Raw genomic sequence first — 288,358 nt, 5'->3', positions numbered from 1 at the left:
AACTTACATTGACAAAAGGTCATGAAACTAATATAACTCCCTATTACCATTTTAGACAATGTTTTATAAGAATGGACTAATAAGAAAAAATTTATAGACCTTACCAAATCCACAATTCTTGAAGAAGAGAATATAAACGACCAATACAAATCATAAAACTATATGGTGGTTAGAGCTTCCTCTTAGATGACATGATGGAAGCTAGATAAGTAATCGAGAAAATTATTGTATGATATTAAATTTCTAAAAGATTATCTTCCATTTTCAATGTTATATAAACGACTACACAGTTGACCTATTGCTTATCTAAGATAAGATGCTGGTTAATTTCCAGTCCTATCCATGACACTCACGATGGTAACCCATCACAATTGATTCTGTTAGATAAATTGATAAAACAAAAACATTAAAACCTTTAGAAGAAATTATGCAAATGCCTTGTGTTATTTACACGGCAAGGATGCCATATTAGAAATGAAACATTTTGTAACTACAAAATAAGAACCAGAGTGATATCATGAAAGCAATTAAGATTTTATATGTTATTGTCGCACCATCTCTAGTTGGTATATTATATCTTAAAATAATAGTAGTTTGTAATAATATCAAAAATATATTTGTATTAAAGATTTAACTCAAATCTATTTTAGAAGAAGAAAATGATAAATTCAATTATTAATTTTTTTTGGTCATAGCTTTCCTAAAAACACGTAAAAAAGAGAAGAAAAGATATCTAATTTATTACATCAATTGTGGGTTGAATAATAATACGTTTAACTTTAATTATAATTTAAATAAATAGATGGCGTTAAATATTTGTAAGCAAATTGTTACTTATATTTATTATCAAAAGCATTTATTAGTAAAATTTTAAATGTAATATATTATATAAATGTCAGATACGTCTGTAAAAGTGGCATTTTACCTAAAATTTTATAAAAAATTATATATAATAGAGGATTATAAACAATGTCTACTTACTTTTTATAAATAAATCTCTAATACTTATTTGGATTTGGACCTTGAAAATAATTTTAGGAAGAGACATGATAATTAAATTAAAAAATCAATAATGTAGTTGATTAGTGATTTTGAACTCGGCTAAAATATTAAATTATTAATTTTCAATTACTAAATGTATATTTATTAGGGTTATATAATAATTTAAATAATAAAAGTCAATTAAGCATCAACTGTTAAAGCTAAATTAATATTTAGTGAGTGATATTGTTATATTTTTAAGACAGAATTTGATTGCAAGCTGACATTGTATAATTTATATGTAATAATATGATCTAATAATTAAAATAGTATTCATTTAATAAAAATTAAGATAGTCTTATTAATTTTTTAATAAAATTAAATCTATATATTACTCAATAAAATTATAAAAGAAATTATTCAGAGGGCAATTAAAAAAATTTATTTTTAGCTCAAGGAGATATTAAGGAGCCATTAAAAAAAAAATTTGCTTCAGCGGGCTATTCAAATTTTTCAGGGGGCTCGAGCCCCTGCCCGCTTTCCCCCCCCTAGCGATGTCACTGACTTTGTGATATAGGATTTTGGTATAAAATGATTGACAGGGAGTATTCTTTGAGATCAAAAAATGATCTTCAGGTCTGTGTAATGGCACTAAAACATTATTAATTTAGCTACTTTACCAATTTGTACCTGCGATAATGAAAGGTCTTTTTTCAACTTTAAAAAGGTTAAACCTATTTTAGAAATACTACCGTTGAAAAACGTTTAAGTGGATTAGCCCTATTAAATATTTATAAAGATTATTCTAGATAATCATTTGATTTGAATTAGCAAAATTATAAAGAAAAGTAGACCTCACTTTATAAATTCAAATCAAAAAATTGCCATATGATTACAGTTTTAATATATAATATTTATAATCAAATTATTTCGTAAAATGAATTCTTAGTTATAACATTTATATAATTTTTGTATCAACTCTTAAAATTTATGCAATTAATACTATTTTTATTCAAAGTACTTTGTATTATTTATATTTTGATAATATCGTCATATTTTTTTAAATACCATCATTTGCATAAGAATTACTTATATTTTATGTAATTGTTAAATTACATTTTTAAAAAAAATAGAGTATACAATAAAATTTTTAATATTATAATCTGTAAAAAATATCTACATTTTGAAATTTTTTTAAATAATAAAAATAAATACACGATTAAATAAAGGAATGTTATTTATGCTAAAGTATTTTTATATAATAAATAAAATCTACAATGAAATACTCTCTAAAATTTTGTTATATGCAAATATTTAAAATAATTTTAACATAACCTATAAGATATAAGCAATTGAGTGTTCATAAAAAATGGAAGGTTTGGGGACGAAGGCCCCCTTCCCCCAAAAAATTTTAAATCTCCCCCCCCCCCAACCCCATGAAAAATTCCTGGCTACACCACTGTATAAAAGCTATATTAGAATAAAATAAAAACCTTCTAGTCTATTTAATTTTAAAATGAGAAACCCATAGTATTTACCTAACCCTACCTACTTGTTTTCAAATGATAATGTATTTTTTTAAGTTATAAGAATTAAAATGTGCAGTCCGACTTCCATAAGGTTTATATATTAAGTCTCATTCAATAAAAAGGCATGAATCTTCAGAAATGCAGTTAACCAGGCAGTTTATTTGTATTAATAATTAAAATTCTCAATGGCTTTGCTGTATCCCAATATCCCACTCAAGGATTGTCAATTACATATTTATTCTATTACAATTAATATCGGGACTGAATCAACCAAGGATCCGGAATATTTCGGGACCACAAAGTGAAATATTTTGGAAAAAACACAAATGAACCGGTTCTTCTTAAGAAGCAAAGAAAAATACCAATCTCAAAAAGAACTGGAACAGAACATGATATATTATTTATGATCCAGTGATACATTTGACATGTGCCCAAAACAATAATAGGGTATGTTAATTAGATTTATTTTCGATAAACTAGTTAAACCATTCGTGATCCTAGACAACCTCGTGCTTCTAGTGTTTTCATAAATATAATTAAATATTTTTAATTAAAAATAAATTCGCCAAAAACCTAACCCAGGTTTTGACAAAATGCTAAAATTGAAATTACTTTATAGCTTGGAATTGGAATTGATATTTACTCTGAATAAATTTTACTTTCATAAAAAATTTATTATTTTATTTAAAATTAATGAGCATATATTTCTGCAAAACATTTTTAGAACCATAATTGAAGCAACTTATTAAAACACATTTATGGCTTAATTTCAAAATTAAGGTATATTAGTTTTAAAATAATTTGATCAGTAAATATCTGCTCCGGGATAACAATATCACCGGTCTTCCTTATTCCTTTTAAAAGACATAAGATATATGGATCGATTCTTCAGCCAGAATTCTATGACTAATCTTTGAATTATTAAAATTCAAATAAATGAAGTTTATTATTGTCTTTCATAAATAATATTTTAGTATAATATTTCCAATTATGAAACAGCTCCTGCTCCTGTTTTTCATTTCGCCTACCTCAGACAGGTTTTGGTGGGGCGCGTTTTAGCATAACCCTTAATTTTTATTAAAAGAAATTCAACTATATCTCTAAAAACATAGGAAACCACGAGTTTAACCATGGCTAATAATTACACTATAAAAATGAATAACGTTGACTTGTTTTTTATAAGTTATAAGCCATTTAGGTGAACATCGAGGTACAGCCTGACATGTGATATACAAAATATGTATGTAACTGGTAGTGTTGTTAAACGGCTCGTTTTGAGCCGATTTTTAAAAATGGCTAACTCAATATTTCATCCAGAATAATATTACGAAAGCCTGAAGATTTTGTCAGTAGAAGGAACAAAGGTTTGGACATCTATTAGCGAGATCTCGATGGTTAGGCAATATTTTTCTGGCTATAATATTGAGTTAGCCGTTTAACAACACTAGTAACTGGTATAAACATAATATATTTGAATACTTTAATTTATTTTCATAGAATTCACATTTTTATGTTTAAAAAAAAACACGCACCACGAAAGACTAAAACGTCCCCAAGGGTGTTTTAATAGGGGAGACTGGGATTGGGTAAACCCTGGAGCTTGGCAAACCACTTAATCTCATTTTAAAATTAAATATACCAGAAGGTTAAAATTTTATCATAATATAGTTTTTTTTAGTTTACATCTATAGACAAAAAATCTGTTGAAATAATTCATTATTAAAAATTTTATTTAAGAAATAAAATTATGGTGAAATTTTCAAAAGATTTTTACATGACAGAATATTTATATGTAAATTAAATTTTATAGCAAAGTTTAAACACTCTTCTATAATTTTGGAAAGTTTTATGAGTATTTATTGTATCTAGATATTATTTCAATCATGATTTGTCAAATTAAAGCTAGCGGGGCTTGCTAAACCATACATGTCAATGATGGCAATTGATAATGAAAAAAAATTCAAAATCTTGAAAGGAAATTTCATGTGTTTATGATTGGTATTTAGGATTTATGCTAAGAAATCATAATCTCTCCTTAAAATTCTTATTTTTTTTATGTCCAAAATGTTTATTAAATTAACCAAAATTAAGTTTCAATTTTTATATATAATAAACTTCAATTTATAAGTATTATGATATTTTGAACAATAAAATTCTATACGTATCATTATTAATAAATAAAAATGCATTTTAATTTATTATGGCCTAAAAAATCAATGGTTTAGGAAATCCCTAAAATGGTTCGCCTTACCCCGCTATTGGGGTATTTTGAACAAAATTTCCACTTTTACAAAAAATAAAATTTAAAAAAAATGATTTTATTCTTAAAATTTTTTATAAAGCACCTTTATAGAGTATAGTTTTAGGTATCTAATCATATATTATTTTTTATATTATCTAAAAAAACAGGAGCTATAGCCAATTTTGTAAAAATCGGTTCGACTAACCCCAGTCTCCCCTAATTCTTATTTTCATTTTTTTTAAAATATCTTAATTATTTGAATAATGTGCTTTGGCTATTTATTTCATAGTTTTCTGACTAATTAACCATATTCTTCTTGCCATAAATTTAGACTTACTCAAAATGAGATTATTGCTATAGTATACCTTAAACAACATATTCATAATAAATTAGATAAGCGATTTACAATTAGATCTTCAGATATTTTTAAATTTATAAATATGCCATTATAAATATGCCAACTTGGAATTGATGCCATCTTACCGACGCCTATTTTCTATTATGGAATAAAATCTGTCAGATTATGTAAACCATAATTCTTTTAAAAGACTCCATCGCCTGTTAAGATTATCGGCCCACAGGTCTTGTTTATAGCCGAAGTTTATAATAATTTTTTAAATATTAAATATTTTATTTTTAAAATGATTCATCATAGATAGAATTTTCATTCAGTTATTCCATCGTTGGGCAAAATTCTAAATACGATAAAATCTGCCATCAAAATCCATCCAGAAACAAAGTATCTGATTTTTTAATAAGCCAAAAATTATCCAAAAAAATAAATACTGAATATAATATTTATTTTTATAATAAAAAAAAGGAAGGAATATGGTTAGAATGCTTAAAAGGTTGTACTGGAATCATAGGGAACTTGATGGAAGACAGTTGCCCCGTTACTAATGGAACTTTTGTGAGCAAGTGGAAAGTTAAATCAATAACTTATCAGTTTAAAAACGATACTGATCGATTTGATTTAAAGTATAAAATATATATTTTTGACAATGTATTTTCATATATTTACATAGTATTTATTAACTATAATAATATCTATAAAAATGTTTTTAAAAGTAATTATATAAACTTTCAAAAAAATTAATTTTAAGAAAAACATAATTGAGTTCCAAAAAAAGAACAATAGTTTGAATGTTTTGCTTAAGGAATAGGAATATCTAGGTTTAAATGTTTACAATTATTTTTGTGAACTTAATTTTTTTTTAAACTAAAAGTTATTAGAGCGAACTGTCCATTGGTAAACGTTGCTAATGGTGACCATATTTAATTACTGAGGCTTGTATTTATGATCACCTCACTTTTTTTTCAATTTTGAAATTGAAATAACTCCAGTGGTCGATCTTGAGATTAAATTTTAAAAAAATATAAGGTGTTTTTCCTGTAAAGTTTGACTTTTATGATTTAAACTTACTGACCCCTCTATTTCTGTTATAATAAATAAGATGCATGGGAAAGATATTTTTAGCAGATAAATTTATTTTTGCATGTTTCAATAAAATGGATCACATTCATCGAAATTTAGAATTTTCTTGAAATAGCCTGATGAATGTTTATGAAAATGATTTTAGAAGGGTGCACATAGGCTTGTGCTTCCTGAAAAATTTGAAAAGCCCCTGAAAATTTTGAATTTTTTTTAAAAATACTTTAAAAGAAGGTCTTTTTAAAGATAAAAGTAGCTCAACTCTTAATCTTTAAAATGAAATTTGAATTTAAACTTTATCTATAATTTTTGAATTAGATGAATTTATTTGAAAGTTTATTATAAGGGTAATCAATACATGGCATGTTATGACTGGCCATATAACCTGTGTTACTTACCACCCCATTTTATCTTATTTCAATTTTCTATTATAACATAGAATATTACAATATAGAATATGTGTATAAGGACCTAAAGTTAATATTTCTTGTGTTTATTTAATAAAAATAATTATCCAGACTTTCTATTTAATGATATAATATTTTATCTTGATAATTATCTTAAACTGATGATCAATCTGTTACAATAACCATATTTTATTTTATGTAATATAAAATAAATATAAACCTCTCAGTTAATATAAAAACACATTAACATATTTAAGGTTTTTTGCTCAAAAGAATATCAACATATTTATATTTCGGCTTTTTAATTAAATTATTCTTCCAAAATTAGTCATTTACTAAAAATCTAAAATATTTTATTACAAGTTCTGACCATAAATGATATTTAAAATTAATATTGAAGTTAGGGATTACTATTTTAAGGGCGGGAGAGAGGGGGGGGGGGTGTGTTATGACTCGATATTATCACTTAAATTGACTAGGGTAGAGTTATGAAAACTTTATTGTTATTTGAAATAAAATTGGAAGGGGAGGGGGGAGCGTTAATTTAGTTGCTAATTTTGAGTTGGTAGGGGGTATGAAGAGGTAAGGAAGATATTTCTTTATTAATTTGGGGGAAGGGGTGGTTAAATCCCTGATATGAGTGATATGATGATGTTAATGGAATTTCGTAATAATAAAAATCGACTTCTTTAAATTATCTCATTTTAATTTACATAGTAAAAATTGGAATTGAATTAGTTCCATATTACCTAACTCTTAGCATAGCCGAAACGTTTTCAAATTCAGTAACTTTAAATAAAAATATGATAAAAAATATTTTAAACTTTTATTAGAAAGAACTCCGACCCCCCCCCCCCCTCCCTCCTCTTTTAAAAAAATGATTTTTTTAAAATATCGATAAGTAACAAATAATTTTCAATCACCTAAATCTAGCATGGGTGATTGCCTACCTCCTCCATTATGACTAAAACTGGTTCATGTTGATATCCTGTTCCCTATTTTTCTTAAATTAAAAAGTAAATTCGACTCAGAATGTCATCCGGCCTGGTGAGCGTAATTTAAGGTATTCGAGAACCAAAAGATTTTAAAATTCTGACCACTAGTGTTGTTAATATGCCAGGTCGCAAACATCCCAATTTATTTAGAGAATTTAATCGCAAAAATCTATCTCGATTTACTCGAATAATTAAAATATTTGTTTGAATTTCATTTTTAAGTTAAAAGATTTTTGGCTCGACCCACTACATTGAATGCTCTTTCCCAATTATATTCATGAATATGATGGTCTACTTAATTCTAAATATCTTTTAACCCCCAAAACTGGTTTGCAAATCAGTAAAGATTTTTTTAGTTAGATACTAAAATCTAAAGGGCATTAATTGATTTAGCATATTAATAAATAATAGAAATTTTTATAATTTCCAAAAAATTTGGTTTAGTCATTTTAGAACTACTTATAATTATACTAGAAATATAAGTTTGTAGAGCCAATTATATTATATCAGATAAAATAATGCAAAAAGGTAAAATAAATCTATTTTTAAGGTCCGAAAGTTACCATAAGACTTGGTTTCATTTAAATATAGGTTTAAAAATATATTTAGGAAAACGAGCCTTGCTTGAATATGATATAATTTTAAAGGTGGCAATGTAATAATATTTAAGTATGGGATTATTAGGACCGATTCACAATTATAAAACAAATTAAATACATAAAGAATAAAAGGCTGCTGCTGGCGTATTTTGGCTAATCATAAAACGAATCTACCAATAAATTTTAAAATATCAGGATCCTTCGACGAATTAAAAGATTTAAATAACATAAAACCAATGATTTCCACTCCATTGATCGATATTTCACCATTGATATTATTTGCTATAGAATGCTCTCAGTCTTATATAATACCAGGTTTTTAATCTCTTAATCTCATTCATTAAACTTTTATAAAATAGTTATTGATTTTGGCAATAATTTAGTAGCCTGCTCTATTGCATCAAATCCTCTAAATCTACAAGGAATATCAATAATTAAGGTTTTAAAAATATATGATATACAATTATAATAGATTATTTTTATTAGTCTGATACCAAGGTTAAAACTTTTAGTATTCTCAATCATAACTATAACATGATAATTTGCCTTTAACAACTTTATTAAAAATATAGTCGTTATAAACAAAATATTCAATTTTATATTTTATTTATATTAATTCTTAAAATTTTACTAGGAAGATTGCCTATTGTTTTATGCAACATCTGATAATAAAGAAGGATATTACCCTATTATAATTGAAGTTAATAACTTTCATTCTAACATTGACAGCGAGGATCTTATCACATCCACTGAAATTCAGGTCCTTGTAAAAATGTATTCTATAAGAACATTAACCAAAGGCCTATCAGCCTACGTTGATGCTATCCCAGAAAATAGTTTATGTTTTTCTTATAAACCTCAAATAATAAGCCCAAACAATCATACTTGTATCTCAATAATTCCAGGTCAATCAACTAAATTTAACGTTTCGATTCTGATGAAAAATAGCACATTTTATAAAAGGTTTAATATTTTATTGATTATTAACTAACCATTTTGTAAAATATAATTTGCATGACCATAATTTTATTATTATCATATGAATATACTATGCACAAGTTTAAATAATGATTTTTTACATCTCCTAAAGTGCCGATCATGCTAACTTTTTTTTTGATAAAACGAATTTGATATTAGACTAGACATCCATAAATCAAACTGACAATTGAAATATATATATTGGGTGAGAGGTAGGAATGATTAATATAAAATATAAATTAATAATCATAGAACAGTTACAGGAGTATCGAATTAAATATAATAAATCTTATGAAAGCTAAATCCTTTCATGATTGTAAATAATATAATAAAATCGTTATGAGTTAGCGATAAATTGAAAATCAAGAAAAGGGGAAAATAACATCGTAAATCACGAAAATTGTGAATACCACAAAATTGTGAAAAACAAAAAGTTGATTTCATTATTCAACAACGTTTATTCTCTGAGTTTATTATAGAGAGATGAGAAAGCTTATAGCAACCTCGTAATGGTATTTTTTGTAAATCTCTAAAGATCATGCCCAATTTTGGGAATAAATAAATGTAAGAATTTTATATCTAAATATTTTGTTTATAGATATCTTACTTTCAAAATTTCGACATTTCAATTCGAGATTTTTCCTTTTAATTCCTTCTGCATAAAAAGTAACTATATAGTATATGGAAGTCGCGTAGTATAATACAATAGGGCTCGGACCTAATAAAAAAATTTCACACATGAAGCAATAATACACCTTTTGAATTTATAAATAATTTTATTTTTCGTTTATATTAGAAATAATATATTATAAATTTAAAAATTAATGTCTTATTAAAAATACATTTCGTTTTTAGTTTATGGGTTGTTTTCAGAGTTGTTAAAAGATACTTTTTAAATGGATCTAGATACAGATACATAGTCTCAAAAGTTATCTAGATACAGATACAGCGTCTAAAAAGTTATCAAAATACAGATACAATTTGTAAATGTATCTGTATACAGATACATTTTTTATTATGCTCTTATAGGTTTGCATAAACCAAAATTAATATTATATTGTGAAAAGGTCATGGTAAAGCAATAGAACTTGTTGTTGCTTCCTCTTTTTCATCGATATAGATCTAAATAAATATATAAACTTAAAAATTTAGTTATAAAATAAAATTTACCATTTCCATATTGTAATATTAAAATTTGTATGGTTTATTGATAAACTCGGGACATAATATTTAAATTAATGAATATTTATATATATTTTTTATATATAAGTTTTAATATTTTATATATATAAAATTCTTTATTATAGTATTAATAAATATTAATATATAATATATATATATTTATTTATTTCATAAGCTCATATGAAATAAAATAAATTTTACAGTCAAATATTTTTATTTATAATAAAAAAAGGGGTATATAACATGTATCTTAAAAAGTATCTAAAAACAGATACAGATACCTCTAAAAAAATATCTAGATACAGATACCTTTCTAAAAAATCTATCTAGATACTTGTATCTAGATACTTTAACAACTCTGGTTGTTTTAGTTCTTTTGCTTGCTACTGAACCTTAAATAATATTATTTTAGTCCGAAACCTAATTTACATTAAATTTACTTAATAAATTTAGACTTCAAACACTCACAAACGTGTCCTTCATAGAAATAATGATCGTGAGTTAATTAGAAAATGATACACTGAGCCTATGCAAAATATTTATGCATTTATTTTAATGCTTATAATTTTATCATAATATAACGAATAAAAGCAAAAGGAAAGAATTCTTACTGCAAAAGGCATACCCATAAAGAGTAAAGTTAGGAGTCAGTGATGATATAAATTCAATTAATGGTTATATGACAGTTTTGCTTTCTTGATATTAAATTTTATTTTATAAAATTAAAGACTATTTGTGTATTGGCTAACCTGGTTATTAAACTATAAAAAAACCGAGGTATTATTCCTTTAGGGTATTTATCACTTAGTAAAGGTAGTGCTTTTTATTATTTAATAACCCTGGATAAGATGGAAAGTAACACATTTAACCCACAAAACAAAAAATTATTATAGATATAAATAATTGTGTTTAAAGGAATATTTTAAAAATATTCGTGATTACACATAAAATAGATAATTCCTGGCACAAATAGTATATGTTCATATCGTTGCCCTAGAAAATTCTTGCTTCATAAATTTAACATTTTACCTATGGCCCTATAGCGACCGTGGTGATTTAGTTTAAATGGCTCTAACAACTTTTTTAACCTAAAAACTTCGGACTAGGTTTCGGTAGCTTAGACATTGAGGAATATATCTTTTAAATTTAATAAAATTCAAAAGAGTAATTTTATCTAAAGAATAAATATACCAAATAAAAAAAGTTGGTGGAAATGAACTAAAAAATCGTTTTTGATCAATATCTTTTAGATGAGGAGTTCCCGCTACTAAATGAACATATGGATAGAGTGTATCTCTTGACCAAATTTAAAACAATTAGCTTTAAAGATGAAAAGGTTTAGACGCTTGCCTCTTACCAGCCATATTTAAGGCTAGCTGACAAATAAATGCTGACATGCTATCTCGATTACCTATTAAAAGGAATAACTCTAGCAAATAAAGGTGGGGGAACCAACGCCTTTGAATGAAAGAAAAATTATGTTAGATGATATACTCTCTATAATAATACAGGTTTACAATTGAGAATGATCAATAAACTATGCTACATCACCCTAAAGGTGTATAGCTTAAAGAGAAAATATCAAAATAGAGAGGTTGTTTATTGTGGAGAATAAAAATAATACCACAACAATACCGAAACAACGTGTTTGACATGATGCCTCAAGGACATATTGAAATGGTAAAAATGAAGATAAGAGAAGTTAATAAACCAAGGTATAGAGTCATGGGTAGAAAAATAGCAAAAGATATCAATTCTAAATTAGCCAAACCACCGAAAGCATGCTAACGAGTTAATATTTATTATGCGGAACCATTTCAAAATCATTATTGGTTAGTAGTGCTAGATTCTAGCAGTAGCCCATGACTAATACAACCACCCGAAAGCACGATAAAATTATTAAATAATTTCTTAGCCAGATTCGGATTTCCCAAGATAATAGTTTCTGATAACACAATTCATTAATAAAAAATTCAATAATTTTTATGAAAAAACGAAATATATTTAGTGCATGGAAGTCCATATCATCCACAGACTAACGGTATAGCAGAACATTTAGCTAGAACTTTTAAACATAGCATGATTAAAAGAGGAATAAAACCAGTTTAGATACCTTTCTGTACATTACCGGAATACAAGTGGATTACGAACGATGTCGCAGAAACTATTAAAAACCTAGAGGATTGTTAGAACAAATATTCGAACGGGGGAAAAAGGAAAAGTTAGAATATTATACTCAGAAATGGTCACGCATATACAATAAAGAATAAAATTGGGAAAAGGTATTTATTAAAAGTATACTAGTATCACTAAGATATGAAGTAAGTATAGAATGTAAAACGGCAATAAGTCATGTTGGTCAATTATTAAAATGAACCGAAGATTTATTAAATTAAGAGTACTTATTAGAAAAGATAACTGAAGGCATAAAGAGGACGGATTAAACAATAAAAAAGAAACGAGTCCAAAGGAGTGAGGAAAAGGATACCAGTCAAGAACTTGAAGTAATACTGCAGCGGAGTCAGGAACTACAATAGAGTAGAGTCAAGGTTGTTATCATACAAGAGTAAAGACCAAACCGGTAAGGTTATGGATAGATTTTATGTATTAAAATAACATATTTTTAGAGTTTATTAAACTAATTTTATTATATTTTTGCTATTTGTATATATACAGTAAATATATATAGTTGAGTTAAAATGAATAAAAGAGTTTGAGTTGACATTTACTTTGAGCATATTTTTGATATTACTACAAACTACTATATTTCAAACAATAAACATACTACTATTATTTCAGTCTACTAATACTACATGTTTCTCCCGAGGCATTTTAACTCAAAATAGGGTATTCCTTGCGACCATCTCTCACCTCTTTCAGGTGATCATTTTCAGATTCCCGTGACCATCTTCCCTCTTAATTTCCGCCCTATTATCTCCACTTATTTCCATGCTAACCCCACTCGCTTTTTAGCAAAATATTTTTTGGCCAGATCCAAGCAATGATAAAAATTCTTCAATAACTATTTATGCATTATTTATGATTCACTACTTGATTTCAGAGATGCACCGATATAGTTTTTTCGCTCAAAAAGAATGCCCCAATACTAATATGGTATTGGTAAATGCCACCGCGATCTAAGTCCGATAACAAAAAATTATAATGTAGTATATTTAATGAAAAAAGGAAAATATATAATTCATCAATATTATTTAATTTATCATTTGTAACTAATTTATCAAATTTATATACGTAAATAAGAAGTTTAAAAAAAATAGGGAAACAACACCCTTCTTTCTTATCAATTTAAAAAATTTGCATATGAACCTTTTTTATAAATTCAGCGCTATGGCAATAAGTAAGGTGGCTAAAAAAATGCTTTAATTTAAATTATTTATTGGATATCGGCTAAAATTATTATTATCGGCCAATACTGTGAGTATCGGCTCGATCGGTACATATCTGTTCGATTTATTACTTTAATAAATTTATAAAATTTTCATGCAGCGGTCCCGTCCGTCCTTGAAAATTAGTTTAAAAAATTGTTCTTCATAATGTGTCCAAAAGACGCACCGTCATAAGACCCCTTTTTTAGTTATTTATACTTTTGTGCGTATAATTTGTTATACATTAATTTATTACTTGAATATTAAGAAACAAAATGTTTTTGTATGCGTCCGATCCTCCCGGTAGGACGCGTTCGGTAATTTTTAATTATTACAAGGTGAGTTAAACTAACGATATAATAGATTGGACAGGACAAGTTTCTACTGTGACTGGATCACATATAGCTCTGATTTAAATTAATATAAATAATGATAATAAGATTTTAACATTATTAGTCCAGAAGTAACTATAGATATTTTCATTTTAAAAAATTTTGCTTAGAATTATATTATTTTGAAAATCATTTCTATTTACATACATTTATAAACGCTCTATCTAGCAAGGTTGAAAAATTAGATATAAATTGGATGCCAACGGATTTAATAGAATTTAGCAGTCTAAAACATTACAAAGATGATATATGGACTCAAAACTTTTTTTGGAAACCAAGGAAAAAATTAAAGGAGCATATAACTATAACTATCGTAGCCATTAGTACAACGGGGTTAGTATTTTTATAATAAAAAAGATTTATGTAAATTAGTGCTACCTAATAAATAATAATGTTTTTTTCAGGGGTCTGGAACAAACTGCGTTAATCTAACTTCAATCCGGAAGATTCCTAAAAAATTATCAATAAGTGATGCAAATTATATTCACATTTTATTTGTATTTTATATTAAATTATTAGAACCAACAGGGGAGTGGCAAGGTTATCCTTGGGGAGGGGAGTTTAAAAAAAATTTGCGCCGATTTGTGCAGTCTCTGGCCAGATCCCTCCTATGAAAAATTATATCTTATTGACTTGTGGTTATTTTCCGTTATGTGGCTGAACAAATAATCCTAAATATGCGAATGTTTTGTTTAGTGTCTGGCTTTAACAAGTATTGTAAACAAGTATAAATGAAAAAATTATTAGTAGTAAAAATATGATCAACCTTACGATTAACAAGAGACTGAAAGCATTATTCTGAAAATTTTATCAATGTTTATTGCATAATTGTAAATTTATTAATGCGTTTGGTAGAGAGTAGAAAGAAAGAAAAATTGATATTATGCTAGAATGGAATATAAAAAAAAACTATGCCTGGGGTAGTGGTCTGCATCGGGCCTAGTTTTTCAAGCCCGGCCCGACCCGAAATTTTTTTAAAAATGTTTTGCCGGCCCGGCCCGAATTTATTTAAATAGAGAAATTAATTTTTATAATTACTCAAAATAAAAGACATATGTTATATGTTGTTTAGTTTCAATAAATAAAATAAAATATTTTTATTTTACATAAAAAATTCAATATAAAATTGATAAATTTAAATATATTTTAAAAAAATTTCCGATTTTTATAAAAATATTAGGCTCGGCCCGAATTTTTATAAAAAATATTAGGCCCGGCCCGAACCCGATTATTTTAAATAAAATTAGGCCCGAGCCCGGCCGGGGTACGTGCCGGGCCTAATTTTGCTGATCTCTAGCCTGGGGTGCTTTTAGTGTCTGACATGTACTTTTAATTCTTTAATTAAATATGAGCTACAAAAAGAAACCGTAAAAAATTGAAAACTATGACGTCACACTTTAAGCGTAAAGTTAGCAAAGATTTTAGAAAAATTTGAAACTTATATCAAACCATTAAGTAGTGCTTTATTAGAACATTTTATTGTTTTATTCTGTTGGTGGATTGAAAGGAGAAAAGAATTATTAGTAAAAAATAAAATGTCAAAATTAGCATCATGCCAGAACGGATAGAAGTAATAACTATATGGTTTACGCTAATGTTTAAAGCCTTACTTATTAATCGTTTAATCAATTTCGGCAGTCACAAAAAAAGTAAGAAGCATATACAAACTATACGTAAAGTCATCCAAAGATATGGAGGCATTATCTCTAAATTTATATCAATAATTAACGCGTCTTACTTTTTAGTGCTTCAACCCTTTTGGTAAATTGCATAAAGAAAAACATTGACAAATAAATTGCCAAGATTGACGTCTTGTTAGAAGGAAAATTATAGAAGCAATGAACAATATATATATAGGGCATGATTAATACCTAATTCATCAATCAAATTTTCTAATCAATAAATAAAACCCAGCTATAAGTTATATAAAAACTACACCAAGCATCGGCTGGGTTTTAAATAACAAATTTTAAAATACAATTACGTCACATTAAAGTTTCTCCGCGATTCATAATATATTTGAATCTTATGATATTATCTTTATAAGATGTTGTTTGTTCTTTTCAGTTTATTTAATAGATACCAATATATATATTTAATTTATAAAAAAAAAAGTGAGTGGGAGGTCGCCCCCCCCTCCCTTTTTCTAAGCCATTGAGAACAGAGCATTAATATATTCAAAAGAATATATATTTTTCATTAAAGTGTAGTAAGTAAAATTGAGTGTGTCATAAGTGTTCGTCGAAAAAATGAAAATATAACTTAACGCTTAATATGTGTTTTTCTAAGCGCTTCGGAACAAGTTAAGAATATACCATTCCACCAATTATTTAGTCTCGTTCCGGATCCCTGGTATTTTTAATATATATCTTTTTAAAAACATAAAAATTGGTAATTTTATGATTTTTATATTTTTAAAAAAGATTAAGAAGTGATCCAATATTCGTAACATTAGCGACTGAAGGTAATCATTTTGAAGATTAAAAAATTATTTTTTATAATGTATATAATTAGTTAGCATAGATGATTGTTATATTGAAGAAAGACAAGAATTTATAAAATGGAAGGTGGGATGAAACTGATTAAATTATATTTTATTAATTACTATATTAGAGAGAATTAATCTGAATATTCATTGTAAAATCATGGTAGCTTTAAAAAATATATCAAATATAAATATATCAAAGAGAAATGTAATAAAACGTATTCAAAAATAGATACAAAGGAATGCATTACCTCAAGACTTGGGTTTCTTAGATGGATAAATGGGAAATAACTATTTCAAAAAGATTTAGATCATCAATTATTTATATATTGTAGTTGCATAATAATGATTAAAATGTTATAAGTTATCATACAATTAAACTTATGGATTTTATTAATATATAAGAAAAAGCTTGAGGAAAAAAATGATGATCAAGCTAAACATTTTTCAATTAACTAATCCTATAGTATAGAATAAAAAATATAAATTTTAAAAAATTATAGGTTTTTGTAAAAATCGTGAGAATCCAAAATTGCCATTATTATTTTTAAAAATATATTATTAGTAGTATAGTTATATTTTTTGGAATGTAGCGACAAATGCAACTATATAACTAGAAGTTACTTTTAAAATGTGCTAAATAATATATATCATTTATTATCTTTGTATGATGATTTCCCTAATTCTAAATTAGTTCTTATTAAATATAACGTCTCACTTAAATAAAGCGTTCTTGCAGATAGTTGGTTTGTTTAGTAAGTATATTTTGAGAAAAACTGAGACACTTTTAAAATAGTTTATTTAATTTCCTTTGATCAAAATGTAAAAATTTTATCAAAAATGATGGGTTATATAAATTATATATAAAAAAGTTAATGTGGCTAGCTACTTTTAAAATAATGAACGAGTTACCTTTTTAAGGATGTAACTATTAGTAATTAATTACTTTCCAATTGTGTAGAATCTGATTCAGGTATGTCCCAACTTTTAAAAAAATGTTTTAAATTATTTAGTAAAAAATTTTAAATTTTCTAGAAATAGTTTACATAAAATAGCACGTTTGAAAAATCTCGGCCAAAATATCTAAATATTTTATTTTCCTAAATGAGTTCACAATTTTATTCGTTTATTAACAAATAACACATCAAAAAAATGAGCGAATCATAATTTTGAACTTTAATTTTTCGGATTCACCCGATCAGTCAAAAAAGTATTTAATTTTTTTTCGGATTGGACCGGAAAAATAAGCCAAATGCAGAGCTCTAATATATATTAAATTACCTAACCCCCAATATAATTTATTTTATTGTGATTTAAAAATCAACTTTATTTGATACAAACTAAAGGATTCAGTTCAGATTTCAGACTTTATTATATAAAATTAAATATCTTATGAATAATTTTATATTATATATCATTAAAAATATTAGATTCAAAGCATGTTTAGTTTAGCTTGTACATTAACTTGACATTGCAGTAATTTCAAGACGTATAATATCATCATCATATCCTATTATATATTTGAATAAAAGTTTAATTACACAACAAAATTAATAAATTAGTGTTGTTAAATAGTCGAGTTTTTCGATTCTAAACTCGAGCCGAAGTCATAAAAAACGGCTGACTCGAGCGGCTCAATGAGCTGACTCCTGAGCGAAATATTAATCTTATGTTTTTGTGATCTATATTTTCTTAAAATGTAGAAATTATTTTTAAAAGTAAAATATTCTTAAATAATCCAAACAAAGTATTAGACTAGAGTGGTAGAATTTTAAATATATTTATACTTGTAGTTAAAAATAAGGAGGTTAGCTACCTAAGAGTTCTGGAGCTCACTCATGTGGTTCAAGCGAAAGGATTCTGCAACAGGAGACAATATGGATGTCAAATAATTTAACTTTGTTGATATTCAAGATATAAATGTCAATATGTGAATTTGTTTTTAATATGGCCTAATGTAATTTTTTTTATTATTATTTTATATTAAATATCTATATGCATACCATGTTATATGGAAAAAAACAGAAATAAAAAAGAAAGTTAATATTAAAAACATAAAAATAATGAAAGCGAGGAAAAAATTTAATTTTAATATTATAAATAAAAAATTTCAAACACATTTTATGAAGAATAGTAAAAAAATATATTAAAATATTTTAGATATTAACCCTGCACTACTAACACTACACATTCGTAAAAATTACGAAGATATTTGGCAAATATCCAAATTTATATATTTTGCAAATAATAATTTTTTTTCATATTATTTCTAAAATATTAAAAAGCTATTTTCCCATAAAATATCATCCTTTTCTGTATTAGATTAGAACACTTCCCTCGTAAAGAATACGAATGATAAGTAAAAACCGAAGTATTTTTCATCACTTTAAGACCCTCTATACGGTCATATCGGAGATATTCTAGAGAAAAACTCATCGAAAGAAAGAGAAAATCTTTATCAATCTATTCGTAATATATGCAAGTTTTGCCCATCAAAATTGAGGCGTATGACAACAATCTGCGGACACTACAAAAAAGGCATGTATCGGGCACTTAACATCATGCTGTCTGCGATTTTTATAATAAAATTTTATTTTATAAGAACATATTTTTATTCAATGATGTTTTATAAAATTTTTTACAATAAAAATTTTGTCTATTGGTCCTAAAATTATTTAAAATTTTATATCACCGTAATTTTTACTATGATTAGTATTAAAGTAACTTGTTCATAAGATTAATAGTGCAGGGTTAATCGATTTTTCTCTCAATTTGCTGAGTGAATTATAAGTAATAGAGTTTCATAAAATTAAAAGTATTTAATTAAATTTTTCCCCAATCTCCTCTATTTTGGCAGGGGTGGCTTTAAATCTAATTTTGTTTTATTTGGTAATCGTAAAGGATAAAATTAATTTTTCATATCAAACATGTCAGCTTCTATTTTTTTTTATCTTGAGAGACAAACTAATTATGAAAGGGTTGTCAGGTTATAAATGCAATGCTTTCTTTACCTAATTTAATTATATATAAAAAATTTAAGTAAAATAGATGACGCGCACTAAAAGAAAAATTAAATTTATATGTTTTTGTATTTTTAATTTAAAATGTACTTTATTCTTAAAAGTAAAATATTCATAAAATTATCCAAAACAAAGTATTAGACTAGAGTGGTAGTTTTTAAATATATTTATACCTGTAGTTAAAAAATATTAATACAACCACTTTTAAAATGATTTATATAACATTCATATAAAAAATATTTAATTTTTACATCATATTTTATCAAAAAATAAAGAAATAAAATGCATAAAAAAATATTAAATCTAAAATAAAAAATCTTTGAACTATCTTCCCAAAATTATCGAAAATTCGAAAGAGATTATTTACAAAAAAAATCCAAAAAAATTTCAAACAATTGAAATATATTTTATTTTAATTTTTATATCTAAAAGATAAATTATTATTATGTATAAAAAATTTAAAAATAAAAAAAATATACATGAGGTAATTTAACATGGTACACTAATTCTAGATCATTCATTATATTCTTTATAAATATTTAAACAACAAATGAATGTTGGCTCGAATCAAGAGTCGGCTGAAAAGACTCATTGAGCTACTCTAGTCTGAGCCGTTTTTACGACTAAAAACTCGACTCGAATTTAAAATGAAAAATTAATAGAAATGAAGTATTAAATAAAATTCACACATTAAAATCTATTCTTAAAAAAATTACTTTCATGTTTCCTTTAAACAGTTCTTCAAATTGGCCCTTTTCCATGATGGGTACACATCCAATCAACTCTTTAAGAGTTCGTCCTAAGTCAACCAAATCCACCGAACCCCCAAAAGATGATGTATCCACTTTACCATTGTAATTAATGTTTAAATTATTACTGGCATTGTTATTATGACTTTCTGTGTATTTCTTAAGAAGCTTTAATTTTTCGATCATTTCTTCCAGGGCCATACTTAACTTGGACAGGTCTGAAGGATTTACGGGAAACACCGTTTTTGTTGGGAGACGAGTGGGGTTATTAAAATTAACGGCATTATAGTTTGATAAGGATGGAGAATCAGAGTTTGATAGACCTAAATTGACAGCAGGACTAACTTGGTTAGTTATCAGTGTATTAAGTAAACGTTTTTCATCTTTCACCAAAGTATCAACTGATAAGATAAAAAAATTTTTGTTTAGAAATGTAATTTAGGATATATGGCAGAGGCCTGCAGGGCCTAAAAATTTTTTTAAACATCTGCTGGGCCCCAATTTTTTTTAAAAAAAATACCTGGGCCAGGCCTTATATTCTAAATCGCTATTATTAGCTATAAATATTAAAAATAAATATAATATATATTCACCAGGCCAGGGTAAAAAATTCTTTAAAGAAATTTTATTTAATTAAATTAAGTTTTCACAAAATGAGATATAAAATTAAAATGGGGTAGTCTCAGTTCATGCCAGCTGCCAGTTTAACTTAGTAATTGTGATTTAAAACTTAAAAAATGCATTAAGACATATAAAAGACCTGGTCTAGAGTGGGCAGCTAAATTGTTTACATTTAAAACGGGTCTGGCAGGGCATGGGGAAAAATAAATAACCAAGCTATGCCTGAAAATACTTTCTTTACAAAACCCAGATCAAGACTATTTTTAATCAGTTTTATTTAAATTCATCGAATAATCAAATGCACAGCTTTAAACTAATTAGTTATAGTTTTAAAATTGAACTGCAATTAATTTAATCAAAATGCACAGTATTTTTTTCAATAGAAACTATCACATATCTGTTCCATGTTTTCCCTAAAATATTACATAAAATGCAGCATATATAATAATCCTAACCAATATCTCTCTAATCTTTAAACCTATTCAGTACCACCTTCAATGGGGTTATTTTCTAAGAAAAACTGTACCAATTCGACTCAACTTACTAATCTTTTATAATAACTGTTGATTTTTTATCTAATTTTTCAAATATCAACTATATAAAATATAAATTATATTATAAAAAAGAGGGAAAACATATTCAGTCTCTAAAAAGAGAAGTAATTATAATTAAAAATCTCTATTAGCATTTTTTGTCTAAAAATTTTTTTTACCTCCAATGTTTGAATTCAGTTATGATTCAAAGTTTATAAAAAAAAATGTAAGTGTTCAGTGCATATTTATCTCTTGTTTCTGCTATACAAGTGTCTTATTATTAACATTTGTGGGGAATGGTAATGCAAGTATAATCCAAGGTGAGAGATCTATCCATCGCCTATAAGATAGTTGTGAGGCTATCAGGCCAAAGTCTGATGAAAGGTTACAAGGTAAAATATTGGGGATTAAACCATTTTTTAGGTATAGGCTGAGAATTTTATTTATTGATGAATGGTGCTGTTGAAGGCTCTGACTTTTAATACAATGTAACCCAAATTTACCCTTAGCACTGATGGAAAGTTGCAATCCAGACAAATATGAGGTTGGACTATGCAGTAGGCAAGTCTACAACCAAGGGTAAACTTAGTTGTTCATTAGTTAAGAGGTTCCTGTGAATTTTAATAAGTAATGATTTCACATGTCCAATTACTTTATCATAATTTTAAAAGAGTTTGATGCCTTCAAGAGGAGAAGATAAAAATAAAATGGAATAGGATTTTAAAATTAAGGGCTAAAAAATTGTTTTTGAGAGTTATATAATAACAGGAAAAATTGCATCTATCATAAATATTGTTCTACCAAATATCTAGAGCCTGATCCAGCAGATTATCATTAGAAAAGATTAAGTTGGATTAGCAAATTGTTTAATAGATGGGAAGAGAGGGGCAATTTTTATTGATATTTTGCTGAAAAGACATATTTCTAATATATATTTTAGGGTTGGGGCTCAGGTCAGACTACCTCTTACAGCTGAAGAAAAAAGTCTTCAATGTCCAAGCCAAACCCAACCCTAGCGGGCTTAGGGCAGTCCATAGAGGCCTCTAAATATAAATAGCCATATAACTCATATTAAAATTTTTGAAAGAGGAGGTATAAAACTATTTAAAATCAATTCATGGTATTTTAAACGATTTATACAAAATCATCGATGAGGATTCAGAATATTTCAAAGTTAAATCATCTACGAGGGCAATTTTTAATTTTATAAAATCTTATTTCACTGGAAACAAATTTTATAAAATCTTATTGGAAATAAATTTTAGCATGCGTAAAGTACCTATCTTTATATGTATCTCCATATATTTTTTTTAATTTATGTAAAAAATCAAATAAGATCAAAAATTCATGACAAAATTGTCTGATCTTTATAGGGCAAGTTCTAAACATATCATAATACAATTTGAATCAATTAAATTTAACAGTTCCACTCGTAAATTATTTAAAACTGAGATACCAGATCCTCAGGTAAGAATTCCACATAATGACATCAATAAATGGTTAAAAGAAGCCTATTTTTGTACCTTTAATACCTATTTTCTCAGATAATTGCTAATAAGCTAAAATTAAGTTTTAGTCATAAATATAGGACATATAAATCTGCCTACAATTTTTTGTTAAAATTAAGAGAAGGTTGGCTGAAAGGTGCTTGATTTGACATGGTATAACCCATACCTCAACAAATAAAATTTTACCCAAATTTCAAGTAGTAAAATAGTGACTAATTTGAAATGGAATGGACCCATTATGGGAAAATGATTGAAATTAATCTCAGTAGTGAAAATTCACTATCAAAGTTTATACAAGGTTTTAGAGTATTATTTATATCCAAATCTACTACAAAAATCCATTAAAAAAGTTGTATTATACTATAATAATGTAATAAAATTTCAAACTTGCTATTTTTTCACAAGGATAATTGACAATAGTTATATCAATAGGCATGAACATCGAACCAAACAATTTTTCTGGTACTCCCATGTTTTGACTAATTATATAAGAAAAAATAATTTTAAAATATGATTTCTTTGTATTTTAAGTAATGGGTTAAACTTACTAAAAAAAATATTTATAAAATCTTTTCAATCATGGATCTAATTATTAACAAAAATTAAAAACTATACCCAGAGTTGGGTAGTACCATGAATACTTGTACTCAGTATCTTTTTGACATTTTTAATAAGATACTAGTATCTATCTAAGATCATTTATTCTGAAGAGAATCTTGTATCTTTTTTATGTTCCTTTCCTTGACAAAAGATACAGATTCTTTTTAATATTCATGTTTAAAATTTTACATATCACAATATATATCTTATTTTCTTCGAGATTCTTAGATTCATTTCCTTATTTTTCTCCACCATATTTTAAATATAATGACAATCAAAATTAGCTGGAAAATTTACAACTCATATTAAGGTAGACAATATATAAAACGAATTATTTGTTATTCGATACTCGATTCGTATTTTACGAATACGAATAACACAATTATTCGATTCGAAAATACGAATCGAATAAGGAAAATATATTATTCGTCGAATAATTTTTTTCTATTATTCGATCGAATTATTCGAGATTATTCAACTAAAATAATTTATAGTATTATATTAATAAATGTTGAAAAATAATTATATATATTAGATAATTAGGAATTACTTGAAATTATTCTTATTTAATAAAATTTCCTAGTGGAATATGAAGCATTTTATATTTTAAAAATTTAAAAAACTTCATAATCCAAAACAACTTCAGAAAATTCTTTTATGGACGAAGGTATTTATTTTACGGAATTAATAACACATACATAATTATAATAAACTAGTAGCTATCCCGTCAAGAATGACGGACGATGCAGATATTTCTCCTTTGTTTGATGATGGAGAAATCATAAATTTTACTTTTTGCCTAAATTTTTATATTTGTAAAATATTGCTAGATGTGAGTTTTGTATTTTTAGATTGCATAGCTTTTTGACGAAATTATTCCCTACAATTATTTGTTCTCATATACAAGATACTAATAATCTAATAAGTTTTTTAAAATAATGTTGTAAGTAATTTATAAATTTTATGAACAGTGTTTTGAATTAAAATCTATAAATCCAAATCATTTTTGTAAAAAATATTTTATAAATAAATCTGTATAAAATTTAATATAAGTACATGTATTAGTATTTTTTAAACTTATATCAAAATTCATTAAAATATGTATTATCATTTTGTGATAAATTTTTTAAAAGCTATCATCTCATCTACATTTGGTGATAGTATAAACTCTGAAGTATAGTTAATTAATATTTTATAATATTATTTTAATTTATATACAACAAAACAATCAAGCTTAAATTTATTTTATTATACATAAAATTCTGATATTATAATTATAGGATCTGATGATTTTAACATATATTTTATTGATTAACCTATTGCCCATTTGGCCATGTATAAATTTTATAATAATATTTAATTTATTAAATAGATATTCATCCCATTGGTATAATGGATATTTCTGAATCAGAAAGCAGTGGAGAACAAAGACAATATTCATCCACATCAAATTCTATACAGTCGGGAGGACGGAAAAATGCAGATATATGGAAACATTATATTTACCAAGCATCAACAGAAACTGCTAGATGTAAGATATATCTGCTATATTAGATCCCAGACTTAAATTGGAATTTTTTGAGTGCCTACCTCCGTCTTATAATATCTACATTACAACTATATTAAACAATTTTAAGAAAATGTTCGACGATTATAAAATAAAATATGATGTATCAATATGTCAACCATATATACAATCAAATATGGACGTGATTTATAAACAGAATATAATGCCAATTTCTGAAATTAAAACATATTTAAAAGAAGCGAGAATCACCTCGAATAAAAATCCACTAGAATGGTGGAAATTACACGGAGATCGTTTTCCCGTTTTATCAAAAATGGCGAGACATATTGTTACAAGGATCTTCAACGCCATGTGAGTGACTCTTTTCTGTTGGAGCTCATATGGTAACCAAATATAGAATGTAGCTACAAGAGGATACAATTCGAAAAAAGTGTTTGATGAATTGGTTGTTGTCAGATATGTCCTATACATGATATAAATATTATATTTATTTTTCTACATTATATATAAATATACTAAATATGTATGCTTCTATTTTCTTACTAATAAAATTTGTTTGTCTTTTATCCATAGTTAAATTTTACAAAATAAATTTAATATTCTATCTTTTTAATTTATGGTTAAATAAAATTTTCGAATTGAATCGAATAATCATTTTATTATTCATACGAATTATGAATTATTCGATTTAAACGAATACGAATAATTCCATTATTCGATTCGATTCGTATTTTTGTAGGTATAAATATAATCTCTACTTATTTCATTTTGGTGTTATTTTTTTATATATTTGTCACATGTAATAGCTGTTGACCTTATATCTATGTTATAATTATTATTCTATAAAATGTTTTATATATGTTTTCTCCTGAATGGGAATTTGTAAATGGAATAATGTCGAATAATACAGATTTTAGTACCCATTCATCATCAATATAATGGCAGGTTAAACCTAAGAATGAGACATTTGTTGGACTTGACCAAATATCTATTGTAAAATTTTTTTGTGATATTGTATTTTTTATTTAATTTTTTTTTCATCACCAAAAGATTCATTTATATATTGTTTTAAGTAGGAATTGAACATATTTTAATGTTAGGGTTTAATACTTTAATAAAATATTTAAATTCATTTGTTGCAAGGATTTTAAATGGAATATAAGATTTGATCAATTTTAATAAATAATGTTTGATATCATTATTGTTGTGCATATGATTATTATTTAAATCATTATTAATATGATTCAATAAATTTATTATTATAGGTTTTTTGGTGGAATCGTTTGTTATGATAAATTAAAGCTGAAGTAGTTTTTTTTTACACTTTATTTCAACCAGACGATTCTTACATCTAACAGTTTCTGTTGATGCTTTGTAAATATAATGTTTCCATATATCTGCATTTTTCCGTCCTCCTGACTGTATAGAATTTGATGTGGATGAATATTGGCTTTGTTCTCCATTTCTTTCTGATTCAGAAATATCCATTATACCAATGGGATGAATATCTATTTAATAAATTAAATATTATTATAAAATTTATACATGGTCAAATAGACAATAGGTTAGACAGTAAAATATATGTCAATATCATCAGATCCAATAATTATAATATCTAGTTTGAAGCGTTCGTGAACGAAGTTCGTTTTTTTGAAAAAAATGATGAACGGCGTTCTTTTTATTTTTGACGAAATTTGAACGTGAACGCGTTCCTTTTTTATGACGAACGCGTTCGAATTTAACGTTAGTTCAATTTTAAAAATATTTTTATTTTTTTAAAAAATATATTTCCGATTTTTTTTAAAAAATGCATTATTTATATTTTTTAATCGGCTGTGTATTTACTTTTCACATTTCAATTTTTTTAACACATAGTTTATTCATTTGAATATTATTGTTTATATTTTAATTTAATAGATTAGCATAAGCATGGGTATTATTATTTAATCCTCATCATCTGATTCTGAAAATCCAAAATCAGATGAATTATCATTACTATGGCCAAATATGATAAATGTTTTACATTAACAACCTATATTGAAGGAACTAATCCAATGCTTACCAAGTGTAAAATGTGGCCAAAAAGTTTTATATTGTCAAAATCTTCAGGTTCCAATTTAAAACGACATTTGATTTTAATATTAATTATTTGATTTTATATGATATAACTAAGTTAAATCATTAAATTTGAAGAAATAATGCATTTGGGATATTTTACCCCAACAATAGCGATAGTTATTTTAAAATTAAAAAAATTAGTGGCCTCAAATATGAAAACCATTGATAGACGCCGTATTAAATGGGATTAATAAAAGGTATTAAACCTATCATTCTCAATTATTACATATATTTTATTTTTTTAAAGATTTGAACATATATATAAGGATCAATATGTTCTTTCTGCAATTATATATCCAGCATTCAAACTTCAATGGCCATGAATAAAACTTCCACAGAACGAACCTATTAAAAATAAACTTATAGCGTTATTGAAAAAAATAGTTTGAAACCCCTAGAGAACTGTTAATTTCGAGATTACCTTTTTTTTGTCGAGAGTAGAGAATGGATTGGAGGAGGATAAAGTATCTCAATTTTTTGCAAATAACAAAACAATGTTTTTAATTAATTCTCCACGTTAAAAGAGCTGTTTATTAAGTATCATACCGCAATCCCCTCATCTGCTCCTGTATGGCGTGTTTTTAGGCGTATGCTGTATTAACTGCCAAGTGTTCCTGTCTATCAGATAAATATTTTGAAAACAATTGTTATTAAAATTTAATAAGAAAAAATTTTTATAAATAAAAATATCTTTTTATTCGCTATATTATATTATATTTTATTTATAATTATATTATAAAACTATATTATTTTTTAACATGGCTATTGTATTAAAAATGATAAGTTTATTTATATTAAATTAAATTTTAAAAAAATTTATCATAAAATTTTGAACGGGGTAATTCCATGACAAATCGACCAGTGATTCGGCCGACCATCTCAAAAATGAATGAAACTTGGCATAGTTATTTATGTTGTAAATGATAATAAAATCCAAATTTTAGAGCCCCAGCTCAACCAGATCCAAAGATATACGCCTTCAAAGTAGAGAATCGCGTAATGCGTGATTTCTTATATCTTGTTTTTCTTAAAAAATACTTAAGATAGAATTACAAATAATATATCACTTTATAGCCCTTAAAATTTTACATTGGAAAATATTGAAAAAAAGTTTAAAAATTATAAGCGTTTTTGTATTTCCAGTAAAAATAAAAAATTAACATTCCTGGGAAGGGATTTTTTTTTGGTGTTGATACTCTCTAAAAATATTTATTACCTTTATATTAAACTATTTAATGAAAAATCTCGATAGCCATTTTTGTTTTTTTAATTTTATTAAAATATTTATTATTTTTGTAAATAAAAAAGGATAATATAGATGGCGTTATACTAAATTTATTAATAATATATTATATTTAATAATAATATATTTTATATCGGTATTAAAATCAAAAGAAATCGATTAAGTATAACCAGTATGATGTCCTGGGCCAATAAATGAGGAAGCGGCCCATATAAAGATACTTTTAAATTATATTCAAGCTATTATAAAAATATATCTATTTATCGCAATCCATTTTGCGCTTAAATAGAAATTCTTGAGGCCGTAATTTGTATATATTTCACACTTATGGATCTATCGTTATTATTTGAAATTAAAGATTTTATCATCTTATTTTATTTTTCATTCCTTTCTTTCTATTAAATCTTTATATCGATAAATAGGAAATTTAATTATCAATCATGATTGAAAAGAACATAAGGATTATCTTTTTTTACTTAAAATTTTTTTTTTAATTTAAAAAATTGTAATAATATGAAATCACTGTGTAGTAATCCATTCATTAGAGAAGGCCATAAGTCTATTTCAAAAAATCTACAAAAGGTAAGTTTATTTATATTATGGATTAAAACCTTTTTAATTTTAGATTCTGGATTGATATCGTGATTATTTTTATTAAATATAAAATTAGGTTACACCAAAGATGATTAAAAAATCCAAAGGTTTATTAACAATATGCCAATCATTATGTCACTCATGTCGCTTATATTTGATAAATATGGAATCCATTGAGGATATATCTGAAAATGAAGAGCCCGAACTAGCCACATCCAGTTCAACTTTGTATATAATAAATGTATCGCTAGAAGAAATAGGCCAATCCCCAATAAAAAAAGAAAAGAATAGGAGAAAAGAAATATCCGCAAGAAAAACTTAAAAAAATAACAAAAGCATTAAGTCAAAACATATTAAGAAGCAGCCTTCCTGAGTTTGATATACAAAATAATAAAAATGACGAACTTCTTCAAAATTTAAAACATCATTATCCAATTATTTCTAAGGAAAAAAAATATCAACTTCTTACTATATTGCCCCCTTCTTGGACCTTTAAAAAAATTGAGATGGAGTTCAAAGCCACGAATTACTTGGTAAGAAAATCAAAAAAACTAATAGAATTAAAAGGATTTATGTCATCTCCCAATATAAAACCTGGGCGAACAATTGATCAGGAAACCATGAATATTATAGAAAAATTTTACTCTTCTGATGAAGTCAGTCACGTGATGCCCTGGAAAAAAGACTATAAATCCATAATAATCAAGGGGAAAAGAGAGCAGTCTCAAAAAAGATTAATTTTAAACAATTTAAAAGAATTATATGAACGATTTAAAGAGAGGTACCCGATAATTAAAGTTGGATTTTCTAAATTTGCAGATTTACGGCCAAAAAATCGTATTCTGGCTGGAGCCAGCGGAACACACAGTGTGTGTGTTTGTGTAATTAATCAAAATTTTAAGCTTATGTTTGTAGATGCTAATTTGGCAAAACTATTAGCTATGCCATAATATCCATTACATAACTATAAAAATATTTTAGCTCAAACAATATGCAATCGCACTCCCTATTTGTTATTTAGGAGATTGTAACTATTGTCCAGGCACATTCTCAATTAAAAAACAATTAGATGTTGTATTTGCCCAAAATGACATAGATCATATATCCTTTAAACAGTGGGTGTCTGTTGATAGAAGTAATCTGGAAACAATAACAAAATCTTCTCAAGAATTTTTAATTTTATTTTAGAAAAAAATCCACCTATGTTACGTCATTCCTTATATTATTATTAAAATTAATATAACGCCATCTATATTATCCTTTTTTATTTATAAAAATAATAAAAATTTTAATAAATTTAAAAAAACAAAAATGGCTATCGAGATTTTTCATTAAATAGTTTAATATAAAGGTAATAAACATTTTTAGAGAGTATCAACACCAAAAAAATATCCCTTCCCAGGAATGTTTAATTTTTATTTTTACCGGAAATACAAAAACACTTAAAATTTTTTAATTTTTTTTTAATATTTTCCAATGTAAAATTTTAAGGGCTATAAAATGATATATTATTTGTAATTTTATCTTAACTATTTTTTAAGAAAAACAAGATTTAAGAAATCACGCATTATGCGATTCTCTACTTTGAAGGCGTATATCTTTGGATTTGGTTGAGCTAGCACTCTAAAATTTAGAATTTACAAAAATATACAAAATAAATAACTATCATGCCAAGTTTCGTTTATTTTAAAGATGGTCGTCCGAAAATCGCGTTTTTTTGGTCGATTTGACGTGGAATGACCCAGAATGAACGTGAACGCATTCCTTTATTTTGAAAATGAACTTGAACGTGAACGCGTTCGATTTTTGTCAATGAACGTTGAACGCGTTCAATTTTTTTATGTTTACTGCACTAATAATATCAGAATTTTATGTATAATAAAATAAATTTAAGCTTGATTGTTTTGTTGTATATAAATAAAAATAATATTATAAAATATTATTTAACTATACTTCAGAGTTTATACTATCACCAAATGTAAATGAGATGATAGCTTTTAAAAAATTTATCACAAAATGATAATACATATTTTAATGAATTTTGATATAAGTTTAAAAAATACTATTACATGTACTTATATTAAATTTTATAGAGATTTATTTATAAAATATTTTTTACAAAAATGATTTGGATTTATAGGTTTTAATCCAAAACACTGTTCATAAAATGTATAAACAACATTATTTTAAAAAGGTTAATAGATTATTAGTATCTTGTATATGAGAATAATATCAGAATGTTATGTATAATAAAATAAATTTAAGCTTGATTGTTTTGTTGTATATAAATAAAAATAATATTATAAAATATTATTTAACTATACTTCAGAGTTTATACTATCACCAAATGTAGATGAGATGATAGCTTTTAAAAAATTTATCACAAAATGATAATACATAATTTAGTGAATTTTGATATAAGTTTAAAAAATACTATTACATGTACTTATATTAAATTTTATACAGATTTACTTATAAATAATTTTTTACAAAAATGATATGGATTTATAGGTTTTAATCCAAAACACTATTCATAAAATTTATAAATTACCTCCAACATTATTTTAAAAAGGTTAATAGATTATTAGTATCTTGTATATGAAAACAAATAATTGTAGGGAATAATATTGTCAAAAAGTTATGCAATCTAAAAATACAAAACTCATATCTAGCAATATTTTACAAATAAAGTGGTAAAAATTTAGGCAAAAATAAAATTTATGATTTCTCCATCATCAAACAAAGGAGAAATATCTGCAACGTCCATCATTCTTGATGGGATAGCTACTAGTTTATTACAATTGTGTATGTGTTATAAATTCCATAAAATAAATATCTTCGTCCAAAAAAAAAATATTCTGAAGTTGTTTTGGATTATGAAGTTATTTAAAATTTTTAAAATATAAAATGCTTCTTCAATATTCCACTAGGAAATTTTATTAAATAAGAATAATTTCAATTAATTTCTAATTATCTAATATATATATATAATAATTATTTTTCAACATTTATTAATATAATACTATAAATTATTTTAGTCAAATAATCTCGAAACGTAGAAAAAAAATTATTCGACGAATAATATATTTTCCTTATTCTAATTCTATTCGTATTATTGAATAGAATTATTCTGTTATTCGTATTTTCAAATAAAATAATTGTTATTCATATTCGTAAAATACAAATTGAATCGAATATCGAATACAAATAATTTGTTTTAGGTATAATTATATTTTATATATAAATGTAACTCGATAGAATATCATTACCAATTTTATGTAATATTTTTTTAATCTGTAGGATGATTAACACTCATATGGTAGTGAAATTTAAATTATTGAAATAAGTTCCTGTGAATCAAATCCAAATCTTAATATTTTATATGGAAATTTTTTAAAATAAAAGTTAAAAAATATAATGTACATGCTAGATGTAAAAAACCTGTATAAACAAAAAAATTATAAATGGTTAAACAATTTTGTTAACAAGTTTACAATATTGCTACCTTTATTAAAAGCTGCCTAAGGTGGCATGGGCAATAGATTTTAAGAAAATATTTTCCTATGATTTGAATATAATAAGGCTTTTTTGACATCAATATAACATCCATATTTTAATGGATTGAGTCAGATGATAAAAGCAAATACTTTCAAAATATATTAATAAAAGAAGCCCTAAATGTAGAACCAGAGTATATACAAGTTCAAACTAAAACACAGATAGATTTTATCTAATAAAGAAAATGATGATTATTTTACTCTTAGTGAAACAAATTTTTCTGAATTCAATAATACAAATAACATTGAACTGGAGGTTTTAACTTATATTAAAGAAAGTCGAAATACATTATAAATGCTTAAATTATCCTTTCATTAAGGAAATTTATAATTCAGCTCCAGTTGAAAGATAATTTAGTTTTGGCAGAATGTTAAGTAGGCCAAAAAGGCAATGTAATGATAAATTATTTGAAAAATTTGATTATCTTATAAAATAATGAACTATTTTAAATACACTTTTGCACATTAATATATTAACTACCATTAAAAATACTAGTATCTCTTCCATATCTATGCTAAGAATGGGCTATTTATTACTAATATTAAAATGCCTGATTATTATAATTAACTCATCATTAAATATTTATTAATTATTGTAAATATTCATTCATATTATATGTGTATGTTATGTTCTTCACAAATAAATAAAAAACTGTAATTTATAAACTATTAATTGATAATGATAATTTAAAAATATCTTATATTTTAGATACTCTAATTAGGAAGTATGTTTTATCTTGTATCTTTTTGATATTTTGAAAAAGATACTAGTATCTATATCTAAGATTCATTTTTTTAACATTGAATCTGTATCTAGATTCTTTTTCCGGAAGATCTGCTCAACTCTGATTATACCTTGTATAGATTAATTATTTATAGATACTTTGTAAGTATATTATTAAAGTAAATTATGAGCTTTAGTGGTTAATTTAAATATAATAAATATTGTATTAATTGTATATTTTTGATATAAGGAATAAATTTTTTTCATTTTTTATAAATATATAAAAATCCATTTACTTGATGTAGGCTTTACAATCCATTCTATTATTTTTTAATGAGGTGTCTAAGGTTAGTAATATGGGATTATTGCTTAATTTAGAATATTGAGCATGAATTTCAAAAGTAGCACTATTTATATTGGAATCAGTAGTAAACCTTAAATTTAAAATAAATATTTATACATTAAATATTTTTATTTTTCTAAATTATAATAATAAATTATTAACTTACCATCCAACTATAATTTCATTTGCGTTTCCTTTTTTATTAATCTCATACATACTACTGGCAAGCTCAGAGTCCATAAATATCTAAATATATTAATTAGGAATTATTTACAAAATATTTATGACCTCATCCTTTTTCTTTATAAGAGTAATAGGAAAACAATTGGTAATCTCTACAACATCTTTATCTGGTGAACCTTAAAAGAGAAGTAATAAATATTAATTAATTTATATTTGCCTAATAAAATCCCTATTAAATCTTGATCTTCTTCATTTCGACGTTCATATGCATTAATTATTGAAAATAAAACTACAGAATGAACTTTACATTTTATCAATGTAGACATTATAGGATAGCTGTGAAAGCCCAGGTTAATTCAAGGAAATTATTTTAATCACATGACCTGTCAGATTTGATATTATAGACAAAAATGCCTCTTTAATATCCCTTACCCCTAATCCATATCCCACCCGATCCCATATTTTTACCTTTGATCCCACTCATTCTTCCAATTGAAAAGTTTTTCTGAGTTGAATATTCTTTGAATTGGGTTATTATCACGTAAAATTGATAATTTAAATTCCATATTTTTATGGGAAAACTTTTGTTTATTAATTAGCTTTCTAAAAAAATCTTATGTTTATATACAATATGTAGGATCTATAAGATATAATAAACATATTATTCCGTCATAAGTTTATAGTGTTATTTTAAATATTATTTTGAGTAGGACCTAAGCGTTTTTAGATATATAATTGTATTTATGTTGATTATTATATTTTTTTATTTTTCCCTAATGGCTTATTTTTCTATATTACTTTTTTGGGGTAATGACGTATAGAATTGAACGTTATTGATTTTTTAAGTGTTTATTTTAAATATTAGATAGCAATGTAATTTTATCCTTATATACAAATTGATATTTCTGAGAAGGGTCTATGAGCTAGTCGGTTCAGTGCTTGTATCACAATTCGATAGTTCAGATCCTGGAAGGGCCATGTTTTTTTCTAAAGCCAACTAGGTGATTCTGTCTTTGAGAGGACTATATATAGTAGATCGGATTTGATTTTGGGATTCTGTTAATATATATTTATAAAAATAAGTGGGTGTAATTGCATTTTAATAAAGTTTTTTGTGGTTCAGCAAATGGATATTTCCCATAATTATTTTACACAAAATTTATATTTTATTTCGTTTAAAAGAAATGGTTTTTTTTTGTTAATGTATTGGTAGTTATTTTTTTCTTATTAATTTAATAGAGTTCAATTATTTTCTAACATTAATTTAACTTAAATCGTTTTATTATGTGTGCATGAAATGACCAAATCTTTATAATTTATTATTTTAAAAGGGATGTTAATTCATTGATTTTAAAAAATGATAACTATTCGAAACAAAATGTTATTTTATTAATATATGTTTTACAATAAAAATTTAATCATTTCACTAATGTTCAAATAATTTAATACATCTTCTTAGATATATATTGATATATTTAAATTCATTTATTTGACATAAAATATATAAGAATTTTTAGTATAATTATTGATCCCGAATGTAACTTTATGAAACAATAATACAATTACAAGTGTACATATATTACAGTTTATAATAAACATTGATTGTATTAACGATAATTGGTTGATGATTTGATTAATAATAATATATTATATATTGGTCAAAAAGAGTTGAAATGAATATAGGAATATTTTTTAATATGTCAGTTTCCTTATTTAATTATTTATAAACTCAGTTACATATTTCTTAATATATAAATCCAAACATTACAGAAAATCTCTCAATTATATTGTAAAAGGTATATAATAATTATTTCTAAACATGAACACTTTCCGTAAAACATTACATCTCTAATATCTTTGAGGTAATTTCATATTTGTACTTGTCGTATTTTGAAGGTGGTCTTATATTCTTCCTCGTTATATTTTTGAAGTGGCATAATATTCTTTATTCTCGTATCTTCCAGAACCTATTGAGTCTTTAATATTAACTTTACCGATAATTGTCATTGTCAAAGTAGTACTTTATTGTTAGGAGTTCACATATTGTCATAATCAGTATTTTTAACTCTACCTAATCTTAAAGAGTAGCGTACTATAGCTATAACTACTTTCCCCAAATACTATCCTCGCTACATTAAAGCTACTTTCTCGAAAAAAATAACAACGCGCTATAGCTTCTAATTTTTAAAAGTAGTGTAGTGTCGTTATTTAAATAATTAATTTATAAATTGTATAAATTTTTTTTTCTTAATCTTATCAAAATTTGAAATATAAAAATCAACACAAAATCAAAGATTTTCATGATCAACTATTAAACATATATTATTTTAATTAAGAGAAGAAATCTCTTAAAAGTTTTCAACTAGCTAACAAATAACATATTTTTCCCCTAAAAACCTCCTTATCGGGGGGAATATATGGGATAAAAGGGGGTTTATAAGAGAAAACTCTATGTAATATTTATCTGATATTAATGAACTCAACAAATTATTATCTATAATTATATCATTATTATTACTATCTTCATCTAAAATAGCATGAACAAAAAAATTTAAATGTGAGATGTTTTCGTAGACTGAAGAAGATGAAGGACACAGCTCATAGACCAATTTACTCATTAGAGTAGCCAGGGAAGGGGAATAAGAGGAAATCCCACCTTAAAAATTTGCCTGTTCTTGTAAACATCATTTTAAACTAATAAAAATCTCCCCTCTCTTCCCGAAAATATATTATATTACATTTTAAACGATAATTTAAAAGAAAAATAAGCAAAAGTTAATAATTTTTAAAATTAAATATAGTAATTTTTAAAATTAGAATTTTTAACTATAAATATCTATATTATAATTTTCCGATGTCCTCACTACGTCATCGTGACGTCATGTCATCGCTACGTCATGTCATCGCTACGTCATGTCATCGTTACGTCATGTCATCGGTACGTATTTTTTTATTTGTTGATTTTATTTATTTATTTTATACAAACAGATGATCCTATAACTCATATTTTCTATGCAACTGTAGGAGGCCATATTAAAACCAAAAAGTAATACATTATTTACTTAATATTACAAATTATTAATATTTTATATCTCTAGGCTTGGGAAATTTTTTTCAAAATTAATGCAACTGTAGGAGGCACTATATTAGGAAGCATATAATTAGGGAAGCATATAATTATAAAAAAATTTATCAAGCCCAGCAACCCTTAATAATTTGTAAAAGATATTCCCATGTCCATTGATCAAGTCTTGAGTTTATACCAATGTTTATACATAGGAAAGTAATACATTATTTACTAAATATTACAAATTATTAAGATAACCCATCAAAAATGATGGGGAATGAGATTTTTATTCATTTTTTACGATAGTGTTAGCCAGGTCCAAGCTCACAATATTAGGAATCATATAATTATAAAAAGGTTTATCAAGCCCAGCTCAACCCTTAATAATTTGTAAAAGATATTCCCATGTCAGGTGCAAGCTATTATTAATTTTGAGATTCCAAGCCCAGTTGTATCCAATATAATTTTGAAAATTTTTTCCCACCTCGGAGATAGTTAAATTTTTAATTAATTTATCATCACATGAAGGGTAAATATCTGATTTATCAATTAGTTTAAAATGTATAAAAAAACATAAATAATATTAGGGCAGACCTTATTTTGTCATGATTCTCTTTTATACCAATGTCTATACATAGGAAAGTAATACATTATTTACTAAATATTACAAATTATTAAGAAAGCCCATCAAAAATAACGGGGAATGAGATTTTTATTCATTTTTTACGATAGTGTCATGCCAGGTCCAAGCTCACAATATTAGGAAGCATATAATTATTAAAAAGTTTATCCAGCCCTGCTCAACCCTTAATAATTTGTTAAAGATATTCCCATGTCAGGTGCAAGCTAATATAAATTTTGAGGTTTCAAGCCCAGTCGTATCCAATATAATTTTGAAATTTTTTTCCCACCTCGGTGATAGTTAAATTTTTAATTGATTTATCATCACATGAAGGGGAATTATCTGATTTACCAATTAGTTTAAGATGTAAAAAAACATGTGAATTCCGTAATAAGGGAAACTGGGAAGGCCTGGGCAAATCAGTTATTAGAGAATCATTACAAATAAAATAAAAATAACCGACTCTTATACTTTTTGGTAATATGATCAATTATAATTATATATAAAAAATAAATTTTTGTTTATTATATAGGGTTATTGTAGCTTTTCGGATAAATTTAATGTATGTCTTGCATTTCTCAAATTATTTGTCTATATTTTTGTTAAGTAAAAAAAAATGCTATCTATTTAAATAACAAAAATGCCATTAATCACTAATGAAACTTATATGCAAATTATATATATATATTTTTTATTGACATATAAATTTAAGCTAATTTTTTTAAAAAATAATGAGGAATAATTATACAAATTATTAAGAAAGCCCATCAAAAATGACGGGGATTGAGGTTTTTATTCATTTTTTACAATAGTGTCATGCCAAGTCCAAGCTCACAATATTAGGAAGCATATAATTATAAAAAAGTTTATCAAGCCCAGCTCAACCCTTAATAATTTGTAAAAGATATTCCCTTGTAAGGTGCAAGCTAATATTAATTTTGTTCCATGCCCAGTCCTATCCAATATAATTTTGAAAATTTTTGCCCACCCAGGAGATAGTTAAATTTTTAATTAATTTATCATCACATGAAGGAGCCCAGCTCAACCCTTAATAATTTGTAAAAGATATTCCCATAAAAATAATTATATATTACAATATTTATTCTTATTCAATTAAAATTATATATTTATTCTTAAGTTTCCTACCTTTTTTGACAATACTCCTTTTTATTCTTTCAATAAAAAAATACTAAACGAGGTTTTCTATTTTTATGTTTATATTTATTCCAAAAAAAAATACATATTACGGTATTTATATATTATTTAAATTATTCTATACTTATTCACAAGGATCATATTTTTTTAAAAAAATTTGCCAATTGATCTCTCCTAATGGTATTTTATTTTATTCCTACCTTATAAATTTAACTTTAGAATTATTTTATTTTTACTTTATAAAACTATCCCCATCTTATTTCCTCTTTATAATTGTTCAAATATTGATATATCAGCCATTAATAATGCACAAATGCAAAATATACCTTTAGAATATCATTTGATAAGTCCCCCCCCCCCAAAAAAAAAATTTTTTTAATGATATTCCTCCATCTACTAGATATATGCATCTAATATTGACCCATCTACTGGTTTAAAGAATTTTAATGTTCGTTTTATTTGAATAATAATGTTTATTTACATTTTTGCCTGATTTCTTTATTTGTCTAGGCTAACCCAACCTTAATTCCTCACATTGCTACAAAACATGATGAATCTATTAAAGATAATCAAAGAAAATAATGACGAATAAACAAACGCCTTGCCCGTTCTAGAATTACTGGTAGCCAAAATAATATAGAACTGCGCTTGAAATTAATTCCTCTGGAGGTTTATTTATTTTTTTTTATCTTATGTTTTATATTTATATGTTTATTTTATTTTCACCCAGTTGCCTCCAAATGATATTTCTATCACCACTACCACAATCCCTATGCTACCTCTGCCTATTTTTTAACAAATATAAGCATTCAATTCCGTACTATCAGTCACTTCACTAGGAGTTATTATAAATATTACTTTATCCGATTCTCTGAGAAACATTCATGATTATTTAGAGGAATGTTTAAACTTGAATGTGCAGTACGGCCATTTTCATCAACTTTATTAATGGAAAAATATGCAGTATTTCTGTCGTGGCCTTTATAACAATTCTTACTACCTTTTTATGGTTGAGTTAACATTGTCGTTCATGATTCTATTTTAGAGGGGGCTACCAATGCTGACATTGACAGAAATATCATTTTGCGTTCTTCTTATACCAGTATCCCAAGGCATAGGCATATGACTCATCTTTATCAGGACGTATTGTGTTTTGTACACTGCTTTGGTAATCCGTCATTACTTTTATCTACAACCCTAAATGAAATGGAATTGTACATTAATTATTTCCTTTCCGAACAACCTTCTAGATTTATTTTGTCGCTTTTTCCATCAAAAATAAAAATGTCACCAAGGATCTGCTCTTAATTTTATCAAATACACAACACAATAATTATTCCTCATTATTTTTTAAAAAAATTAGCCTAAATTTATGTCAATAAAAAATATTTTCTTAAAAAATATATATATATATATAATTTGCATATAAGTTTCATTAGTGTTTAATGGCATTTTTGTTATTAAATAGATAGCATTTTTTTACTTAACATAAAATATAGACAAATAATTTGGGAAATGCAAGACATACATTAAATTTATCCGAAAAGCTACAATAACCTTATATAATAAACAAAAATTTATTTTTTATATATAATTATAATTGATCATATTACCAAAAAGTATAAGAGTCGGTTATTTTTATTTTATTTGTCATGATTCTCTAATAAGTGGTTTGCCCAGGCCTTCCCAGTTTCCTTAATACGGAATTCACATGTTTTTTCTACATCTTAAACTAATTGGTAAATCAGATAATTCTTCATGTGATGATAAATCAATTAAAAATTTAACTATCTCCGAGGTGGGAAAAAATTTTCAAAATTATATTGAATACGACTGGGCTTGGAACTTCAAAATTTATATTAGCTTGCACCTGACATGTGAATATCTTTAACAAATTATTAAGGGTTGAGCTGGGCTGGATAAACTTTTTAATAATTATATGCTTCCTAATATTGTGAGCTTGGATCTGGCATGACATCTATCGTAAAAAAATGATAAAAATCTCAATCCCCGTCATTTTTGACGGGCTTTCTATTAGTATATATTATTTTTTATTTGGATAGGATTGTTTGAATTTTTATTTATAATATAATCTAATTGCAGAATTTTCTTAAAATTTTTTGTATTCTCATTTAGTATTTAACGTTTGCTTAAAATAAGATCCCCTATTTTTAAAAACCTTTAAGCAACGTTGAATTTACCTCACATTATGAACGATGCGATAAAAATCTTTTATGATTTAGATCTGTGGTGATCTTGTAATAAGCTAAATCCGAGATTGGTATCATACTTTTTCACCTCTTAGGCCTAAATATTATTGCCAGCTGCCCCATTCTACCATCATTTACAGTACCTTAGACGTTTTTACAATAATTTTGTCATTCATTTTGATTCTAAAAATAATTGAACTAAAATATTTCATGAAAATTTACAGTTATTTATATATCCAAATTCTCACCCGTATCTTTATAGACAGCTCAACAAAAATAGCCTCTAATCTTAAAATTAATATTATCAAATGTACATGTGCAAGATATCTTACTAAAATTATAACCAATTTTGGTCTGAATTTTGGAATCATTTGCATCTTATCTAATTAAACAGTAGGAGGATAAAATGTAGAAGGTAGAGCTACTCCCGATTATCGAGCTTTTTAATACTAGTAAGGGGGATAAAAATTGAATCTAAATTTTATTAAAAATATATATATTTTTTTTTCTTCTTGTATAAATTTTAACATTGCATTAGAAAATAAAACTATTTTATATGACGTAAAAATATCAAATTAGTTTGGCATACTTGACAAGAACTGGCGAAATAATCTGTTGAAACTTTGGCTAAACCAGAACACGAAGTATAAGCATAATAGTCTATAATTAATATTTTATATTTAAAAATAGAATATCTTGCATCTTTGAGACGTCGATTCTAGATGTATAAAAAATATTTTATAAAAATAATTCCGGATAGCATGGATCATCTCGAATCTCCAGGTTCGGATTCAAAATCCCAGAAAATTTCATTTCCAAATACAGCTTATATATCCATTTTATTATACTTCATATTATATTTTAAGTGATTTGATATTTCACGATCAAATAATAATATAAAATAAAGATAAAAAGGTTTGATAATATATTAATAAGATGATAGATTATGTTAAAAAAGTAATGGAAAGGGCAGTCAAAATGGGTTATAGTGGCGAGGGCGAACCGTATTCCCAATAACCATTAGATTCTTCTCCCTATGCACATTTTGGTATTGAATATGTAATTGCATAAAATGATAGTTAGTTTTATGGCTAATAGATGCTGTTATAAAAAATTTTAAACCATCATTTCATCATCGATTATTTATTTTCAAAACAACCTCATTTTGAAACTTAATAACAATTTTTTATAAATATAATATTATATTTAACTTATTAATGCATTTCCTATTTTTATTCGATAAAATATTAGTAATATATATTTTTTAATATTAATTACCTTTCTAGGAAGAATTATTAATATAAATGAAGAAAATTAAAGCAAAGAATATAATATAGAAGTTCTCATAATATTGATATACTATCATTATTATAATAATTATTATTTATTTTTATCTTTTAAATCGTTTATTCTATAATAATTATATTAAATACAAAAAAATTATATTGTATATTCTTAGATCAATTAGATGCAAATAAAAATGTATAAATCGGAAATTTAACATCAATTTATCATTTACCGCTGCACAAAATATATTGTGCTAAAATTTTGCCATTAACCAATTTCATATTTGTTATGAACTTAATTTTAATCGATATAAATTTAGATAATTTGATTTAAAAATAATGAATAATTAATAGTACATGTTTTTAGGTGTTTTGATAAAATGTCTTATTAATTTTAGTAGAATGAAGATATTTATAAAATTTTGCTTGTGCTGGAAAATGGTAAATTCCTATCTATGTCCGCACAGTGAATATTAATTATCATAAATTTAAAGATAGATTAATTAAAGTCCTCTACCATTTGTAAGAACAATGATTCTAATTAAATTTTATATGGAATTTAAAAGAATATAGATTATTCTATAATTTGTCATGCTTTATTAATAATTTCTTTTTAATAATACAAAACAAAAAATATACATATTTTTTATAAAAATTGAACTTTTTTGTTATCGGTGAAAACTTTCAATAACTTATTCTCGGTTTATTATTTAGGCATTCAAAAAATAATCTTTTTTATTCAATAATATTTTTAAATACCTAATTAAGAATGTTAAATCTCAATTAGGCATCATTCATAATATAATATTTTATAACCGTTATTTATTTTTGATAAATATACTATGATACTCTTCAGAACTGAGAAAATAGGCGCATTAAAATTAAAATTCTTTAACAAAAATATTACAAATTGAATAAATAAATATCGATCATCAATTTTTCATTATAAAATGGCATTTTATAGTTATAATGTGTATCATATTAAATGTAAAAGATTTACAATTTTGCTAAAGAAAACGTGACCTATAGTTTTTGTTCAATCACATATTTGGAGAGGATGAAGGTTTAATTTGACTATAAAAGACTGGAAGAATCGGAACTAATAAACGTCTTTTTTAAAATTCGTTTCCACTTCTGAGCTTGATTCTGTATAATCATGAATTTTAGACACCCCTCAGTTTTTCTTTCTTTTCTATATTCGATCCAGGAATTTTCCATGGATTCTTGGATTAATTTATTTTTTTATTCATTAATATTTAGTATTATTTTATATTTTAGCATATCAACTTTTCTGTTATACCAAAATTAGATAATTCAATTTTATCATTTCTTGTCCATATTTATATTAATTATTGTATCAAATTATCATCATCTTATTTTATAAGGTGGAATAAAATATTTTTTTTATATTTAAAAGTTCAACATTTTGGATATACAAAGTATTAAAATAATTATGTTTGAATTGAATAAATTCAATTTGTTGATTGTAATTGCTTAAATATTTTTTTCATAAGGATGTACCTTTTGGTTTTTGCTTCTAGTTATATAAATGATATCGTAAGAAAATTTTGTTATAGTAGTAGTCGAAAAATTATAGTTTGCTAGTGTTTTAGAAAAATTTTAAATAATTTTAAAAATTTTGGGGAAGTTCCTCTTGAGGAATGAACCATAGAATATGCTGTAATTTATTTGAATTTATCTTCCAGTTTTGAAACAATTAACATTATATATGGTATTATTCTACGTATTTTTGGAAGTTAGCTCATACATTACACTATAATTTAGTGGTTTGCAAAAATCAATATCATCGCTTTCCCACCCAGTTATAAAGAATTGTGTGTGACTTAACAGACCTCCTTAGTCCTTATCGACTTTATGGCTTATCATGCAGAAGAAATAGATAAATTTTTCGTGTTTATCTACTCTTATTATTGTATATGTATCTAAGACCCACATTTCTTTTTAAAAAGAATCAATATTTCTATCTACATTCTTTTATAAAGGACCTGCCCAACTCGGCCCAAACATTTTGATAATAAAAATTCTAACCATTTTGATTAATTTACTGCTCAAAATTATAAATACTGCCAAAAACATTAATTTTTTTGATAATAAAAAAACTGCCTATTTTGATTGAATTACTCAAAAAAAATTACAGTGTTTTTAATTTAACTTAGAGCTTTTTATAACCCTTACAAGTTCTAAATAACGATATGATACGATAACCCTTATTTTTGAGATAATGGTATTAACTTAGCCTTATATTTTTTCTTTGAATAATCGTAATAGTAGCCGTTAAATTTTTAAGCAATATTCCCAGCCCTGGATTATGGATTCTTTCAAAATTTGACAATCCATTCAGATCATCAATATCTTCATTATTTTTAATTACCGCATTTCATTTTTTTATTTTTGTATATCTTTAGTTAAAATTTCTATTTTTTATAAATCTTTTAGGGCATCGAACCGCTAACTGTTACAAATTTCCAAACCGCGATCAAACCGTTATAAAAAATATAAAAGAAGAGAGTGTGAGCGTTATAAATTTTTCCGATTAGGTTTAAATCAATTCATAAGGATTTCTAAAATATTATTTATTCATATTTAATTAACTTAATTTATTTGATTTTTATTTTTTTTATTAGCATCTTTTTTCCATTAATTAATTATAAAGTTAATTTTTTGATTAGATTTTGCCCATTGTTAAAATAAATAATTAATGAACTTATAATTAAGTAATTAAGCTGTGTCCTGATTAGGCCTATCTTTGTTACCTTCGGCTAAACTAAGCATTTTGAACTAGGACCGTATTTTGGAGTCAGGTGAAACCGGCTATTTAACGTTTTAGTAATAATTAGAACCAGGACACGGCCTTAAAACTTATAGATTATTATTTTAAAAGGTAAAAATATTTTATTTAAGTATAAATAGGTTAAGAAAGCCTTTCGCCTAAACAAAAAAATATTACATCTATGTTAATAGAAAATAGGCCTGCTGAACACACTATTATTCCACAAGCTTACTATATATTTTGAGCCACAACCATTTATTAAAGCGTCAACAATTTCCGACTATAAATTAATAAATATAATATAGTTAATTATGAGGGAATAGTGCCATGCCGTACTTAAAATATTTGCTTTCCTTAGGGCAGAATAATAGTTCAGAGGGCCACCAGCCAAACGGCAATTTGACTCATTTAGAGAATTTTATCGCAAAAATCTACCTTGAACTTAATTCGAATAAGGAATATTTGAATTTCATTAATTGAATCAGGTTAGAATGGATCTTTATAACTGAGTCCTTCAGACTGGTAGACTAAACTAAGCTAATAAGTAACAGCCAAAATATTAAAATAAATTAACGTTTAATTCATTCACATTACGTGCAATTTCATACCCACCAGGAGTTGTAGCGTGCACCAAGTATACACTAGTATACAGATCCTACACATGGTGTATACCCGTTTTATTATAGTGGACGGTACCACTATGTAGTCAACTAGCATAGTAAAGAAGAGAGGAGTAAGAAAGAGGGGATCTATTAGTTCCGTTACCGGCAAGATAGTGTTAAGAAATTGTAACCAATATCAATAATAATGTACCTGACGCCTGGTTAGATTAAGAGATGGAAAAAAAGTAATTCTTATGTTAGGTAAGTATATCCTTGGAAGATAACGTTATGTCTATATAGCGAGTCCTATTCCGGAGGCATCCAACTACCCTGTAATTGTGATCACAATTCCTGAAGCCCATTATTCTAAAAAGCTTACTATCTTTGTCTGATATTTTCCTTCTTTTTACCTTCAATTATTTTTGTCATTCTAGAGTCAATAGTGTCCCCATAAATCCTTGTTTGTATTAAGCAAGCGATGCACGGGATCCTCATTATTTACCACATTATCATTATTATAAAGAACCCGGAATCGTTATCATTATTATTCACGGTCTTGAGATCATCATTGCCTTCGTCAAAATCGTTTATCTAGTAGAGAAAGGAAAAAGACAGGTAAAGGAGTTATAAAGGGGAGGGGGGGGGTTTAATAAAATACTAATTATCATCATCCTCATCCTATTTCATTCAATCCATAATTCCAATATAATCCGTGCCGATGCATAAATTGTCATTCGAGGTTGGAAATAAGACGGTGCGAGAATTAGTGATCTGCATCGGGCCTAATTTTTCAAGCCCGGCACGGCCCGAAATTTTTTTAAAACAGTTTTGCCGGCCCGGCCCGAACCCGAAATTTATTTTAAAAAAATTTACCGGCCCGGCCAGGCCCGAATTTATTTAAATATATAAATTAATTTTTATAATTACTTAAAATAAAAGACATATGTTATATAGCGTTTAGTTTCAATAAATTAAATCAAAAATTTTTATTTTACATAAAAAGTTCAAATTTTTTTTAAAATATTAGGCCCGGCCCGAACCCGATTATTTTAAATAGAATTAGGCCCGAGGGCTTTGGGCCTGGCCCTACTCGGGCTGGGTACTGGCCGGGCCTAACTTTGCAGATCTCTAGCGAGAATAGTCCAATACTTCCACGATTGCTGCTCTAGTTTAGACCATATTTAAGCATGTGTTGTAGATGTTCTTTTAAATGTTTTTTGTTTTTGCTGAGTGCCAAGAAATCTGTGAAAGAAAGATTGATCAAGTCCATGTCCTTCAGACATTTTGCCAGCCAATAGTATTTGGGAGTTCTCTGTCTCCCATAATCTGGGGTCCACTTCATGGACGAAAATATCATATTTTCTTGTGAATGTCTTAAGCAATGACCGAGAATTGCTATTAATTAAATCAATTTGTTAGTTTAGGTGATAAAAATGTTAAAATATTATACTATATATTTATTATATGTACACGAATTAATTTGTCATTTATAGATTCACATGCTAGAGTATAATGAAGTTCATACATAAATCAATTTAAAAAATATACATATAAATTAATATTTATAAGTATTAAATCGAAAGGTTTTATTAAATAAAAAGTTATCAAAATTCTGTTTTCTAAAATGATTATTTGTTTAACTTTTATTAGTTATGTAATTATATGTATGATAAGATAAACGTGTGGGGTTAATAAAGTATCAAGATAAGTGCGCAAATATTGAAATATTAATAATATAATATTAAAATTTTAAGATCATGAAATATTCATAAAATGTTTGTTTGCCAACTTTTTAATAGTAACAATTTATAGGTTGCCGCTAGTTATAATTTTAGAATTTTTACCAGGATAAAAATTATATCATTCAATGGTATCGCAAAATACATTCCAATGATAAAAGCTATCAAAACCATTGTTTTCATTATATACCATTACATCTCTACAGGAAATCTTCAATTTTAAATGAAGTTATGCAAAATAATATTTATATTATAAAAATTATTTAAAGGTTTGCAAAATCGAAAAATTGATAAACCAAGCATTTCCTATTTAAATTGGTGTGTTTTAATGGTATAGGCGAAAAAAGCAGTAAATCAATCCTTCTGAAAAATTTGCTAAAATTTAATAAAGAAATAAATCAATATTTCTACATCCCTCACCCACTTACCTCAAATAAATTTCTTATTTGCACTCCTGCCAGCAAACTTCAATGTTGATTAAACTTGCCTCAGAAATTTTACCTCACTTCCCCTCCTAACAAATCAAAATAAGCAAAAAGAAAATCAAAATCAAAATTAGCAGGATAAAATAAATCCAAATCAAATCACGGTCTCCAACAAATTACGAGAGCGTCTTAATAACCACTACCTTCTTCAATAAATGTAAGAACTTGTGTTATACCCTCTCCCCACCTTCCAAGGGATAGGTGTTCCTCACAAGCAAAGGCAGAGAATAACAGATATTGATTTTATTTGTAGAGTCCATTCATTTTTCGGTACAAAGGAATAGTATTAGGGTGTTAGAAGTAAATAAACAGGTCTAAAACTGAGGTTAGCCAATGATCTTCTTCTTCAATACCTGTAGTTATTACCTTTTAAAAAAACTAGTAATCTCTTAATAAACAACTGGGTTTATAAACTTAATCCAACGATTAATATTTTGTATAAAAATTATATAATAAATTTATCAGTATATATATGAATCAGAAACCTGTACGCCCGGCCAGGTTTAATTTTTTCAAATATACCCGGGCAGGGCCTAAAAAAAATTTTTAATTTTAAAAAAATACCCAGGCCATATTTTAAAACCTTATATTTTAAATTGTCATTATTAGCTATAATAATTTAAAAATCTAGGACGGGTCGTGCAAATATTACCTCTGCAGGTCTCTGATATGTATATCGGGATATATTTTTACAAAATATATCTTTATCGTTACATAAATGTATTTTATAACGATGTCGAATAATTGAGAAATTTTTAGCGCTGTAAAGTAACATCGATGAAATTAAGGTCCTTACTAACGGCGTTACCCTTTAAAGGAACGCCATTTTTTATACTTTTCCGATAGTAATTAATAACGAGATACGCGTTTCTTTTTTTACTTTTTTTAAAAGTAAAAAATCTATATATATATTTTTTTTAATCTTCAGGCTTTATTAAATTTTATTTTATTATAAAAATAGGAATAAGATATATAATTTTATATAAAAATAGAAACCAGCATCCTAGTAGTGTTGTTTAACGGCTTGCCTAATATTTTAGCCAAAAATATTACACAAGCCTGGAGATTTTGCTCATAGATGTAAGAAAGGTTTGGATATCCATTAACGAAATTTCGAGGCTTGCATAACATTTTTAACTAAAATATTGGGTTAGCCATTTTTTTAAACTGAGCCATTTAACAACACTGCTAGTGAGGAGTGAATACTTAAAAAATTGAACCAACAGCTGACGAAGGTAGAACCTTTATTGGAGTCACATGTAATAAGTCTCCTTAAGACTGTGGAGACCAGTATATTTTTTTAACGACTATTTCCCTTTCGATGGCAGAAGATGAGAGATGAATCTATGCTGCAAAATTGATTCAGGTTTAATCCCAGGATTGCTCAAGCGAATCATATCGCAACATATGATTTTCAAATTTCATCTTAGCCAATGTACCTTGTTTCATCGCATCGCTATGCCTATTATTTACTTGCTTTTGTAAATTATGCAGCGATAAATTAAGTGAATCGCGATTACTTTAAATAAGGCCATAATATATAATAGGTCGCAAAAAGAAGATGTATTTTAATGAATGTTCATAACGTTAAAATGGTATAATTGAACTCTACAGAATTGAATATTTTGCTATATCAGATTAAATTATGCTTTATGGAACGAATTTTTAAAACAAAGATCAGGATAAATAAAAAAGCTTCGAATAATTTTATTTTAGCATAATTAAATATTTAGCAGTATAATGACTTGTCTAGATAAATGCAGAAGATTTGTATGTTATTATTGAAAACAGATATAGTAAAACTAAGATTTACTCAGATGAGATATTAAAGAATAAACTCTAGATATTAAGGAGCCCATATTTGAATGAAGCACTCTAGTATACGAACAATGCTTAACATAATGCTTTTATGATTAGCGCTTATATCAAAGTCAAAATTAGAAACAAAAAAATAGAAGGAAAAAATGATAAATTATTGTAGATTTCATTTTTTGGCAAATAAAGATAGTTTATGTTATTAAATCTTTTACTTACCGGATACTAATTTATACACTGATTACTATTATCAAAAAAAAAATTTGCACTTGATTGAATTTTTTTTACAACACCTATAAAATTGATTTAATAATGTTATTATCCATAGTTATATAATTAAATAGTCATATTTATATCAAAATTGCAAATATCATATGCTGGTTAAGTTATATAAACTGCACTTAAAATTTATTACACTGTACTACACCTAAATATTATTATAAAATTGATTTGGTAAGTGGTATGTATAATAATATCATTTATTAAATCTTATAATTATCGATATTAATGGCTCAGATTTCATATTTTTGAAGCATCAAAAAAGATCCCTGGATCCATTTTTTTAGCTTCAATAATTTGAATATGTAGGGAGAGTACATAAGACATTTTCGATATTGTCTGTCTAGACTTAATGACAAAAAAATATGCTTTAATTTACATCTAATATTAGTATATCAAAAAAATGTTTTACATCCCATGTCAATAAGGTCCTATAAATCCATTTTTAAAGCATAGAGAATATTCTTATTTCATATTAGTATAGGTATACATTATTTAACATAATATTATCTGTAGAATAAAAATAAATAGGAACTTGTACAATTTGAAAATTTTTTAGGGGGCTCTTGGCTCAAGCCTCTGTCCTCCCTACAGTGTCATTACTGACTTCTAATATAACCATATTATTGGATAATTTTTATTTGGATTGAAATTCAATAATGTAAAAAAAATCAAATTAAAAGGCAATTTTAATTATTTTTTTCAAATAAAAATTAAGGATTCTGAACATGACTAAAATTTTTCCAGGTTCGATATGAGTCAAGATTGAGAAATTTATATAAAAATAGTGGGGTTCGGTCTCAGCGGGTCCAAACAATCCGGGTTCGTTCTCTCTTAAATAGAAATTACTAGACAATTATTCACGATCGAATATTTTTAATATTTTGAGATATATACTGACAGCTAATTCAATGTTCATTAAAATACTATTTTATTTATGCTTAATTTAGTCTCCCTTTCTCTATTAATTTATTATAAAGCTTTTCTTTTTCCCCTAATTAAGATAAGGCATCAAAATATATCTAAATTATTCAATAGTTATTATGTAGACACCGACTTCATTGTCTCGTGAACCGATACAAATATGTAAGGCACGGAAGAATTAATAAAATAATTCAAGATTCATTATTCATTATTCAAAGCCGATGTTCCTTCATATCTTCACGGGATACTTCCGTTATCAATAATTCGCGGCCTGACGAGCATACGTTAATCCCCTGTGATATAGGGGAAATTGCGACATATAGTCATTTTCTCCCCATCAAATAATAATTACGATCCATTAGGTTTAGAGGGAAAAAAGAAAATTCCAATAATATATACATCTACCCAACAAAAATATACCCATTGTGGTTTCTACAAACTGCTCAATTGGGAAAGAGGCTAAATCCCTAATCAAACTAATTAGCCATAAGAGTCATAAAACAACATCTCAAGGGCTCTTCTGAATAAACAAAAAATCAGTTTCGAAATATTACGTTATAATCTTAAAATATTTAAAGATTCATGGCCGTCTCCAGAGGAGGATAACTATTTTTAAGAAATTTTTTTTTTTAAAAAATATGTTATCATATATGCAGTATACTATTTGTCACTTTATATAATTTCGATTATTAAATTAATAAGAAGGATTAAATTTAAATATAATGCTCAAAGCTTGCGATAGTTTCTATAAAAAAAATTGATTCAGTATCGCTATTGGCTCCAGATTAGGAGAAATTTTTTGGTTATTTAAAAATAAAAGTGAGCCAATCAAAATAGTATATGAAGCAAAAAAAAATTAGATAATACCAAAAAATATGACAAGTGTTATAAATTATTACTTAGAGTTTAATATTTTTTATCAAAAATTCATAATGTTTTATCTCTTCTTTGATAATTTAACTTCATAATAAAGTTATTTCTGCGCCGATTTTTGAATAGCGAAAAAGTTGTTATTCTTCAATAAGATTATATTTTCCACAAGTAACTTCTGAATAAGTTAAGGAGAAAATATGATAAAAATATTTATTTTCTTAGAAAGAAATTGATAGTAAAATAAAAAGGCCAGCCAAAAGGTATAAAATTTTTAAGATTGGAATTATTTTTTTTATTTTTTTAAAATAATGTAAATCTTATATCAATCAAATTCCTTTTTGATAACTAAAATCAAACCAAATGAATAAATAAATCAAAAACAGAATAAAAGTCACTTTTTGAAAACCAATAAAAGTTATAAATTTTTCTATTATTGTATTACTGTTGTAAAAATTGAAATAAGGTATTTATTTTGCTTATCGTTCTTTGGAAAAATAGAATATGCTCACTGTTCGACTTCATAACAACAAAAAGAATTCATTCATTAAAATATTATTCATATAATAAAAGTAAATGCCTAATAGCCATTGGATTCTATATATCTATAGAATAATGATTATCAAAGCCTTCAACGGGGGAGGGGGGGGGTTTAACCAGAAAGCCAGCCCGCCCATTTTTTAACCCGTTTGCAAGTCCGCTCATAGTTTTTATAAAAAATTCTCCAGCCAGCCCGTTTATCTAAAAATTTTGCTTAATCCCGATCCGCTCAATTTTTTAAAATTATTTGATTGGCTGGTTTGTTATTTATTTTAATTTATTTTCACTTAAAATTTTATGCAATAATATATAAGGCAAGTATTTTTTAATAAATATAATCCCGTTCTGTTAATTTCGATAGAAAAATATTTTAAAATCACCCCTCGGTTTAATATTTAATATTTTTAACCCGCCTGTTTCAGAAATCTAGATTTAAATTTTTTGTTAATTTTCAGGTTGGGGTGCGTCTCAAAGATTCTCTACTCAGAGGCATTAGCCAAAATATTTTCAGAGTGGGACAAAAATTTGTTATTAAATAAATTTTATTCACTCGTTTAAGGGAAAGATGGAGGGTGGGCGGGGGGTGGGGGTTGCGTTTATTTATTATAAACTTTATTTTGAGGTCTCCTGTATGAAACTTGGCTGGATTACATTTTTAAAAATATCATTTTGTTTAAGGAAAAAACTTATTTTATCAATAAATATAGTCCATAATAACTTATTATATTGTTTTGGAGGTAGAGGGGGAATGTTGAAATTTATTTTTTAGTTTAAAATGATATTAGCGGAAATTGACAAATTTCTAAAAGAGGTGGGGACTTTCCGCTAACACCCAATTTACACTAATATGCCTTAAAGTATATATATTTTATTATGTTATTTAAAAATAACTTCTTCCCTTTTTAAAGTCAATTTTTTGGAAAGGAAAGGAAAGGAAAGGAAAGGAAAGGAAAGGAAAGGAAAGGAAAGGAAAGGAAAGGAAAGGAAAGGAAAGGAAAGGAAAGGAAAGGAAAGGAAAGGAAAGGAAAGGAAAGGAAAGGAAAGGAAAGGAAAGGAAAGGAAAGGAAAGGAAAGGAAAGGAAAGGAAAGGAAAGGAAAGGAAAGGAAAGGAAAGGAAAGGAAAGGAAAGGAAAGGAAAGGAAAGGAAAGGAAAGGAAAGGAAAGGAAAGGAAAGGAAAGGAAAGGAAAGTTGACATAGGAAAAATTAGCTATTAGATATAGTGTTGGTGTTATTACTATTTATTATAATTAAATTAAAGATTAATAGCAGCAACCCCATATATATATATTTTTTTAAATGGTATAATAATTTTAAATTCGATTTTTAGTGGCAAGCGGAAAAAAATGTCTGATTGCACTTGGGTCAATTTTAAAAATACTCCGATCAAGATTTTAGCCAAAATAATATTATGTAAGCCTGAAGATTTAATAGATGGCAGAAAGATTTAGACCTATATAATGTATGAGCTATTTAATTTTTAAAAAAGCTAAAAAAGATAAATTTAAAGATATAATTTAGAAAAAAATTTTAAAAAATGTAAATTAGAGATAGTGTTGTTAAATTACCTAACGTTAGTCAACTATAAAACAGCGTAGCTATGTATTTATCCAAAAATATTCTAATCAATCTTCAAGTTGAGACTCAACTTAAAGGCTTAATTTAGTTTTTTTAGGCTAAAAGCTTGACTAAACCACAATAAAGATGGTCAAAATTAGGTAATTTAACAACACTAATTAGAGATCTACAAAAATTGGCCCGAATTGTCCCTTTAATATTTTTGCACAATCCCCCCCCCCGTTCCTATACTTCCTTTTTAGTTTCTATGCCAAAGTTTTTCCCAATGTCGATTAAGGCTTTTTATATTCTTGAATGGGTATCTATTTCTACGATAAGGGTTTTGTAAATCAATTATGTTAGATATCTGTATTGTGTATTTGTAATTAAATCATATCATAAATAACTTATTTAATTTTTTTGAATTTTCAATATTATTTATAGATTTTGAGCTTTTTATAAATGAATAAATATTTTTGAAAACCTTTTTTTTCAAACTGGTATTTTAGTTAGACAGCTTCTTAAAATACAAAGAAATAAGCAGATTGTAATTTATTTTCAAATAGAAAATATTAGCTTAAAATTCAAAAATATATATATAAATTTTAATGCCCGGAGTGGTCAATTAAAATTTTGGGAAAAATTAGAGATTTGCGCGGACCTACCTGGTTTTTTATGTATAAATTGTACCGCCCAAGCCGAAATTGTATTATGTGCTAATTGGCCTGTCTGTTAAATTTTTGCCCATCCTACCCATCCACCTCCTCAGGATTTTTAAGAAACTTTAAAACTAAATCCTTTTTTAACTAATTTTAATACATTTGCAATCATTAATATATATAATATAAAAATCAATATAGCATGATCTAAATCTTCAGGAACAAAATCAAACATTAAATTCAAAATATTGCAATAAAGGGCTGACCTTCAACCATATAGTATAAAATAGCACACCATATATCGTCAAAAAAAAAACTCAGAGTTGAAAAACATTTAGATCCTTACAAGAGGCAAAAATGTGTAGTACCCAAAAGGAACATTTTATTGCCATTTTATCAAATTCTTTTAAAAATAAAGCATCTTGATATAAGATTCGCGGAACTACCCAACTCTGATTGTAAATTGTTACAAAAGTAACGTTGTTACTAGGTAGTTACTTTTCCCCAAAAGATCCGGTAACCATGTTATAATGTAAACGTAACGTATTAAAGTCATTAAAATTAAAAAAAATTATCACTCTATTTATAGAATAATCATAATATATATATAGAAATATGTCCAATTATTTATTCATTGAAATTTTTGGATTTGTATAAAAAATATATATCGATTAAGGAAATGAAACGAAAACAATTTGTTCAATCTTTTTTAAATCAACATAACGCCAGTTACTTTTTATTAAAATAACGCAAGAGTAACTCAGTTATTATTTTTTAAAGAGTAACGCAAAATGTAACTATGATCCTTTTCTGAGTAACGTGAAGAAATATATTATTATAAATAAAGAAAAATTGATAAAATTACATAGCGTTCCCTTTCAAAATGTATTCTACTAAAGTTTTTAAATATTTTGATATTAGTTTTGGTCAAGAATGGGTACAGTCTCCAAACTTAAAATGCTCCCTGTTGTTCACAGCCGATATATAATTAATAAGTTAGATAAATATTCATATTTGAATATGTGTTATTTATAAATATAAAGAGTTGCATGAATCTAAATATTGTTGTTACATACCCAGACCTCATTGTAATAAGATTGCCAGAACGGGTTTATCCAAGCTTAAATAATACATAGACCAGGTTTATGGAGAAAGTACTATATTCATTGAATACCATATTAAAAAATTTATTGTAAATAATATTATCTATATTTGTTTTTTTTAGAAAAATTTTTCGAGAAGAATCAGCTTCTGATTGGGATTGTTTTAAGAACTACATATTATAGATGACTTCTTTAAGCATTTCTTAATTTTTAAAGTGAAGGAAAATTTATTTTAGACCATTTATTATTGACTCCAATTTTAATTTTTGCGAGTCCATTATGATTGAATTACTAACCTCCAATAACATGTAATAATCCCTACAGATTCTTTAAAATTTAAAATTAGGACATTTGGGATATTTTGGTTTGTTAATTCAAAAAAATGAACAATATATTATAAAGTTTAGAACTTTAAACCAATTTTTTTATAGTTGCTGATACTTGATGAAAATTTATATCAGATAATATTAATTCTACAACCAAAATTTACTATTTTAGGAACAAAAGTCTATTGCATCAACCCCGGTATTATACCCAGGGTTGCTAGGTCAAAATTTTCAAATTGTTAGGAAATTTGAAATGCAGCAATTTTATTTTGTGGACAAAAGGCTTCTACATAGTGTTATCCCTCTGCCGATTTAGGGAATATGGCTTATTTGACTACCCCTTTTACTCTCATAATTATTACGTTATCATACTTAACAAAGTCAGTATATAATTTTATTATATTTTTCAAAATCTGTAAAATTTTTTTCTAATTTTAAATTTATACCTCTTGTAGTGGATTTGTTTTATTTATTATTTTATAATTTGATTAGCGAGATTATATCTTATAAACTAAGATTATTATTTAAAAATCTATAAAAATATATTAATTATTTACAAAAAGAAACGATCTTTATTTTCCAATATAAAAAATAGGTAATTTACATTAGAATAGTATAAATAAATAATTTTTGTTAAAAAGTTTGTATGTTGAAAAATATTTTTCCATAAGTTATACATTATAAAATCTAAATACATTTTGTCATTATGACACATTTGTCCTAGAACCATGAATATTTAGCATATAATTATCAAATCAGTATAGGTATCCCTGTGGGAAGATGGAAGTGTGTCCGCAATGACGAATTTAATTTTCTAAATAAAAGCAATAGGTTCTTTGAAACTAAAAGTAATAATCCTTTCTTTGAAATGAGGTCTATCAGTAACAGGGCCGTAGCCGGTTATCTCCAGCTGAGGGGACTGTTTACTTAGGGTGACCTATATTTTTGGAAATAAAAATAGTTAGGTACTTTATATAAAATTTTTTGCTATTTTTATTAAAAATTTGTAAAAAACTATTTTTATTTTTAAATTTTAACAAAAACTAAATTATATATTATTTTTTTCGATAAGCCATTATTACTAAATTTTGTTTACGTCTTTCATCGATTCTCGAATGCTCTATAGAATTCTCTTCAGTGTAAAGAATGAGGCCTCACAAAAAACCGTTGATACATGATGATGACTGCGAATAGCATTTATACAATTCTTTAAATGCAAGATAATATTTTTTTATACATATTATTTATGATATTTTCAAAATTGTTTCTTTAACTTTTGCAGCTAATGATCCTTTTACTATTTTCATTCCATGATACAAGGTTTCCATATATAAGTTTGATGATTCTAATGGGATCATTTTAAATCAGGGTCAAGGGGGACAATGTATTAAGATTTTAACATCTCGTGTAAATCTATGTAACTTTTCTTAATCAAATTGCAATATGGTATCGACTTAAAAAATCTTAAAGGTTTGTAGGCATTTTATACACTCTTGATAATTTTTTAGGGATGAGATAAAATTTTGATATACGTTTCTCAGCCTTAATTCTTATAAAATCAAACGAATTATCCCTTCTTTTATTTTTTAAATATTAATTGTATAATCAATACAATTTTTAGCGCCCACTATATTAATAACTACTGACTATAAATACTTATTTTGTAAAATCGAAATGACCAATATAATATTATTTTTATTAACGCATTGAAATAAAAGACCAGAAGCTTTGACTGAATCATGAATGAAAATCTGTTAAGAGTTCTATTAGAAAAGTAAAATTACTTCACCGATAGCCTCAAAATTTTTATAAATGATACGAGATGTTTCTAAATGACCAGTTCATCTCTGGTCTAAAAGTAACTTAAGAGTATGTATATTTACAGTATACGTAAAACGCCTAAAAAATTATACAATGCGTTAGATAAATTAAAAAAATAGAAAGGAAAACAATATTATTAAACCAATTTTGAACTCCAAGATGAAACTTGTGGTTGTAGTAGTATATACAAAGTTATTCGATGAAATAGTATTTAATTCATTAAATTGCTTTAAAATACAATTAGTATTGCTTAGTGACATTGTAAATTAATAATTCCTATTTCTTGGATTTCTCCACAAAAAATATAAAGAAATGATTATGTTCAGGTTTTCATAACTTGTTTATTAATTTGTATAAATTAAATAAATAATATTTTTCTAAAAATTTTGTTGTATTTTCATTTAGATTTAATCGCTAATAGTGAATTAAAATTTAATAACTAAATAATTTTTTTTAAATTTGAGGGCCAAAACTTTTTTTGAGTGGGCAGGTTAAAAATAAAATTGCATATTTTATAAACTGAGGAGGAGCCATTAAGCATATTTGATAAATCTTGGGTTATTAAAAGACAAAAATTTCAATGTAAAAAACGCCATGTGAAAGAGCTTTCTCTAATCACAAGATCAGATTTAATCGGCCAATAAGACTTGGCAAACTGAAGGTTCTTTCAAGTGATAAAAATTATAATTTATCTCTATTCTTTGAGGATTAAAAAAAACATAATTTTATCAGTGTAAGGATATCTTTTGATATTTTCAATTTATAAAATTATCATCTAATTTTGTTGGGTGTTGATAAAAAGCGCTTTGTATATTTGTTTTCTAACTTAACAATTTTATATTACAATTTATAATCAGACAAAAATTCTGGAAAGAGCGAGCGTCTGGTTGTTATCCCAACATAATCCATCAAGTTTTGGGGAAAAAAAATTAGGGACTTGGGTTATTTTTTAAACAAATTTTTGCATCTTTGATCACAATTTTGTAAAAGGCCACTAGATCAAATTAATTTATCGGTATAATAAAATATTTTTAAAAAAAACTTGATGGAAGGCTCAGACGTCATTTAATGATTAATAAAGAACAAATGATTTTTATAAACGATTAAATGAAGCTTGAATGATTTCTGACCAGTAGGTTTATTTAAAAATATTTTTATTATACAAAAATTATTCATTCGGCTAATTATTATCCTTGATTAGAAAATAAAAATAATTGTTGGAAACATGCTTCAAAACACTTTTTGAAAAAATGTTGTTTGGTAAATGTCTCATAGTACCCTCCCTACCCCTCTCTTTAGTAAATTTCTGGGTATTCTTGTGATGAGGCAATTGTCTTTTTTTTAAAGAAGTTTTATAGGGGAAACTTTTTACAATAGAAAAGACTAAACAAATCAGTAATCACGAATGATAGTTAGCAACAATCTTTAAGGATAATATAATATGAATGAAATATTTTTTATTTTAATTTGTTGATTTAGTTTAGAGAACTGTTGGGGAATTCTTTCTCTGCAAGGCAAGGAATGTTTGCTTAATTTATTTTTTATTTAGACTTTCATGTTTACACATAAATTAACACGTATTTCATTTTATCTATCTTTTTCAAATGTCTTGACAATTAAATCAAGTTTAAATATATTAAGATCTTGCTCTATTATTTCAAATAGACTAAAAAAGAATCTCCTTTAATTCTTACTCATCTAATGAATGCATGATTCCCTTTTAACTAAATTCGGAAAGATATAGCTTCACTCCCCAGATCATTGAATATCAAGACTTTCCTTCATCGTAACAAGTCTAAAGATATCATAAATACTTTTACTAATTTATGTCCCAAAAATTGGCAACCGTCGACTTTGGAAAGAAACACTTTCAAATTTTACTTATTACTTCCACACCAAGTTCATTTTTTTACTCGTGCTGTTATCAAAGATTATCCTTGTAATCCTTCCTCTCAAGAAACTAATTAACACCGTTTTATAATGTTTGGATGCCCATATACTACTCTAGTGATTTTTGATAATAAAATGTTCAGAAATCTCTGCTTGCTCTATATTAAATAACTGAAAATGGGCGCAGGCCCAAATAATTTTTAAAAATAGGTGCTGGCCTAATTTAATTTATTTATTATAATAGCGCTGAGCTACATGGTAATAAATATTCTAAAAAAATTGTTTCCCATTTTTGTTATACCTTTTCTTCTTGAATAAAATTTATGAATAAATATATATACATTTATTTTAAAAAATTAATGAGATATGCGGACTATAAAGTCCTAAACTAATACATTCACTTTCATTTTACCCTTGATATGTTAACCCCACTCTTACAGAGTCTTTGAAAAAAGTTATATCTACATACTATTGATTTATAATACTCTATTTTAAATCATTTAAATTTATACCCCTTGGATCATAAAATACTAATTGATAAATAAACCAATATTTAAATTTTAATTAACTTCATTATTCATTGAAATTACTGTTTTAAATTATTATCAATGATCAGATTCTTATTTTTAAGGATAAATTTATTAAACTCTTTAGAAGATGACAATTTACATATTTTTTTCAAAAAGGTTTCTTAGGTATGTTTTTAGCATTTTCTTATTTCTAAATAAATTAGGAAAGTAATTTGTCTAATTAATTTTTATTGCATAATAAAAAAAAATTCGCCACAGCAAGACAATCAGTCGCCAACATAAATTAGTCACCATTTAAACGTTTCTTTTTTTATTACCATTAAATGGTGGAAAATTCTATATTATGTAAAAATATTAAATTTTTCTTTGGAAATTTGAAACAAACGGAAATATGCCTGGAGAACCCTTTTGGAAATAAGAATTGTTTAGAAGTTGCCATAAACATAATTTAACAAAATGAGCAAGATGTAATGAATGTGATAATAAAAGATTTCTAATAAAATAAATTAAAAATTTGCAATAAAAAGGTAGATTATATTTTCCTTAGGTAAACGAAATTTAAGAAGGGAAAAATTTTTGAAAAAATAGGCATTTTCATTCATAGTTATATTTTAAAAACTTTACATATAATTTTCTTTGAATACATTTTGCATTGCATCTCAATAAATAAACAATTTCCAAGTCAAAATGATATATCTACTTTTTAACTCATACGCTATATCAACTGATTAATTAGTATTTGTATAATTATTAATATTAATTTTAAAATAATGTTATTTAATAGTTTTGAAAATTTTTGTTTCATTATATCATAATTGTAATCTATGGAAGTTTTTAATCTTTAAAATCGATTATCTTATTTTTTTATAATTATATTGTGATGGTTAGGATTTTTTACAAAAGAGATATAGAAAATATATTAATTTTAAATCATAAGATTCTATTTTATCAAAGCGGCAATGTAGGTAAAGCTAAATGGCTATTAGCAGAAGGTCAAAGATATATTTTCAAATCAAAAATAAAATATGACTCGTGAGCAGAATTGGAATTGGTCTAACCAGACTTAATTAAAAAAAGGGAACAATTTTTAAAAAATAGAATTTTAAAAAATAGATTTTAAAAAAAATGAAATTAACATTTAGGTAGTTAGCAGAGTTGTTAAAAGATACTTTTTAAATGGATCTAGATACAGATATACCATCTAAAAATTTATCTAGATACAGGTTCTAAAAAGTTATCTAACAGATACAATTTAAAATGTATCTAGATACAGATACAGTTTTTATTATACTCTTAGATAAGGTTTGAATAAACCTAAATTAGGATTCTAGTGTAAAAATTCATAAAATGATCTAAAAAATTTATTGACTCGATATCACATTTATCAAAATATAACTAAAATAATGATTTTTAGATATTAATATAATATATGATTAATATAAACAATTATTATATATCATTAATAAAATAATATAATATATGATTAAATGATTATAAATAATTATTAGATTTCAGTAATAAAATATTTTCAAAATTTTGGTCATTAAGACATCCTCGTTTATCTGTAAAGACATTTTTAGCTATACTAAAAAGTCTTTCAACAGGGGCGCTGGAAGGGATTGTGGTGTTATATTTAATGAATAACATTTTTATATCAGGATATTGTTTAAAAATACTAAAATCTATCTCGGCATCAGTAGCGTAGCTAGGAATTTTCCTTAGAGGGGGTCCATACATATAAAAGCCTGGGGGGCTTCGCCCCCAGACCATATCCTTCCACAAACATCAAAACCAGATATTATTGGTATTTATTTGATATAAAGTCACCACTTGTAAGTCTTTTGAACGTATAATCTGAAAATAAATTTTTGCTCTGGGAGGGGTCCAAACCCGAAAACCACTCCCATAGCTACGCCACTGCTCGGCATTCATTTTTGAAAAAACTATTTAAAATTTGTTGATTATCAGAATTTAAATCATTAACAATCATATCTCCTGCTGTGGGATACTGAAAAAAATCGGATATTAAATTATTGGTTTTTTTCACAGGTTTATGATTCTGATATTCCAAAATCCTGAGCAGTAGTATAAAGATCTGATATTGATATTGGTGCAACTGTTTCTTCATCTTTCAGATCATCTATGGATTCACTAATATTTTCAATTGGCTTGAAAACTTTATCATAAATAAGTAATATTATGTTTATATTTATAATAAAATAAACCTAAAAGACTTAATAAAGTTTCTGGCATTATTAGTAATGCGCTTTGAGATTTTATTTTGTATGCAATAGTCCTTTGCTATATCTTGTAAATTTTTTGCTATTTTATCATATGTATGACTACCAGTCATTCTTTTACAAGCCAACGCTACATTTTTTCTTTCCAAACTTGTTGGATCTATATAGTGTGCAGTGACTCCTATGTATGAACTAAAAATAACATTTCTAAAACTGCTCAAATAATTTGTTTGTAATTAAATAATTATACAAATTTAAATGTTAGCTATACCGGCGATAGGCACTCCAACAATCTGCTGTTGTACATATTAACGATGGTTCTATTAGACTTTTAATGATTTCTTTTTTTTCATTCTCCCATCTTTGGGAGATTCTAGAAACCACTGTCTGTCGGCAAATTATATTTTTTTATAGAACTAATGTTTTGATCATTTTTATAAATGAAGGATTTTCAACAATTGAAAATGGCTGAATGCTATCTATAATAAAATCAGTTATTAAATAATCTAAAGTGGTTTGGGTTAAAGTCTGAGGTCTCTTGGGAAAAAAATCAATGGACGATGAGCCTAGTCCAATATTTTCTTTAATAGGTTTTTTCTACTTCCCTTTTTATTTGGATTAAGAGTGTTTGATGTTTTCTCTTAAAATTTAAAATTGTAAACATTTATTTAGTATCTATACCCTTAAATGTTTTACAATGTTGCAAGTTGAGGTAATGCTAACTGAAATTTGCATATTTTTTGGTAGACATAGCAAACATTTTACTAACATAGATTTGTTTTCTTTATTTTGAGATATTATTTTAAAATATGGTCTATAAATTGGCCATGGAAGAATGTTGTCATTTTTGTCATCAATATTAATCTTAAAAATTAATATAATAGAATGGAATAAAATAAAATACCAATTCCATTACAATTAAAAATGGCAAATTCCTTGAGATGGATTGTAATATCAGAATTTGCTTGTTATTGATAACACGGACATAATATTTAATTAATATTTATATATTCTTTTTTATATATAAGTTTTAATATTTTACATATATATATAATTTTTTAATATATATATATTAATGTTAAGTTATATGCTCATATGAAATAAAATAAATTTTACATTCAAGTATTTTTATATATAATATAAAAAAGCGTTAAATAGAAGTATATCAAAATGTATCTTAAAAAGTATCTAAAACAGATACAGATACCTTTAAAATAATATCTAGATACGGATACTTTAATCAAAAATCTATCTTGATACAGATACCACATTTTTATATCTAGATACTTTAACAACTCTGGTATTTAGATATGAAAGTTGAGATTTAATGGTATTAGATTTAATTAGAGTTCAAGATTAAGTTAAAATTGATTTTAACAAGGAAAATATAATTTAAACATGAAGATTATACGAAAATGAAATATTATATAGAACAAAATATTTATTTTATGAATGTCAAATATAAATATTTTTGGCATTCATTGAGGTAAATTTAGACGTCTAGCACAAGCGTGTACATTTTTTACCTCCTTAACAAAGTATCTGTTGATAAAATAATATACATTATATTCTATTGATTTGATTTATTATATTTTATATACATGTACCATAAATATAAATGAAATTTCGAGAACAAAAATTATTTTTCATATAATATAAAAATCAAAAGCGACATTTTACAGAACTAATATATTATAAATAGTGAATATTTATAATAATAACTTATTAACATTGTAAATATGGATGAATTTTAAAAAATAGATATGAATCAACAGGAACTCAAATAGATTAAATAAATGGTTTTGTATTTTTATTACTTAATTAATATAACTCTAAGGCGTCGTTTTCATGTAGAATATTTGTTTCATGTTTTTTCAGGTGTCTTTCTAGATTAGTAAATTGTCCGAAAGATTTCCCGCACATGCCACATGGATAAGGTCGCTCTCTATTGTGAATATTCCTAATATGTCTTTGCAAATTGGATGATATACTAAAGGATCTCTCACAATATTGACATCTATGATATCAATTTTTATATTTTAATTATGAATTAATTTATATTTAAAATATTAAGTTTTTAACATGAGACAAATCGCCTATATAAAACGATCTGTATAAACAATAAAATTTTACTTATAAGAGTGAATGGTAAATTCATTCTCTCAATTAACTAGTGGTCAGTATAGTTGGGTAATATATAAATGTCGGCTAATTCGGCTCAATCTTCAGGCGATTGTCGGAGAAAATCAGTTAATATTAAGGAGTTTTATTTATATTAGTTTCTTTCAAATTTGTGCCTATTTTTAAGAAAAAACCCCCAGGCCAATGATAGTTATGAACTAAAAGCTTGGTATAACCGATTTTTGTAGTCGACTAAAAATTGGCGCAAAAGACTAAAAATATACCCAACTATACTAGTCACATATAAATAATCCTATATTATTTTAAAAAATCATAAAAGCTCAGTGATATAACTATAAGGGAAGTAAAATGGAATTCCCCCCCCCCTAATGCAAATAATTCGAAAATGTTTTAATACTTCTTAAAAAATTTTTATACACTATAAAGGATTTATCGTGGCAAAATATTTAGACCATATTTTTGAGGGAATTTTTCCCCTTCTTCTAAAAATTTTATTTTATATCAATTATATAAACGAAACCTTATTAAGTAAAAATTGACTCCTTTAAATTTTCATAAAATATTGAATGCATAATATCTATACTATTCGATACTGTATTATTTAAATGCTAAATGTTCATAATAAGCATTAATTAATCTTAAAATTCAGCAGCAATTATTTGAAACATAGGAACAATTATTATTTGACTTTTATTTTAAGATCTGAAATTCAAAATATTTTCTAATTTTTTTTTCTTAAGAGAAAGAATTATTAATTCTTTTGCTGAGCTTTTTAATATCGCCAATCCAATGTGCTTTTCAATGAAGTATAGACCAGGACCTGCTTGTGGTTCTATAGTAATATTAACTTTGTTACTTAAATATTTTTTAATATAAATTTTTGCGATTCTCATAATCTCAACCAAATCCATATCATTTTTTTAAAAAATATTGCATAAAGTTTCCAATCAAAAAGTCGTCTATCATATTTAATCTAATAATGCATCGGCTGAATATATGGTTTAGGTCATTCCGATGTTACTTAAAGGGCAATCAAAATAGATTCTTCTATATCCAAAGATACTGTAACGCTTGATATCCAAAGCTCCATCTTGTCTATTTTTTGCAGTTTCTTTTTTCTTGTACATGAAAAGTCTCAGAAACAATTCTATTTAGCAAATTCTGCTCTTTGAATATTGAATATTTTATAACACTCCAGAAATCTTGAAATCATAGTTATTAGTAGAGATAAATTAAATAGAATTCATTAAGATTTTTTTAAAAAAAATTTATTTTAAATTCTCGCGGGGTAAAATATTAATATGCAAGTAAGAAATATTTATATTAATTCTAACTTTTTGCTAAAATTTAAAATAGAATATCCCCCTTTTAAAATAGAATATTTCGCAATTCACAAAATTTTTCTATATTTTTTCAATAATTTTTACTGGAATCAGGGTAAAAAGCCTTTGATTGTTTTCGAATGATCGTATTTCTAACACTATCCAAATTTAACATTTGATACATCGTTAAATATGGTAATATATTACTCGTCTATACTTCAAATTCAAATTAATATGATTATTTATTTAGTTTATTCTCATCTTTTGATGTGTTGTAAAATTTGGCTTCTTCTCATAGAATAAAATGCCATTATATGAGGACAAATATATTCATGAAAACATGTGATACTATCATGGAACTCCATTCAGAATATATATATTGAATTAGAATAATGAGAATGATTTTTCTTAAGATTCGTTCTTATTTGTAGAGGTAATTTATATTGAATTTAATTAAATTTAAAAAAAACGTATTTTTAATTTGAAAGTAATAAGATATAATTTTTGAAATAAAGATGATTGAGAATCTATGGCACGAGAAGCGCAGCGATTGGAGCATGTTAGAAGCATTCTTAATATTTTAAAACAGTTCTACTAATTTCTTCATAGATGATCAAAATTTATTAATTTTTAGTTTTATATATAATTAAAATATTATTAATTTATTAGTTCAGGGCCGTAACTATGAAATGTATTTTCCAGGCCATCCACAAGAAGATTTTTGTCCATTACTCCCAAGGAGAAAAATTTACACATTTGTTTTTTGTCTTTCAGGTGAATTATTGTTTAAAAAGTATAAATTATTATATATTACCCTTATTATACCCATATTAATAAAAATTATTACCCTACCTTAAATCGTGTCAACTAAATGATGTGTGTAATGTATATAATTAATTTTTTAATTTATTTATATTTTTTAGCTAAAAAAACTTGCAAACATTGGACCAATACAATTCTTATATTGGTACAAAATGTTATATTTTATTTATAAAAATGGTCCTACGGTCGTCAGTTTGATGATATTAAAAAAGATAGAGGGTTTAGATTTCATTTTATATATTATATGTGATGCTTATACTTAGTAGTCCTAATCCGGACGAAATTAATCGAACATAAATTCTTTACAATTTCACGATAAAAACATATTTTTGAGTATAAAATATTAGTGAGTTGATATATATCAAATATATTTTGTCGAAAGGTGTATATCATAACTATCTGTTATAGAATTTGGCAACCACTAAAATTTAGAAAATTTGGTGGCTTAGGGTTGTCGCACCACCTGCCCTACGCTAATCGCTGCCTATTCCCCTAAGCAAAATTCACCTTATTAGGTTACCAAATAATTTTACGAAAAATTAGAATTGTTTTAGTTTGAAAATTAATATATAAGAAAAAAGGTTACCAAGCATTATTGTTTATTTTAAAAAAATTCTCACTGCCCTTCCCACTTGAAATAAGGCTGGGCCACTGTAATAGCTATTATGATATTATATATTAAATTCACATACTTATATGGTTGTTCTCCGGTATGAGTTCTTATATGTCTAGTTAAGTTAGCAGAACGAGGAAATATTTTTCCACAATAACAACAATTGTATTTTTCTAAACAATGGCTGGTCACTACTACATTGCTTTTAGAGCTAAGACTATGAGTGACAATTTCACTTGCGTGTAACGGAAATTTTTCCACAGATATATTATCCAACTGATGTTGAGTTTTATCGTCGGTATTGTCACGAGTGTGGGCAGAAAAAGTTATTTCATCTTTGTTAGTGGCTGTAGAATTTAGATTGGAAGAAGTAGTAAGAACTTCTATCAAGTTTTCAATCTTAAAATTATTTTTAAATCCATTCTTTGACATTAGGTTATCATTAGAAGTTAATAACGATTCGTCAAAATCGTAAGCGTTAATCGCGAGCACTTTATTGTGATCTTTTTCTTCTAAATTTTTTTTCCCCCAGCGGCATTTGTTTTTTTGATTTGAAATTAGAGAATAAGGAGTCTTGATGTCTCTGTTATTAATTAAATTTTGCATGTGATAAAAATAATAATAATCCAGCATGGAAGGTGGTTTATTATTATTATTCAAAATTGGTTTATTACGTTGTAACGGCGGAAAATTATTTTTTGGAAGGTTATTATAGTAACCTTGTGTAGGTAAAGTCGGAATAATTTTATGATTGCTCCTTCTCCATCTTTCAATGTGATTATTGTGGCAGCATATAGCATTAGTGAACTGTTGTTTATCATAGCAATTTTTGTGGCCATCAAAAGTGACCGATTTTTCATTCAAATTTAAGGGATTTAATGGTAAAGCGTTGAGATATTTTTGATGCATTTGATATTCAAACGAGTCAACATTAAGAGTCGGTGGTGGGAATATAGCATAAAGATTTTTTGATGTACTTATATATTGCTTTGTGGAAATTTGACTGGAATCAGACTTTTTTGTGGATAAGTCCAAAGGTAAATTATTGCTATCCTGAGAAATTATTCTATTTGCGACTGGATTAAGTGGGTGATTATTAGAAGACCGGGTATATTGTGAGCTACTACATCTTATTTTTTCATCTGGGGAACTTTTTGAGCTGACTTTTCTTAATTTTTTATTTTCTATTATGTTAGGATAATACGTATAATTTATTGGATACGTAGTTGAGTCATAATTATATTTGTCAAATGAACGCAAAGTATCATCCCTAAATTCGCCTCTATTATTATTTTTCAGCTTATGATTAGAAAATATCGGGAAAATTGAATTGGAATATATATTGCCATTCTCATTCGAGTTCAAAGTTGTCCCATTTATCCATTCATCGATATCGTGCCGCATATACATCTTAGAAATAGGATTTAAATTTGGTATTTTATTGACCATCAAACTTCTAAAATTATTATTGCATAAAGAAGTTTTAATATATTCATAATCATCGTATTCCTTATTAAACTTTACAATATTTTTCTCGCCCAAATTTTGTGAAGTATGCTTTATCTTATAATCTTCAACTGAGATTCGATTCGTCACATCATTTGGAATGTATTTCGAAAAAGATGGACTAAAATTTGGTAAATAATTATTATGAATATCGTTGTTAGATAAAGTTATTGTAGAGGATGAGTTAATATTTGGAATACTAATGGTGTTTATTTCCTGGTTATCCCCATTTGTAGTCATCTGTATGTTACCGATTCCACAATTAGGATTAGGCGAGTAGCTACAACCAATTAGTTCATTATTGTCTTGCAATAACTCCAATTTGATTATCGACGAATGACGAGAACTCAAAAAATTTGAATATAATGGTGAGTAGTTAAGACTGTATCTTTTAACACCATTGGTCTTCAAAATTAATATGGCTCTTTTGAGTGATTTTTTGTAACCGTTCTTTTTTGAATGATTCCAAGTTCGTTTGACTTTTAAAACAAATTTTTTTTTAATCATACCCCTTGTTGCCCGCGATATTAAACTATTTCCTGTTTTTATTATTTCATCTGACTTTGTTGTCGTCTCGTTAAATTTTTTCTCTTCATTCTTTAATTGGTTGATATGATTCGCGGAAGATTCCGCTGCTTGTGGAGCTATATTTTTGAGATATAAATTTTTAGAGAAACGTTGAGTTTGAGTATTAATAGGATAATTACAATAGTAAAATGAATAAGGATAAGGATGAAGGTAATAATACGGAGGGATATTAAGGCGATTAAAATAATTTGAAGCAAATTTATTTTTAACGTTGTATAACTTTAAGGAATTTTTAAGCAGAGTCTTAAAAGATTCTTGAGTGATATCTTTACGTATAGAATCATGTAATTCGTGACTATGGTGATCAATCATCCACTCGTGTTCATGTGATTCACGTTCAACAACGTGACTTGATTTTTTATCGGAATTAAATGCTAATTTTGTTATATCATTAACTTCTTTATCATTTTTGTAAAAACAAGTTGGAGTTTCTGGTATAGGCTCCATAATCCCGGGAGAAGAATAAGATACATAAGCTTTTATCTCCTGGGGTAATACGGACCGCCTTTTTCTACCTCTTTTTACGGGCATGAAATCGTTGTTTCCATGAGGAAGCGGCAAATACCCCATTTTTTTGCAATCGGAGTGCATTCGTTTGTGCCTGCAAAGGTTAGAGAATTGGGTATATGATTTATTGCAAATAGGACATCGAAAAGGTTTGAAACTGTTGTGTATGTGAGCATGTTGTTTCAACCCACTGGCCGTGCTAAAACTTTTTCCGCATTCGTTGCACAAGTGGACCATCAATTTTATTTATTATAAGCCTAACACTTGATCGTTATGAATCTTCTTCTTGAAGAATTAAGAATTTTTTTTGTTTCCCTAAAAAAATAGAAAAATAAAATTACCAATTAAATTGCTTATAATTTATTTATTATTGAAGATTGGTTGAAAATATATTTTCAAAACCAAAAAAAAACAATATTAATGAGCAAATAGCATTTTTATCTTTTTTTTTCCTCTCAAAATAAAAATGTGAATGATAGACGGGTTATCAACAAATTCATCTTTATTTTTTTATTATATTTTTAATGAATATTTTTCAAAAAATTAATTCAATGTCGCGTTCTGAATATTAGATTAATATTTTATTCTGTCTGTCAAAATGTAATGCGGGTGTAAAAAAATATTATTTCACAAGTTGGGAACACTACGCAATACTGACAAAATCATTTAAAAAATTAGCTTAATCACAAAGAAGGTTGCATATATTTTTTTATAAATATATTAGAGGTTTTAAATGTAATATTACTTTTTTTAAAATATAATTTATATTAGAAAGCCATTTTTCTCTATTAAGTAATTCTTATAAATTTATATGCTCAAAAATATAACCTTTGTACAAATTGTTTGTAAATCATTTATTTTGAAACCAATTTTTAGCCTAAAAATATCCTTCAGCCTCGGGGTTGTATTTATTTAATAATTGATAAGAGTGTTTTTGTGAATAAAATTACATTTGATAAATTTACTGATTATATAGTAAAAGTAATAGTCAAATTTTTAGTCCCTACTCTTAATAAATTTACCAAATTTTATATTTTCAATAATAACCTCAAAATATATTTAGAACATAAATTCCCTCTCTCCGCCCCCCCCCAATTTTGGTAGCACATCTGACACCTCCCGAAGAATATTTACCTTGTTTCCACTTTAAATATTCCAAATTAGTTTTGTCGCGAAAATATAAAAAATAAATGTTCGATTAATTTTGTCGAGAGTTAGACTAATAAGATTACGTATGAGATATAATATATGAATTGAAAGCGTGAATCCTCCAATATAACATGCGTGAGTTTTATAACATAATATTATCTACTAGCATTCTTTAACATTCTATCACGTCTGAGCACCAGGGGTAGATCGGACCGGGTTACGTAAAACCATCTACAATACTAAATTATTCACAATTTTTTATTTGATTATAAAATTTGAGACTTTTGATATTTCTCATAACTTTTATTAATAAAATTTTTAAAAAAATAAGATCCTTGTCCTACATACCCTTTTACGTCCAATCAGGGGTTCGAACCGAACCAGAACCCGGAAAAGAAAATCCGGGTTTTGGGAAAAAAATTTGAACCCGAACCGAACCTGAATCCCGTTTATAAAATTTTCAAAACCCCGGACCGAACTCGCCGGGATCAACCGGGTTCAGTGTATTGTTTAAATTAATATAAGATATTTGTATAATTTTAAATACAAATATTAATCATTTACTTGACATTATATAATATTTCCAAATTTCTAATTAAGTGAAGTGTTAATAAATTTTAAACAACTTAATTTATTTACTTCAATTTTAAATTTTTTTAAATTTATTCTCAAAGATTCCTATTGGGTTGTTAATAAATTTTAAACTAGAGGAAAATGAAAGTGAACAAGTCAAAGTAAAAATTATTATATTGGATATTGTTAATTTAAAGAAATACGTCTAAATAAAATTTTTTAAATCCATACATGACTATGTTTTGTATTTTTAACTATATTTTCCCTATAAATAAAATAAAAAATTTATTTTTTATACTAAAAATTTATGTCTAGTTTTTTTTAATTATGATTTAAATATACAATTTTATTTTTTATCAATTCAAAAATTCTTAAACCCGAGCTGAACCCGGAACCAAACTCGGGTTCAAAAATATTTCCCTGAACCGAACCCACCCATTTTTTTAACCCTAAACCTAACCAGGGCAAAAATTTTGCCGTTCGCATCCATGGGTCCAATGTTCCTTGAGTTTTTATTGAAAAATTAATAAAAAATAAAATAAAGAGCTAGAAGTAGCTGGCAATATATTTTTGTTAAGGGGGGAGGAATAACCCAGGGGTGATACCTTTTAAAGTTAGCATCAATTTACACATTTAATATTATTTTATATTTTAAGTCACCAAGGGTGCGTCATTGTCTTGGGGGAGGGCTAGAGGAATATACCCCTTACCAATCAACCTAGTTTCGGTAGAACATATATCTAACCTTGCCTATGGGATAACCAAGAAGGGTGGGGGGGGGGGGGGTTAAGAAATCTCACCTTCTTCAAAAAATTTCCAGCTTCCGTCTTATATCAATGAAAACTAGTAAAATTATCTCCCTACACTTTTCTAGTACTCCTCTCCTAAAATAATGGGTATACAATGTTATTTATTCTAAGCAAAAAAAAATTAAATAAGTATAAATTGATAATTTTGTAAGCAATGAGCATAACTCATATGTGTAATACATAGAGTTAACGGTTGTTACCGCGGTTTCGACAGAACCATGACGATTTAGTTTTTAGAATCAGTCCCTTTGTTTGAGATTTACAATCAGTTCGGTAATTATAACTTTTTTATTATATGTATTATATTAACCTTTTAAAATTATCAAATTAAATAAAACCTTCAATCAACTTTAATTCCATATCAACAACTATTTTCAAAGCAGGCTACTTTGTAACAAATAAAAAAAAGATCCACAAGCTTGGGATATCTAATGAACTCTAATCATAAAGGTGATCTTATTATTCTAATATTGTTACCAAAGGCGTCAAAGACTTTGTAAACTTTTTAGGGGGGCGGGCTAAAAGCTAAGTTTTTAATTAATGTGCTAAATTATTTATAAAAAATACTCAATTTTTTATTCTGCATATGTATACTAATAAATGTTTTAGCAATTTAAGTTCTTCTAAAAAAAATTTAATAACCGTAGGGGTCCTGAATGATAAAAAATTTTAGGGATAAAAATTTTAATTTTAAGGGCGCTAAAATATCCCTTTGTTCTCTTCTGATGACAATGATTGTTAATAGTCCTATTCAAAATGACTACAAATAAAATAATTTGGTATTCATATTCCACGAATAGTAAATTATTCAAAAGAATCGAATACGGGTTCCTTATTCGATGCGCTGATCATAGCCCGACTCGGTCTTCATATGTGGTCAACAGTAGGCTTGGTGTTTACAATGTGATAGATGTTTTAGTTAGTTCTTTGAAAATCGATTTCAGAAAATTTTTAAAAGTAATTAAAATCTATGGCGAAAAAAAAACAACCCAAACGTCCCCTTTCCTTTAAGAAAATCCTAGACACGATTATGAACTATGGCCATATCATGCAAAATGATGCTAATTATAACTTTCTTGTCCAACACCATTATTTTTTATTGTTTAATTATCTTTTTTTAAATATCGCATTTTTAAAGTTTTTAGATAGTAGGGTATAGTTATATCCATTTCTGTATGATTACCTATTACTTTATACCCAATCACACTTTCGTTATAATCATGTTTAAAAATATAATAAATATTAAAAAAACTAATAAAAAAATCTAAAAATTAAATTATTTTACAAATAAATTGGCATTTTCTTTTATATTATAATTTTTTTTATGAATAGATTTTTATTTTATAGCCTCCCCCCTTCTTTACGAAATTAAAACTCTTTTTCTTGAAAAAAAAAACAAACTTTTAATTACCATTTTTTTAAGTTAAGAGAAGATTTTGTTGAACTTAAAATAATTTCTTATAAAATTTACATAACTAACCACCGCAAATAAGAACTCCCAAATAATATTTTAAAATATATTTCATTCATGTCCATTCAAAATAATTCGACTAAGGTAAAGGTGTATATCTAAGATGGAGAGGGGGGGAGGCCCCCATCTCAAATTTGTCTGTTCTCTTAAATGTCATTTTATGTTAATATAAATTTCCCCCTGCACCCCCCCCCCTCTAATATACATACAATATATTACTAAAAGAAGATTGGGAAGAAAAATTAGCAAAAGTTAATAACGACTATAAATTCAAAATTTCTAAGAAAAAAAAAAATTTTTATATAAATAAGATCAGTGAAAATCCAAATTATTTTTATAAAAATATAATATAGCCAAGGGCCTACAATATCTACTAAAATTTAGTGCTCCTACTTCCTAACCAAATACTTGGCTACCCCTATGGGTAATACTACAAATGAAGTCTCTTTGAAGACATATATATATTATTAAAGTCCTGCGAGGTATATCTATTCAGGTCCATTCCGGCTCTGTCTTTATTTTAATAATAGGACCAATTCTGTCAAAAAGAGACTGAAGAAAATTTTGATTTTTTGAAGAAAGGGACTAAAATTATAAGTGCTAGTAAAAAAAATATAATTATAAATTGGTAATTTTTTTAAAAAAGTGTTAATGAAAATTTTGGGGGAAAACAAAATTATATCGAGATCTAAGTCCCGCCCTGAAATCAAGTATCCGGTCAGAACGTTGTCAATTCAAATGACCACATTTTATTTTGGCAGAAAAAATTTATAACCCGCAAATTAATTCAGATATTTTTTTAAATTAGCCTTGTTGCATTTGAAAATTAAATACATTCCAGAAATAATATACAATGGAATTATTTATAATAGCTTCTTCTCGTTGAAGATTTTAAATTCCACATTGTTTCTTAACATTGAATTGCAAAAAAAAAGATTAATTTTAGGAAATAGTAGGTTAAATTTGAAAGACAAAGGGAGATTACCGATTTGTGATTTAACAATTAATATCCTATTTTTCTATTCATTTTAAATTATCTCCGGTAAAGAAAACTTTTTTCTCAAAATAATAATTAGCCTATAAATTTCTAATAATAAAATTTAAAAAGGATTCAAATTTTTAACTCTATTTCGCGAATTTTAATAATACAAATTTCCTATTTTCAAGGGATCTGAACTTTTCCCGGTTCAAAAATTTCCCAAATTTGATGGGTAGTCCACAAATCTTCCCTCCATATTTTGACTGTGTCTCAAAAAAAAATATCTCATGTCTCAACCCATATTCAGATTCAAGCTTTGTAAAAATCAACTAACTTCATTTTCGCAAAATGTAGACAAAATAATTAATTTTAGATATGGCAAAAATTTTAAATCGAAGAAAAAAGATATTGTCATTCAACAGAAATTGTGCGAGAGGGGGGGGAGTGTTAGTTAAATAAATTAATTGTGTTTGTGGCTCAACAGGTAAAGTGTTAACTTTCCAAGTTAGGAGCGCGGGTTCGCAGTTGTTATTCGGAGTTTTAAAATTACAAGCCATGGAATATCGTAGTTCCGGCAAAATTAACCTATAGTATTTGACGATCTACATTTATATATGGTGACTAAAAGAAACAGAGTTTGAAAAAATATTTAAGCACTCAACCCTTGAATAGGGTAGATCTATGCTATTTTATTTAAAGATATTTCAAAAAATATTAAATTATTTTCCTTGTAAATAATTCTTTATCCTATATAAAATTAAAACTCAAGACATTTTGAAAGCGAATTCTTCTATATACAAATCCCCCCCCCCCAAAAAAAAAAATTGCGGATTAGGAGTTTCTATATTAGTAGATAACAACTGCGCCCTTTCGAGTTTCATATTCCCTGAAATAAAATATCGCTACCAAAAAGATATGTACAATAATGCACTTTAGTTTCCTGGTGTTTTTAAAAATCCCGGAAAAGGAATTATGAAAAAAAAACTAATTTTATTTTGGATTTAATAATGAAAATGAGTTTTTATCATATGAGGGCGTTAGGAATATCGTTTATTCTACATTTTTTGTTATCTTCAAATTAGAAAACGAGATAAAATAGTTCAAGTATCTGGATAAAAAAAACGTAAAAACTAAACTACTTAGTTCAAGGACTTCTATCTCCACCCCCAAGCTATAAATATTACCTCCCACCCCTCCTCAAATTCTTACCTCCTATCCTTCTCAATTATATTCTCTTACCCCTTACCCTCAAAAATTCTACCCTAAACAATCCCCTTCTACCAATCAAAATTAACAAAAAAAGGAAATCTAAATAAAAAATTAGTAAAAAAAGGAATCACAATTAACAAAAAAAAATTAATTCCTCCCTACCCCCCCCCCGTTCCCCCAATTTTATTCAAATGATAATAGCTTCTTTGTAACTACTTTTATCTTCTTCAATTATAATGACATTCTTGTGTCATACCTTCCCTCAAGTAAAAGTCACTCATATATATACCTCTTATTTTCTATAAAATAAATTTCCAGGATTATATTTTTTGGCCTGCTTTACTTTTACAACACTACTTTAATTTGTTCCTCTAATTTTTAACCTGTGATTAATATATTACTGTGAACTTATTAATTTTGGATATATAGATTTTTTCATATAAATTAAAAAATATCTAAAAATTCACGGGAAATTTCTGAAATTAACAGAGTAATAGAAAACTCTATTGTATAGAGTACGATCAGCCAAACTAGGCCTTAAAATTAAAAAACATGTGCCATAAATGTTTAGTCTCAAAAATTATCTGTCTCTTTGAATCTTTTTTAGTTAAATCTAAAATATTGTTTTTTTATATCTACCCTGCAATATGGCGCTTTATGCGAATTAGAAATCTTTTTCATTATAAATTAACTTTATGTTTATAATAATAAAAATAAATTTTTTTTTAAAAAAGATTGGAACTTTTTATAACACTCCTCCCCTATTAAAAAGGCACCTGATAAGCAGTGTGGAATGTGGAATATGAATTAGGTAATCAAATACTTTATGAAATATTTATACTTTTTTAAAAAAAATGGCAATTCACTTCTGAATGCACAAGAACAAGCCCATGTAGACGGGGAAGCCGGGGAACTCTGGTACTCAAAAAAAACTCTTTTAGGGGTCGAGTCGCCAATTATTTATTGTATGTATAAAAGTGAATTGTAATTTTAAAATAGTATAAAGATTGTACATAAATTATATTTAATATTACCTAATTTATTACAAAATAATTGATAAATATTATCTAATTTATATTCTAAGCTGCTTATTTACCAAATCTCATTTTAAATTGGTATTTCTATTACAAAATAATTGATAAATATTCTCTAATTTATATTCTAATATGCTTATTACAAATCTCATTTTAAATTAGGATTTCTTCAGAATTCATTTTCTCGCCAAGCTCCAAGTCTTGGCACTGCAGGAGAAACAAAACTTATACGGCCAGTGCTAGACCACCCCCTGTCTTTCGTATGCAAGGACCACTTAACCTTTATTTTACTCATGTTATTTATTACATTTATCTTGTGTAAGAAAAAAACAATTTTTTTAAGTATAATTTAATTTTAGATGATTATAATTTTGCAGACCAAGATTGATTGTTTTATAAATACTTGCGGTACGATATAAGTTAATTATATTTATTTACTATTTTGGCAGAATAGGTATTTTATTGTCTATTTTATTAACCATCATATATTTTGGTCGTTTCATGTATAATGTTTTATTTTGCAAAAATGGTTTTCTTAATTCAATCGATTAAAAAAATCAAAATAATATTTTGAAATTTTTCACCTTTTTCAGTTATTTATTTATAAGATTTATTGTCATATTAATATTTGGTAAATGTGTAGCAATGTAGTCATTATTTTTAATACATATTAACTCTAACCCATATCGCTTTGGTCCTTTAATCCTAATCTAATCTTTGAGACTACTTTCAGAAGGGTACAAGCAAAATAAATAACAGTCTTTAAAGAAAAGAAATTATAACAATGCCAATAACTGCTACCCATTACCATATTAACGAATATTCTAAAAAGGGGGTATAGTTTGGTCAAAGAGTAAGGAAACGTGTTTTTAGATAAAAAATAAATTGGGTATATTAATTTCTTAATTGCAAAACTGATAAAATAAAAAAAGATTTAACCTAATCTAAATGGCAATCCTTTTGAATAAAAAAATTATTTTTACTCTCAATAAAACATTCTGACAGTGTTTCGAAATAATAAATCATCAAAAAAGGGATGCATCATAATTTATTTATGTTATTATAGTAAAATCAATGAAAATCAGTCATTGCACCGCAGACGCCATTTGAAAGCGCAACGATGTGTTCGTTAACTTCTAAAAGCAAATAGTATTTTTATTTTATGAAATAGATATTACCAAAACGATTTATTATTATATTTTTGTCTTAAACCTTCGACATAATTCTATGAAATATTGCGGTTTACGTTACTTTAAAAAGGTAGTGCGCTATAGCCACGACTATTTTCTAAAAAAAATATCACTGTTAATCTTCTACCTTTTATAGGGTAGGTAGTTTGAAAAATATCATTTTTAATTTGCTACCTTCTATAGGGTAGATAGTTTAAAAATTATGTCTAATTTTTTTTCCCTTTATTTAGTAAAATAAAATATTACAGTCCCAATTATATAATTTTTTATAATCGTAAATGAATTTTTATTAAATAAAATATTAGTTATACTTATATATAATTTTAGTAAATATATTTTGTATTTGCTTTTAAAAGAAGATGCCTCTCGAATTCATCTAGCAAGAAACATTCTTTTTAACCAAAAATAAATAATCTCTTAACAGCAGAACTGTTAAGAGTATTATATATTATGACTGGTTTTAAAAGAGAAAATTCTTTAAATATTGTGAGATCTGATATGGATGATTTCAGAAATTTGTTATATAATAAATATTATTGATACCTTTATTTTAACCAACCTTATTAGAAATATTATAAAAAAATTTGGAACACGAGATTTTGTTTTGTTAGGTAATTTTTTAAAAAGATTTTGAGTTAGATGATTAAATATGTAGTCCCTGAGTTAATCTATGTATTAATCTATGCTTAATGATTGTGTTTATCTCTAACCACGTCCAGTAAATTTATAACTAACATTAAAATTCGTTTGATGGTTTTGTAAATCATTTCAAAACAAAGAAAAGATCGCGAAAATTGTTACTAATGGAAATTTTGTTTGTTCGAAAAAAAAAATACACTGGGCAAGATTCTATTCTGATGTATAATTTATCAGGCTCAGTAGGGTTACTAGGGGGTGCATAGGGGCTCAAGCCTTCTGAAAAATTTGAAGATTATTCTGAAAATTTTATAAAAATAACTTAAAAAAGGAAATTTTAAAATTGTTTTAAAAAAAATGAATTCCAACTAGTGATGCCTGATCAGGGGCATTTAGATCATGCATTAGATATCGAGAAAAAGTGAAAGATAAATCTACAATGTTACTAGTATAATATTTCTATATTTAAAAATCAATAGTGAAATCTAAAAGGAAAACTTGTCCGATGAAGAATTTATTATTTCAATTATAATTTAGATCTGATCATATTTAGTTTTAAGGAAAATCAAAAACCAACATAGGATAAAATGTAGTTATAATATATTTTGTCTGCCAAATCGAAATAATATTTATCCTTTTTTTTGGTAAGCTAGGTGGTATCTTTGTAAAAAAAAAAAGGAGAATGGAACATTATTATGCGGTTATTATGATGATGGGATATTTTTTTTTATTAAATTGTCTCGTTATAATTCAAAAAATAAAGAATAGTCTCAAATTTTTAATTTCTTTTATGACGATTTTATTATCCCATCCCAAACCCCCTTTTTCTATTCATCACGATATTATTCATTTTTAACGATAAAGACTAAAAGAAGCAAATGTAAATTGTTTTTATTTTTTATTATTTTAATCGGATCGGAAGTTTATGTTTTTTAAAGGGAAATGCTTATTATTATAACCATTTTTTATAATTCGTAAGAAGATGAAATTAATAATAAATTACCATGAGAAAGTAAATATAAAATAATAATAATGAGAGGAGAGGAGAGGAGAGGAGAGGAGAGGAGAGGAGAGGATATTATGTATAAGATTTAATAAATTTAACGTTATGATTAGGGTTCTTGTTTTTGAATTGGGTAGAAATTATTATATATTTTTATATGGGGGCTGCATCCTCATACCCATAATTTGGGGGCCTACGTCCCGCTTTTGCCTGGTCTTCGGTTGGGTCCCATTGGTCATGGTGATATATTCAATTTTGGTTAGTTTATTTGTGTATAAAAGCTTATTTTTTATAATTATCTGCCTATATTATTAAATAAAGTATATAAAAGTATTCATTTTAGGATACTCCTTTTATAATTAGCTACAGCCATTTTAAATATGGCGGTCAATATTTTTATAGTGGTAAAAAAAATTGTGATTGGCATGCAACTCAAATAAAGACAAAATATTTGAACCGATAATTTATTATAAAATATAGCAGGTAAGCCAAAATATTGAAAAGGATATGATCATTTTATGATTGATTTTTTTTACCTAAAATAATTTTGCTGCTGAAAGTTTTGGACAATAATATCTAAAAGATTAGTAATAACATTTTTTTAAAGTTTTAGGTATATATGACCTCACCTGTGCTACGAAGGGTTAATACAATATATCCCGAACAAAGAGACGATGATGACAAAAAATACCTGAATTTATATGCTTCAAATATTGACCAAAATAACCCTTATAAAAAATTCAGTAGGCAGATACACCCTAATCTATACATATATGTTTTAAATAGTGTTGCATTCAATTTTATCTTTTAACTCGCTAGAATGTCTCTTTTGTTATCTCTTAGAAATTAATTTATACACTTTATGCCAAAAAACATAAGCACGTGGAAATAAATTATCCAAACAAATTATTAGTGATTCTAAACGTTATATTTCTTTATTGTAAGAGCAAAATTTCAAATTATGTCCATATATGTTATGTATATACCTTATTGTCTAGTTAGGGGATATGGATAATAATATCCCAACTCGATTGCCTTACCAACTGACGGTAATGACTATAAAGAAGCAATAAGTTTACGAAAATATGGTTAAAATATTTTTAAAAATAATTATATATGGAGAAATAATATAAATGTATTCCCCGAGAATTTTTTTATATGCAGAAGATAATGGCATCCGCGAAGAATATATATGCTAACCGATTTATAATACAGTAAAACAAAAAACGTATGGTAAATTTTCTTGAATATTTATGGAATCAGATTTACTATATTATGGAACATGGACTTGTTACAATATTAAAAAAAATAAATGACAAAAGAAATTTTGACTGCAAGAAGTCGGAAACCGCAAAATTTGTGGGTTTCATTTTTTATCCAATTCTAATAAAATGCGAATAATGGATAAGATTATTCTTGAATAGTCATTTTCTATTTTTAAAAATATTTGTAGGGGAGTTATTGCTAGAAGTTTTTCACGGAATATTTAATTAATATAATATTCTATAATTAGTAATAAATATTTGAAATTATTCATAAGTATTCACAAAAGTTTCTACCATGGCGAGGGTACGACGCAGAATCAACAGTGAAATTATAGGGGGGGGGGGGGGATTAGACGCATGATAATCCAGTAAAATGAAATAATTTAGATTATTGAACCTCTTTAGCCCTTGGGAGGGGAGGGGGTTAATTTGATAGTTATGATTTTTATATTTGCTATTAATTTATTCATAACTAAACATGGATCCCGTTAAAATTTGACAAATATCTGCCCAGGCTCGTTAATTTTTTCAGTAATCGGCCATCATGCTTAATATCTATATTTAATTTTTTCCCAATGTCAATTAATCTCTTATATCCCTTCTCTATGTCTAACTATTTCTTTCTACAACAAAAGTTTATAAATTAATTGTGTTTGATATCTGTATTGTACATTTGTAACTGGATCATATCATAAATAACTTGTTTATTTTTTTTGTGAATTTACTATGTTATTTATAGATTTAGTATCTTTGTTATACAGCTCTTAAAAGATACAGAAAATGAGCATATTATAATTTATTTTAAAATAGTTAATCAAAATATTAGCATGAAATTCAAAAAAAATCCCAAAATTTTATTTACAGGCTGGCCTATTAAAGTTTTACTAAACATAAGATGTGTGATGAATTTTTATGTAATTGTACTGCCGGCTATAACAATATTTATGGACAAATTGCTTGATTCATTATGATTTTTTTTAAAATTTGTCCGGCGTGCTTTCGGGTGGGTTGAGCCTTGCAGATTTCTATCTTGCATATATTAATCTTTCTTTTTGCAATAATGTTTTTAAATTTAATAATTGTGAAAATATTTAGTAAGGCGATAAAATATCTTGCATTGGTATTAATTATTTGGAGTTTCAATGGTAGGTACAGGTAGTATGTGTTTTAATAAGTTAATAGCCAAAATTTATTTTCAAGGGAGAGACAGAAGGTAGTTAAGAGGATAGAGGAATAAATCTTCAGTGGATTGGGGGGGGGGGGGGTGTATAAGTAGTTGAGTAATCAACATGTTTCATGTGGACCTTTTTAATTTTTTACATTAATTACAAATCGAAATAGCTTAATTAAATTTTAATAGTCCATATTTTAATAATTTAATTTTTGAATCGAATATAAATACGCATAATGCAATTATTTGATAGGTATATACCAAGAAACGCGGTATTTTTTTTCGCCTTGCTTTAGAGAAGCCTGCCTGATACTAAATTCCCTATTCATTTATATTTTGTTAAAATGAATGTATTTCTGTGTTTCTGCCCATTCTAAAAAACCCATGGCTGTCCCAAGTTCAATTTTTTTTTATGAATAGATATAAGGTTAGAGAATAAGAAAATATTAAATTCAAAAAAATTTGGAAAGCGAAACACCTGAAATTTTTATGTTTAAAATTTATAACGGAAATAAAATCGCAACATTATTATATTAAAAAAATCCTTAGTATTTAATAAAAGGCCCTTAATAGAGTTACAAAATGACATATAACTTATTTTTTTTAAATCATTATTTTTTTAACTTATATTAATTTCGAAAAATCGTATTTTTCGAAAAAATGTCATTTTTGGCACTTTTGACCATTGATATCTCAGGTGTGGGCTAAAATTTTGGATTCGATTTCTAATGATATTTTCTCAGTATGAAAAATTTTATCGAAATTAAAAGGGTCGGGCCGAAAAGTTATCGATTTGATATGGAATTACCCATGTTTAAAATTATACTCAGTGTGCAATAGCGTAGCTACGGAGGGGGTGGATCGGGTTTGGACCCCCCCCCCAGAGCAAAAAAATTTTTTTTTAGATTATACGTTCAAAAGACTATAGTTTTAAAGTATATAATTTATAAATAAGGCAATATAATATTTATAATTAAAGCAATATAATATATATTTTAAATAATCGCTTTATTTGTAAATTGATTTCTATAAAAATATAATAAATTGAAACGTATATCTATAAAAGTTATGTCGAAATGTGTTATTAGAATTAAAATTGGGAAAAATTCCTAGCTACGCCACTGTCAATGTGAATTTAAACACAATTCTGAATAAATTTTGACATTATTTTGGTAGAGAGAATTATTTAACTACCTATAATTTGTTTGAAAATGGTGTTGCGGTGATATGATAGATTATATTAGAAATATAAATTCACTGCGTGTGTCTATCAAAGTCTTGAGGTAGAATACAATTTTTCCTTTGAATTCGGTAGCATAAGACATCGATAATAATAATTCCCTATTTGGGTCAGAGTTTCCCAAATGTTTTCTCAGCCGGATCTCAGAAAAAAAGCATAGAAACAAATTTCTTATTTATCCCGAGCGCTTTTAATTTTCTAGTTTATCCAAAAAGTTATAAATCTTAAAATGTTACTCCGTAAAAATAGTAACGATGTTAGTTTCCTTTTTTTAAAGTATGGGAACCGTTTAAATGGAAAGATTTCAAAAATTGTTTTTGCTTTTACACTTATCGCATAGCAAAGATTTTCGTACCTAAAAAACTACTTTTTGAAAATGAAAACGCTATTGATTGATTAATAAAAATTATTTTATTCAAATAAAGAATAGGTATCAAACTTCAATATCGTAGCTTTATCATTAGCAATATCAATAACGGATAGCATTTTTTTTAATGTAAATAATAGGATCGAATGACAAAAAAAATTGACATAACTTAACCAACATTGACCATACAATTTCATTTAAAAAAAATGATGGTCATGTTCATGTAAGGTGTTTTTTTCTCTTTATTTATTTCGGGTTTTTTGTGGTTTATTGTATTTTCAACCATGAATTTATAAAATAATTGATATCATAGGTATTAATGGAAAATTCTTTATAGCCGGGAATAAAGTTAAATAGTTAATTCCCGTCCCATTTTTAATTTTTTTGCCCGGTCCGATTTAAAATATAATGCTTAAATCGAAATATGTTGCTGAACACCAAAATAAATACAAAAAAAATTTTAGACGTTGCCCGTCTTGGGAAATGCAGATTTCTGGTTGATATTGTGATTTTCTTTATTAGATTAAATGGACATTGTTAAATCGTAATATTACATCAATAATCGCATACATCGAAGTCTTATCTTAGCTGCGATCTTCCCTTTTCAGATATAAGGTCTTTCGGAAATGTTCTACCCCATCATCTTCTAAAAATTAGCCTTTTCTTCTATAAAAAAAAGAATAAAAATTTTATTGCCTTTCTTGTCTTTTCCTATTTATATTTTATTACACATAATTTAATCATCATTTAAAATAAGAACATAAATTATGAAAAATGATAAATTTGGATATCATACAAAATTAATTATTTTAGGCAAAAGGGAGGGGGAGAAAGAATAAGAAACTTATCTGGCGCCAGTCTACAAAATTTTTGTACATTATTTATATAATAATTTATTTATACTTGTAATAATTTTTTAAGAAGTTTTACTTCGAATTTGATTTTTAATCATTCTTAATTTTCTCACATGTCGTATCAAAGATAGATAATAAAACAAATACAAATTTAAAGTTAGTTCATAATACTCAAAAACTGCCCTTTTCTAATGTAAAAATATTTGATATAATTTTTGTTATTTGCTAATAAGGCGACTATCATCTAAAACAAACAAATATACAAATCAATATATTATATCTTATTAAAATTATGTTACAGGTAAAATAATAAATATAATATTTAATGGAATAATTATTTTATATATTTTCTCTCTTACTATACCTTGTATTTTGTTTTCTATACGATAAAAATGTTATTTCCTTTTCCATATTGATATACAGCCTTTTAGTGGTGGACTGGACCAACCATCATTTTCTTTTCTTCTTTTATACTAAAAACTAAATTTTATATAATTTAGTCGCACATTTTTATTTTACATTTAAATTTATAATTGTAATTTGAAATGTAATATTAAAAAAATGATGTGATCAGATCAGGTATATAAGTAAATATTAAATACAATTTATATTTTGTAAGTTTTCCCCTTTCTCTTGTTTCTTCTCTATTATTATTTTTTTTCAAAAGAATATAAAGAGAATTTTAACTATTCACAAGATTTTAAAGTGAATAGAAAGTATAAATTGATGAATTAAAGTGGTTAGTTAGTTATTATAGTAACAACTAAACACATTTTATGAACACTGGGATTGGTTGAGATGGACTAATTTTTAAATTCATTTTATTTCTAAGGAATAGGATTTAATTTTCTATTCCTATACTTATATTATATGGTTTAACAGAGAAAAATATGACGTGCAAATAATATAAAAAATACTCATTTTAAAAAAATAATTTAAATATCGAAAAAATGTACTTATTATACTAGTCATCTCATAAAGAAGAATTACTGGCATAAATATCCCGGACAAACAAAAAGGCATCTGAAGAAAATACCCCAACTTTTGAAATAATTTTAAATCCCTAAGAGGATTTTTAAATTAGCTTTTATTAAAGCATTAAAAAAAATTCTAAAATTGGTCTATTTTTATCCAGTATCTTTTTGTCCGTGATATTTTTCAGTCCTTTTGTCGTATCTATGTCAGGGATTTTATATGGAAACAATCCTTAGTGCTGTCAATTGTCCCCTTTTTATTCCTTTAAATTTTAAGTATTGGAAATGCGATTCACTATTAATTAGTGATCTGCATCGGGCCTAATTTTTCAAGCCCGGCCAGAAATTTTTTTTATAAAGTTTTGCCCGGCCCGAACCCGAAATTTTTTTTAAAAAATTTTGCTGGCCCGGCCCGAATTTATTTAAATATAGAAATTAATTCTTATAATTACTCAAAATAAACGATTTATGTTATATGGCGTCTATTTTCTATAAATAAAATCACATATTTTTATTTTACATAAAAATTCAACATAAAATTGATAAATTTAGATATATTTTAAAAAAAATTTAAGGCCCGACCCGGTCCGGCCCAAATTTTTTTAAAAAATATTAGGCCAGACCTACTTATGCAGATCTCTACTATGAATATCTTATTTAAAAAATTGTATCTTTTTCTGAATTTGAATTTTTTAGTTTCTTTTTATTTATGTTGTCTCTTTTCTAAAGAATTCAAAGTTGGAAACCCATAAGGCCTTCATATAACGATCCATTATTTTCTTAAAACCCCTTAAAAAATTATTTTATTTTAAATATTTATTTTTTTAAATTTCATTTATCTAGGCATTTTGAAAATTGGTATATTTTGGTCTAGTGCCATTTTGTTAAAGACATTTATGCCCAGAGAATCATTTTAACTATCATCCAACGCAAAGTCCTGCGCGGACAGATCAGAGTTCGATCCAGCCGAGTCAGATCAGTTGGACATACCTTTGCCCAGACTTGGTGGGATTGGGACATTAATTTTAAAATTTTCAGACCAAATTTTTATGTATCTCTTTAGCACTTGAATTTTTTCGCTTTCAGAAATATCGTATTTTTTAACAGTTTAAATAAAAAAAATTTGAATCGAACTTGAAAAAAAAATTAACCCAAAGCTCATGAAATTGCATTACTATAAAAAAATACTCATGTTCCAAAATAGCTAGAACCCGTAATTATCTCAAATGCTGAACAACTCGTGCAAAATATATGGAAAAAAGGGGAGCAGCTCATTTAAAAAAAAAAATTAATGAAGAATTTAATATGTTTTAATTATGAATATATTATCTCTCGGGCAAGGAAAATCTTGTTTTTTAAGGATTTGATTTTTTTCTTCTAATATTGGGGTATTTTTGTCTGGGACATTATGTTCGGTATTCGCTATAAGATAAATTTTATTTCAACTTTTCAGCTGACGCGCTATCATTTTTTTTATCATAATAATTGATTTATAATTTTTTCCAGACCTACCTGCCCAAGAATAGTATTATTATAATACTGGCTGACGCGCCACTTTGAAATTGTTAGTGGGGGATGAAAATATTTGTGGCTCTTTAACCCCAATTTCCTATAAGCCCTAAGAAAAGAAGCTCGTAATTAAAATTACCAAAAAAATCAATTTATTCAAGAAAAAAGAGAAATCAAAATTAATTCACAGGAACTAAAATTTAGCTCTTTAAAATAGCCTAATTTTAGCGGCCTGGAGCCTATCACCTGTCACGAGCCTGCCGGATCGGGCCTAAAAAATTCCCTGTTAGAATTTTTTATAAATTGTATTAATTAAAATTAACAAGGAAAATCTAGGGGATCATTTAACATTTATTTTCTCCTAATATCTTCAATACAACCAAAATATTTAAATGCATTAAATTAGCAAAATTTTAAAAATTTAATCGAACCAAAATAAAATCCGGGGTAGACGAAAAAAAATTACAAATCCTGGTCTTGAAATATGATCTCTATTGCAGATATGATTTGTCATTTTTCCTTCGCAAAATTCATGGGTCTGCCCAGTAGACCAACATACATATCTTATAAATTTCTTAAAATTGTAGGTTTAAAAAATGAAATTGAAATTATATAATGCATTCAAATCGCATTTCAATTACTCTAATTTAGTTTCCAAGGAACCTCTTGACAATTTTTTGTTTTTTAAAATTATTTTATTGTAATTGTGTTATTTTATTGATTATTATGAAATGCTATTATCAATTTTGAATAAAATTTCAGTATTTAAATTTTGGTTTCCTTGCCATTTTATTATTATAAAGATAGACTCATTAATCTTGTAAGTTGTCTTTTTTGTTATCATAATATTAGGTAGTTAATTTTTTGTTAAGAAAGTTTCCTCGTAATTATCATCAAATATTTACAAGTAACATTTAGTCGAAGAACGCAGGTCATCATTTAAAAATACATTTGGATTAGTGATATTTTTATTTTAATATTAAACGTCAAGTTCATACATTATTTTATTTATCTTCTAAAGTAAGATTACCTTTTTAAATTTTATTAAATTATTGCTTATATTTTTAAAAAGTATAGGTGGTATAAGTCAAATATTTGCATTATAAAATTTAATATAATAATAATGTATAAAGGTATAACTACGTATTTTGAAATGTATATATACCACATATTTAGGGGCTATCAACTATTAAATTTATAATTTAAAAAAAAAGATGTAATTTGAGGTGATAATTTATAGCATCTGATTAAATTGAAAATTATTTTTGGCTTATAAATATTTTTTATTTATCAAATATATTTGATCCGGAGTAAAATTTTTTTTTAAATTTAAGCTCAGTTCAGAATTTTTAGCATTTTCCTTGCAGGTTTCTACTATTTATTATGTTATATAGGTAAGATTAATAATTATAAAAAATATTTTTGTGATGTGTTGGATAATCACGCCGGTTAATTATAAAATGATGAATTATGATGATTAAAATAAAATTCCAACATTTTTTGTTACATTATTTCAGATTAAAAAGTTTTAAAAAATACTACATTTTTTTATATTATAATATAATAATAAAAAATATAAAACAATGGGATAATTTTTAATATAACTATAATAAAGTTAAAAAGTGTAAATAAAATTTTGTAATAAAAAATAATGCTTTTAAATTTTTTTCTTTTGCAAAAAGCTAATATGTATTGGATTAGATACGGAATATATTTATATAAAAAAGGCTCTCTAACTTGAAAATAGGAACTAAACGGGATTGAGTATTGATCCACCTGAGAGAAGCGCCAAGGTATTATTTTCGATAATTTTAAGTTTTTGTTGAATAATTTTTTATAAAATTTCCTTTTTATTAAAATAATTATAATTTTAAACTAATATATTTTTTCATAAGGCATTAAAATTTTATTAATTTTTTTTTTGATAATTATTTATAATAATATTGTTTTATTCTAAAATTTATCATTTTTTTGTTATTTTTTTTAAATTTCGAATTACAAAATTTTATATAAATGTTTTGGGTTTGGTTAAAGATTACATAGAAGAATAGAAATAAAATAAGAAATACATGTTTGATTTGGAATATTGGTACGGTATTATAATAATAATATAATAAATATTAAATTTTTATTAAATTTTATTTTATTTTTATACCATCCTATGTCAATCAAATTGGTGACATCATAAATTTTTTTTGATATCGTTCCTTCTATTATACATTACATTTGAATATTGTTTGAAAATGACATAGTAATGGGCAAATATGGCACCCTCGTTAATCCTACACAGGTAGGTAAAAAATTCCTATAACTAAAAAACGAAACTTGGGGAAGGGGTCTGCAAGGATTTATATTCAAATATTATGTGTAAAATATATTTATAATATAACTATTAGAGGTGGGCGCGAAAATATTCACGCTTACCACTAAAAAAATTTCGACTCGACCCGCTCACGAAAGCAATATTTTGATTCACGGCCGATAATTCAGGGTGTTTTTAAATTTTTCAAAACTTTAATAATTTTTTACACTTATTTGAATTTATTCTATTTATTTCTTTAATTCCATAATCCATAATAACGAAAAATAAATACATATTATAAATCCAAATTTTTACTGAGAAAAAGTAGAATGTCTATTTTTTTTTATTTCAAGTGTGTACGCCTTTCCTTTAATAGGCGATTGGCTACAGAAAATAACCTTTCACTAGAAGCCAAATTTGCCAGGGACAAAATTTTGCTCTCTAATTTTCTCAAAAAAGGAAATAAATTTTCCTGTCCAAAACTTCAAAATATTGCAATTTTTATTTGTTTTATGGGATGAATTTTAAATTCACACAGCTTTCATCGGTAAAAATATGTTTCATTTAGAATATATGGTTTTTATGAATGTAGGATGAATTAGGAAAGTTATAAATGACAGTTGGCATTGACTTATGCATATCATCTAATTTTATATCATTTCACATTTTTAAGATTGTTTTGTAAATATCTTCCTTTTCTTCGTAAAAACTTAAGGCTTTTGAAATAAGGATCTAGAATTAAGCCTACCTTAAGTGCTTGAGAATAAATTTTAAAATTTAAGTAAAAAATCTCGCGACAAAACACCTAAACATAAAAAGAACGTGACACCAGATGTTGTTTATAAAATGCCGGAATATTTTTTGCTTTCAAAAATTTTTCTTTTTTAAAAAAGAACTAAATTAAATTAGAAAATATGTATTATAATTATAAAATTGCAAATTTATATTTATAATTAAAAATTAAAATTTTCGTGATTCACGGGAAATTCATGTTCACGCCCGATCACGCCCGGGAAAAATTTTGGGAAGGCCCGTCACGCCTTATAATTTAAAATTTATTCACACTCACGCTGTGGCCCACCGTGACACGATGTATCACGCGTAATTTCACGGCCCGCGCCCACCTCTAATAACTATCCTTTTATTTTACTAAGTTGGATTTTAAAAAATAAGATTATTCATTTTATAAATTTAATTTTTTATTTAAAAATTTCGCTAAAATAATATTTTTCCTTTGTTTTGTTTTTCCCCTGTTTTACTTTTTTTTCCATTTTTTATAACATCCCTATAATATCTAACATACATCACATTCCCTGTATCTCCCAGTAATATCTTTTAATTTAAATTTATATCCTTCCCCCCTCCCATTTATAAACTTCGAATTAATACCTATAAAATTATCTCCGCAATTTCTTCTTTGTTCTTCCATTTACAAAAAAGCTTACAAGGATTTATAAATATATTACACCATAAGTACCAATGCCAATAACTTAATTTTTACACATACCACAGGCTAGGCCTATTTAAAACCGAATATTAATCAGACAGCCCATTATTCGATTTGTTTAAATAATAAAATTTACTATTTATTTACATAATTTATTTTTTTAATTATAAAATAATTTATACTAAAATATATTGTCAGAATTTTTAAAATTTTTAATCTGGACATATAATTTTTAACAAGAAAATTATTATAATAATCGTTAAGGCGATAATTTGATGGGTATTGTTTTAATATTTTGTTATTTTCTGCATTTTAGATTATTAATCGAGTGCGTTTTATTTATTAAATTAAAAATGTGATTTTGCCGGAAATGCATCTCAATATGTGTAGAATACCCATCTTATGAATTTCAGACAATTTTGTAATAAAATTTATAAGAAATTTCAATGTACATTAAAAATATTCAGAAATATGAAAAAATTAATATAAATTTTTCTTAAAAAGTTTGTCATAAAATTGTCTGAAATTTATAGGGTGGGTATTCTATCCTGCAAAATCAAATTAATAAAATGCGCTCAAATAATGATATGAAATACAAAAAATAAAACAATATATACCCATCAGCTATCGCCTTACCTAATAATCTAATCTAATGATAAAGAAAAAATCAAGTTATAAATGAAATTAAAATGCATTTTTAAGACAAAAAGTTTTTGAAAAGAACTTCCAAAGGAGCTGTATACCTTGTTAATCACATCACCTGGAGATCAACAAGTTATCAGTGGAAATGACCAGAGATCGTAACCGATATTACCCGTTATTATTTACAGAACATAAAACAAACCTGAACGGTAAATTTTATCATCTAAACTGAACCTATAAAAAGATCTGTTAACCTATTTAACCCTTTTGATTTTCTAACTCTTTTAAAGTTTATTAATTAACCATTTTGAATAATAAGTAACAGCAACCATTTTTTAGATATTTTTGTATAATGCTAGACCGTAGTAGCTACCCAAGTTTGAGTATAGAGTTCTCAACTATGAGATTTATTATTTCTCATAATAGATATAACAGATAGAAGAGAATCTTAAACATATTTTAAATGTATACAATCAATATTATTTTATATAAGATAGTGATAAAATTTTATCAAAATTTCAAAAAAGATTTAAATCGGAGGATTTCAACGGTTCAAACCGAACCGACATTATTATTTTTTACAAACCGAACAAGCACCGTGATTTTTTTTCACCTAAACCTGAACTACCATTCGGATTTCTGGAAATCAAATAATTAAATTTTATTGAAAACATATTAATAATTATTTCAATATTTTAATAATTCGATTTATTCGTGTTCGAACAAGACGAGTAATTTACTATTCTTTCACTACTATTGCGGATTATTCGAATCATATATTTAATTCTTTTTTGAATATAGCTTATTATAGTCCAATTTATCATTATCAAATATCGGTTTCGTTTAGGTTCAAATTCATGTAAAAATAAGGGATTGTTGTTCAGGCTAGTTCGTGATAAATAATAAATTTGGTTTGTTTAACCATTAAAACCTGGGCAAAAATATATTATTGTTAATTAAACAAATATTAACTATAATAAAAATACTAATTTTAAAAAAGACTAACTTATACTGACCGACCAATCAAAATTAATCGATGATAATCTATACAAATGTTAATAAGTTCTAACCCCATCCCTTAGAAATTCCATTTAGCTTCGGATGCAAAATTTTTAAGGGTTCGTTAAAGGTTTGATAACTAATAAAGGTTGCTACCTGTTTAACGATTCGGTTAACTTACGATTTTGATCCCAGAAAAACAAAGCCATAATTATTTTAAATTTAAACTTTTAGTTTTTATTTTATTTTGGTGATTAATTTCGTAAAATACGCCACGCGGAAAAGAATTTAAATAAAAAAATTAATAAAATAAATTATTAAAATAACATAAAATTTTATTAAATAACAATTAAAAAAAATATATATGCAACTTGGGGTATCTTCTAAAAAAAATTAATTCATAATTAGTAAAATAAATGGTTATAGTTAAATTTGAACTAATGATATATTTAAAGATGCAAAGTATATAAATGTGTCACTCAGTGCATCTCTGCTGATTTCTCAATAGATATTAGGTGGTATACATTTGATTTTTTAATAAAATTTTCTCATTTTAAAAATAAAACTTGTTATAAAAAATATAAAAATATTCCGTCATTTATGAAATACTTCCCTTAATTTTTGGTGGGATGCAAACCAAAGTGCCTATACCTTGGACGTAATGCTTTGTTTATGTGGAATAGGTGTTTGACCTTTTATATTTCCAAGTATAGAACAGATATTTATATGATGTATTTGTAATTATTTAAATTATATATTATTTCATTTAATTAAATTTCACATTTTGTAACAATAATCTTATCTAATATCATTTATATGAATGGTTAGGCTTGATTTCACCAAAAATATACATATGAATGAGTAAGGTGCTATATTTTTTTAAAATGGCCTTGACAACACCATGTTGCCAGAAATCCTAAATATTTGGTTTAGCTTTATGTTATTTACCAAAACCATTTGCATGTAAATGACACAAAATTTTATGTTACAACATATTAGAACCTAGTCTATTAGCGGATTTTTTTATCAATTTTATGGTTTAAGATCCCATTTTTGATTCAATCAAGAAAAAAAAATCATGAATCAAGGTCGTCATTTATTTGGAAGTGCGAGAATATTAATAAAATTCATAAGTAAAATTAATTGGTTTATTGGGGTTGGAATTGGTATTATTGTTAACTCTTAGGGAGAACGATAAAAATTCAATTCTTTTTAAACTTACCTTCTCTAAGTCAAAAAATTTATTTATCACTTAGCCTGTTTTCAGAGGATGTCAAGGATTTGAATTCATAGAAATTTTAGATTAGCAAATTTAAACATTTCTTCATGATAAAAGTGATATAATCCAACCGAACTAATTTGCATAAAATAATTTGCTTATAACGATCGAGTAATGATTATAAGGCTCAAAAAAAATTTTCAAGTCCATTTTGAGGATCTAATTTTAACGAAGTAAGTTATAATCTAATGTTTATTCTATTTTTTTCAAATTTTCATTTTTGATTTTTTTTTCTTATCAAAATACAATTTAATCTTAAATAACTCATTAACTTAGAGAATTTAATAAGTTATATAATTAAAGCTGATATCTCTAATATCATTCTAATAAATTTTAAAAAAAATTTTGTATATTTTTCTTTCATTTTTTAAAATTTTTTTATTTATTATACCTGTTATCTTAACACATCATTGCTAAATTTTATCTAATTAATAATTTTAAAAAAAATATTAAATCTCAGAAAATAAAACTGAATTTCCTTCTTCTTAAAATGAAAAAAATGTTATCATTTTTGTATTCTAAAATATTAATCCTTTTAATTTCTCTTTACCTAATTTTGTTTAGCTATTATTATATTTAATTTTAAAATTTATGATTATATAATAATACCTTTTAAAATAGGTGTTTGAAGGTCATAATCATTTATTTGATGCTTCAAAACCTTCAAAAACGAATTTATAATTTTATAACATATTATTATATCAAAAAAAAAGGTTGCATAAAATTATTCTCATAAATATTTTACGATTGAAAAACGCCAAAGATGTCTCTTTTTCAACTAAACGCAGTAGTATGAACATTTTCTTAGACAAGGTCCAGCCTTATAAATCCTTCGGTTATTTGTCCAGATCTCTTCAAGATGTATCTTTAGCCCGGTTTTTACACGATTTTGCCGAAGATTAACATCGCATCTGACATCAAATTAATTTTAAGAACAAAAAAATAATGAAAAAGAAATTTGCACAACGGGGATTAAACTTGCAACTTATTTGATAGGCGGACTTTGTAATTACCTGGAACCCACTGATTAGTGTGGGTTTTAAGCAGGCGGGCACCTGTCTGACACTAGAGAGATCTATTTGGGGGAGGGGGGGGGGGGGTTTGAATATTTTAAAACTTATTTTATATTAATTATGTTATTATCATTTATTATTATATATTATTATATTATATATAATTTTAGGGGAATGATATATAGCGACAAACGATATTGATTTTCTATCTGTTTTTATTAAAATATTATATAACTAAGTTACTCAATACACACAAAAGAAAATCGTTGTTGTTGCGTCTATAACTCAATGATATAAGTGTATTGTGGAATTACCTTAAACTTCGACTTGAGTTCATATAGAAAGCACCGATTTTTTCAGAAACTAGCTAGGTATTTTCATGCTACGAGGTATGAGATATAGCAGATTGCAAGCGAACACCCTATTTCGTTAATATATATAAAAAGAATGAGTGTTCTTGTGTAATAAAAAAATTTGCTCATTATTTAGAATTGCTATATAATGATGACCGAGGCCATAATTAATACGAACAATTTTATTTCATTTTTGGTAGATAAATATAATTTATTTATCCAATATCTTTATAAAATTTTGCAAAAAATAGAAAACATAAAATTGTTTATAAAAAATGAAGAAAAAGAAACAAGGAGATTAAATTTTTTTATTCATTACCATAATAATACAAATAAACCTTCTAATCTAATACTAATTGAGAATAAAAGTCCGAGGAATTTAAATAATTAGAAGATAACAGAAGAGTCAGAACATGCAATTGATAGCCAAGAAATCTATTGGGTCAATGTTATCATAATAACTTAGAAAAAATTCTATTATCCTCAAGATTGATATATCTATTAATATTATCACACAACATAGATCCATTCATTTCAATTCCTGATTTTAACCTGAAAAATGACATAACAGAACAAATAACATTATATAGGAATTTATACTTACACTATATAATCAATTATGATCATTGCCATAAGGAGGTGGGGGAGTTGCAAAAAAAACTTTGATTTTTCTATGGTTATTTTTATTTTCTTTTTTAAATATGTAATATCTTTATACCTTTCTGTTATAATTGTCTAAGTCTAAGTTTTGTGCTTCATCAGTGAATATAAATGCTTCAACCAATATAATGGAAAAAAATTATTAGGAACAAAATTTTGGTCACCGTAGGGGAGATGTGCCATAAATTGGTTTTTGCTTTTTTCTTGGGTTTAACCAAACAAATTTTATATTAATATGTAGCCCGATTCTTAATCTTTAAAATAAAATTTGAATCGAAGCTCTATCTAAGATAGTTTATGAGCTGGATTAATTGACTGGCCATTTACTATGTGTTAACTGGCCATAATATATTATTTAAGAATTATATTACAAATATGAAATACTTGTAAAAGACCTGTTAATATTTCTTCATTTTTTAGGTATATAAAAAATTAATTATACACTGATATAATTGGTATTAACATCTCAATTTTTCATCTACTATTTAAGGATAATATTATAAATTTTTAATTATTTTTGTTAAAAATTCTTAAGTTTGTTCATATTTGAAATTTCACCAAGTTATTTTCCGAGCTTTTCATTTCAATATGAATGTATGAATTGTGGCCAGTCAATACATGGCCAAACAATACTCACCTGTCTATTATTATTCGGAACCTTTATTTGTTCATTAAATAAAATCTGTAAGCTCTAATTTTTTGTGTGAATAATGCTAAATGCCTAAGGATAATATTTATATAAAAGAGCAGTAATCTAATTTAGTAATTTTCTCACCAGAACATGTTTGACCATTTTTGAGAGGAATTGTTTCAATAGATAAAAAGTTAAAGGATTGTGGTCAGTCTTTAAACATGATCATTTGTGGCACATCTCCCCTACTATTTACGACTGAAAGCATTTATCCTGAAAATGATATCAAAGTTTAGTGCTTAATTCTATATATTTTAATCCTTTCGGTAGATATTTAAATAAAAAATTTATTAGCAAAATAAAAAAAATTAATTCGAAAAGATGACATTATATGCTATAATGAAAAATATAAAAAAAAACTAAATATATGATGTGAGAAGCGAAATCAACGGGTGAAGTTGGAAATTTCCTTCCCCATAGTAAATTTGCCCGTTCTCTCAAATATAATTAAGATAACATTTTTAGCAAAGGCATTTTTACAAAAAAAGTAAAAGGTTAAAATTATTTTTATAAAAATATAACATAGCAAAAGTTCAATACATCAACTTTTCTTTTCCCGTCTTTAACAGTATGCAGTTGATTTTTTCTTGGATAACAGTAACCATTAACTTTTTCAAGTAAAATGTTCAATCTTGGTGTGTGCTTATTATAGCGTTGAAGAATTTTATAATACTAAGCATTGATAACAGTTATTATTATCTTGTATTATTTTATTTTCGTTTATTAGAATCCTCACTCATAAATTACATCATCCATATTTTTATTAACCCGACTATTGTATCTTTATAAATACGGGAAAACGAAGACAATTCATGTCCTAATTTCTCATTTTTTTCAGAAATGCCTTTAATATTAACATTAATATGCTTTGGCAAGCTCTTTATTTATTGAAAACCGTATAAAACTTTTTATAATTATAGAAAGAAATGCTTCAACAGAATAGATTTTTATTGGAACTTCGGGCGTTCATCTTTGTATTAATCTCTGTACACCCTCTTTATACTTATCATTTTTGTTATCAAATTTGTACCCACTGGAAATCTTAATTTAATATTTTGGCCATTTTTTTCGCTTTATTTTGAATGGATGTGAAGGTTATGGAAGATACAGAATGGTATCTTCAAACAATTTTCAAGCTGATAAAATATAAATGTTTAGTTGACGATATAATGAGAATTGCCGCATTATTTTAAAAATTTTATAAAAAATTAAAGTGGATTTAAATTTTAAAATTTGTAAATTCTCTAGTTATTGATAAGGTTTGCCTCAAACAATTTCTTACTTATTTACATTATAAAGCACTTTTAACTGTCGATAATAAGCTCACTTTACCATATAAGCATCTACAAATTTTTCTTATTTCACTTATTTTTCCCCGCAGCTTACTTTGGCCTGAATTATTTAGAAGGATAGAGCAACTATTCTTTTATTTGATTCGCCAAAATCAGCTGATGTCATGTGTGTTCTATATATTTTTAACTTTCGACCTAATAGTTTGCTTACCTATCTCCTTTTTAAAATAAAAAATTTATAATTTTACCTAGAACAGCATTAATAACTTTATTAACGGGTGTCTTTGACATAAAATTATCAGGGAAACTCCCTTGGATTTTAATTTTAGTTTTCCTTTCCCACGTTTTCTCCTAAAAATAACCTTCTCTAGACGGTGCCTGAGTATTTTATCATTCCGATACGATTCTTATCATATCATGGAAATTCTCACATTTAAATTTTCATTTTTAAGATTGCCAAGAGTTTCAGTATGTTTGGTCGTTTGATAGGATAATTTTTACCTCATAAACTTTATTATTTCAAATATTTGTTTTATCAACATGGCTATTATTTCGAATCTATCAAATTTTTCATTTATTTTATAGCTAATTGAATTCTATTTCTATAAATGAATTATAAAATAATGTATTAAAATGTAAATTAATCAAGACTTCAATTAATTTAAACGGAAATACCCTTTTTTTTAAAAAAAAATGAAAAAAAATCCCCATAAAATAGCAATATCTAAATGATAATCTTCAAGAAATGATTGATATATTATTCTAAATGCTAAAAAAGGAAATATTAAAATCTTTAATATATAAAATATATAAGAGAAAAAAGTCATAACTAAAATAAAATAACACGTATTTTTTAAATCGGCCTCTTTTTCATTTTTTTTTCTGATCGACCTCAAAAATCGACCTTTTCTCATGGTCTTGTGAGCAAAATGCTCACTTGGTCTTATGTCCAATCTCTCCCTGAGTATAGGATAAAGATAGTGTCGGTGTCGCCCTTCCCCACTTCTAAATTTTCTCCTTTTATGGAAATGATTGAGGTATTACATAATTTACCTAAATATCTCATTTAAGTAAAATTAACGAAATTCCAAAGTAGTATAAATAGTTTTTCAAATCTATAAGCATGATCATTGGCGTATGCAGTGGGGGGGGGGCAGAAGGACAAATCCCCCCCCCTCCCCCAAAGCCAAAAAATGCAGATGCCGGATTATATTTTTCAAAAATATTATTGTTAATATTAATTTATATTTGTTAATATTTATTACTATCTCATATATATATATTTAATTACATTTATTTATCACATTCATCTACTAAGTTATTTTATCAATTAATTTCGATTTCAAGTTTTCCTTGGCGTAATTTACCTGTTATTTAAAAATTTTAATGGCGTAATATTTATCTAAATTTCTAGTTAAATAATAATTATCTCTGAAACTCCATGTCCAACAGGGAGAAAGAAATTGCAAGCTTCTCCAACGAGATCGAGTCTCCGCCATCAAGCAGTAACAGCTTTTATGGAGTTAGAAGAGCTGATTATTAATGCTATTACTGAAATATCACAATGACTTGAAAGAAATATTTTCTCAGAAGCAAAATTATTGGATTCAATACTTATTCCAAATTTTTTTTCTCATTAGAATGTATTATTTAATTATACAACTTTATGTAATACTTTTCAAAAACATAACATTGACTTGATTAAGAAGATGTGAATAGCGGAGAGCATTTTATTAGAAATCAAGGAAATTTGATAAAGAATTTCATATTTTATGTTATTGTTGAGTCAAAAGCAGAGGTATACGAGTTTAATATTTGTTCCCTCGACTTGCAGCAAGCAAGCTCATCGTCAAAACATTAATATAGGATCAGTAAAAGAGTATTATAAAACAAATGTCCCCTCTCCCAGCCTTTTTCATATGGTGATAGAAAAAAAATATAAATATTTGTTAGATTTTTATCATGAAAATGTTAAAATATCTTATGATGCCTTATTAGCTGAATAACTATGATTTAAAGATTAACTATGGTTGATACAGTCCCAAAAAATGCTATAGATGCTTTGCATTATTTCAAACACATTTTAGATTATACTCCCAATGTATTAAAATGGTTATATATATTAGCAGCTCTTTAGTAAACTAATGAGAGAACATTCTCTTTTTTAAGAAGAATAACAGAGCTTTGCAGAGGTACTATTTGCAGGACATGGCCCAGATTTTTTTTTTTAATTTTTTCCGGCCCGGATTTTTTGAAAATAAAATTTTCAGGCCCGGCCCGAATTTTTTAAAAAAAATTATATTTATTTTTGATTTTTATAGCTAATAATGGCGATTTCAAATATTTGGTTTTAAAATATACAGCTCGGCCTGGATATTTTTTATAAAAAAATTGCGGGCCCCGCCAGTGTATATTTAAAAAAATTAAAATACGGTCCGGCTCGGGGGCTGGGCCTGCAAGTCTGTGAAAAACATACCTATGAAATACAAAATCTGAAAGTAGATTGAATGATTTGAATCTTTTGAATATTCATAGGCATTTAACGCCAAGGAAGGATAGATAATTGAAAAATTAGCTCAAAACATACAAAATACAATTATTCCTAAGAAACTTTTTGTGTATTAATTTATATTTCCAACATTTAAATTTTTTATACTTTATATATTTTAAAAGCTCAAAAAATTCAAATTTCAATTTTAGGTCATTTAAGTGATTCATATCGTGGGTTATATTCACTTTATATTTTATAATTCACATTTATTTTATAGTTTTTCAATGCCGGTTTTATATAATTTTTTTAATTCACATTAGTTTAAAATTGTGTATTAGAAAAGTTATTAGTCCTAATAAATTTATGCTTAGTATTTTTAATTAACAATAATATTTCTTAAAATTTTTATTATCCCCCCCCAGACCAAATTTCTGGGTACGCGCCTGAGCATGATCAAAAAAATTTTAAAATAACTTTGATAATAATAAATTTTATAATGAAATGATTGTTTAATTTAGGTGAATCTTTGAATGAATTAAAATAATTTAAACGAAATAAATCTATGATCAGCATTTTTAGTGTGGGAGGGATCCAGGCCTTCAAATCCTCCGCCTAACATGGCTACACCACTTAGTGAATATATTTATTTCTCATAGAAAATTTTTAGTTTTTTTCTTCTCACTTTATGACTTATAAAAAATATTCACCTACCTTTTCGGTCTTTTCTCAAAAATCGGTCCGTTTTTAGGACATTATATCTTGAACTGAATTCTAGCCACTCTATGACTTGGAAAAGTCATCCATACCTTCTCTATAAATTAAAATTTTTTTTTTATAATTATATATGAACTTTATAAAAATTTGATACATGGGTGTATTTTTCAGAGATATTGTGATTTTTAAATCATTGACTAGAAATAGTAATATTTTCAAATTTTGTGTATTTTTTATTGCAATTTTTGAAGACTCCTATATAATCGCCCAGAATTAAAACTATTGCTCAGATATTTTTTTTATTAAATGCTCAGAATATATACTGAATGCTGAGAATTTCTTAATGCTCAGATAATAAATTTAATTTCCCAGAAAAATACTAATTGCTTAGGTATAACTTTTGAAACTCTCAGATTAAAACTAAATTGTTCAAAAAATTTATGAAACGCTCAAAACTAGTTATTTAATTGCTCAGAACTTCTTTGATGTATACGATTATAAATTCTCAAAAAAACATTGACCCCTTCAGGATCTAATGAACTTCTGCACCCTCTAATTTCAATGCCGATATTACATTACACCCCCCCCCTCTTTGTCGTAGTCCTTGTCGGTCCTCAAAATAATAATATTACTGGTTATGAGGGCTTATTTAAAAGGGAATCTTTTGATTTGTAAATATGGGTTTGGCTAAATAAAAATGGGGTAAATTATACATTCAGGAATCTTTCAAATAATACCCATGTTTGAAATGTCAGAATAGCCCTAAAGACCTAGTAATGAGTAAAAATTATAATTTTATTAACAGATTATTATATTAACTTTTATGAGATACCAATTTTTAGTATATCCATATGATAAATTGCTCCTTTTCGAATATTATGCGAGAAACCTTTTACCCCACCGCACTCACCATGAAGATGTGGAGTGACTAGCATCAATTAAATCAATTGATCTCCTCATATGTTATGCCAGGATATTTTTGACCCTCAACTCGACTATACCCACCATGAAGACATGAGTATCAATATTATCAATTGATATTTTTTATTCGCTTTGATTTTTCATACCCATGTTAAGTTATTATATTAAAGAATATTCAACCTCCCCCCTTCACTCTCTACCTACTCCCAAGGCGTAGAATGATGAAACTCAATGTAATTATTTAATCTCTTTGTTAGCTTTCATTTGATACCCATGTTAACATATTATGTCAAATTTTTACACCCCCCCCCCCACTCCAACATCTACCCTGAGGACATAGAGTGTTGAGTATCAATGTAACCAATTTATCTTTTTATTGGCTTTCATTTGATACCCACAAGCTATTAAGAAAATTATATCCCCCTTCCCCCACCCATGACCTAGACCCCTGATCATGTATTAATACAACTCATCAAGCGCATAGATTAATAATACTCTACTCAGAAATTCATTTATTTAACTTTAATTAGAAGATAAAATACTTTAATAGCAAAAATTTCTGAGCGATTTAGTATATCTTCTGAGAAATTTGATAAAAAAATTTATGAGAAAAATGAAAATTTTTATTTTGCATAATCATCTTTGATTTTAAGAAAATTATCTGTGAAATTCAATATATAGCCTTAATATTTTTTTAATTCTGACCCTGAGCAATTAAGTAAAAACAATTCTGAGCGTTTCAATTTTTATTCTGTGCGATTAGTTATTTTTGAATTCAAATGTTTATAAGGTCATAAATTAAGTTAAAGATAAAACGGAACTATAATTTAAAAATATTAAAGGGAGGGATTTTTTTTCCTTTCAGATTTTACTAACCCATTTAATTGCGGTTTCCATAAATATATTTATTTATGCCAAAGCCAAACCATCTATAATCGCTTTTCTTATGTGGTTCTTGTTAAATAAGTTTACCACCCTTAGGCCGTTTAATTTCTCTTATTTCTAAAGAATAGTCTGTTTAGTTGTTCATATAGTTTCCTCTAAACATCCTATAAAAAAGGCGGCTTTTAGATTTAAGTAGCTAGTAATGATAATTTGTTGAGTTTATACCGGGAAAATATAAATAACAAATAATATTTATGGAATGTACAAACTTAAAACAAATTAAAATAGGGTGTCCTATAGTATCTGTTTAGCCAAGGTTAAACTGAAATAAGTTTCAAAAATAAGACGAATCAAGACATGGCTCAAAGTTGAACACTCTTTATTTGTAAATAATAAGTGGTGGGCGGAATCATCTTATCAGAAGTGAATTGGTCTAGAACAGCTAGAGGATTAATTTTATAAATTTTTTACCAAAATTCAGTATATTGATAAATAATTTTATCAAATGGTCAATCTAAAACAATAAAACAAAATTAACAATTTTGAATCAGTGGGTAAATTAATATTATGATTTATTTATAAATTAATGATTTATGATCTTATTTTTTAAATTTTGAAAGAGAGAGTTTTGACACTGAAAATTAATATATAATAAAAAAAGCCACTAATATTTTTTTTAAATTTTCACAAGTGACCTGGCAGTGTAGAGGTTAGAATTTTAAGCCTGGCCCTAGCTTTTTAAATTTTAGGCCCTGGATTTTTAAAAATAATGATATTTTAAACAATTTCAGTTGTGGTTTTAAAGAAAATTGGAATTTATATAAATGTTAAACAACTCATTCATTATATGGTTTTTCAATATTTTCAACTTATTAAATGATATAATTTATATGTATTATTTTAATCTGTCCGGTCCGGGTTTTGAATATAGAAAAAATTAGACCTAATTTTACGGCATACTCATTATCTGTGATGTGTATGGTCTTATCCAATTCTATCTTAAATAGAGAGCTTTTGACCTGATCCTGTATTATGTTATATTATTAAAAATCTCGAAAATGATCATGATTTCTATAAAAATTGTGGGAATTTTTTTATTCAAGTTCTACCAATTCACAGGCCCTAATTAAGGAATTCGGAGTTTACATAATTTTGTCTAAATTGGGGGCAATCACATCGCCAATAAAAAATATATTAGTCCACGTTTATAGAATATTAATCTTTAAATTAAAATGTGAAATAGCAATTTTAAATTTATAATGGATTTTAATAACTTAACATAATTCCATTTAGATTTTAGTGAATTATATATGTATTTAACAATTTAAAAAAGGTATAAATTTTGAATTAAATTCTAAATAATATTTGCATAATTTTTGAATTAGCTTTTAAATCCTAATACAAGGTAAAATTTACATAAATTTCCTAATTTTTTAAAATTTCAATAAATAAATATTTATAATTTTGATTTTAAGAAAAATCGAGTAGAATTATGAATTATATGTTTCGGATTTAAATTAAAATAATTATAGGCCTTAAATTTAACATTATTATTATCAGTATATAGTCTCATTAATAATTATTTAATATACATTTAATTTATTATTTTATACAAAAAAGTTGGCATTTTTAATAATATTGTATATAATAATTATCAATAAAAAAAGGCTTTTCTGAATATAAATCAATTTTATAATTAAAAATTAATTTCCTGTTTAAATTTCTAAAAAAATAATTTAATTTTGAAGTTTATATAATTGGTTTTAAAGTGCTAAATTAAGGTGTCTTCCAGTCCAATTCCATTATGCAAAGTATGTTGTGCTGTCGCAAAACCAAAAAGTTTGATAAAGGAAAAAAAAAGTATAAACTGTATAAATGCTACATTTTTTTTGGACCATGTAAACTATATACTTCTGATGGGTTCCTAGTTTTGTTTAATGAACATCCTGATGATCAAAACATTTATAAGCTTTCCAAAATATTTATAAATCATTTTTAATAACCTTCCATTTTTTCATCCATTAAAATTTTAGATACTAAAATATTAGGCTACAAAAAAATTTTAACTTTAGATAAAATGGAATTATATATTGTGAACAAAATAATGTATAATCATTATTCGTCATTAGAGCTTTTCAATTGTGTTGGAATCTCGGCCTCATTCAAAAATAAAAGATCAGTAGCGTCACTAGCTTTCCATTTGGCAGAATTGTTAAAGTAGCGCCCTACTTAGCACGCTATCTTCTTTGGTAGAGATAGCTAATAGCGCGCTACTTTTTTCCAATTATTAATTTTTTTAGCGAACTCCTTTTTTGAAAGTAGCTAAGTAGCGCGCATCTCAGCTACTTTTTAAAAATATAATGAATGTAAATATAAACATGAAAATTTAAATATAATATTATAATTAATTATAATTTTTATGATTTATTATTTAATTTTGTAATTTATATTTTCAATTGTATTATAAATCTAAATCATCTGGTGTAAATTATTTAAAATGTTATCGCAAATGGATATCCAAATCTATGTATGTGAGTAGGGGTGGGACCAATACCAATATAATATTGGTTTACAATACCAATACCAATATAAACCAATATATAATTAAATATTGGTATTGTTTTTACAACCAATACCAATTACCTAAATATATTGGTTTTGAAATATTGTTTAAATACAATTTTAACCAATACCAATATTAAAAATTAAAAATAGATAAATACATAAAATTATTTGGTTTTATCGTGGATAATTATATCGTGGATAATTATATCGTGGTATATTTTTTTACTTTCATTCATAAACATATTACATCTGTTATTTCTTCCAAAAATTCCTGTGATATCAATATTGGTGTTATTTATAATTATAGTTTATTTTTATTATGGAAGTAAGTTTTCTATATGATATCTATCAATTTTATCTATTAATTCATTTAGGATATTATAATGAATGAAAACCAAATCGAGTTAATAAATATAGATAATGATGTTGATACTAATAATAATAGCGATAATGAACAAGAAGAATCAACGATATCTAATAAAAGACGAAATACAGCAAAAATCTGGGAATTTTATACTAGTTGTGTTAACAAAAAAAAGGCTATTTGTAATAAATGTAAAAAAGAATTATCTATTCCCAATTTTGGAACCTCAGGATTATGGACACATCTTAAATCCATCCACCCAACTTTATATAAGAAATGTGAACAAATAAATAATGGCAGTAAAAAAATTAACACCATAAAATCATTTTTAATTAATAATGTAAATAATAAAGCTAATTTAAATAATTTAATTATGGACTTTTTTATTCAAAATAATTTAGCCTTTTCAATGGTTGAAAATGAGTCATTTAAAAATTTAATAAGCTTTTGCAACCCCTCATTAACATTAATTTCTAGAAAAACACTTAAAAAAGGAATTATGAAACATTATCATAGTTCTTTTATCAATTTAAAATCTGTACTTTCTAAAATTACTTCTAAATTTTCTTTAACAATGGACATTTGGTCCTCTCCAAATAAAATACCCTTTATGGGCATAACCATTCATTATATTGATAATGATTTTAAATTAATTAATCATTTATTAGATTTTATTCCTTTTAAATCAGCACATAATGCTATTAATATTTATAATATTTTTAATTCTGTATTAAAAGTAAAATTTGAAATTGATTTTTTTTGTATTACATTAGATAATGCTAGTAATAATTTAGCATTTTTAAAAATTTTAAAACTAAAAGACAATTTTGATAATGTGTGCAAATGTTTTTGCCATATTATCCATTTATCTGTCATGGCTGCATTGGAACCTCTAAATCCAACTTTACTAAAAATAAGAAATTTTTAAAAAATTTTTAAACTTTCTATATCTAAATTTAATAAACTTGAAAAAACAGATCTTGAAAAAAATCCAAATTTAAAATTTCCTCACCCTATTTTGGATATACCAACACGTTGGAATTCAGTGTACCAAAACCAAATGCTCGAAAGGGCTATATTGCTCAAACCTTATCTCACAATATATACCAATCATCAACAAAATACTAATGAAGAATATTATATTAGTGCCTTAGCTTGGAATAATATTGAAATATACCGAGAATTTTTAGAACCATTTAATTTTGCTACAGAGATGGCCTCATGTGCTAATACTCCATCAGTTTCAACATTCATTTCTTTATATTCCAGTATTTTTGAGCACGTTGAGAGTTATGATAATAATCCTAATGCTATTTTAAAGACAGCTTCATTAGCTGCCTTGACAAAACTTAATAAATACTATAATTTTAATAAACACCTATATATTATTTCAACAATGATTGACCCAAACTATCAAGTCACTTATTAAAGCATAATAGTATAGAAACTCTTATTGGATGTCTAACCAATGATCCTTTTTTGACAAAATATATCAGGTTAAACCTAGTCACAACAATAATAACTTAGAAATAAGCAAATATGTGGATGAAGCCACAATTTATAATGATACAAATCCATTCGACTGGTGGAAATTAAATAAAAATAGATATCCAATATTATCAAAAATTGCCAGAGATTATCTTGCAATTCCAGCTCCTTCATCTAGCTCTGAAAGGGCTTTTTCAGAAGAAAGGTATCTTATAACAGATCAACGTTGTTCACTAGATGAGCATACTATCCAAGCTTGCATGTGCTTAAAAAGTTGGATGCGCATGAAGGATTCTTCTTAAATACATAAATTTTTTTCTTTATATTACAATCTTTTGCACTATATTTTATATAAATAGACAATTATGTTACATTTTTAGTGTATTCATTTTGCTATATTCTTTGTGCTAAATAAAAAGTTTCAAAATATACGTTTATTATTTGATTGGTTTGTTGATTTAAAAAATATATTAGTTTAAAAAAAGAATTTGGATTTAGTAAAATTTTGGGAGTTGGTTCTTAGCCTTGTTTTTATGGTAATGCTTCATGATTTTTTTTCCATGTTTATTTAAAACTAGAAATTAAGAGTTTTATAATCACTATTTCTATTCTTTTAATTAGTAATTTGAATTTAAACCAATACCAATATAAACCAATATATACCAATATAAACTAATACCAATAGCAATACCAATACAAGAAATAGAAAATATTGTTTAAACCAATACCAATATTTTAGACCCAATACCAATACCAATACAATATTTTGTTTATATTGGGTTTTTAATATTGGTTCCCAGCCCTATATGTGAGTCAGACAATGATGATATTAATGAAATGGAAGATACCCTGGAAGAAAATGTTCTAGATAACAATAATATATTCAAAATTTGAAAAATTCAAATTAATGTAAAAACAAAAGGGGGCTACTAATTTATTTGTTTAAAATGTAAAAAAAATATATCCAAATAAATCTAGTAGCTATAACTTCAAAAAACATAAAGGTAATTGTCATTTCTAAATTCTAATAGTATTTATTTTATAAGAAAGTTCATGCCAACAGTTTTAAAGAGATAGAAAAACATCGTAATAATTTTAGTATAGGGGAGACTACATCCAGAAGGCCAATTCAATTCAAGCTAAATTGATTTATAATACATGCCATTGTCAATATTTCCCAGATACTGACTGATAAATCATTGTCGATTTTATAATTGATACAGCTCAGCCAATGTCCTTGATTGATAATCCATCATTTATCATGATGATTAAAACTCTATCCCCTGGTACAACAATTTTATGTCACCGATTAAGATAGCAGATAACTTTGAAGTGATGAAAGATGTTCTAATAGAAGAGTTGTCAGATATATCCTATATATGTACCATGGCAGATATTTGGACACATAACAGAGTAAAAACTATTTATATTTATAAATTGATCTGATATTAATATTTTTAGAGCATATTTTGGAATCACAGGCCATTGGCAAGACCCTAAGACTTTAAAAAGAAGATCTGTAACATCAGTCCTCAAAAGGATAATAGGATGCCAGGCCTACGATGTACCTACAAATAAAATCTATGATTCATCCCAATTTTAAACCAAACTGACCATATATCAATTCCGATGATGATAAAAATTAACGTGATAAACTTAATAGTCTCATACCAAACAAAGATGCCCTAGTTGCAACCACAAAAACGATATTCACTGATAATTTTGAAATAAAGGATACTAATATAATAGAAAATCCTCTAGACGGTTTTTTAAATCTAAAAATACTCAAATGAGTATTTGTGATCATTTTTCTTATATTAAAATATGTATATAAAATAAAATACTGCCTTGCCCTCAAGTGCTAGTGTTGAGAGATTATTTAGTTAAGCAAAACTTATACTTTCTGATCGTCGCTCTAGACTTGGGAATAATAGTTAGAAATGATTTTATTATTAAAATGCAATAAAATAAATAAAAAATGAATATTACCATAAATAGTTATTTTTATTACATAAATTATATTCTTGTAGCCAACGCTACTTTAAAAAATAGTAGCTAATAGCGCGCTACTATTTTTTGACAAATAGCGCTAGTGGTAGCACCCTACTTTTAAAAGTAGTGTTTAACAACTCTGCCAATTGGGGAGGGGGGTTCATTTATTATTTATTTTTTTTACAAAAAACTATAAAAACAATCTATCTTTATAAAATTAGCCAAAAAATGGAAATCCATATATAATTTTAATAGTTTGCAGCATTGATCATGTCTGCAAATTCATAAAACTGAAGTTTGATAAGATCTAACAAATTATACAAGCTACAACAAAACACAATATCTAAACTGCATCATCATGATTTTCGACTTCGGACTTATCCATATCCCTTCATTAAGTTCTTATATTAATTTTTTTTCAGCTGCGAGAAGTATATCTTCGATTATTGGAGGGAATAGTCTATTGAGGAGAGTAGAATGTATGATCTGCCGCTTTGGAATAACCATAACTCAGATTGTAGAAAGTAAAAATATTGTCAATATGATTATTTTCTCCCTAGATTTAAAGTCGTATTTAGTCTTTACAGCGTAGAAACCTAGATATCAGGGACCTGGAACGAATGCATTTTTGCGTTCCTGCTCCGTGCCAGTTCTGGTCAAAAAAAGGTTCCGTTCCCATTACGTTATTGGTATAGGAAAATTCCGAAAAGCATTACTAAAAATATCTCATTTTATTTTTATTTTATAATATATTATATCAATTTTACACTATGTAGTATTAATTGAGTTATTTTCAAAATGATTACCCTTTATATTTGTGCTATGAACGTCGAAAAACATCTCTAGCTTGAACACTATTATAGAAATTCAAATACTTTATTATACAATATTAATTTCATAATTAAACTGTTAAAATTATTTCAAATATGATCAAAATATTTTATTATATCAGTGAAACTTTTATCACGAATATCGTTTATCGCAAAGTAATTTTATAGTGAAGTTAAAATCGTGAAACCAATTCCACAAATTTTTTTCCGCGAAACATTTATAGGAAGACAATATCACGAACCCATTGTCGCAAATTTATTTCAGCGAAACCTTAACCGCGAAACTTTAGAGCGAATGCATTTTAGCTAAACTTTTATCACGAACCCTTTATAGCAAATTTTTTACCGTGAATGTGTCTGTGTGAATTCATTATCGCGAGCGCATTACCGCGAAAATAAATATATTGCGAATGCATTTATTTAAAAAAGGTAAACAACATATTCAATATTTATTTACCCAAAGTTCCTTAAATCATAAAAGCTAAATGTTTTATGGATCTTTTGTTACTTATATGTAAGCATGTATATGTTGAAAAATAAATTAACTAATTTCTTTCTGGCTCTTCTAACTCATGGTTAAGTACGGAGGTTGGTTCAGGTTTTTACTCCAATAAATTTAATCCCCCCCCCCTCCCTCCCACATAAATTTTTAAAATGTGCTTTATACCATTAAAAGTAAATATAAGCAAATATTCTGAAATGATTAGAAATTTTTCTAATCGAAATATAAAATACTGAAAACTAAGAATTTTTGCTCTTCTCAGATTATTTTTAAAAATCTTAGAAGATTTTGCTAAGTAATTTTTTTCTAATTTTCTTAAAAATTTTTTTATTAAATTTTCCGAGTTATTAAGACATAGAGTAAAGATTAATTTTAAAACTCAAAAAATCATGCTTGTACATTTAGAAATAAAAGAAATAGTAAATATTTCGGAGCGATATGTTATATTTTTTAAGAAATTCCTGTAAGAATAAAAATTTTACTTAGCAAAATCATCTATTGGGAATTCAATAAAAATTAAAAGTAGTTTTAATTTTGAGTAATTACGGGAAAAAAAGAATATACTTAATAAAGTTTGGCAAACTTCATGCCTAAAGGTGCGTCTTAACTCTTAATATTAGATTCAGATTCCTATCAAATAATTTGAAATAATATTTTTTTTATCTAAGTGAACAGATTAGATAAAAAAAAATAACTATAAAGATCGTAAAATCATAAGATTCGAAATATTTTGAATTAGGGAAATCCCTTATTTAACTTAAATGTAATTTATTTTGAATTGCCATTCAAAATTCGAAAAAGACATAATATAATTCTGTTTTTGGTTAATGACTGGCAAAACTGATTTAAAAATTTATAAATATTAAGTACTCTGACAATAGATATGGCAACCAAGATATCAATTTCGCCCATAAAGATCAAGGTTTAATTAATGAACTCAATGATTAATATACTAATAAAGCCTGAGTTCATTGTGCGCGATTCTTATAAAATAAGATTTCGAGGAAAAGCATCGATAGCAAAAAAAAATTTATTCCATTAATAAATTTTATAAACCAAATAGTTTATTAATCATTATATAATTTTTTTAAGACTAAATGAAAATTATAAACTTTATCATTGAATCAATCTTGTCTTTTCTTTAAAAAATATTATTCAATTAATATGATCATAAAAATAAATGTTTCAAAATAAAATAGTCTTAGTCACAATCAGTAATTATCGCGATATTGACCTCATGATATTAAATTCGCGAAAATATCTTCGCGATATTTGTTACGCGAAATAGTTTTCGCCATATTGTCTTCGCGATTTAGGTTTCGCTATAATGACGTCGCATAAAATTTTCGCGATATTGTCTTTGCGGAATAGTATTCGCTAATATGTATTCGTGATAAAAATATTGCTATAAAATCCTGCATTAAAAGTTTTGCTGAATTGACATGGAACTCTAAATAAGGGGTAATATTGTTATGTAAAAAGCAAACTGGATTAAGAAAATAAAATTTATGAATAAATCATTATATAATAAATAAAATTTTAACATAACATTATCATTCAGTTCATTCCAAAACTGTTCCCGGGATCGCCGTTATGCTTAGTTAGTAATAAATTTTATATGACTATCGCTGAGTTTAAAGTTGGTAGTATGAACTTGATTTGTATAGATTTTTGCTTTTAGAATATTTATTTTCACTCCTTCAAAATTAGACATTTCAATGAGAGTATTTAGTTGAAGATGTGCTTTATTAAAATGAATATTAAAAGTGGAAAATCATCCGCAAGATCGGATAGTTTTTCCGAGTATTTTTACAAATACTTCTGAATTTTATTAAATGTGAGAAGGTTAACTTTAAAATAAAACAATTATATTTTACAAAAAATTTTCGTTTGGAAGGCTCTCTTTAAGAAGACTTGAGCCCCCCCCCCACACTTTACACCGCTACTAGTTTGATATGATATTGGGAATATGAGAGAGAAGCGATCTGTTTTTAAAAATTAATTGGTATTGGTAAAAAATTAGTTACTATTACTGGGTATCAAAAGAAATTTATATCTTAGAAAGAAAATATCTCCAAACATTTGATTAAGCAGAATTTCTAATCAAGGATATATGCCAACTAGAGGTCTGCAAAGTAATTTTTTCGCAGCTCGAGTCCGAATTTTAAAAAAATTTGTCCGAGCCCGACCCGAGCACACATTTTTCAGTTCAACCAGACCCGAGCCCGAATAAAATTTTACAATTTGAGTTAGAATATTATAATAACCAAAAAAAATTATATGTATTTATTCATCGCCACCTTAAATAAAAGTTTATTTGACGGCCATAATCTAATCAAATATACATTAAGTTGCATTTTATTTAATTTGTAAAAAATATTATAAGAAAGTTAAAATACAATCGAATTTAAAAATTATTGCTATTATATAAAAACAATAAGCATGATTTATGTAAAATGTAGATGATATTATAGTTAATATAGAGATTAAAAAATATAATAATGAACATATTATAATGGCATATCAATATCATTATCAAATTACAAAGCAAATAATTATGATATATAAATAATGAGAAGTCCAGTTTATTTGGCTTTAAACGAGTCCAAGCGCTCTTTCACTGCTAGCTGACGAAGCAGGGATAGCTAGGAATTTAAGAGCCAAAATACTTAAATTTGGAAATTATTTTAAAATATTATCATCTTCAATATATAATTTAGCATCTAGGCATTTTTGAAGTTCGTCACCTTCAACGCTAGCATCAGAAAACGCATTGTCAGCCTACCATAAACAGAAATTCAAAACGTATCCGCCTCAGTATTTTTTTAAGAAATAAATATTCATAATATAATAATAATTTTAAAGATATATATTTACTTTATTATTTTTTAATAAATAATTTTATTATTAATTTAATGAATTTATTTAATACTCTATCAGTTGAGTAGGAGCTAGATGGTGAGTTGATATTTATAAATTTTTCCACAAAAATATCTCTATTGATCTTCTCTGCATTTATCAACGTGTTAATATGTTGGCACAAATCTTTATAATGTTCTCGGAATAACATTTTCATATCCCGAAATTAAAATGCCGAAAGTTAACTATGCAATGCAATGTACTAAAATATAATCACATAAAATAGTTTGGTATATGGTTACGTAAATTATAAAATATTAATTGAAGATAATATATTATTATGATTGATATTTTAAGGATAAAATGTAATAAATAAAAAATGATATGGTTTTTTAATTGACATCGTGAACTAATGATTATTTAGGATATTTATTTTTCGGGTCGGACAGTTCCTACAACCCGACCCCGAATGCAGTTCTCTAATGTCTACTACTTTTTTAACCCACATAATATATTTTTATTTTCATTTTTAGTCATGCACTAAAAAGTCTTTATACTGGGCCTTTTTTATTAAGATAATCTTCATTCAAAGTTTGATGGATGCCAAAATTTGTATCCTTATTCATATTCTCTAAAAAGTGTTAAAGAATAAAATAGTAAATCTTTTAATTTTTTGGTCATCCAATGTATAAAATGAAACTTGTCTATTTTTTTAATTGTAAAAAAATAAACTAGAACTGATAATTAATTCAAAAAATAGAATTCAATATTTTTTTTATGTAATAAATTGTATATCGATAAAGCTAAAATGTATCTAGATATAAAAAACAGATAAGAGAATTCAAGTATCTAGCCACTTTAAGAATTCTGGGGAACAAACATTGCAGATGAAAGAGTTCTAAAGATTTTCACCTAAGAAAGGAGCCATAGGATTCGATTATTATCATAAAGGAAATGCAGGAAAAACATCAAGTAAAGGAAAATAATATGTTGTTGATCTAGAGAAGGCATTTTACAGGACCTCGCGCGAAGTCAATTCAGAACAGCCAATAGCTAGCTTTGAGGTTTAAACCAAATACTAATGGTCTGGTTTGAGTCCTTTACTATTTGTATTTGTAATAAGTGGTGGATGAAGATGGGTGAATAATCATCGAGAGCTAAGCTCCACTACCAAGTTTTCTTTCTAGTTTAAAAAATCAACATTGTATTTAAACAAACAAAACATCGTCTAAAATAAATTTATATAAATTTTAGGAGCACTGCGTTTTTATTTTATGTATGAATTGAAATTATTAAAATAAATTTATTCTGCGATGAACAAATAAAATTTTGGTTATAATACATATTGTAAAGTCCAGTGGTGCAATAATTACAAAAATATAAACGTACTCGAAAATAAATAATAAAACAAGAATAATTTATACGATTATTATTAATGTGTTTTGTCTAAAAATATTTAAAATTTTCATAAATACAAAATATTTCTTTAAATGGTAAAAAAATAATGTTTGTGGAAATTTATTATAATATAAATATTTAAAACGGTGATTTTTAAGTTAGATTTAAATAAATTCATATCAAAATATTATATATACATAGTTATATATTAGGAATGTTTTTTTTCTACAAGTGATTGAAATGTCTTAAGCTGGGAAAATAGTCATTACAATAAATAGTGCCAATTTAAAAAAAGTATCATATCGCTTTATTTAAGCTGATCAAAGATGTTAAGCAAAGGGTTGACAAATTCGAATCCCTCAAATTCGGTTTGATCTATTCTATCCAGTACTGTCCTATAATAAATATAAGAAAAAATTAAATTTTTATTTTTGATTTTTTTAAAAAATTTATATGGAAGAAAACTTATAATTTTTAATATTATGATAAAAAAAGATTATTTAAAAACTACAACCCTTCTTTTCAAACAAGAGCTCATACTAATAAAATAAAAGGTTACATCTACTGGAAAGGTTTATGCCTTAATCCGCTTTAAAACCCGATTTGATAATAAATAATATAAAACGCATCATATATTTTCCCAATTACTCAAGATATTGATTGATTTAATTAGGTAAACAATTTTATAGAAATTACTGGTCGTCGGGAGTTAATATGGGTAGTTCATTGGTAAATTGTGGATCGAAGTTATCGACAGCACGATCATTGCTCAATTTAGGCTTGTAAGGGGGAGTCAATTGCTTGCTTTCGAGCTTAAAGGGTAGAGAGATAAAAAAAAACATAAAAAAGAAAAAATAATTGAATAAAGTATATATTTGTTAATGTTACCATATCCCAATCGATAGTTTTAAAAAAGCAATGCATGATAATGTCCTTAAACCCAGTTTCAGGATGGCAGCCTAGTCTTTCTACGGGATCCTAGAATGATTATGTTGAACAAAATTCAAAATTAGAAAATTAATTTTATGTATGTATTCAATAATTAATTATATCAAACTTTATTGAGAAATCCTTTCAAAACTGAGGCTGCCTTAACGGATATCGACCTAGGAATCCTGATAGTTTTTTCCAATATAACTAAAATAAAGTTTTAAATATAAGAATATTTTAAAAAGGTTATATTTCTAAAGCTAATTTATGAGCTAAAAAGAAAAGCTTTAAAATCTAAATTATTGGACCTTGAAATAGGTAATCTTCTGTATTGTGATCGGGATTATCAGTGGCCCCTACTATATCAAAAGGAGATCGTCCGGCTAACATTTCAAACATCAAAACTCCCAAAGCCCACCAATCCACGCTAAAACCTTTGATAATTTTTGTTAAGTAAATTATAATAGTTGAAGATATGCATAAACTCAAGTTTTTATATAGCCATTAATTATTCAATTAATAAACACTTGAAACTGCTCTTAATCATATTTTTAAATCAAAAATAGTTTTTGACGGATTCTATTCTATATATTTTGTAAAAAAATGTTTGATTTGGAAATAAGGTTTTAAAAAAATCAAGAAAATGTTTACTATAATCGTCACCCCGTAAAATTTCGGGAGCTATGTAATTAGGAGTCCCACAAAATGTACTCGTTCTGTCGCCTACATTTAGACCTTCCTGAATTAAGTAATAACATAAACATGTAAAATTGATTTACCAAAATAAATAAACTAGAAACAAAATCTTCATGATTTTGTGTAAAGAAGGTAAAGTATTGTCGTCCAAAACTGGGCGTGTTTCGTCTCATATATAGCATCTTTAGACGCATCCCATCCACATCCAGAATATAGACTATTAAAAACTAACCCATTTTTTTCAATTTTCAAAAAAGATGGAATAATTTTTTATAAACAAGTTTAAATTAGAAAATTTGAGCCTCCATTTTATTCATATAATTTCCTGCAAGTTCAGAATAAAGAATATATCGGCTCTGAAAATGGAAATAGTTTTATCAAAGAATTTTCTGAGAATGAGAATATTGTGGAATCGGAGGAAGGACATGCTCGTATCGTATCCATAAAAGGGCGTATTGCAAACATACTTTAAAAAAACAAACAAATTTAACTAAATATATTAACCATGTTTAAAGAATCATCTAGTAAAAATATTATACTGTGTTGATAGTTATCGTGAATTCGCGGCGAAATCTACAAAATAAGATATAAATATAATAATTTTACGGTATGCTTCGCCGCGAATTCGAGCCAACTGTGAATGCAGAGTTATGTATAATTATTCGTTATTTTATTCTATAGCTATATTTAAAAACGACACATAATTAAACAACATCCATTGTAATTTTTTTCATAAATTATAAACCCTTAAAATAAATAACGCGAGTGGTTGGATGAAACATAGCGCATCCCATTTTTCTTAAATATTAAAACCATTTTATTATATTTTATGTAAAAATTTTCTATCATAGATAATAAATAATAATATATATTTTAGGAATATTCATGCTTGTTGTATTATTAAATTAAAGGTAAGACCAAAGAAAAGGAAATAATCACAAAATAAAGTAGTTTAAATAAATGCGTGTTGCATAAAAAATCTATATTTTAATTGTAACATCTATTTTTTCTATTCTTTTAGCTTTAAGAATATATCCTGGTTCTAGACAAACTAATGATTTTTAAAGATGTAACTGGTGTGACTAAGATTTTTAAATAATAAATGTACATATTTTAAATTTAAATAAAAACAACTAGTTATTTCTTTCCCAAATTCAAAAGTAATCATCTCAACCAAAAGAAAGCTCGAGGAATAAAAAAACGGATATCGTATTGTTTTTTCTTTTAATAGTAAATGTGCGAATCAAAATTTCAATTTTTTTAAGAATTTGGGGATTGAATAATATAGGAGACCATTTCTGGTCAAAAAACCTGGAGACTAGGCTTAGGTTGACAATTTTTTGGGGATGGCCAGGCCTTCCCAAAGGCTACGGTCTGGAAGGCCTAAAAGTTAGGGCTACGGTCTGGAAGGCCTAAAAGTTAGACCGGGCCGAGGATGTGTCCCACTACAGGTATAGTGTCATAAGATGCGCCCCATCCTGAAAAAAAGACAGGACGGACCTTCTCTAATTTAAAATAACAAAGCAACCTAACAATATAATATTTAAACTAGTTTAGGCAATTTATTTATGGGCTTAGCTAGGTATACCAAAAAACTATTATTAATTTGAACCAAATGTATTTGTTACTTTGCACATGCCATAGTCGGTAAGTCTAATGTGGCCGTCACAGTCCAATAATACGTTGTCGAGTTTTAGATCCCTGTATATGATTCCTGAAAAATAGAAATAAAGAATCTTCATAAAATTTTATTAAATTGTAAAAATAATCCAAAATCATAATATAAAAACCTAAAAAAATAAGGCAATAACAAAGAGGATTGGGAAATCATGTTAAAAATAATATTTGAAATAAACCTTTGCGATGCAAGAAATTGAGGGCTAAAATAATTTCGGCCGAATAGAATCTGGAATGCTCCTCGGGAAGCCTTCTTTGCCTTTGCATGTGAAACATAAGGTCTCCACCGTTTACAAACTCTATTACGAATATAAGCCTTTGATAAATGTAACAACATTATTTAAATCTAAGTTTTGAATCGTTTTATTTATTTTTAATTAATCCTCTTTATCTTTATATATGTTCGAGACTATGTTTTTTTTCCATTTTTCAACTTAAATCATTTACTGAGCGCGTTTTTTAATTCTAAAAATCTGATTTTGCCAGAAATGTATTCCATCATATTTGAAATACCTACCCTATGAATATTAGACAACCCATGATCCTTTTAACTTAATATAATTTATATTAGTTTTTCCATATGTTTTTATATAAATTGACAAATTTGATTTTTTGGGAGAAAATAAAATAAACACGTTTTAAGACAGTTTTTTATGCATATTCTAAATCCGCTGTCAGTTTTTTTCTAGCACGTCAGGTTTTTTTATTTATTTTAGGTTTAAATGGCCAAAAGGGTCATTTTTAGCACTTTTTGAAGGTTTATAACTTTGGTTCTAATGATCCCTACAACTAAAAAAATATCTTAATTTTTGCAGCAAACCTTCCTTATTATTATTATACATTTTTTTTCTATAAAATCCTTACTCAATTTTTAAACAACAAATTTTTTAAATTTACCTTTATTTATAAAATCTTTTTTAATATAGCTTACATTTAATATATTTATTTATTGTGGCTTTCGTTCCCTTCGCTAACGGTACGATTCCCAAACAATTTATTTTAAATGAAATAGTTATATTTCTCATATTTAAATAAATATATTATGCTAAGCTAACCTATCTCATATTTTACTTTTAATAAACCTTTTATCGGTCCGTTGTCCCACCTCCTCCTTCATTATTATATAGGATTTAACTTGTAATATACAATAAATTTATTGAATTTAAAACAAATTAAACAATAACAAAAACATTTAATGGTAAATCTAAATATATTTCCGCGAATATGAAGTTGATGATTTATCTTCAAAAAAGATACTCCACCAGTAGTCCGCCAACATATTTATACGATTCTTGCCGTGATAAAACTTTTCGAGATTTTCTATCTGTTGATGGAACCGCTCCCCCATTTCTTCTGACACAGCACCTAAGTTTTCAGGAAAAAAATCTTTATGGGAATGAAGAAAATAGATTTTGAGGGACATTCGGCATCCCATTTCCTTATAATTTGTTAATAGGTCATCAATTTTCTCACGATAGTCAGCTAATTTATGATTGCCAAGGAACGATCTACATATCCATTTAAAAGATCCCCATGCTTTTAAATCAATGAGTAACAATTCATCCTCAAAAAAACTGTCCTTCATAAATTTTTCTTATTTGGGGGCCCACTAAAATCCCCTCTTTTATTTTTGCTTGGGAAAGCTTGGGGAAAAAATTTCTAAGGTATATCGTGGGGTCCTCGGACAATTTTTTGATAAAAATTTTGATTAGTCCTATTTTATGTGCAACGGAGGCAACAAAATCTTATTTTTAGAAACGAGCGGGATATTTACGCGATTTTTTTCAAGAACGTTGGGACGATCCTCCCATTCAGATACTGTATAATGTTTTAGAGTTTCTCTGGAATTCCAGAGACAAGGAAAACACGAATGCTTGGTGTAGCCTAACTGAAGGCCCGTCAGGATTGCGATAATTTTGAGATCGGAGCATATTTTAAATTCGTAAATGGAATAATTTATTTTTGACAATAAATATTTCATATCATCATATGATTCATTTAACTGGTTGGAATAGGCGATGGGAATTGATGGCTTAAAATTTCCGTTATGAAGTAAAACTGCTTTTAAGCTGTTTTTGCTTGAATCGATGAACAAGCGCTATTCATCGGGCACCAAAATTGACCTAGATTGTTGGAATAGTATAAAAAAAATTCGTAAGAGAATAAATTTTTAAACGATGCTCTACAAAATCGGTATGAAGTTCGAACTCCGTTTTTTTAAATTTTAAATCATTAAGCCTTGAGGCTAAAAATTCGGACTTTCTTTTTGAAAGTTGTAAATTTCTGGTTATGTCATTTAGTTGCTCTTGTGACATAAATGGCGAATCCTCTTCGGGATGATACTCAAGATCAATATTGTCATTGTCCTGGCAACGTAATTTTTTGAGCTGCGAACTATTAAAAAAAGGAACTGTTGTATGCATATTATATTTTACCGGATAAACAACCGACGAAATTTCAGGATAACGAATTTTCTTCTTATTTTTTTTGTTAAACCCAAATGTACTAATCGAGCAAAAATAACAATCCCACGAATGATTTCTTGCTACGTGCCAAAATGCAGGTTTCGAATAAGGCAAATATGACCGTTTTCCATTTACTCATGAATTAAAAGAATTATAACATGTTTTACATATGTAATTAGGGGCAAATGGTTTATCCAAATCGCAGAGTGGAATATTGTAATAAATTTCATAAATCCTTTGAATGATTGGAGAAATTGGACATTTTTGTGCGGGCAATATATAGCCCGCACAGATGTAACAAAATTTAGAGACACACTTTAAACAAGGGGACCTCGGCATTAATTTTTTGTAGAATATTATATAAGGAGGGAATTTGAATAATATTTAAAATCCAATTTAAAAAAAAATTAATGAAAGAAATTAAATGTTTATGAAAAATTAAGCGCGGAAAAAAATAATTCTTCTCCTTTCTTCTTACTCGTTATTTGGCATTATTATTTATTGCCCATACTACGGGTTCAAGGTACTCCATTGGAAAATCATATATTTTGATATAAATTGATTAAAAAAACAAATATATACATCTAAAAAAGATAAATAATAATAAAAAATATGAAAAAATTAGCAATTATTGCATTTTAAATGAATTTTGCTTCAAAAATGCTCAATTCAAAAAGAGTACAAATTAAAAAAGTGGGTACAGATATCTGATTTTGGTATAAATTGATCATAAATGCATAAAATATTACTAAATGCAACTAAAAAAGATAAATATTACCTTAATTTTGCTTTAAAAATGCTTTATGCAGAGAAAATTCAATAAAAGTGTACAAATTAAAAAGTTCGAAAAATATCTGTACCGACTTTTTTAATTTATAGATTTTGGTTGAATTTTCATGGCATAGAGTACTTTTGAAACATAATTAGAAATATATAATCTTGAGCATATTTGAAGCAAAATTATATAAAATTTATCTTCTAAAGTTAATAATTTTGATAGTAATTTAAATTGAAAACTTAAGACCCTCGAAACGAAATTCTTTACCATTTTTCTCAAAAACCAATCGATAAAAAATTATAAAAATTAGTAAATTTATAAAGAAATATAAGTTTAACACTATCACCAATTTTCAGGGATTTTTATTCGATACTTTTTAAAAAATATCCGTATAAAGACCTAAATTTACCATTTTTAAGATTTTGAAAAGTTATACGGTAATATTTTTAAAACTTGAAGTGTAGGGAAAATTTGTAAAACGGATTCGAACTCAGCGTAATATTCTACACCAAAACTTGTTTTTATTTTCTTCTCCCATTTTTCTTGTCACACAGTGTTATAAATGACTCAAATATTAACGCAAGATTGTCTACTATTCATAAGATAGGTATTATAAACATGAATACATTTCCCGTAAAATCAGATTTTTATATTTAAAAAAACGGGTTCAAAAAATGATTCAAATTTGAAAAATCAACAAATTGCTGGAAAAACACATTGATGGGTAGCATATATAAATAATCCTCGTTTTTATCAAGATTTCGGAGTTTTCGTTTCCTCGTAAATAGTTGTAAAATAATATTAAAGTATTAAATACCTGCTAGGAGTTTGAAAACAGGAATGAAGTCCAACTAAGAAAGGATGATTCGTTGCGGTTTCAAAAACATGTTTTTCGGTTTGAACCCAATCGATATCCTATAAAAATATCACCAACATAATTTGAATAAAAATTTTAATTTAAAAAAATGATAAAAGATAGAAACTTTTGAGCCTAATAAAATTTCTATATAAAATAAAGTAATCGTACAGATTGGCACTAAATATGAATTCGGAAATCATTTTAAAATAATATAATATCATTTAGGTAAAATATTTATAATAGAAATCTGCAAAGCACGGCCCCTCCAAAAGCCGGGCCGGAAGAATGGCCGAGTGGACAAAAAATTTAACGGGCTGGGCAATTCGTCCGTAAAAAATTTCGGGGCCGGATAATTTCTTCTTATAATATCAGGTAGGGCATCGCAAATCTCTGATTTTTCTTAAAATTTTAATAGCCAGCCCAGATATTAAAATTTTAATTTATTATTTTGAATTACAAGTTAACATTTTGATTAATACTTTTTGAAAACAAATTACAATATGCTTATTTCTTTGTATTTTAAAAGCTGTCTAACCAGTAGCGTCACTATGGGTGAGAGCAGGAGCTCATGAAATTTCTTTTTTGAATTTGTTTTTGTATAACCCGTGAATGAAAATTTTTTTTGAATAACCGCCTCAACGAAAAAATATTTTTTTATAGCCCTCTGGACGATTTTCTTTTAGAATTAGATTTTGTATTATATATATTGATATTATTTTTAAAAATCAATTGATTTAATATTATTTAAATTATTTTAAAATCCTAATTAAATAAAATTAATCATTTATTAATTGAAAATAAAATTAATCTATTTTAAAATTGTGATTTGTGTTAGCCGAGTTCAAAATCACTAATCAACTATATTATTCATTTTTAAATTTAATTTACTATGCCCTTCTTAAGAACATTTCTAAGATCCAAATCAGTATATGAAGCTTTTTTGTTTAAAATTCTAAGTAATTTAATTAAAAGTTTTTTAACTCTTATTTTATATTTATTAGATAATCAAGAAAGAAGCGATATTGAGTTTGAGATGAATGTTCAAAATGTTGGAACTGGAAGGAATTATTGATGTTGATGATTTAGACAGAAGAAGAGGAGATAATGAAAAAGTTAGAGTTCAACAAAGTAGAATTAAAGATTAAATTAGATATAGGCGGAATCTGATGAGGATGCTATGGCAAGTCAGATTGGTGGTAACAATCCATATAAAGGTACATTGGATAATGAAGGAGTTGTAGTTCAACAAAATATATTTAATGAAATACACTTTTAAACTAATCTTATTTAGATTTTTGATAATGAAGTCTTTACATTGTGGTTTATAGTTCAGTTTAGCCTTTAAAAAATGGCTCCAGGCTGAACTATGGCCTTTACTAAGGTATTAAAATGTCTTATCTATGAAAATAAATTTTTAAAATTCTTATCATCCCTTAAAATAAAATTAATCTTGTTTTGGTAGACAAAATATATTATAACTCGGTATAATGCTATACAATTTATAAAAGAAAAAAAAGTAAACTTCTTCGTCGTTGATCAATTCTTTCTTGATAACCTTCATGGCGTAGACCTTTTTTGTGTCCTTTAACTCGGCCAGAAAGACTTTTGCATAACTGCCTCTTCCTATGACTTTCATTAATTCAAAATCGGACAATTTATATCGTTTCTTTTTAGATTTAGACTTTTTATATAAAGTAATATATAAAAAAACATTTACAGCATTCTTTCTTACAAAGTATCATTCCAAACTTGATAAAAAAAAAATATCATTTTAAACTTATTTTGAACATGTGAAAAGAGCATAGTAAATTTAAAATGATATAAAAGTTTAGAATAATATTTTAATATTATATAAATATAATAATATATTTAACATGTATAATTAGTAACTTTGCTAAATCAATATAAGAAGCTTCTATTTTTTGTTAGGAAGTTACGTGAATATATATTATAAGGGACCACAACATAATTAATTCTATTTAAATTAATAATATTTTTTAAAAAAATGTAATCCAATAAGAACATAACGAGGGTCGGCATGATTTAATCAAATTTATTTAAATCAATTCTTGTTTTTGTATATATCACAATTAATATTTCTTGTTTATAAATGAAAATATTTTATCATATTCAATATATTTTGCAATAAGTTTTAATTAATTGCGTAATTTTATTGTTATAAATGATTTTATATTTTTCGTTAACTCTGAAATTTTTTTTGGCATAATAAACTAGTATATATTTTTTGATATTGTTTGAATTAACGGGGGTATCAAAAATCTCTATAATTATTTCTGTCCTGCTTAATATTTATTCTATATTATGTTAATACTATGATAAATTTAGATGTATAAATTATAATTTAATTCAGTTTATGTAAAAATAATAATTTAATTAAAATAAACTAATATAAACATATTGTTAATATTAAAATTTAATTTTTTAATTATAAATTATATGTTCAGAATGTATTAAATTATCATAAATGAGCAAATATTAAATATTGACAAGATTATAAAATACTTTTAGACAATTTAATATTGATTATTAAACAATAATTTGTTCATAAAACAAATTTAATGTAATAATTATGCACATTCCATTAATATCTATGCTCGGGAGTTACTTTCTTCCAGAGCATTCTTTAAATTATTATAAATTTAATTTAAATCAAAAAATCATTCTTTTTTCAAACCCTAACTAATCAAGTAAATTACATGGTTATGATAATCATCATCTAACTTAATCTTCATTACATTTATTATGTCAAAATAGTACCAGAGACTTACGTTTTAATTTTTCAAGGGCCTGGGAAAAATTCCCATTTTCAAGTCTGGCCCAATTTATCGGCCTGGTCAGAAATTTTTAAAATTTCGTTATTTTGAATAATTTGGGTGTAGTTAAAAACCGGCTAAGCCCAGGTACTAGCAATAATTATAATCAAATTTATATTACATCTGCTAGGCTAGTATCTATTTCACCAACAATAGATGGGCTATAAACTAATCCATTATCGGAAGATAAAATTTTCATCTTGGATGTTTGAGATGAGGGAATTGCTTTTTCGGTTTTGTTAAATTCTGTGGTAAAAAAATGGTAAATTTTATATTAATTTAAATAAAATTGTATTCAAATACAAATACACTTCAAAAAAAATATTTAAATATAAATACTAAATATCTACAAAATATTTTCAAAAAAGTATTTAAAATAATACTTTGACGAAAATTTTAACATAAATAAATATGCAAGTCGATTTTGTAATACCACACTATCAAATTTTCTTAACTTACGATATTTTTATTATTAACCATTTTCTAAAATTATCGAATATCTGCAGTAATATGTAAACATTATAAATAATATATTTATTATTGCAGCAGTCGCATATCATATGTAATAATTGCTAATATCATCAATAAAACTGTTTTGCAAAGCACATAATAAATTGGTGGTTGAAATCGTTACATTTATGATTTTGGTTTTATTTTTATTAGATATTACATTTGGTTTTCTCTATATTATTAATTATATTTTAAAAAATATTCCATTCATAATAGTCAAATTGCATTTAGAAGATATTGAAGTTGTCATACATAATCCCTGCAAAATCTTATAAATATAATAGCTCAATATAGAAACTCATTTTCTTCAATTACTATCTCCTTATCACCTTCAAAAAAACTTGTGTTTTCGCTTTCGGTATTTTAGAAATGAAATAGGATGTTAATTTTTTCGCTAACTCGGGTCACAGATTATGCAATCGCAGGTTACGAATGGCTGGAAGCCATCCCCAGTTCCAATCTTGGCCTCCTCTTGACTGGCTAACAGCTACGCATTTCCATAGCCCTCCGCAGGCTGTAATGCCGTGGTTCCCTCCATTTGCATCGACTTCGGCCATCCCATCGAATCGAAATCTTACCATCCCTTGCACTGCAAGTTCTCCCATGGAGACAACCGCGTCATAAATCTATTAACAATATTCTCCTAGCTGCTCTTAAAAAAGTTAATATTCCATCCACCCTCGAACCAGTGGGCCTCTCAAACGAAAACGCCATATGCCCTGATGGCATATCTCTCATTCCCTGAACCAATGGTCTCCCACTTGCTTGGGACTATACCTGTGTTGATTTTGCCGCCAAGTCCAACCTCTCATTTTCTGCCATCGAAAAGGCCGAAATCCTAAAAAAAACAAATATGCTTGCCTCACCAACACCGTTGTTATCCCAATCGTTACCAATACCCTAGGCATGTTTGGAAGTGATGCTCTCATTTCATTAAAACCATAGGAAAAAATGAGGCAGATCTCAGGGGACCCCAATGAAGGATTTTACTTGTCAGCAGGGTCCAATTTTTTAAGCATTCACTAGGGTAATTTGTACCCTTTTTATTAAATTTTTTTTTCCCTCAGTTCTTTTATATATATTTTTTTTAAAATTCATTTTTAATATATGCTTATTTGTTTTTTAATATATATTTTTAATTATAATTTGTAAAAGAATAATTTGTGAAAATTTGTTTTTTAAATAAAGTATCTACCTGACAAAAAAAAATAATTTCAATTTATAATAAAAAAGTTTATATTTGTATTCGTCTGAAAATCGTAAAATGTAATAAATAAATACATTTTATTTTGTAGTATTTTAAATACAAGCATTCGCGTTTGCTCAACTCTCTTCGCATGTATGAGTTTAATATTGTTGCAACTTTAGAATTATTAAATAAAAATCTTACATTTCTCTCCAACTTAAAAAAAACTTTATTCAAATTTTTTATGAAATCATTAACAAAACTTTTTCCGGAACCATTCATCCCTGAGGTAATAATAGGAAATTCTTGAGATATATCTTTGAGCAAGGGCTTAGAGTAGTTCTTGAGATTGCTGTTGACTCCATTTTTTATACAGTTTTTTGATTTACCCGGGGTTCCTACTTTATCGACATAATTAGTAGTCGAGATTTTGTTGGTTTTAGACAGGCCATTATCGTTGACTTTGTAATCGGCTCGTATTTTATCGAAGACAAAATTATTTGCGTCAACGTGATGAAGAGCAGAATCGAACGACATCTTCTTCTTGGCATACGGCTGGTCTACACCCATTAATCCGATTTTGTTATTATCATTTTTGTGCCATTTATCGATCGTTTCTTCCTCCATATGCTCTTTTTGGATAAACGTTAGGCCAGTGTCGCGAGTATCAAAATATTCCTCTTTATCAAAAATTTGGACATTACTTTCGCTTAATATGCTTCCACCGTTGTTGGTATTATTTTCGATACTTTGCCAACTAAAATTAGCATTAGTGCATGTTATTTTGACAAATTTATGACACTTTTTGTGAATAAGTAGTTTGCAGTTTAAGCATTTTAAACCTTGTCTCCCTAAGCCCCATATTCGATCGCTACATAGCACGCATATAGCTTTCTTTTAATTTTTTATAAAATGTTTTTTTTTGAAAAAAACAATATAAGATTTTTTATTATAAGTATCGGAAAAGAAACTCATGTAAAAAAATCCATATGGAAGAAACCAATATAAAAAAAACTCGCGATTTTATTTTCGATTAAAATTTTAGTTACTACCGCTCTAAGCCAAGACTGAGAATCGAACGAGATTTTACTGAACCCGAACCCTTCTTTAAATTTAAGGTTCAATTATTGTTTTCTTATTTATTTTCATTATTAATTAAAAACAGTTCTAAAATTCTATATCATAAATAATATATTATTGGTTAGATAATTAAATTAAAGTAAAACCAAAGAAAAACGAAATCAACAAATTAAAATAGTTTTATTAGATGTAGGATGCTATGCTCTGCCAGTATTGAGGGTGTTTTTTAAATTTCAAAAATATGATTTAACCAGAAATGTATTCCAGTATTGTAGAATACCTACCCTATAAATTACAAACATGGAAAAATTTGATTCTTTCAAATTAAATTTAACCCTTGAGTGGTACCTAGAGAGCATACTATCACCTCAGAAATTTTTATATCGTTATTATAAAAAAATTGTTAATAACCTGGATTTTCGGTAGCCTCCATGCTACAAAGTTTTATGCATTTTTATTAAATTTTTTTCAAGTTATATACATTTTTTTTAAAAAAAGTATATTTTAACATAAGATAAATTATTTAAAATTTTGATTATTGTATGTTTTTTAAATATAATTTTATAGTAAAAATATCAAGTTTACAAATATTCTCATAAAACCTTTATTTAATCATTTAAATCTTCAAAAATTTTAATATTTATAACTAATTTAAGGTTAACTTAATAAAAGTCCACCAAAACTTAATATAGAAAGTTGAGTAAGATATAGCTGTTTTAAAATGATGCCGGGCTATGCTCCACCCAAACACTCGAGTTATTTTTTCCACCTTTACCACTCAAGGGTTAAACACGTGTTTTGTATAAATATTGGTATTCATCATTACCCTACTAAATCGTTTCAACTGAAACAAATGTCCATTTATGCGGTACAATTTTCTCCATCTTTTAGCTCCCCTCCTGTAGACACTTTCTAAATAAAAGAGTTTTTATTTATTTATTTGATTTATTAGACTCCACGCATGTTCACATTGAAGATCCAAAGGGGAAAATGTCATTATTGATATGATAGATGTCGCAGCTTTATAAAAAAAATCGTATATTCCCAATAGAAGGTATGCTAGAGTAACTTTATTTATTTTTGGCGCATTCAATGTGAACAAACTAGCAATTTGTAAAAAAAAGAGAATTTAGTAAATATTTAATTATATTAAATAAAAATTTATAAATTCTAACTGTCTTCTCCGGGGCACAAACATCCAGGTGCTTCAGGCTTGCCGGAAAAAACTATAAATATTTTACGAGAGAAATACAATTATATACAAATAAACATTTATATATATAATAAAATCTGTCAGGAACGAAAAAATGTCTTGCTGTTTTAAAATAGTTTTCATGAGGATGTCAAACCTAAACACTAAGTTCCATTTCGATTCTGTTCCGTTACGGTTATTCTTAAAAAAAATAACATCGGTTCGTTCCGGTTTAAAAATTAATATTGGTTTTTTTCGATTCGTTAAAATTTTTATAAGTTATCATTTGTTAAAATTAATCATAATAGTTTTTAATGGGTTTGACTAAACTGCAAATGCCTACGTAAGCTACAAATACTAATGCAAACTAAAAATGCTTAGGTAATAATTTTTGATATAGGAGTGAGATTCATTTTCTTATGATATAAATAACTTATAAATTTAAATTATTAGATATATTCAATAATAAAGGAATATAAATTAATAGTTGTATTTCCTTTTAACTCTTAATAAATAGTTTAAATCCATTAACATAATTATATTAAAAATAATTATAATTACATTATAAATTTCAATAATATTAATCAGCAAGATGGCAATTATTATTTTAAAATACTACTATATAGAAAATATAATAATTTAGAAAAGTTATTTAAACGTTTATTTTAATAAACTGAATTACCATAATATGCATGGTGGAGGGCTATGTATAATATTTAAAACAAAGTCATTCGCCGGTAAATTATATTGTTAATAAACACTATCAAGTAACCTTATATTACTTTGGCAATAATATATAATGTGAGTATATGTATATCAGGCCCAATTCTGGATTCATCCATTGGGGGGGGGGCAGACAAAAAATTTTGGAGGGGTGGTTAAGAAATTTTTTTAACAGTATTAAACGAATATTTGAACAAGAAATTGAAATATACAATGATTTTATTTGAAAATGATACATATAAAAATATATAAAAAATATAATTATGATCAAATATGTTTATAAAATTAGATGGAAGATGAGAATTGACTTATAGCTTAAAAGAAATAAATTGATTTAATGATTTTACAAATATTATATAGGATTCAATTATACAATATATGTAAGGAAGAAAATATTTATAACTATATTACAATTGATATTATGATCAATGATTGAGTGTAAAACTAATAAAAAATAAAGTGTTAACCATGTAATTTTAGATGTATTTTTAAATACCCAGAAGGACCTGATATATATATTAAATTTTAATTAATAATCTTATTAATTAAATTTAAAAGGCAATGATGGAAAAAATAGATGTGAAGCAATGCTCTTCATTGCTAAGATTATAGAAAAATATTTAAATTAATTCAGCATTAAATTAATTAAGCCTTATTAGATTACATTATAATATTTCACTTAAATGTAATAATAAATTTTATTGGGGAGGAAGACCTTATTTCTCAAAGGTTATTAAAATCATTTCAGGGGCATCTATTGGAAAATTATTTGCCCTATAAAAGTTATTGGAGATGCTAATTGTTTTTATCGTTGCTTGTCTCTTGCAATTTTTGGTCATGAGGGAACATTAATTATTAATAGAAAGTATTAGATTTAGATGATAAATTTTACATTAACAATAAGTGATGAATGATTAACTACTAATTACAATCTAATTTTAAATGATGCATTGATGGTAAGAGGCTGGGCACAAATGATGCATCTTCATGCATCAAGTGCAGCTTTGGGGAAAGCATTTCAATCATACTGCTAGCCTTCTAATCGTGGAATGGATAGCGCCTATACCACACCTGAATTGTTCAATTGACAGTTTTTATGTGATAGAGCTTAAAATACCCTGATAAATTATCAAATTTTAAATCAAATCATTTCTACCTAATTTTTCATTTTCGAATAATAACGATTTGAAATTGCCAAATTTTTAAGATTTGGTCGCCGGTTTGCTGCAATAATATGATTATATTGTTTTGTTGTGAACTGCTAAATAAGCCATCCTTGCAGATCCACTGCTAGTTATCAGAGTTGTTAAATAAGCGCGCTAACTTTTTTGGTAGCTATAGCTAATAGCGACTACATTATTTAATTTTTTAGCGAGCTACTTTTTTTGAATTTTAAAAAATATAATGAAGGTAAGTATAAACATGAAATTTTAAATATAATATCATAATTAATTATAATTTTTATGATTTATTATTTAATTTTGAAATTGAAATATATTTTCAATTTGTAATTTATATTTTCATTTGTATTATAAACCTAAATCACGTGTTAATATTTTAAAATATCATCGCCTATGGATATCCAAATCGTTAAAAGTGATTCAGGCAATGATATTAATGAAATGGAAGATACCAGGGAATAAAATGTTCTTAATAGCTATAATACAAATTTTCCATTCCCTAGATTTGAAAATTTTTTTAAATAAATATATAATCCAAAATTGGCTTCAAATTTATTTGTTTAAAATGTAAAAAAAATATTTCCTCAAATTAGTCCAGTAGCTATAACCTGAAGAAACACCTAAAGGTAAATTGTAATTTTTACAATATAATAATATTTATTTTATAAGACTATTCATGAGTTTTAAGGAAATAAGAAACATCTAAATAATTTTAATATAGGCGATTCTACATCCAAAAAGACTATTTCAAATCAAACCAAATTAAATAATAATGTAAATGATAATATTTCTCAGAAATTGGCTGATAAAGTTATTGTTGATTTTATAATTTATACAGTTCAGCCAATGTCCTTGGTTGATAATCCTTCATTTACCATGATGATTAAAACTCTATCCCCTGGTACAATAATTGTATGCCGCCAGACACTAATGAATAAAATAGCAGATAACTTTAAAATGATGAAAGATGCTCTAATAGTAGAGTTATCAGAGATATCATATATATGTACCACGGGAGATAGATGGACACATAACAGAAGATAAAAACTTATTTATATTTATAAATTGACCTGATTAAATATTTTTGAGCTTATTTGGGAATCACAGGCCATTGGCTAGATCCTAGGACTTTAAAAAGAAGATCTATGGCATTAGCCCTCAAAATGATAATAGGATGCCAGACATACGATGTACTTGCAAATAAAATTATTGATAATCTATCTTATATTAAAAATATGTATATAAGATTAAATACGCCCTTACCCTCAAGTGCTAGTGTCGAGAGATTATTTAGTAAGGCAGAACTTATACTTTCTGATCGTCGCTATAGCTTGATGATAATAAATGATTTTATTACTAAAATGCAACAAATTATCATAATATTTATTTTTATTACATTCATTTTTTTATAATCAAAACTAACTATATTTTAATATTTATAAATGTTGATTTTTATATATTTACTATACCATAACATTATAAGCAAAAAATAAAAAATTTGTTTGTAAATTTTTTTTATAAAAAGTAGCTTAGTAGCTAAAGTTACTTTTAAAAGATAGTAGCTAATTGCGAGCTACTTTTTTTGACAAATAGCGATAGCGATAGCGGTAGCGCAATACTTAAAAGTAGCTTTTAACAACTCTGCAGTTATATTATCATTGATATTTATATAGTAATTTTTTGTTGTAACTGAATATACCAGTCCACTCGCCACACACATCGCTTTACACCAATTTTTTCCCTTTTTCTTTCAGGCTCATATTGTCTTTATTACTTATTATGGTAAATATAACATTGTTTTTAATACCCGTTGGTATTGATTCTATATGGATTTCAATAACATATACATAATAATATCAGTGTCTAGAAACTTGGTTGATGGAAAAATAGGCAAGTTGCTGCCAACTTAACGTCGAGTCCTCCAAATATTATTAGTCATATTGAGAATGCATAATTCATATTTCCATTAGTTTAAAATAATTCCCACAATTTTTCCACCTCCAATCGAATATCCACCTATTATTAGCTATTTACCAACTATTTTATCTATTAATGATGATTTACTATTCGATTTCTCCAATTTCATTTGGCAATGATTCTCCACCTATCTCACCTTCAATCAAATCCCTATCTAGTATTAGTCATTTATCATATATTTCATCATCAGCAGACAATAATTCTCCAAGTATTTTTTAACCTCTAATCAATTCCCCATCTAGTATCGCTTATTTATCACTCGTTTTGACGTTAGCTATACTTAATTATTACCATTAATATTTCCATTTCAGTTAAAAATCTCCAAGTATTTTTTAACCTCTAATCAATCCCCATCTAGTATCGCTTATTTATCACCCATTTTGACGTTAGCTATCCTTAATTATTACCATTCATATCCATCTTCAGTTAACAATAATTCTCCAACTATTACTACTTCATCATCAAGTTGATTAAATGCTGAATTAACTGAAGTATTTTTCTGCAATCTTAGCAATGAAGAGCATGGCTTCACATCTATCTTTTACATCATTACCTTTTCAATTTAATCAATGAAATAAGATTATTAATTAAAATTTAATATATATATATCAGGCCCTTCTGGGCATTAAAAGATACATCTCAACCAAAACTACATTGTTAAAACTTTATTTTTATTAGTTTTACACTCAATCATTGATCATAATATCAATTGTAATATAGTTATAAATATTTTCTTACTTACATATATTGTATAATTGAATCCGTATTATACAAACTTTATAATGTAATAATTGTAAAATAATTAAATCAATTTATTTATTTTAAGCAATAAGTCTATTCATATCTTCCATCTAATTTTATAAACATATTTGATCATAATTATATTTTTTGTATATTTTTATATGTATCAATTTTCAAATAAAATCATTGTATACATTTCAATTTCGTGTTCAAATATTCGTTTAATGCTGTTAAAAAAACCGCTTCAATGGATGAAACTAGAATAGGGCCTGATATATATATACACTCACATAATATGTTATTTCCAAAGTAATATAAGGTTACTTGATAAGGATTATTATTTGTAAGCTTTAAAATACTTAATGTCGATCTATTTATGATTGAATAATTTTATTAAATGTATTAGATAAAAATTAATATAATTTTGTTGAAATGAATATAGCCTACTTGCAGGCGCGTACGCAGCGGGGGGGGGCAGGGGGACAAATCCCCCCCAAAGCCAAAAAATGCAGATGCCGGATTATATTTTTCAAAAATATTATTGTTAATATTAATTTATATTTGTTAATATTTATTCTTATCTCATATATACATATATATATATATATTTTATTTATCACATTCATCTACTAAGTTATTTTATCAATCAATTTCGATTTCAAGTTTTCCTTGGCGTAATTTACCTATTATTTTCAAATTTTAGTGGCGTAATATTTATCTAAATTTCTAATAAAATAATAATTATCTCTGAAACTCCTTGTCCAACAGGAGAAAAAAATTGCAAGCTTGTCCAACGAGATCGAGTCTCCGCCACAGTAACAGCTATTTTGGAGTTAGAAGAGCTGATTATTAATGCTATTACTGAAATATCACAATGGCTTGAAAGAAATATTTCCTCAGAAGCAAGAAAATTATTGGATTCAATACTTATTCCAAATTTTTTTTCTCATTAGAATGTATTATTTAATTATACAACTATTTTATGTAATACTTTTAAAAACATAACATTGACTTGATTAAGAAGATGAGAATAGCGGAGAGCATTTTATTAGAACTCAAGGAAATAGAGCTAGTGTTGTTGAAGAATTTCATATTTTATATGTTATTGTTGAGTCAAAAGCAGAGCTATACGTCTTAAATATTTGTCCCCCTCGACTTGCAGCAAGCAAGCTCATCATCAAAACATTAATATAGGATCAGTAGAAGAGTATTATAAAACAAATGTCCCCTCTCCCAACCTTTTTCATATGGTGATAGAAAAAAAATATAAATATTTGTTATATTTTTATCATGAAGATGTTAAAATATCTTATGATGCCTTATTAGCTGAATAACTATGATTAAAAGATTAACTATGGTTGATACAGTCCCAAAAAATCATTTTAGATTATACTCCCAATTATTAAAATGGTTATATATATATTAGCAGCTCTTTAGTAAACTAATGAGAGAACATTCACTTTTTTAAGAAGAATAACAGAGCCTTGCAGAGGTACCATTTGCAGGACCAGGCCCAGATTTTATTTTAAAATTTTTTCCGGCCCGGGTTTTTTTTAAAAAAATTTTCAGGCCCAGCTCGGCTCGGATGTTTTTAAAAAAAAAAATTACGAGCCCGGTCCGGGTATATTTAAAAAAATTAAAATACGGTCCGGCTCAGGGGCCGGGCCTGCAAGTCTGTGAAAAACATACCTATGAAATACAACATCTGAAAGTAGATTGAATGATTTGGATCTTTTGAATATTCATAGACATTTAACGCCAAGCAAGGATTGATAATTGAAAAATTAGCTCAAAACATACAAAATACAATTATTCCTAAGAAACTTTTTGTGTATTAATTTATATTTACAACATTTAAATTTTTTATACTTTATATATATTAAAAGCTCAAAAAATTCAAATTTCAATTTTGGGTCATTTAGGTGATTCATATCGTGGGTTATATTCACTTTATATTTTATGATTCACATTTAAATGCCGGTTTATATATATAATTTTTTTAATTCACATTAGTTTAAAATTGTGTATTAGAAAAGTTATTAATCCTAATAAATTTATGTTTAGTATTTTTAATTAAAAATATTATTTCTTAAAAAAATTTATTATCCCCCCCCAGACCAAATTCCTGCGTACGCGCCTGCCTACTTGCTATGATTGTAATCTTGTAATATTCCGATAAAATGAGGTAAAAAAAATAGGTAGATGAATGAATGCCATCGTGTTATGAAATATTTATATAAATATGATACTAATTATATAAATTAATCATTTACTAATACTGTTAGATAAATCAAGATAAATAATATTTAATTTTTTTTTATTTAAATAGTCACTTGGTATTATTGAATATTATGACACAAAATAATATTGTACATCGTTTGATTAACAATAATTTAGGCGAATGGTTTTGTTTTAAATATTATACATAGCCCTCCACCATGTAGTGAGTAAATTATGATATATAACTTTTTATCATATTTTATATATAATAGTATTTTAAAATAATAATCGACAACTTGCGGGTTTAATATTATTGAAATTTAACATGTAATTAATAATTATATTTAATTAAAAACTATTTATTATGAGATAAGAAGGAAATACAATTATTGTATATTCCTTTATTATTGAATATATCTAATAATTTATTTTTATAAGTTATTTGTATCATAAGAAATGAATTTGACTCCAATTAATAGAGAATATATCAAAAAAAATTACCTAATCATTTGCAGTTTACCTAGGTATTTGTAGTTTGGTCAACCCGGTTTTTTAATTGCTAAATTCATAATAAACTAATAAAAAAAAATATTTAAAATTAACCAAAATTTAAGGAAAATAGGTTAAATTTCTCTAAAACTTGGATAAGAAATAAAAAAAAATATATCCTTTAATGAGTAACTCCACGAGTCGCGGACGTATTTAATAGTGTTGTTAAAAAGCATGGTTTCGATTTTTAAAAATGGTCAGATTTCTATTATAATCAATAATATTATGGAAGCCTGAAGATTTTGCTCATAGAGGGCAAAAAGGTTTGGACATCTATTTACTAAATCTCGAGCTATGAATATTTTTGACTAAAATATTCATCGGGCTGTTTTTAAAAATCGACCCAAACCATCTTTTTAATAACACTAGTATTTAACATTGATTCATAATGAATAGAAGATTTATGAAAATAACAATTTTAAAAAATTTAAGGTCTGAAAGATGAAAACAAGCCGTTATATTAAGAATTAAAATTTAAAAAAATTGAGTGAAAAAGTATAGTTAATTTAGTATTTATTACATGATTTTAAAATATAAGGGATTTGGAATGTTCTGAAACCAGAAGGAACCAATGATATATATACTACTATATTGGCGATTAATTAAATGTCCATATATAAGAGTCAGTTCTATCGCTATTTTATGGTTAGCAAGTCGATTAATTGCTTTATTTATAATACCCAATGTAATGTATTCAACGTGTAAACCACAAAATAGTATGACTTCTATGTATGAACAATTTTAAATGTATAAGTACTTTATATACATCATTAAATGGAACCCCAAATTATCAATACGGTTTCAGTACATTCCAAGTTCTCGAAAAATATTGGGGATAATTTTCTAAAAATTATATTGTTAAAAGAAACAAAAAAATGCCCGAAAATGATCATAAATAGGTGAAATGAAATCACTAATTCAATTTTAAATTTAAACCGGGTTACATGATATATATTGAAATTCGATTATAAATTCATTGTAATTACTAATGTTGATAAACGAACTGATTACTTTTTTGAGAAAAATACTTTTTTGAAATATATAGACAATAAATAATTTTCAAGTTACTAGTTACTTTTTAAAAATATGTTTAATACTTATATATCCTTAAACCCTATTTTTATAAGATGATTTCCAGAATTTAAAATCTGTTTATTAAACAAAATATATAACATTGATATCCCTTGCATCTCGCCCACTCCCCTAAAAATGAGAATGTTTCATTACAAACAATAAATAAATAAAATTATAGCAAAATTCTAAATTTAAAAAAATGTAAAACCAAATTATGTAATCTATAAGGCTTAAAAATATCAAATTGTATAAAGGTTACCCAAAATCCCCCTCCCTCTACTTTAAAATAGTAGACATGCCTTCTTATTTATACCAAGCGCCTCTGTATGTTTGCTTATAGTCCGAGGATGCTTATCTTTGGAGAAAAACGAGCAAGCCTTTTAAAGACCAATTTTGATTGGTTTATTGTTAATAAAGTCAAATAAAAATTCAAGCCTAAATTTTTATGAAAAATAAATATCACACTGTGTTATTTATATATACTTTTAGGTAAAAATAAATATGATTTTAATGCAATTATTTCTTCATTTAATTTTATTTTATTTTAATTCATTTAATTAAAATTTATGAATAAAAATGCTGATAGCTAGCTTACTACTTTTCAAAAGTAACTAACAACACTAGTAATAAAATTTTAGCTAAATATTTTCGTAAGTGATGTAATATAATAATTTATGTAAATTCTTAATAAATTTTTATAATAGGTAAAATATTTTACCGTGAATGGTCATGTCGTTGTCCTCGTTCAATTCGTACAATCTCAAAGCTTCGTCAAGCTCCTTTTGATTTGTTAGCATGCATGGATCTCCTATTAAAAATGTTTGTATTAATAATAATTTTTAAAAAACCTAATATTTTAAGACAAAAGTTAGAAGTAGAACGATGTTGAGCGAAGCTGCATTCAGAGTTAGCCGGAATTCGCAGTGAAGTATACTACAATTAATGTAAAATATATTTATATCATATTTTGTATATTTCGCCGTGAATTCGCGGTAATTGGGATGGAGGGTTAGGTGATTGCGAATGTTTTGATTTTAAAAAAAAGAATTAGTGAGTTAAATATCTAAAAAAGATTGGACCGATTTTCAACAATGTCTTCAGTCCGATACAAAAAAAATAGACAAATGAGGCAAAAAAAATAGACAATTGAGTCAAAAAAAAATTTGAATGTAAATATAATTTCATTATTTAATTATTATTTTGTTTACCTTCATCGTCAATCCATTTCATTGTGAATGGCTTTGAGTCAGAGAAATGACATATATCGACCATCTCTTTATTCAGTGTATCAATGTTCATGAACTGGTCTATGTAGGTAACCAGGATGTCCCTAAAATTTTTAATAGAGCAATAAATTTATTGATCAGTATCATCTTTTTTAAAGAATCGCGTGTCATGGATAAGTAAGGAGCCTTCAATTTTCTTCTATCCTTTCAAAGATGAGGAGGTTAATTCCAACTTATAAATAGTTAGCAATGAAAATGAATGAATTTTCCTCTTTTGTAAATTTAAGATATAAATTGATGTTTAAAAAAAATTATTTGATTTTGAGAGATTAATAAAAGGTTCGTTATCTATATCTATTATATTTTATTTATTTGGTTAGGCAATTTTTTTTACTATACAAAAATCTTGGTTATAAATGAGGATTTTGTTAGAACAACATAATCCCTGCTTAGAAATTAGGTAAAATTGAAATGCTAAAGTTATAAAAAAAATTAACTTTTTTATTTTTTTTAATTAAAAAGATCCTCATGCCATAGTATAGTAAACAACATAATCGCTAGGGCGTTAAGATCAGCGAACTTCTCTGCACCCTTAAAACAAATGTCCGATAATTTGACACTTGTACCTTAAGAACTCCCTTTCAGTGGAAGAACAATACAATATCTATTTTTAATTTCGGTAGCAAGGCCTTTTCGTTCCTAATATATATATATATATTTATATATAACATGGAAATATACTTTCACCGAAAAATACTATAAATTTTCACGCTCAGCTTCTACGTGAGTGGATGCCATCCCCAGCGTTGGGTAACATTTAAATATATATATTTATCTTTCTTATTCAGATTTTGCAGATAATAAATTTTTAATTTGCATTTTCTTTTTTTTAAAAAAAATAGTAAAGTTATTTATTTATTTAAATGGCCAACGAAAAGTATATAATAACTTTAAAAAATGAGATAATCCGATTTCGAAATGAGAACTTCGTTCGTTATCCTTTCATTTTTTCTTAATTTTTTTTTCTTTTCTATTTACTCGAGTGTGGTAATGTGCCAACTTTTTTAGTTTAACCCTTTAAGAAAAATTTTCAATCAAACGGATTAATTTTTATTTTTTGATCGTCGTATTCTTCAAACCTATTATCCTCGAATTATCTTAAACGTTTAATACCCCCCTTTTAAATAGCAAAATTTTCCTTTTTTAGTTACAACGGACTAGATTCAAAATAATCAATAACCTTTTTTCTTAAAAAATTGATATAAAATTTAAATGTAATTACATTTTGTCAGAAGGCAAAATCGATATATCGCATAATTGACAAAATTACAAATTATAGGTGGGAATTCATAATTTTTCATTCCATTTTTAAGAAATTATTACTTAATGCACTTAATCAAAAACTTCGTATTAATTCATAGGTCTTACAGAACGGATTTTATCTTCTTTGGGAAAGATATGCAGATATAACTAAGGTAGTACTGAATCTTGAATATAAACAGATTTGATCCGTTGATTTATAAAAAAAATATTTGAATATAAATATATTTTATAATATCTGGTTTTGATTAAAATCATTTTGTTTGATGATGTAACATTTATTATAATAACCCGAAAATTATAAGCAACCAGTATCTATTAAAGAAAAAATTAATTTTTTTACTTCTTCCCCTTTTTCTTATCTTCTGAGAAAAAAATTAATATAATATAACTTACTGTGATTTTAATTGTCTCAACAAAATTATAAAACCTATAAAAAAAAGTTATTCGACCATTTAAAAATGTGTTTGTTTTAAAAGTAATAAAACAATATATATAATTTTAAATTAATTTCGGAAACAATACGAATATTTTTTATTAAATTATAAATCTATGCAAGATAATTATTTTTCAAAAACCATCATTAAAAAAAATATTAAACTAATTATGCAATCCATAATATAAGCATGTTGTTACATTCCAAGCTTAGGCAAATGTTGTTTATATTTTAGGAACACCCGAAGAGGCTATTACAAAATCCAACTCATAGAAAAAAAAATTATTAATTTATATTATTCAAATTATTATCTATATCATATCTTATAACTTTTGTGCCTCTACTAAATTGTTGAATGATTAAGCAGACCAGGGAAATTTTCCTATTTCAATTTGATATGCAGCAAATTTTCAGAGGCTTCGAACCAGATAATAAATTTCATCGGGTTCAGTTTAACTCCAGGTTCAGGAAAAAATATTGAACCCGGTTAATATATAATTTTAAATCTTTATTTCAAAATATACTATATAGTGAATATCCTTAACTAATACTAGAAAACATTCAATCTGACAATATAAACAGATGTTGATAACTTGGGCCTGAAAATAAAGTAAAAAAAACATAATTTTAAAAATTGATTCACTTATTAATATTTTATACAAAATGTTACGGCGCCAATAAATATTCAACATGCAAACTTAATTTCTTTTAGTTTTAAGAGAAGTTCCAAATCTCCAATAAAATTACCCAAAAGCTTTGCGACAGGCTTATTTCCGGCGGAGTATTTCTTTTTCAAAGATAGGATCCGATCAGAAAATTTTTTTTACTGAATTGTTTGAAAACTATAATATTTCAACAAAATGTGGAAAAATTATAAGCGCAAAACGATAATTTAAAAAAAAGTCTAGTTGAAAATAATATTCATAATAAAAACGGAAAACAAAATTTAAAATTTTGTCGAGGTTCGTATCCGATTAGAAATACATTTTAAAACATGAGTGAATGTATGCTCATGTCCAACCAATCTCAGTTCAAAAGGAATTAAGATCGGCCCATGCAGCTCGATTATTGGCCTACCATAGGCCATATGATATGAAAGATCATTAGAGGATTTCTATTTTAAGGCATTTTTATGTTTGAGGTGCCCAATTCTTTTTTTTATAAAAATGGATAAATGTTACGATTATCTATGAGTAAACTTACTTTTGGATAAAAATATTAATTTTTACAGCTATATTCAAAAATAAAGAAATTCATTTGGAGCAATTATGATAATTATTTGGTTTATAATTAATTGGTCATCTTTACTTCATTTGCATTTTGAGGGTGTCGAATTTCTTTCATTTTGATCAATATATACAGTAGAGATCTGCAAAAGTAAGCCCGGCCCGTACCCGGGCCCGATATTTTTGTTGGTATCCTTGAGTAAGAAAATTGGCATAATTATATGAAAAAAAAAATTCGGGCCGGGCCTTAGAAATTTTTTAAAATATATCTAAATTTATCAATTTTATGTTGAATTTTTTATGTAAAATAAAAATATGTGATCTTATTTATAGAAAGTAGACGCCGTATAACATATATCGTTTATTTTGAGTAATTATAAAAATTAATTTCTATATTTAAATAAATTAGGGCCGGGGCGTCAAATTTTTTTTAATAAAATTTCGGGTTCGGGCCGGACAAAACTTTATAAAAAAATTTCGGCCGGGCCGGGCTTGAAAAATTAGGCCCGATGCAGATCACTAATATATAGTAAAAATAATGAAATGAAACTCAAAAATTGATTAACATATTTTAAACAAAATTATCAAGCGATCTTTAATAAGTTAAATCATATTGGCGCTGCTAGTATATAAAATCTTGTCAAGCAATACCTACAAGAACGGGGGGGGGGGGTATTGATTTGCATCAGGCGCGTAATTAATGGGGGGGGAAGGGTAATTTGACTGTTTTCATAAATATAATTTTAAGCTAATAAAAATTTTACCCCTCCCCCAAGACAAAATTTTGAAAATATTTGAATCAGGGATGTGAACCCGAACCCCGACCCTCGAATTTTGGCTGTACCCGAACCCTGACCCTTTTTAAAAGTGGAGGGTCCAAGGGTTATAGGTGTCATAAAAATATTTTAAAAATAATATAAATTTTTTTAAATTTTAATAACTTTTTTTTGTGGAATTATTTATTTTATCTTCGCGATTTTCTTTCAATTTTCTTCCTGGACTTCCATTTTATTTAGAGATTGATATCATAAATTATTTTCTAGTGTAATAATATTTTATTATGTAAATTTTTTAATATGCTATGTTATAGAAATATGTTGATTATTTTGAAAGTGAATTATTTTGTAGTGCAAGTAATAATATTTTAATTTAAATGATAATGCACAACACGTTGGTCCTCAATTTGTATGATGCTAGATATTAAGTTTGAAAGATTTCTGCAATGATTTTATTATAGGAGATGTGAAGTCATTTTGTCGGAAGATGATTGGTGCCAAATAAAGGACCTTACTAGTGTATTAGTTCCTTTAAAAATAACAATATTAAGATTACAATCAGAACAATTATGTTTATTTGATTTTTATGGCATATGGTTAGATGCCGATTAGATTTAGAAAAATTTAAAGCCCTTTTTATATGAAATATTATAAAACATGAAAATTCGAAAGCAAGAATATTTGCAAAATAGTGTTGTATATGCTTCTATATATTTAGACCCTCGATAAGTTTTATTGAGTATTGAGCAAAACAAATGGCTAATATGGCATATGCAAAACTCCATTATTTACAATATGTTGGAGGCTACGACAATACCTACTGGTTGTAGTGATACTAATAATAATGATAGCAACATTGATGATCTCGAAATTTTATTTTTAGATAGAGAAAAAAAATCTTATTATCATCAGATAGAAAGGAGGATCAAAAAATGCCTATTGCATCTTTAATAGAAAAGTTCTCAGAAGTTAAGAGAATAAATAAGGATTCAAATATTTTAAAATTCTGGGAAGAAAATTCTTCAATATACTAGAATTATATATCTTATCTAGAATCTTCATGGCTGTACCGGCGACACAAGTACAATAATTTTATAAAGATAACTCTATTTTAGGTAAAGGTAGAACGTGAATTTTCATATTTGAAATATATATTGTATAATTTACGTGGAAATTTCAAGGATGATATTTTAGAAGATATTATTATTGTGCGATTGAATAAAACATTTAAAATATAAATTATTTCTTTTTAAATTTTTTATTTGTAAATTATGAATATGTATATAAAGTATAATAATAAATGAATGAAAGAAAATCTTATTTTGAGTCATTATTTTTATGTTCCCTGAACCCGGGTCCTTTTTAAATTTTATTCCTGTACCCGAGCCCGGATCTGGACCTTTTTTTTTGTTCACATCCCTATTTGAATATCAATTTTCCAACATAAAACATATTTTTTTAAATAAATTTTATTAAAATTTCCTTTCCTTGTGAGTATATAAACATTATTCAAAAATATTAATAAAATGGAAAAATTTTTAATTAAAGAGATCGAAATAAAACGGTAATTTATTTTATCATTATCATTATTTCTAATAATACCTATTATGATTATTTTGTCAAATTCAAAATTATTAGTGAGTTAGGAATTAATAAGTATTTTTTATAATATTTTAATTATTAATACATATCCAGAATTTTTTAAATATTTTTCATTTTTACTTCCATTTTGTAGAACAGAAGAAATATAAATATAAAAGTTAAATAAGGATGAGCATTAAAAAAATGAACAAATACAAATTGAAGAAAAAGATGGTAAAGGTAGGTAGCATATATTTTATGAAAATCAGGTTAAGCATAAGTTATAAATTTTTTATTAAAATAAAACTATTTTATTTATAATGTTTTTAGTTTAGGGGAGATGTGGTTCCTTGCTCTTTGAATATTCCTTCTTACTTTGCTTCTGAGGTTTGGTGAATATTAATCTATATGAATCCCATTCCATATGGGGATATTTTTGCATTGCTCTTCTTAAAGTTGTTATAAGAATATTTTGATAGATACTAATAGTGTGGAATTTTTAATAATGATCATATCATAAATTGCCAATTAAATTTGTTCATTTTTATTTCAATATTATGTGTGAATGTTTAATTTTGGCCAGACAATACCTTTTTATTATCAGTAAATGCTTTTATATGTATATTAAATAAAACTTGTAGGTACTAAAAATTAGGTAAAGTACATATAAATATACACTCACAAAATCCCCCCCCCATTGGAAAATCATGGATATGCCACTGATTTGCATATCAAAAGAATAGAATTTTTACTTTTAGGAAATTTTTTAAAAAAAATTAAGGGAGGGGATGGTGTAAATTTTATTTTTTCTATATTGTATAGTATTAATTTGAATTATTTACATAAAAATACAGGAAATAACATTTGAAATTTTTTTAATAAACCTGGACATTTTTTAAAATTTTCCAGGGTTGTTAGAAGCTATGTAGCGCGCTATCGTGACCGATTTCAAAAAAGTAACGCGCTAATAGCTACTTCTTACCCTACTTTAGAATTTTTTTTAAAATATTTTTTAAGTATCACTATTTCCACAAATAAAAAATATGACTGAAATTTCAAATATATATTATTTTTTTTTATTACATCTCAATAATAATAACATTTCTAAAATGTCATCTACAAGTCTAGAGCAACGATTAGAAAGTATAAGCTATGACTAAATAATCATTCAACACTAGCATACGATGCAGTATTAAATTAAATATGCAGTATTAAATTAAATATACATATTTTTTATATATAAGAGTCATCAAAATATTTAAGTATTTTTAGATTTAAAAAAATCAACAGTTTATCCTATGTTATGCACGAAGATTCTTCTCCCAATCATAACTAGAGTTTGGCGTGAAGGGCTTGTCCTAATGATTGGATCACAGCTATCTTAGTATAATGTAAATAAATTTTTATTTATAAATCTTCTAGAGGGCTTGAATTCCCTATCAAGGTCGTAACTAGAATATATTTCTCGGGAGGGGGGGGGGGAGAATAAATGAAGAATGGGGGCAATATTTGGGGATATTTAATCATAAATTGTATACTTAAATCATTATGCCATTTCGATTACATCATTTTTTATGATGAATAAGCAATAAATATAAATAATCAATAATTTTATCAGCAATTCCGGCCCTGCCTATTTTTTAAAAATAATTTCGATTCGAGCTGGGTCAGGCTATAATTTTTAAATATATTTAATTTTGTAAAATAAATTGATATATTTTAAAATTCTTGTAAGAAATAAGCGCCAATATTTTTAATTTGTAGAATATTTTTTTTACTATTAAAAAATATTAAATTTTTCTATATTTGAAAAAATTCGGGCCAGGCAAGGCGGACAAATAATTGTTACTTTGGGTCGGGCTTTTCGAGACAAATAAAAAAATATCGTTAGGGATCGTGCCCGGGTTTTATAAATTTGGCCCGATTAGACTTTAGTAATAGTATGTAAATTAAAATGAATGCTAACATCAGAGAATCAAATTAATAGCAACTATTTAAATTTGTCAATTTTTCAGTTAAGCTAAAGGTTCGTATTTTTTATTTTCATACTCAACACTATTGTCTGCTAGTGTTTTGTGTTTAAAACATTTTTTAAAGTTACATTATGATTAAATATCGCGCAGTAATTCAACTCATTTGAATCGAAATCCTCAAAATTAAAGATAGGCTATCTCCGACGGAAATTTCTGAAATATTGATATTAATAGTGAAACTGCTCTCAGCAAAAAAAAGAGGTATGAAGAGTGTCAAAACCCAAAAGGATTTGAATTAATAATATTTATTAATGAAAAATAGGATCCGAATAAATTTGGTGCTTATAAGTAATCATTTCATTCGATTAGTCTTTGCAATAAAAAGATTCTATAAGTTTTCCATTTTATAAGGTATATTTTAACTTAAAAAAATCTCTAATTATGTCATTTTTTATAAGGCATTGAAAAGGCATTTGTTGATATCAGCAGAAGCAAAAAAGACTCAAATACGTCAATCCTGGGAAGAATCAATGTGGAGACAGATAATTTTCAGCTGAGAACCAAATATTAGTTCGAGTACTCAAATGATTTTATAATACGAAAGCAGGATGAACCTTTTAAACGGCCGTCTTAAACCATGATGGAGAACGGTCTCAAATGTAGTAATCGGTATCTTTCAAGTTCCTCAGTATTGTAGTAATCCGCTCCACCCTTTCGTTTGTCTTGAAATGATAGGAATTAGCACGATAACGTTAAATATTAAATAAAAGTTTTAAAAATTTAACTGTAACGCTCAAGGACACTGTCTGCAGTGGAATTCCGCATTTGCATAATATGTTGATTTTATAAGATGCCGATTAATGTGATCTATTATAATGAAGGTGATAATCAAGAAATTTTTAAGATTTGTTTATCGCTGGAAAACATTTAGCATGCTGTTTTTTCATATAAGTTAAACGTTTTCTGAAAGTCTTGATTATTTTTGTTGTCATAAATCAAATCAAACATTTTCTTCTTCCATAAAATTAATTATTTGATATAGTTTTTTTAATATTATTATTTATAATATCTTAACTTGATAAGGTTCGACTAACTGAAGAGATGCATTGATATCATCAAAGGGGATTTAAATGTTTAAATTATGGTAATGATTTATATTTTTTAAAAGGGACACATACCCATTTGACCAGATAGTAAGATCGTCTATGAATCTAGGGATACAAAAACATAATAAAGTCCATCTTCAGCTGACAGTACGTGATTCTGGTTAGTCATGAGAGATATTAGTGAATTGTGCAATCCATTGATCTTCTAATAATGCATTCCTAAAATTATTGTATGTCTCAATTTTATTAAAATTGCAAAAATAAAATATATACAATAAAATATTGGTACATTACATTTTTATAAGGACTGTTAATGTTAGTAATAAAAAAAATAATAATAAAGTTTTTTAAAAATTAAAAAATAAAAATTCCATCATTAATCGAGACTCTATTATTTTTGGATAGTAATTCTTTTATCCTTTAGTTTGTGATAAAGTTTAAAAAAAGAAATAATAAGTGATGATGAATTGCAATTTATACAAAAGAAATCTATGAAAATATTTTAAATGGCTTATAAAATAAAATTTGCATAATCTTTAACCCAATAAGAAAAGTGAACTTCATTATTTTTTTAATTTTATTGTTCTGTAAAAAAAATTATTCCTTATCTGTACAATGGGAACTTAAATGCGTTACAAAAATTAATTTTCTTTAAAAATATTTTAAAATAAATTTTAAATAAAATATAAATTGTAACTATAACATCAAATATTCTATAGTTTAAAACAGATCTCATGACACTCTTTATTTGAAGATTTTGGCCACACCCCATTTTCTAAAGACTTCATTGTGCATTTGAATAAAAGAAACATAAAGTTTCTGAAAAAAAATCAAATTATTCTACATAAGATAAATTTATAATTGTTTTAGAGGAAAGAAATAAATAAGGATATTGTGGAATTAAATAATTTGTATTATAGTTTAAGTGGTTTAGTTTTTTTGTTTTGGGTGATGTAATCTATTTCATCAATACAAACTCTTTTTCATGTAATTTCATAGCTGCCTGAGATTATATAACTGCCAAACTAAGATTATCTATTATTGATTACTAGGAGGCACAAAATAAGTTGATGCTGTTTAATAATTTTTACTCTCTGATAATTACTAACAATTCTTCAATGCTGCAATAGCTAAATGAATGTATTATATATAATTATAATATATTCTTTAATTATATTTGTGATATGTACTTTATAAATCTAATAATATTCTTTTAAAAATTAAACAATGTTGTAAGAAATTTTTAAAATAATTAATATGCACTTTTTGATTCATTATTGGAATATGAATAATAAAATTATCTAATAAAAATGAGTATTTAAACAAAAACTGCAATGTACAATTAATTAAATGTCTAAATAATATTTTAAAAATTAAAAAAATTATCGAGTTACAACATTTACATATTCTTAGCAAAGCTTTATTGGAATAATCTAGATAATTTGTTTAACTCTTTAAGACTGACATAGTATTTTTGCTACATCCTTTAACCTAACCTTATTATTCACTCTTTTCCCAAATTGGCAAATAAAAAAAACAATGTCTCATGTCAAAAAAAAATTAAATAAATAATTTATAAATAATTTGAGTTAAAAATTTATTCTTTGTATTTTTTTATAATCTGAAGTTTGTGTTTTTTATTCATAACACATTTTGATGATTTGTTTTTAGAAGATAGTATTATATCACACATTCCATTTTTAAGACATTTGTGAATGCAATGATATTCTTAATGTGAATAGCATGGGTAAAGGAGAAAGTTCTAATAAAACAAATGAGGATACTTGCAAACTTTGTCCTTAATCAAAAATATATTAGAATAAATGTAGGTAAAAGGGTAATTAATTTATGCATTATATAATTTCTACATGATTTAAAAACAATAATTTTTTTAGATACCTGGTATAAGTAACTTTAAGTTTTATTAATATTTAATCAAAATCTTGAAAAATATGTTCAGTTGTGTAGTTATTGGCATTTAAAGTATTTAGTTACATTTTTATGATTGTTTTGTATTAATAAAAAAATTTCTAAATTATGTATTTTAGGATTATGATTGACTAAAAATATCATAACAGGTATGATAAAAAAAACTAGACTATTGCTAATTTGCTATCCAGACTCAAAACACCCATAGGCCAAGATAAGAATAAGTTAGGTCCATCCATATTTAGCCCACTTATAGTTTAGTATGTTTTTATTTATTTTTATTTGTATATAGATATTAGATTAAAATCAGTTGAATAATATTAAATAAACATTTTTAATTAAAGTCCTATAGTAAGTTAAGGTAATTCTAAAAAATGTGTTAAACAAAAAGAAGTGCCCCTGCTTAACTATAAAATAAATTTTAAATGCCTGTTATGTACAGTGTTGTGATGATTTAATAAAACATATTGATGATTAAATTAATATTATATGGATGGGTTTTAATTTAATCATCAATATGTTTCATTAAATCATCACAACACTGTATATAGAAAGAATATACAATAAAATCAAATTATGGCTAAAAAATCTGCATATATAAAATTTTTACTATAAAAAATTTACCTGGTTATAAAAACATTTTAAGAAACAAAATTATTATAAACTAATATGAAAATTAAAATTTTATGAATAATTTCAATAAGCAATTTGAAAATGGAAAAAATGAACTAAAATATTTTTATATTAAAACATAGTTCGTTATTGTAACGAGAGTTAAAAATTATCATTATTTATATATTTTTTCTATATTACATACCCATTATATGCGACTTTAACTTTGATTTGAGAATTGGTATCAGTCATAGTCATAACTGTAAATGCAATCCAAAACACCTTGAATTTAGTCACGCAACTATTGGCCTAAAATGGTAATTTAAACTAAAACACATGTATCATATTGAAATAACAAAATGTCATTGTGCTAACAATACATTTAAGATATATAAAACCGATACATATTCTAAAAATATGGGATTAATATAAATACGTTTGTGTATTCAATAATAACTAAATTACTCGCTAGGTACTCTTCTAAGCCTTAGATAATTTGAATATATCCAATCAAGCAGATTTTATGATAAAAAATTTCTCAGCATCAGCACTTCTTTATTTTTTAGTGATCTTAACCCTTAATTACAAAACACGATTATCCAATACCATGAGGAATTCCTACATTATTTTTAAATCATGACTCCATGCAACCATAACAAATTAGGTTAAGTGATAATCCTACCTTCACATTTCAATCGCAGCTTTCACAAGTAATTCATTAGTGCGGAGTTATCTTATCAACCCGATTTTTACAACAATCCCAAACTAGTTATTTTTATCTAGGACCACAGTCAGTAGGGGGAGGTCTCCCTTCAAAAAAAAATTTTGGACCCCAAACCTTGCCCTTTAAAAAGATATTTCGCCTCCAAAAATGGCCGCCAATATTTTTCCAGCCTCCTAATTTAGAAAAATTATTAGGTATTAATTTTTAATTAACAACTAAATTTAAATAAAAATACAACAAAATTTTTAGACAAATATTATTTAATTTATGCAAACTAATAACATACCTATAAAAATATTAGTTCAAAATATTCATTGACTCATTTATTGTCCGAGGGATGAATTTGGACAAAAGGTATTCAGCAGTTGAAAATTGCGTTAGCTGCAAAGAAGGAACTGCTATAAAATGAAAGCTTAATAGCTCATTTAAATTCATTAATAATATTGAAGAATAAGAATCTAAAAAGGACACTCAAATAACAACGATTGTGGTAAGCCAGCAAATTTACCGTAATCATTGTTATCATAGATCAATATTTGATTTGATGTTACTTCTTAGCATACATATTGTTATATATTTAAATTTGTACTGTTATTTCATTTTTGCTTTTTGACTTACAATTCAACCTTTTACGATTTAACCTTTTACAATTCAACTTTTTACAATTCAATTTTATATAATTTAATTTTTATATAACTATACTTTACCTATTATTACTTTTGTTTTTCGTTTTGATTATATGTATTCAAATTTGTATTTTTAGATAATATATATAGTGTATGGATGAATATATATAATAATAATAATAAATAAAATATATTTTTTCGTTTTCTTTACATATATTCTCTACATATATTCTCTACATTGTGCCCCGATGTTGCCTCGGTGTGTAGTTGGCAAAAAAGACCCGCCACCATGCAATTTTTTTTAATTTTTTTTAAAAAAAATTTATTTTCTCTTTTATATATTTTTATGGTGAGATGTATGTAAAAATATGAATAATAAAAAATAAAACGAAATAAATATATTCTATATAAGAAGAAAAAAAGGTAAAATCATTTTAAAGTTATTCTTATTATGTTTTCTTTTAAACTTATTAATATTCCTCTGAAAATATCTATTTAAGATATACTTTTTGAGTTGACCTACAATTTTGACGTACATTATTCGAGAGTACCCGGCAGTGATGATGTCGTTTTTGAATTTGTTAGTCTTAAGAAAATGGTTAACTATTTTGAACAACTCAATGGAAAGTTTTACATTTATAACGACTCGGAGTTTATTCAACTCCTGTGTATTTTTATAAAAATATAAAGTGTTATTATGATTTCCAAATATTTATATCAAATATTATTGTAATCCTTAATAAAATATGGACACTAAACCAGAATTAATATACAAAATTCCAAAATTGGTTGGACCACTCACTGAGATTTACTTAGACAGAATATTAAGTTATTTTCCCACCAGTACATTACCGGACTCTATTTAAATAAATACTTTACTTAATAATTTATCTGAAGATGTGTTTGATAATATTAAATCAATTTGCTCTGATACCGACATATTAGATCTTAAGATAGTGGCCAAGAAGTTAACTTACCTTTTACCTGTACAAGATAAAAATATTTTAATAAACAAATTCAACTTACAGCAGAACTCGAGTGAGAATTTCATGCAATGGTACATAAGAGTATCAAAACTGCATAAAAAATGTAATTTTTTAGACGACAGTAGATTAAAAGAAAAATTACGTACGTCTAACTTAAATGACAAAATAAAATATAAATTTTGTAAAAATATTAATTTAACTAGGAATTAGATTAGATAGTATTAATGATAAATCAGATATTGATAATATAAGTTATATAAATAACGATAAAAAGTCTGATAAAGATAAAAACTTTAACAATAGAAATAGAAATGACTATAGTAATTATTTTAGACCTGATAATAATTTTAGAAATAATTTTAGAAATAATTATGATAATAGAGATAATAATTGGAATAGAGATAGGAATTACAACAATAATTTTAGATACTATGATAGGAATAACGGTAATAATAATTCGAGATACCAAGATAATTATAATAACTATAACTACAACAACTATCACTACAACAATAATAATTAAACTTTATTACAAAAATATAATATTATATATTGTACTTATTTCTAAATTTAATAACATTTTGCTTTTTTAAAAATAAACTATTTAATTAATTTTCACTCTATTTAGTTTAAAACAAAAATTAAGAAGAATAACGACACACACACGAAAAAGTAGGCTAAATTTTTTAAAAAAAATATGAGCATGAGTAATGTTGTGAATTGGCTGAGAAGTCGCAGCCTAAATTCTAATCAAGTTTTGAATCGTAAAACTCACCTCAAATTGAGCGGCTTATAGTAAATTAGATTTAGAATTGTAAAATTTTACCTATTTTTATAATGTAGTATATTATGAATTACTGATCTTATATATTTGGTATGATATAATGATTTTAAATATATGTATGAAATAATATCAGGTAAAGGTTAGCTACCCAGCACTCAAATAGTTTGTTGGAATTATCCAATTTGAATTGTTTTCTTCCGACGATTGAATCAATGTGTTTGATATTAAATGATGATATGAAACGAATATATAATGTATTAAATGGCTCAATGAGCCGTATGAGTTGGCTCGATGAGTGGGATTCCGAATAGCTCATTTAGTGGTTTTCAGAGTTACCTTCATGGCCAGGGTTGCTATGTCTCCCCCCATCAGCGGGAGACTCCAGCAAATTTTTAGTTTACACACAGACATCTCTCTCCCGCAAAACTACCGCAATTGAAAATCTTCCGCAAAAACCTACCGCAATTTTTAAAAAAAGTATTTTAACGTTTTTAATATATAAATAATAATTTTGAGAGACAGTAATTGATTATTTTTATATTTTTAAAATAAATTTTAAATATTTCGAAAAACATGTCTAATTTGTAAATTTCTTTTTATCCAGTCTTATTTTTATCCAATAATAAATCAAAATCATTTCATTCATATAAGTCAGTACAGGGGAGAATATCGTATATATCGATTGCAATACAAAAATATTTTCCAAAAATAATAAATAATACAGATGCAATTACAGCTGCGGAAATTGTATAAACCTATGTGGTTCAAAATTCACAGAGCTATATCATCACAATGTTGGTCGAATTTTCCCATGATATTTAATGACTTCAATATAAGTGCAAAGGTTATAGTACCTGAATCCTAGAGATCAATTCTAGACGATTTAAAAGATGGGCATCCATATACAATTGTAACAGATGTATCTAATAAGGGAAATATTAAAACATTTCCCAAGAACATTTCAATAAAACTGTTAAAAAATTTTTCCTCGGATAGTGAAAAATCCAACGATGTCGCTAACCACACAATGTAAATATAGCTGATTCAGGGTTATGAATGAATTGCATGTCAGCTATCTGCGCTGATAATGCCTTTGTAAATTTTGGCAAAACCAAAGTGTATTTACCTATTTTACGCAGCACAATAATGAATTAATACCAATTGGCTGAATATGCCATATACAACATGATTCTTACAAGAAGGCAATGAATGTACTATCTGTGGATGTCGAAATAATTGTGATGAAATGTTTTAACGAATTTAGTTCATCAACTAAAAGAGTTGGTAGAGTGGTCTGACTTGGAATGGTGTGAGTTGTTGCGATATGTACCTATCAGGTGGTTAACATTAATACCTGACATCGATAGAATTTTAAAATTTTACAAACAAAGATTTTAAAAGCTGTCCTAAAATTTTGAAAAATATTTTGGATTATGAAATTGCAGAAGCATATTAGTTTCACATGTAAAAAATCTACTTCATGCAGTTAATATTCAGTTGTAATCAGAATATTCTTTATTGATAAAATCATGCTACAGCTCTGTTCATCTCTACAGTTAAAAATTGATAATAAATTTTATGGCGCTATTGCTTAAAATATTATATTAAAATGTTCAAATAATACTCTAAATAATAAATTTTTTAATGAAGCAGATATATTTATTAAGACAATTTTAGAATATTTACAATTAAAATGTAATTTTAATAACTCTATTAACAAATGGATAAATATTATGACCTTGGAACAGAAACCATCAATTGATGGTTTTTGTAATTTAATATATATATTAAAAATAATGAAAAACATTGATGTCTTGTTTGAGGAGATTGTAATTCTCTCTATTTTTTATGATTAGCCCAGAATACTTAAAGTTAGATGGTCTAAATATAGAGGAGAAATGGGTTGAATTTTTTCATAATAACAATAAATCCCCATGCTTGGAAAAAATATGCGAGTATGTCTTCTCCTTACCTCATTCTAATGCCTCATCCGAGCGCATTTTTAGCCTGATGAGGACTGCCGGGAAAAAGAAGAGAAATCGGATTGCTTTAACAACATTAGAGGCCGAGCTAATTTTTAAACAAATTTATAATATGTCATGCCAGGAATTTCATAAATATCTCAATAACGACGGTCAGTTCCATAATTTAAATTTCAAATAAAATATAATTAACATTATAATTATTTAATTTTCCATATTTTTTTTATATTTTATAAAATCCTATTTATACATTCGCATAAAATAAATATATTTTTACATTGTAAATCAAAACTAGAGAGAGAGCATTACAATCTCCTCAAACAAAACATAAATGTCGATCTATATTTTTAAAATATGAACACATCTGCAGCATAATTTTGTGAATCTTTGTTAAGATTCTTCTGATTGCAATTGCACATTAACATTATGTAGTAGATTTCTTACATGTGAAATCAATCCTTAGTATACCTCTGCCATTCATTATTGAAAAAAATTTTCAAAATGTTAGGACAGCTTTTATAATTTTTATTTAAGAAATATATTTTTAAAGGTTTATAAAATATTAAGATTCTATCGAAGACGGGTAATAGGAACATATCGCAACAAACATTGTGCTGACTTAATTCTGTAAATACACTCTGGTTTTTTCCAAATTCACTGAGTCATTAACAGATCAGAGAGCTGACATGTTTATTGATAATACCGAATCTGCTATATTTACCATTATATGGTTAAAAATGTCTTTGGATTTTTCACTATTTAAGGGGAAAAAATTGAACAGTTTTCTTGAAACATCCTTAATTTTGTTGAAATAGCGGAGGATCAAGGGAAATAATTTAATATTTCCCTTATTAGATGCATCTGTTAGAATTTCATATGTATGCCCATCTTTCAAATCGTCAAGAATTGACCTCCTGAATTTAGGTTCTAAAACATTTATGATATCCTTGCTCATTTTTGTTCTACTAAAGTTTTCATTTATCTTGGAGTCGTTAAATATTATGGGGAAAGATTCTAGGCACATTGTAATGATCATTATCTCTGTGAATGTTGTACTACAAGATAAGTGATTACAATTTCCGCAACTGTAGTTGCATCTGTATTATTTCTTATTTATGGAGAATATTTTTGTTTTGCAATGGATGAAAAGAGCAATAATTTTTTTAACATCTCTCCTGCACTGATTATAATAATGTGATTGAACAATAATAAATAAAATAATTATCATTGAAATGACTACAATATTACTTTATTATGTATTTAAACGTGATACCGGATAATTAAGAGCCTATCCCTATAATGTTATACACACACAAGGTAGATTACCAATTGAGGATGTTTTGCGGGACATTCGCATAAAATATATTTTTAACATTGTAAATTTAAAATCGTTTGTTTTTTATAAAATTTTATCATGTTTTCATTCTTTTATATTTAAAAAGAATAGTTGGTTTTTTTATAAATTAATATATTTTAATAAATCAAGATGTTATTTTATTTTGAAAAATAGTTATCGCCATTGTATTTTTATAAACTAATTATAAAAAATAATAGATGGATAATTAAGTCAATTTAATATCCCTGGTGAAGGCCAGCAGGCCGCAAAAATTCTTTTTTAGCAATTTTTATATTTCTACCGCAATTTTTATATTTCTCCCGCAAAATACTAAATTTCTCCCGAAATTTGATAATTTTAACCTGGCAACCCTGTTTATGGCTCGATGAGTCGACTTAATATTTTTTAAATATTCTTTTTGCGGAGTAAATACTAATAGAAGTAGAAGGTGGATTCAAAATGAATTTGAACCGACTCTGAAGCCAACTCATTGAGCCGACTTTAAAGCAAACTCATGCGGTTCATTGAGCCGCATAATTTAAAGTCCTATTAAGACATCAGCTAGTTTAGAGTCGTAAGAACTCGACTTTTTAACAACACTAAGTATGACACAATTAAAACAGAACAGGATTGTCATAAGCTTAAACGCTGAGTATTGTAGGATCGGTAGCATATTTGCATTTTCTTTCTAAAAAATTTGTATTTTTCCCTTTTTATATATATTTGTATTACTTTTTATATATTTTTTCCTTTTTTTTAAATAAATTTTGATTTCTTTAAATTGTTCTTTTGAAAAGATTGACAAATATATTTTTTACCATATTTAAATTCTGGGCTAATGTTAGATATCGTATAGTTAACATATAGCAATTAATAAACAACGACCAATTTTTTAAAAAATGTTATAAGATCTATTTGTTTTTTAATCTACATTAAAGGAATCACGTGATCGAGTAAAATCTACCATATATCATCCCCCAATGACGGAAAACAACCAAGTTGGCTTCAGAAAAAATAAGATCCTTAAGGAATTCGAACTCGCTCATCCGACTAGATCAGAGACGCTATTCGAATTTATGAATATAAATATTATAAATAAATATTGGTTATCTCGATTGTATCACATTTTGGTTGGTTCAATATCGCGCCATGTTACATTTAACATTAGCCTAAATTCTTCATCCGTTTGGACAATAGGGCCAAAAGGATTATCACTTCTTTGAAGATAAATATATTGAGTTACAACTTTTGAAGGATACACTAGGTTCGGGTAAATATAAAAAATTAACTCTTCACTTTAATTATTTTTAACTCTTTATTTCTTCACGATATATTGAAATAATTTAACATAATAATTCTTATGGTAAAGAGAATTTCCAAATTATCTTTAAACGTTCCTTTTTATTCTTATTATATACTTTTTAAAATTAGAATATTATGTAATTATACATGATAGGTAATTTAACGCTAAGTTTTCAGTATTAACAAGCAATATAGCTACGCTATATTATTATCAAATCCATCAAGTTGGATATTTAATATAGGTGGAGAAAATAAGGAACCCTTCACCCGTTTTTTTCCAAGCTGCACATACCTGTACACATCAGGGTTGCCAGTTCAAAATTTTCAAATTGCGGGAAAATTTGGTATTATGCGGGAGAAATTTGGTATTATAAGGGAGAAATATAAAAATTGTTAAAAAAAATTTTTTCGCGGGATTTTGAATTGACTTAATAATCAGCCTATTTTTTTTTATTTTGTTTATATAAATACAAAGTAGGTAACTATTTTTCAAAAAAAAAATAACATCTTGATTTATTAAAATATATTAATTTATAAAAAAACCAACGATCTTTTCTAAATATAAAAGAATGTAAACAAGATAAAATTTTATAAAAAAAAACGGTTACAATTAAAAATATATTTTATGCGAATGTCCCGCAAAACGACTGCAATTGAAAATCTACCGTGTGTGAGTGTATAACAATATAGGGATAGGCGCTTAATTATCACGTATCACGTTTAAATACATAATAAGGTACTCCAAAAATAAGAAATAATACAGATGAAACTACATTTGCGGCAATTGTAATCACTTATCTTGTAGTACAACATTCACATAGATACTTATCACAATGTTGGTAGAATCTTTCCCCATAATATTTAACGACTCTAATATAAATGAAAACTATACTTGTAGAACAAAAATGAGCAAGGCTATCATCAATGTTTTAGGACCTAAATCCAGAAGGTCAATTCTTGACGATTTGAAAAATGGGCATACATATGCAATTCTAACAGATGCCATTCCTCTAATAAGCTCAGCTATTTCATCAAAATTAAGGTCGTTTCAATAAAACTATTAAATTTTTTCCCTTCAAATAGTGAAAAATCCAAAGACATAGCTAACCATATAATGGTAAATATAGCAGATTCGAGATTATCAATAAATTGGGTTAATGATGCTTACTACCAAGTGAATGTATGGAAATATTCTAAATACCAACCTAATTTGCTAAATACCGATCAAAATTTATTAAAATGTAATAAGATCCTTATTATTTAACATATTAATACGGAATCACGTGGTCGAGTCCGGCCTCCTATATATTATCCCCCCAAGGATGGAACCACCAAGTTAGAATATGAAAAAAAAACATGATCATTTCCGGGATTCGAACCCGGAACCATGGGATAAGTAAACCAAGCTCTTGTTTATTAGGCCATAGAGGCTTTCCAAAAATCACGATTTTTCAAATATATATTATAAATATATTTGGTAGTGCCTATCTAAATGAAAAATGAACAAAATTCAAATTTGATAGATGGTACCTTAAGGTACCAAGCATCATTAACCAATAAATTGCATGTCAGCTTTCTGATCTAAAAATACCTCAAAGAATTTGATAAAAACAGTGTGTATTTACAGAATTGAGTCAGCACAATGTTGGTTGCGATATGTTCCTAATACCCGCCATCGATAAAATTTTAAAATTTTATAAACCTTTAAAAAAATATTTCTTAAATAAAGATTATAAAAACTGTCCTAATATTTTGAATTTTTTTTTCAATAATGAATGGCAGAGGTATATTTAGGAATGACTTCACGTGCAGGAAATCTACTACATGCTGTTAATGTGTAGTTGCAATCGGAAGAATCTTAACAAAGATTCACAAAATTATGCTGCAGATATGTTCATCATTACAGTTAAAAATTGACAATAAATTTTATGGCGCCATTACTAAAACTGAATTTTATTTTATTTGAGATTTATATAATATAACTAAATGTTTACCGTCGTTATTGAGATATTTATAAATTCCTGAAATGACATATTATACATCTGTGTGATCATTAGCTTTACCTCTAATGTTGTTAAATCAATCCGATTTCTCTCCTTTTTCCCGGCAGTCCTCATCAGGCTAAAAAGAGCTCAAATGAGGCATTAGAATGAGGTAAGGAGAAGACATACTCGCATATTATTTCCAAGCATGGGGATTTATCGTTATAACGAAAAAATTCTACCCATTTCTCCTCTGCTTTTAGACCATCTAACTCTACGTATTTTGGTGAATCATAAAAAATAGAGAGAATTACAATCTCCTCAAACAAGAAATCAATGTCTTTCGGTATTTTTAATATAATTAAATTATAAAAACCATCAATTGATGGTTTCTGTTCCAAGGTCATAATATATATACATTTGTAAATAGAATTATTAAAATTAAATTTTTATTGCAAATATTCTAAAATTGTCTTAATAAAAATATCTGCTTCATTTAAAAATGTATTAATTAGAGTATTATTTGAACATTTTAATAAAATATTTTTAGCAATAGCTCCATAAAATTTATTATCAATTTTTAACTCTAGAGATGAACAGAGCTGTAGCATGATTTTGTGAATATTTTTTATAAAGAATATTGTGATTGTAACTGAATATTAACTGCATGAAATAGACTTCCTACATGTGAAACGAATCCCAAATATGCTTCTGCCATTTCATACTCTAAAAAATTTTCAAAATTTTAGGACATCCTCAACTCTTAGAGGAGGAAGTATTTTAATTATCGATATCATATTTATACTTAAATTCTTTATTTCCATAAAATCTTTATTTAAGAAGTATTTTTTTATGTGTTTGTAAAATTTTAAAATTCTATCGATTGCAGGTATTAATGACAACCACCTAATAAGTATATATCGCAACAACTCATACCATTCTAAGTCAGACCACTTCACCAACTCTTTTAATTTATTAAATCTTTTAGTTGATGACTAAATTTGTTAAAACATTTTATCCCAATTATTTAGACATCCACAGATAGTACATTTATTGCCTTCTTACAAGAATTATGTAGTATATGGCATATACAGCCAATTGGTATTAATTCATTATTGTGCTGCCTTAATTCGATAACTTTAGTTTTTGCCAAAATTTACAGAGGCATTATCAGCGCAGAAAGCTGACATGCAAATCACTGATAACCCTGAATCAGCTATATTTACCATTATGTGGCTAGGTACATCGTTGAATTTTTCACTATCCGAGGAAAATTTTTTAACAGTTTTATTGAAATCTTCTTATTCTTGAGCAAAGGATCGAGGGAAATGTTTTAATATTTCCCTTATTAGTTGATTCTGTTAGAATTGCATATATGGATGCTCATCTTTCAAATCGTCTAGAATTGACCTCTAGGATTTAGGTACTAAAACATTTGTGATAGCCTTACTCATTTTTGTTCTGCCACAAGTAAGGTTTGCACTTATATTGGAGTCGTTAAATATCATGAGAAAAAGATTCAACCCACATTGTGATGATATAGCTCTGTGAATGTTGAACTACATGATAGATGTATACGATTTCCGCAAATGTAGTTGCATCTGTAATATTTATTAATTGAGAATATTTTAGCATTGCAATCGATGTTGATATACTCCCTTGTACTGACTTATATGAATGAAATGATGTTGATTTATTACTGGATAAAAATAAAACAGGATAAAAACAAATTTACAAAATAGACATGTTTTTAGAACAAACATTTAAAATTATTTTAAAAATATAAAAATATTCATCTCAAAATTATTATTTATATATTAAAAATGTTAAAATACTAAAAAAAAAAATTGCGGGAGAAATTAAAAAATTGCGGTAGATTTTGCGGGAGATTTCCAATTGCCGTAGTTTTGCGGGAGAGGCTGCGAGTAATAAAAAAATTGCTAGAGTCTCCCGCTGATGGGAGGAGACATGAAAACTCTGGTACACATAATAGTTTTATGACTGTTACTTAAACATCTTTGGACTAATTAAAAAGAGGTTGGGCAGAGATCATTGCCCAGATCCATAAGCATATATTTTAATTACTTTATAAAACAAGGGAAAGGCCAATCTTAATTTTAAATTAATATTTATTTATTTTAAATTAATATTTATTTATTTTAAATGATTAAATTCTGTTGGTTGGAATTTCTAAACACATGTTGATGTTAATAGTATGAATAAATCGAATGTAATGAATGTAGAAGGTATCACAAGAAAATACAAAATAGTCATTATTCTATATTTTTTTTTATAAGGCCACTTCCAAACACGACGTTTTTTCAAAGCGATAAATAACAAATTAAGCTTAATAGATGTGTGCTTCCAAACCAAACGATTTTTATATGCATACGATTTTTCGATTATTTTAATAACAAACTAGCTTGATTTTTTTTAACGATTAAATGGCGTCTGATACAATTGAAATGAATATGTAATTTTTTTTAACGTTAATATTCAATAAATGAAATGATTTTAGAGGAAATTTTGTATCTGAATTGATAAATTTTGTAGAAGATCATGACGATTTATGGAACCAATCTGATGATAATTATTCTAATAGATTATTAGTAGATGAACTATGGACTTAATGTGCTAAAAAGTAGAACAAGACTTTATATTGAAAATATTGACTATTTTATAATAATAATTTTTAATTAACAGACTTTTTAATTAGATACTATTTATTAGTAAGCATGGAATATGAATTTTAATAATTTATATCTTTATTTAAATAAAATTATTTTTTATCCTTTATTATTTACCAGGCTTGATTCATCCCCAAATGTCTGTAAATTAAAATGGAAGAATTTGAGGGATTCATATTTAAAGGAAAAGAGAAAGAGAGAAGAAGTGCATTCAGGGGATGCTGCAAAAGCTAGCACTCCATGGAAATGGTATGATTTACTATCATTTCTTACTACTTCCACCACACCAAGAAAGACACTAAATAATATCACAGATAATATAGAGAATGTAAGACCTGTAAAAAGGGCTAGAGTAACAAAAGACCCAATGGAAAGATATTTTGACAAAATGTTAGAAATTGATAATGATCCAGATAGATTATGGTGCCCATCATTGATGGTGCCTGTCTTTGGTTGATAATGTAAAGAAGGTGCCAAATGAAGTTAAGGACGCCATGAAAAATAATGTGCAAACTCTTATTTATAATTATATAAATAATATTATAGTAGAAAATGTTGATGTTTAAATAGTTATGTATTATATACACATACAAAAGTAATTTATTAATTTATATACACATACAAAAGTAATTTATTAATTTATATACACATACAAAAGTAATTTATTTATTTAATATATAATGTTAAATTATACATATATTTAAGAATTAAAATAGTCTTTAAATAATTCTCTAATTTCTCTTGAATTAGAACTTGAAGCATTTAAAGATCTACTGATCCCTAAATTTTCAGTAATAGGTAAAATATTAGGTGTATATTCAATTTTATCATAATCAATTTTTATCGTAATCAATAATAATATTATGTAATAGAGTAATTGTAGACATAATTTTATCAGCATTTTCAACTGAACACTCTATAGCTTTAGAAAGTAGGGCAAATTTAGCAGTAGCTATGCCAAATGTGCATTCAATGCACATTCTAGCACTACTTAATTTATAATTATAATATTTTTCTTCTGGGCTGGTATTCTTCGTAGGATAAGGTTTCATTAGATAATTTTTTAGTGGGAGGGTTAGATCAGCAATAATTACATGTGGAGCAATGATATTATTTGGCATAGGTTTAGGAGAAGGAATATAAAGTGTTTGACTTTCTAATTCTAAAATAATTAAAAATTATTTATTAACATTAAAAATTTACTTTGATATAAACTACTATTTCTGAAAGTGCCACCATCACTTTGTTTTCCATAAGATCCTACATCTATATATATAAATTTGCAATTACTATCTGCTAAACCAAGTAACACTATAGATTTGAAAGCTTTATAATTATAAAAAAGGGTTCCAGATTTTGCAGGACTTTTTATTCTTATGTGCTTACCATCCAATGAGCCAAGGCAGTTTGGAAATCCATGTTTTTCAAAATATTCTTGGGCAATCTAAAAATATATTTATATCTAAATTTATAATACCTTCTCCCAATGTTCTCTAGTTGGAATTGGCATATGAATATCTTTTAAAATTTTCCATATAGCATCACATACCTCTGGAATGATAGTAGCAATGCAACTTTTGCTTATTCTGCTACTATAAGATAGTTGTGAGTAATTAAGGCCCGTTCTTAAGTATCTTAAATAGTTTGTATATATATTAATAACTAAATATATTACCTTAAAGTAACAAATAATATCTTTTCAAGAGATATTGTTGTTTTTGCATTTGTTTGTTTATTATTTTAGTTTCAATTTTGTTAAGTATATAATAGAAAACATTCCTAGATAATCCAAGATAGTGAAAGAATTGCGAATCATTTAAATTCTCATTTAAATTGATGTAGATCATATACAGATCTCTTTCTTTATAAATTATACTTACTTTTCGTTTTTTTTATAATGTCTCATAATAAAATATCTAGTTATAAGATTCATTTTTAAAAAATCAGCTATAAAATATAAATCGTTGCTGTTTGGAAGTAAAAAATATTGCGAAAAACGTGCTTCGGAAAACGTTTTGAAAAAACGTCGTGTTTGGAAGTGGCCTAATAACAGATAATAATTATATGACATAAAATATTATGATTATTATTTGCTTAAATAAAAATAATATTATCTTTTAAAAAAATTAACTACAAGAGTCGCCAAATATCAAAATAATTATATATATATATTACATACACAACGTCAACATAACAGGATTTTTTACTGGATGCAAACCCATCTCAAAAACCTATACCTACCTACCTAAAAAAATTTTCCCATTATTAATTACACCTTTTTAATTATAATGATACTCCTTTCAGAAATTTTAAAATGAATAACATAAATTATTTTACCTCTACTACCAATATCAAAATTTTGTGAATATAAAGTTCTTTTTTACATAATGAATTCAATTAAAAAGCCCCTCATTTACAATAAATGCATTATTATAGCATTATGAGCTTGCAGAGAATGGTAGAAAGTTTTATTTGAAAAATAATGTCTAATTGTTTGCAATATATAGATTTGGTCGATGGTCTATAATAAAAGTATTAATTTTTACAAAATCTATTCTTAAAGATCTTATCCTTTGAATCCTTTCATTTAGTCACCGCGAAATAAATTAGCCTCGGGTTTCACTTCTAATTATTTGGCTTTAAATTGAATTCTATATCTATTTATGATGTTCCTACCCTATATAAAACTTGCCACATTAGTCCTTAAATTAATTGGAAAATAATAACAACTTTTTGTATATTCAAAAATTAGCTAAAAATGAATGTATATTGATTTTATAATTTAAAATATTTTGATTTTTCACTATTTTGCCTAAGGCGAAAAGAAGGAAATTTTAATAATAAAATAATTTAATGCCACAAGGAAAATAATATTTGTTTATAATAGACCCTAAAATTTTGTAAAAAAGTATTTAAATAAAATATTAGTGTAAATGCTTAAATGGATTCTAATTATTTTATAATTGGGTGCTAATTTTTTAAAAATAGGATACTAATACATTTTTAAAAATTGTTTCTATATTTTGGAAAATGGGGTGTTTTAGAACACAAACACATAATTAGTGACGCATCTACATTAGGAACATGATGAAAATATTTAAATATAATATAGGTGAATATAAACAGATGCCACTCGAAACAGAAATTAAAACTTTATTTAAAATATAACATATAAAACAACCCAAACTAGCAAGATTAAAATAAACCAAATAATTTTCATAAAAAGCACCATATTGGTTTGTCTAATGGATTGCTTTCAAAACAGGGGTAAAATAACGGATAAATTTTAATAAAATATTTTTTTATTTTAGAAAATTCTTTCTTATATATTCTCTTTTCAAATACAAAATTGGCCCTAAGATGATGCACAATTTGGGGAGGAACAAATAAAAAAAATCAGCCAAAGATTCAGTGAAATGGAAAGGATTTCTGGGTGCTATACATTGACCATATGAAAATTTAAAAAAATTCAAGTGGCTATGATTTGAATCTTCGTAGGTAATCGAGCGAATTTAAGAGTTAATAAATTGTTGTTCATAAATATTGTTAGACCTTTACCAAAATATGGAAAAGGAATTATAGGGGGAAATAAAAATTTTCAAAGAAAACCAAAAAAATAGATGCATGGAAAATATTTTAATTTATTATATATTCCTTTTAATATTTGCTTAGATATCGGGTGATAATATATATATCACCTAAAATGTGCATGATGACCTTATCATTATAAGTCATAAAGGCATAAGTTCATTTTTAGTTAAATATAAAATATAATGTATCTTTTTTGTTTTAATTAGAGATCTCTTTCAATAAAATTTAAAAAGTTAAGGAAGGTTTATATAGAGTGGTGGTTAGAAATATTAAAGTTATTAAATAAAATATTAATAAACTTATCTGTTTAATTCACTTGCTTATCCATAATTATTATAAGGGGGGAGGAACTATTAGATTGTTTTTTTTCACCAAAAATTTTACGGAATATTTTTAGGTTAACTTTTTAACAACTTTGGCCTAATTACATTTTTAGAAATATAAATATTTTAATTTTTTTGAGGAAATGTAATACTGTAGAATTTATCATAGTCAGTATTTTTATAAATTATTAACTTATACTTAATTTTTAAAAATAAATATGGTTTAGAATAGCATAATACATTTATTTTATGGAAAGAGTGTAACAAAGTGGATGTTTAGAATTTTTTATTACATATAAATGATACTTATGAAAACTGAGAGATTTTGGAAGGGGGATAGGGAAGTTTCCGCGTTTATTTATAGTTTATACTGCATTTATTAATTTTTTACAAGGATAAATGAATATATATACCAGGCTAAAAGGTTGAGATATAAATTTTGTAATATCGGTTATGACATTTCATTGATATATTTGAAGCTCATAAACATATTAAAATTAAAACATCTTGGCTAATTGCTCTGCTGAATCGAAAAAATGTTCATCAAATAATAAATATCAAACAATTAAATATATTTTTTATCATTTTTGCTTAGTTAGATGAATTTCATTAAACTCTAATTTTGTAAATTAAAATATATTTCTGAGATGAGTAGACGAGGGAAAATCATATGTTATGAATTTAAAAATAAAAGTAATGCCAATTTTTCTTAATAATACCATATCAGCAAAAAATAATGTCTATTGATTCCTTCTCATTATTAAGCGAGTAAGTTTAGATTATTTATATGTAAATTAATTATATGTATAAATATTCATTTAAAAATATTTTCATATGCAAAATACATAAAACATTTAACTTTATACATATTGTTCTATGTATATTTTACAAAGATGATTATGCATTCTAATCATATTTAAAAAAAATAAATCAATTAATAAAGCTGACCTCATATTTATTTAAATATTTTGTAATAATGAAAGTGATTTAGGTTAGCCTACATAATTATATTGCACATTTAAAATATAGTAATAGTTTTGTAATATATATATATATGATTTCAATGCTTATTTACATTTTTTAATTTTTTTGAGATTCTACTTTTTTGATAACTTAAATGACATATTTATAGGAACAAATTTAATTAACTATTTTACCTATTAAATTTGTTTAGAAGGTGTTATCCATATTAAAGCCTCATTTTATTAATTTAAAGGAATGTAAATTCGAAAATCAATATGTAATACCCAATTTGTGCAAATTAAAATGAATAAATTTTTTATAAAATTTGTATCAAAATTATAATTATTTATTTTAATTTAACAGTAATATATTTTATTTTAATGTCTATGAAATAAATTAAGAACCATAGATGCATTTACACAATTTTTGGTCCTTTAAATTTATAAAATGTGGCTATAATATGGATAACATCTTCTACAACAAATTTAATAGGTTTAGGTTCCTGTTGACTACATACAAATAATTTTTGTAATTACAATGTTCAACTTGAAATATTGCTTTTGTGTCATAATGTTTTAACATACTAACCTTATCTAAAAATGCACGCATAAAAAAACTAATTAAAATATTCTAATTTATACTTAATTCAAATCATTAACAATATTTTTCTAATTTTGTTATCAACTTCATTATCATTTTAATCTTAAAAATTATTTATATATGATTTTTTTTAAAAAATAACTAGTTGAGTGTCCATTTCAATTCCTGATTATGAAAAAGCATAAAAATTTTACTAATATTTAAATGCTTTTTTGGTGTCATTAATCTCTTTTTTCCATTTTCCAAATCATGACCATGTGTCATAATGGTTATAGTAAAAATTCCTAAAAGTGGAAAATTGATGATGTAACTAGTCTACTTGGGTGAAAAAATTTGTGGCCATTAAACTAAAAAAAGGATAACTACTTTATGGTAATATATAATTCACTAAATTTTTTCCCCACTTTTTCCAATATCATGACTTAATATAATCAATAAAATTTGGATAAATAATGGAAGAGTATCATATTTGACACATATTTTTATATAAAATGTTATACCAGTCCATAAATGTATTTTACAATCTATTTTTTGAAAGAAAGAAAGAAGTAAGAAAAAAAATAATAAAGAAAGAAAATAACTATTTTTAGTTCATTGTTTCAACTATATATCCAAATGGCACATTAAGTTTATATAGGAGTGGGGCTCTAAATTGTGATTTTCTTAACCCTCTAAAAATTTTTTATAAATTATTATTAATGTTATATATTTTTCCAAATGACACGTGCATAGATGATGATCAATTTATTTTTTATATAAATAAATTTAGTTCTTTAAATGTGATCCTAAGCAATATAGCGATATTCGAAGATATGATAGATCTACTACCCTCAAACTTAAAGGACAAGGCCTCCTTTCTCATGGGTAAACGCAAGCTTATCACCGATGCCAATATTCACTGTGTAAAAATTATTGTTTATAAAATATTTTGCTATAGTAAAAGAGTGTCGAACCATTATTTACGTTTCAGTTCCATTCTTGGTTCTTGTTTAAAATTCTAAAACAATTTATTTTTGGAAAAAATTGTTTGTATTTTTTTTAATTGTCCCATAATAATATAATTTTAAAACTAAAAGCCAAACAAAAATTAAATAAAATAAATTGTATTTCATCATTAAATTAAATAACATACCAAATCTGTGCTATTTATTAATTAAATATTTTAATTTATGCTAATAATTTAAGATTTACAAATATAATTTTAAACTGGTTCGAAATAGTTACAAAAATTTGGTTACAGTTTAGAAAATAATAATCATTCATTATACGTTTTAGTTTGTTTCGACACCTTGGTTAGTATAATAGGCCATAACTTAGATCTAAAAATGATTTATTAATTGGATATCCAATATATTCTCAAGTCACTATATCATATTATATATACCTTTTTTTATTGATCAATCACTATATTACACATTATTATGTTTTTTGATAATTGTAATTTATAAAGGTCATTTATTTTTTTCCCAAAAAAATATCTGAAACAAAGAATATTAAAGTAGCTTAGTTATGGCTGTTTTATTAAAACTATGATACATGGCTAATTTACAAGTCAATTATTTAAAACTTATTCAAATCCAGTATATCAGTAGTGTAGCTAGGATATATTTAGTCCAATCAATGTTTTAAATGAAGTGTATAATAATAGACACCCCAACTCACTTCATGCTTCGACCACTTTTTGACCAATATTTGACAATAATATAAACTGTGTCATTTCAATTTTTTATTAATAGAAGGATAGGAAGAAAGAACTACAAATGGACATAATTTTAATAATCGTATTCTTAATATTCAAGTTTATAAATGTTACATTTAAAATAATAAGCATAAACCGAGTTCATATTATTTGCAAAGAAACTTGAGGAACAAATTTATAAATGTCCGCAGAATGTGAATTGAGCGTATATTCTTTCGATTCAAAAGACTTAAATTTAAAAAATTTGCAGATTATAGTAATTCTTCTTATCTCATTCCGAAAAAATCTGATATCAGCTTTGTTAGAAAAGGAGCCGCCCTGCCCTGGTGCCTCAATAGTTTACATTCAGTTTAAAATAATGGTATTATTCCACGTTTCATAATTCATAAGCTATATGTTTTTTATCCAAAAAACGGTTAATTATTCGGGCGTCTTAGCCATAGAAGGTCAGTCGCAATTGGACGTAACGTAAAGTAAACGGATTAAAAAATTGTAACAAATTCAATTTTAAAAAGTTAAAATTTTATAAAAAATATTAAATAGGCCTAACATCATTTGTAAAATAACTGTCATTAATTCTTATATTTTTATAATTCTACGCGCGCATTTTTATTTTCCATATGCTTCATAAAACAGTTAAAAATAGAAAAATATTTTAATAACCTAAGAAGTACTACAAATAAATTAGATTTAGAAATAAACTTAATGAACTCAAAAATTAAAGATATATATATATGTATGATACTAAATAGACAAATTTCGTAAATAGCGTACTTACGAGATGGATATTGTTTGTTTAAATGTGTTAATTTATTTCTTAATTTCTAACCCTTTAAAATTCATTTCATACTAAGACATGCACCAATTTTAAAATCATTTTTGAAGATGTAGCCGATGATCTTAACGAGGTGCCAAAGAAAAAAACTTGAAATGAAGCAATGATAATTAACTTAATATCACTAATAGATATGATGAAAATTCTAATCAATATGAACATATATTTTATGGTATCAAAATAAAATCTTCAATTGTTTTGTCCTGACATTAGTCGAAGCAATATATAAAATACCAATATCTCCAAAATAATTATTTATTGGAAAAAGGCATAACTTTAATGAGAGTAAATATGAATGCCTTCAAATGATCCCATCAAAAAAATGGAGTAATTTTTAAAATTTGAACATATTCAGCGTAAAACCTAGAAAAACTATGTAAATTTGTATTTTCAATTATTCAGGAAAAATTGTTCCTAAATGCCATTCAATTTATTAGAAGTCGAATGGAAACGTGAAATTTATTTACGTGATACGTGAAATTAAGCGCACTAGTCCTATAATGTCGTATATATATCGAAATATATATACAACAGAGCAACGCTTGGTTCTCTCAAGAAAAAACCCATCTAATTGGGATAGAAGATGGGAACTAATTAAATAATTAAGAGGACCATCCACGTTTTATGGGCAGGCCGCGGTTACCTGTGCGCGTAAGAAGCAAAAGCTCTTACTTAAACGCCCATCGGAAATAAAAAGAGAGATAAAAGCCCATGCCCGATTAAATAAACTTTTTGGTTACTGGAAGGGTAATATTGGCTATTTTAATTTTATTTTAATTTGCGTTGAGAGAGATCTTTACATATATATACTAAAGATACTAAAAGGTAATATAGATTGACTTATATACACCATATGGTATTAATATAATAATATTAAAAGAAAATAAGGTATCAGAACTTACGTATAGGAAAATAAAATCGAATGATCGTCCATGAAGAGTGTAGAGAAAGAAAAAATTGGCTTTAAATATATAGATGAAGTGATGATGGGGACAGGGAGGAAGTAATGATGGGGACAGGGAGGAATGGATAAAGTCACAACGTATTTTCGTGGGTAGAGGTTAGTGGTCATTAAGGTAATTGGCTTTTATTTTTAACAGTTTATTTATCGCGTTTTTATTATTATTTATCTGGGTGAATTGCGTTAGGCTAATATTCATCTTTACGATATCTGTTAGGGTTTTGTTTAGCCAGTACGTTTTGTATTGTAGTAGCTCTTGTTTTTGTATATCGGGAGCCAACTAAGGGCCTCAAATGCTAAATTATTATCCGCTTTCCTCATAATATGAGCAAACAGTTGAACTCTTCTCTTTTTGAGTTGGACCGCTACCGGAGTATGTTTGGATAAACTCCATAGACTTACATTTGAAATGACTCTAGGATATATATATCCATTAATAAGTCTCAGACATCTATTTACAAACACCTGAAGCTTCTTTATCTGGGCCTTGTTGACATCCCACGTATCACTTCCATATAGAAGAATAGGAATAATCATAGAGTTGAAAACTTGTAGTCTGCTCTTAACCGAGATCTCCCTGGTCATCCATAATTTAATATATTTGTAGAACTCTGCTTTCGCGTGTTTCAATCTTAATTCTACCTCATTCTTTATGTGTCCTTTATTATCCAGATTTACTCCAAGGTACTTAAACTCCTTAACCGATCTAATCCCCAATAATTCCGTTGTCCGTACCAGGTTTATCTCTGCCCATGGAGAGGGCATAACGACTGTTTTATTCATGTTTATAGTTAATCCTATCTCTCCACTATACGCTTTAAGTATATCAAGAATACAAGAGGCCTCATCTAGGGATTTAGTAATTATTAATATGTCGTCGGCATAGGAGATTATACGATGTTTCAAGTTTAGGTTGTCGCGACTGGATAAAGTTAAAAGATTAAACGCTCCCAGCGTATCCGCAATTATTTTGTTCATAATGATGTTGAATAGAATTGGAGATAAGACGCATCCTTGCTTAACTCCTTTCCGCACCATGAAGGATGGAGATTGAATATTTTCTACTTTAAAGGTAGCCATCAATGAACTATAGTGGTTACTCAGGATTCTTACTATATTTACATCCACACCACTATCTGTTAGGATTTTCCACAGAATCTCGTGTTTTATGCAATCGAAAGCTTTCCTAAAACCCACGAAGATGAATAGAAAAGGGAGCTTATATCTATAGCATTTCTGTAGAGTGATTTTTAATGCTAGTATGGGTTTCAGGATATTTCTGCCTGGTCTATATGCACAAATATTGTTTGATAACAGGTGGTTTGTAGAATTTAATATACGGTTCCTTAGAAGTACCATGAATACTTTAGAGGTGATAGATGTCAGCGCAATCGCTCTATAGTCGTCAAAAGTAGAAGGATTAGGAACCTTAGGGAAGTTGCAAATGAAGGATAAGTTCCATTCTCTAGGAGTGACACCAGAAACCCGGATCTTGTTGAAGACCATAAGTAAAAACACAGAAATGTAATCAGGAGAGACTTTTAAGTGCTCCGCTTTAATGTTATCCAGTCCCGACCGCTTTGTTGTTCGCTTAGTTTAAGGATAGCCCTCATTGATATACTCCCACAGTTGATAAAATTTGATAATCCTAGGAGGAATTTGGTCGCACTCTGTAAATAGGAAACTAGATGTTCAGATGTATATAACATATACGAATAACTGATCCAACCAGAGCTTACGATGACTAGCTCCTCATGGGTCACATATAATATTGTTATTTATCTTCAGTTATCGGGTGACTTCTAAAGTTCTGAAGATTTGTAGAAATAGCTTTAATTTATTTGTATGCATCGTACACATTTATTGCACTTCATGTCTACTTCGATCTCCTTAGCCTTCTCAGCAACGATATTTGCGCCTATCTGATCTTCACGGTTAGTTCTTTGAATGTTGTTTCCATAACCATCCATTATTCCCTGTGACTACTTAGATGGTGGTCAATTCAGCTTAATGCTTAAGAGCGACCGTAAGCGGGGAAACCCAATCACTGACGGTGTTATGCCTCTAATATTCGTGAAGTCCTATACAAGTAGACAGCAAAGATACATTTTAACAATCTAAAACTCCAACATTTTTCTAAAGTTGAATTTTGATTGCCTTGCAAGAATCTCGCTGAATATTCAATGAGAGTCTGGTAAGACAATCGCGTCCTTGACTAGGGGGAGTTTTAGAGTGGTTTAAAATGTATCTTTAAAATCTAATTGTCTAGGACTACACGACTATCAGTGGCATTACACCGTTAGTGTTTTTGTTTCCTCGCATACGGTCGCTTTTAATCATTAAGCTGAACCTGACCACCATTTTGTGAGTCAGAAATATTAATGGATGGTTATTGCTTTAACATTCAAAGAACCAACTGTGAATATTTGATAAGCATAAATATCGATGCTGTGAGGAATAATTAGTTCGACGTATACATGAAGTGTAATAAATGTGTATGATTTTTGTGTTTGAATGAAAGCTATTTCTACAAATCTTCAGACCATTAGATGTTTTGCGATAATTCAAGATAGGTGACAAGGCTGTACGCGACCTATTTGGAGCAGATGAATCATCTGGTTAAATCATTATCCATATATGTTTTGTTTTTTATATACTAGTTTCATCTTTTCCTATTTTGCGTATTAAAATCCACCTAGGATTATCATATTGTATCATCTTTGGGAGTGTATCAATGACGTTTACTAGTTCATCGAAGGAACAATGTAGTGTCTTTCCTGGATAACATTAAAGCGGAGCACTTAAAAGTCTCTCCTGATTACATTTCTGTGTTTTTACTTATGGTCTTCAACAAGATCCGGGCTTCTGGTGTCACTCCTAGAGAATGGAACTTATCCTTCATTTGCAACTTCCCTAAGGTTCCTAATCCTTCTACTTTTGACGACTATAGAGCGATTGCGCTGACATCTATCGCCTCTAAAGTATTCATGGTACTTCTAAGGAACCGTATATTAAATTCTACAAACCACCTGTTATCAAACAATATTTGTGCATATAGACCAGGCAGAAATATCCTGCAACCCATACTAGCATTAAAAATCACTCTACAGAAATGCTATAGATATAAGCTCCCTTTTCTATTCATCTTCGTGGATTTTAGGAAAGCTTTCGATTGCATAAAACACGAGATTCTGTGGAAAATCCTAACAGATAGTGGTGTGGATGTAAATATAGTAAGAATCCTGAGTAACCACTATAGTTCATTGATGGCTACCTTTAAAGTAGAAAATATTCAATCTCCATCCTTCATGGTGCGGAAAGGAGTTAAGCAAGGATGCGTCTTATCTCCAATTCTATTCAACATCATTATGAACAAAATAATTGCGGATACGCTGGGAGCGTTTAATCTTTTAACTTTATCCAGTCGCGACAACCTAAACTTGAAACATCGTATAATCTCCTATGCCGACGACATATTAATAATTACTAAATCCCTAGATGAGGCCTCTTGTATTCTTGATATACTTAAAGCGTATAGTGGAGAGATAGGATTAACTATAAACATGAATAAAACAGTCGTTATGCCCTCTCCATGGGCAGAGATAAACCTGGTACGGACAACGGAATTATTGGGGATTAGATCGGTTAAGGAGTTTAAGTACCTTGGAGTAAATCTGGATAATAAAGGACACATAAAGAATGAGGTAGAATTAAGATTGAAACACGCGAAAGCAGAGTTCTACAAATATATTAAATTATGGATGACCAGGGAGATCTCGGTTAAGAGCAGACTACAAGTTTTCAACTCTATGATTATTCCTATTCTTCTATATGGAAGTGATACGTGGGATGTCAACAAGGCCCAGATAAAGAAGCTTCAGGTGTTTGTAAATAGATGTCTGAGACTTATTAATGGATATATATATCCTAGAGTCATTTCAAATGTAAGTCTATGGAGTTTATCCAAACATACTCCGGTAGCGGTCCAACTCAAAAAGAGAAGAGTTCAACTGTTTGCTCATATTATGAGGAAAGCGGATAATAATTTAGCATTTGAGGCCCTTAGTTGGCTCCCGATATACAAAAACAAGAGCTACTACAATACAAAACGTACTGGCTAAACAAAACCCTAACAGATATCGTAAAGATGAATATTAGCCTAACGCAATTCACCCAGATAAATAATAATAAAAACGCGATAAATAAACTGTTAAAAATAAAAGCCAATTACCTTAATGACCACTAACCTCTACCCACGAAAATACGTTGTGACTTTATCCATTCCTCCCTGTCCCCATCATTACTTCCTCCCTGTCCCCATCATCACTTCATCTATATATTTAAAGCCAATTTTTTCTTTCTCTACACTCTTCATGGACGATCATTCGATTTTATTTTCCTATACGTAAGTTCTGATACCTTATTTTCTTTTAATATTATTATATTAATACCATATGGTGTATATAAGTCAATCTATATTACCTTTTAGTATCTTTAGTATATATATGTAAAGATCTCTCTCAACGCAAATTAAAATAAAATTAAAATAGCCAATATTACCCTTCCAGTAACCAAAAAGTTTATTTAATCGGGCATGGGCTTTTATCTCTCTTTTTATTTCCGATGGGCGTTTAAGTAAGAGGTTTTGCTTCTTACGCGCACAGGTAACCGCGGCCTGCCCATAAAACGTGGATGGTCCTCTTAATTATTTAATTAGTTCCCATCTTCTATCCCAATTAGATGGGTTTTTTCTTGAGAGAACCAAGCGTTGCTCTGTTGTATATATATTTCGATATATATACGACATTATAGGGCTAGTGCGCTTAATTTCACGTATCACGTAATTCCAAAGAAGAGCAACTGTTAAATAAAATAGAATCGTCAATTTGCAGAAATAAATTTGACTTGACAAAAATTGAAATAAAGATTGATGAATTTGTAATTTGAGATAAAATACGTTACATATAATGTGATAACCTTTGTTCTACATAGTACCGCTTTTTAACAATTAAATTTATGAAAATCTCGCAAACTGACTTATAGAATATAGGTCTATTTTCTTATCCAATTTATCTTTTCATTATATATTTATAGATTCTATTAAATTATAATGATTTTTATTAAATATCTTATAATTATTAATAATAGCAGACTTAGACAAGTTGTCATAGTTTTTTATAATGAAATATTATGAGTATGATATGATATTGATGGTGAGCATATTTTTTTCAGTTTACATGGTAGTTGATATAGTCAGGATTTATATTAAAAAAAAGAAACAACGTATCTTTTAAAAAAAAATTGATTACGAAACTATTGTACATAAACGAAATACTTTATCTGTAGAAATAATAACGATAATGCCATTCCATATTTTTATTTAGGAAGATAACATAATTTTATATATTAATAATTATACATGGTTATTAAGGAAGTTTATATTTGTATTCATACTTTTTATATGCTTATGGCATATTGTATTGCTAACAATAACAATCAAAGTTTAATCAACCTAATCTCAGGTATATGCGAAAAGTAATGACAAAATAGAAGTCACCAATTTTAGGATTTGTATGTTAATCTTTAATTTCATATTTATTTTGCAGAATAATTATTGTTTAGGATTTTATCGTTAACTTATATATTTTAAAAATACAGAATTGGCATCCGAATATATTTTATATCGGAGGTACGCCAATATCGAGTCGAAGTATCCGCCCGATTCGAGACTACCAACACTTAATTTTTTAAATAGAGTGTTTTAAAAACATCGAAATTGCTTTATATTAGATAATATATGAAATTTAAAACAGGTATTCGAGTTTTGCAGGGTTGGCCCGCAACGGGCAGGACATGATAAATAAAATATTGTCCTGACCCGGGGCTCAAATTTTAAATATCCATTTTCCTTTTTCCCTGATTGAATATGATAATTAATAAAAAAAATAATAAAAGTTTTAAAGAAAGTTGAGATGGAAACGAATAATTAGAAGTAGTCAACAAAAAATCAATGAAAGAAAAGAACATGTCTATTATTTTTTGAATCAAATTGGAAATTGGTTTAAATCAGTTTTATTTAATTCACTAAATGCTTTATTATCATATTATTTTGTAATAAATCGAAAAAGATACAGACTAACATAAAAATTATCAGAATCATTGTTGATATTCAAATTTAATGTGATTAAACTTAGATGATAAAACAATTTTTTTTGTTTGAAATATTTCCTAATTCCATTTATAATGAAGTTAGGCCGCATCAGCCCGTGTCTAAAGATTTTTAACCACGGGCTTCGGGCTGACTCAGACTGAAATTAGATTTGACAGGGACTCTACTAATTTTTACATTCTTTTACGACAGCAAAGGAGACTTTTTTAAAATGTAATATCGCAACGCAAAGACGATTTGGTTACCATATAGCAATTTACTAAACAATGACTAAATTTTATTGTCATTTATATATATATATTTGTAACCCTATTCAATTTTTTTAACCTTACTCCTCCAAGATATCAGAAAAAAGTAGTCCTGACTAGGATCGAACTACTGTTCTACACTACACTCCATGTCCTTTTTATCTCTAATCCTTTAAATCACAGCATCCATTAAAAAACGAATAACTTTTACTCTATTATATTTTGTATAAATTTTTTAAATAAAATAATTACGGCTCAATCTGCTTGAGAAATTTTTGTTTAAAAAAAACCATTTTTTAGGCCGATCAACTTCTTTGATATATATATAATATATTATATCTAACCTAGAAAAATTTCGATACGGCATTTGAAATCGGGAAATAATTATCGCTATATCAACCAAGATTTTTATATGTAGTAGATAAGAAAATTAGGCGCGCTTTGATTTCAAATTTTTTTTTATTCGGGTCAGACACATACAAAGATTTTTTTTTTAGACAGGACTTGGACCTTATTTTAAGTTGGATCAGACCATTTTCATAAATAATAGTTTCGATTTTATAATTTCTCGGATGGGCCCGGCACGGCCTTACAAAATAATTATAATATTCATTTTTAATTATATTTTTTATATCAACAAAACATAAAATTTTTCTGTTTAAAATTGAATCGAAATTTGAAATTCATTCAATAACATCTTTTCTTTTGTGATATTGTCTATTGTATTTATAATGGTAAAGAAGGTAATTATCAATATTGATTAATATTTTTATGTATTAGCCAAAACCAATATTTTTTTTGTTTTATCATTACCACCTACTTCTTAACAAGGAATTAGAATTGCGTGATTTTTATTCCCAAAAGTTAAAAAAAAAAATTGTGTAAAGTACTGCTAATAGTTAAGCAAAATAATTGCGCAATTTATTTCGCAACAAATCTATTTTCGCTCGAAAAAAATAATTAAATTGAAAAATTTTAACTGTTTCCTGGCCTTAACATATCGTGTACAATTTTCAAAATTTTGATTTATTTTATGTTTCCTTTTCTCTTATTGAGATACCATGTATAAAATAGAAGTATAATTGCTAAGAATATTTTTTCACTTTATACCATTGCCTGCTTTATAAATTTTTATTAATATTACTATTAATCGATATCATTTATAAATCATTTAAATTGGCTGGTCCCATTTCATATATATAAATGGCGGGTAAAAAAAGTATCTATGATTATTGATACAAGGTAAAATAATGAATGATAGAAATTAAAAAAAAATGATTATTCTTTTTTTTTAAAATATCATTTATAAATTGGTATATGTTAAAGATACTTATTTATGTTGAGGTTTATCAGTACCTCAACAGTATATATTTTAGATGATTATAAAATTTTCTAATAATTTTATTATTAAAAATTGGAACCGCTGATATCGATGATCGGCCTATTTCAACTTGATATGGTCAATATCACATAGCTTCCGAAAAGCTTTGTCGCTGCATGTCTAATAAAAAATTACAATAATTTTAGGAAGGTTATATTTAAACACCTTAAGATGTCTGTATTCAATATTTATATATATGAAAAAAGTGGCATCGTTACACATTAAATTTTATATATCTCACAATCACTCATTGTCATTTTTGTAATATTGTCTATTTTAGATATTATTGATTTATAAATTTAATATAATGTAAAATATAAATTTTAGATAGACCTCATTTTAAAATTAATATGTTCGGTAGGTTAAATAATTTATCTTTTGGAAATTGTTTAGTAATTAAAATATTGCCAGGTCTGAAAATAGTTTATTATTATCCTACTCAAGGATATTTAATATTGTGGAAAGGAGAAGAGTACTCAACGTTTCTCTATTGGGTTATAATAAATTTAACATGGGTTTTTAAATTTTACAGTGCGCTTTATTTGAATGGACTATATCATTTTAAAACAATCTTTTATCTTGAAGCGTGGAAATTCGGAAAACTTTACACATTACAGATTTACCCAATAATATAGGTTTGTTATTAATTATTTTGAATTAAAATGAATTGTTATATCTTATATAAAATCATTAGATCTATCCAATCAAAAGATCATGTTTTTATTTATTGCACTGATAAAATTTTAATCGTTATAAAGATAAACTATTAAAATAGCATCTAAATCATTAGTTGTTTTTTAAATATTTAGTTAAGAAAAAAGTAAAAGTACGTTTATGTAAATATGAAATGATTTTTTAGCCCAGCTCATAAAATAATATTTGTAAAAGTTGTCCAGTCCGGTGTCATAATATTTTTATATAAAGGAAAAATTAATTTAGCTTTAATCTTTTTACGAAATGTAAAATTTGCACAAGTCCTGCCTGTTCTAAAAATATTTTTGCCGACCTGTCCAAGCCTACCTCTAATGCTGGAATGTGAACCCATTTATAATGAGACTAGATATAATATTGATGAACCCATTTTATACTATTACAAGACTTAATTGCAAATTCGTTAAAAATGATTAACATTACATCATAACTCGATTTCTCTTTTTTTCAATATATTATTTTCAAACCAAATTTTGGTATATTTTTTGGTTTATTTTTCGTTAAATGTAATTTAATATTAATGTATAGGGTTATTGAAATGATTATTTTAAAATAATTAACGGGTTAAACAAACATTTCCCATTAGGATATGAATTTTTTTTTAAAAAAAAATGGGGGTAAAATTGGTTGGTGTAAATTATTTAATTATACAAAATGAAAAATCACTTATAATTCCAAAAAATATAATTTTGAATTTCATAGGAATTGATCTATATTTGCGAAAGTATTTTTTGTATGTATTGTCTCTTGTGTGAAGAAGAATACTTAAGACATTATGACTTGTAGAAAGATCGCCATTGAATCCAAAATATTTGCCATTTCGATGGCCATCTTTACGTCGCATGACGGTTTTTTATTTACTTAGTAGAGTGGCCTAACATTAGTTTAAATCAAAGATGCACCGGTAATCGTTACCCGGCCGTATCTAGACATCGACAAGAATTTAAATAGAATATGAAATAACTTCACATAACACGTCACTCCCTATAGATTCCAATAATTTCCCACCTGATTTGTTCCTTAAAATAAATTGCATCCCAACCCTCTCGATAAAAATCGAAAACTTATAAACCTTAACCTATTTTTTAAAAAAAAACTTTTAAATCGTCAAATTAATAATAATTACTTAAAACCTTCTATTTTTAGACATTTCCCCAGTTCTTTATGATTTTATTACAATTAAATTTTTTTTTATAATCTAAACCTCCAATATTCAATAATTTCTAATCGAATAACGTAGTATATTCATAATGAAGAATTCCATTATTAAAAATAAGCCAAACTAAATTAGGGTAGACAACGTGATATTAACTTATTAATTATAATAGTTATAGTATCATAAAAAAATATTGATTAAATTAATTAAAATGAATTAAAATTTAATAATAAATATTATTTTCTTTTTGCAATCGATTGAACTTGAAATAAATCATTAAGTATATATTTATAAGTTTTTTTATTTCGCTCGTTCTGATTTCATCTTCTTATCATCTTAAATATTTTTATTTTTATGTTGGAAAAGAAAATAAATTTCAATCCTCTCATTATACTATCACATTTAATCAATCAACTTATTTTTAACTGATTCCAACACCTATTTTTCGCCTAACATCAACCTCGAGTTTTTCACCGAAAAACTTGGGGAAATTGGGAATTTAAATTTCTCCTCAGTTTATAGTGACTCTTTTTCGATAAGCGCCTATAGAGTAAACCTTTTGCTGATTATCCCACTGTACTATCATAAACTAGACCTCTTCAAAAACGAATTCAAATGGAATAGCGTATTATTTGTGTTCAGCTATCTTAAACGAATCGAAGATTTACTATCTGTTCGTAGTAAATAATGACCACCATTTGTATTCAATTCGAATAATTCAGTTTTTTAAATATTATAATTCTTTGAAAGTTTTTATTGTACTATTATGTTATTTCAGGTTAAAATTCATCAAAAAAAACTAGCTATTAACCCTAAAATGCCTGAGTTGAACTAGTCCAAAATCAGCTAAAAAAATTGATATGAATATTATTTTTGGATATTATTTTCTTTACCAACTATTCTTTTTTTCCTGTAATTATGCAGCATACAATTTAAGATTTTTGAAGTATACTGACTTCGATGAATTAAGATCATTTATAAAATCTTTAAAATCCTTTGCTATTTCTATAGGTTATCATTTTTAAAGAGTTTTAGCAAATTATTTTTAAATGAGCTTTTATAAATAAAGTTTCTATGCAAATAAGAATTTTATTGCAACTCTTTTTTTTTATAAAGGTGTAAATGGAACATTGATAAACAATGTTGTTCATTTTTTTCCTTTGAGTTTTATAATGCTTATTAAATATAGATAGCTTTTTCACTATCTCTACCCTATTTATATTGTTTGAGGAGGACATTTTACCAACTGGATCATCGGGGTCACTATCCATTTATGATAGATATTTAAGTAATAATTTTATTAAAATTAAGGTTTGAAATTTTTATCGAGCCAACCAGTAGGAAGAAAAGCATTTTCCCCACCAGACCCAACAACTCGCATAAAATTGATTTTATATTCCCAACTAGACCCAAAAATCAGAATATAAAACAAGTTTTCCCCCAAATTTTTTTTGTAGTATATTATAAGAAATAATCTAAAATTAAATACAATCAAATCCGGATTTATTTATGTCACTCGTTAAATTCAAAATCACAACTAAAATATTTCCCAACTCTTCCTACCTGAAAGATAATTCCCCCCCCCCCCAACCCAAAATAAAAATTATCACAATTTTATGACTTTGGGGTCCCTGAGTTGAGTCGGGTGTAGCTCTCTAGTATGAAATATTAATTTTTGCATAAAATTCGTTTTAATGTATTATTTATCATAATGTTAATTTATTATTCGCCAAATTTTTATATATATTCCGAATCGATTACGAACGAATAATTTTTCGATGGGATCGTATATTTTTTAAAAATCGAATTTGAAAATATAGTATTAAAATAAAAACCTAAAAATTGAACAACAATCATTGGTTTTTGTAAAAAAAAAACCCTATTATTTTAGATATAAAAATGCCTTAATCTCTATTAAGAATAATTTTAAAAACATTCAAATAAAAAGAAACCATTGAGAGATTAAGTATTATATTTACATAATTGAAAAATAAACCTTATTATAATAATATCTTAATTATTTTAGATCGATTTATATATTTAATTAAAATCCTATAAGGGCTAGAAGAAATGAACCTTATAGATGAACCTTATTATGTAATCTCGGTCGATAAATAGCCATATTAGATAAATATTTAAATATGTATGAAAATAAATGGCATACACTTTTTTTTATAATTACGAATTTAAAACCTAACTTTAATTTATATCGTTGCTTTGAGTGAAATCAGGGATTGATCCTGAACCATAAATCCGGTCAGACCCGTTTTTGGTGAGTAGACCCTAAACCAAAACCATTTTAATTATCTGATTTGAACCCGAAACTAAAAAATATTTAAAGATAGGTTCGGGTTAGGTTTAACAATTTTTAACATATTATAATTTTACTAGTAAAAATTTAGAATTTGATTAGAAATTGCTGAAGTATTTTTTTTTAAAAGTTTAACATCAAACCATTACTTTATATTTCTAATACTTTCTTTAATCCAAATTTCAAAAGCGCCAATAGAAATGTAATTTTATAATATCAGTATCACTTGTAATTTTTGATGCTTTTTACTTAAATAAATTATAATTCATTTCACTAATTTTTCTCCAATCCAATTCAATTGGACTTGAAAAAATTACGGCGCACAGCAGAATTCCATTGCTTAAGTGCAATTTATAAAATAAAAATGAAAAGAAACCACTGTTCGAACACCTATGATAAAATATATGGGAGAAAAAGCATTAACCTGATCAATAAAAATATTTTTATTCTGGGGAAAATATAAGCCTGATGCTAATCTTTATATTTATACAATTGAGAGAAATGTTTTCCACAACTTTTTACTATGATAAATTATATATTTTAAAACCAATAATAGATGAAATGGTATCTTTAATAGACAACAAACATAAACTAATAAGAAAAAAGTCCATGAAAGCCCTCAAAAAACCGGATTCAAGCTTAAATTTTTTAAACAATCCGATTAGGATTTTAGACAAAATAATATAATGCGAGCCTGGAGATCTTGTAGAATTCATCGCCATAAAGTAGGCCAATTTTTTAAAAAAATTTAGGGCACTGGTATCTGTTAAAATAAAAAGTATTAGCAGTGCATCTTTCTAATAAAATACTTTATCTGCCAAAATAAAAATTTAAGCAAATTTCTTAAAAATAAAAATAAGCGCAGTTTGTGGTCTATCCAAGGTTGTGAATCCAACCCTGCTATTTTCCTCCTACAGAACCTAGTTCAAGATGGGTTTTATTACATTTTATAGTAAAAATCATATATTCAAATACTTTGAGCAAGATTTACGATATTTTAAATTTTGATTGCCTTGTTAGTTAATTGTCAGACACACATTCATTTAACATTTAATTTTGATTATATAAAAGAAATATCAAAATATCAGGAAGGAATGTTAAAAAGGTCTATATTCAAACTTCTCTTTGCAATAAACTTAATTAATATGATATCTAATCATTTGTGAATATCAAAAAAAACATATATATATATGTAATAGGAAAAAAAAACCCGGAATATAAACCCCCAGGAAAAAAAATCCCAGGATTTTTATTTCCATTTTTATAGAATTTGTCACAAGAAGCAATTCTCAATTTCAAACACGTCGAATTAAGACCCGATTTCCTCCAGAAACTTGAAATGTGAATCAGAGCACTCTATCCGACGAAAAACGCACAAATAACTCATTGCGAAGGTTGGAATCATCGTTTTTCTAATCTGGTTGGGAATAAACACCCATCAATCTGGGCATTGATTAAAAAAAATGAAATGCGAGGTGGCTACCGATGAAACCAAACTTCGATGACATGTAGATAGGACACCGAAAACAAAATTGAAGAGTTAGAATACCCAGATTTGGTTAAAGAAACTTTGCGGGGAATACTGTGATGGGGTGCGAAGCCTTCCAGATTTTATAAGAGCGATTTCCTTCAATATTCGATGTCAAAATATAATTATTATTCTAAATTATTAAATTTGTATATACATAATCATAATTTACCAATAAAATGAATATATTTTATTACAAAATTTTGTCAAATTTATTCTACTTAATATCGTAATTAAGAATGGATTTTATATCTATTAATACCAAATAATCTTTAAATGAAATATATGGGTTATTTTACTATGGTATTTTTTCCCAGTACCAATTTGAACTATCTTGCTTAAGCATTTTTTATGGAAGGTATGAGTAATCTTTAAATAATGAATTAGGACCTAAATATTTTTATAATATTTTTTTCTAAAATACTAATTTATCTATGCATTTTAAAATGAGTATATCCATTTTAATCCAAATAAAAATATACCTATATTATTGGTTCTTAGGTAAATTCTATGAATATGAAAAAAAAATCCAGGGATTTATTCCGGGAATTTTTTTCCGATTTTCTTGGGGATTTATTTTCCGGGGGTTTTTTTTCGATTTTCCTGGGAATTTGTTTTCCGGGAGTTTTTTTGTTTGTAGTTTTGTTTCGGGGGTTTTTTTCTGGTAGTTTTTTCCGGGGGTTTTTTTCCGGGATTCATATATATATTGTTTGCAACAGTCCGGTCCCTTTTTTCGAAAATGAGACCGGACCGATGGACTGTTAAGTCAAGTGAGACCGAACCGTGGGACCATCGGTCCGGTCGGTCCCATCTAAATTTTTTTTTATCAAGCTACAAAAGTTTTATTCTGCATTAAATTTATTAAAAATGAAAAGTGTTAAATTACCAATATTTTAATTATATCATCAAATCATTTTTATTATATTATACAAATACAATACAAATGCCTAATATTTCAAAAGAATATTAAAATACAAAATTATTATTTTTTTGATATATATAATGCGATAGATATTTGGTTATAAAATATAAATAAATATTTTAATTATTTTCTAAAAAATCAAAAATTATTCTATTTTTTATTCATGATTCAAGTGTCATTATTGATTGAACGGATTCATTCTATTTCGTTTTTTTGCATTTTATCATTAGCTTTAGAAAAGATCCGTTCACATGCTACAGATGTAGCTTGCTGTAGTCCATTCTACTTTGGCTAGAATTGGAAATCGATAATGATTCCCTTCCACCAATCTAGTATGTTGGAATTAATCGGATATAAAATTCAGATAAGTATATATCATCTTTCTCTGCTGATGTCCCAGTTCCCATGAGCCGATCCTTGGTTATTCTCTTATTTCTATTCTTTTTTTGAATCTAAACCAATATTAATACAAATAATAGAAAATATTATTTAAACCAATAGCAATAATTTAAACCTAATACCAATAATATTTCGTTAATCTTGGGTTTTTAATTTTGGTTCCCAGTCCTAATCATAACTATAAATATATTTATTTGATGAAGTTTTTATTCATATATTTATTGAGCTCCATATATATGATTAATTTACTTGTGCTTGAAGAATTGGAAAATATTTTATTTGTAGACATATTTTACATGTTTTCCCAGCATTATCCTTTTTAAAATATATAATTCTTTAACATTATGTAAAGAATTTGATGGATTTTTTTCATTTACATCAATAGTCATTCTTTCACCCCCTGAAGAGTGTGGTGGTTCAATAGTATTATCAACTTCTATGATTTAAATATCCATTTCTAAAAATAAAAATATAATACCACCTACCTACCCTACTAAATTAAATTACTTGATGACGAATGAATTGAATTGAATGAAACGGAAGAATATAAAAAGTAAAAGGTGAATGAGATATTATAAAGTGTTAGGCATTAAATAATCATGTTTTATGTGTTCATGTACATGCACATTAAAATCGTAGTATAGTAAATTTTTATCTTCTTTAATCGGTCTACGGTCGGACCGGACCGAACTATCGGACCGTATTGTCCGACCGGACCATCTCATGGGACCCAAGAGTCTGGTGAGACCGCCTTAGACCGGACCGTCGGTCCGACTGGACCATTGCAAACACTAAATATATATATCCCCTTTTATCTGGCAACTATGTTATGAACAAAGAAAATGCATCCCGAAATATTAATCAAATGGCCCAATCCATTCGAGATAAGATTTCAAGGCAGAGGAAACTTTTGAGCTTAAACGTAATTCTTGGTATGAATATTTAATTCTTATCGAAGTCTATTTTAATGTTGAGAACTCTTATGAAATTTACTGGAACTCATATCCTGGTTCAAAAAAATTTCAGAACCCTTCTTTTTTCCCTTTGAACCAATCCAGAACCGAACGCGGTCCTAATTTTAGCAGTTTCACGGTAGATAAAATATATTATACAGAATTTAAAACTAATGACTTATATATAAATAACATAAAAAATTACAACAAAAACACAATTTAAACGAGGGGAAAAACCATTTAAAACAGGATAATCTTAATTCCCATCTCTTTCAAATAAAAAATATCATAATTAAACCTTGAAATTCGTTTGATTTTGTGTTTTATTTATTTGTTTTATAGTATATTATTGTGTTTTATAATTTCCCCAAGTTTTATTTTTCAAAATAAAAATAAGCTTCATGACTTTATTACAAGATAAAGTGGGATCTTCATTTATTTAAGTTACTTTTATTTATAATATTATGAATAGCATTTCCCATTATTATAATATATAAGGGAAAGATAGTAAAATTTTGTTACAAATAGTTCTTGCTTAAAAAGGTTTGGAATTAGAATGTTATACACATTATATAATAATATATGAAAATAATGATTATTTTATCTTCAAATGGATCGCAGTTTATTTTTCCTTTGAATTAAAGTAATTGTTACGTTCTTTTAGCTCTGACTTATTGAGATCTATATTTCATAAAAAAGTTTAATAAAATAATTTACCAATCATGGTTCTAAAATTAAATTTTTATTATTATAAAAGGAAAGAATGAAATAATTTGTTGGCATCATAGCTAGCGGTATTGCTAGCAACTATCATTTTTGTCTGATAAATTGGTATTTTTTTATATTTAGACCAGTTGAAAAAAAACGATTCACTTTTAGGCCTACGGAGTGTACAATCAATATTTTTAAGCTGTAACTTGTGTTAAATTTAAAACTTTAATTTAAATTAATTTTATATGATGATTTAATTAACATAGAATTATATTTAAAATTCTACTAATTATAAATATATCAATTTTTTATTTGATTTATTTTTTTAGTTGCCCTACTACTTACAATTTTACACGATATTAAATTATTTATTTTTACCTGTTTATTAAGAATAACCCACATGGCATGGAATATAATAATTAAAAATATGATATAAATTTTACTTTATAAACACTTTTTTTGTGCTAAAATAAATAGTTAATTATATTAATTTAAAAAATAATTTTACATATTATTTACATAATTTTCATTAGTTTTGAGTTTTGACTTCATTAATTTGTGTTAAATTTTTTTTACATATTTCATTCCACTGTCATATCGTTTATAGCTTTTGAGCTAAAAATCAATTTTTTTGATTGAAGCATCCTCAATTTTTTTTCATCTCAGATATAAAAAGTTATAGGCGTGCTCTCGCCTCTTCATAATGTTCTCATTATGTTTTATTCATTTTTTTAACTTTGAGATTGTCATTTGCGGGTGCGTTAATCTCCAAGTAAACATAAAATTTAGATAATTATAGCGATAGTTAACTATATGAGATTATTCGATACACTTAACTATCTAAATATGCCCATTTCAGTTATTTATTAAATATATCGATCGCTTAATATATGTAAGTATATCAAAAAAAGTTATTTTCATTATTCATTAATTTAAATGAGAATTTTTTTCACAATTAATTTAATTTTAATGTATGCTATAATTTATAATAGTTATATTCAAATATTTATGCCTAAATCATTTGTTACGCCGCGTCTTAGCTCGACTTAATTTTGGTTCTCAGATCATCTATTTAGACTTAAAAATACGAGTTAGGTTCTAGCGGTGGGCGCAGGACTTAAAAATCGCAACCTATCACGTCGCGGTGGTTTACGCCATTATTGTGAATAAAGTTTTAAATTTAACCGGTGATTGGGCGTTATTGGTTTTAAAAAAAAATAACCGGGCGTTATTAGAAATTTTACGTGAATCAAATTTTAAAAAGTAATGTCTATAAAAACACATGGAAGTTTTTCAGAAACGAATAATGTTGGAATTTGGATGAGAGTTTGGACTTGGAATATGTAAAAATTTATGAAATTTAATGGTTTAACAGATACAAATCATGTTTGAAATTACGCTCGTTTGGGTTTAGAGCTCTAAAATGGACTTTTTTAAGGTTTGTTCCTATTCGAGGTATTTATGGTCTATTGACTCGACCATTTTTGAAAATAAAATTTCGACCTGGTCAGAATAATTATATTTAGAGCAATTTCCGATTCGATTACAAAAAAATAGAGATCGAGTTCGATTGGACTTGGAAGATTGTATAAGTAGCTGTCAGTGATTTTGCATTAAAACTTTATTATTTTTCTTACATGATATTAAGATTAGCCTTAAAGTATCATTAGATTAAAAAATAAAACTTTTACATGAGAAAGAAGAAACCTTATCTGCCAAATTACATAAATAAAAAAATTCGATGATTTAATAATAAATTTTTCTTAAAAAAATACTGATCTGATTTTGGCAGACAAAATATTTTTTAGCTACTTAGTATTGCCAAAAAATAAAATTTACAATATATTGCTTGCTATCCTTTTTGTTTTATATTAATAAATGAATGAGTATATTATCCTTAAATGATATATTTATCCACCAGGGATGAAACAATCATAATTTTAAATAATATTATAATTTTTTTTATTTATATAATTTTTTTTAAGTTGGTTGCACTCCAGATTTTAAATTTAATTTTTCTTTAAGCTTTTTAGAATTTTGTGTTTATTGTACAAGTGTAAAATCTGATAATTTCTGCACATTTCATTTAAAAATAAATAACAGTGTTTTATTTTAAAAGTAACGATTGACATTATTTACAAAACCTACATTTTTTCCTGATTTATATAATTAAAATTTAAAATTATATAATATTACTTACTTATAATAAGTGCTGTATTCATAAAATTTGCGGTGAGGGCACACAGCCGCATAGTAAGGAATTTGTTTTTTTGCAATAGGGGGGGGGGGAAGGATAATTTTTATAACAATTCTAAATTTCATCTTGAAGTTATTTAAGATATAAAATTTACCAGGGCTGGTGACTAAAAAATTGACATTACTAAGATCTAAATAATCTGTAAATTTATTAAATATAAATTCGAAATGTAATTTATTGCACAAAGTGCTGTTATAAATTATAAATGTATATAATCCCGAGACTGAGGATATTTTTCTGCTAAAAATTTGATTTCGCTATTTTTGGATTTGACTAAAACGGCTAAAAGAGCTATCACTATAAATTAATATGTGAAATTTTTTTTTATTTTGTTCAAAAAATTACCTTTTAAAAAATCTATATACGTATATAACAAATAACTTTTAGAAAAAAATATCCGAATTTTTAATATATATAGTGATCTGCATCGGGCCTAATTTTTCAAGCCCGGCCCGGCCCGAAATTTTTTTAAAAAGTTTTGCCGGCCCGGCCCGAACCCTAAATTTATTTTAAAAAAATTTACTGGCCCGGCCAGGCCCGAATTTATTTAAATATAGAAATTAATTATTATAATTACTTAAAATAAAAGACATATGTTATATAGCGTTTAGTTTCAATAAATTAAATCAAAAATTTTTATTTTACATAATAAATTTAATATAAAATTGATAAATTTAGATATATTTAATAAAATTTCCAAGGTCCGATTCGACCCGGCTCGAAATTTTTTTAAAAATATTAGGCCCGGCCCAAACCCGATTATTTTAAATAAAATTGAGCTCGGCCCGAAGTCCGTTCGGGTCGCGTACGAGCCGGGCCTAACTTTGCAGATCTCTAATATAAATTATATTTGAAAAATTAAAATGTTATGGATTAATACATGAAAATATTTTAATGAAATATTGCTTATAAATAGCCAAGTATAGGTGGCAAAAATGTATGAACATCTATTTGCCAAATCTCGAAGCTTACATTATACTATTGGCTAAAATCTTAATCGCGCCATTTTTCGCCAAGGTATTAAAAAATATATGCAACTTCCTTTGTGATTGAACTAATTTTAAATATGATTTCATTAGTATTTGGCACAGGGACGTCACATGATGGCGCGTTACACTCTAAAAAGGTAAGGTCATGCTTTAATAGTAAATAGTATAAACTAAGGAGGGTATATTTTTTTCCCATGAATTTGAAACGAAATTATTTTATATTGAAGTATTTCATATAAAATATTTTATATAAAAATTGAAATATATTGTAAAAATATATATTGCCAGTTTACATAAAAAACTTTTTAAAAAAAATGGATTTCATAATTATATAAAAATAATTATAATATAATACACAATATAATTCAAACAGAAACAATGTATATACAATTTGCTATAGCTAATCTTTTCCAATATTCCTAATAACCTTAATCGAAAGTTTTCTTGATTGGTTATCATAGGCAGACATGTGACTCCTCTGCCATTTTTTAATATATAGAGAAGAATTTCACTGACTGAAAGGAGACCCGTTAACGTTTTTTATCATTGAATTGGAAATGTTTTATCATAAGACTTGCACAAAAATTTGTTATGATGACAATCATAAGATGAAAGCCGCCTCATATTCACTACACGTTTGTGATAATACAATTTTGAAACTCTCAATCGTGTGGGCATTTATTACTCTCATTATTATCATCAATATATTCACTCAACGCATTCATTGCGAGATCTATATAGCTATTTCTATTGTATCATTTGAAGAAATAATTAAAATAAGGAAGGTTTAATTTTTGAGATTAAAAATATACAATATCGTAATATATTACACATTTTGTTTATAAAATATTTTATGTTAATTTAATGAAAAATAAATATTTCTAATAGGGCTGTGCCGATCCACATATTTTTCACCGATCCGATATTGGTTCAAAACCGATCTGATACAGATCCGATATTTATATTGTTTTTTTCCCACCCCTTTTTGAACCAAATGTAATTAAGAAATCAATATTTTTATGCAAAATATCAAATTATGCATTTAATTTAATTTTTTTATTTCTACAATAATTAAAAAAAGTTTACGGATATTGGTAGTAATAAATGAAATTTTCATTATTCTTCCCCGTGAAATTAGAATTCCACATATTACACATTTTGTAAAATTATCTTTGTCTTTTGTAAAATATTTCCATAATTCAGATACCATATTTTTTATAAAAAAACTTTAAAAATACTATAAATCTATTTAAAAAAATAAATCAAATTTAAGGGGTGTTGTGCATTTGCATTGTTTAAAAAAATTTATTAATGTAAAATAAATAGACATAAAATAACAAAAAAAAGAAAAATAAAATGATCAGATCGGTTTTTACAGGTATCGGCCCTATCCGATATTTTTGGGAAACGCAAAGCCTGAATTTATAATATGCTAAAATACCATTATAAAAAAGATTTCAAATTTTCTTGGAGAGGCACCCCGCCATGCCCCTCTTCCAGAAAAAGAACACTAATTTTTTTTCAAATCGGTATCCCTGCTCATAACGTGATACAAATGGCTCTTTTTTTCAAAATACTTATAATTTATTTCATCACATATGACATTACGAAAGGGCTGACTCAATCCTAATATGCTGGGACTAAGAAAAGTCGTTACAATAATTTTTTATCTGGATTGCTATTGGACGTTATTTTTTTAAAATAATATACATACCCCTGAAACATGCTACAAAATTAATTTAGATATTTTGTACGCTAATAATATTTTGCGAAATTATGAGCATTTACTTTTTTTTGTTTTGAACTTAATGACATTTTTGAACTTTTTTATTACAAGATTTTGCACCCCGGCACTCATGAAATCGATCTCAGCCAATGTCACATAACCGATCATTCCATATTTAAACTCTCGTTGTGTCCTTTACTCACTTACATCAATCTCGAATGTCTCAGCAATAACGACGGTCTTTCCAATTATCGTATCAACTCAAAAAGTTAATATATATATATTCATAAATAAATATTATATGCTACGAGTTGATATATTTATTCATATATGCTACTTCTCATTAATCAAAAGGTGAAATTGTCAAGAAAAAAAATAGGAGAATATTACCAACCATTTCTATGGAAAATTGAGTTTTTTTAAAAAAAAAAAAATGGAATTTACTATCGACATTTTGTCAGATTTCTTTCCCTCGGAAATTACAATCTTTAAATATAGTATGTTATTTTATTATAATATTAATATCAATTAACTCAAATTTTATTATATAAATTTTGATCAATTAGTATTTATTTGTATATAGTATAGTGTTGTTAATTTGCTTGGTCGTAAAATTTACAACCCAATTTGGTGCTCAGGCCTGCTATGAGCACGAACCCGGGGTTCAGACCCATGTATTTTAAGTTGTTTTTCTTGACCTTATTAAAGTATATATGGTTAAAAAAGGTATCATTCTATAGCTAATTAAAAGATCTATTGAATAGGTAATAAACCAATCGCCTCCTTGTTGGGCGAAGCTATTAAGGAGGTCAGGAATAATTTAATCAGCTCCAAATATTGATATGATGATGGGTATCAAATAACATTGATTAGGATTTTAATAGTATTCAGGTTCACTCTAGCTCTACCGTAGTAGCGTACGAATACAACCTGGGGAAGGGGAGGGGTAAAAAATTTGATATCGCTACTCATAATTGATCAAAAAATATTTTGGCTCTAAATGGGCGGGTTTAGATCGGAATAATTTTAACTTTTGATTACATATAGATTCAATATATAGGTATTAAAAAAATATTTTATTTGTAATGCCATCTTACTCAATAATTATCAGTGTTAAACGGGGTTGGTTAGGAAGGTTTTCAAATTTTTATTACATTTATAAAATATTATTAGTTATCTTCTCCAGAATTTTTTTAAAATCTCGTATATCTTAAAATTTAGAGCTTTGTAAATGCTGACAATAAACCTCTTAAAAAACAGAGTATAAAAAAGGCGTGAAAACAAATTAATATTTTGTATAAGGAATTGATTAATAATTTTATAGTTTTTAAGATAGAATTAGCAACTTGTTTAGCATGGGTAGTAAACTCACTTTTTAACTTATTTAATAATTTTTTTATTCAGATTTTTAAAATTACTTTTTGTTTGTGTTTTTTAAACTAATATCTAATAAGATTTTTTTAAAAAAAATTTTATTTTTATTTCGCGGCTATGTCCACAAGAATATCTTGGATATTCCTGTGATATAATAATCTGTACGGTGACATATATATATATCCTAGTCTTAACTTTACTATTGGATATTAGTAGTCAAGGATTATAATCTTGATTAGGGCCGAAGTTTTCCTTCAAATATTTTATCATGGGCCTTTTTATTTTTTTAAAAATATATTGTACGCTCGCTAAATTAAAACTTAAGTTCTAGAATAGGCAAATTTTATTTTTTTACTAGGATTTCTTATTTTATTTAGAAAAATGTTAATATAATATTTTTTCGGAATTTTTACTCCGAGAAGGCCTGAGCACCAAATCTGTGGAAAAAATTTATGAACAAGGAATAATAACATTGGGGTGAAGGGTTCTATGAGGAGGAATACATTTATTTTTAAAATTTGAAATAAATAATTAAATACTAAATAAAATAATATCCGTTAAAATTAGATAAAATAATATTTCAAATTATATATACAATACAATATTAAATAATTTGGTATATATATATATAATTTTTTCCTTTTTCGCAATATCAGAAGCAGGAATATATCTTACCTGTGGATAGATTTGATCATACAATACTAGCATAAAATATTTGAAATTTATATGTAATTTATTTAATATATTTAGAAAAATATTATTATATTGACAAATAATGATGTTTGTTCTTTATTAGAAAATATTTTATTACTATGTCTAACAAATTAATATCATATATCGTCATAAAGAACCATTATATTTATATCCCAGGATGAGATGGATATGCATTGTTTCAGAGTGGAAGGAGACTCCAATTTCTTAATTTAGAAATATTATATTCGATCAGAGAAAAAATTCTCTCCGTGCCACCAAAGTTGTTTGTTGACATAGTATCTTGCCATCTTAGCTAAATGAGGAAATCGATCTGCATTCCCTCTCCACCAATCTAGCACGTTTGTTATCTTGGGCGCTACCGACTCATGGAGATAGGTCATTATTTGGTTGTCACTATCACCATTTGATGATACTTTTCTAAAGAGATAAATTTAATAACTAAAAATCATCGAATATATAATATATATTAATTCTATCAAAATGTATTATTTTACAAAACCTTCTATTCAATACCTGCAATAATGAAATAGTTTTAAGGTTAGAAGGGTTGTTATTATTATAGAATAAGTACTCATCAAATGGTTCCATAATATATTTTGCATACTTTGAATATAGTCATATTTTTAATTGCTGCATTTTCCTTTAAATTAGCGATTAGTGTATTTTTAATCCTAGGATCTAGTATTGATGCAGCATAGTTTATTTTGGCTATATTCGTCATATTTTTTTCATCAATTTTGCTGCTTCTCTTATTTAAGCATCTGAATTCCCTATCTCCCGATTTTTCAAATTCCATAATATCATTGTAGAACAATATTTCCTTCACTATTGTTGGAGATTGTGCGCTTATTTCTACCGTGATTTGATGAAATGGCGTTAGAAATTAAAATTTGTGAAGAATTCTAAATTTTCAGGAGCTAAATCGGTTTTAATTAACCCAAGCTCGCTGAGGTGTAGTATTGCGTTGAAATTCTATGTAAATAGATAAAAAAAATTAAAAAAGGAATATAATAAATATACAAAATATTCCCGATTGAAAGATTGATATCACTGCAATAATTTTGGTGAGTTATGTAATTTGGAAATTAAAGCTTTTATATTTATTAATTTATCTTCCAAAAATATTAGTCCCTCATTAACGATTAGATTTAGGATATGGGCCATACAACGATGACCATATAAAACAGCCTCATAATTAAAATGATAATACCTGTTAATTAATTCTACGGCTTTTACCACGTTAGGGCTGTTATCATGAGTAATAGATATTATATTATCTTTAAATTGAAAATCATGTAAGGAGATCATCATGAGTGATGATATATCACCCCCTGTATGTGGATGGGGGACATTTTGTCACAATTAGAGAAATATTAAATATTTTGTCCATCATTTAGACATTATAAAAAATAGTATTACATTTTTATTTGTTAGGCTAATCTAAAGAAACCCTCAAATCCATGCACTCTAACATATTTACGGAGTTTTCACAAGAGCACAATATACGATGCCCTGAATTAGAAAGCCCTTTATACATGATAACCTTATAATGAACAAACTAATTTAAAATATCTTGATAAAAACTAATAGTCCATTCAGTTTAATGAATCATTAAAAAAATGTTATATTACAAAAATAGCCATTTAAAACTATGGTGCCAACTTTGTCCAAAAACTTCGGAAAAGTTTACGAGATGTCAAAAATTCAACTTGTGCATAAATTAACAAATTAATTTTCCATTTGTGCTATTACGCCATCAAGGATGACTGGGATATTATCAATCTAGCTTTGAATATGATATCATTCTCCCATTCACATTCAGGAGATGATATCTCTTCATTCATGATATCCTCCTCAATTTCAAATAAAGATAATGGGTCATTCCACGTCAAATGAGCAAAAAAAATGAGATTTTCGGCCGACCCCCTTCGATTTTTTTAAAATTTGGTAATCAAAGAAAGGTCGATGTAACTAAGAAATAGCCAAAATTTTAGCCTCCTAACATTTATATTTTTGAAGATATTAGGGTTCAAAGTGTCAAAAATGACGTATTTTTACCATTATCTGCCTTCATTCAATTAAGCATATCTTAAAAACTACATAATTGTAAATAACAAATTTAATATCAAAATTACATACAAAGATTCTACTTTTAGATAAAAAAATTTTTTTATTTTTTTTCCCAATTTCCGGTCATTTTATTTAATATATAAGGATTAAAAACGATTTTTTGGAAATAATACGACCTTCAATTTTTTTAAAAAATTTAGTAGACATTATTAAACTCTTCCTTTATATTTATAAAAAAAAATTGGTCTGGGACGCGGCCATCTTCATTCTCAAAATCGATAAAAATGTTTAGAAAAGTGTATAAATATTTCCCCGAAAGGGGGCGTCTTTGTATAAAATTATATATTAATAATTTTTTAATGGTTTTTCTTGGACTATTTGATATAATTTAAAGGATTATTCATCTTGTAAGTGAAAATAACAATAAATGGGGCTTTCATTCAATTATAGAAATTGTCTAACGATAACAGAAATTCAATTTATTACTTTATTTATAATTTATTATAAAAATTTTTGCCCATATAACATATATTTAATAAATATTAATAAAATATGTTTTAATTAAGTTTCGAGTTCTTGAATATATGAATCAGAATCTTGTGCATTTCATATATGGCGCCCTAAATATTAAAAAAATTACTATAATTTAAATTTAAACTTACTTTTAAAAGATTCTAATTTTTCGGTAGCGCATTTACTTTCTTGTGACGACAATGTATAGTATAACTACGGCCAGTAGCATTTAACAGTGAAACTAATGTTAAGATATGACATTTGGGCAAGCAAAGAGTGTCGTCTATCTTGGAAATGTAAAGGAATTTGAAGGTCCGGATGGGTGTAGAAACTTTATATATATTTCTTCCTGCTTTTGATTTTTCACTAAAACAAAGCTAACCACCAATTAGAATCATAAAAATAAGTTAGGTATCATGATATTTCTTCAATAATTATACTTTCATCATTATATGATAACTATTCCAAAGTACTTTCTATTAAATTGGAATATATTTTACTTTTAAATTATGTAGATCTGTTGGAATCAAGGTGTATTTTGTGTGTTCCAGGTATAGATCTAGTTTTTGAAAATCTTTCCCTGAGTAATATAGATCTTCGTAATCATAATTTATTTTGATCATCTATTCAAAATATATGACATTAATATTTTCTTTAGCTAACTCGTACAATTCATATGATGTGTACTTTGAGTAAGGCCTTGTAAACTAGCTCTAGCGGCTAATCTTTTAACAGTGCCACCAATCCCATCACAAACACTTTTCCCGTGTGCTGTAGCAGAAAAATGCCATTTCGCCTGTACCCCGAAATCCATCTCATGATGGCAAATATTAATAAAAATTTTACGTTTTTGTACTGTGCAGCGGATCCACCGAAAAATATAAAATTTTATTAATTAAAAAATTTAGCAATGTTTTTTTAAAATTATGTACTGCTATTGTATTGTGTTGCAAAGATTCGGATATCATTACATAATTTAGGCAACAAATATTGGCAAAATTATCTTTATAATATATAACAAAAGGGTGAACAGTGGATTGAGCCCTATTCCAATGATAATTTTGTACTTCATCCTAAAGTATAAAGCTATAGTTTTCTTAAAAATCACAAAATTAAATATTGGTCTTCGTCTAAAAGTTCAATTTTAGATTGTTTTGGTACAACGATTGTTGCGTTGAAATAAAAAAATGATAAAGATTCCATTTATTTTAAAAAGGCATTAATAAATTCACCTACTGGTTTGGTTATTGTTTCAAGGGTGGTTCTATCTACGGATAGCCATTGTTTGTATGTTATAAATTCGATGTCCTTAGAACGAAACAATATTTCTATTTGATCGCGTAAATGTGTTGACCCTGGACAATTATCACATTTGCCCATATAAATGGATGGTTGAGGCGAATTACAAATTATTAAGTGTAAAATATGTTTGTATGTTTTAAAGGCATTGGTTAAATTTGATCCAATGATCATTAATTTAAATTTTGGTGGTAGCTGCAATCACATACATGTGTACCACTACCTTCAACGAGTATACAATTTTTGGGCGAATGCTTGCGAATTTCGAAAAACCAATTTTAACATCAGGCCTCATTTCTTTAAAAAATATATAAATTTTTTTCAAATTATCTAAAATTAATCTCTTATGGTATTCTTTTTTCCGTCTTTGGTCAAAATCGAACGAAACGCAATCTTTCTTGTCTGGTATGATTCTTCTTATTTCGTCCATACAATAAAATTCTTGTACAATTTTAACTGTATATTCGTCTATAGTTTTTCCAGGCTTGGGGTTAGGTGTTGATAGAAATCAAAATACCAAGAAATTTATTAAAAAATGAATTAATATAGTGAGTATGTGTTATTGAATGAATAAAACCCTTTCGCGCTTGAAATATTTCCCATAAACAAAAAATACTTGTACTTTGATATAATAAAATAATCATTTTGACATAATAAAATAATGATTTTGACAGGTTAATGATAAAATATGAAATAATAAATATTGTTTTATAAATTAATATCTCTAAGTACCAACCATTAGTTTCTTTAAATATAAAAATTAATTGATTAAAAATTTTAATGACAAATGATCTCGCTGGGCGCGAAAGGGTTAATCAATTTTAAAATTTTTATTTATTTTATTGATTGAAACACTTATTTATTGTTATTCTAATTTAGAAAGACTATGCCGATTTTAGAAAATCCGATCCAATATTTATATTGTTTTTTGGGTAATTTTATGATAATACTTTTATTTTGTATATAATTTCATAATAATAATAAATTAATATTTGTAATATTTTAAAAATTTCAAATTATTTTAAAAAAATGAGTAGAGAAAATTTTGATATTATTTTTGGCGTCTATGAAATGAACAAGATTCTGATTCATATATTCAAGAACTATAAACTTGGTTGAATATATTTTATTAATATTCATTAAGTATATGTTATATGGGCAAAAAATTTTATAATAAAGTAATAAATTGAATTTCTTTTATCGATAGACAATTTCTATAATTGAATGAAAGCCCCATTTATTGTTATTTTCACTTACAAGATGAATAATCCTTTAAATTATATCAAGTCCAAGAAAAACCATTAAAAACTGATTAATATATAATTTTATACAAAGACGCCCCCTTTCGGGAAAATATTTATACACTTTTCTAAACATTTTTATCGATTTTGAGAATGAAGATGGCCGCGTCCCAGACCAATTTTTTTTTATAAATATAAAGGAAGAGTTTAATAATATCTACTAAATTTTTTTTAAAAAAATTGAAGGTCGTATTATTTCCAAAAAATCGTTTTAGTCCTTATATATTAAATAAAATGACCGGAAATTGGGAAAAAAAATAAAAAAATTTTTTTATCTAAAAGTAGAATCTTTGTACGTAATTTTGATATTAAATTTGTTATTTACAATTATGTAGTTTTTAAGATATGCTTAATTGAATGAAGGCAGATAATGGTAAAAATACGTCATTTTTGACACTTTGAACCCTAATATCTTCAAAAATATAAATGTTAGGAGGCTAAAATTTTGGCTATTTCTTAGTTACATCGACCTTTCTTTGCTTACCAAATTTTAAAAAAATCGAAGGGGGTCGGCCGAATCGTGGTTGATTTGTCATGGAATGACCCTAATATTATATCTATTACTAATAATAACAACCCTAACGTAGTAAGCAGACTGTTTTGTATGGTCATCATTGTATGACCCATACCCTAAACTTAATTGTTAAAGAGGAATTCATGTTTTTGGGAGATAAATTAATAAATATAGAAACTTTAGCTTCCAAATTACATATCTTACCAAAATTATTGCAGTCATATTAATCTTTTAATAGGGCTACAAAAAATATCTTATCCTGTTAAAACAAGATGGAACAGCGTATATTTTATGATAAAGCATTAATAAGCCAACAATAGGGATGACAATATTATTCTACAATTATATTATGGAATTTGAAAAATCAGGAAATAGGGAATTCAGATGCCAAAATAAGAGAAACAGCAAAATTGATGGAAAAAAATTCGACGAGTATAGCCAACATAAAATAATACCTTTAAACTATGCTGCATCAATACTAGATCTTAGGATTAAAAATACACTAATCGCTAATTTAAAGGAAAATGTAGCAGTTAAAATTATGGCTATATTCAAAGTTTACAAAATATATTAGGGAACCATTTGATGAGTACTTATTCAATAATAAACAACCCTTCTAACCTTAAAACTATTTCATTATTGCAGGTGTTGACAAGAAGGTATATTTGTAAAATAATACATCTTGATAGAATTAATATATATTAATATATTCGATGATTTTTATTTATTAAATTTATCTCTTTAGAAAAGTATCATTAAATGGTGATGGTGACAATCAAATAATGAGCCGGTAGCGCCCGAGACTACAAACGTGCTAGATTTGGAGAGGGAATGCAGATCGATTTCCTCATTTAACTAAGATGAAAAGAGACTATGTCAACAAACAACTTCCGTGGCATCGGAAAGAACTTTTTCTCTCGCCGAAAATAATGTTAATTAATTGAGAAACAGGATGTCTCCTTTCACCCTCACACAATGCTTATCCATCTCATCCTGGGATATAAATATAATGACGCTTTATGACTATATATGTCAATAATTTGCTAGGCATAGAATTATATATTTTATAATAATAAACAATTATTTAGTAATAATTATCTTCAATGGAACTATCTATAAATTTAAATCAATATTGACAGTATTTCTTATTTAAAAATTAAAAAAAGTTCTAATTATTTTCCCTACCACATTATTTCAAAATAAGGTCTCATATTGCTTGCTGAAATGTGTCCGAATTTACAAGACGTCTTTTTGACCCGATGTGATACTGTGACAGACGCCGTCATACAGAGCCTTGCCCAGCATTGTTCCCACCTTCATAAAATCAATATTGGTGGTTGCAAACTCATCTCCGACCGTTCCCTCGACCATCTTTCGCTACACGCCTATAATCTATGTTGCATCGATTTCTCCTACACTTTGGTAATCAAAATAAGTCGATTTAAATAAAAATGAAAACTATCATCCCCCCCCCTTTATATTTTCTGCCAAAAGCTTGCTTAACCTAAGGAAAGTCGAAAAAAATAGGTGCTTACGGCTTAACGAATTTTTTTGGCACGTACCTGTAGAATAAGTCGATTTTTGAAATCTTAATTTAGAGTTGCATAAAAGGAATATTCTGTAATCATGTAAATTATGAAAGATTTGAATTCATTACACCCTGTAACCCTTACTGAAAATAATTGAGTATTTTGTTTGGAAGCTCATTTCATATTTTTGGCAAGAAAAAGAATCACTTAAGGAAAGAGGAATATTTATTTGGCCAAAATATTTATACTCAAACTCATAAGACTAATCGAACAAGTTTAATATATCAATTTTATTTTTAGAATATGATGTCTAAAAAATTAGAATGAAATGCATAATATATTTACTCCTGGCGATATTTACATGGATGTTGAAAAATATGACTGTAATTGATCTAGAATTATATATTTATAGCCAAATTTTATGATGTCCTTCATTATAACTATTTTGACTTTAATAGCTAATTTTAATAAATAAGTAAATTATATATTGTTTAATGAACGCGTCAAGAACTTAAGGTCTTTAGATAACATTTAATACTTATTATATTATGAAATCATATTTTTTGAATAGTTCATTTCAACACTGAAATGAGTAACGATTCGCTTTTTTTAAAAATTGCAATTTCATTTTAATGACATAAAACCTTTTTTAAAATTTCTCTCAAATCTCATAGTTTAGATTAAAATTTTCAGAAAAATGTTTATAAATTTTATTACACTTCGAAAATGTATTTGAGGATAAATAAAAAACAAATTAGAGATTTCCAAGACCAGATCCGTTTAAACCCGACAAGAATTTTTAAGCAAGTTGTTCGGCCAAGTCCGTTAAATTTTTGCCTAGTTCGGCCATGAAATTATTTAAAAAATTTGCCCGACCCACTAAAATTTTACCAAAATTCTCCCCAACCCGATAAATTTTTTGTACAGATTTTCCGGCCATTACATTTTAATTTCGTGATTTATTCTCAATGTCAGTTAAGGCTCTTGTATCTCTATATGGCTATCTATTTCTAAAACAACCGTTTTGTAAATCAATTGTGTTTGATTCTGCATTGTGTGTGTAATTGGATCATATCAGACATTTAATTTTTTATGAATTTACAATATTAGTTAAATTTTTTTGGCCGGTCTTTGCATTTTTCTAAAACAAATAGATCAAAAAAATAATATATTTATTAGGCTATGTTCAAAATCTAAAAATAAAACACATTTGATAACTTTTCCAACTTCGATGAAAAATAATAAATACGCTATTTAGCAATTTGTCATAATTTTGAAATATTTTTTTAGGTTTTAAACCCAGACTAAAATACGAATAATATTAAAATACCAACAAATTTTGGAAAAATTATTTAAAGACAGGCTCTCTCATATTTAAATTTTTTAAAATTATTTATCAGTTAAATATGATATATGTAATAAAAAATAAAAAATATCATTTATAGTGAGAAGCGAACAGCCATATATCGAATTTAAATAAGGATTCTAATCTAATACGCTGATGATTCAATTCTATAAATAAATTTATAAAACATAACTAACAAATAAACAATATTATTTTAAAAAAAATAAAATTATTGTTTTTTATTTGGGATTGTGATTAGTTTTTTTTTAGCAAAGCTCCACCTAGACAGAAAATATAAAATCTAAATTTTAGCAGGATTTTTATAACGTAAAAATGATCCAAACAAATTAACAATTTTTATCAAAATATTTAATATATTTTGCAATAAAAAATCAATATTGCCTTGAAAAGCTTTAAGAGTTGAATAATTTTAGCTTCTGTCCATGTGTTAAATAAAAAGTGTTAGCTGATACCATGTAATACATCTATATCTTTTTTAGGGGTTTAAAAAAATGTTGATTGCCCTTTTAAAAGTTGATATAAATAATATTAAAATAAAATATAATTTTTTCTATTTTAAGGTAACCAACAAAGGCGTTCACAAATTAGTCAACGGAAAATGCAAAAATACTCTTAGGGTAATGAATAATTTATATTATGCTTAAAAAATGTGTTTATTAATCGTAGACATTAAATTAAAATGAATGCCCTCTACCATGCCGTTATTAATATATGAGTTAATTTGAATAGCAATATCTACATTAAAATTTGCGGATATTAAGATATTGATAATAAGTTAAGTAAATTCAAATATAAATATTAATAAAAAGATGATATAAATATATTTAAGGAAGTTTCTATGAACGGGTGCGTTAATCTTACAGATGAAGCCGTTGAAGCATTCATACCCTTTACCAGCTCATTGGTTATACTTTGTTTCCAAGATTGTCCACTTATGACATGTAATCTTACCTTTATATATATTTTTTTATCTTCCTGTTAAGGAAAAAAGTTTTAATTCTATGGTCACTTTTTAGTTATATAGCGTTGCTAACACTTTTAGGCACGATGGGGTTTTGCCATTTCCCAAATACGTTAGTGCTTTATAGAAATGAATCGATTTACATTACATTGCATATTTTTTCAAAGTTATCACTTAAGTGATCATTATATTATATTTATTAGAGACCTGCAGACTCGACCCTAAGCCCGACCCAGGTACACGGGTCGGGCTGTATTTTAATTTTTTTAAATATACCCGGGCCTGGCCTAAAATTTTTTTTAAATACCCAGGCCGGGCCTAAAATTATTTAAAAAATACCTGGGCCAGTTCGGGCCGTATATTTTAAAACAAAATATTTTAAATCGCCATTATTATCTAGAAAAATTAAAAATATATAATTTTTTTGATATAATTGGTATAATATTGTAAAAAATATTTAATTATAGTTAAAAATTAGAAAAAAAAGCAAAATAAAATTATTATTTATTTTTTGGTTAAATTCAAGTTTATGTTCAATAGTGTGTTAAAAAGAAGAATAAGATAAAGAGAAAAAAAATATATCAAGTAAGAAAAAAATTATATATTTAATTTGAAAAATAAAAAGTATTGTAAAAGAAAAGTTAAGCTTAGAAGTGCAGTAAGAGAAAAAAAATAAGAATAGATAATAAGAAATTTAAAAAAAATCCGGAAGGTCTATGCAAATGGTATCTTCTGCATGTCTCTGAAATATATAAAGTAAGATATGATAAAATTTATTTATCGTTGTTAAATGGCTCATTTTTAGCCCATTTTTAAAACGGCTAACTCAATATTTTGTCTAGAAAAATATTACGCAAGGCTTAACATTTTGCTCATAGATGGCACAAAGGTATGGACCAGGGTTATGCATCTGACCGGTCAAATAATATTCGGTCAATTGATCAAAAACTGAATAATTGATAATAATTTTTTATTAAAATGTAATAAAATAATGATCATACATATATTGCCTGAAAATCGGCCCTTTATATTATACAATAAAATAAATAATTCTCTAAAATAAAATAGGACTCATCCTGAGTTTTACAAATTATACAAAAAGTCAAAAGCTTGCGCCGTTTTTACACGGCAAAATTATTACGCGTAAAAAAAACTATAATATAGATAAAAATATATGCAACAAAATAAAGAAAAACAACTCCAATTATAATAGTATCACTTGAAATATTTTTATCACCACTTTGTAAAATGCTTAATTCTTGTATTATATCACATATTTCATTAAATTCACTATTAGAAAGATGCTCTCCTTGATATTAATGACCCAACAAATAATCAGCATTGTGATAACATGTACTTATATTGTTTTTTCTTTTTTTCAAACATATTTATAATTTATTTTCTTTCGATTTTTTAGATTATTTGACCGTATTTGATCAGATCAAATACTCCTCCGGTCCATTGACCGATTTGCCAACCCTGGTTTGAACATCTATTAAAGAAATCTCGAGCCTTAGGCATATTTTTCTGTCTAAAATATTGAGTTAGCCGTTTTTTAAAATCAGCTCAAATCGAGTAGTTTAAATAACATTAAATTTATTATTGTAAAAAGGGCGAACCAATCCTTTATAAATGCTATGAACCGTTTCAAAACGATTTTATTAAAATAGTAAGATTTAATTTTTTCAAATGATTTAACTTATTTTTTTTATGAAGTTAATCGTGAAGGACTATCATATATATAGGCTTAGCGATTTTATACTATTTTAAATAAATTTTTTCCGTTCAATTGTTTCTTTATTTGAGGAAATATAACTAATAGAATATATTAGTTTTCTTTTTTTAATCCTTAATTTCGTTTTGCTTATTTTATTATTTTTAGATTAATTTTAATTAGTTTTCACTATTAATAGCTTCATTAAAAATAAAATCAAACCGGAATGAACCTAACCCTTATAATTAGCAGCCGGAGCATAACTGAATCGTACCATTATACACAGTGATTCGCCTTGGTTCTTGTAATTTAATTAATTTTTTAAAATCATATTTTGTTTATTTATCTAATAATTATAGTCAGGTCAACTGTCGCGTTAGCTAGAATCACATCTCAGAGATCATTACAATATGTAACATTTACTATATATTAAATTAACCAGATGTCTTAAAGCTATCACTTGTAAATCTGTACCTAAATAAATAATTATTCTTTAAAATTATATTTTTATTAAGTTTTATTGTGAAAACTAGTCATTTAAAGATTTTTGTTTTCGTATAACATCTTAAAATAAAAAAATAGTTTTTTTCTTAATCATCCTTGAGTATTACGAATCATTGCATCATTTATTGTTTTAGAAAATATATTTCCTATTAAATTATAAAATATATAATTATATCATCAAAATTTTAACTGGATAATAAACCAGAACGTTATCTATGGTTTAAGTCGAGACTTATTAATATTAATTAATTTATTAATATATTAATTATATTTTTTTAAACTTATTTTTAATGCAAACAAATGTAAACACAATTTCCCGGTCAATTTATATAGATACATTTTTTAAATTGTTTTATTTTTAAGGAAAAATAATTCATATTGTAATATTTATATTTTTAAAACTCTTATTTTAATTTATATAAATTCATTTTTTTTTATCAAAATAGATTAAATAAATTTAAAAAAATTATTTATATTAATACAAAATTTTTATTTCCATAAAGTAATATATACATTACACCTCACCACTCGAGGTTGATTCTGACATAGCTTTTCATCCTCACTACATCCTCACTACAAACAATAATATTGTAATAATTAATCAAAATGAGAATTTATTTTAAAAATTATATGTATAACAATGATAATTTATTACTATAATCATAATATTTTAAAAGCAAATTTTAGATATTCAATAACATTTGATGGCTTTCAATCTTTTTTTTGTTAAATGATCTATTTATTTTCATAGAATTCGAATACATAATTAAAATATCAAATTGTAGTATCGCCTATTTTTTTCCTATTTTATTTATCACATAATTGAACTTTATCCATCTTTAATGATGTTATATTAAATTTTAATGTTTTTTAGACACTATTATATTTTAAACGTCAAAATCAATATTTCGTCAAAACAAAATTTATTATAATTGTTCATAGTTATATTAAATGTAATTTAATTAGAAATTATAATATAAATCACAATAATTATTATTATTTGGGAAAAAAAATGTCAAGGTTTATTCAAAATTGTATGTATTATGATAGGAAGGAAAGATGAAAAAAATCTCTGGTATTATAATGATCCTCGGCGATATTGGATTATGATTTACATAACTTCATTGCTAGAATTATATAACTCATTAGAAATAACATTTTCCGGTTTCTGATTTAATAATTTTATTGATTATGTACATACTTTTATCAGAAATACTGCTCTCTATGGGTAATATGGCGTCATACTCAAATTAACCTGCTATTTTCATAGTGAACAAAATATTTATAAATCATCTATATATAAAAAAATTATTATTTTCATTTACCAAATATTAATTTTTTTAAAATTTTTATCTCGCTTTTAATTTGAATATTTAAAAAAATTAAAACACAATTCTAAATTATTTATCATTTTTGATATAAATAATTGCCTATGAAAATAACCTCTACTTTGTCGATCTTAGATACCTTTTAATCAATTTTAAATTAAAATCTTTTGAGGCCCGTTGCCGCAGAAACAGTATTTGTTACTTATTTCATTATTTAGACATAAATAATATCTTATAAAATTTATATATGATATATTTTCAATTAAAATATCTGATAAATTGATTTATAATAGCAACTCGAGTCAGTGGCCCCTACACTTTCTGAGAGATGGAAGCAGAATAACTCCCTGAGAAGTCCCACCCCCCCCCCTCGAAAAAATGGCCAATTATTTTTTGACACCCATAAATTTTAAAAATAATTTTTATTGCAACAATCTTTAATATATAATATAAATAAAATATTATTTTTAAATTAATAATTTAGATAAATTGAGGGAAGAGAAAGCGAAAGAATTTATAATTATATCAATATTTATTGCAGAAACATTCATGGGCCTTAATTTTTTGACCATGCCTGCCCCAGGCCCGCAGTAAAATTTTTTTTAAGCCCAAACCTGGTCCGTCCCATATCTAATGTTAAAAAAAATTCCCAAGTCCATGATAAGTTACAAAAAAATTTCCTAAACCTGGCCCAAGCCCATATCCAAAAGTTTAATTTTTTTTATTTAATGAAAATAAACAATATTTAAATATATTTAGGCAATCATTTTGTTTACAATACTGAAATTTATTATTATTAGAAGAAAAAAAGGCAATATTTCTTTAAATTAGCAACTGTTTTAAATAATAAATTTAATAATTTTAAGCCCAAACTCAGCCCACGCCCATTAAGAAAATTTATTTTTAAATTCACGCCCGGTCCAGGCCTGCTAAAAAATATAATATTAGGGCCGTGGGCCGACCCGGCCCATTAAGTTGTTTAGCTAAAAAAAATTTCATGATAAAATTAGATTTCTTTCCTTCATAAAATCTTGTGCTTTTGAAAAAACAAATAATTTAAATTTAATAATTTTAAGCCCAAACTCAGCCCACGCCCATTAAGAAATTTTTTTTTTTAATTCACGCCCGGTCCAGGCCCGCTAGAAAATATAATATTAGGGCCGTGGGCCGACCCTGCCCATTAAGTTGTTTAGCTAAAAAAAAATTCATGATAAAATTAGATTTCTTTCTTTCATAAAATCTTGTTCTTTTGAAAAAACATCCAAAAATTCAGTGTTTTATCTATTAGAATTAAAGACAATAATTTAAATTATACTTCTCAAATTAATCGGGCAATCTTTTGCCAATTGAATTTAATTTATTGCAAACCCTATATCCTTCGAAATGGTTTGAAATTTTGTACAAGCCAAACTTGTTATCAACAATATTTTATCCAAAACACAAAGTGATAAAATAAAATTTTTCTATTCTAAAGACTATAGCACTAGCCACAGTGGAAGTGGCAGTATCTTCAGAATCCTTTATATTTGTTGAAGCTGCCCAAGGCATCATAAAGTAAAAAAAATTTAGAATAGCTTTATAAGACGATAGCCAGTCTATCTAAACAAATAATATCACCGAGTGGTATTCTTGATGCATATAAATCGTTGCAATTTTGTCAGTGCATTACTCTGACATGCTTTGAGCACCTCATATCTTTACAACATTAAAATATATATAATCTCGTCTAATATTCCTAAAACATTTCGTAATTTATTTATTGATTGACATAATTGAACAATGATTAAATTTAATCGATGACAATAGCACCAAATAAAAGCTGCCTTTGGCGCCTCCGCTCTAATCAAAGTCTGCACTCCATTGATTCTTCCACTCTTGTTTGAGACGTCATCATAGCTTTGCCCAACTAGGAATTCAAGAGGTAAATTCATGGAGCCAAGTTTGGATATTATATTCTTTTTAATATCGAAACCAGTTGTATTTCCCATACAATGTATGTTTATCAGTCAGTCTTTCAGTGGGTTTAGGTGTCTCACTATTTTCATATATTACTATCAAACATTTTGAATTTTTTTTATAACCATATTCATGGTTCAATGAGAATATTTATGTTATTATATGATAATAGATTGAATGTAATTTCGTTTTTAATCCCTTATTTTGTTTTCTCCCAGTACAGATTCAGAATCTGCAATGAGTTTAATAAGGCCCATCATATATTGCCTTATTGTTGCCTGTTTCCCCAGAAGGCTTGGTTACAAGATATTAAATAACCTAGACATCTTATTATTATTCTTATGATAGAACAGTTATTATTTACACATTCTTTCTGGGGTATTATAAATTGTAATATGGAATTTTTGTTGTGTGAAAGCCTTCTATAATCAGCCATCATATGTGCCTGTGAAGATTCATGCACAATAATATCACTATTAAATTTTATGATCATTAAAAGAGTCAGATATTATATTTTCTTCTAACACATATTTTTTTTGGTTAATATTTTTGGCCATATTTTGAATTTGGAAGAATAATTTATGACAAGAAATCTAGGATAACAACCTAATTTACTAAACATCGACCAAAATTTCCGTCAACATATTAAATTAAATAATAAGTGGGGGGGGAAGGGGGGGTCTTATTATTACATACATAAACCAGAAATCATTATGAATGGATGTAAAAAAACAATAATAAAATTAAATTAAAAAAAATTTTTTTTAAAAAAGTACCCCACTCAAAATTTAAAAAAAAGTACTCCCACTCAAATTTTTAGACGCATTCGGACCCCACCCTCTTTGTGGGGGCCACTGACTCGAGTCGTGAATTAAGGTTATGAACATGAATGCCGAACCCAAATTATAAACTGGAGTCGTGAACTAATCTTGAACTCAGAGTGAGCCCGATGTGCAAGCGTTATGCAGGGTAATTAAATTTATTTTTGGTTATGTAATTGGACTTGTGACTATAAAATATTGACAATTCTAATACATAAATTTAAATATGAAATGTTTGGATATCTATTAGAGAAATCCTAGGGCCTAGGCATATTTTTCTGACTAAAATATTAAGTTAGCCATTTTAAAAAATGGCTCAGATCAAGCCACTTCTCAGTTTTTTCTTGCTAAAGAAGAAAATCTCTTTCATTGGTAGAATTACTAATGGGTAGAGTTGCCAAAATATATAATTAATATATTAGGAAAAGACCTATATTATTTCGCAGAGAATAAAATCTTAAACAGTTAAACACTCAGAATTTTTTTTATTTAATCAGAATCAAAAAAAATACTTAAAGCCAAGGATTTATATGTGTCCTATTGAGGTAATAATACACTTATTTTTTAATCGCCTAGACCATATTTTTAAAAGAAATATAAGCCCGAGCTCAACCTGAATGACCAGAATTCTGTTGAGAGGTCACTTTCTTGCTTAAAATTTTACCCTAGATTCTTTTTTATTTATAATACTACAAATAGGAATAATATATCAGTAATGAAAACTTAGAAATCAGTATAAAATAAAATCGTAAATAAATTATATTTTGATGAAAATAATGTGATATTAGGAATAATTAATAACATATGGTATTGTAATAATTCTAAAAAAAAATTGTAAATGAATTGACCCCGACGTGATTTGAACACGCAACCTTCTGATCTGGAGTCAGACGCGCTACCGTTGCGCCACGGAGTCACTTACAAAAATAAGTTTTTTTTAAAATTTTATATTAATTAACATTTTTATACCTCTAAGTTGTTTTAAAATATAAATTGTTAATTTTTAAGTATTTGACAGTTTATAAGTTATTGAGAATTATTGTATTTGTGCAAACTAAATTATTATATAATTTATATTAAAAATGTTTAAAAACAATCATTTGCATTCTTAGAGCATGCATAATATGAATCACATTCACAAAGTGAATTAATTTGCATATGAAATTTTAAGCTTATGTTTTTTTTGATATTCAGCAAGATCTGGACAACTCTCATATCAAGTCCCAATATATTTACTCACTCCTCTTGATTTAAAGAATAAAAATAATTTTTAGCATCTTGCCTGACTAAATTTTGTATATTTTCAAAAAATCAGTTATTATTAAAATGTAAATAAATAGAAAAACTGATATAAAATACTTGCAGATTTAACATCTCAGTTATGAGAATTATCCAGTTCTGGGGGATTGACAAGAAACTTTTTTATATTAAAATTATATATAATTAGTTAAATTTTTGATAGGCTAAGAGTATTAATACAGAGCAAAGAAATGATATCTATATCCCAATAGTTTGGCTAAAATAAAATAATCATACCATTTTCTAATTAACCCTATCTTTCTATTAAATAAACTTTTATCTATGAATAATATATAAGGATTCTATATTAATATTTAAATTTTATTAATTGTAAAATCATTCATTTATATAAATTATTATTATTCTATTAATCATTTATATAAATTAATATTATTCTATTAAATTTATCCCTCTAAATCTTTTTAAAAGAATATATGTATGAAATATAATACTAATATACATAGAGGATGTATTCCATATAACATTTAATATTCTCCTATTTTTTGGACATTCTATTTCATATCTCCCAAATCAATTTTCTTTTGAAGAATATGTTTCTTTTTATATAATAATACTTAACTACAAAGTATACTATATTTCATTTCATTTTTATTGCATCTCATGATTAATAGTAAAGGTATTTAGAAATGTCTTGTGAAATAATTTGCAAAATGGGTAACCATTAAAAAATAAAATAAATTTGAAATGTTTCATTCTGATATTATTTGCATAATAGATTTAAAAAAATGTAAATTATAAGTCTCATGAAAATTTGCATAATTAATTTAAAAAAAAGAAATGTCTCATTCTGATATTATTTGCTAATGAAGCCATTTCACAAACAGTAAATAGGTACATCTATATGGAAAAACAAATAAAAGGTTTCCGTAACATAGCTAAACTGTGTAGACCTTTTATTTATTTTTTATAAAGTTGTGATCAGTTGATGCTAAAATTTAATTTCAAAATAAACGAATTGGATATATTTTTAAGGTTGCATTCAAAGTGGTGACAGATCCGCTTTTTTACATCCGTTTTTGAAGTCAAAACATTTTGACTTTTTGATCCGGCAAATTTTATATAGCGTTATAACGTTACTTATAATTTTTTAAAAATGAAAATCAATATATTATATTTTATTGATGCTATTAGAGAAGCCAAATTTATATACGACAAAACAGATGAAAATTACAAAGATGTAAACAGATAAATCTTAATTTTACACTTTAAATAATTATGTAGATATTTAGTCTATTATATATTTTTTAGGTGACGATTTAAAGGCTAAATGGAATAATTTAAGAGACTATCAGAATAAAGAATACAAAAAAACAATAGATAGTCTAAGTGATTCAGCTGGGCCACCATATAAATCAACATGGCCTTATTATGAAACATTATCATTTTTAAATAAAACTTTAACACCTCGCATACAACAATCAAATTTAACTATATCTAATTCAACTCCACTATATGATATTACCTCAGATGAAAATATAAGCATAGATGAAAATATAACAACATCGAATAAAAGAAGAAAATAATATAAAGAAAAAATACTAAAAATTGAGGAAGATAAAAAAGTGATATCCTTTTTTGCTAAATTCATAGATGATGAAATATCATCTTTACCAGAAGACCACAAGGATAAAGTCAAAATGAATATTATACAAATGCTTTTTTTATATAAAAGTCAAATAAAAAAATTATATATTTTTATTTTTAAATAAATTTACTATAATTGCTTATTGAATAAATTTTATATTTGCTTTATGATCTTTAGCCTGACCTATAATTATATCATTTTAAGTACCATTTCAGGCAAATGCTTTTCTTATACAAACTAATTTTTAAAAAATGACACATTAAAAAATCAGAGTATCAATTTTTAATATATCTTATTATTACCCATTCACCAAGTATTTAATTTGAATACAATAGCAAACAATATTTATTTATATGTATAAATTTTTTCTAAGAATTTTTTAATCAAAAACATGGTTAATTGATACCAAGTATTGAATTTATAAACAAGTTCTTGGATGACTAATGATATTTTTTTATTAAAATAAAATATATACCAATAAAGTATAGAGGAATTTAATACATATAAATTTTTTTGCTTGAATAAATTTTATATTTGCCTTGTGATCTTTAGCCTGACCTATAATTATATCATTTTGAGTATTATTTCAGCAAATGCTTTTCTTATACAAACTAATTTTTAAAAAATGACACATTAAAATTTAGAGTATCACTTTATAATAAATCTTATTATTACCCATTCACTAAGTATTTAATTTTAATACAATAGCAGACAATATTTATTTATAAATTTTTTTTAATCAAAAACATGGTTTAATTGGTACCAAATATTGATTTTATGAACAAGTTCTTGGATGACTAATGATATTTTTTTATTAAAATAAAATATATACCAATAAAGTATAGAGGAATTTAATACATATAAATTTTATAATACATAATATTGAATAAATAAATATTAGTTTAAAATATTAATGGCAAAATATCAATATTATTAAAATTAATTATATTTTTTTTCTTTCTTGAATAAGAGATAATATATAATTTAACTAAAGAATATTGGTTCATTTAAAAAAAATAATAATGTCTAATCTGTTTTAAATCGAAACGTTAAAAAAAATCACTATAAAAGTTTTGTCGGACGCCGTCAAATCAGATGTTTTGATGTAAAATCGGATCCGTCTCCACTTTGAATGTAAATTTTAATAAATATATCTTGCTAAATTATTTACAAAAATTTATAATGAAATAATTTGCAAATTTATTAGTTATAATTAAGGCTATGTCCTAAATAGCAAAAAAATTGAATCGCGCAATTTGCGCGAATCTAGCGAAAAAAAATATATAAGCCAATTTTAATGGAAAATTAAAATGTTGGCCTAAATGATTTTTTCTATTTTGAACAAATTACGTGATTCTTAAAAATTTTACGATTCGTAAAAGTAATCTTTTTATCATTAAACTTTTGGAATTTGCTTGAAAATATGGCGAACGAATATCAATTGATGGAAAATATTAGACCTTATATATATTTGTGGGGCAATAGCGACCTCAAATATAGAAACACAGCGGTAAGTAAAATAAAATGGAAAGAAATTGGAAAGATGTTTGATTTAAATTATGAACAAATAAAGGAAAAGTTTGTTGCAATTAACTCCAAATTCAACAAATACTATGTTATTTCTAAGAAATCAGGTTTTATATTAAATGTATAAATAAATATTTTAATTAATTTCTCATATAAATATATTTCCAACTTTTTTTTTTACTAATCAACTATATATTCTATATATTAAAGACTAAAGATTCAATAATTGATATAATTATGTTAAATAATATAAATATATTAAAAATAAATTGATTAATAATAATAAACTTGTTTAAATATTGAAATAAATATATTAAATAATAATGATATAGTTTTAAATATAATAAGAAGAGTTTGATGTTAATAATAATATAATAGTATAATATATATTTATAGGAAAAGCATAGACCATATATCTTTTTAATGAACTGGGAGAAAAAAGTTCAATTTAGAATAATTTGAAGTAGAATGGTCGCAAAGAATGTAATATAGGCTAATGAATGAGAATTTATACGTTTTTGAATATTTAATTTAATTTACAAGAGAAAAACAATATATTTTTTTATATATAAATAGCATCGACTATAAGAAAAACAAGTGATACAATTGAAATCGTTTTCATAAAATCTCAATATATATATCTATCGTAAATCAATTTATGGTAAATAAATTGTGGCTAAAGGCTTCGTATATAAAAATACAATAATATATTATTAAACGTAAAAAGTAATATCGATTAAATAATATATTAAGAAATTATATTAAGAAATAATAGCGCACATGCAACACTTTTTTTATAATTTGTTGTATTTTATCTTACAATTATTTATGGAATTGTAATACTATTTTAATATAATCTTAAAATTTTTTATATTTGAATATAAAATACAACATTAGAAATAAATTGTCTTAATAAATATTTAAAAGGCATTTTGCTAAACTTCTATATTGGCTAAATTATTACTTTTATGGGATTAAAATTATTTAATAATTAGGTGTAGTGTTGATAAAAGATATCAATTTTTTAAAATGGTACGATCAAGTAGCCAAAACAATGTTATGTAAACCTGGAGATTTTGTCATAAGTGACAGAAAGGTGATTCATATTTTCCAAATCTTGAGACTTACATGATATTATTTTAGCGAAATCCTTAATTGTGCCAAGCCCGTTTAATAACACTAATTATATTATGTTAATAAAATAATATATCTTAATTTGGAATTTTATATCTTAACCCTAGATCATTCATGGAAAGCAATTTTTAACTTTTGAATTTCAGATATTATAAAGATTCTTCAGATTATTTAATAAATACATCATAATTCATGGCGATATTCAAATAATTCTATTTTAATATCCTCGAATATTAGAATAAACAAAATATTCCCATAATTTAATATTTTTTAAATGTATATTTTTATAAATATTTCATTTTGAGATTTTAAATTACCTGATGTCAATATTTATTCTCGAAAAGATGAAGAAGTAGTCTCTTTTTTTTTTAGTTAATATTTTACTTATAGTTTTTTTTTATATAAAATAAATATAGGGCGTTTCTGAACCCTACAAAAAAATTTATATATACATATATAGTACTAAAACTTTTTCCCCTAAATTGCATATAGTAGTTTGGCATACACATCTAAATCTAGTTGAGGGATTATTGTTTGTTAGAGTGACCAGTAGTTGTAATACTATTTTAATTATGTATTATTATTTTGGTAGCAACTATGATATTTGATACTACTTTATTTCTATTTTTATTTTATCAAATATTTTCTATATTATATTGCAAAATTACATATCAAATTTTCTTGATAAAATATATGCTATACATATATTTACTAAATAATATCAGAGTTGTGCAGGTTCTCCAAAAAAGAATCTAGATATAGATTCTTTATAAAAAAATGGATCTTAGATATAGATACTAGTAACTTATTCAAAATATCAAAAAAATACTTATACCTTTTTCCAAATGAGAGTATCTTAAATACAAGGTAATTTTATAAAATTCTAATTACCAATTTAGAATAGTGTATAAAAACAATTTTTATTATTTATTGTGAAGAACATAACATAGGCATATAATAAAAATGAATATTTTTAATAATTAATAGAATATTTAATGACGAGTTAACTACAATAATTAGGCCATTTATTATTAGTCTTAGCCCATTCATAGCAGTCAGGGAAGGGAGACTAGTATTTTTAAGGTAGTTAAAATATTAATTTGCAAAAGAGTATTTAAAATAGATTAAATTAAATTTTTTTTTTTTAGGATAATCAATTTTTCAAATAATTTATTATTAAGCCTTTACTTTTTCAGCGTATTTAAAATTGTGCCAAAACTAAATAAATTTTTAACTGGAGCTGATTAAGATATTGCAGTATTATATTTTAAAAAAATTTCTAATGGAAGGTGAAACATGGATTATTATTTTATTATAATGGTTATTATTTAGCGCAAATTTTTGTATCTTACATTCATTTAAATTAACACCATTTATATTAACTTTACTTAATAGTTTTATTTAATTATTTAATAGTTTTATTTTATATATAAAGGATAAATTTATTATAGTTTATTAGTTAAATTGTAGTTAAATATTTTTAAAATATATTTATTTAATAAAAGCTTTAAATCTTTTTGTTTAATCTTGCTTTGATCCCTGCCAACCTTTACATGGTGGCAGCGAAATTTACAATTTTAAAATCTGTTAAATTTATTTTTTTCTACTAAATATAATTTAGGTCAAATGGATCAATCAACTAGAGGTGAGCGCAAGCCTAATTTTTCATTCACGTCTTGCCCGCTCACGGTGGCAATAAAAAAATATCACGCCCATTCACGCTTATCACTAAAAAAATTTCGACCCAACCCGCCCGCTCACGACAGGCAATATTTTGATTCACGCCCGTCACGCCGAAAATTCACGGTGTTCTTAAATTTTTCAAAAATATTGCTATAATTTTACACTTTTTTGAATTCATTCTATTTATTTCTCTAATTTCATAATCCATATTAATAAAAAATAAATAATCTATAAATCGAAATTTATTTAGAAAAAGAAGAATGTCAACCTTTTTTTATTTCAATTGTGTACGCCTTTCCTCTAATAAGAGATTGGCTACAGAAAATAATCTTTCACTAGAAGCCTAATTTGTCGGGGTTGACAAAATTACTCGCTAATTTTCTCAAAAAAGGAAATGAATATTCCTGCTTCTAAAACTTCAAAATATTTTTGTTATTTATCTTATATGAATCTTTTAAGATCATCCTCACAGCTTCATCGGTGATATTGATGCTTCATCAGAATCATCTAGAAATTCTCTAGTTTTTTTATTTAGAATATACGGTCTTTTATGAGTGTAGGATGAATTAGGAAAGTGATAGTTGGTATGATCATTTAGAACATAAGGTTTTTTATGAGTTTAGGATTAGTTAGGAAAGTTATAAATGATAGTTGGCATTGACTTATGCATATCATCTAATTTTATATCATTTAGCATTTTTAAGATTGTTTTATATATATCGTTTTCTTCTTTTATTAAAAACTTAAGTCTTTTGAAATTCGGATCTAGAATTAAGCCTACCTTATGTAGTGGCTGCATAATAATCTTTTAAAAGAAATATTGTTCTGTAATTTAAGGTTTTGATTTATTAATTTTTGTTTAAATAGACAAATTTCATTTACTGTGGGACGGGAATCTGCTCACAAATTATCCGAGCATTCTATAAATATTGATAAAAAATTTGTCTAACTCGCGTATGATGCTGATATCAATTGTGGCTAATCTATTTAATTCTTGCTTGCTAAACAAGTACACCTGTATTTCAGAATATGATTTTAAGAAACTCTGTATCATGATATATACAGAGTTCCATCTCGTTATTCTCGCTATTACATCTTGTTTAAAAAGAAAGAAAGAATGTCGCAGTTTGCTATTAGCTGAAGATTGTTCGAAATATTGTAATATTTTTTTACACCATTTATATTTAAGGCTATTTCAGTTAAACAATTGTCAAAAATATACTGCATAATATTATTTAGTATATGGCATATACATGCTAGCGTTTCGTCATCTTTGAATGCACTTATAAGATTTGCTCCGTTATCACTCACAACTATATATTTATTTAAGTAATTTTCTACTTCTGTATATTCTCCTAAAATTGAATTGACTACACTTATAATTTTGACGTTTTTTTCATTCATTGCCTTGGCCAAAACAAATGTTTTTAATTAAAATTCTTAATGATAATATGTCCTATAATGGTTAAAAAACTTAGATTTTTATAGTCATCCGTCCATCAGTGATTATCGACAAGTAATTATTATTGATCATGCTTTTAATCTTAATTTTATTTCATGGTATATTTTTGGACCTATAGTATTCATGAGATTTTTCTAGTTCACAACTTTTTTATTTTGTTATCCATATGTAACACCAACATTTATCTCTTGGCCTAGCTTGTAAAATTCTTCACTTTCTGTTGCATTTAAAGATTGAAGATCTTTACAAATAAAATATAACTGACTTTTCTGTAAAAAGTTTAAGCAAAATTTAGCATAAAGTTTCGCGATAAAAAACACCTAAACATAAAAAGAAAATAAAACTAACGAAATGATACCGGATGTTGTTTATAAAATGCGGAAGATTTTTAGTTTTCATAAATTATTCTTTTTAAAAAAGAACTAAATTAAATAAGAAAATATATAATATAATTATAAAATTTCAAATTGCAAATTTATATTTATAAAAAAACAATTTTAAAAATTAAAATTTCCGTGATTCACGGGAAATTTAAGTTCACGCCCAGTCACGCCTTGGAATTTAAAATTTATTCACACTCACGCCGTGACCCACCGTGACACGATGGGTCACGCACAATCAACTATGAGGACAATTGTTAAACTAGATATCAAACTAGACGAAGCTATCATGGATAATGGAGTTGTTATAATATGAACTTACAAGAACCAATATGATAGTTAGACAATAGGTTATGAATTCTATGTAGTAAAACCATTGATGATTTATAAAATATTCTAAATCCAAGTAAAAAAAAAAGGAAAGTTATAAAATTCCAATATACTTAATAAAATAACTGAGTAAATTAAATATAAATCAGTCATAATGAACATATATGAATACTTAGATAACCTTAAAAAATATTTACTTAATAATGAATTAACAGCCAAATTTCTTGATAGACAATATGATATTAGCTATTGAAACTTAGATAACTAGATAAAAAAAAATTCTGGAATGTTATGTCCATTCTAAAAACATGTAAGTAATGATTAATTTGAAAAAGTGAAAAGTAATTTAAATATTTAATGATAATCTCTAAATTATGAATAAACCTATATGGGACAATAATAATAAAACAAAGTCCATAGACAAATTGTTTAAAATTAATATTGCACACATAGAATAAATACATTTTATGTTGTTTAAATTTAATATATTATGCTGATTTTTGAGTTTACAAAATATTTTCCAATTAATTTAAAGCAAGGACGAGAACCCAAACCCTAAATATTTCGCTGAACCCAAACCCTTTTTTTAAATTTAGGGTTCAGGGTTCAAGCTTTTTTTTTAATTTTAAAAAATTAATTTTTTTTATTTTAAACTTTCATTTCATTTCATTTTATTTATTTTAAATTATATGTTTATAATAAATAATATAATATAAAAAACATGTAATTTACGATTTTTATTTATAAAAGATTTCCTATCTAAAAAGAGTTCATATTTAAAACCATTGTTTTTTTATTCAAAAAAAAAATTAATATAAAAAAATATTTTTTTTTTGTTATATTTAAGAGTCGGCATTAATTAAAATAAATTTTTTTAAAAAAATGATGTTTCTATTATTTTAACTAATTTTAATAAGTCATTATTTTAGATTTTTAAATGAACCCGAACCCATTTTTTAGAAGGAGAGTTTTCGTCCCTGATTTAAAGTTAATTTTTGAATAAGTTTTATTTTAATTCTGATAAAAAATTCAAACCTTGACAGATTTGTTGGAGACAAATTCTTACACCTCCCCACCCCCTCGTATAAGCGCTGTATATTGCAATAGGGTTTTATTCATTTTCTACCTAAATGTAATATTTTATATTATTGCAAGTTATAGTTCCTTTTTCTAAAGAATAGATATATTAATACCTTTTTTTGTGGTATGAAAAATCTTTATAACTAATTCATAGATTATATATTGAAATACGTTCCTCAGATTGTGTTCACTCCGATCATATTTTATGGCTTAGAAGCTATATGAGATGAATAAAAAATTATATTCCAAATGTTTTTCCAATATTTTAAATGAATAAGATATAAACCCCATTCCTTTTTTTTATTCTTAAAAATAACATGTATATTATACATGTTGAGATTTCTTGCAAGAAGTATAGATTTATTTAAATATATCATATAAAAAACATTGTTTTATTCTGAACGGCGATGAGGGGGAAAGAGTGGATACGGTAAATGGTCTGGGAATTTCGGGGGTGATAAGTGGATCCGGTTTTATTAGCTTAAATGATAGAAGAATAGGCAAATTTAAGAATAGAAGATTTTTTCATTGCCACCCTCCCCCCCTCTCCTCTACGCTGCAATATATCAGCTTATCATTTAATATTCTACAAGATTCAAAAGAATATTTAAATATATTTTCGTTTAATTATAATCCATCCTATAAATTCAATAACCTAGTCTCATTTCGATAAGCCATATATTTGAAACAGTTTAAAGATATCATAACTTCAAAAAATTAGTGATTATTTTATTTTTCATATAGTTTAAAAATTAAATATTTAAAAAATAGCATAATATATAAAACTAATATTAAAATAACATGTAAAAAAATTATGTAAACAATTTAAAAATGACAAATATAAATAGTAAGAGTTTTTTTGCCTCCCTCCTTGTTATATATATTTTTAAAAATATATTATTATATTTGTCTGAAAAGTAAGATAATTACCTCTAAACGATTAATGCTAAACACATAAAATACATCTTTATTGTAATAAAACATAGTTTAAAGTATAATAATAGAATATATAATATAATGAATTTATAAGTTTTATATTATCCGATATATTTTTTAAAATATAAATATACATCGTTTTGATTATTGGTATTGTAATGTTATTAAATTAATTCTCCTTCCTCGCCTTTCATATTTTGTGTTCGACTTGGATATTGATAATCCAACGCTATATTGTTGATATTTTAGCTCCATGTTACCTTGAATAATTTTTAATTTATTAATAAAAGTATAAATATCAGGATGGGCTGTTTTTATTAATTTTTTATTTTTTAAAGCTATTGTGGAAGCCCTCGACGTTATTGTTAGTCCTCGGGCCTCCAAAGTTGAAACGTCTCCAAAATGTGGAGTTAAAATATTAGTACATATGTATGTATTTGAAAAGTAGAGCATAAATTGTCTCAGAGCCTATATATTTAAAGCCTCTGACTCTATAAATGTCTGGGTATACATAATGGATAGCTGTGAAGGATTGCAAAATGGAGCGCATCTGGAGGATACCCTAGACATCGGCCCTTTCTTTATTATCTTTAGTCAACGATAAGCTTTGTATTTTTCTCCACAAGGATTGACCGTAGAGAAAGAAGCACCCTGGAATAATTTACCTCGGATCACAGCATAGGGAAAAACAATTTCCAAAGCTAACTTCATATTAATTTCATAATTTATTTGAATCGATTCGGGTTCTAACTGTAGTTCACCATGACGAGCGCATTCATTATTTATCATTTCCAGGAATTTTATATAGGTTGATTTTCGCTTACTAGGTAATATAGCGAATATAACGCATATCATATTTTTTCCTATTGGTATATGAATGGTAGAGTTGAGTGAAGTGTATGGGATAGGTAAAAATAGTACCATGTATGTACAAATTTTTTGAAGCGCACATTAGTTCCAAAAAATCAGGTATTCCAAATATTATGATATCTTTATTGGGTATATGCGCCAATAAAAATTGTAAGCCTTGAAGAGTTTTATTATAATTAGTTAAATCTATTGAATTCGTGTCCTTAGGTAGGAAAGGCATATAACCAGGTACCACCCTTTTCATCATTTTTATAATAGAATGCAAGGGTGGGATCGCCTCCGATTTATGTATATCCGGGTCACACATAATTTTGATCATAAAATTACTGTAAAAGGTGGAAATATTTAATAATGGATTTAATACCATCGCATTTTTTAGACTATTACGGTTTTCATGGCATAACGAATAATCGTCCATATATGTGTGCACATATTTTGATTTTACTCGGAATTGATCGTTTATTGATATAGCGCGCGAAGGGCAGCTTGGTTGGAGGCATCTGTTTATAAAAAATTAAAATAAAATATAACTTCGTTTAATATTTTTTTTATAAAGGTTTGTTTAATTACATGTAATTTGGCTCCTTTATATGTTCGATTGCGAATATACATTTTTGATGAAATATCATTAGGTGGTATCTTTTTGATTATATATTTTCGAAATTATCTGCAATGATTTTATGATAATAAAAATTAATCATCATAATATTTTGCTTGAATCTAGATGAATTAAACTTGATTTAAGTAATAAATCGGATGTTACTCTTGCACCATTAATCATCAGTCGAAAAGGTTCTATATCGTCTCCAGAAATATGATCTAAAATGTTGAATTAGAAATAGATTTAAAGAATTATCGAATACCAAGATCAGTTTGATTTGAAATAAAACCTGATGACGAAGTTACTATACCATCAATCGCTGACTGAATCCCATCATTTAAACTTCTAACTATGGACGCAATAGAAAAATATTATTAAATACTTAAATCAGTTTGATTAGAAATATAATTGGAAGTTGATTCGCCACTGATTGCTGATTGTGAACCTTCATTCAAACTTCCAATTATAGATGTTTGATCTAATATATTTAAGTTGGAAAAGATTTTAAATATTATAAAGTACCATTATATGTTTGATTAGAAATATATTGTAAAGTTGATGCCCCATAAATTGCTGATCTAGCATCTTTATTTAAGCAAGTTAAACAATTATAAAGGTTTAATCTAAAATGTTTTAATAGAAAAATATTTTAAATATTAAAAAATACCTTTGATTAGAAATAAAATTTGAAGTTGATTGACCGGAATTATGATTATGTTTAATTAGATAATATTTTTTTGACTAGGACTTAGGAATTCCATTCTAGGTAGATGAGCTTAAATTTATAAACATTAATAGTATATATTTAAAATACAAAGATTACTTTGTAAAGATCGATGAACTATCGATTGTTGATCGAGCATCTTTATTTAAGTTTCCAACTAATGATGCAATGGGGACAAAAATTAAAATATTATTTGCGAATGTAATTTTGATTTAAAATATAACCTGAAGAAATTGATACACCCCTGATTGCCAATTGCGCTTCCAATTACATATGTTTGATTTAAATATTTCTATAGAAAAGATTATAAAGTATCGTATTAATTTGATTAGAAATAGAATTTGAAGTGATTCTCTAGAATTAGATTTAAGAAGATATTTTTCTGACTACTTAGGAATTCGATTCTAGATAGATTACTTTAATTTATAAACATAAATATTAATTAAATACCTAAACATAAATACTATTTAAATAAATATTAAATACCTAAACCGATAATTAATTAAATATATTTTAAATACCAGGCTTAGCTTATGAAACGGAATTTGATGAAGTGGATGCACCATTGGATTGAGCATCTTCATTTATACTTACAACTATATATATAGTCGAAAAAATAGTTAAAATATTAATGCCAATATAAGTTTGATTTGAAATAGCTTTCCTAAACCCAGTCTAATGGTAAAAAATTTTGGGCTAGACTGGACATATTTTGCAAAATATTTTTTAAGGATAAGCCAGAGCTAAAATGCTTTTAAAGATGATAATTAGGCGAAAATAATCATTAACAAAGCTGAGCCAAAAAATAAGATAGAAAATTTTAATGGCTCTACCCACCCCAATTGACTTCTAATTATAATGATAACTTGATGAAGTTGATTCACTCCCATTTGCTTATTGAAATCCTTCGTTTAGGCTTCCAATTATAGAAGAATGTATAGAAAGATTAAAAATATTATTAAAAATACTATTATTTTTTGAGTTAGTTTTATATTTATTTTAAAATATTTTAATCGTTTTTGTAAATTGTTTCAAAGGGAAATCAAAAATATAGGCAGTAAATAATATTTTGCACCATTATTTTTAATTTTAAACCTAGCATTAATTTGTAACTTTTTGGGCCCAATCTGGGCTGAAATTTATTATAACTACCGTTTACCACTCAATCCAGGCAATTCTGCAGGACTATTATTTGTATTTTAGGTTATAGTAATAAAAAATGTACAAAACTTTGCAAAAAAATTTAAATGAAGGTTAAATCCTTGATTATTTTGAGGAATCTGGTTGTTTATTTTATTCTCATCACAGTTAGGTGCATGCACTTTGGTAATCTTTAAATATCTTTACAAAAAACACCGTTGCCATTACATGAACGACACCTGAAATAAATATTGTGTCCTTTTTTTATCCTTTCTATATTTTTTCTTTAAATAGTATGTCATTTTATTATGACTGGAATGTTTAAAAGATATAGCCTTTAACTATGAAATTCATAAAATATGCATAATTATTATAAACCTTCTGATTTTCTTAAATATTATGTTTGCTGAAACAGTCATAATTGGGAGTTCTTCCATATTTGAAACATGTTGATCTTAAAATAATATAAAAAATGTTATAAATGGCTAAGGTATTTATTGTATTGATGATTATTTCGACACCTAACTTTAATAATAAGCCTTTTACCTGAGATGTTCATCATGATCAATTGATTAATAGAAGATGGACAAAAGTACCCCAGATTAAAGATGCTGGACCAAAATATTTACCGGCAAAAAGACATTGCACAAAAATGCATTAATTTTATAAATTCTTTATAAAGGTTAATTTAAAAGTTTTCTTCTTTTTAAGAGTTTAATTTCTTAATTGGGATATTTTCGTCCGGTGTCTTTTTGTACATGGGTATTTTGATCCATGTTGTCCAGGGTATTTTTTATCCTTGATTCTCTTTATATATTGTACAAATAAAATGATGTATTAAATTAATAACTTAATTTATCTTAACTAGATATTCAATTGAGAAGCTATTGTTTATTTTAAATTTTCAAATGATTTCCTATAGACTCTGTTTATTAAATTATAGCAATAACCAAAAATTTTATAATTGCACTGCAAGCAGTCTTTTAACTAACCTGTCATAATTTATTGCAGTCGCCATTTTTTTTATTTGAAGTTTTTATATGAAAGTTTGGGAAACATATCTTAATATAGTGAATTGATGTCTGTATCATAATTTTTATTGATCTTATTTACAACTGACATATATTTGTACGCCATTTCTTTATCTGCACAGAAGCGATTGCCTTATATAGAATAAATTGGAACGTTAATGGACTATTATCTCCACGAGGATCTTCAGGATAAAGAGCTTATTTTTCTCCAGTAAGGAATTTTCATGCTATTATGAGGAGAAATAAAATCGACCTAAAATTTCAAATAATCGTTTAACTGTAAAAATGTAATTGTTGATGCATTATTTACCCGATATTTGACATGAACGAGAATCAAGATTCTCGATATGCTTTTTCGGAGGATAAATTTGGAAGACACGCACATACTTGAAAGTATTTGCGAAAAGAATTGCTGTAGAACTTTACATTAAAAAGAAATAGCAGGGCATATTCTGCAAGGTTTTAATCGTCGGAAAGAGAAATAACTTTGGTTTTTATAATTGAAGTGAAGAGTTATCAACCGTGGTATTTTTAAATGGAATGGGAGATTGGCGATACCAAACAAACATGGAAATAATTCATCGGGGATACCTGGTGAAAATGTAATGAAATGATTTTCAGGTAGATATAGAAAATTATATCAAAATCAAAAGATGTTCTGGGCGTCTTAAAAATAGACCTGGAATTGAAAAAATAACACTATTTTTTAAGTGTAGATAGTGTTGTTAAACCATCTAACTTTGACCAGCTCTTAAACGGCGTAGTCAAGTTTTTAGTCTAAAAAAATAGTCTCTATCATTAAGTTGAGACGTTTAAGTCAATTATTTAAGGGATAATCTTGACCACGCCATATTGGAGTTGGTCAAAGTTAGGTGATTTAACATCACTAACTTAGGTAAAGAACCTTGGGCGTGAAATCATATTAATTTTGCAGTTCCAGTTGCTTCGCGAAATTGGTTAATTAGGCTTTTTACTAGTCGAAATGGTTAGAGGTTGATCTTATGCAGATTACTTCAGTTGAGGCGACGATCAAACGTTTGATGAAATATTTGCTCGCTTTGAAAAACATAATTTATTGTCAGATATTGGATAAGTTTATATCTGGGCATAAACGTAGCCAGAGGGAGAGGCAAGGAAAAATCCCACCTCGGAAACTTGCTGGTTCCCGAAGCATAAAAAATTCCTCTCTACCCCCCCCCCCCAATGTATCCAAATTACTATAAAGAATTTGAAAGAAAAATTAACCAAAGTAATAGCTTTTTATGATAATGACTAAAATTCAAAATTTGTAAAGAAAAAGGTGAAAAATTCAAAATAATGATTTGCATTCTAAGGGGGGGGGGGGGGGAATTCAAAATTTCACCTACTTAACATCCCTTTATTCCGAGCGGAGACCTTCGTGGGTCTTAATTTTTTGATCAATGCCGACCCCAGTATTAGGCCCAAATTTGATATTAAAAAAATTTCCAAGTCAATAATAAGTTTAAAATATTTTTCTCAAACCCGGCCAAGTCATCCAAAAATTTAATTTATTGTATTTCGTGAAAATAAACATTATCTAAGTGTATTTAAGCGATGATTTTGTTTACAATACTGAAATTTATTATTATAAAAATTGCAATATTTTTTAAGTTAGCAACTGTTTTAAATATACTAAATTTAAAAAATTTAGGCCCAAACTCATTAAAAAGAATTCAAAAATTCAGGCCGCTAGAAAAAAATATTAGGCCCATACCCGGCCCATGAAGGTCTTTAATTTCGAGTAGGTAAAACATCAGTCCAATGAAGGTCATTTTATTTTGAGCTAAAAAGGCAGGATATCATTGGAATGGAGAATCTTTAATAATTTAGTGTATAATACATTAAATAAGTGATCAATAGGTCTTTCATTCATTTCTAGAAGGGATCATATGAAAATATATAATTTTTTATATATTTTTTAGAGCATGTACATAAAAAGCATGTATCTATTAGAGAATCGAGATGTTTTACTATATGCCTATGAGCATTAAATGATAGGTTAGCTCGGGAAACTAAAGAAGAAATCAAACTAAGGTATTCTAATTTTCAGCTCGATCACTAAATTTTAAGCTAGACAAAATGAAGCGTAACATCTAGATCCATAAATAAGTTTATGTAAAATAGAACTTTTAATATAAAGAGTAGACAATGATGTTTAGGTAATTCATTAAAATATGGAATTAGTGTAAGGTCTGCTAATAAATTGAAAAAATTTAAGGTGAACTGCTGAGAGGTTACTACGACATTAATAAATTGCTAAAAAAAACTGTAAACTAACATGTAACTTGAATCCTAGGAAGCAAATGTCAGATTTTTATTCAAAGATAGTCGAATACTATAAAATAGACTAGACACTTGGAGGATTGCCAGATAGTGCCATCGCCATACCACATATTTAAATGAAGATTAAACCTTTGACATAATTAATATCGATAAAAGGATTTAACTGCTGAATTTCTATCTATAGCAAGATGATAAAACTATAACGTTCTTTCAAGAATAATTGTGGAAAAAATAAAAAAAATGAGAATAAAGTTTTTCCCATATAGGCTATTAAAAGCATTTTGGAAGTCAAGTTTTATTTTATCTGAAAGTGTTATCAGTTTTGTACTGTTTGTTCTAGTTTTAGAAGTAGGTCTTCTAAAAACAGTACCTAAAATACCACTAACAGGTTTAGACAACAAGCCTAGCTCTTTGGAATAGTTCGGTCCAAAATAAATTAAAATCAATGTCCGAATCTAACAGAGAGTGTCTGTACAGACCTGTCTAAGCCGAGCCCTAGTATGGCGGGCAAAATATGTTTATAGGACAAGTTGGAATTTCGCAATTTTTTTCGTTAAGGGAAATTTATGTCTTCTTCATAAAATTTAATTATGGACCAAGAAATACAAATTTTTATAAAATTATTTTAGGGTATTGGCAAAAATTATTACTGCGCTGGCCAAAAAACCATTTCAAAAATTTCCAGGGCCAGTTTAGTATGGCCGTTCTCTAATCAATATTAAAGTAAGGTTAGCTACCTGTCCAAAAGAACTAGGAAAATAATGAAGCATGCTATAAAAATAGAATAAAGTTCATAAAAACCAATGGGAACAATTTGATTTTTTAAAAATTCATTCAGTACCATCCATTCCATTTTTTTCGGACTCATCTTCAGGATTGATAAATGATTTGCATAAGATAGTGAAATCAACATTAAAATCTACATTGGTACCATCTAGCACAAATAAACCAAGGAATTCAACGTACTTACTATTGGTAGCTGCAATGCCTTCTCTTGGTCATTAAAATGCCATTTGGTCTGTTTTCAACCTTTATACAAATCTTATCCAATTTTTCAAGTTAAATTATTTAAAAAAATTGGATATGTTTAAAAAGAATTTAACATAAAAATACTGATGCAATTATCTATTGGGCGTTATCTTGAGATCTGACGGCCCGGCATTATTTTCAATAAGTTTTTATAGCACAGCCCGTTAAAATTTATTTTTTTAAAAGTAAAAATCATTAATAAATTTTCTTAATAACGCTTAAATTAAATTTTTACTTATAAAAATGATAGTAATTTTTTTAAAAATTATGTCATAACAGCTCATGCAGATCTTAACTTTCTATTACCCATAAAGATGGCTTATGACGATGACTTTTTAAATTGGATACACCTAATTAGCTTATGAACAATAAACTTGATATTTATAGTAATAAGAGTTACTTGACAAATTGATATGGCCAATAAAAACTTTCATAAATCAGATTAATAGAGTATTCTTAAATGTAGTGGGTGAAGGAATATCAATATACCTTTATATTTATTACACAATATTAAATATTTTATAATCACGTATAATATAAAGTAGGACTAAAAAATTTATGTGACATAAATGTTTTTAATCATATATATCATAAGACGGGTGGGGGTTTATACATATAATCAGGATAGTAATTGTAAAAAAATATAAGATTAAATAATAATATTATATGGATTTTTCCTACAATAAATAATGATTGATAGATAAGATACAATATTGCAAAAGTAATAAACGTATAAAGAAATAAGGCGAACGATGTTGATTCATGCCAAATAAAAAATTTAAGTATAAAATTATATTAATAATTTTTTTTGAAACAATATACATGATTGCAAAATTTCTAGACTAAAAATTTTAATTCAGCAAAAGAAAATTTATTTAAAATGATTTTAAAAAAAAATGTACCAACAGAAAAAAAATACCCTCATAATTTATGTCTCAGCAAACCATTTTATAAAAAAAATAAGTAATTTTGATTTTTTAATCAACAAGACCTGCCTTTTGTAAATTAAAGAAAAATGAGATAAAAACGTTATTATATTAAAATTTTGAATTAAATGATAAAGCTTTCAGGAATTTTCGTTCTTCAAATACCTCTTTGCGCGGCATTATCCTGAGTAATATATTTTTTAAATATTAAAATGAAAAAAATACTCAAGCTATTCAATGAACATCTGAAAAAATTCCTAAAATTTAGAAATATATATTAGTAGGGAATCGCTCACCATCTTCATTATATTTAAAAAAAGTTGGTTTGTATCAAAATTTTAAAGGTCCAATTGGGTTTTGATTTTCTAAAAGAAAAAGTGCCCAACTTTCTAAAAATGGTCTAAATTGATATCGTTTTAACACTTTTCAGTGATAATGGGAAAAATAACGCGAATATTAGATTGGCAGATATTTTTGACACTTATTAAACCAACCTAAATTATAAATACAAAAAATTTGATGATTTAATTTAAAATAAAATTTTTGTAAAGAATAAAGATAAGGTAAAATTTCTCTAAATACAATATTTTTATTATAAAAATATATTTAAAACTTATAATAATCAACAAATATACTAGTTAAACTTGTTATCAAAATTAACATATTATCAAAATCCAAAATTAAAATTGGCGCTTTTACTTCCAAAAAAATACATAAAACCTTTCATAAAGGAGGTTACTGAAAAATCTAGGTCAAAATATCGGCATTTTTTTTTGTATTTAAAAATCACTGAAGTGTTACTTTGCACTAGTATAATATTAAAAGGACAAGATTGGGTATAAAAGGTTAGGATATGGAAAATATATATACTTTTTAGTGTGCATTAATAATTTACTTGGGTAAATTTTTCTTCGTCGGTCATAAACAAACGGCTCAATTCCTCGGAAGTTTTGTTTTTAGTCTCTGGCAAAAATTTGTAAGTGTACAACCAGAAAAAGACGAGTAAAACAGTAAAAACCAAAAACACGTAATTATGCAGATATTTCTGTTTTTTTTTAAAATTCAATATATAAATGAAATTGTTATTACACTTAAACTCTAATTAGACACCATTTTATTGATTTTGTTGTAATGCAAATAAAAAATATTTTGCTTTAGCATAACTAATTTAAAAGAAATTAGGCATTCCCGATATTCATAAATATATATTGTGAGTTATCATTATGTAAATCAGCACTATAATTATGTTAAAAAATTGATCAGGACTACAAAATATTTAATTCAAGTAGTAAAAAAACATTATGTGCTTATACAGATATTAAATGTTTTTTACGTGAGCCACAGGAAATAGCAGACCAACTAAAAAGTTTCCAAACCAATTGAATATAACCGATATACTCATTGCCTTAGGTCTGGGTGCTTGAGTAAAGAGCTCGGCCGAGATGAACCACGCAATGACACCTGATTTATATGTTTATATAGAATTTAATTTAAATAATTAAATGAATATGTTATCCAACCAATAAATATCATAACAAAACAAAAGTTTAGACTCCGCCCGGATACTGACCGACAAGAGCTTAGAATTTATAACTTTTAAATAGGAATCGAGAGTAATTTTTTTTTTATAAAATCAAAAGCATAATCTAAAATAATTTCTGCCAAGTTAATTTTAATCTTTATGTATTAAACCAATATCAATCCATTTTAATAACCAAGAGCAAAACAAAAGAAGTGTGAAATAATAAGTGTATGGATTAATGGTAAAGTAACATTTAAACCATGTATCGAAATTAAATTTCCTTTGAGCGACTTTTATGTGGATTGTAATTATAGAGCATAAACCTGCAGAAATGCCTATTTTCAAGCTCGGCTTGTGTTAAAAAAAATAGAATATCCTTAGGCCTTAGTTGGTTTAAAATAATTTTTTCTGCATTTTGTAAATAGTTTCAAGGGTAAATAAAAAAAAAGTCTCATATTTTCAAATGAGAATAATATTACATCAAAAGGTATATTTTTTTTAAATAAGGGAATTTTAAAGGAATTAATGGTTAATGTATCTGTGGAATAGATAATATTTTTTGAGACTTAAAGATGCTTTCTTTTTATATGATTTGACATTTTCCCTCTTAGTATAAAAATTTTTAATAATCATTACAAATCTGCAACAGGGGGAAAAGTTTTTATTTAAAAATAATACCAGGTCCAATGGCGAAAAAGCATACAAACACAATTACGAGAGCCACAGAGAAGTAAGACGCATTAGGATGGACTTTGGTTTGATTGGCTCTGTATTTGGATCCTAGAACCAAGGTAATAGTAAGTAAAATGCTGCAAAGCCACATGCCGGCTAGTCCCAAAAGATACAAGGTACGTCGGCCGGCTTTCTCGATAATGGCCATTGACAGAAGGGTCATAAGTACATTGATGGCTCCCATACCGCAAGTCGCGTAAACGGCATGGTCGTTACGCAGACCTGCACTTATAAAGATGCCCGTTGAAAAAAACATAGCCTTTTTATTGTTTATTTTATTCAGGGAAACGAAAAAGATAACATATTTAGAGCATTTATACAAAATGGATTGGCAATTTTAAAGGAATTGCGATTTATTGGATTATGAAAATCACTCTTTTTTAAAAAGAAGTATTGTATTTATTTGAATCCATTATATTTTTACAGCATTAATTCCACTAAGTTGCTGTGAAATGTGAGTTTCAGATGCGATAATGAGTGGCTTGCGATAAACTGGTTTTGTAAACATATCTTTCCAGGTAACTGGCGGAAGACGTTTCTGCTCCTCGGCTTCACTCTTCATCTGATCAATCTCGTCCGTAACGTCGTTAGTTTTACGGAGCTTGGAAAGAGCTATTTATTTTATCAATGAGTTTAAATTTTGGATTATTTTATTTTTCTTGAAATCGTATACTAAATAAAAATTAGAAGCTTCTGTTTATAATTTTCAAACATCAATAATACACATTCAAAAATAAAACTGTTCATTAACTCACCATATCTTGCTCTTATTTCGTCATTCTTGCTAATAAGCAAATATCGCGGACTTTCGGGCATAAGAGGCAACAGTAAGCATTGAATAGCCGCCGGAATCGCGGTAAAAGCTTTACAGATTATAATTTTTTAAGAAAATTAAGATAATATATAAAACAAAATAATAAAAATTTATTAAAATAACCTATTAAATATAAAAAAAGAAGCAAAAATATTTTCCAAATAATATAAATATAGTCAAAAATACTTACCCAAAAGTATGGGCCAATGGTAAACGTTACCCAAAAGTTGGGGCAATCCCAATATTTGTGAAAACAGAATGGATATAGTAATTGCTAACTGATGGACAGCCCCGGTGGCTCCTCTTAAGGATACAGGAGATATTTCTGCTAAGTACATAGGGACCGCGCCAGATGTCACACCTGAAAATCATAATTAAAAGTATAAATAATATAGCTACCTCAGAGTATCCTTTCTTAAGTTGAATAAAAATAATATACAACGTTCCATTAACATAAGTCGAATAATAATACCCCGTGTTCCATGTAATGTGAATTCTCCAGATATAATTTTAGAAATTTTACTTAATTTAAATTATCATATATTTTATTTGAATTTAAGAGTATCGCCATCAATGATGTCAACTATATTTCTCTTTATTATTTTTATTCCTATAACATAAATTAACCATCAATTTTACAATAAATATTGAATGATCTTTTTACAATTTCTTTTTATGTAATAATAATAACCGAAATAGCTCTTTCGAAGTTAACATCTGTTTAAAAAACTTATTTACATTACGAGAATATAACAGAACTATTTGATATCGTTGGAGGGGAAAAATAAAACAAAGATTTCAGAGACCTTAGTAGGTCAAAATTTTAGCCCCCCCCCCAGATTTGATACTTATTTTTTATCATTTTACGGTCTGTCCTAAAATTTTTAAAATTGTTTTAAAAGTAAATTGAAAAGATGAGTAGTAAATGAATAGCTCAACAGTATAATTTTCAAACTAATTAATATAATTTAAATTCATTTTAATAAATCGGCCTGGCCCAGATTTTTAATCATCATTTTAATTTTTTAAAATTCTAAAGCCAAGCGCGGATTATTAAATTATATTAAATTTCGGCTATTCCGGGCCAGGTTTTCTGTTATTTATATCTGTTTATAAAAAAAATATAAGTTAAAATTAAAGATATCGGCAGATACCTTATATTGATGCATCTTTGATTATATCTCATTTAAAAAATATAATTGTTTAGGTTATAATAAGGTTTTATTGTAGTTTGAGTAATGGACTTAGCATATCTATATTTGTGTAATTTTAAGAAAATTTTTAAACTTAACGAAAAAAATTAAATTGTATAGTGATCCAAAGCACTAAAACGATAGGTTGAATTCAGATAAAAAAAATTAGCGTTCAATTTCGATTAGTAAAAGGGGTTCGGTTTAAACCTTTAAAAACCTGTTCAAACTATTCGCATAATAAATGTTATCTTTAAAACTTATACATTAGGTCTTACGAATATGAAGAATAAATTATGATTAAAAAAATATAAATCGTGATACATGATATCACATATGCCCTCTGACTTTGAATAAACAACAGAGCTACGCTAGGTTTTCCTCATTTCCATCTAATTGGAATAGAAGTTAATTAGGGTGCAAAGATAAAAAAATATGAGGAGCCCTCTACACGTTACTTGTACGCGCAACATTTCGAAAAATGTTACAGACGTTCATAGGCTTTAAGAAAAAGAGCGGGACAGAAAAAAGAGCATATGCCAAAGAACTGCAGTATAAGTTAATTACTTTAAAGGTGGGTTGTGGCTGATTTTAAATTTAAGTTTTTTAGTTAAAGCCGTGAATCATATCATTATCAAAAATTAAATTATAAATTTAAGTACATACCATTTGAATTTTGTCCTGATCTAATAGCGGCACATACTATGGTTTAGAAAATATTAAAGAGATTAACAATATATATTTCAAGCTCAAAAATTTTTCATTTAAAATATCTATTCTTAATCCGGAAAAATTTTACGATGGAATTTTTACAATTATTTAATTTGATAAGTTGTTTCATGTTTAAGTTTAGCTCCATCACATCTTTTAGAGTTTTATAATACCATAAAGATTTATATTTTGTATATTCTTTCTTATTATAAGTGTAGAGCCATGTAATGGCATAGTGGACTAGATTATGGTCCGAGTTCCTTATCATGTGAGCTAGGAATTGGATATGACGTTTCTTTAAGATAATATGAATTGGGGTATGTTTTGATATTCTCCATAGATTATTATTTGATATCACTTTTGGGTAAAAATGCCATTTATAGTTGGATTATATGAATTATTGCAATCTTCTATTCTCTGTTTTATTGATTTCCCATAATCCCCACCAAATAGCAATATAGGGATTATAGTAGAGTTAAAAATTCTGAGTCTGGTGTACACGGAAATCTCTTTGGTTTTTCAAATTTTCATATATTATAAAAAGCCCCTCTCGCTTTTTGTATTCTTATTTTCAACTCTTCCTTAAAGCAACTCCTATTGTCAAGCATGACGCCTAAATATTTTATTTTGTCTACTATCTTAATCACATTTCCACCAATTGTAAAATTTAAATTTTGGGCTGTATTTGGGGAAGGGAGAATGAAAGTTATATTATAATTAATTTTTAGTCCCATTCTCAGACTTAGGGTTTCTAATAAGTGTAGCAAATTTTTCGTTTCTTCGATACTTGTAGACACTACGGCGATGTCATCGGCATATATTATCCGATTTTCCAAACGTATCGTAACATTAGAACCCATATCAATTAGATTCGCGGCTCCCAGGGCTTCTTTTATGATTTTATAAATTATGATATTGAACAAGAGAGGTGAGAGTGTACATCCTTGTTTCACGCCCTTTTTTATTCTGAAAGTTGGGGGGATACCTTATTTTTAATTTTGAAAAGCAGATAGATTAGAATAGTGGTTTTTTAGGATATAGATAATATTAGGTTCAATCCCATATTCCGTAAGTGTCCTCCATAGCGCATCGTGGTTTACGTTATCGAATGCCCTACTGAAATCTACAAAAGTGAAGTCCAGCATTTTTGTATCATTATTTTTAATGCAAGAATTGGTTCCAGAATATTTTTGTTGGGTCTGTAAGCACAAATATATTTTGGGAGTAAGTTTGGTACGGATGACGTTTTTTAGCAGACCAAGAAGATCTTAGATACGGTCACAGGGGTTTTACCACTTTCCCAGATTTTATTAAAGAGATAGTAGAATGGAGGATTTATTTTATCAAGCCCAGGAGCTTCATTATTGCGCAATTATTTAATTACTTTTTCAATTTCATCTATGGAAAAACCCGACGGGCGCGGAACTGAGTGCTCGTTTGTGTTTGTTGGGAAGAAAGCTTTCCTTGAATCGTAAACTATCATGTAGTAGTCCAGCCATAGTGTTGCTCCTCTTAGTCCGAGATTAGTTTTCCATTCGCTAAAACTAAAGAGGGGAGCTGTGAGGTTTACAGAAATATTTTAATGTTTTATAAGAGTCATAGGTTCTATTTTCTTTCATATCTTAATCAATTTCGAAGGCTTTTCTTGCAATATATATTCTTCTATCACTCCTCAACAGTTTTTTTATATCTTTCCATAATTCCTTGTTATTGATACCTTCTCTAAGCTGACTAATTTTTACTAAGGTCTCATTTGATAACCATTCTTTCCTTGAATAGATATTTATATTTGGTAGCGTGTTATAAGATTCTGTAATATTTTTTTTAAAAAGGCTCCAGCATACATCCACATTTCCATTCAAGGTCATATTTAGAAAATTATCTCTTCTCCTGACAAGCATTTGATCAAATTTGTGCTTTAATTTGTTTTCGAGAGAGGAAGGGTTTAAAAAATTTTGCCCTGTGTCCAGATGTATTTAGACTAATCCCATTGTGGTATCCCTATATATTTTTTACAGTCATTTTAGCTACAACCATTCTGTGATTTGAGTTTAATATTAGTAGACACTTAGACGACATCAAACCATTCGTGAATATTGGATATGAAGAAATCTATTTGTAAACTTTTACAAAAATATATGTGTTTATCCCTCGATGGTAGAAGAAAGTATTTTCGATTTTGAAGTTCTTGTTTTTGCAAAAATCGAGCAGTTTTCTACTATCTTTATTATTGGATTGTATAGTCGCATTTCCGATAATATTATTATTAATATATTTTAAAATTTTGCCGATTTTCAGATTAAGGTCTCCTAGTATAATAATATTATATCTTGATGGCAGAGAATCAATCAAGGTAGTTATTGTGTCAATAAAGCCCAGTCTATCATTCCTCCTTGGTGCGGCGTACAAATTTACAATTATCGTAGGTTTAAATTTTGTATTCAGATAGAGGAGACCCCATCTTTCCGACATGGGTACAAAAACCACGATGCCCTATGGAGGACACTTTCGGAATGCTGGATTGAATGTTATCTACATCCTAAATCACTATTCTAATTTATCCGCTTGTTTTAAAATTAATAATAAGATATCCCCCTCTTTCAGAATAAAAAAAGGTGTGAAACAAGGATGCACACTTTCACCTTTCTTGTTCAATATCATAAGTATAAAATCATAAAAGAAGCCCTGGGAGCTGCAAATCTAATGGATATGGGTTCCAATGTTACGATAAGTGTGGAAAATCGGATATCTTATGCTGATGATATCGCCATAGCAAGTGTTGAAGAAACAAAAAATTTACTATACTTATTAGAAACCTTAAGTCTGAGATTGGGTCTAAAAATTAACTTTAATAAAACTTTCATTCTTCCTTCCCCAAATGCAGCCCAAAATTTAAATTTTACAATTGGAGGAAATGTGATTTAGATAGTAGACAAAATAAAATATTTAGGCGTTATGTTTGACAATAGAGGATGCTGTAAAGAGTTGAAAATTAGAATACAAAAAGTAAATATATGTAAATTTGGAAAATGAAAGAGATTACTGTATACACCAGACTATGAATTTTCAACTCTACTATAATTCCTATATTATTATTTGGTGGGGACTTATGGGAAATTAATAAAACAAAAAATAAAAGATTACAATCATTCATAAATAACTGCCTCCGAACTAAAAATGGCATCTTTTACCCAAAAGTAATATCAAATAATAATTTATGGAGAATATCAAAACATACTCCAATTCATATTACATTAAAGAAACGTCGTATTCAATTCCAAGCTCACATCATAAGGGACTCGGACCATAATCTAGTTCACGATGCCATTACATGGCTCTACACTTATAATAGAAAAGAATACACAAAATATAAATCTTTATGGTAATATAAAACTATAAAAGATGTAATGGAACCAAACTTAAATAAACAATTTATCAAGTTAAACAACTGTAAAAATTCCATCAAGAAACTCTTCAGAATTAAAGATATATATTTTAAATGAAAAATATCTGGGCTTGATTAAAATTTATAACGTTAATCTCAGCTAGCATTTTCTAAACCTTTTCAGGACAAAAAGAAATGGAATTGGTATGCTCTTTAAATTTTTTTTTGTGATAGTATGAATTCACGGCTTTAATTAAAAAAAAAATTAAATTTAAAATCAGCCACAACCCACCTTTAAAGTAACTAACTTATACTGCAGTTCTTGGGCATAGGCTCTTTTCTGCCCTGCTCTTTTTCTTAAAGCCTGACGTCTGTAACATTTTTCGAAATGTTGCGCGTACAAGTACGTGCGGCTTGCCCACAAACGTGTAGAAGGTTCCTCATATTTTTTTAAACTTTGCACCCTAATTAACTTCTATTCCAATTAGATGGAAATGTAGAAAACCTAGCGTAGCTCTGTTTATTCAAAGTCAGAGGGCATATGCTATATATCACGTATCTGTAAAAATGTATAAACATTAGCCCCCTTAAAATTTATATTCAGATGCAGCTACAAGGTATCCTTTAATTCTATATTGTATAATCAAATTCGAATACGAATTATTATAAAAAGGATTGATGAATAATATATTTAAATTATATTAATTCTAGAAATATACGCATATTCGTTAATGCGGTAAAGTACATTGTGTTATTTGATGCAAAGGAACGTCATTCGTTACCTTCTTCTATAGGTAACGAGTAACGGTAATGCGTTTCTTTTTTTGAGTAACGGTAATTCAGAACGTTACTTCAAATTTTTCTTAAAGAATATGGAAAAAACATATTTTATTGTAATATAAAATTACTTTTATTTATTTTATAAATAATTTAAGCCGAGTTTTTAATTCACATCAACCAACAATCAAATTTTCAGTCAAGATTGTTAATCTGATTAATATCGAATCAATCAATGTGTGTAAATTTATATTCTTATTAATATTTTAATTTATTTTATAAAGAATATTATGTCAATTGTACAATTTCTTCAGAAGAAGATGAGTCAAGCCAGCCTTGGCTCCAATATGAAACATTTTTTACACCAATAAAGAAAACTAAGACACTTTGTAAGTGTAAATTGTATCCCAACTCAAATATTTTAACCTAAATTGTGGAATAAACATGGGCATCCTTTAAACTGTGCAGCCATTTTTAAGGAAAAAAATGAAATATCTGATTAAACTGGTTATAACAAGATGGGACTCTTTCTATAACTCCGTGAAATTTATAGTCTTATTAAGGAGAATGGCCATAAATTTGACGAATCCAAATTAAAGAGATTTTCAGATAATGACAAGTCGTTCATAGATGAATATTGTATGGTTATATATATGATTTTATAGGTTGGATACGGCTCTTTCGATTATAAAGAGAGAAAAAATGGGAAATCTCATTCCCACATATTAAAAAAATGACTTTAAATAATTTCATTTTGTAAGCCACTTATTAATGCAATTCTGCAAGAAAGACAAAAGGTATACAGTTGAACATTGTCCAATTTATATTTTGATAATATTTTACTTCAATTTAATATTCACCAGCTATTTAAATCAGATTGGCCCTGGTAAAACTAGATGTTAGCGAAGGAAGGAAGCTTGAACTTATTTCCTGTTTGAGAAAAGATCTTGAAAAGGCAGACTTGATTTATTTCAAAAAAAACATTGGATGAAGATATGAATGAAGATGCTTTTTTCAAAATAAGGTTATTTTTTAATCTTTAATAAATCCCACTACAATTTTTAATTATACAATACAACCCTCCCATCCTCTGAGCAAGTTGAATTAGCACAGTGAAAGCTGTGTTGAGCACTAAGCACTCTTGTTTATCGGATCAAAATTTAAGAAATATATTATTTTTTGCATAAACCCGTTACTGAATAGCTGGTAACGCGCGTTCCCTTTTCACAAGATAACGAGTAACGCCTTCCTCTTTTCCAAGCGTAACGAGTAACGCGTTTCTTTTTTGAATTAACGTTTACAGCATTCATATTTGTAATTAATTCTTTTTAAATTAAGCCACTCATAGTGATAGTGACATTTTAAAAATTTTCTAAAAACAAATAAAAAGATTTAGGAGAGGAAATAATAGGGTTCTTTTACATCTTGGGAGCATCTATTTTATAGGCACAAATATGATTTCTAATAGAAGAAACAATTAGGGAAAATGTATGCCGAAAAGAATGGGGGTTTTTTTATATATAAAATTAAAGAATTTTTTGTTATGTTCTTGTGTAACACGAAAAATTAGTTTAAAAAAAATACTACTCATATTACGAATAATACAAGTATTCGGTTCATACATAAACAAATAGAATATTACATTATTCGATTCGATTTTCTGGAGGCCTATAAGACAATTAACGTTTATTTTATTATAAACGCACATGCAAATATAACGAAAACCTAATTTATAAATTATAACAAATAAACTTTTGTATTAAAAAAATCTAAATTATATCTATAAGTAGAAAAAAAATGTTCGAGATTTAAGGAAAATTTCTATAAGTTAACTTGAGTAACTGGTATCGTTAAATAGAATACAAAAAAAATATCGAAAACGGTGACTAATACTGATCAATCTAAATTGATTGATAATTATCATCAAAATATAGAAATGTTCAAACCGGTTTACACATATTTTTAAAGATTTGGCTTAGGTTCGGCTGGCTAAATTTTTGACGGTTCAGGTTTGATTTAAGTTCAGTAGCAATAACATATTAACGGTTCGGTATAAATTTCTTGTAGTAAGTATTATAATTAAGAAATCGATAACGTAACTTTAATTTAATAATAGGAGCAAAACTGTTTGTTTATTTTATGCGTAACTATATTTTAAAACAGTAGATTAAAACTAACCGCAATTGAATCCTATAATCAAACGTCCAATAATGATCATTTCATAGGAATGACCTGCCCTGGCACACCCCATTAATATAGCCGCCAAAAAAGCTGTACCATTGTTGAGCAATAAGCATCCTTTTCTAAAATATATTGGTAAAGAAATATGTAATTCTTAAAATAAATTGTTGTTTACTACCCACCTATTATTTATTTTTTAAAGTGTCAAGCGTGGATCGGCGATAAAAGTGAAAATTTGTCAATAATTAAGATTGAAAGTATAATTTTTATCATATAAAAGCTTTTTTTAAAATCTAAATCAAGACATGTGATAAGTATGAAACTTTGTGAATTGCTTTAAACTGTATTGATAGTTACCTCCCAAATCGATCGCAAAAATAACCAGATAGAAGACCGCCGATCATACCACTGATAGCAAATATGGATACCGTAATCCCCCATAAGATAGTTAAATGAGTAGATGACAAATTTCGGCCATGTCTATCTCGGTAAATCCCAGAGTACCATTCCCGTAAAATCTGTTTTATTGTGATTATTTTTATCGTAAATACTATAAATGTGTATATAAAAAATTTGCAAAATCTTAAGAACAAAATAGAGAAACTTGTAATGTTAAAATATATTCGATTTTGCTCATACCAATGGTTTGCCACTAATGATAAAATGCATTATGAAAAACGATATCAATTTCGATTTATATTTTTTTAACAGATAAAAATTTAAATACTGAGTCACATTTAAAAAAATAAAATAATTTACAGGTCGTTGGCTGAGGATTTAGAGTGTTCCCTGTCCATTTTTCAACTTAGATGAGAATTTAAAAAATATATTTGTTAGAAGACGTAGAAATTCTTTTAAATTATAGTGACATGTATGCAATTTTATTAGTTATCTCTAGAGGTAAGCAAGTCACGTATTTCAAGATCCAGCTCGGATTTGTAATTTTTTTAAATTTAAAACCCCTCTATCCTCTACCAAGTATGCCCCATTTAGTTTGGACTTTTATGTCCCCATTCTTTTAAATTTGTTTTTATTTTTTAAAAGGTGGAGATAGGTGTTATATCTTTTTCAGATTTTTCTTATGTATCCTACTGAAAGCCTCGAATTTTCTTCCTTTATATATTTTTTTAGTATAAATTAATTATAAAATAAAAAGAATCGGATGCTCCAAAAAATTTTACTATCTCCAGTGACCCCAAGGAGAACTATTACCATAGGCAGAGAATATCTCTTGAAATATGCATATAAATCCAAGGATTAATACCACCCTTATATTATAATTGTAAAATTTTTAGAAAAAAAATCGTTGAATTGACAAATCAATGAAAAAACTTACAAGTTCCGGCGCATTGACAACTCCTATACTGTACCCGAATTGAAAAGAACTTAAAGCTATGACGGCCACCGAAACGGCTAACATAGTTGTCATCCCCTGTTACATAAAAATAAGTAAAATTTATTAATTAATGAAAAAACCAAATTGTATATAAATAAGCATCGATTCTCAATAAAAAACATTTTAGATTGATCTTTACAACTGAACGAAATGAAGATTGGATGAATAATGGTTATAAATTATAACATTCTTGTCTGCCATAAGATATATACTGCTCTATATTATATAAATTTTTAAAAATACTTTCTTGTTAGGTTTTTAAGCTTTTTTTATTTTTAGTTATAAAATTATTGGGTGACAAATTTAAAAAAAGTTGGGGATTTTAAAATTAATTTGTCCGACCAAAGAAGAAATTTAAGAAAATTACTAAATTCATGAAAAACAAATATTTCAAGGAAAGCGAAAAGTATATCGGGCCTATTCTTGTCCAACTGATCCAGTCCTTAATCCCCTCCCCCCCCCCCAAATCCAAGTCTGAACTACCGAATTGGTCTGAATTTATTTTAAGAAGAGGTCTATACTAAATTTTTTTATTAAATTAAAACGTTGAAAAAGTGAGATATTTCAATGAAAAATTTATAAAATCTTTAAAAAGAAAAAAATTGGGGCTATCCTTAAAAAATTTGTAAAAACATCAGGACATAATAATTTAAATTTTCTAGAGGTCCAAGTACGAGAGAATGATATGTCTGTCTTAAATTGGATTCAGAAAGATCCATGTTAGGCTCTAGTGGAAAGATTATAAAATGAAAATTTTGTTATTCGTCAGAATATTAATAAACAACAGGGAAATAAATTTAAAAATTTTGCCGAGGTCCGAGTAGGATCTAAACTAATATTTCATAACCATGTCAGACTCGATTGAGTTCGAGAGAATGGAAGAGTTTCGATTCTTGCAAGGCTCTACTATCGATCAGAGTCGGGTATATAGGCCGGGATTTTAATTTTTTTAATATACCCGGGCCTATAATTTTTTTTGGAAAATACCCGAGCCGGGCAGGGCCTAAATTTTTTTATAATAAAATACCAGGCCTGGCTGTGTAAATTGTACCTCTGCAGGTCGCTGATATATATATGTACAATAAAAAAAATTCACCAGATTAATAATCAATTATAATTTGCCATAGATATCAATGGATCAATATTTTAAAAAAAGGCGCAAACGTAAATTTTCGCCTTTTATTTTATTAGTCTCAAGAAATTTTAATAACTACACACATATAAAATATCGATTTATTCATTAATTCAAGAAGAAATTGTAGTTTTTCAACAATTCTCTATAGTCTATACTTTGTAATTTATAAAATATCAAAAATCTGAAGATTATTTGTTTAATTAAATTAAAATATGAATTGTTAAATTTATTATTTGCTTTCGATTCGAATTATTCGTTCTTTTTAAAATAATTCATATACGAAAATATACTTAATTATTAGAATATGAAGGAATTATCGAATCTGTTTAAATTCACAACAATTAACCATCGTTGAAGGCGGGGCGAAATCATCAATTCATATAATAATTTTTTTATAAGTTTAAACTTGGTGGAAGATAATCTTACTGCAGATATTAAGGAGAATAAAGGAGAAACTGACAAGATTGATAAAGCAGCTAAGTAAGGATATGCCGATAGATTGAGAAATGATTCAAAAACATTCATTATATAAAAAGCAAGTTCAACAGGCGAGAATGGAGGCCAGAAGAGCAGATACTTATAAAATGCACAAACGAGATCTATCCATGATAGATAGGTGCCTCATGCTGGTTTGCGGGTGGCCATGCCAGTCTGGAAATAGTTAACATGAAACATGGGATCAGGGAGTGATTAAAAAGAGAAATTAAGCAGAAGTAGCCAAAATGCCTAGAGCAAGAAAGAAAAGATGATCTAATAATTTTTTTTCAGGTATACATAGGTTCAACTTAAAATAAACGTTTTTAAAAAATTGACTAAATCGAGCGGTTAACATAACTAGCTAAATGTGATTCGTTAAATATTTTAAAATACTTTTCTTGTTGCAGATAATATAACAAAAAATAGTGTAAAATTTTTAACTTTTTTTTACATTTACAACAAATAAATTGTATTTAAGTTCCTTTCATTAATTTATTATGAAATTATTTATAAAATAAATTATTTTTATAGAATTATATACACAACCATAAAATAACCCAAAATATTCAAAAATATCGGATCGATATTTTTGAAAAGGTTAAATATAGGTGCCGATCCGATATGATATTTAATATCGGCACAGCCCTACTATTTTTTTCGAAAAATTGTATTTTCGAATTAAAAATTTATTTGTTGAAGGACGTAAAAAAGACACACCTCCACGTGAAAAAAGGTATTGACATGCCGTTTCTGAATTTTTTTAACGATGCATGGCATGATGCATCAAAAATAATGGGGGTGGGGGGTTAGAAAATTAGTACTATGTATTTGTTAAATAAAATTATTTATATATAGTATAATCAATAATTTTGTTGTGATTTTGTAAAGAATTAATTGGTTAATTAAATATATTTTATCACTATTAAAAGCTATTGGTGGGTTATCTGCGACAGGAATTTTGGTTCGAAAATATATAAAGCTATTAGAAATAACAATTAAATAAGAACGATCACATTGGGATGGAATGATTTAAATGGTAATCGAAAGCTATAGATAAATTAAAAGCCATGCATGACTATATACCGTACCCGTAATATTTAAAAAAGAAGAATATTAAATATCGCAACTTTATTTATATCAGAGATCTGCAGGCCCGTTAGGCTTAAAGAATTATACTTTAAGTGTGAAAATTTTATAAAGCGTTCAATATTCATTTACTGCACTCATATTTTCAATAATCAAAAAATTATTCAAAAATAACGAAACCCTTTCTAAGTTGGGCTTGCAAAATGATTCAAAATAAAAATCTGGGCTGGGCTAAATTTATTTGAAATCCGTGTTTGAAAATATAAAATTTTTCAAATCTGGAACGGGCTAAAATTTTGACATCTGCAAGTCTCTGATTCAGTTATATGCTATATTAAAACTTAATAAGCTTATCTATTAGATAAATCAGAGACTTGTAAGCCGGGCCCGAAAAATCCGTAAAATCACACTAAGAAATTAAACTAGAACCGGGCCTAAAAAATTCAAACTATATCTATTATTTAGTTAGAAAATCATATACTGGAGCGATTAATATTCATTTACTCCTCGTATTTTCAATTTCCCTTTGAAACAATTTATAAAATGCAGCGAAAATGATCCAAAAAATAATTAAATATAAAAATCGGGACCGCATACAGAAAATAGCGGTTCGGATCTAAGAATTAAACAACATTTTATATGATTACGAATTTTCTTTTAAAACCGAAAACCATAAATTTCTTTTGGCAAAAATATTGCCCTGATAGGGTTTCGAATGTGAGTCAGCTGTAGTATATGCAAATATAAGTGTCTTAACTCTTAGACCCCCTAAAGGGTTAATAAAAAAAATAGCCATATTAAGCCTATAATATATGCGAAATTTAGTTATGGATTAAATTCACAATGCCGATTTATAAAATGTTGAAATATTATATAGACTAAATTACATTGAAAATATTTTTACCTTGATCATTTTATCGGTGTTGAGAATGTATCTGTCTTTAATTGATGATTAATTTTACAAATAACAAACTATGAAATTTTTAGGTTTAATAACATTATTATATGAATTTATATAGAGACAAATATTATTTGGCAAATACCCAATCAATTATATTCCAAATTTTTAAAAAAAATCATTTTATCAAAATTCAATGATGCTTATATATTTTTTTTCCCAAATCCACCCCCAGGTCAATGTATAAAATCCTAAATTTAATTTAATTCAAATATTATTTTATAAATTAGACTAAGAACATTTATTATGATAATGATTGGGGGGGGGGGGTATGCTAAATAATAAAAAAAGATGATTGATCATAAAATAATAATTATTGATTATGGAAATGAATCATCATTTATTATATTGTTAGTAGTACTGACACAACATAAATTATAAAATGGGGATAGAATTAGAACTAGAATTTTAATAATTGAAATTTTATAAAATTCATCTAAGCGCGGGTTTGTATTTTTTTAAACTCAACCCAGATGCAACGTTACATTCTTCAAGCAGATATTCTCCAAATCGTTACTATCATAATACTAAGAGTTTTCTTTTAACCAAATAATTCATTATATTTAGTAAACAGATAAAATTATTTTAGGCCCGTTTGTATTGTAACATCATACCATTCTACGGACCGCCCGGGCTTTGCAAACTAAAAAAAATCGGTCCAAGCTTGGGTCCTTTTTTTTTATTTTTAAGACCGTACCCGAAATTTTAATTTAAAAAAAAGTATATAACAAATGGATTTTTATATTAAATAGGAATCACTAATTGCTTTGTCAAGATATTCAAAATTAGAGAAATAAAAAAAATTTCGTACATTTCATTATGAAACGACAAAATGATATAATCATATTTTTTATACAATTAACATATGGATTTTTTCTATTTACAATACAAGAGATAAATACCCTGTTAGCGAAGATGACAACGATATGATTTTTTAAAAAAAATGAAGGTCAGCGAAAATAATTTTAAATTGAGCTTAAAATCTTCACATATTTACATTTTAAGGGCTGCGTAAAATATTTGGTTTACCGTCAAATGATTCAAAAATCGAATATAAACAAGAGCCCTATAAAGACCGATATGCCGCAAACTTTATATATCGAACCCGGTCAGTTTCGGACTAAATTTATTTCAGATCAGACAGGACTTAGGACCTCGACAAAATTTTGAATTTTTTTGTTTTCTTAATGTTTTATGAATATAATGTTTAAGAATAACCATAAAATTGTTTATCAGCCTTGGTCTGCAATTATTAAAAATAATGCTTTTTTTTATTGAGGTGCGAATAAAATATGCTAATATTTGCTACTCACGTCTGTTTATATTGTTTACAAAAATTTCGAAAATATGGCTTTTTTTAATCGCTAGCGAAGGCAACGGACCTTTATTCATATTATTATAAAATCAAGTTACAAAGTATAAAGACAATACCTAAAATCTAAATTATTTGTATTTCAAATATACTAAATAATATACAACAGTAATGCTACACCTCTTAATTGAAAAAGTTTATAAAAATTATTTTCTAGGAGCGATGTGGTCGTTAACATATAGCTCTAATTAGGATACAACCGCAGCCTAAGAACGAAAATAATTGATTCGATGAAAACGGTTAATTTTTGCTATATTTCAATCATTAGATTGAATATAATTATCAGATAGGATCTAACTCGATATAACTACAGGGGGTATTTATTGCCCTTAATTGAAAAAGTTAAAAAAATTTTGTTTGGATAAGTAGTCCTAATAAATTTCTTGAAACCTTAATTTGATCTAAATTTAATCAATAGCTTATGGGAGCTCAAAAATTTAGATATACAGGAGTGCTATGAACCCATTTTTACCCGTCCCTTCTGACGCCATTGGCAAAAACAATATTTAGTAAAATAAGTTACGAAAATTTGTTTAATATCCCGAGACGAGAAAGGATATCTGTTAGTAACTATAATCAGGGTTTAACAATAAAAAGTATTAGGTTACGACCAAACTTGTTTTCCTGTTTTTACTCTTAATGCATAAAAGATACATCATCTGTTATAATTTAATTATACTCTTTCAAATTTTTTACTAGTAAAACCTTAAGATAAAATAGCTATCTATTGAAAGCTTATTTTACTAAATAAGGATACTATTCAATTAATAGATTGGATTTTCCCTATTTATACCTAACCTAGACATGTTTAGACCAGTCTGAATCAAACCAAATTTGAAAAAAATCCGAGCTGGACCCGTACCGAAACTGAAGAAAAATTTGTCAAGTCCAGAACCCTCATTTTATTAAAGTGTTTTCTGATTTACAACTTAAGTTATGGTTATTTAATTTCTAAAGTTAAAAATGTAAATTTTATTTTCAAAACTTATGGTTCCATTTTGGAACTGGAGCCAAAATTTTAAATTATTTTGTTTTTCTAATCTAGAAAAAATTCGAATCTTTGAAAAAGGGGACAGACAGCCGAAACAAAAAAAGTCGAATCGAGCTTGACCTGAAAAGACAGGTCAGGTACAGGGCTTCAATTTCAATGTAGACTAAGTAAAAATAATTTGTACTCTATTTTAAATAACATTTACATTAAAAAACAAGTATTATAAAAAAATTTAAATATAGAGTCACAAAATTTCAAGGATTTGTTAAAGGGCTTGATTTTTAAAAACGGCTAACTGAATATTTTATAAAAAAAAATATTACGCCAGCCTGAAGATTTTGGTCATAAATAGCACAAAGGTTTGGACATCTATCAGTGTATCTCGATGCTAAGGCAATATTTTTTTGACTAAAATATTGAATTAGCCGTTTTTAAAAATCGGTTCAAATCGAAGTTTAACAACACTATGCATAATCGGATTGATGATATTGGCATTTACGAAAATATTTAGAAATTATAGGTATTGAAAAAGTAAAATTCTTGAAGTTGTAGTTTTCGATTTATGTGACTTGCATGTTAAATATCTAATTAATTAATTTCAATTTTACATTACTAAATTTTATATATAAGTATATTGCCACTAATTTTTTTTCCCAATATATATTAAATCGTCGATCAAAAAAAAGTAATAAAGAGAAATAATATTTTTTATAAAATAAAACAAAGGGACTCAATACTTTGGCCAAAAAAATATTGCCTGAACCTCAAAATTTCACTTATATGCCTAGACCTTTGTGTCTTCTATGAACAAAATCTTCAGGTTAACTTAATATTTTTTTGGATAAAATATTGAGTTAGCCATTTCTAAAAATCGGCTTAAAACGAGCCGATTAACAACACTACTCTTATCCCCAAAATTATGATAAAATACAAGGAATTACAAAAATAAATTAATCTATATGTAATTTTAAATATATAAAAATTTAAGAAAAAATATATCATTTATAAATATAACTTTTTATCAAAATACAATAGGTAGAAAATCTGCAATGACATTTCTAAAGGAAATAAGGAAAAAGATAAATCTATCTAACACTTAGCCAACACCAGCTTTACAATCAATTTAAATTCGAAATTATTTCAGCATATTCAAAACTAAACTCTTTTATTCTTAGCAGAATGACGTAAATAAATGCTTTTAGGTTTCCTAATCGGAGGCGAGGAGGCAGTAACCTTCTTCCTCCAATTCCTTCAACATTAAACTTAAGCCTTTTTTTTTATTTCTTGCTGACTTACAAACTTTTTTCCAATTATACCTAAAATAGTATAAAGCTCTTCGAGTATCTCCGATTTTAAAAATGATCAGCTCCTTGACGCCCATGAATACAATGTCCCTTTTAGAATAATTCTAAGCCACTCTCCCAATGAAATAGGGTGGAATTGTGGTTCTCTGTATAACAATTTGTTCGCCAAAATAACTGCCTAAGGAAACTTCGATCATATTATGAATAATTTTGGGAAGAATGTATTTCTAGCTCCTGAGTAGTGGAATGTCAATTCTTCTGAGCAGGCCCATTTATATTTTTTTCAAAAAATGGAATGCCCGTCTAATTTCTCATTCCGCTCAAATCATCTTTTACAAAAAGGTCAACTAAAAAAACAACTCTATATTTAGTCGGCAAAATATTGTGAAAAATAAAAAAAAATTACTAATATTTTTTTAAATGCAAATATTATATTTTTAAAAAATATCAAAAATTTTATTTAGACTTATAATTTTTCTGCTTTTTCAGAATCGTACTTGTTTCAATCCAATATTTTTTTCAGATTTTTGAAAGTGTGATAAAAGAACTCATATAGGCGCAGAGCTGATAAATGTCAGGATATTCATCTGTTGTTCAGGAAATCATAAAGGTTCGCTACACATAATAATTTAGCTATTGTAACCATTTTTTATTCATTTGTGTTTTAAATATTTTAAAAAAGGAACAAGGATATATAAAAATTTTTCCTGATTTATATTTGTTTTTAATTCCATATGGTCTCATTATGATCCCCATTGAATTTAAAATTGAACTAAAATGAGGTTTATGGAAGAAAATGAATGTATTTTTATTAGATTAAAATGACGCTACGCTCTCTTAAAGGTTAAGGCATAATATCAAAGCCTTGTTTATCGTAACCGCGAAAAGCTTTACTTCCCATCGTACTGCTTAAATTAGAAAAGAGATAATGTATGCGATCATTTAGGTATGAACAGAGTATTTAGCACCATCATTGCGGTTCTTATAAATGAGACCTAAGTTTACCAAGTTGAGGGAGCGTTTCACCAGGCTTTAATTGAACGAAAACGTTAATCATTTAAATTTATGTTTTTTTTTAAACATGCGATATTAATTATTATTTTTAAATGCAAATGTAAATGTAAAACCGTCTAATTATATATACCAAAAAATAACGGATAAAAAAAACAAAGATAAAAAATAAATATGCTATTTTATAAACTTTTTATATGAAAAAACCATACAAAGATCAATTTAGTTCAGACAGCTGATATAAAATAATGACGATGCACTGCCCACAAAAAAGTCGAGATTAGTTTAACAATAAACCCCTTTATGCGTAGTAGATATAGATATAAAGTGGCTAACAACCCAACTTGCCTTATACTTTTTATTTATGAATGAAAACGTCGAAAATAATATATATTGTATTATATACTCTTAAAAAATATAGATATTAAGGTCAAATAAAAATGAGCGTAAATCAAATGATATCATAAATTTTTAAAATGCGATGATAGATTTTGTTTTTTGAAATGCGATGATAGATTTTGTTTTTTATAAATCAATCCTATTTTTAGTACTTAAATAAATTTCCCGTATAAACGGGGGTGCGATTCCGGGCATGCATTTAAAAGTGAATTATAATTAAATATAAATTACATAATTTATGCTAGATATTATTACCCAATTCAAAAATTTATTGCAAATTATTTATATTGTACTTTAATGTTTTGCATAAGTATGACCAAATTCATATTTTAAGCAAGTTTATTCACAAATCTCATTTTAAGAATTTTATCCTTTTTTTATTAATTAAGTAAATTTGAGAGGTTTTAAAGGTCCACGAACACCCTAAGCCGTATAGTATAACAAATTGGAATCAAATACTTATAAATTTAAACCAGTTGGCGAAGCACCAAGATGATGGGTTTGGGTTAGGTAAAAATAACGTTTATGGTTGTGAAAAATATAATATCCGCTTGGTTTGGGCCTTTAAAACCCGGTTCAAACCTTTTAGCGTATAAGTGTAGTGTATTATAATTAGGTAAAAAGAAGTATATTTTTTGAAATTTTATCCTCTAAAACAATATTGAGCAGTATACAATTTAAATATTTTCAAGATTCTCTGTCACATTATCTCAAAAATTAGCATAATTAATTAAAAGTTATAAGAATCAAAACTCAGTATTAATTATATTTAATAGAAAATTATAATAGCAAAGCAAATAGTTCAATCTTTAAAAATATATTCATTATTTTTTACGTGAGCTTTAAGAGGCTTGACTTCTTTAACTTGATACCGCCTTTCCATTTCCTGAGGCGTTTCTTTAGTTATATCCATTTGATAATATATAGGAAATATTAAAAGTCAATAGTGACTTTCTAATTTTTAGAGAATTATTTAAAATGAGTTGAATTGACAAATGGAATATCAAGAATGATCAGGATTAAAAATTTTATATGGTAATGAAATTATGATTATACACTTTATTTATTTTTTTTTAAAAATGCAGTTTGTTTTTGAAAAAAAATCTATATATAAAATATCGTAATTCGATAGTGTATATAGTAAAAATTGTGTTTTCGTATTTATTGCGCGTTATATTTTCATTTTTATTTTATTCGCATGATTTATTTTATAATTATAAATATAAAAAATAATTATTTTATAATCACACAACACACGCTAACAACACAAACAAAGCATATTTAATAAATAATAGAGGTGCGGAAACAAATATTTATTATAACAAATATTTACTTTTCTTTTTGCTTATTAAATTACTATATAATATAAAAATGTGAATTAAAAAATGGTGGTTTTTTATTTATATTTATTTATTTAATTTTATTTAAAATCACGTATCTCACCATCCTATTCACTCCCACACTATTATTGGGTAATAAATTACGTAACCCAAATAATCAAATAAAAAGCTTCCAATTTTTTATTATTTCATTTTTTATTATATAAAAATCTTATTTAATTAAGGTAGGAAAAGTAAAACATTTAAAATTCGATTATATTTTATCGTTAATTTATCCTACAAAATCAAAAAAAAAACAAGAAATAGGTTAAAAAAATTATAATTTATCAGGTAATATAAATGTTAATCTTCAGATGTTCTTGAAAAAAATATGAAAATTCTTTTTTTAAAAAGATTGTTTTTTTTTGAGAATTATACACCATGACCATATAAATGTCTTATATTTTTTGAGGGAGTTTAAAGTTGATAAATCACTCCATTTGAACCGGCTCAGCTCACATTTGTTGCGGTTCGAGGTCAAGGATGAGCTCCCTTTGAAATACTAGGAATGGCCATTTTTTGATAAGGAGAGATAATACAAGGAACCTCGTTAGACTTTTTGAAAAGGAGGTAGTAAAAAGTAGGGATCCAAACCGAAACGAATATCGGTTCTGGTTCGGTTCCCAAAAAATAAAAAGATCGGTTCGGTTTGAACCTCTAAAAACCGGTTTGAACACTTTTATAAACGTACATTTGAATTATTTATAGGGAAGAATTTTTTTTTATTTCATAATTAAAATAAAAAACACATACATAAACCTTCATTTTATAAATTTCACATTAAAAAATAATATTAACAAATAAATATCAATGATTCATTTTAATATGAGCAATTATTTAAAATTTTTTTATTAAGCCGCACAATTAATATATTTTCAAAATTCGTCTCACTCAATTACATCTATAAGAAGATAATATAGATTTAATTGTTGAAAAACATCTTTCCACACTAATTTGGGTAGCTGGCACTGCCAGTATTATATCAGATTTGATGTATCATTTATAATACACTATGTAAATAATTTATATATTGGATTTAATTTTTCTATAGGCATTATAATTCATAAGCTTAAAATATTTAAAAATGTTGTAAAATGGCAATATACTAAAGTTTTAAAAATTATGACTGACACTTATCAATCAAATGTGATTGATAATAATCTTTAAAACAATTCGAATATAATTAAAATTTTTGCAATATACTAGTAATAACTTACACATTATTTTATAAACATAAAATTATGAGACTTGAACCGGTTCAGAGGGATTTTAGCGGTTCGGTTCTGGTTCGGCTAGAAATTTTTTAGCTGTTCAGGTTCGGTTTAGATTTGATAAAAAATATCGGTTTTAGCGGTTTAATGGTTCGGTTCAGGTGTTTGTATCCCTGGTAAAAAGTGCTAATTTAAAAAAAATGTAATTGGAGGAAATTTTATTCATTTAAATATAAAAGTCATTATCAAGATTTTATATTACGGATTATCTTCAGCTATATTGCCAGCCATAAATCCCGCTTTATGCTGCACAGTTCTGCGAAATTAAATGATCCCGCTAACTAGTCATATTTAGGGTTGTCAGGTCTCTCTCCATCAACAATAGAACCCCGCAATTTTTTAGTTTACACGCAGACATCTCACACCGCAATTGAAAATCTACTACAATTTTTAAATTTCACCCACGTAATTGTTTTAAAATCATTTTAACGTTCATTAATGGATTTATTTCTATATTTTTAAAATAAATTTTAAATATTTATTCAAAAAACATGTCTAGGTTGTAAATTACTTTCTATCCTTACCTTAATCATATGTTTTATTTTTATCCAATAATAAATTAACATCAATCATTCATATTTTATTTCCATGTGTGTTTGTGTATAACATTATAGGACTAGGGGCTTAATTATCGGATGTGATGTGATAATTATTATATTTATTATGGTTCAATCACATTATTATGGAGTGTATCTACATCTATTGCAATACAAAAATATGCTCCAAAAATAAGAAATAATACAGATGCAACTACAGTTGCAGAAATGGTATACACTTATCATGTAGTACAACATTCACAAAGCTACTTATCATCACAATATGGATAGAATCTTTTCCCCATAATATTTAACGACTCCTAGATAAATGAAAACTTTACTTGTAGAACAAAAATGAGAAAGGCTATCATCAATGTTTTAGAATCTGAATCTAGGAGGTCAATTTTTGACAATTTTGGACATCCATATGCAATACTAACAGATGCATCTAATAAGGGAAATATTAAAACATATACCTTCATTCTCCGTTATTTCAACAAAAATAAGGGCGTTTCAATAAAACTATTAAATTTTATTTACTTAGATAGTGAAAAATCCAAAGACATAGCTAACATATAATGGTATATATAGCAGATTCGAGATTATCAATGATTTGTATGTCAGCTTTCTGAGCTGATAATGCCTCAGTTTTACGAACCTTAAAAATATTTCTTATAAAGAGTATAAAAGCTGTCCTAATGTTTTGAAAACTTTGAGAATGAAATGGCAGAGGCAATGATTTCACGTGTATGAAATCTACTATATGTTGTTAACATGCAGTTGCAATCAGAAGAATCTTATTTAATAAAAACACAAAATTATGCTGCAGCTGTGTTCATCTTTATGGTTTAAAATTGACAATAAATTATGGCGCTATTGCTAAAAATATCATATTAAAATGTTCAAATCTTATTCTAATTAATGTATTTTTAAATGAAGCAAATATTTTTATGATAATTTTAGAATATTTGCAATCAAAATTTAATTTCAATAACTCGATTTATAAATGTATAGATATTATGATCTTGGAACAGAAACATCAATTGATGGTTTTTGTAATTTAATAAATATATTAAAAATACCGATAGACATTGATGCCTTGTTTGAGGAGATTCAAATTATTTTCTTTTATATATAATATAAATAAAGTAACTCCACTACAAAGAAGTTATTTTGAAAATATTACCTGTTTTGATATAAAACATTACCGACTTTGTTAATATTTATATAAAGTAGGGGGATAACTAAGCTAATTCACAATCCCGCAAAAAAAAATTTTTTTAAACAATTTTTATATTTCTACCGCAATTTTCATATTTCACCTGTAAAATACCAAATTTCTCCCGCAATTTAAAAATTTTGACCTGGCAATCCTGGTCATATTAGGTGATACATGATAAAAACGTTTCGCCCCCTAGATGTAGATACAACAGAGCTACGCTAGGTTTTCCTCAAATCAATCAAGTTGGATATTTAATTTAGGGGTAAAATGAGGAGCCCTTTAAACGTTTGTGGGCAAGCTGCACCTACTTGTGCGCGCAATAGTCCTAGAACTATTACTTAAACGTCTGTGGGCAGATTAGAAGGGAATGGACAGAGAAACACATTCCATAAAGTATCTAGTTTATTTATGAAATGTAATATTAAATAAATTAATATTAAAAAAAACAGCTATATATTTATATTTTATTAATAATCTGTTATTTTTTTTCTAAATTTAGAATGGAATATAAAAAAAGTAAGGTTTGTACATTTTGATAATGCAAATCAAGTTCGAATAGCGAGAAATACCCTCTTATATTATATTAATAACGATGAAGTGATATAATGAATTTAATAAATCTAAAAATAAGGTAAAAGACATTAAAGAAATTATAGCATATGATATTAAATTGGTAAATCTGGTAAAAATTTTCCTACAAGATGGCTTTTACTTATTCCTGTAGTAGATAGACTTTATAAACATTTTGAAAAAATTATTTTCTCTCTTTAAATAATTCACCAATAATTTTAAAATTATTTTTCGAAGAAGAATTAGCAGAAGCCTTCCTGGGCTTGATATTAACTGTATGCGGCCATTTAGATAAAATAATAAAGAATCCAAATGAAGTTATAATAATCGATTTATTATCATTTATAGATAGATTAGCATAATTAAGGCTCAATATCAGCATATTTATAGTCCAATTAAAAACTCTTAATTAGACAAGTGTTCTGACAAAGTCGAAGTATAAAGAAGTAGCTCAGATTAAAAACATTTATCCAATATATTGGAAAAAGATTTGATTTTAATGACAATATATATAAATATTTTAAAATATGGCATTGAACTATATCAAGTTTGAACATTTTGAACGAAGTGTATTAGATTTAAACTTATAAATGTAAATATCTATGGTATGTTTGGATAATTTGTTTTGCTCTCCAAATTCGTAAAAACGGAGAATTTATTAGGTTTATCTTATCAATATGGAGACAATTTTTAAACCTTAATCAAGCAAGAAACTTAAAAAATTTATAGCAATGCGGCCTAAGAGAAAATTTTTTAGTTTAATGAATAAGTGTTGGAGAAAAAATTGTTCTTCATTCTCATTTATTAGAGACCGAATTGATGGTAAAGCAAAATTGATATGAATTGCGAAGATTAGCGAAATTTATTCCCGAAAATAAAATAGATTATTTGATAAATATGTAGAGATTTAATATTTAATTTTTTTATATTTTGACTTTGTAAAAATGCATATTATTCAAATAAAGATTGATAGATGCGTAATTTGACAAAAAAATTACCAATACTTATATAAAATGTGATTGCGTTTGTCCCACTAAATTCCGCTTTTTTATCCTTTTATTTATATTGAAAATCCCGCAAACTCACTTTTTGAATGTGGCAGATCTAATTGCAAGGTGGAAATAAAAATAATCAGATTTTTCAAATTTAAAAAAGTGCTTTACAAACGATTAAGTAAAAAGTTTGCTAAAACCTATAAACACCTAACTTACGAGACCATTAAAAATTGATAGATCAAAAGACGAGTATATAATGAATGATAAATTTTTGCAATTCTATTTTCAATACTTATTGGCAACGAGCTTAAACGTTCCTGTCCCATAGTCTAATAAATATGTATTAAGAGACTTTACTTTAAGGTAAAAAAGAAAACTGATAGGAATGAGAAATAAATATTTATAGTTATATAATCAAATATAAGTATATTCGTAGTTAATTCATTATTAAAAAACCAGGCAAATTTTATTTTACGCAATGGATGAAGACAATAATATATTTAAAAATAGATTTTGATGATATTACTTAAATTTAATGATTATCCCAATATAAAGTTGTTTTTGATTAGATATAACAATCACTCTGCAGTCAAGTGCCCCTAGGTACCGTGTGGATTACAGATAAACAGGGTTGCCTTTATGATAAAAATTTTGAGAATGTTTTATTATTAAAATCTAACAATTATTTATAAACGTATATGTATTATTAAAATCCAATAATCATTATATTAATAATACATTTTGTATATAAATGTAATATCAGCTTAATAAATATTTTGGCTTGGCTCACTTCGAAATTAGAATTTAACAATAGAATTGAAAAGTATCTAAACAATTATGAAATTACCATAAAAAATAATCCCTTTATTATATTTTAAAATATGAGTCTCGACATTTCTCTCTTAGCTTTAATATTTTTATAATTTAGCAGCAGTAGCATGAAAATATGATCAAACAGACTTGTGGTGTCCTTATAATAGATAATTTTTAATCCTCAAGCGCTAGGGTTGAGTTGTTTTACACTTGAAAAATAAAAATGATCAAATGTTGATTCCATATGAATTATCACGTACTTAGGGAGCATCCTGTTATTTTTAATATTTTAAATAAATTTTTTAACAAAGATTTTTTTAAATGTGAAAATTTTATTACAAAATTAAATGTGCCCTCACTCATTGTTTATTCGTAGATAGAGCTTTAGGATTTTTTTCACCCACTTTTTTTTAAAAAAGAAGAAATTTCTGAGATGATATTATAGAAATGACAATTAAGGAGAGGGTTTATCAATTTTATAGAAATGAAAGCAAATTTAAGTCTAGATATCAATATAACAGTATTATGTAAACACAAAATTCCAATTATATTTTCCATGGTTGACTTGGTCGGTGAGCTGTCTATTACCATCCTCTATATATCATGAGTGTATATTGAACCTATATTGATGATTGATATCTTGTATCAATTATTCTTCCAAGACAAAAGAGGAGTGGTCGGGTCACTCTGTTGGCACCTTCTATTGGTAGAATTAATTTATATCCAAATATAAGGTGTGTTGGTCTAGAGAAGCAATCCTGTAGGTATTGGAAATATTTTGCACAATAAGAGTTGTTAGAATTCTGGAAATCACTATGTCTTCGAATATTGTGCATTAATAAAATCAATTTTAACGAGGACTTTATCAAAGGATTGAATTAAATATATTCGAGTCATGGTCAACGTCTACATGACAGGATTTCATTGGATGTAAACCACCCTCAAAAACCTATGCCTACCCCCTAAAAAATTTTCGCCGCCATCAGCAGCGGTGTTTCCCCATTATGTTATACTGGTACTCCTTTCATAAATTTTAAAAATAATAACTTAACTTATTTTAGTTCTACCACCAACTATCAAAATATTGTGGACATTAAAGAGTTATTTATTAAATCACGAATTCAATTTAAAACCCCTTCATTTACAATGAATGCATTATTATATTTGGCATGAATATGGGTTTGCTGAGAATGTCTAACCACCCTTTTAAATTACTTTAAAAGGATAGAAAGTTTTATTTGGAAAATAATGTCTATGATTGTTTGCAATACATAGATTTGGTCGATGATCAGCAATATAATTGTATTATAGGTCTATAATAAAAGTATTAATTTTTACAGCAATGTATTCTGTCCTATTTCATCTAAAAACTTAATAGATAATCCCCCAATAAATTTATCCTACCCCCTTATAGGCGCCTACCTCCTACCTCCTACCTCCTACCTCCTCAATAAAATTGGATGCAAATTGTTCCTACCCCCCCCCCCCCCCTCCCCCCACCCCCACCTCCTCCTTATTCATGTAGACGCTGGCCATGATAAATATGCTTTTAACATTATTTTCTAATTGGTTGGAGTTTATATCGTAAACCGCATCCAATTCATACTAATTTGGCAGTAAATGCCAGATGATGCCACTGACTTATCTTTGTTGGGTCTATGGAGAGCTACAAATCAGGTCCGATAAATAATTTTTGAAATAGTTGAAGGAATGCTACCTAGAAGCATATGGTTGATGAGTTGGGTTATTTTTGAAAAAATGTAAGTTTGTTGAGTCATTGCTAGAATTCAGGCCTTGAAGGATAGAACAAATTATCAATTACAGTTGGAGAATCACGTCTGAAGGATAGGATCACTTCTTTCGTAACATCTGCCACGGGGAAGTTGGTATTGCCAACACTAGGTTTCACCGTTATTCGATTGAGGTTTCTCGAGCAAGGGCAGGTAATTATCATTGTCATAGGGCAGATTGTCCTTGTATATGGTAAGACATATGGCAGAATGAATGGTCAATTTATCTAGTTTGCTTAATATAAATTAACTCTCGATTTAAGGTCTTTTTGGTTCTCTTTTTTATTGCACTTCACGACATTCTTGAAGAATGTGGGTCATCAATCCAAAGGAGTGAATGTTAATATTTTCTAAAATGATCAGGTCGCTGCAGAGTGTGATTAAAGTATGATAAAAAAGTCAAAGTTATTAAGCAATTATACTAAAATCTTATAATAAGATCTTGCTATTAAAACTTTTCCTATGAATATGTGAAATAAATATGAGGGTTAGAAGCAACGAGAAATAATTTTATAGAGTTTGCATGTAGAGGTATCGTGAGGAATATCTGAAACAGGGATTAAGATTGCAAATGAAGGCTATAATAAAGTAGTCGTCGAATTATACGTGGTTGTAAAACAATGAAATAGGTATGGCTGGGATTGATTCAGGTTTTTTGGATTATGGCATTTAATTCATCTGCTCCTGTGTGATTGCATGTTGTACAATAGGCTATTATGTTGGATGGGCATAGGCGTAGCCAGGATTTTCATAAAGGGGGGGGGGGGGGGAAATCAAAAAATTACTGGGGGCTTCGCCCCCAGACTTGCTTTTGGGCGGGCCTTCGGGAAGCTTTTTTCCGGCCTTCGGCCGGGTTACTTTAACCTATATATAGTTATAAAATATTTTTACAAATTTTAATAAAAAAAATAAGCCTGGAACAAATATGAAATATATTTTTATTAGTTTATATAAAATAAAAATATAATAAATTACTTGTATTGTATATACCTTAATATAAAAGCATGGTAATAATTTATTCCAAACAATTATAAGAAATTTATATATAATAAGTAAGTAGACATATAGTTGATTTTACTCTATTATATAGAATTAGTTATAAAATACTAGGTAAAATTCCACTTTTACAGACATATTTGACAGTTAGAGAATATATTACAATTAATAATCTGACAAAATTTACTAATCAATGCTCTTAATATTAAATATAGCAACAATATGCATACAATTATTTAACGCCATCTATTTTATTTAAGTATATATAAATTTAATCTTCATATTATTCATCCCACAATGTCTTTAAAAGATATTTTCTGATATCCTTATCAATATTTTATAGTTTTCTGTAAAATATATAATTCGCTATATTGGTAAAAATACTTGATTGTCATTTGATAATTAGATATATTGTAAATCGACGACATATAATATTCCACTGTTTATATTGTGCTTTAATATTTTTTTAATTTATGATTTAATTTTATCAATAGTTTTATAATTATATTTTACTTTTATTGAGATAAATAAATTAAAATTACTCACTTTATAAAAAATTATATTTGATATATTATATTATTTAGTAATTTTATAGATCTATTATTAATAATTATAATACATTTCACTTCGGTCTTAAGACTTATCCTTGGCCTATATTCCATTTATTAAAAAAACATTTTTGGTTCATTTTATATATTTATAAATTTATTTTCCCAAAAATCTATAAATTATGATGAATAGTTTTATAAAAAAATATCAACTTTTACATTCTTTCTTTTAAATTATTATTTAAGATATATGCATACATATATGAGGGTCAGGGAGTGGGGGGAGGACTAAGGGGGATATTTTTTATTAACTATAAATGATATTTACAAAAAGTGATAAATTTCTGAAGGGGGGGGAATCCCCCCTGGCTACGCCTATGCGGATTAGTATGTGTATTTGGCCATGTGATATTAAATTGTTTGTTTTTAAATTTTCGTTGAATGGATTTTAACAATGGGGAATAATGTCGGATGTGTGTTTAGTTTAATAATATTTAAATGTTTGTTTTTAAAACTTTTTAGTGATAAGAATATCTAAAGTGGCCTCAACTATTATTATTATTATTATTACAATATATAAGCGACATTTTGCAAAATTGTGCTAAGTAGAAATTTGATTGTCTCAGAATTCTTTTATTAAATTTCCGGTATAATTTTATTCTTTTAATTTTTATTAATAATTTTTCGTAATTATTGTGTGAATAAGAAAAGTTAATCTCATTTATTTTAAATCTCTTATTTCTCAAGAAAAATTTGGCTCCTTTATCTTTATCCTGAAAACTTAAATATGTTACAAAGGGCAATTTTTTTAAAATATAATTACAATTATTTAAATAATATAAAAATTAAATATTGATAAATCTAATTTGTGTATTAAAACAATAGAGATCATTTTAGATATTTATAGTACTAAAATGTTTTAAAAACAAACATTTAAATATTACTTGAAATATACACACATCCGACATAATTTCGTATTGTGGGAACTACGTCTGACCTGATAACCATAGACTTATACTACAAACTTCATTGTTTCAGATCTTCATGACACCTCTACAAACAGTGAAAATGAATCCATATCTTAGAGTCATTTTTTATTGCCCCCAAGCCTCACATCTTATCTTGCATACCCAAAGGTGCAAGGCTCCAAATTGCAAGATCTTATTCCAAGAATCTAGCAGCATTGCTTAATACCTTCTCATCAATCAGGGGGCTTGACCTTATATCAAATTCTTCCCCAAACACCTGCTTTAATTATCAAAACATTATTTGCTCAGTAGATAAAGGATGGACCCGCACATCTCCACTTTTAGATCGATGACAAGAGTTAAACTTATACCAACAAACTAGATAATTTTAACATTATACCTCAATACGCCTTACCCTATCCAAGGATAATCTGGTTCCCAGTTAAAATAATACTTACCTCCCCACTTTAGAAACACCAATCGAATAACACTGATACCAATAATCCAGTTTAACCCAAACTCGTATTTGCACCAACAACTTTACCATGGCAGATATTAAGAAACCGATCCTATATTTCAGACGTGATTATTCTCCTGGAAGAATTTGTTCTATATTCTATAGGACCGGACTATTCCTGCTATTACTCAACAAACTAACATCCTTTCAAAAATAATTTGGCTCATAAACCGTATGTCTCAGAAGACATTCCCTCAGATATTTCCAAAATTATTTATGGAGTCAAGTTTATAGATATCCATAACACAGAAAAGGCGTTATACCGATTGCCATTGCCATCACCTGGCAACGAAAGTTAAATTAGTAGACTCAGATGCGTTTGCAATATCACGCAATATAAGTCCCAACTAATTATGAATTAATATTAAAGACGGATTCTAGACTGCCCTTCACATTGCCGGAATGTAATAAGATATCAATCCCACTGATGATGCTCTTATCAAAATTGATTTCACTAATGAATTCAATATTCTAAGACACAATGATTTTCTGAAATCTGTCCTCTCATATTATCCAAAGATGTTTTAGCTCCTACAAGACTGATACTACAAATCAATGCACCACGTGGAGAATGGATTAAAGTAGAAGATAATATAAAAACTGTTGACAAGCAAAGAAACTTTAATAAATAAGGGTTCGGAAGATCCTGTAGCCTATAAATATAAAGGTTGCTAATAAAAATAATAAAAATTAAATGTGAATAAATAATTTTACTATCACTTTATTACATGATCTAGCATAATTATAAAATAATACGACATAAAAATTAAAAATATAAGTAATAAATTTAAAATAAATATTAAAAAATATTTAAAGATTAAAAAAGTAAAAAATTAAGTTAAAATAAAAATTGTGTAAACGTAAAAAAAAATATATAATCATAATCTCCAAAATAATAATAATTTTCTTATAAAAATTAAAATTTACATAATCTGTAATATTTTCTTCCGAATTAAACATATTTCTTGCATAATAAGAAAATTTAAAAATGCTTACATAATTATATTAATTCTTCTCATTTTCATAATATTCAAATTAATCATATATGTACTCAAAACAGGTTTAACTGTACTGAGAAAGAATGCAGCACATATCATAACCGGAGGCTAGGGAGACTCTATTTCTAGATTTTTCCAGACAATTTAAAGAATCTTATATATATATATGAATGAGATTCTAATGCACCTCCTAACATACCAATCCTTTTCCAGCTAAAGAATTATCTTATAATTTTTAATATTCTTTATACCCTAACATTTACAAGTATTTACAATATTTGCCATCCTTGTTACTCATAAGCATCAAATAAAAATTTAAACGCAAATCAATCTTGTATTTGGAGAATTATCTTAGCTGCAGGCTATTCTACTCACCAAAACAGATGACCTTCCATATTCTTTTTCATCGTCTTCATATCTTCGCGTTTTCACGTTGCTCGATTAACAGCTAGTTAACGATTCACCCGGATCCTCTACTCCATCCGCCCATCAGAGGTCATATTTAATAGTCAATCCTCCTTCAACATCATTGCAAGAGTAGGGCCTACTTTTGGTTGTCAACTTCGTCACATTTCTTAAATCGAGAAGTCCAACCTGTAAAACAGTCCTCTCTCTTCAACTTCCTTTGGAAAAGGTTATGAATTCCAAACCATCCTTTCAGTTTCAGGTAATCTTGACTTATTAGTTATTACTTACAAACGATATCTTCGCCACACCATCGGGCTCAAACTTAATTGTATATAGCCATACCATACACAAGTGTACTATATATGACTTTTTATTGACTCAAAGACTCGTTACTCTTAGCATTGTAAACGGTGTATAGGCAGATTCCAACACTGGAGATCGCAACAGAGATCCCAAACGTCTGAATGGCTCACCCAAGATTCATGGAAGGATGGCGAGTCCTTCCAACCAAAACAATGATGCTAATAGTCAACATAACGGATAAAATCTGGCAAATACTCTTCTGGGTTCCCTTCCAACCATATACTCATACCAATCATAGCTACAACAATTAATTCTTTTGACACTCAAGCCCTGAAACATAAATTTTAAAAATTTTAAAACAGTAAATATTCAAATAAAGTAACCCATGACCGGAAAAAAAATTTTTTTTTAGTATATATTCTGAAATTTTTATAAATTTTTCCTTACTTACTATTAAGACTGAAAAATAAGAATTTTTGCTTATAGATATTTTTATTACATTTTTCGAATTAGTTCTATTTTAAATTTTTAAAATTACTTTTCTTAATTATAGTAGTATAAATAAGAAAAGTAATTCGCATTTTTTAAAAATCTTTTGCACTTCTATAAATTATTGTACCTTTTTTGAAACACTGAGAACTTAAACATGTTACAAAGTAATTATTCGAATAATATAAACCTAAAATGTAAAGTATATTAAAATATCTAATATGATATTTATATTTTAAAATAAGCTTTATGGGGATTCCTCTCAAATCACATTTTTTGCATGCCTTTTAAGTGTTATTTTACACAATGCACATCGATATAACTTCCGGATATTTACTCTAATTCATTTGAAAATTCCCTCCCCCCCCCCCTTCCCCCCCCCGCTTCTTTATGTATTTCAACAAATAAAAATAACTGCAGTTATAATGAAAAAACGTTTCAAAATATTCTATTATATAAGATAAATTTGTATTGTTTCGGAAGAAATAGAGAGTTAGGGATATTATATAGAAATAATTTATTTATATTCCAGTTTATAATTGCTAGTTTTTTGTTTTGAATGCCACTTATATTTCACCAATATAAACTCTTTCTTTATGTGATTCAAACTCCGTGGTTGCCTGAGATTACCTGACTACACTAAAATTATCCTTCATCCCTACTATCCTTCCACCTTTATTCTGATAACTAAATGGCTTAAAGTAAATTTACATTAATATCTAATAGTGACTATATAAATGCGCTATATAGATGATATTAAATATGTCAGTGATAAAAAAAATGAAGATTTTCCTATATTGTAACTGTCACGTTTGAAGTCGTTAAAGGATTGAGTAGGGAACGGAACGGGGACTATGGTCGTCATAAGATTAAGTGTGCCGGCTAGGGTTGGAGGAATTGTTTTAACCATATAGTAAAATTAGTATGATCTAAAATAAATAAGGTAATAGATGCCAATGAATATATTTTCCATATTTTAGTATCGTCATGGAATAAGAAGCATAAGTATAGTTTGAGAACTTAAATAAAAATCATAGATGTAGACACACATCAGTATGGTAAGCTTCCTTCTTTTATTTTAAGTATATTAATCAAAAGTATTGCAAGTTATATTAACCATGACCAAATTTAATCAGTAGTAAAAATGACAACAAAAAGATTAAATATACATTTAAAAAGTTAAAAAATTATTGTCAAATAATTAAAGTAATAATAAATGGTGACTCATATCCTAAAAAATCCAGCACTTTACCCTATTTAAATCGATTATGAGTACTAATATTAATAGCCAATCACAACATGTAAAAAAACTATGGGATCATTGTGTGTGCTTTCTTATAAGACAATTCGACGCAGAATTGGCGTAACCCCCCTTGGCTACTCACAAGTATCATAGTGATAGATACCATATGTGTTCTAAACACGACTAATTTTTAATAAAGTTCAAATCGGTGTAATTATAGTTTTTACCTTTTTTTCTCTTTTTGTTCTATTTTAAACCTTTGTTTCCTTTTTCGTTATCTATTTCTTTTTATTTTATTACCCCCCCCCCCCTTTTATGTTCTTTTCTTTTAAATTTCCTAAAAGTTTAGTGAAACAATATCAAAGAAAACGGAATAATTATATACTCAAAAAGAGTAATATTCGTTTTTTTTATATCTAATAAAAATAAATATAAATTGATTAATAATATAATTAATTTAAAAATATATAACATAAATTTTTTTTTTATAATTTTATAATAATAATAATATATTAAATGAATGACTCACGATATAATTAAAAAATAATTCATCACCAAAAATAAATAAATGAATTTACAATTTAACACAAAACACGACCCATATAACATGTCCCCACGAATTGAAAACCAAACATGGCATTTCAATCTCGCATCCGATCTCTTCCCGTAATTATTGCCTTTCATTGTATTCTCCAGGATTCGAACATAACATTCTTATTGTTAGACGGTATTGTTGATTCCCTATAGTAATCACCTCTTAGTTTGACTTAGCTCCATTAATTATTTGCATATCCCAACCATTTTGTCCCATTAACACCGATATTGTCGATTCCCCTTTTCATTATTATTAGAAATGCCCATGTATTGAGTTAACCAATTTTTGATTCCTTTTAAATTTTTCTTGGATACATTGAGCCCTATATTAAGATAAATATTTTTCCATCACCTTTACCCTGACAAAACTTTTGACAATAGACCGTTATCATTATATATATACACATTTTTCTTATGAATTTCATATCAATTATCTCCTCCTATTATTAGTTTCAATCGTAATCTCCCAGGTTCCACTCCTCTGCGGAGTTGGTCAAGGTGCCGAACACTTACTCTACCACCCGAAATTACTCAATTTGCGTCCCATATTTTCTACAATCAGTCCGGACACCCATTTTTTGTTCCCACAAATATTCTCGCCCATACTGTCTGTCCCATAAACTCAGATTCATCCGTTGTCTCAGTCAGCGCCCTTCTTTGCACATTTAGCCTAAGGGAATCCAACCAAATCCTAGTTTGCCTTCCTAAAAACCTCTCCACGGGCGATTGCTTCTCTCCTATTTACTGTTATTGTAAAACGACGATTCCACTCCCCCCCCATCCCCCCGTCTCCATCTTTTGATTTTCTCAACCAGTTTTCGATCACGGCTACGATTCTCTCCGCCTGACCATTCGAACTCGGATGATATGGTGGCGCCAAAATGCCTTCTACGGTTTCTGCACAAAAGAACTTGAATTGTCTTATAATAAAAGCCGGACCTCCGTCCGATATAATGGTTGTAGCGACTCCAAATCTAGCCCATAGATTTTTCAATGTTTTTATTACCACTTGAGTTCTTAAGCCTCTTACTTCCTCTTATTCCACCCACTTTGAATAAGCATCGCATCCACGAGTTATATCTTGTTTTCGAAATCAAATAAATCGATGTGCACACGCTCCCACGGCCGAGTTGCTTTCGGCCACACACTTTTATTGTCTATTCAAGGCATCGTGGGAACCCAGGATTTATTTAACACATGCTCTGCTGATTTCAATATCTTTATTCATTCCCAGCCACCACACATATTCCCGTCCTCATTATTTCATTCTCTTCATTCCTTGATGTCCAGCATGAATCATTGTTATCACTGCTTCCCTTAATTTGAACAGTATAACACTCTGACTTCCTCGCATTAGACGTTTATCTATTATTGCCAACTCATTTTCCAGTTTTATCTCCATCCTGCCACGTTTTCCGTCTCATTAGGCATGCTTTGATTCGTCTCAATTCCCCAATCTTTTAAATTCACCCTTTTAATTTCCTCCCATGTCACCGGCCCATTTCTGGATATTCCGGCCTCCGTTCTAATCAATATTTGCTCGTTTTTCTCTTATCGATCCTCCTGTTCTTTCACCCCGAAATCCTCTCTAGCTCCACATCTAGATTAAATGTCCGGTAAATAATTTTCTCTCCCCCTTCGATATTTCACTTGTACGTCAAAACTGCCCACGAGCAAAAACTATCTTTGTAACCGAGACGATAGCATTAATTCCTTCCTTGTTGTCCTTTTTGAATAGATGTTCGAGTGGTTTATGGTCCATTTAAATAACAAACCTACGTCCAATCTATTCTCGACATTTTGTTAATCCAAAAATTACGGCTAGCGTTTCTTGCTCAATCATGGAATACCTGTCTCTGCTGCTCTAAATATCCTTGAGAAAAATAACATCAGCCTTTCTAATTCTTTAATACAATGCAACAAAACTCCTCCTAAACCTTTATTAGACGCGTCCACAACCAATATCTCCAATTCATTATGTAGGTACACTAAAATAGGTTATTTTCCAATTCTGCATTTCAACTCTTTAAAGGCTACCTCTTCATCTGTTCATTCAAATTTCTTTCTATTCTTCAGCAATTGATATAATGGTGCTGCTATTTGAGCAAATACCTCCACGAACCGATGGTAATAGTTGACCATTCCCAAACAGGTTTGCACTTCTGCTTTATTATTAGGTCTCAACATATTGGTAATTCCTGTCATATTCTTGTCCAAAGGTTTCACTTTCTTTCCCTTAATTTTGTCCCCAAGATATGTTACCTCCATCATTACTAACACACTTTTCTCCGCACTCGCCCGCAATCCTTTTTCTTTTATTCCCCTAAATACTTTCTCCAATCTCCGTTTATGTTGTTCGGGAGTTCTTCCAGTCACCAACACATCGTTTATATAATAGAAAAACCCTATCATTCCTCGAAAAACGGCCTCCATTGTACCCTGAAAAATAGGAGCAGCTGATACACTAAATCCAAATGGCTATCTGCAAAATGCAAACAATCCCTTAGGCGTAGTAATGATTAATAATTTATTAACCTCTAGTATTACACGCAACCACAGATATGCATGAGGAGTCTACGTTTGAAAAATACTTCCCTTTAAATTAGCCAATATTTATTCAATTCGCGGCAACGGATATTTGACTTCCACAACCCACGGATTTAACTGACCCAAAAATCTAAATATAGACGGAGCCGGCCATTGGATTTCTTCACAGACCCGTGGAGTCGCCCATTTACTATATTCCACGGGACATACGATTCCTTAATTCTATTTCTACTTCTTTTCTCCATTTAAACGGTATCCGTCGTAACGCAGAGAATTTCGGTGCCTACCCATCCTTTAATTTAATATCCACTTCATAATCTCTAAGGCACCCCAAATCTTTATTGAAATTTTTTGATAATTTTGTACTAATCTCCTAACTCCTTCTTACACATTGGTCTTCTCCAATTTCCTCCATCTTTTTTCTCAAGTGACAACTCCTCTTAACTGTTTGCGTCTCGGAATTCATCACCTCTCGATTTTCTTGATACTACCATACGTTCTTTTCCCCAGTCTTTTCTTTCTCTTAATATCACGATATTATTTAACAAGTCCAACTTTCCCGGGTAATTTTTATCTATCTTTCCCCTAGAACTATATTCCCTTATTAGGCCCCCAAAATTTTCTCTCCTATAATTCTTTCTTCCTAATTCGCTTTTTGAATTATTCCCCCTTATTTCAGTCTTAGAATTATTTCTCCTTATTTCGCTCTTATGATTATTCCCCATTATTTCGCTTTTGGAATTATTTCTCCTTACTCCACACTCTCTAAATTATTTCCCCTTAGTTCACAATTAACATTGTCTCAACTCCCGGAAACACATTCTCACTCTCAAACGTCATAACTGAATGTTCCTCACTAGAGTACAAATATTCCCTACCATGAAAATATTCCCCAAAAACTATACCAGCGACCAATTCTAGTGATTCAGTCCCACTCCAACACAGCTTCGATTGATAATCCATAAACCTAATACATTAACCTCTAACCCAATGTTGCTTCAATTTCTACTCTATTAGCAAAATACCGATTTTTTATAGTTTGTATTAGTGCAGTAAACGTTACCTCAAAAAAGAAACGCGTTACCGTTACTCGTTACATTGGAAAAAAAGAGAACGCGTTACCCTTACTCGTTACCTTTTTAAAAAAGGAACGCGCGTTACTGACTTTTCAAAAAAGTAACGTATTACTCGTTACTTAAAAAAATTAAATATTATATACAAAAATATATTTATTTTTTCTTACAATATATAATATAGACAAAACTATAATAAATAATATATAAAATGATGAGATCTTATTATAAAAATTTTTCATATATAATATATAATCATAAGATAACATTTTTTTGTAATAATTTTTTATTTATTTTTAGCATTAATTGATTTTCAAAATTTTCATCAGACAACGTGCTAAACACACGTTCAATTGGAGCAGAGGATGGGAGGGTGGTATTATATTTAATAAATAAAAATTTTAACTCGGGGAATTTATTAAAAATATTTAAAGAAGTATCTTTATTTTGAAAAAATTTTAATAAAACATCTTCACGAAGATTTTCATTAATTTCCTCATCAAAAATTTTTTTATCTTTATCAGAAAATATTTTGGTATTTGTTTTGGATAAGGGAATCAGGTCTGCTCTTTCTCTATCAAGATCTCTTCTCAAAATGGAAATAAGATCTTGCAATCTTTGTTTATTCATCTCTGATTTTATCCAGGGCCAATCTAATTTAAAGAGTGGGTGAATCATTGCTGATAGTATATAGGGTTAAATTTTCTTCATCAGAAGAATCAACTATTATAGAGTTTGGCATATATTCTTAAAATAAATTATAATATAGAATAATAATATTAATATATACTTTGAATTTTGATTGAATATTATTTAGATTAAAATTTGATTGAAAGCGAAAATTTAAATAAGAATGAAAGGAATGGTGGTTGATATGAATTAAAAACTCGGTTTATTAAAAATTTAAATTCGGCTATGTACATACATCAGCTTCACCCATAATTTTTATTCTATTATTTCCATATGTAGTTGGTGCTTTAGCTCTTCTAAGTTTTGGCCTTCCGATTTTATTCCATATTATTTCATTAATAATGGTTACTGCCGAGCCAGTATCATATTCCATTTTAATTTTTTGGTTGTTTATTAATACCTCAATTGTTAGATGTTGCCCATTGTATATTTTTCTTATTGAGACATCCGAATCGTCCGAAGTGGTCAGGTTTCCTACATTTGCTGCACAATTTTCCGTGGGCGGGACAATTTCTAATAGCATGAAACCGATTACAGAAATAGCATGGTTTTCTCAAATTACTATTATTATTTGTATGGTAGTTATTATACCCGGGCACTAGTTCTCTTTTTACATAATCCGATTATTATTATCAAGTTTATTCGGCTCTTTGATTTTATATACCATTTTAGCAGTATTATTTATTTCTAAGTCGGCTCGTTCCATCGCTAAAGACAATTCTACCACTTAAAGCTTAAAGGTTGGTCTTCGTCTTTAGTATCTGGATATCTTAATGTAATATTTTGAAGAATTTAGAAGGATTGGGTGATTATAACCGTTGTCAAATAAAGAAAGGTTAGAACTAAAATGATACTAAATCAGACTAATATCCTCGATTATATATACTTTTCTATAATATTCGTCAAATAAAGAAAGGTTAGAACTAAAATGATAGTAAATCTTTATTAAATAATAAGATAAAAACATAATCAAAATAAATTAATATAAATTAAAATTAAAAATTAAAGATTAAAAAAAAATGTTCGTAAAATCATGATTTAATCCTTTATTGTAGTTATTTATCCAGTTGTGACCGATTAATTGATCTCGAATTCTCAGTTCTACATTGTCTTCAAATTCGCATCTTCGGGCTAGCTCCTTTATATTTTTAAATAGCTCTTTACGGATTCAGTAGCCCCAGTATATATTTGATATAATCAACATAGTCCTCGATAGAACAATATTCCTTTTTAAAGTCCTGGAGAATAATTTTATCCATAATTTCTAAATATATATAATTTTTTTTTTATAAACAGAAATTTTTTTATAATTCTATATATTATTAAACTTGACCGAAGACCGAAAACTGCGCGACTTAGATTTTTTTTAATTTATTTTGTCGCCATTTTTTATAGTCAAAACAATAGATTCTTTATTATAAAATTGTTTCCTATATATAGTCTTTTTATAATTATGTCATTTAACTACTACTAATATGCAATTACATTGACCTTCATAAGATAATATAAAATGTAAGAAATATATAATTCAAATAGCGTAACCTTTAAAAAAATATATAAACATTCAAATATAACATTTTGCACATCTTAATCTCTATTGTTTCATTAGACAATAGTGGGATATATGTCCAAATTTCCCACAACCTAAACATTTTGTCTTACAGCAATCACGGAGTATATGTATGACCTGGTTTGCCGCAATTATAACAACTCATCACTCCCCTCCCTTAGACTCAAAATTCTGTCTTATTTCTATTCTTCTTCCCGCGAGTTCTCTCTTGGCTCCCTATACGATCTCAAAGCTTGATTATTATCAAAATTCTGCCTTTCAGAACCAATACTTTTTTACTTACATCACTATCCGTCCACTCTTAATTAACTCACCTTTCCCATCACATCTTCCTCCCCATTATGTCTCTGAATGGTGAAAGTATGCCCCTTTATTTTTAGGCTACTATATTTTCTTATTCTCCTGCCCCAAATTAAACTGCATATCTATATTATCAATATTACTAACGCTCCAAAAATATTTTCCCAGTATTTTACAAATTTCAACGTCTTCATTTTTATTTATAAAAATAACTATCACTTTTAAAATGAATATCTTAACTATCTGTAGGGTTAAAAGATATACTATTATCAATACAATTGACAATCCCATAATACACATATACATCCGTTTTTCACGGTATTTATTAACTTAATATGGTACGCACAGACAGTTTTTATTACTTATCCTTTAAATATCACTCTTAACGAACTTTTTAATTAAACGTCCGACCCACGATTACCTAATACAGCGCCTAACTAACTCTTTAACTGAAAATGTGTATCTAATACAACACTTAACTAACTCTTAATTGAAACTTTCGGCACACGAATTACCTAATACAACGCTTAACTAACTCTTTAATTGAAACAACCCACACGGCTTATCTAATACAACACTTAACTAACCCTCAGGCACACGGATTATCTAATACAACTGAAAGGGTAACTTATATTAAACTTGAAAATTGTCTTGGCCACCACTATTCTAAACACAACTAATTTTTAATAAAGTTCAAATCAATGTAATTATAGTTTTTACCTTTGTTTTCTTTTCCTTTTGTTCTATTTCAAACCTTTGCTTCCTTTTTCGTTGTTTATTCCTTTATTTTATCCCCCCCTTTTTATTCTTTTTTTTTAAATTTCCTAAAAGTTTTGTGATACAATATTAAAGAACACAGAATTATTAGATACTCAAAAATAAGAGTAATAAAAATAAATTTGGAGGAAAATAATAATAATTTATTTCGTTTTTACCTCTTTTATTAAAAATAAATAAAATTGATTAATAATATAATTAATTTAAAAAATATGACATAAACAATTTTTTTATAATATATCTACTTTATTTTTCATCATCCAAAACAAACAAAGAAATCAATTTTTTATAAAACAAAAATATATTATTATAATATATAATAATACTATAAAAAAAAGAACGGAGATGGTGTGGCGCAGGGAAACAAAAATGAAAAGGGACGTAAGTGTTGTTTAGGATAGCTCTTTGGCTATAAGACTACCATTGAAACTGATATAATTAGCTTTGAGAATCGCTATGGATAGTCGTTGACGAAGAAAAAATCCTCTCGAGGTTCTTCTGAGAGTTTGCTGATTTGTGATCCTAAGTTTTTGAAAAATGCTAAGGCGAGTTTGCCGAAGGTGCCAAGAGTGGTTGATATGATTGGGGTGAAGCAATGATCGTTCATTATTTCTGTGTATTTAGAAGTTTTAAGTTGTTCCTTCTGGTCAAGGATGTTGATGGCGTGGTTGGATGGGGCCAAGGGGTCAATACAGGAATAGTCCCATACCAAAAGTTGGCCTCTCCTCCATGGGATTTGAGAGATCCCGTCAGGACGTTTACCGTCAGATCTAAAAAGACCCTGTGGTTCTAAAGTGGAAGAAATTTGGGCGGATTTCAGAGCATGTTGGATGATTGTATTACATTGCTTGTGTCTGATGAATCGTCCATTGCAGGAGCGACAATGTTAACTATGTCTACCCTTCGAGTCAACTGGCGAGTTGCACCCTGAGCAGATGTGAGGGTGAGTGATGGAACAATTTAGACGAATGCCGAAGGCGTGGGTAAATTCATTGTTGGATAGTTGAAGCTGAAGATTGGTAGATGGGATGGCCTCAAGAAACTCATGTCCCGTACCATTGAGCAGGGAAGAGAATAGGGTGCGGTCGGTAGATTGCATGCTAGATAAGAGAGTTTCAACGCAGCGAGCAACCACTGGTGCATCCCAGTCTTTCTGTCTATGGGTTGTGGGGGGATGAGAATCAGCATTGATCCTTGTTTTCCAAATATCCATAGCCACGATTAAGGAAAGGTCTTCTTTAGAATTATGGGCGGTGGTTATTGGCTTTGTCAAGAGGCTACTCGATATGAAAGTAGTTATTGCTAAGTCATGTGGAGATCTGTCTTTTTTTACTTCTTTTACAGATAATAATAATAATATACTAAAAGAATGACAGAGATAATTAAAAAAATATTTATCACCAAAAAATAAATGAATAAATTTACAATTTAACACACAAAAAGACCCACATTACAATATGTTCATTAGTGATCTGCATCGGGCCTAATTTTTCAAGCACGGCCCGAAATTTTTTTTAAAAAAGTTTTGCCGGCCCGGCCCGAACCCGAAATTTATTTTAAAAAAATTTAACGGCCCGGCCAAGCGCGAATTTATTTAAATATAGAAATTAATTTTTATAATTACTTAAAATAAAAGGCATATGTTATATAGCGTTTAGTTTCAATAAATTAAATCAAAAATTTTTATTTTACATAAAAAATTCAATATAAAATTGATAAATTTAGATATATTTAATAAAATTTCCAAAGTCCGACCTGACTTAGCCCGAAATTCTTTTAAAAATATTAGGCCCGGCCCGAACCCGATTATTTTAAAAAGAATTAGGCCCGAGCCCGGCCCAAAGTCCGTTCGGGCCGGGTACGGGTCGGGCCTAACTTTGCAGATCTCTAATGTTCATAATAAAATAAACATTTGGTTGCAATAACAAAAGCAATTAAAATTGATCGCTTTCGATTTACAGTTTGCCGTTGTTTTTAGACAGAAACTCTTATTATGAGAGCACAAAATGCATAAACAACATTTTTTATATTTTGTTCTCATCCAATTCCAGCATCATAGGAAAAATTAATTTAAAAAATGTAATTACCACTATTTTTACCATTCTTAACAAATTCCCACTTAAAACGAACATTTATTAAAAAGGATAACTTTTTACACTAAACATAATTTATTTAATTAAAATCAAGTGAATACAATTTGCTTAAAATAATTTTGTCCATCATTGATATTGCATAAAAATATATTATTAAGTACTCAAAATAAGCTAAATTTTTTAATAAAAAGAATATTTAAAAACTCATTTTTGAATAAAAAGAGTTGTGATATTTTATAGAAAAGAAAGCTCAAATTCAGATATTCTTATTTTTTACTCAGATAATTTTGCTTTAAGATTTCTTAATCAAAGTTAGTTATAAACCTTGCGTCGGCGAAACGATCGATGGCCGGTGCAAGTTTTAATAATCTAATCGGAGGCCAACGGGGTGTTGTTTTTATCCACCGTTAACATTGGTGATGTAAATCGACGCACCGACATAAATTTTTTATAATAGATATTTTTTTAATTGATAATTGAATTTTTTCAAGGGAAGCTAAATTAAATTAAAAATAAATGTACTTGAATATCAGTATATTTTTACTAAAAAAACTAATTATAAATTCAAACTCAACTTTGTAATTTTATGGTTCTCATGTATAAAACAATTTTATTAAAACTTGCCGGACATAAGGATAATTTCTTTGAATTCATAGTCAACCCATTTAGGCATACTAATTACTAAAACATAAAGTATTTATCTTTTGGCTAGAGTAGTAAAGTTCGGAAATTCGATCCTCTTTTCTTCCCAAATTTAGAACATCCATATCCTGTGAATGGTGTCTTTTGAGAAGAATATAGCATTCTTGCTCTGTCACTTAAAGCGGAATCCTAATTTGTGTTGTAGAATGTTTATATCTAACATTGTCAAATAATTTGTACTTGATATTTCCTCTTGGCTTCACTCTCTATATTTAATAATTTAATATCAACATATACTCTTTAAAGTTTGAGATGTTTGTTTAATAATAAATTCCGATGATGTGCAATTTCGTTCGATAAGATATTTTGTAACAATTTTTAATCTTTGAAATATTAGGTCTAGAAGAGAAGCCAACACCTAGATAATTTTTGAAAAAAGTTATTACTTGCAGATCACAAACTGGAAATCGTAAGGCGATTTTATAACATATTTGTCTTAAGTAAAATAATCCGAGTTATCATTATTATTTACTATTAAATGCTTTATATTTCATGAAAAGTAATGGCTTCAATGTTGGCCCTTTTTGTAAAGATGGAAATTCAACTGTTTCTTTAAATTTGAACAGAAAAATGAATAGTTTCTCAATGAGATCCGATTCATTGTTTGAAAGTTTGAGATAAAGTTTTCCAATCTTATTAAAACATAATTAATTAGATTTTTTTATTAGTCCTAGTAATTTCGAGCAGAAATTATATACTATGCGATATGGTTTGGACATTTAATTTTAATGTTCATATTTGAGTGTTGATATTGTTATTATCATCATTATTGGAACAATGCCAATCATTTATGAATTATTTTTTAAAAATGTATGCTCCGGCCGTGTGTCCCCGATGATTTTCATAAGCGACGGCGTATTCTGAATGGTCAAAAATATGCTGGCGCACAGGTCTAGTTATATTGAGGTTTCGCCTCAAACGATTTATTATTAATTATATACTCTAGCCTCAATATAACTATTTAAGGGCTTTACGTGCCCACCACCTTATTTCAACTATTATTTGGAGCTACAGTTTATGTTGCCTCTTTCTTTGGATTTTGATTTGTTGAAAAATTTTCGCTTTCCTTTTCTATGTTTGCTAATGAAAATAACTTCTATTCTCCGAGTATTTTATCATTTTTCGATATATTTCATATTATCTCAAGGGAATTCTCAGTTTTCATTGATTATTTTAAAACTAATTGTATTATATTTCTATAATGAATTAAATGTAAAAATACAAATTAGTCAAAACTTGACTTTAATTTAAAAGCGGACGCATTTTTTTTCAAAAAAAATATGAAAAGGGTCCATAAAGGGGCAATATCGAACTGAAAATCCTTAAATGCTATATGTTATATTCTAAATGTTAAAAAATAAAAAATTTAAAAAACAACTTTTAATATATAAAATATATGGATTAATCGGCCTCAAATCTACATTTTCTTGAGGGCCTCATAGGAAATGCCCACCTGGTAACCAGTCCGCCCCTGAATGTATTCCCTATGCGATATTTTATGTTCTCAGAAGATCGTCCATAATTAAGTTAATATTAGATTTAAAAATTGGCCTGAAGTTTTATGACTAGAAAAAATCAAATCATAATATTTTCTTATATATATGAAATTCGATTAACAAATTATTTTTTTTGTACTCTAGACTACGTTTAAAAAGCCCGATTCTGGTCGATTTCTTAAAACGACTCGATTAAGATGTTAGCCAAAATAATATTATTTGGTAAATAGAGGTCAAAACCTTTCTGCCATCTATGAGCAAAATGTCCAGGAGGCAATAATATTATTTTGGATACCGGGGTGGGGGATTTTTAACAACATTACTCTTATCTCCCTTTAGGTACCCGATCCGAAAAAACATATATATAATATCTTTATATATTATTCAATCTTAAAATAACCAATATTATAAATATCACATAAAATTGTCAATAAAATTTTTCAAAAATTTGCATCTGTTACCAAATAAAAAAAAGGGAAATCAATATCAAAATAAATTTACACAAGGTTACATTTTATTAAATAAAAAAAAAGAAGTTATAATTACCATTATTTAAATTTAATGTATTCTCTTTAAAATGTGGAATGGGCTTCAACATTGTTAACATTTTATTTTCAGATAATTCATTTACCATCGCATTAATGTAAATGACAGGCAAGCATTCCCCGATATAAAATATAATTTATATAATGCACAAACAATGAACAATCTTACGTATTTGAACAAATAGGGAAAAGGTAAAGTACCTTGTGATCGAAATAGATCCTTAATCATTTTTTGTTTTTATAATTTAATATATACTTTTTAAAACTTATTTTATTTAGGAATTCCAATTATGGAATCGAAGTAAATAAGATTAAATAAAAATAATATTTACAAAAAAATTTAAGTGAGAATCAATAATAACTACTAGTAAATATACAAATGATCAAATGATAAAAAAAAACAATATAAATCTAAATAAGAAACATATGCTACAAAAATTATTGAACAATATATTAATTAGATAATAAAGAATAATATCCAAACCAAATTATTCTTGAATTTTGTTTGCATCGAGATTAGGCATAAATAATTCTACAATCAGGTATTTATTTTATTTTGAATCTATTTATAATTAATTTTCGGGAAGAGTTGAATAGTATAGTGTTGTTAAATGGCTCGATTTTATAAAACGATAACACGATATTACCAAAAATATTACGAAAGCCTGGATATTTTGCTCATAGATGGCAGAAAGGTTTGGATATCTATAACGAAATTTCGGGGCATGAGCTATATATTTTTCGCTAAAATATTGGGTTAGCCATTTTTAAAAATCGAGCCGCTTAACAATACTATAGTTATTGTATTGAAAATCAAAATTTATAGTAATTTTATAATCTTTTAAAGTTAAGATATGTAAAAAATAACCATATTGAATTTTAAATTTTGAGCACTAAGACATCTGAAAGCAGTAATATTATATATGACGTAATTTAAGTTTTTAAAAAAAAATATTAGCTGAAAATATGTCGTCCTCTGACTCGGAAAGTGAAAAAAGCGATACCAAGTTATAGCTACTTATTTGTAATAATATATATATATGTATATCCCAATAGTGAGACACGCGAGGAAGGATCAGCAAAGCCCAATTTAAAGTTTGTATACAAAAAGAATTATTTTTTAAATTATATATTTCACTTTTTTAACACAAACTTTTGTTTTTATTTTTATTGTAATTCATTCCTTTTCCATAATATTAGGTTTTTTGTTATAATATTATGATCATAACTGTTATATAACCCACTTCCTCAAGGGGGACTGGCAAAAGGATAATTTAAACATAATGTTATGGACATCGGGGCATAAGTCAATTTTATTTCGATTTTGTTAATTTGACTATTTTTACAAATTTTTTAAATTAAATTATTTAAGAGGCCTATAATAATCTAAATTTTTATAACCATAAAATATAGACATGTGGCATCAACAAGGAGTGAAGAAGAAGATAAAATCTCCGGTCAAGGGGAAAAGACTGAGGCCCAAATAGCTATGGAAGTAATTTATTTTTATTATCAAAAGCGCTTGTCTCAAAACTACTTTTGACAATTTTTTTTCTGCTTGCTTTAAATTTTGTAATATTAGCGGTAGAATTATTGAATGCTGAGTTAAATTTAAAAAAAAAATCATATTTGTGCAGTTTTTAATCGAATTTAATGTAGTTTTATTAAATAAAATGTCAGTTTTTCACGAATTTTTAAAAATGATTTCAAAGATTTTTACTTATTTGCATGATATTTTTAATCCAATACGCAGTTTTAAAATATTTTATTTTTAAAAAAATAAAATTTCATTGAATATTATTAGAACATAAAATATTATATTCGCATTTAAATTGTCTATGAGGTAAAAATATAATAAACTAATCTAATATTGCATTTTTTTTTTAAAATAAACTCATTTTATTGGGTTATTAATATTGGTAATTTAATATATGAAATTTATTATGTCTTAAAAGGCTCAAAGGAAAAAACATCTAGAACAAGAAGAACAGTGGTTGAGCGAATATCAAGAGATGAGAACCCAAGAGAGGGAAAGAGAACAAGAAGAATTAGTGAAACTCAAAGAGAGACAGGTAAATATTTAAAGTTGATTACCCCCCCCCCCCCCCCCCATTCCTCCCTAAAAAATATATATAAATAATTGGATCTTATTTATCCCTATAAAAATTTAACGCAAAATAGCTAATTTCTTTAAATTTTATTTAATAATGTGAAGTGAATATCAACATATTTTTATTTTTATTCTGTTTGGGAAAAAATAGGCTGAAAGACGGAAGGAAAGAGTGGAAGAAGATAAAATTCTAGCCGAGAAACGACGAGTTATGGAAGAGAAACGAAAGGAAGAAGAGGTTATTTAATTATTTTGGCAATTTTATTACCAATTAATGCTATAAAATTGAAAAAAATGGATTTGATTGATTACTCTCGAAACTCTAATATATAGAGCTACGTTACTATTCATATTCTTGTAATCGGGGTCAGATGGGCTTCTTATTCCCAATGTATAAGTCCTTGAAATAATAATTTATTGAAATAATAATTTATTGAAAGAAAATATTAGTATTAGATAAATCAATTCCTGATTTTCATACAGCCCTGATCAGATTCCTATTTATATTTGTCTATCCTTTTTGGTTATATATGCATTACCATTATATAGGAAGAGATCCGTAAGAAACGAGAAGAAGAAAAACAAAGAAGACAAGCAGAGTCCGAAAAACGAAGAGCAGAACTACAAAATATTATGGGCGGTTATATCGGCGTTGCTCCCCAACCAAATTTTGTCATCGAAAAACGTGAAAAGGTTTTTATAACATCGGAATACAATGGCATGTCTAGGATTTTTTATTTATGTATTTTTTTTGGGAGGGGGACGATTTTTTAATAAAAATAGGGATTATTAATTTACTTGAGATAGAAGATTCTATTAATTTTTTTACATCAAATTATTAGGAAAAAAGGTGTTATAAAAAATATTCGTTTTGTTCTTTTCAATGTTTTCCTACTCTTGATTTGAAATTTTATAGACCTTATTTAAAATTTAAAAAGCATCCCTCCCCCTCCTCTAGTCACGAATTTTGAATAAATTGGGAGAATATTTTATTGAATAATATAATATTTTTATTTTTACTATACAAAGAATCAATATAGTAAGGCAAAATGATAATTGAATAAATATTTTTAACTTATCAGGTAACACCAATCGCTAAAGATAAAAGTCCAGAAGAAATGGCTAAAGAGAAGGAAGAAACCGTTCAACGAAGGCTTAAGGCCCTGAATCTTTCTGGACTTGGTGGCCAGGCATTAAAGGAAAGAGCGCGGGAATTACATAGGAAGATACTTAAATTAGAAACCGAACGCTATGAATCGGAGGATAGGATCAAAAGACAGGAATACGATGTAAAACACATTGATTTCTTCTTTAATAGATGATTTTTTTTTACCCTAATGTAATTTATTACAATAGTTAAAAGAATTGACAGAGCGACAGAGATTGATGCAAAAACAAAAAATGTAAGTTTTGAATATCATGAATTATATTTTTTAAATATATTTCTTTTTGAAACTCTTCTATTCTTCTGTTAATCTTCCAATTAATTAAAATATCGTTCCATATAGGGAACACACTATGATGACTCGCTATTTTTGTTCTTTTTTAAATATTATTATTATATTTAATTTATTATATATTTTTTGAATGTTACATACTTTTATTTCTTATAAATTAGTATCATAATTTAAACTAATATTTAGGTATAATATGGTTATATATATGGTTTATATTATATAATTTTTTTTTATTTAAGGATGAAGCTTGGAATAGATCCTACGTAAGAATTATACTTAAAATTAATAATAAAAATATGTTCATTTTTTTTATAAAATATCTATTTAAAAAATAATAATATCAGATCGGACGAAGCCAAATTTCCGGTAAACTTAAATATCTCAAAATTTTTGTTTATTCATAACTAATTAATAATTTAAATTGATTTCTTTTTTTATGTAAATGTATTCAGCCTAAAGTACAAGTGGCCAGTAAATATGAAAGAAGAACAGATAGAAGATCATATAATGATAGACGTTATCTCTTTGAGGATGTAAGTATAATATTTTTTAAATATAATTTAATAATGTTCTAAATGTACACCTCCTATACATATTACTTTTACAATAAATTTTTCTATAATAAAAGATCTAAATTCTGATAATAAGGAATGTTTATTGATTAACTACACGTCACTCTCGTTATATTTGTAGAGGGTTACTTGGGAAATAAAGCAAATGGCAATGCCAATTCTTAATTTTCCATAATAATTAACATGTACAAGTGACAGACAAATGAAAACTACACTATTTAATCATAGATTGCTAATCCCACTGCTGGGGGTGATATTCCAGAAGAATCTCATGAAGCGGAAACAGTAGCTGTTGAATAAAAATCTGATATCACTTATTAAGTTATTTTTAAACAAATTTATTAAGATTTTTGCACGAATCGATTTTAAATTTATTTTGTCTTCTCTAAATATCTTTCAAACACCGTTTCTAAAATACTTATAATTTTCTTATTTATTTCATGCCTGCTTTTGAAAAATATCTTCGTTGTAATCATTCCTTTAAACTTTCCGATGTTTTATTTTCATATAACATAAAATGAGTGTTTATTATCATTCATTAAGAGGATTAGATTTATAAAATGGTCTGCATGTGGGGAATTAGTTCACATTACACGAAAAACCTCACTGATTTGGGAATTGCCAAAGCCTCATTGTTTTTGGGAATTACCAGATTCTCAGTGGTTTTGGAAATTACCAAAGTTTTATTGGTTTGGGAGTATATCTAAATTAATGGATCGGTATAGAATTATAATTTCCTTTTGAAATAAGGGAGGTCGGGGTAAGGGCATGCCCAAGAGTTGAACTACTATAAAAACTATTCAATTTATATAGCTAAAGATATATAATTTTATAGGCTATTTAGTTTTATCATGAATTCATGATAATAAATTTTTCTGAAAAATATTTTCGGGGCGATATAAATTTTTCTGAAAAATATTTTCATGGCGATATAATTTTTTTTAGTAAATATTTTCAAATATAAATGCTAAGTTTATGAAACACCATAAAATTTGCTTATTTTTTTTCGCACCTTAAAATAAACTAACTTTAAAATATGGAAGAATTGATTTTAAATCAAATATTATAGACTAATGTGTTGAAGAATTCGTTAAAATTTAGGGTACTTTGTATAAATTTATCAATTCAATGATAGAATCTTCTTCCTCACTGCAAGACCTCGTAAGCAACATTTCTCAAAAAGGGGTTTTTTTACAGGAAAGTATATATTTTTATAGATTCTCTATCCTCACCTAAATTTTTGGATTTTACTAATTACCAGAAACATTTTTTCAATTGGAGTATATAGTAAACATTGGGGTACAATACCTCTCCAAAAATGTCCATATTTTAATAATAAAACATATTTTATGAAGAAATATTTATAATAATTATTAGATATATGTTCTTTATCACATTATTACCAAATTTATCTATTAAAATAGGAAAAATATTTTTTGTCTTTCTTGAATATTTAAAAAAAAAGCTACTTACGAGTTCTTGCAATGAAGACCACGATAGAGATTTTTCTGCAATATGAGAGTTTTTAATGATTAAATGTATATATAAAGATATATTTTGGTTTGTTTCTTAGTGTTCATAATCTAGATTCAAGATTATAGCCATAATAATATTACCCAAGTCTCGAAATTTTGTCCAAAAATTGTGATGCTCTTGGGCGGAATATTGAGGTTTAGATAATATTTTTTGGTTAAAATTTTGATCTAGTCGATTTCTAAAAATCGGCGACTCTAGATTTTTATCAATACAAAATTGATTTCATTAGAAAAAAGGGCTGCGTGGTCCCACCTCGGTGGATCATCCCGATCTCCATTATATCTGAATTCATTTGTATAAAATTATAACCCCATACTGTCTTGGGCTTGTGGGCATTTAAAACATGTGACACAATTTTGGTACCAATTGGCAGCTTTAAGATACAGTTCATGTATATTTACTATTCACAATTATTTATATCTTTATTAATTACCTTTCCCCCTCCAGGGTGTGCCTGATAAAGAAGTCAGAAAAGAACAAGTTCTACTACAAAAATAATTTTATAAAAATTTACTTATTTAAATAAAGTTTAAAAAAAACGACATTTTGGATGATTATATTTAAATTCATATAATTTTTTTTTGAATTTTATCGAAATCGCCTCTTATTTATAATAATTTACATGTTTCCAAAATATAAAAATATATATTTTAATTATAAAGGAATTTTGTTTTGCAAAAGTTTACTAAATGTACATTCTTTATAATATTTTGTCTTTATTTTCTAATAATAATATTTTGTCTTTTAATCAAAATATAGACTGATACGGCTTAAAATACCATAGATAAAGTATACTGATTAATTATTTGTTCTTTTTTAAAATCTTCTACCTACCTACAATACAATAATTTATATAGAGTCCACAATATCTTTGTAAATTCTTTTTGTGATTATATATTTTTTTCAATGTCAACAATATTTTTAATATTCAAAGATAATCATAGAAAATTTAATTAGCTATTTTAAATAATTTTTATTGCCTAAAATGTTCTTTGACTATTGTATATATAAAAAAATTTCCTATGCCAATCTTAAAAAGATTTTTTCGAACGGGACATTTTTTGCTTTTTATTATGATTAAATATGCTCACTAATTATTTTTAAAATATTCATAAGAATTTTGAATGAGCCTTCTAACCCATAGATTTATAATATATACATAGATTGATTATTAAAGTAAAAATAGAAAGAATCCATGTTAATTGGTCCTATTTATGCACAATAGGAAAATCGCCAGTGAATTACATGCTTTTTTTTGATAGAATTTCATTGACCCTTTGAATAGGGAAGGTTAAAAGTCTGCCCGTCTTTAATTTATAAGAATTATGTCCCATAAGCGCATTGACGACGCTCTAGCGGGGCGGGACGTGTCCACTTCCCCATCCTAACCTTTTCGTCCCAATAACTTTTCAAATTCGCAATTATACCTTATTTTTATTCATATATTCATACCAATTTAAAAAAAATGTATAATGAATTTTATTTATTATGAATTTAAAAGATAAAAGGAACATCAATCACAATTATATATTTAGTAAGAATTTTTGCAAAAGTTTCGGTCCGTTATAACTTTCGCCATGACGCTAAAATTTTACGAAAAGTCCGCCCCGACCCGTTAAGTTTTTTAAAGTAAATTTTCAGGCCCACTTTTAAATATACATATTTAATTTTTTCTTAATGTCAATTAAGGCTCTTATATCTCTCTCCTCTATGGCTATCTATTTCTTTCTAAACAACCGTTTTATAAATCAATTGTGTTTGATATTGTGTGTGTTTGTACATATCATGTTTAATTTTTTATGAATTTGCTCTATTATTTATAAATTTAGTATTGCAGTTAGACAGCTCTTAAAATACAAAGGAATAAGCATATTGTAAATATTTTCTAATATTAATCAAAATCTAAATGTTAGCTTAAAATTCAAATAAATATAGTATCAAAATTTTAATGCCTGGGCTGGTCTATTAAATTTTACGAAAAATCAGAGATTTATGAGGTTCTGCCAGATTTTTTATGTATAAATCTGGCTTAACAAATATTTTTTATATACGAATTGCCTTGTCTGCCTTATTTTTTGCCAGACCTGGCCCTCTAGCTGGATTTTGAGGAACAAATTTGCATAAATTATTTTTAAAACTAATTATTGTTCATTTTAATTTCTATTTTCTAATTTAAAATAATTTTTATCCAGGAATCCAGGGTTTAAGTCAGGTAGTAATTTTATTTTTTAAGAAATTCACTTTAAATAAACTATTTTTAAAATAATTAAGATGTTTTTAATTTTTAAATAAATATTCCCTTTTTTTGGTCCTTTTTGAAAGGCGCAACTTGTTCTAAAGTGTTATACCTGGACGGGACGAATACTAAGAAACGCTATTTTATTATAGGAAACTGCATGTCCCAGACAGAGGTACCTTCTATACTGGGAAATTTTATTTGCAGGTTCTATTTGATCAAAACATTTTTAGATCTAAACACTGGGATAGTGAGGAAGTGATAGAAATTAAATAAGGGGAAGCTACGCGAGACCTATTGATTATGAGAGATTTGGGTGCATAGCAAATGAGAATATTCGTTTTTCTTGTTTAGTCGAATAATTATAAATGTCATTATGCCGATATATTAATAAATTAGAATCAGCGATATATAAACTGCGACACAGTCAAGTGGACATACACTTATTAGGATCGCGTAAATTAATTTTTTAAAAATCATATTTCAATTTACCTCATTTCTATCTAACATGGGTAATATTATAAGGAAAGAGAACACCATTAGTTAATTTAACACTCCTTGCCTTAACGAGGTTCCTGCAAAAATTTGTAGCTAATCCCGAAGCAGTATTTAAGATATTCTCCTAAGGGTAAAAGGGAAAAATATCATAAATGCAAATAGTTTGTAAAAAATAGGATGTATATTTAAACAATATTTTCTAGTTTTTACCTTATATTTATGATTAAATTGGTCCTTCAAGTTCTAAAAAATAATATACAATAGATTTTAAAATTCTTATTGGAAATTAAGT

At 26.6% G+C, this 288,358-nt stretch overlaps 8 protein-coding genes and 1 non-coding gene across 16 annotated transcripts in view; 3 read left to right on the top strand and 6 right to left on the bottom strand.

Annotated features, from left to right (window-relative positions):
- Positions 1 to 17,022, top strand: part of LOC135923521 (uncharacterized) — a 19,776-nt gene extending 2,754 nt beyond the window's left edge. The window contains exons 2-9 of one of the 2 annotated variants that reach the window (XM_065458320.1): positions 5,408 to 5,491; positions 5,573 to 5,730; positions 8,310 to 8,500; positions 8,545 to 8,624; positions 8,820 to 9,148; positions 14,292 to 14,456; positions 16,547 to 16,587; positions 16,841 to 17,022. In XM_065458320.1, the coding sequence (XP_065314392.1) occupies positions 5,408 to 5,491; positions 5,573 to 5,730; positions 8,310 to 8,500; positions 8,545 to 8,624; positions 8,820 to 9,148; positions 14,292 to 14,456; positions 16,547 to 16,587; positions 16,841 to 16,899 (1,107 nt within the window). In that variant the 3' untranslated portion in view covers positions 16,900 to 17,022. The other variant, XM_065458319.1, reaches the window with a different exon arrangement.
- A 939-nt stretch (positions 17,023 to 17,961) lies between these two features.
- Positions 17,962 to 34,294, bottom strand: LOC135923888 (eukaryotic translation initiation factor 3 subunit F-1-like). Its single transcript, XM_065458878.1, has 7 exons — positions 34,147 to 34,294; positions 34,035 to 34,105; positions 33,913 to 33,992; positions 33,700 to 33,837; positions 23,427 to 23,518; positions 20,345 to 20,778; positions 17,962 to 18,118 (listed from the first exon to the last, which is right to left on the bottom strand). The coding sequence occupies exons 1-7, from the start codon at positions 34,253 to 34,255 to the stop codon at positions 18,041 to 18,043; spliced, it is 1,002 nt and encodes a 333-aa protein (XP_065314950.1). The 5' UTR covers positions 34,256 to 34,294; the 3' UTR covers positions 17,962 to 18,040.
- An 11,886-nt stretch (positions 34,295 to 46,180) lies between these two features.
- Positions 46,181 to 89,288, bottom strand: LOC135923555 (uncharacterized). Of its 2 annotated transcripts, XM_065458364.1 has the most exons (4): positions 89,109 to 89,288; positions 67,417 to 70,253; positions 64,256 to 64,455; positions 46,181 to 46,253 (listed from the first exon to the last, which is right to left on the bottom strand). In XM_065458364.1, the coding sequence occupies exons 2-3, from the start codon at positions 70,173 to 70,175 to the stop codon at positions 64,260 to 64,262; spliced, it is 2,955 nt and encodes a 984-aa protein (XP_065314436.1). In that variant the 5' UTR covers positions 70,176 to 70,253; positions 89,109 to 89,288; the 3' UTR covers positions 46,181 to 46,253; positions 64,256 to 64,259. The 2 variants fall into 2 exon arrangements, with proteins under 2 accessions (XP_065314436.1, XP_065314435.1); XM_065458363.1 differs by lacking the exon at positions 46,181 to 46,253 and having other exon boundaries at positions 64,189 to 64,455.
- Positions 89,289 to 115,011: 25,723 nt separating this feature from the next.
- Positions 115,012 to 150,224, bottom strand: LOC135925044 (protein kinase C iota type-like). The gene is made up of 17 exons (XM_065460194.1): positions 150,121 to 150,224; positions 138,939 to 139,060; positions 138,449 to 138,538; positions 129,249 to 129,299; positions 128,900 to 128,985; positions 127,257 to 127,887; positions 125,419 to 125,543; positions 123,986 to 124,144; positions 122,422 to 122,519; positions 118,541 to 118,677; positions 118,313 to 118,398; positions 116,640 to 116,727; positions 116,297 to 116,422; positions 116,116 to 116,195; positions 115,947 to 116,036; positions 115,755 to 115,870; positions 115,012 to 115,453 (listed from the first exon to the last, which is right to left on the bottom strand). Exons 1-17 carry the CDS (start codon positions 150,171 to 150,173, stop codon positions 115,366 to 115,368), a joined length of 2,226 nt encoding a protein of 741 aa, XP_065316266.1. The 5' UTR covers positions 150,174 to 150,224; the 3' UTR covers positions 115,012 to 115,365.
- Positions 150,225 to 166,869: 16,645 nt separating this feature from the next.
- Positions 166,870 to 206,808, top strand: LOC135923322 (protein AMN1 homolog). Its single transcript, XM_065458006.1, has 7 exons — positions 166,870 to 167,006; positions 168,571 to 168,703; positions 192,869 to 193,025; positions 201,747 to 201,964; positions 203,998 to 204,054; positions 204,267 to 204,378; positions 206,472 to 206,808. The coding sequence occupies exons 1-7, from the start codon at positions 166,975 to 166,977 to the stop codon at positions 206,543 to 206,545; spliced, it is 783 nt and encodes a 260-aa protein (XP_065314078.1). The 5' UTR covers positions 166,870 to 166,974; the 3' UTR covers positions 206,546 to 206,808.
- A 4,757-nt stretch (positions 206,809 to 211,565) lies between these two features.
- Positions 211,566 to 211,637, bottom strand: Trnaw-cca (transfer RNA tryptophan (anticodon CCA)). Its single transcript has one exon. It is a non-coding gene; the product is annotated as a tRNA-Trp (tRNA).
- An 18,698-nt stretch (positions 211,638 to 230,335) lies between these two features.
- Positions 230,336 to 253,310, bottom strand: LOC135925247 (solute carrier family 2, facilitated glucose transporter member 1-like). Its single transcript, XM_065460473.1, has 11 exons — positions 253,060 to 253,310; positions 243,432 to 243,527; positions 242,453 to 242,613; positions 242,093 to 242,217; positions 234,042 to 234,212; positions 233,793 to 233,900; positions 233,462 to 233,649; positions 232,984 to 233,296; positions 232,117 to 232,244; positions 231,679 to 231,828; positions 230,336 to 230,967 (listed from the first exon to the last, which is right to left on the bottom strand). Exons 1-11 carry the CDS (start codon positions 253,135 to 253,137, stop codon positions 230,941 to 230,943), a joined length of 1,545 nt encoding a protein of 514 aa, XP_065316545.1. The 5' UTR covers positions 253,138 to 253,310; the 3' UTR covers positions 230,336 to 230,940.
- Positions 253,311 to 275,068: 21,758 nt separating this feature from the next.
- Positions 275,069 to 278,763, bottom strand: LOC135923471 (uncharacterized). 3 transcript variants are annotated; one of them, XM_065458233.1, is made up of 3 exons: positions 277,797 to 278,763; positions 277,535 to 277,745; positions 275,069 to 276,156 (listed from the first exon to the last, which is right to left on the bottom strand). In XM_065458233.1, the coding sequence occupies exons 2-3, from the start codon at positions 277,566 to 277,568 to the stop codon at positions 275,708 to 275,710; spliced, it is 483 nt and encodes a 160-aa protein (XP_065314305.1). In that variant the 5' UTR covers positions 277,569 to 277,745; positions 277,797 to 278,763; the 3' UTR covers positions 275,069 to 275,707. The 3 variants fall into 3 exon arrangements, 1 of the variants encoding a protein (XP_065314305.1); XR_010571219.1 differs by lacking the exons at positions 277,535 to 277,745; positions 277,797 to 278,763 and adding an exon at positions 277,239 to 277,405; XR_010571220.1 differs by lacking the exons at positions 277,535 to 277,745; positions 277,797 to 278,763 and adding an exon at positions 277,239 to 277,405 and having other exon boundaries at positions 275,069 to 276,153.
- Positions 278,764 to 280,088: 1,325 nt separating this feature from the next.
- LOC135923470 (troponin T-like) lies at positions 280,089 to 285,963 on the top strand. 4 transcript variants are annotated; one of them, XM_065458228.1, is made up of 14 exons: positions 280,089 to 280,199; positions 280,616 to 280,664; positions 280,714 to 280,752; positions 281,071 to 281,152; positions 281,613 to 281,729; positions 281,919 to 282,005; positions 282,317 to 282,460; positions 282,850 to 283,056; positions 283,124 to 283,170; positions 283,464 to 283,487; positions 283,569 to 283,590; positions 283,677 to 283,757; positions 284,025 to 284,117; positions 285,780 to 285,815. In XM_065458228.1, exons 2-13 carry the CDS (start codon positions 280,624 to 280,626, stop codon positions 284,094 to 284,096), a joined length of 963 nt encoding a protein of 320 aa, XP_065314300.1. In that variant the 5' UTR covers positions 280,089 to 280,199; positions 280,616 to 280,623; the 3' UTR covers positions 284,097 to 284,117; positions 285,780 to 285,815. The 4 variants fall into 4 exon arrangements, with proteins under 4 accessions (XP_065314300.1, XP_065314303.1, XP_065314302.1 ...); XM_065458230.1 differs by having other exon boundaries at positions 280,168 to 280,199; positions 280,596 to 280,664; XM_065458229.1 differs by lacking the exon at positions 280,089 to 280,199 and adding an exon at positions 280,491 to 280,568.
- The last annotated feature ends 2,395 nt before the right edge of the window (positions 285,964 to 288,358 follow it).

This window comes from Gordionus sp. m RMFG-2023, chromosome 2, assembly GCF_954871325.1.
Source record: "Gordionus sp. m RMFG-2023 chromosome 2, tfGorSpeb1-WG-v2, whole genome shotgun sequence".
NCBI lineage: Eukaryota > Metazoa > Nematomorpha > Gordioida > Chordodea > Parachordodidae > Gordionus > Gordionus sp. m RMFG-2023.
This window is presented reverse-complemented; position numbering and strand designations above follow the sequence as displayed.

Coding starts and splice junctions, on each gene's coding strand:
- LOC135923322 (XM_065458006.1), top strand. CDS start 166,975: ATGTCTATTGATTCCTTCTCATTATTAAGCGA. Junction 193,026..201,746: donor TTATCGTATCAACTCAAAAA/GTTAATATATAT, acceptor TTTCAAAATAAG/GTCTCATATTGCTTGCTGAA. Junction 201,965..203,997: donor TCGATTTCTCCTACACTTTG/GTAATCAAAATA, acceptor TTCTATTTTAAG/GTAACCAACAAAGGCGTTCA.
- LOC135925044 (XM_065460194.1), bottom strand. CDS start 150,173: ATGACTATGACTGATACCAATTCTCAAATCAAAGTTAAAGTCGCATAT. Junction 116,728..118,312: donor CCGACTATGGCATGTGCAAA/GTAACAAATACA, acceptor TACTTAATTCAG/GAAGGTCTAAATGTAGGCGA. Junction 116,423..116,639: donor TTTACGGGGTGACGATTATA/GTAAACATTTTC, acceptor AAATTATCAAAG/GTTTTAGCGTGGATTGGTGG.
- LOC135925247 (XM_065460473.1), bottom strand. CDS start 253,137: ATGGATATAACTAAAGAAACGCCTCAGGAAATGGAAAGGCGGTATCAA. Junction 234,213..242,092: donor GATTATAGGATTCAATTGCG/GTTAGTTTTAAT, acceptor TATGATTTTCAG/GTGTGACATCTGGCGCGGTC. Junction 231,829..232,116: donor TGCTATTTCCTGTGGCTCAC/GTAAAAAACATT, acceptor AAAAAAAAACAG/AAATATCTGCATAATTACGT.
- LOC135923470 (XM_065458228.1), top strand. CDS start 280,624: ATGTCGTCCTCTGACTCGGAAAGTGAAAAAAGCGATACCAA. Junction 283,057..283,123: donor TCAAAAGACAGGAATACGAT/GTAAAACACATT, acceptor TTATTACAATAG/TTAAAAGAATTGACAGAGCG. Junction 283,591..283,676: donor CGGACGAAGCCAAATTTCCG/GTAAACTTAAAT, acceptor AAATGTATTCAG/CCTAAAGTACAAGTGGCCAG.
- LOC135923555 (XM_065458364.1), bottom strand. CDS start 70,175: ATGGTCCACTTGTGCAACGAATGCGGAAAAAGTTTTAGCACGGCCAGT. Junction 64,456..67,416: donor ACCGGAGAACAACCATATAA/GTATGTGAATTT, acceptor TTGATATCATAG/ATGTCAATATTGTGAGAGAT.
- LOC135923471 (XM_065458233.1), bottom strand. CDS start 277,568: ATGAATTCAAAGAAATTATCCTTATGTCCGGCAA. Junction 276,157..277,534: donor ATTATCCTTATGTCCGGCAA/GTTTTAATAAAA, acceptor TATCTGTAAAAG/AAGTAAAAAAAGACAGATCT.
- LOC135923888 (XM_065458878.1), bottom strand. CDS start 34,255: ATGTCTACATTGATAAAATGTAAAGTTCATTCTGTAGTTTTATTTTCA. Junction 33,993..34,034: donor TTATAAAGAAAAAGGATGAG/GTCATAAATATT, acceptor TAATATATTTAG/ATATTTATGGACTCTGAGCT. Junction 23,519..33,699: donor GATTGTAAAGCCTACATCAA/GTAAATGGATTT, acceptor TTATATAATTAG/TCAAAACATGGGAGTACCAG.